The sequence below is a fragment of the Melanostigma gelatinosum genome (assembly GCF_949748355.1).
Source record: "Melanostigma gelatinosum genome assembly, chromosome: 10".
Classification (NCBI taxonomy): domain Eukaryota; kingdom Metazoa; phylum Chordata; class Actinopteri; order Perciformes; family Zoarcidae; genus Melanostigma; species Melanostigma gelatinosum.
The window spans coordinates 17039606-17327963 of record NC_136643.1 but is presented as its reverse complement, the minus strand read 5'-3'; the positions used below and the strand labels follow the sequence as shown (position 1 = coordinate 17327963).

General features: G+C 42.3%; 11 protein-coding genes across 12 annotated transcripts; 5 read left to right on the top strand and 6 right to left on the bottom strand.

Annotated features, from left to right (window-relative positions):
- Positions 1-61272: 61272 nt before the first annotated feature.
- On the bottom strand, positions 61273-66104 carry nr4a2a (nuclear receptor subfamily 4, group A, member 2a). The gene is made up of 8 exons (XM_079276670.1): positions 66005-66104; positions 65397-65498; positions 64322-65193; positions 63702-63831; positions 63355-63518; positions 62774-62976; positions 62431-62609; positions 61273-62313 (listed from the first exon to the last, which is right to left on the bottom strand). The coding sequence occupies exons 3-8, from the start codon at positions 65189-65191 to the stop codon at positions 62057-62059; spliced, it is 1803 nt and encodes a 600-aa protein (XP_079132796.1). The 5' UTR covers positions 65192-65193; positions 65397-65498; positions 66005-66104; the 3' UTR covers positions 61273-62056.
- Positions 66105-140390: 74286 nt separating this feature from the next.
- On the top strand, positions 140391-145521 carry galnt5 (polypeptide N-acetylgalactosaminyltransferase 5). The gene is made up of 10 exons (XM_079277348.1): positions 140391-141788; positions 141877-142043; positions 142474-142593; positions 142832-142967; positions 143066-143185; positions 143258-143375; positions 143471-143800; positions 143975-144055; positions 144395-144547; positions 144755-145521. Exons 1-10 carry the CDS (start codon positions 140857-140859, stop codon positions 144893-144895), a joined length of 2298 nt encoding a protein of 765 aa, XP_079133474.1. The 5' UTR covers positions 140391-140856; the 3' UTR covers positions 144896-145521.
- Positions 145522-145658: 137 nt separating this feature from the next.
- ermn (ermin) lies at positions 145659-147210 on the bottom strand. The gene is made up of 2 exons (XM_079276932.1): positions 146527-147210; positions 145659-146429 (listed from the first exon to the last, which is right to left on the bottom strand). The coding sequence occupies exons 1-2, from the start codon at positions 147056-147058 to the stop codon at positions 146077-146079; spliced, it is 885 nt and encodes a 294-aa protein (XP_079133058.1). The 5' UTR covers positions 147059-147210; the 3' UTR covers positions 145659-146076.
- A 1219-nt stretch (positions 147211-148429) lies between these two features.
- On the bottom strand, positions 148430-151488 carry cytip (cytohesin 1 interacting protein). Its single transcript, XM_079277632.1, is given in 9 exon segments — positions 148430-149560; positions 149786-149852; positions 150011-150077; positions 150209-150302; positions 150562-150664; positions 150823-150877; positions 151022-151071; positions 151281-151464; positions 151466-151488. Coding segments are annotated over 9 exon segments (1107 nt in total). The 5' UTR covers positions 151474-151488; the 3' UTR covers positions 148430-149081.
- A 4256-nt stretch (positions 151489-155744) lies between these two features.
- acvr1c (activin A receptor type 1C) lies at positions 155745-165997 on the bottom strand (the record flags this gene model as incomplete). 2 transcript variants are annotated; one of them, XM_079277712.1, is made up of 9 exons in its annotated part: positions 155745-155870; positions 156479-156609; positions 156922-157046; positions 157580-157736; positions 157979-158146; positions 158237-158467; positions 158592-158834; positions 161453-161683; positions 165928-165997. In XM_079277712.1, the coding sequence occupies 9 exons, from the start codon at positions 165995-165997 to the stop codon at positions 155745-155747; spliced, it is 1482 nt and encodes a 493-aa protein (XP_079133838.1). The 2 variants fall into 2 exon arrangements, with proteins under 2 accessions (XP_079133838.1, XP_079133837.1); XM_079277711.1 differs by having other exon boundaries at positions 157979-158467.
- A 2273-nt stretch (positions 165998-168270) lies between these two features.
- On the bottom strand, positions 168271-188149 carry LOC306783738 (activin receptor type-1-like). The gene is made up of 12 exons (XM_079277516.1): positions 187841-188149; positions 178319-178392; positions 177654-177908; positions 177105-177377; positions 176619-176885; positions 175261-175466; positions 172888-172987; positions 172162-172308; positions 171775-172050; positions 170465-170662; positions 169477-169607; positions 168271-169330 (listed from the first exon to the last, which is right to left on the bottom strand). The coding sequence occupies exons 2-12, from the start codon at positions 178383-178385 to the stop codon at positions 169196-169198; spliced, it is 2055 nt and encodes a 684-aa protein (XP_079133642.1). The 5' UTR covers positions 178386-178392; positions 187841-188149; the 3' UTR covers positions 168271-169195.
- A 3542-nt stretch (positions 188150-191691) lies between these two features.
- LOC306783171 (uncharacterized protein) lies at positions 191692-194121 on the top strand. The gene is made up of 6 exons (XM_079276710.1): positions 191692-191801; positions 191893-191983; positions 192210-192318; positions 192474-192565; positions 193670-193767; positions 194015-194121. The coding sequence occupies exons 2-6, from the start codon at positions 191916-191918 to the stop codon at positions 194017-194019; spliced, it is 372 nt and encodes a 123-aa protein (XP_079132836.1). The 5' UTR covers positions 191692-191801; positions 191893-191915; the 3' UTR covers positions 194020-194121.
- Positions 194122-195022: 901 nt separating this feature from the next.
- upp2 (uridine phosphorylase 2) lies at positions 195023-196788 on the top strand (the record flags this gene model as incomplete). Its single annotated transcript, XM_079276353.1, has 7 exons — positions 195023-195075; positions 195212-195326; positions 195421-195579; positions 195720-195834; positions 195964-196173; positions 196280-196426; positions 196646-196788. The coding sequence occupies 7 exons, from the start codon at positions 195023-195025 to the stop codon at positions 196786-196788; spliced, it is 942 nt and encodes a 313-aa protein (XP_079132479.1).
- A 625-nt stretch (positions 196789-197413) lies between these two features.
- LOC306782888 (coiled-coil domain-containing protein 148-like) lies at positions 197414-219107 on the bottom strand (the record flags this gene model as incomplete). The annotated part of the gene is made up of 14 exons (XM_079276371.1): positions 197414-197767; positions 198258-198392; positions 198574-198691; positions 199664-199782; positions 200758-200898; positions 208878-209084; positions 211951-212089; positions 212743-212924; positions 213090-213185; positions 214768-214919; positions 215020-215111; positions 216400-216503; positions 218613-218734; positions 219053-219107. 14 exons carry the CDS (start codon positions 219105-219107, stop codon positions 197624-197626), a joined length of 1806 nt encoding a protein of 601 aa, XP_079132497.1. The 3' UTR covers positions 197414-197623.
- A 1161-nt stretch (positions 219108-220268) lies between these two features.
- On the top strand, positions 220269-282333 carry pkp4 (plakophilin 4). The gene is made up of 22 exons (XM_079276452.1): positions 220269-220417; positions 234513-234646; positions 247992-248107; positions 252664-252698; positions 256744-256866; positions 257282-257475; positions 257952-258534; positions 263460-263630; positions 266229-266439; positions 267390-267522; positions 268169-268382; positions 273037-273220; positions 274142-274259; positions 274966-275157; positions 275356-275529; positions 275603-275753; positions 276801-276993; positions 277481-277565; positions 277921-278038; positions 278145-278285; positions 279092-279156; positions 281379-282333. The coding sequence occupies exons 2-22, from the start codon at positions 234518-234520 to the stop codon at positions 281622-281624; spliced, it is 3576 nt and encodes a 1191-aa protein (XP_079132578.1). The 5' UTR covers positions 220269-220417; positions 234513-234517; the 3' UTR covers positions 281625-282333.
- A 1803-nt stretch (positions 282334-284136) lies between these two features.
- dap1b (death associated protein 1b) lies at positions 284137-285915 on the top strand. Its single transcript, XM_079276540.1, has 4 exons — positions 284137-284274; positions 284925-285021; positions 285212-285275; positions 285369-285915. Exons 1-4 carry the CDS (start codon positions 284205-284207, stop codon positions 285483-285485), a joined length of 348 nt encoding a protein of 115 aa, XP_079132666.1. The 5' UTR covers positions 284137-284204; the 3' UTR covers positions 285486-285915.
- The last annotated feature ends 2443 nt before the right edge of the window (positions 285916-288358 follow it).

Genomic DNA, 288358 nt, shown 5'->3' with positions numbered 1-288358 from the left:
AGTGCTCAGAACAATGAATCACCCCGCTGCCAGGGTTGAGCAGAATATAATTGAGTCCAACATCTCTGAGCACTTTCACCATAATTAATGATAATCTGTAACAGAGGAATCTGAGATTCCAGTTCACAGAACTGTTTAATTAGGCCCAGTAATGAAAGCACAGGCACTACAAGAATATGGCCGGCCTCATGATTAATGATTTGTGCTACTGAACACAAAAGTGCTGCACCGTTAACTCCAACGGATGCTGCTGTGTCTCCCTGGCATTTACAGAACACCAAAATACATATGGAGCTGTTTGCAGCCCCTATATAAAACATGGTAAATACAATCTTTTTTTTCCTATATGCATATGCTGTTATTTTTTAAAAAGCACACGTTTTCACCTTCAGTGAAATGACTTCATTTCAAAGTGAACTGATGTATATATTTTTACATGATAATGAAGACCGTTATAATTGCCTGTCCATGTATAGTAATGTATTGCACTAGTCAGTGTTCACAATTGTGTTTAGTACAATGTAAATGACCAATTGTGCTCCCTTTAATTAATAATAATCATTACATTTTTTTTATTAAGTTATAAAAAGCACAATCCTATGTTAGGGAGTAGATTTGTTAATAAGAAACAGATTTGAGGATTCGTAGCTTATGAACATTTAATGTTGGTTGTATTTATTATGATAAACCAAGAGCGTATGTTTCAATGTGACAAAAGATGACATCAAATCAAATCTAAACCTTCTGATATGTTTGAATGGTGTCGGTGATTGTGTTGTTGGGAATACATTTTCAAGCTGAATAATTGCAACTTTGTATTTTCTCGGCTACACAGCCTGTAAAACCACTACTTATTTATACTGTTGTGATAAAGCGGTGTGCAAAAAGATTGGCATGTGACAGAAAACATAATGTGTGGTACCATTCGCTCCAAGTAATAAAACAGGACATAAGAATTGAGGTCTTTTACTTAAAAGTATGGATTACATTATTGAATGAAATGCTCCAGCTCCTGTTTGTGCCTCGCAGGCATCTTTGTGGTTATTTCCTGGTAGCGTAGCCAGAGTTCCTCGACTTCATAACACAGCAGCAGGCTTTGCAGTCTCTATGTGCTAGACTGGCTCCACCTTTTAAATGGATCTCATGAAATGCACAGTAATACAGTCATACCATTACAGAAACAAAATAAGGTTTTTGTTTGGCATGAATTGGATTTCTACCCAGAAAGAAAGCTATTAGTCACTCCCTGTCAGTTTGTTGACTGCCTCCAGTTTGATGTTTTTGTGTGCAAGACCTCTGAAGTTAAATTTCACACTTGCTTATTTTAAACGTAATGCTTCCTTTGGTGAAAATGCGGTTTGGCAAATCAAAAATCATGCCAAGAGACTTAATAGAAAGATCAGACTGTTATGAAACAAAGGGAACAATATGCTGTGCAGGAAACCTACTATTCATTTTATTCATCATACCTTTCAGTAAAATGTTGAAGTCTCCATCAAGCAGACACATGCCTTAGGAAACATCAGTGTGAAAGGCAATAAGTGCAGAAAACCAGGCTCAGAAGCTCAACCCTCATAAATCTATGACAAAACTTTCCAAAAATGAGTAAGAGGACACACAAAAAAGAGGGAGAAAATCAGATGTATTCCTGAGAAAGAAATGACTGTAACCGCCCACCCCCTTGCCCTCTCATTCCCCATGTCTAAATCTAGTTTAGTTCTCTAATTCCACAGTTTCTGACCTGGATCTGGTCATCGCTGCACATGAAAGAAATTACAAAAGCCTCTCAGTCACAGCAGCCCAGCTTCCTCCTGCACCACAGCATTTGTCATTGCCAAAACAGCAGAGTTTAATTAAGTGTTGTGAGCAGCCTAGTGAGAAACACACTTTAAATTAAACCTCTGAACATGCTGCTATTGGTTCTTTACCTTCTCAACAATCAGCGGGGTGTACGGCATAAATTTCTATCTCTCAAGGGGGAAGGCAGCTGCTGCACCTCTAGCGATTCATAAACGGCTTGCCTCCCCAACAGCAATCTCGATTACAGCACATTTCATTATATTCCAGTTTGGACGCAGCGAGCAGATTAATGTGATAATTAATGTCCCTTCCCAACTAAACATTTTATTTACTCTTGATGAATTAACGGCCGTTATCAGGGTTTAAAAAAAAAAAAAGAAGCATGTACTGTATGTTAGTGCATCTGTGTAGGTGAAAATAATTACATGGCAAATTATCTTGAGGCATCGAGCGATTCTCAGAGCAAGAGACGGAATTAATGCCATCCCCTCTATAATAATGGATTGTTTCAAGTTGGTAAGCATTTGGATTCAGTTATGCATTTGTAAGTATGTCTTTTCTGATATCAAAAGATCGACTGCATCCGTTGAGTCAATGGGAGCAGCTATGGAAGAAGATTAGAAGAGACCACTGGCTGTTACATCCGTGGCAAAGATGGTTCTTTTGTCAAGTGGCATTTGAATTGGCCCTGGAGATTTTAAGATGCCTTTTTATGAGATGATCTTAAGAGTCCGCCTTCAAAAAAAAGGGAACATTTAGACACATCAATGCTTATAATTAAAATGAATCGACACAGGGAACTTATTCTAGTAATATTCAAATAATAGACATTACATTATTAATCATATGTCATCATGGTGCCTCTCAATGTCAAAGATAGATGTCATGCCACATGATATCATGTCACAATAGATAACCACAGACTAACCATGAGGACATTTAAAGGTTAAATCGGGTGATATTCAATAATTTTCCAAAACCAACAATATATTGACCCTAATATAAAATGATTGCCTGTGTAGCCGAGGCCTGATATGCAATAGACTCATTGTTATATATTGAAAATATTCCCCCCCAAAAAAATGCAGATTTCAATCAATTCTGAGTAAACTACAGTGCCCATCTGTTTTAACGTTTGTTGATTTTCTTTTCAGAATTCATGTCTTCAGTAGGAAGAAATGGGCTTTGGGAGTTGGAGAGTTTATTTTAGCATTTACTTCGAGCTATCCTGACAAGCTAGACTCTTTACATGCTTGCTTATAACGTATTTGAAGAGTTGGGTCTGTGAGATTGACAGCCTTGTGTTAAGAACATAGATCAGAGTTAACTTGAATGCATCAGTTTTGGACTTGGTTTATTTGTGCAGAGGTGTTCGTGATAGGCTACTAACCATTTGTGAACTTCAAATTTATTCTATTCAGGAATTCAGCTCGGGAGAGGATGAGCGAGGGGAGATTGTCCACTAGCTAATCGATCTCAGACGGCATTGTTCACTTGGAAGGATAAATAATAAAAAATTTGGTCACCAAATATACTTTGCTTCCCATTAATATACCTGGGCTGCCTGCTTAAGTAAAGTCTATGTGTGGGAAACACTGGAGATGGACGAACACACTATTGGTCTTTCGCGGGATTTGTTGACAATAACCAAAATATGAAATATTGCCATCCTTATCCTTTTGGTTAAACCGTCCTCGTCTGCATTTTTCACAAAAGATCAATGTTCTTGCAAGCTATTGCTTTTCAGTCATTATGATCAGTTCTATACAACTCCGTGCACTATTCCTCCACTCAGCTCAGGTGCAGGGCTGCTTCTTAAGGAATAGCATATAGCTTCATTCATGAACTCAATATTGGAGAACCAGGTTCCTAAGCAGGCTGAGTGGTTACAAAAAACAGTCAAGTCTTGTGCCCATATAACGTGTAACAAGCCAATCCCTGGCACAAACACAGAGAGCAATCAAACTCAGCCCACATGAACCTTAAACAAAGGTGGAGGTACATTTTCCATCCGTGTTGGCTGACATTTCCTTGTCCTCCCGTTGCTGCTGCTCCTACGTTTGAGTGATCAGACAGCCATTACAAGGTCCAGGTTTATTAGCAAGACCATATAGGCCCAAAGCTGGCTGTGGTAGAGGTGTAATTCTCTACAAAGTCTGTCACGTTAACTCTGTTGACTGATCCACACAACACCTGGTTGAGAGGACCTCTCACATCTGCAGCAGCCCTGTAATGGAGCAGCGATGTCTGTAGCTCTCAGTCGCAGTGCAACCACAAAGAGGCCTTGACGTGCTTTTCATAGCTGCCTTGTTCATATTGCAGCAGGCAGTCACTTATACAAGGCACTTTCCAAGTGCTAAATTGGATGACGACTCTTGTCTGAAGGGTCTCTACTTTACTGTCAGTACGCTTACCATATATGTAAAAAAAAGTTAAATTTACAGTGTAGTGTAGTATATAGGAAAACTGGTTATGTGCAAATTAGGGGATGAGCTTTGATCCATCCGACGAAGTCCTGCCGTACCTGCAGTATTTGCATTTAACGTATATCATTTTCACATCTTTTCCATGTTCCAGCAGCTCATTGCTACTTATTTGATAGGAAGAGTGTAATCAGTCCTATTTAATACATCTTGGATGAAAGGAAGCATGGTTTGCATTGAATCCTGATAGATAACTTACAGTATGCACAAGGTATTGGGACCTATTACGGTCAGAGTTGGATCTCTTTCATCGTTGATCATTTAAGGATGCTCCTCTGCTCTTCTTCTTTGGAATGCCAAATGATATATGATCACTTCTCCGCTGCTAGTTAATGTACACTATTAGCTCAGTATTTAAACATGATAATGTAATTGATTCGCACATTGATTTATTGATGTTAATTCAAGTGTTTCATGTATTAATCACAGTAAAGAAATTAATTTAGTATATTTTATGAGCTGTTGTGTGATCAACTAATGATATGAATTAATCAACTTTAATAAGAATTCAAACACTATTGTTTGGCTAATTTGTCACTTTGTTAGAGGGAGAATGAACAAGGGCCTCTTGATTTACAACACATAACTCTACTGAACAATCTCGTAGGGAATTACACGGCCTAATTCTTGGATTATAAACCGAGTTATCAGTTTATTGGGTAATTCAATCTCGCAGAGATGCCTCGCAGTTAATCATACCGTTTTGTCCCATCAAGATGTGGATTCCTATCACGATTCAATACCAAATATTATATTATAATGTTTTGTTTAAAATGATTGAGAATGTGGCAATGGAGGGGCTGTTGTTGTTATTTGGATTGCAGCATCTACTTACATGTTGAATTCAAAGTGATTGGCCTCAATTCTAGCCGGCGCCTTTCTTTTTGCTCACACTGTCTGTATCCCTCAAAGTAGAACAATGCAGCTTAATAAAACTGTTTTCACTCTTTGCGTTGAGTAAACACTGCAATTGTTTTGCACTCCAGAGAGCCATTTAAGTAGTTCATTAGCGGCTATGTCATGTCTTTAAAGTATTGATCTCTCCAGTCAATGGAAAAATAATCCGGTTATAAACTACTTGTCCATAGCGATGGGCAACATACATTATTTAAAAAGGGCAGATTCACTGCGGCCATGGAGCCATCAATCACAAGATATGGCAATGACAAAAAAGCTGTGCTTCACAGGTCCCTCCTATCCCCCCCCCCCCCCCCCTCCAGAACAATTCTATCAGCCAGGTGACTGTGAGGAGACGGGATGACCTGATGTCACTCACATTGTTGCCTCTGCCTTTGAAGGGCCCGGCTCTCCTCTCAGCCCTGGAATGGGATGGCTAAATAGATTCTCTGTGTTTACCGCTGGTCTTCCTCCCAGTGCACACTTCAATTTGTCTGACAATAAAAGGTGGACAGAAAAGTTGGAGTTTCCCAAACAATGGATGAATTTTTTATCAAATGGTTGAATTGAGTTGCAAGTGGCACAATGTTTATTCATAGGTATTTATCCGGAGATATTCTATTGAAAAGTGAACGATACAATGAGTGTAGAGGTTTATAAGAGCTGGATTTTCCTTATCCTGTGCTAGTTATGGGTAAACAAGATAAATGAGTCATGATTTACGTGTCAGATTTTCCTGATTATCACTGTTTGTACAAGGTGAGCTTATATCTTTACACTTGGGGCAATAAAAGATAGAGGCTCTAAATGAAGTTGGGTTAATCCTGTTATAATCTTTGTAAAGACACAATGTGACAACGTACAGCGCACACTCAGAGGTGGCAGCTCTACATTAATACAATGTAATTGATGTAGCAATACATTGTCTACTCTAGCGTTTGCTCGGCTGAGTCTTTTTTTCATAATAATAATAATACATTTTATTCATAGAGCGCTTTTCAAAATACTCAAAGACACTTTACAAACATTAAAATCATCATGAAAAGCTATACATTAAAAACATAGAACACACAACATTCGTCACACATTAAAAGCCGTTCTCAAAAGCAGTTCATAGTCCTTAATCTTATTATGCTGTTTAATTTAAGATGCTGTTTTATTAATAGATTCTATAAACCTATTTGAGTTTTTTTTTCTGTACGTAAAATAAAATAAAAAATCCAATAGCAGTTGGAGTTTATGTATATTTATAATTGCAATGATTAAGCATAAAGTGACCTTATTTTCCATTTGCAGAGGTAAATATTTCTGACCGAATAGACGCCTAAATATTGTAATATATATATTGTTATAACATTGTATGGTATACTGCAGACATAGCTTCATTAATAAAAAGCACAATCCTTCATTTTAAATCCTATAATCTGATTGGATGTGCTGTACCGATTGATTTAAGCTGTAGTAATTCATGGTCATAATATGTGTCCTTTGTCTCGTATAAATCTCCCCCCCCCCCCAAAAAAAAAAAAATGAACCCACCGCTGCATGAAGATGTACCTTAATAGCAGCTCATCAGACACACATACTGTAAGAGCATCATAAATAAAGACATGAAAAGGTGCTCAAGCAAATAAAAAACACATGGAGATACTTAAGTCTGGCAGACGTGACTTTGAGTTTGAGTTTCAAAACCTGACTTTGATTAATAATTGATTATATGAACCCATCCCACATGAAAGGCAGGAAGAGGTGCCATTCTTGTGAGCGACCAGCCAGTCAAACGGCACTTTGTTGTTTCAAATGCTCCCCTGCATGTCGATACCATGGTCAGTCCTCTCACCCAACCCAGAGCTGTGCAACAAAGACAGCCCGACAAAATGCTGGCACTATCCTGATGAAACGAGACATGCAGGGATATGAATGACTACATCTAAGGGGTAATTGCTGAAGAGCAGGAGCCTCCTACCTCGTTTCATTTAGTCTATTAGCAATTTATGGCTGGTCTCACTCAGCTCTACGCAGGAGGGGTTTGATCTAAATTCTCATGAGCTTTTAGGTGAGGCTGGGACCCAGTAGAGAGCCTTGGGGGGAAGAAAAGGGTTTCACTTACCACTGTTTTAATTCTCTTTGGCTTATCATTAATTTGTTGTCACAGAAGAAAGGTGAGCATCACATCGATCTCATTAAAGTTAATGGGATTATGATCCCATTCTCTCAGTCTCTGAAGTCCTGTTATATAGTTGTTTTAGGGAACTAAAGGATTCTTGTTCTTAGTGCCTCATCACTATGTCTTGCCTCTATGCTTGATTATGTATATGACTGACTGAATGACATATACATGATTTATATACATATAAAATAATTAGATAATCCTCTTGACTCTCAGACTGGTTACGGCAGAAAATACAATTGATGTAATACCGCAGTGGTAAATAGCAGAGCAATGGTACATTGGTCGGCTTTTTAAGAGTTTATTTATTCATAGTGAGAATAATCCTCTCTTGACACCGCAGCTAAAATAACGCTGATATCAAGAAACAGAGTTTAGTGGTCTGTAAAGATTTTGGCCACCCCAGTCGTTGTGCTTCTGCGCTTGTTGGTGGAGGTTGGTAGGGGCTTCAAGCCGAAGGTGAAGTGTTGGTGCTATCAGAGGCCCCGCTGGCTAATGCCTGGTGTCAGCCCCCCACTGACAGAGATGCAGATCTAAGATGCATTGGGGTGGGGGTTCTGACTGGTCCAACAACAACAAAAGGCAGACAGAGAGAAGGCAGGCTAACTCTGTGTGATGGCCTCATGCAGTTCCGGCCTGGTGGCCAGCACACCAACACATTGTGTTCGTGTTAACTGAGACTCGTTTATGTTTTGGAGTCAGCAGTGTTTGGAATTAGAGGTTGTTTGGGTTTAACAGCAGCATAGCTGAAACATTTTACTGCAATTGTGTGGCCTGGCAATGACAGAGGACTTTCTATTTGCATTGTTTTTAAGACGGGTGGGTGTTTTGGAAAAACTTTTAAAATCTCTCATCCGCCTTTTACATAACTCAATTTTCTGCCCGATGAATTTAGTCGTATTTTGCAAACCAGATGTACAGCTGAAGTGACTATTTTGGACTGACAACATTTTTTAGAACTATTAAATGAGCTAAAACATAATAAGGATATGTTAGAGTGAATGCAAAAAAAAGTAAAGCATGATGATATAATGCCATTGTCACACGTCTATGCAACACCATGAAAGCAGAATGAGTCGAGCAGTGCCCGAGCGATATTCTTCATCCGTGCCACTCCCCTCCTACTGTGCTGTACTGTGTTTGCTGTGAAACTCTCTGTGGCACCTGCCTCCACAGGGGACTCTGAACCACCAGCCCACAGGAGTGACTCCCACTGGGAGGGCCGAGGCCTTGCGCTTCCTCCCTCTGCTGACCTCTGACACACCCAGTTTGTGCTTGGTGGCCTTGAAGAGACAGTGGTGGGGATTTTCCCCAGCCAAGCAGCGGGTTGTAATTGATGTGGCAGAGACGTCAGCACTAATCTTTTGCTCTCTGACGGCCTCTCTGTAAGCCCCTCATCCACTCAACTCCGAGACCTGTCGTACTAACCTCAGCAAACTGCTACCTAGTCAATTAGATCTACCCTGTCTGCTCCCTGGTTTGTGTAAATATATCTGCTGTAGACACCCAACATGTTCAGTTATCTACCCCGGCACATTCAGGGTGATTTCTTAATGCCGCTGCATGCCACTATCAGCAAATGGAAAGCTCGGCTGATATCTCTTCCAGCAGTGGGCTGACTGATTATATATGGAATAGGCCAGGGGAACACTGTTGATTTTCACATTTGTATGGAGGATTCCTATCTTCCTCTACATACTGTGGTTACCACAGTGCATATGGATATTGTAATCACACAGTTGTATATTGTGCGCTACACCTGGAGATACCATTACAAATTTTTAAAGTGGTGTGAATAGAGTCCAATGTGAAGTAGTATCACAAGCACTGCTCTGTTATGTGTTCACTTATCCCTCAACAATGTCAGTAACTTCCCTTTAGAGGACAAACCACGTCATGTGAAGTGATGCTACTACTACTACTACTGTTACCGTCAGGGATACGGAGAGGATGTCACAGCTCGCTGTAAGGGAAGCAAAAGAGCGATGGCTCAACTCAACAGTATTCAAAGCTCAAAGACATACATGTCATTATTACTCAGCTCAAACTAAAAAGGAAATACAAACAGATTATCTCTTCTTAAATAACACAAGTTGCAGAGTCATATAGAAGTCAAAATTGCGATGTTCCTCTTATTCACTCGTATGGAACATCTCCAGGATTTCTCTGTGGATTATCAGATTACAAACTATCTGTAGACATGAATCATCTGTATGCTGTCCAGTTCACTGGCTGAATAGACGAAGCTGTAAAATATAACACATGACTTACAGTGTATTATCGTAACTATTATTTGTTACCGTGACTTTTAAATGTAGCAGTTCAATCTGTACAACACATATACCGGTATTTGATTTTAAGGTGGACTTGTGAGCTTCACCAGAACTGAAGTTGTGACATTTTCGCACTACACCAGTGCAACAAACATTTCACGTTCCATTACAGTGGGAGGTGAAAATACCCATTTTCCTTATTTTATGTTGCCTAATATGACCTTCCAGTTGTGATTCTTCACTCTGGGTATGAAGCCTGTACTATACATACACTGTGTTACAGGAGAGGTGGCTATAGGACATGCTCTGTGCACATGGTCCACTGGCAATATTCCAACCTCAGGGGATTCATTATTTATATAATGACTATGACTAAATATTCCAAAATTACAGTTGTGATTATTTTTTTGCAAGAGGAAGGTCAAGCTGGTGAGAAAAAAAATGGAAATGAAATAATTCACCAAATAGGGTTCTGATCAGGATGCATGTAAATGTTCAAACAGGGGCTCTTAGAAAGCACACACAAGGTTAATCTGCTATGACTGTTGAAATTCCCATGATATGCCAGTTGAATAAAGAATTATGACGGAATGAACCATGCTGTTTATCCCAAATCCTCTTTTTTTCTGAGTAATGGCATGAATTATAAACATTTTGTCAATGTACATGCACAAAGGCAAGCAAGACTTCCAGATTTACTCTTGAAATAATGCATTGCTGAAGGGGAGATGTAGAAGGAGCACTGTTTGATCATCCCTCTTGAAAATTGGACACGACCGCTGCTAGATCATGAGCAAAAAGATGACATGCTATTCAAATGCTATTCAAATATAGAGTTTGAAAGCTTACTAACATGGTATTTTTTTTAATGCGTCAAAAACAACTTTTGGTGAAAAATATGCAAAAGAATGTCAAAGTTTTGAGTGGCAAGTGAGTGCTTTTTACTGGAAATTAAAACAGCTGCATATAGAGAGGGGAGATGTTCATCACAGTCTCATCCATGAGCAAACCCACTGGCAAACATTGACAACCTCTCCCCATGGCCTCACTCATATTAGACAAACTCTGGCAGAAAAGGAGTCTGCTTCACATAAGTCCTGTTGATTAAACTGAGTCATATAATGTGAAGCGGTATTATGCATAAACACAGATATGAATGATAAACAGAGGATATGAATCTTTTCAGTCATAAAGGTGTTTGCCAGTTCAACCCATGAGCTCTTTCCCTACACAAATTCAAATTTCTTCTTTACTCTGTTTGCATATTTCAAGCTGCAGGTTGAAAGAATGGAAATGGTAGAACAAAAACGCCAATAATCTAAGCATTTTAAAGCAACATATATGTAGTAGTAGTATATAGTATTTCTCTTTGCTTCCATTCCACCTTTGACACACAACAAGCTTCAAAGTAATAAACAATGCTCACCTTTCTAAAGAAACTTAAAAAGGTAATGATTGTAATTATCCATGATTTGTTAATTATTGACATTTATCACAGATTCTGACAATCTTCAGGATTGGCTCATCCTCCGAGATATTGTCTCAAATAGAGACATACACTCGGTTACCTTGTCTCAGTCTTGTACATGTCAGTGTTTATCAAAAAGTCCAAGTATGAGTCAGGAACATCATCAAATGTCTGAAAATATAATAGATGCAAAATGTCAAGGGAAATAGCCCGGCATTACAGGAAGCGATGCCATTTCCATAAATGTTTAATTGATTGTAATCCTTTGTTGAGGAGACATTTGCACAATGCATGGGGTTCACACAGAGCAGGACTTTGAAATATTGAAGTAAAATAATAATTTTGATCCAACTGTAGCTTAATTGTCAGAAAATGGCTGATAATGGCCTTCTAATTAGAGTGATTATCTACCATACATTTAAAATGGCAGGGAAAAATGAAAGTTGTAATTGGAAGTGTCCAGAGTCAACTACTGTAAGTGTATGAAATCATTCCTTCTCAGCTATGTTTAAACAGCTGAGAAAAAACTTGAATTATTAACAGCTGAATACCTGCCATGGCCAGTCTGATAGCTTTAATTGTTTTCATACGGCCATTCATTAGTGCACATGTGGTTGATTAAGCCACACGTCAGCAGTGAGCAGCCGGGTGAATTGCGTCCGAGCTGTCAGGCCAGAGGGAAGCTGTGAGAGGGACGTGGTGATGGTAGTCATTCTCCTCCCCATCCGGAAAGCCAGCCACCTCCACACAGACATACAAACCACCTCCCAGTCAGGTTTGCGGGCAACCATATTTGCTTGAGCCGCTCCGCTCGCTGTAGCCATGATTCGCAATTCTCTCCCTTTATTTACACACCATCGCCCCGGCTCCACGTCACGTTGCAGTGGTGCAGGCGTGCGGTCGCAGCTGACCCCAGGGTAGGGGCTGTCTCCACTGATCCAAGCTTACCCTGCTGGGGGACCAGGCCCAGGTCATGTAATACACAGCGTAACAGCAGCAGCGTTTCATGCCACCATACAAACGTCCTCCAAGAAATTAAGAAATATGGAGCATTTCAAGCTTTGTGATCGTGCTCTATAACAAAAAGCCAATGCATTTTTGATTCTAACAATATATGAAATTAATGAAATATATTTGTCCCACGCATCTGTGAATCTTTGGCATTTTATCATCTCTCCTTTAATACAGCATTGGGATCTTCAGCAGACGATCAGAAATACACTGCACCTTTATATAGCTGTTGCCTGGATGTTGACTACTTTTGTCACAGCACATAAGATGCTCTACCCGCAAGCAAATGTATTACCAAACCAAAAAGCTGCTGGAGGTGTCATGTAAATACCTAACCACAGTTAAAGTAATAGGCTATAAAGTGATCTTTAAGTGGAGTTTTAAGCACCCCCATAATGGCTTTGGCTGCCTTTTAGCAGACCATGTGACTCCCCCAGAGTAGTGATTATGAGTCACGGATGAAGAGGTCTTGTGTGTAGGTCAGCCTGTAAGCCTCACTTTCACCTGCCAATCTTTACTTTCCTCGATACTCTGAGAGCCTTGTTCTTTTTACTGTTAACTGTCTTACAGCAGGTGGTATCTGGTAAATTATATCTACAAAACACTTTGACAAAACTTGGGTATAGCCTTATGGAATTCCTACTGTGGAGAAAAGCCTCCAAAATTGAGAGACAGAAGAACAAAAACAACATAAATTAAACGGCCATCTTATTTGGCATATTGTGGCACAGTAAGGGGGCGTCACTGCATATATAATGTAGATGGTCATGAGAAATGTTTGGTAAGAAAATTCCTTGCTCTGCTATGGCCGTTTTTTTCCCATATTGCATTACACACAAGGACACTGATGCATAGTGCTTTTTGAATTTTGTATTATGTGAGAGGTCTGGGGGCGAGTTTCAGGAAGTGTTCTTAATTTCACAGGGTTAAGGAACAGCAGATTCACAGGGAATACAGATCACTTAGCACAAGTCTGCGACCGCCCTGAAGTTGGAAATCGTTCTCCCTATTTGTTAACCACATCCTTGGGGCCGCTGAACCGTTGAGACTGCCATGGTGAACGTGCAGTCCCAGAAGGAGGCTTTGCTGTCATAGATCAGTGAAACGGTGAATTCAGCTTCGCCCGTGTGTTTATGTGAGTTCACTTGTGCATGTTCTTTTAGTGTGTTAACCTCACAGCGTGTGCGTGTACATGTATGAAACGTGTTCTGCCTGTGTGAAAAGCCTTTGGGTCCATAAGTCTTCAGGCCTCATGATCAAAGCAGTGCCATCTGAACTGTACCATAACCAATGTCTACATCAAATCCCCTCATGAGAGACAAAAATGGGAAACTACACTGTAGTCTTGTGTAATCTGTTGTAAAAATCAAGCCACTGTGTAAATATATGTTTAAAAATACAAAATAAAAGCTAGATTTGCTTCTAGAAAATAGGATGTAAAATGGGATGAATTCAGTATGACACAAACCATATAGACATCTAAAACAAACAGTGAGTTAAGCCACCGGATAGATTGTGTGAGAATCCTCCCATTATTTGCCCAAACTAAAAGGAAATGTACATGTATCAGTGATAATCCGATAATCATGCTGCTCCTAAGCTTTTCATTTGATTAAGTGTGTGAAAATTGAGGGCAGAGAGTCTCTTGGAGGATAATATCACAGACAGCATCTCCTAATTAGTGCTGTAAATTTACATATGGATTCCTGTTTAATGTTTAACTCGTCTTTAATCCACCTAGCTCTGTGATGTCTGCAGTCGGAAATATCAGCGTCTGTCACAAGATGTGTGATTATCCCAAATACGCTCAGGCTGCTTTTGATGAAATGGTAACAATTACTGAAGCTTTCAAGCAGATTTACTGTTTTAGTCATGGTGGACAAAACATGCTCAGTATCCTTCAGGAATTTAATAGAGCACTGCTTAACAGCAGACAATCATTATCTCCATTATTGGCTTTTTACAGGCAAGGCAAGGCAAGTTTATTTGTATAGCACATTTCAACAACAAGGTAATTCAAAGTGCTTCACATAAAACCATTAAAAGCATCAAAACACAAGGCAAAAGAAAAGGAGATTTCAAAAACAATTAAAAAACAGTGTAAGAAATAAAATGCAGTAGTAAAATGTAGAAATGCAGGATATTGATTAATATATTAATTGAACGTGGTTCAATTAAAGGCAGCAGCAAACAGAAAGGTCTTCAATCTTGATTTAAATGAGCTGAGGGTCTCAGCAGACCTGCAGCTTTCTGGGACTTTGTTCCAGATATGTGGAGCAGAAAAACTGAACGCTGCTTCTCCATGTTTAGTTCTGACTCTGGGAGCAGATAGTAGACCGGTCCCAGACGACCTGAGGGGTCGGGATGGTTCATAAGGTAGCAGCAGATCAGAGATGTATTTTGGCCCTAAACCATTCAGTGCTTTGTAAACCAACAGCAGGATTTTAAAGTCAATTCTTTGTTGGACAGGAAGCCAGTGCAAAGACCTTAGAACTGGAGTGATGTGATCCACCCTCCTGGTCTTAGTGAGGACTCGAGCTGCAGCGTTCTGAATCAGCTGCAGCTTTCTGACGGATTTTTTACAGAGACCTGTAAACACACCGTTACAGTAGTCCAGTCTGCTGAAGATAAATGCATGGACAAGTTTTTCCAAATCCTGTTGAGACATAAGTCCTCTAATCCTTGATATATTCTTCAGGTGATAGTAGGCTGATTTTGTAATTGTCTTGATATGGCTGTTCAGGTTGAGGTCTGAATCCATAACTACACCTAGATTTCTGGCTTGGTTTGTGGGTTTTAACATCAGTGACTGAAGCTGAGCGGTGATTTTCAATTGTTCATCCTTGGTACCAAAAACAATTACTTCTGTTTTATCTTTGTTTAATTGAAGAAAATTCTGGCACATCCAGTTGTTGATTTGTTCAATGCAGTTACCTGGCCCTTGTATGGGATTATAGTCCCCTGGTGACATAGTTATGTAGATTTGTGTGTCGTCTGCATAATTATGATAACACACTTTGTTGTTTTCCATAATCTGAGCTAGTGGAAGCATGTAGATGTTGAACAGAGGGGGCCCCAGTATTGAACCTTGGGGAACACCACATGTCATTTTAGTCAGCTCTGATGTGTAATCAGCTACAGACACAAAGTATTCTCGGCCCTTCAAGTAGGATTCAAACCAGTTAAGTGCTGTGTCAGGGAGTCCCACCCAGATTTTTTGTCTTTCTAGGAGTATGGCATGGACGACCGTGTCGAATGCAGCACTGAGATCTAGTAAGACTAAGACTGAACTTCTGCCATTGTCTATGTTTAAGTGGATGTCGTTGAAAACCTTAACAAGAGTAGTTTCAGTGCTGTGGTGCTGTCGAAAGCCTGACTGGAAAACATCAAAGCAGTTATTTACGGCCAAGAGGTCGGTCAGCTGTTGGAAAACCGCTTTTTCAATTATTTTACTTAAAAATGGGAGGTTTGATATTGGCCTATCATTTTTCATCGTTGCGAAGTCTAAACTAGCTTTCTTTAGGAGTGGTTTAATAACTGCAGTTTTTAGGGCTTGTGGGAAGACACCTGAGAGAAGGGATGTGTTTACAATTTGTAAAAGATCAGTGGTCATGCAGTTTGAAATATTTTTGAAAAAGTGTGTTGGTAGAATATCCAAGCAGCAGGAGGATGACTTCAGATGTTGTATGATGTCTTCTAGGCTTCTACGGTCGATTGAATGAAATTGTGTCATGATATTTGAATGGACACACAGCACACAGTAGCACACCTATTGAAATCAATCATCATCTCCCTCGTGCCGTGCTGAAAAAATGATTAAAGTGATCATGCAGTTCATTGTTTTATAAAGATAATTAAGATACTGGACTTTTTTTTTTTTGTATATTTCTGCTTGAGGATCTATCGACTTAAGTCCTATCTGACAATGGTGCTACAATATTTATTGGAAAACAAGCAACACCTCACAATACACGGTTCAATTTACAGACATTTGGCTGGGTTTACACATCAGTCAATCAATAGTTTTGGATTAAGTGTTGCTGGTGAGTTATATGAGGTAATTTACAGGTGAGTGATTTTTCATTACGCTGTCTATAAAGTTTTTTCTTTCGCTTTTCTTCCCCCCCACTGATCCTCAACTCCCTCATTGTTTGTTTTTCCAAAGCCTTATTTTCTTTCCATTATTAATAAGCTGAACCAAGCCATTTTCACTTTTTACAGGCGGATTCACCCTTTCGGCTCTGAATAAATGGTGACTTTATCTCCATGAAATTCTCAAATGACATAGATTTTACTTTTGCATAAAAGCATGAAGAATGTGCCTAATATTGGCGGCATTCATCTGCTAAGTGGACATTTGCATGGGTGCGAGGGGAAGGGGAGAGGGAGAGAACCACTAGCCTCCTGGGGTGACAGCAGTGCAGGGGGATGACATGTGACAGCTGTGACAGTACTGAAGGGGGGGTGGGCCGGCGACTTGCTGCGCCCCCTGATCCAATTACGCCACACGGCCCCCTGTCAGACCCAGCAGCTTGACTCCAGCCACTCTGAGGACAGTATTGATCTCTTGTCAGGAGGACCAGTTGCCCTCCCTTACAATCCAGCACTGCTGAACACCGCCATCACACCCCCCACTTACACCCGCCATCCGAGCTGCTACCCGCCCTCCTGCCAACCACCCTTTTAAATGACTGGTAAAATCGGGTTATGGCTTTCAGGTGAGGAGAGAGAGAGAGGAGGTCAATGGGTCTGTGTGCTAAATACTCCCATAGCTAGTGAGGGAAAGTGCGTAACATCCTGGGAGTGGTGTAGGTGATGCGCCTGTCCAGCTCAGCGCTACTTACAGTACTTCACTAATGGTCTGAGAGGATGCTGCCTCTCCTGGCTTCTATGAAAGTGTTTGATTTGAGATGATGAAAAGGCCATTGCAATTAGCAGGCCCTGGTTCGTTTTGCTAGAGCTAAGACGGTTGAGACAGTGGCAGCTGCCAATAACTTCAGCTTCCAAAGAATAGACAATTAGGCCGGGGCCTGTTACCACTGCTAGTCCCACATCTCCAGACCTTTACACCAGCCCTACCTCTGAGCACCTGCGGGTCAATAGGCAATGATGTTGTGTGGAGCAACAGCTTGGAGCAGAGGTTAATCAAACCACAACCACACACATCACTTGAATTCAGTTTATTATTCTCTCCACAAAGGCCAAGAGCAGGAGAAGGAGGGAAGAGAGAGAGAGAAAGAGAGAGAGAGAGAATATCCATTTTTTTTCTGCATCACAGGGAGAGATGATCTCAGTAGGTTCTCAGGTTCCCAATAAATGTGTACATAGACCGTCCATAGGAGATCTGTGATGCTTTACTGTCTTTATTTAAACATATTGGTGCCACAAGTCCTACTTACAGAACTCACTGCATAACTTAAAATGCAAAATGCTCCATTATATTGCTGCCGTTACGATCCACAACTGATCAACTGACGCTGTGTGTGTATAGCAGCATGAAATTGGGCACAATCTGGAAAGAAGTCCATAGTCACTTTCATGGTACATGCGATGTGTATCCAATGCAGAGTGTGAACATTACCCTGATCACTCATGCATTCAGTTGTGACACCAAAGAGGTTTGGTCAGAGGTTATGCAGAGGTAGAGTATCCCATGTCTCACTGGTTAAAAACAAAATAATAAACGAGGTGTTGCAGTGGAGATATGGATTACATATATACTGTCTATGTGCCAGCTTTCTCTGTGTACAGTATCTGTCTATATCTCGACGCACTCGCAGAGATTTCTGCTGAAATTGTGACATGTGGATGAAGTTAAATTGGTTAAAACTGTTTTTCTTTTGTAATTCCCTTTTCAGCTTAATAACTGCAGTCAAGTCTAAATGGATGACCTCTCAGCTCAAAGCATTCACGCTTGATCTCAGAACTGAAATATTCAAATCAAACACTTACGAGAAACGTACATTGTTTTCTTCAAACTTCTTGACAAATGATTAACCACCCCATAAGATAATCAATGAATCCGTTTTTGTTTTTGGACTGTTGAAAGAGAACAAGAGAAATGGTTCATTCTTCGGCGGAGCTAGCTCTTCAAAAAAGACTTTTCAATTTCAGCATCCAATTTCCACGTTTCCCTCTAATGCAATACTTGCGTAGTGAGCAAAAATAGGCTGTGTCTGCACCAGTGAATTGTGATAGGCTGTTGTGTTATTGCCAGACTTATGTTCAGTAGGAGTGTTGCTTTTCTGAGCAAAGTAATCATTCATGTAATTAATCTGGAGGAAACGTGTGAGCAAAATAACCCAGATCTATGGTAGAAACACTAAGTCGGTCCGCTGTGATATTTGATTTAATGCATTCTGGGACAGAGAAAGAGAGTGCACTGCTTCTTTGTGCTCTGACATAATTCAAGAGTAGTGCGTCCAGGAAATGTTATGGATAACAAAGTCGTTGGGCAATTACCTATTGATATTGTTCTATATTAGTTGTATCATATAGATTGTTTGTATCTCTCCCTGGTTTGCAGTGGTCTGAAAGTTCAAACACAAGCAAAGCCTCGCACGGCAGCTGGATTCTCGCAATGTCGCTAAATCACATGTGACTCTATGGATCACACATCACACACCAAAATCCATCTTGTCGGGCTTCGAGTAAAGCAAGCCGGCAAGCCAGTGCACTGACCAATCGGCATCCTGTGAGGAGTCAGGTATGGGTGTGGTTTAGGTGTGTGCGAGGCGATGCAGAAAGGCGACTGTTCAAAACAGCAATGGCAGCTCAGGAAGAGGTCAGCATACTGTATATGCTGCAATAACATCAGATATATCAGAACTGGATGGTATTTCATCATTGGAAATAAAGCAAAGAAAAACAACTGAAGGCTTTTCTCGATGCAAAAGATGGTTTGGCTCTTGTGCCTACTGGCTTCGGGGAAGAATTTTTGGCAAGTGGTTCATCCAATCACCCACAAAGTATTCTTTTTAATGTGCCGGCCCTTTCCCAAACATTTTCCAATGACGGCTTCTCAGGTGGTTCTGTGTAACAAACCATCTGGTTAATACAATATAATGGGCAACAAGGCCTCAATATGCAATCGAAAGCAGAAAGTTGAACGGAAATAAGAGTTTTTGTCACTATTGTGTTGTAAAATCTAAACTACAATGATGCTGCGCCTATTGTGCATTATTTTTCTATTTTTCAACAGAGGATAAATCTGTTTTTTGGACTTATTTTATGTAAACTGTTGACATTTGGCATTAACTGAGGCCTGATGGCCTGTGGCCACACAAAGTTGCACTGTGGTCACCAAATAGCCCTTGCAGGTGGCCCCCTTGTGGCTACCATGTTGTATCAGGTCTCTTGAGAATGAGACTGTGTCTCTAGATTATGGTGTCCGTGTCCAAACTGAATGCGACGCCAGCAAGCAAGCCTCAGTGACAAAATCTGTTTGATTGCATTGTTTCTTATTGGTGTGTCCTAACTGGCCACTAGCGCCGGCGCGCTGCATCGCGCAACTGACCCTTTGTCGAACACCCTTGTTTCTAGTTATTCTTTTTCTCGCTTCGAAAGCCCCGCAATGGATGAGGAATGACTTGATTTGTGAAGTTCAAGTGAGGGCATTAATGCTTTCTAGTCGCAGATTCCTTAACATTAGTCTTTAGCTGTTCGGAGCCTGTGAGCAGCACAGTCCTCCTTGGCATAATCAGGGAGCCGGTAAGGAGTTTCCATTGAGTTACACTGTGATGCGTTGAAGCTCTATTCAGTAAAAATAAAAAGCAATGCTAAATAATAATGTTATCATGATGTGTTCAAATATAATCTTGTAAAATGTCGTTTTTGGCAAGGAACTTCAACACATACAGTTTGAGGGAGATGTTTTCACAGGAATATAAAATACACAGAGAAGGAATTATGACCTGTTTAACTTCCTAGCATGAAATACATCAAAACTACTAATGGCAATCAACTCAACACAACTTCAACCCTATCAACTTGTTTTTCTTCTTTTTGGTAATTACCATTTCGACCAAATAAGTACACAAGTAACACCAACACCAAAGCCAAAAATACAGATTTCTAACAGAAAAAAATAATTCAGTTTGACTTTAGCTGTGAGGAATAGTGAGCTAAACTCCACGTTGTTGTGTAAATGTAGATGCTGTTTAGCCAAATTGCACTTCACGGTATTTGCACACATTTAACCTTTTCAGCAGCTTTTTGTGTCACTATATCGCTATTTCAAATGCAATGCGTTATTTTAATTTTCTAATCAAAGTGAAATCTGCTCCTCTAGACTAGAGTAATGCTCCACATAAAACAAATGTAACCATATCAGACACAGAGTGGCCTCCTCTTAGGGACACATCATGGCGGACCACATTGTGACACTGCTTCCCTTCTGGAAAGTACAATTGTGAGTGTTTTTAGACATCCCAGTGAAATGTCATCTGTGAACCAACACACCACTAGCACTTCTAAACCAAAGATATTTGTCACACCTACTGTAACGCACCATCGAGTCGCTGACGCATTGGGTCCTCCAGAGGGGCCCAGGAGGGGAATCAAGGAATCTGTCGAATTAATACATGCCATGAAGATTCCTCCTGTCATCTCAGCTCTCTTTTACCACTGGCTTTTAAAAGCCATTTAAACGCAGCAAAGTGAACAGGACAGACAAGCTTGACAGCGACTCTTGAAAGAGCATCTGTCTCCTTTAACACTTAAATAAACTATGATACCGTCTTTTACACATGAGCTTCATTTTAATTAATGAATTGATTTGTTCTGTCAGTGACAAAGCCAAACTGTTTCAAAGATGCCAGAAGCAATCTATATATTTATTCCTTTACGGAACATGCCAGGCCTTACATCACTCTGTATAACCCTTTTCTAAATTAGACATGTGCTTGAAACTATAAAGCATCATTATAGGTGTTGATTTACACTGGAATCAGAATTATTTGTGAACTAGTTAGAAATAATATGATATGATTATGATACACAGGGCAAAGCTAAATCACTGGGTTTGCTCTATGTGGCTTGATGGCTACATTCCTTGAATTGGTGACAGAGCGGTAATAATAGACGTTTGAAGACTAAAAGTCAAATTACAAAGTTTCGTGTTGATAAGAGCATGATTCTGAGTGCCATTGTAGATAATAAACTTTCATGTGCAATCACAGCAGGGTTTATCCAGATTAAGAAGCTGACCACTGCTCCTTGGACCAAACGGCTATTTAATTGTGTCTTTAATTGTGTTTTGTATTCTAAATATATTTGCTGTTCAGTTAGAATAGCTTGCTGCATCTTATATATTACAAGTGCTAAAACGAATGAAATCCTTGATAAGGAGAGAGAGAGAGATCTACATTTATTCCATCTTCTCTTCCTGCTGTAAACTACTTGACAATTGTTCATTAATGATTCCCAGTAAATTCCTTAAAATGGTAATTTGTCATCCTGTCACTTCATTTGTGACCTAAAATTCCTCACTAGAGGCATCATCAAATAAATTAATCACTACCCAGGATCCATTTCTCCCTTGTGCGTGCTATTATACCCGGCTCTCTTGTGTTTCTCTTCATTTACATATATTTAATGGCCCAGTTGTGGTTGGCTGTGCCATGCGACTTGCACAGCTCGTGTCAGGTGAAATATTCCGACTGCCACAGTCTTTAACAGTGCGAACCATGTCTTGTTCATTTTCCTTGAATACCCTAAACACAAGAGAATAAAGAGAATTAGAGACATTTTATGGAACTGTAAAATCAAAAGTGCACATTTTGCAGGTTTCTGGTTGGGGAATTGCCCTAATAAGACGGCACGCTGATAAGGGACACAGACACATTTATTCTGAAACAAAGATCTGGTTGAATTTGCTTTAAAATTGCTTACAGCTAAAAGATTAGAAAATTAGATACACTCATTTGTTCACACAATTTGCTTTGATTTCATTGTATCTCATTGCAGCACATGTGTACAGTACATTACCCACAAGACAGATGGCTTTGTTGTGTTCCTCATGGGAATTATGAGTGTGAAGCTATGACCAGGCATAAGGCCGAACCCCAAAACACAAAATTTCAGAGCTGAAATAAGCAAGATGTCTCTGAGATTCATCAGTGACCTAAAGCGTATTAACAGTAGAGACAGAGACGATTTAACCTGCTCTTTGGTCACCTGTTTTGGTTTGCATGTGTTACAGTACGTTTTAGATAGATGGAAATAGATTGGTCGTAAACTGAACTCTTGAAGGCAGAGTTTCCCAAAAGTGTAATTTGCCCACCGAAACCCTTTTGCTGCTTTCCATAGTCACAGTCAGCCATCAAGACATTAAACCTCCATTCATTCATGTCAAGTTAGAATCATTTCAGCATATATTCCTACAAGAATATCTCAAGTTCCTGAGCTATATTGTAATTTTTTTCCATACTTAAAACTACAATGTACACGGATCAGTTCATTGTTTATGTTTCTTACGGCAGTTAAAAGCCATTCAGAGCCTCCTGCTTGCACCACTGTTTTGTGTTAAAATAACAAGTCATGGTGTTTCAAAGTACTCTTGTAAATTTTGGTAGCGATTCATGCAAATAAATTACATTGTTTTCCGATTATTTTTATTTTTTGGCAGATAAAAAAAAAAAACAGCCCAATTATTTTTATGAGCCGAGAGCATGTCATGTTTCAACTTCCATCCTCATTAAGGGTCCCTAACACCAGAGGACATGTGAATGTGCTCGGAGCATTACCAGAGAAAACAACAACTCCATGTCGCCAAAGCGTCCTCTCTCACCCAGCCACCCTCACAGAACCTCGCAGCCCGTTTCAAATGGAATTAGCATAATTAAGAATTAACATGCATTAATTGTTGTGCTTAATGCAAACTGAAGCCAAATGTCTCACTTACTGTAGAGGAGCTGCTAAATGCTTTGTCACCTCCTGCTTAGGGGAGTGGGAACACCCCATGTGCTCAGGAAAGAAGAGCCACTTGTACAGTGTTCACGAAGCACCATCGGGTGACGGAAGAAACATCCCTTCAGCTGCAAGGCTTGGCCGACATGTATGCTTTGTGAGTTAAAGGAGGGCCGGAGCAGTGTGTTGATCAAGGGAGTTTGTGATGTTGGAAAGATGGATTTATGACAAAGGAAGTGGGGAGAGGGGATATAAGAAGTGCAGATTGGTCTAACCAGGGCTCAACCTGGCAATGAAGTCTGGCATTTGGAGAGAGCAGAGCATTGCAGAGAGTTATACTGCACTGTGCCACTTTGGGTGGTGGAGGAGCTGTTCCTCTTGCTTTTACTTTGTGGTCTGTCATATGGAAGAATGAACAAATGAGATCAAACATATTTTTTAAAACCTCAGAAGAAGTCTGATTTATCAAACCTACATAAGGGCTTTTGACAGTAGGAGTTTAGAATATAAGGTAAGCTATATGTGGATTTTTAACATATCTTAAATAGTTAAGGGGAAAAAGATGCTAATGATTGAACATTCATAATCTGTTATTCACTGTCTATGAATCCTTGTATTCAGTTGACATTACAAGGTGGGATAATAAACCGACTACGGCTGTAAATTGTGATTATTTTTATTATCCATTAATGCGTAGTAATTGTTGTAGTTTTTCAAATATATATGTTGTTTAGTCGACAAATAACAGTGATAATCACACACAACTTTCAACAGCACATTGTCTAATTGTGCAAAAATATATAAATAATTAAAAAAGAGAGAAGTGCTTAAACTATACGGTAAAGCCATGCTCGTGATGTGGCTCTAGGGATTGGGATGTCGGTCGGTTCACCATTTTGCTTCAGACTGTACTCAACAACTATTTGAATGAATTGCTAAGACATTTTCAATGCAGACATTCATGTTTTTCCAGAGGATGAATAATACTGACTTTCTTCCTCTTGCGCCATCATCAGGCCAAGTTACAACTGTGGTTTATCCCCAAATACCTGCGAAGCTAATGACATTCCCATCAGATGCACTTAACATTGTGTGCTAACCATTACAACCATTAACCATTACAACTGATTATCATCAGCATGTTAACGTTGTCATTGCGTGCATGTTAGCATGCCAACATTAGCATTTAGTTTACAGCATTGCTCTGCCACCTTACAATGAATCCCAGTTTATTTCTTGGCAAGACGCCCTGCGTATAGCGAGTTGAAGCGGAGACGATTGGTTAAGGTTATGCATTGAGTTCAAGTTGTTCAAAGGACTTGAACAAATCGGGCCACCAGTATGTCGGCGAGCATGGATGCATGGCCAATCCTAGCGCTTGAATACTACGCAGGCTGTGCCTAGCCTCAAAGAGCAGTTAGTGTGGCTGTAGACTCTTGTTCCTTGATAAAGGACTTAAATAATTACTCCATTATCAAAATTGTTGAAAATGAGTTGATCAACTAATCTATTAATTGTTTCACAAATAAGAACAATATTTACAGCAGCTACACCAATATGAACCCTGTATTTTCAGTTTGAATATTCTTTTCTCATTCCAGCATGACTTTGTCTCTTCTCTGGTGACAGGATGACAGCCCTATCCCTTTATTTATCAAAAGAATTAACTTGTGATCTCCCATTGTTCCATTAAACAATTTCATGGCGCTTGAATTTAGATTTATTTCGTGCTCAAGTGGACTGTTTTTGCTGTGTTCGCTCTTTCTTTAAAAGGAGCAGAGACTTACATTTACAAAGAGCTGGGAGGTTTTTCCACATTAATCTAGATTTAATATTTGTTTCAAAATACGTTTTCCCTATTAATTAAAAGTAAACCATGTATTGTATGGTACATTATCCCTCTAACGGCCCCATGTGGAGATTATGAAGTGGAAAACTAATGGTGTCGACTTTAGCATTTGGGTTTTGCCTGAATCATTTACATATCTGTAAGGGGATGTCGATGTATGTGCAAATAAGCAGAACTCTGTGTGTCCCATGCTTTCTCTCCCGCCACCCCGTCCTCTCCCTCCCCTCCCCGGTTTACAGAGGAAGTCAAAGAAGGAGTGTTGCCTCTCTCCCCTCAGCTAGAGGAGGTAATGAGATTCTGTGCACCCTCCATTACGAGGAGGATGAGAAATCTGATTGTTAAGGAGAGGCATGTGGCAGTAAGAAAAATCTGTTTGTTTTTTTCTTATTGTATCACCCCAAGAAACAAAGGTGACCCCCATGTTCCGTTCATTAAATTTTGCCTCCTCTAATTCATCAAGGCAAACTATCACAGTTTCTGCTGAGCTAATCAGAAATGAAACTTGTTCGGTGTGCCTGAAAAGGACACATCACATGATTTGGATATCACTTCTACATACTGAGTGGGGCCTAATTCATGCTTCCCACCGAACAATAACATGCTTTATGGACGTTAGCATGAGCGTGTTGAGATTTTTCTTTCGCACAGGAAATATTTTAGGACGAGGAGGATGAATTATGACCCCCATAACAGTACAACTGTAATTGTTTCAAGGAAGTAGAGCTCCAGGTGTGTCTTTCTGATGCAAATATCACGGAAAATAGTATTTGTGCTGTGTATTTCTAGCCCAGTTATCATTCTTCATACACTAGTATAACATCTCAATGAACAGTCCTTACTTCTTTACATTTAGACACGCAAGTATTGACACATGTATATCGCATGACATGACCAATCAACCCTGTGCAGATCACTTTTTCATGTCTGGTCACAACTTCGTGAGATTTCATTCCTAAATACAGAAAGAAAGGAGCCCATTGTTTTACTTTTATTTTCTAATCCTATTTAATCAGGCAATCTCATTGGTCATAAGTTACAGCGCAATGCTGAATAATGAAAGGAATGTTTTACATTTTACTTTCACTTCGACACCAAAACATTTGGATAATTATACTTGTAGAAGTTTGTCCAAAATTTTGAATTTCTTTTTCTAATATGTATATATTTTTTTTGAAATAAAACGTACACACTTTGTGGCTCTTGGAGTAACAGGAGGAACATCCATTTTCTTCTGGTCTGGGAGTTGTTAGGAGCAATTTGGAGCTGTTTGGTGTGTTTGCCTAAAGAGATGTGAGAAATGTCCCACACGTCAACAAGCTGAGTCATAGCTGTAAGCCTAACCACCGACGAATGCCCATCCCTCCTCCCAAATGTCACATGAGCTCATGTCAACCAACACTTGTGGCAAAGGCACTGCACGGGAAGCAAATTTAATAGTTTGCTTTACACAAAACAGGGATCTATTTGTGAAAAAAACATGTTTCAGACTTGGAAAATATCATTTGGTGCTAAATAACCACTAGTGCAGGTTATATAAACATGATTTACATTCCCTCGCTCTTTTTTCAATGAATAAATAAATGATAAATGTATGCTACAAGTGGGCAGAATAATTGGCGGTCCTAACTTTCTAATATGTAATAAACACAGTCTAATAGGCGTATTCTAATCCTATTGTGAGCTGCTTAGAGGCAGGAGTTCTGCTGGTGCCGTTGAAAAATTGGTATTTATTACTGAACCGGTAATCACACCAGCAACCTATCTCTGCAGCTCTTTGCCTTCTGACTGAGGCCGTGATGCGCACAGCAGGCTCACAAAGCTGCACTCCCAGTTTAAATGACCCAGCTTAGCAAGCATGGCTGCTGTGACACTCACATGACAAAGTCCCTGTGTAATTAATATACACGGTGAAATGCTCCCTGCACAGCCGCTAAAGCGATTGGAATCATGCACAGGAACAAAATGTAATCGTGCATTCTGCACGGTGAACATGTTAGTCAAGTGGCATCTGATTGCAAATTCTTTTTCTTTTTCATATTTTAACGTTTGAGAAAGATTGACTTTCAGACTTTCTCCTCAAAGATGCAAATTAATCTTTAAAATTGGACATTTCCCAACACGGGGAAGCTCAGTGGGGTGACACTACAGCCCGCCGAGTCCATTTTAATCCCTCTGGGCAATTATACTTTCAAATGATATCCTGAAGTTAAATCTTGTTCAAGCTTAATTAATTTAAACACTACATTTTAGGCATGAAAGTCAAGACAAAACGGATACAGTAGCCTTGGTGATAAGGATAGTTGCCCTTTGTTCTGTTTATTAATTATGTACTTTTTGTATTTTTGTTGTTTATCTTCGTGTCTATGTGTGTATGAGGAAAGGGGGTGGGGCGTTAGATAAGACAAATGATCACGCAATATTACACTGCTGATGACATTTCTTTGTCTTTTCTTACTTAACTGATGTGATCTCAAGTGTGGGCTTTGGCTTCATATGCTCATTGTCATCAGAAAAATAGTCAAATGAAAGATGAGTGGGGTCAGCAAACATCATTATCAGACAACGGTTCTTCTTTGTAATCCAGATTGCTTTGGCAAAAATGTTTAACAATGGAATTTTTCTGGCAATATCCAAGTGCGTATAGTCTGAGATGTTGACTGGAGTCCAGACCACAGCATATGCAGAAATGCTGTCGCTGTATATTTGTCTTTTCTAAATGCTGAGTTAATTAATGATATGTGTGCACTATTGTTTCTCATTTTTATAATGAATGCATGACTGTACTGTCACTGAGTCCATTTTGACAAATAGGTGGGTGGAAGGATATAAAAAAAACATACATTGGTGGCTGCCAAGGGGTTAGATTTTGAATTAATTGAGGGAAATGAATTCAGCAGTAATAGGCCCTGACAGCAGACTGTGGCAATTCTGATGGCAATGATTGATGGTTGATACACACACACACACACAGGCGTATGACAAATAATGCTTGTTTTACTCCTGGTGTATTTTAAATCCTACTTGTGTGTTCATTAAAAATAAATACATCAAGTGAGAGAAAGGAGGATAGATTAATGGAAAATAAATGAATGAATTTGATTATGACCAGATATTTTTGTCTGACTTCTTGAGTGTTTTCATAGACATCAAATGCTTTTGATACACAGAAGGTAGTGTTTAGTGGTGCGTACTTTCAGGGAGGTGGACCGGCCACCTCTATCGCTGACCCATTTGAGAGAGGGAGCCCTATCACAGCTCTCATCACGCTCCTGTAGTCAGAGCCTTCTGACAGTGGCGTAATGCTGATCAGATAGCTGTGTGGAGTCATTGCTTACATGTGTCACAACCGCCGTCCGTGATCATGTCAGAGTCATGCTGGGCGCCAGAGCCAGGCTCAGGGCTCAGTGGACCTGGCTGGTTTCGCGGCTGACATTTCCCCAGCATGACCAGGCTAGTGGAGCTCCACTCTCAGCCCCAGCTAATGTGCCTCTCCTGGGCACAGCGCTGGCAGCTGGAACGTGGGGGCACAGGTGCTGCCAGCCCCTGTTAGCTTTACAGTACCTCCTAGTGAGTCACAAACAACCCCAGCATGTGTCTGCTCTGATACCTCAGCTTATTAAAAGTCTAATGAATAAACACAGTCTTTTGTGTGTATGATCCTGGAGGTGATAAACTTAGTTATAATATTCTCTGAGCTGTCTTTGGTCATTTTTATCAAGCAGCTGCTATAGTTCTTTGGCATCATCAGCAACGACAAATTGACCATTTTGAATTCGCTTAACGACGGAGAAATGTTCAGAGAAGTAATCGGATTAGATGCTTTTCCTGTTGTGAATTGGTGTTTATGGATGTCACATGGTGAAAAATGTGTTTTAAAAGCCCATAGCAATGTTTCTCTTTGTTGTTTTTGATCGAGCTAAACAGAGGTCTGTGAGATGCGGTTGTTAAACCAGATTGATTTATTGGTTCTTTGGGCTGGACAAGATTATCCTCTGACTCTGGGGATCAGCCTGCTTCCCAAACAGGACTGGGTCCTGCCACACAGTCATGACGGCTAAATAGTTTCACTGAAGAGGTTGTCCTCTTGTCCCCCTTACCTAAGCCACTTGTTACGAGAGAGATATGGTGTATAATTGTACCCAGAGGAACTTGTAAGCCCATATTGTGAGTCTGTTTCTCTTCACGAGCACAGTCCTTTGTGGCACCTAAAACTGGGATGAGGAGGAGGAGGAGGGTAGGGTATGTATTCCCTCTTTGTTAGATGCAATATTGGATCACAGTTTCATAAAGTAGAGCACCGTTTAGAATCACTTATTTCCTCTAGAGCTTCGTTTTGTCTCATGGCAAATCGACTGCACTTGCTGTGTTACGATCACATTAATGCTAACAAGAAAGATATTTCATGTGCATGATAAATGTTTTGTGTTGTGGAAAATAAAACCCTCTTGCTGTGATTAATAAGACACAACAACTGGCTCGAATATAAATATATATCACACGGTTTTATGTTCTTTCTGAAGGGAAATCTTACCAATTGGAGTGATATCTCTGGCAAGTAGAGCCGCGCATATCTTAGCAAGTGCAGGTGAACATGTTGGCAAGAGGAGACGAGGGAATGATCTATAAATGGCTCCTACTCCTTTGGTGTCTGCAGTGGTGGTGTTGGGGAGCAGGAATTACCCACTGACCATTAGTGCGCTCGGGTGCAGTACATTCCAATGGCTGTCAACTCCTCTACTAATGTGTGAAGAAATAACTCTATTTCCTGCCCCAGTGAAAATCACCTGCTCTGACATGACTTACAGTACACACTGTTCAGAATACCTTTTTTTATGGTGGATTTGTTACAACAGCCTTATGATGAAACTGTTAAGTTAACATAGTGTAATATGTGTATGAAGTCAATACCTACAGAAAAAGTATTCAAGGATGATGTACCAATGTTGGTTCATAAAAATAATCATGGACTATTTTACATAAAGCACTGTTACAAAGTGCTGTATGGAAAACAATAGCAAAGAGAACATTAATGACAACATTAAAGGAAGAGAGCTACATTTTAGGTAAAAAATAATAGTTTTAAACAGAAGTTTAGAATATGAAACAGATCTGGGTAGTCTCACCTCTAGAAAAACCTAAAACTCCACTATAAAATGAAGAAACAAGTGCAAATGTCACACAAAGGGGATACAGTAGGTGTGTTTGTCCAGAGTAAAACATAATTACAATAAAGTAAATTTACTATAGGATCCCTTTTTCTTCATTTCTATATTTGTGCTATTAATATTGGGTATATTACATGTGGCTACAGCCATAGATTCGAACAAAAACTAGGTAGTGGCTCAGTACTCATTGCTGTGTATGCATTCCAGTTATGACATTTATTTCATCAAAGAACGATTAGGGAGGTTAGTGAAAAGAAACGCAGTAATTCTCCCCACGTCAGAGTGATCCTCGTGAACAATCATTTTCTTTAAGTAATGCTGAGTGGTATAGAACGAACAAATGAGCCTCTCCATGCCTGCGTGTTGCATTAAGAGGTGCAATGTGGTGAGGAGAGGTGTGTGTTGAGGGGTTAACCCCTGCCGTTCCTGTCTGCCCAACACCAACCCCCACCACCCACCCCACCTCCACCCCCCCCACCCCACCCAAGCCCACCTCCCCTCTTCTCTCGGCGCTCCACTCGTGCATAGGGCCAATACAAACAGCATTATTTATGCTCTGCAAAACACCCCTTAATTACTCATGAACTGACGAACGCTCCAGAGTCCGGCGCTCCCCTACCACCCACCAACATCCATTAAACACTCCCTAAAAGCTTGCTGTTTGATATTAGCACACTTGAGCCTTTAAGAAGAAATAAAAAAAAATAAAAAATCTGGGAGTGATTTACATATGCACAGCAGCTGATATTTACACTCGGCTGTGCGTCCCTGAAGGGCTTGTCTTATTACCTCTGTCCTCGAGCCCAAGCACAGAGACCAGGAAGGCAGGCAGGTGATTAATTCTGTACTCACGAGAAGTCAACAATTCCACAACAAGGAGCAGAGGAGGATTTCTAAAGGGCTTTTTGTTTTCGTAGAGAACGGTCTCTTTCATTTCTTGGCTGTTTTATTTCTATATCCAATTTGATTTTCCTGTATGAGCTTACTTGTGATTATGTGATAATGTTGTGCAGAGTACAGTGCTGTATGTTCTGAGAGGGTTTGTAGCCTACATGGTGTTTTATCTAACAAACAGCAGATTTACTGTATATTGGAAGTGCTTTACATCTTAGGATTCACCTGCTCTGTGGAAATCATTGCATCTTTACATGTTTCAGAGCATCGCTGAGGTCTTGTTTTGCAGACGCTGTTGAGCCGCTGTGCCTGACGTCTTTGTACTCGTTGCAACACTTAGATCAAAGTCTAAATCAAATCATCATAGTCTATAGCCTGTTGTTGCATTCCTATCACACGCCACACATATTTACAATCTATGAGCTCTCAGCAATCTGTTAGTAAATTTAAGTGACACAATATTCAGCGTGACAACCGTATGTAGTATTTTATAATCATTCAACTGACCTCAATGGCCTCAAATTCAAAGTTCATAAGTTGATTTTGCAGGAATCCTATATATGACGTAAAAGGCACACTCCTCAAACAAAGTCCACATCTCATCCAGCAACATGTTTACATTTTTTTTGCACACACGGTAACAAAAAACATTAATTACTTGTACATCTTGCCTCTGAAAAGCTGGCTAAACCTCTAGCTAGACCTTCATTAGTTGAACCAGCAAAAACACTGTGTTCAACTTCGCCTCTAATTACATCATCAGATTCAAATAGTAGAGCCATCAGCTGCTTGCTCGGTGTGTACTATTTAAAATCCCTCTGTCTAATTACTGCTTTAGTCCCATATCCCTATGACATGGCAGTGATAGATCATTATTTTTCCCTGCAATTTGTTATATTCTTTGCAATATAATTGGATCAGATTAATTATTATGATTAATGGATTCTTGGGTTTCCGTGAGCAACCATTAATACTGGGGCTTTGAAACAGGCAACATACACAAATGTAAGGTGCCAGAGCAAAATAAGTTGTAATGCCCAAGCCTCTTGAACCACTCACTACATTTTCATCAGACTTTATCAGCCTGTGTTTAGTTATATTGCATTATAGATTTGTTAGTACTTCAATACTTCAGAGTAGTTATTGTTTTTCCTGATATTAGACTTTTCCCCTCTATATAATTAATAAATAATGAAACACTCTTTCATAACTTGAACTCAATTTGTTGTTTTTGCAATTTAGGTATCCTGCCGTAAAGTCAGTAAAAAAAGAAGCTTTTTCACCGATCAAGTCTACGGGCATTTCAGTAATGCTGCTTTAACAATCCACACCTCTCTATTCACCGCAGACATGGCCAATCAGTTCAATTTCAAGTTTAAAACATGATAGTTTGTTAATGAGAAGTGAAACGGTTTTCCGACGCCCTAAATCTACGCCAAGGCTGCAATTTAGCTCTTCCAAAAAATACTGTCCGGGTATGGTGGATGGACACGAGTCAATTCCCTGTGCATGGGAATGGCTCATTAACGGGGCGAGGCAAGTGGTGTGCGTTTGTATATGGCTGCCGGTGGTGGACGTGTAGAATGGATTTATGGTGTCACTCAGCCCTGGAGAACGACTAATGAGGGTGCGCAGGCTAGCAGCGTCCGAGTGGGGTAATTCCACCCACCATCCATCCCGCAGAGGGGGGGTTGGAGGGAGGGACGAGGGGGTTTGCGGAAGGAGGACACATCCCTCATTACGTGAGAGTGTCTCAGGAGCTTTCTTTAATATTTTAATAAATAACATCAGCCCAACAAGAAATTAATGAATAGTATCATTAATAATGAGCCCGAGCCTTGTAGTGATAGGACAGATATTAAATTGAACCACAGTGGGGAGATCTCCTGAGACTCTGGGTTTTTCCAGCAGCAAACAAGGCCAGTGAATGAGGCAGCGGTCCCTCCGTGCCAACAGCTTTTACAACAGGTTGAAAGTAATAAAGGAGGATTTTCCCAGCGATAGAGTTAAGCCCCAGGAAATCTGCTCATGTAGATCGCGCTGAAGACACAGCCAAATGTGATCCTTAATTAAACTTGAATCAAGATAATGCTGTTTGCTGGAGAAGTAGTTTTAAAAAAAGGTGTCCCCAGCCCCCTGTTTCGATCCAGTCAACCTCCCCGCTTCATGTTGTGGTGGTCATAACCCCACTTATCTGCTTCTTAAACTTGTGTGTGTTTGTTTGTTTGTTTTTCATCCGCAAAGCCTGCTATGCTTTCTTTGTAGGGTTTTGATTCAGGTTTACATTTGTCAGGATTTCTCTCTATTGTCTTTCTTTGTTTGGTCTTTGTAAGTTTTGCCCTCCAGAATATGCTGAAGAAGTAGATATTCATGTACCAGAATTAGCCTGTTTATCATAATTCATTCTGCCTGAGCAACATAAAGGTTTTCTGTCAAATTTGAGGAAAATGAAAAGAGCATTTAGTTCTTATTTAAACCAAATTTATATTACGAGACAATTTACATTGAAACGTGTTTTTGCCACAGATGATGAAAAATGAAAGATTGCTATAGAAAATACAAACATCCCCTCTGGTGGTTCGTGGGTTTGTACCTGAGCTACGATAACTTTATTCACGTCTGACTGCTTTAAAAATAAAGTTACGTCAATGGTGCAGCCAGCTTCACCATAGAGACCACAGATGAGTAATGACTTTTGTTTTGCACCTTGAAAACACTATTCAAGTATACTAATATAATAATAGCAATGCTTTTTATGGAAATCATTTAGTGGAGAATTGTTCAGCAGCTTTGTCTTATTGTAATTTATGCCACTTTTAGCTACTAAATCTCAGCCTTCTTGTTAACATAATACACAAATGGCTTGGTGGATGTGCAGCATCTTATCTTAGAGGTAAAATACATTCATTTACACAGAGCAGATTTGGGTCATGTCATGTTCATTTACATAATAGTATGCATCATCAAAGCAGGTAAACTACAGTATGAGGCAAAGTGCTTACACTTAATCATTGGTGTGTTAACTTATTACATAACAAGTGAATATGTGAGTCTGGGATTCTGTAGCATTTGCAGTAAATATTGTGCCAACAGGATATTGCACAATGTCAAACTCAACTGTGGCAGTCGGCCGTAGTTCATTCATGCAGACTGTGCACAGTTCTTTTTGTGCGATGTCCGAAGTTGTAATGCGTTTATTGGTCTGGATGTGGTTTTGTTGCATTTTCAAATCTGCCAACAGAAATACTAAAATTCAATAAAATGACATACAAGACCTTTTTTTATTGAAATAAAGAACTCAATGGTATCTTCTTTTGAAAACAAACATCGTTGGGTTTCTGACAGACTAAGACTGCTTAAATTAAACATTCCAACATTTGTAATGTATCTTCTGTATCCTTAAGCTAATCAAACCAAAAGAGTTTAATCATTGGTAGATAGTAGTCTACAATAGTAAGTGCAGAATTTTGTCTCTGAAATTTGGCTTGTCATTTCTGTTCTGTTTAGACCATATGTCCCAGCCACCAACAATATTATATTCATTCCCCACTGTATAAAACAATACCAGTACTTTCTTCATAATAAAAAGTGGATTACTGTGAATCACAGGAAAGCATCACCAGCTGTCACGGAGAAATGAGACCATGCTGGCCAATGTCTACGATGATTAAAAAACACATTTAGAAATTAATAATGAATTAGCTGATATTTGTTTATGTGCAAGGCGGTAGTACTACTGGTCATTATTCAGATCTTTAACAAGTCATTTTGAACAAGGTAGTTAATAAGGAGTAGTAATGTTTTTAAAGGCTATTTGAATGCTTAAATGTATTCAACAGGTGGAAGAAAAAGCTGGAACATACCTTAGTTTAAGAGCATTTCTATTCATACCAAGAAAAAAGTTGATCCGTTCACAACACATACTAATTCTGCAGGAGCTGTTGCACCAATTTGTATTTTAAAATAACACATACATTACTTGATGTGTATATGCATTGTCTGAATCATTAAAATGTGTATAACAGTGAAGTTGTCATATAACTTCTGGGTCATAGATAAAATTGAAGCATATGAAAGGGAAGTTCTCTTACTGTAGTTTGTGTAAAACAAACAAAAGGACACTGATACTGAGGTAAAACTGCTGCGGTCTTCACCACCTGAAGAATTAGGAGTCGGGTTTGACTGATTACAGCGCCACCATTGCTTGTGTTGGTTGCCTCCTCCAAAAGCAATACTCAGCAGAACATGGCTTTTTCTCCTTTCTGCATGAGTAATTACATCCTTGATTCCTGAGGTGCAGTTGTAAAGCCTCCACAGTAGAAAAATCCAAAGATTGATAGAGGCTCCTCCTGTAAAGAGGTGAACAGCCAAATACTGAGAATGTGCTCTTTGAACAATGAACCGTTTCACCAAAACCAGTAAGGAGGGAATCACATCTTCATTTATATTATTTCTTAACTCCTCAAAATAGAATGGCGGGTGTTTGTGTGCATATACATTGTGTGATCCATGCTTCTTTGAGCTGTAGAAAGACCACAACTACCTTGAGCTGCACCTCTGCAACTCGCACTGAATACTGTAGGAGGCTGACCGGACAAAGACAAATCACAAGCTCTCCAATTTCCATAGTGCTGTACATCTTTTAATCATAACGAATAAACAATGAACAACACTGGGCTTGTGGCATTGGATGAACAAGAGCAGTGAGGCTCCCCATTTGTCCTCCCTTCCGGCTGCGGGTGAAATGACTAATGCATAGAGGGTCACGGTGTAAAACTGTTGCCCCAAGGTCAGCATACTGACACTTAATTGTTTGTCCTGTCATGTGTCACTTCCTTGAAATTTCATATCTGACCCTTGTTAGCCCTGTGTTTCTGTTTTAATCCCCAGTGTGACAGAAAGATCAGGACTGTGCTGTGATCAAGATGTGTCAGATTACTTGTGTTGGGTCCTGTCATTTTGATGCAATGCAGGCCGAGGATGCTTGTCTGTCACGTGCAACACTGAGGCACCGTCTCAGCCTTTAATGCCATTTTCACAGATTGATTCCTATACTCGGCTAAACAACTTCATTGGTGAGAACAACTGTTGATATTCAAGTGTAAAGTCATGCTTTTCTCTTATCGGTCACTGAGAAAACTGAATATCTTCACTATAATTTCACAAAAATTATATATATTTATATGTTGTTTTATTAACCATGTTATTAACTCCCAATGCTACCAAATGTAAAGGATTGCACTTTACTACTTTAACTACTTTAAATCTATGGGAATGAAACTTGCAAAGTGTATAAAATCGGTATATCTTTGTTTAATGTCTGTATTTTGTCCTTGCTCATACGGTATGTCTCATTGTCTTACTTTACCTTTTATCATTTTGAAGCGCTTTGGGAATAACTGAAAGCCAATACAAATTAGATTATGAATGGGAAGGTACATCAATCATAGCACGCGTGCATTATTGCTTTTTCACTCTGCCAGCTGCTGCGGCACAAAAGAGCATGAATCTTCAGTTCGTCAAATTATTGTTTTTTAGGGAGGCCAAAATCTGTTTTTTATTCCATGTTAAGTTGTGTATTTATTTTGTCTTTCTTTGATCAGTTTTTATGTGTATCACATGTTTTTGTGCAAGGGCACATACTGACACTGTAGGAGTGTGTAGTCTATGTGCTTGTGTGCACATGCATGAGACACATGCATGAGTAATATACACGCATGATTCAGCATCTTCCACATTATCGTTTCATCGTCACTTGCCTGTCCCTAAAGAATCCTTTCATTCTCATCTACCACGTCTTTTTATCTAACCTGTACGATAACATTTGACACACCAAGTTCACAGTAAACGTGGCTTCGCTACAAGAACAGTACAACGGGGCTTAAAACACGAGCAGTCAGATAATCGTACAGGTTTTAAACAAACTACTAGATTAGTCAACTTTATTGGAAGACGAAACAAGTTGAACAGTATAATTATTACCCAACAATTGTAAACATCCATCACAGTTTGCAGACAGAATTATTGGTTCAACTTTGACATTTTGCACAATCCTTCGTTGAGGGATTATTACAGACAAATGAACTTCAAATGAAGTGTCTGCCTGCTTGTTTCCTGCTGGATTGGACGTCACTCTAGCAACGTCACCACTTTCCAGTATCTGGGCGATTAGCTCAGGAGAGTGCAACCCATAGAAACTATGGTCAAAACTATGAAAACAATAACACAATTTTTTATTTCGAAAAGCTTAAGATCTTTGCAACCTTTTCTTAGACACTCTCATGGTGTCTTGTAGTTATTGTAGGAAAAAATTTACAGTCAATGTTTCTCACCGCAACTGCTAATTTACAGCCGTCTGTCGCAGCAGAAACATCACTTCTCAACTTGTGCATGTGAGTCCTTGTGTGTCTGCTTTTAGAACAGGATACAAACAATACGAGGACCCAGTTCAGCGAAACACCGCTCTCCAAAATCATTAGTAGTCAAAAAATCCACAGGTCGCCTTTATCTTTAATCTGATGCATGTAAAAAGACTTTCTACCAGTGTGATGACACAGTTGAATAATTTGATATCACTTGTTGTCTATTATGACACGTTGTATGTTGCAAACACATATCAAACACAACAGGGCATATCCCATTTCTGTGCAGCATTACAAATCATCATAAACTCTATTATCTGTAAGTGATGATGTCTTTTTTTCCCCTCACTCCTGCAGTATCCCATGTGCAACACTGTGAGGTTATCACCCAAGAGTTAACAAATGATGTGCTTGTGTTTGTATGAATGTATTGATCAGCGCTCCATTCGGGCAGATATCTTTCTTTATTTAGGATGGCAGGCTTTGCAGGCAGAAACGCCGTCTCTCTCCTTCATGCCATGTCTTCTGTTTTTTGCCTCAGTGGCTTCCCTAACTGCCCCGCTTTATTGAATAAATTCAAGCTGTCACTTCCCATGCTGGTAGAATAACTCAAACGCAACATAGAATAATGCGGGAAAAGTAGGATAAAATAATCTTGTCATGACTGTAAAAGTGATTGCTTGAAGCCATAGTCGACAATCAATACACTAATTCCATAATTTACACTCGCGGCCATTGAGGAGGAAGGAAGCTCTGATATGGTATTTCTTGGCTCACTGACCAACTTTGACCTTCAATAGAAGTGAGAGTGGTATGATTGTGTTGTTCGACTCAAAGAAATCACCTCCAAGAGTTGAGAGGCAATGTCTGACATTTTATGTTCAGGACCAAAACCTAAACTGATTAATTCTTGGTAAGCACCAGCTCTTGAGCTTTCACTATCTTTAGGACAGCAAATCCCTGACACTCAGCTGACGTGAGTGAAACGTAAAAGCTGGCCAGTGATTTTCTCTAACTTATTTCTATTATCCTTTGTTTTTATGGAGGGCTACCTTTCTTCTTCACCCTGGGGGGCATTTTTCACCAACACCAGAACTCATTATCAGCTCCTCGTTCTGTCTGCTTCACTTTTCAGCTGTTGCCAATCACAGGTGACCCATTTCCTATTAATTATGTATTTTTTCATGGGTCATTCCTGCCTGCACTTTTTGGCTGAGGCTATATGCAGAGCAGTATCTTTAATAGAGTTTGTAAACCAGGGGCGTTTCTAGGATTCAAAGAAAGGGGGGGCCTAGCCCCAAGGGGAGTGGCACGTTTACGTGCCACAATTTGTTTTGGGTTCAATCAGAACGAGTGTGATTTTGCTCTGTAGTTTTGCTTGCATTCAGTATATGATGACACAAGAGACAGAATTGCAGGGTCATAGTGAAATTTGACAACACAAATATGATCTTTTCTCAAATAAAGAGAGAGAAATCATTTTCCTGCTTGTAAAGGAAAGACGGATAAACGAGCTTTCATATCCGCGTCACTCCCAAATCCTAATTCTTAAAGGGACCGCACACAATGGATGGAGAATGGACCTGACAGTGTCAACTTTATATCGTTAAGTATGATGATAGGCTGTTGGATTGTAATATGAAGGGGGAGGAAACATACAAACCAGAAAACACGCACATATGTAGCATGTTAGAGTTATAAATAACTTGTCCATGTGAGAAACAATAGTTTAATTTAATGACATCACCAAAATATATATTTTTTTATTTTTATTTTTGTCAATAATGCCAAATTATTTGGGGGGGCTGAAGAACATTTTAGGGGGGCTTCAGCAAAAATAATTGCAAACTACAATATGTTTCTGTATATCCTCTCTTCTCATTGGCCAGCAACATTGTTACTGTTGTTAGGATGAGATCCACGAAGCCCCACGTGAAATCCATGAAGAGCAGAATACCGGAAGGCATCAGAAGTTTCTCTGAAAGGAGAAATTGATTGCAATTAGCAGAGAGATTTTTTTCAAGTGTTTTTCTGCCCCCTCTAGTGATGCTAATAACTTAACGATCCCTAAAAAATGCATGCAATTTGCCTCAATTGGGTTGAACCATATTGTATACTTATGTGCCACAGATTTCCAATCACTGAACGCCTGATTGAGCGTCAGACATTGTATGGTACAAAATGGCATCTACGAAATACCACAGCTGTTTTATCATGGTTAAAGGTTATGTCATAAAGCTGAAGCTGTACGTAACAGACGGCAAGGCAAGGCAAGTTTATTTGTATAGCACATTTCAACAACAAGGCAATTCAAAGTGCTTGACATAAAAACATTAAAAACATCAAAACATAAGGCAAAAGAAAAGGAGATTTAAAAACAATTAAGAAGGGCTTTTAGCCTCGATGTTGAACTTCAGCTAACGTTTGTGTCCTGTTGCTGCATGTGTCTCAGGCATAGTTTGCTTGGTGTTGTGCTACAGAGAATTATTATCTGTGGGTCATATAAATCTCTGAAGACGATCATTAACCCTTAATGTTAAGACTCACTTTTTAGCGTAACATATGTGAAGTATGTACACGCCAGCCCTCTTATCTCCTTAGCCAAGTACCCTAAGAAATATGTCCATATTGGACGATTCCACACAAGGCGGAAGTTCAGGGAGTGGAGTTTTGCATCGCCTAACCCTGGAGTTAACATAAGTGTTTTAGTCAGCTAGCCCTACCCCTTGACCAAAGATAACCTATAATCTTTTCACAAACTGAACCATACAGTTTTGCAAACAGGTATTATAAACAGAGAGCATTTCAAAGTTGTTTTTGGAAATAAATTAATTTAATATTGACGTTTCTTTTGGTGATAGGTTGTGTCTGCTGTATCCAAAGTGTTTCTTGTTTTCTTTTGGCCTAAAATCTATGGCTAGACCTAACAATGATCGTTTTACACAAATACAGCCTTCTATTAGTTACAACGACATCTAACTTTCATATTCCCTCTTAATCCTAAGCGTGTAACGAAAAACGATTGACAGTTAATTAGAGTGTTAGTGACAATGTGTGATCTTCCAGGTCACTGAAAAACCAAAATAATCCTTAATCTTCAGGATCAACCCCAATAAATTCCACTCCAACAATATAAACAACAGTCCCTCCCAAGCAAAACAGAGCTCTATGTCACTTTATCTTCATCAGGCCAATAATCCAACCCAACCAATTAGAAAATCCCATAAACGGTGGCTGTGCAGTCTGTATGATCTGTTGGTAAATAGAAGGTGGTCTAACACAGCGGGGAGGGCAGTGGCCAGTGAGACCCCTGCCAAGTTATTGAGGACAGAAGGAACTGGGGGTATCATAATGATCACTAAATGTGTGTGGTGTTCAGTTACAGCAGGAGATTGGCAAGGAGTTGCATGACCTTTACTATATTGACCTACTGGTTGACTCCTAGTGGGGTGCTGCAACAACACGAGAAACAACATTAAAGAGGAAAACAGGGAAAACGGCCAAGAAAAGCTTTTTTTCCAGTGTAACTACAGATTAACTTGATAAACTGACTTATTTGTACACTTATATAAGTGTATTTTTGTGGGATGTATGCATACATTTGATTATTTTACTGTACATGTCTGCATCCGAGCACAAGCCCATGAAGCGAGTGTGTCAGTGTGTGTGTGTGTGTGTGTGTGCGTGCGTGTGTGTGGTTTCGGGGCGAAGTGGTGTGGTGTTGGAGCAGGGGGGTTGTGACAGACAGAGGTCTCACCTCACACTTCACGTCCCACATAGATTAAAAGATTTTTTTTCCCAGATTCTGCCTTCCCCACTGCTGCCTGAAGCTGAATGAGCACTTGTGAGGATAATTAAAATTGATGATATAGAATGACAGAGACATGATTTCTGCCTGCAGCAAGAGGTCTCTGAAGACCGTCTAACCAAACTGTCATGCCACCGCTTTTCTATTTTACATGTATGTTTCACCTGACTACATTGATCGCAAGTAAATATCTATTGAATTAAAATGTGATATATCAGTCTGGGGACTTATTGTTACTTTCTTTTGACAGAAGTTGTCCTGTCGTTATCCTTCAGCGTGGTGAGTTTAATGTGAGGGATTTCTATTAGACGAGTGTGGATTTTAGCATCTATTTTAAGCTCACCAGTATCGAGGTGTGTACAGTTTCTACAGTATATGTCATCAACTGATCAGGACTTTTCTTGAAAGGGTTTTAAATTCAATTATAAATGTGTATTATGTATTTCAATAATTAACTATTAACCCTATGAAGCATCTACAACTGGTGAATAAATATAAATGATTGACAAAATGACTGTTTTTATGAATGTTTTTAACACTTCATGTCAACTGTGCAAACTCTTTCCGCTGTTGAAGACCACAAAATGTGACTGATAGCTCCAAGAGAAATCTCGTAAGTGGATCTTGAGCTAAAATAAAAAATCTTGAATTAAAATAATTTGTTTTTTGAAGTTACAAATCATTCATTAACTGTTATTTGCCATTTGCAGCTGCTGCACAGGGGAAAGGAGACACCTAAAACTATTTTTATATCGACTTACATAACACTATTTGTTATAAACAATGTATATACTGCTTTACTTGCTTAATAGGCCAGTTTAAGATAAAAGTAGACATACAATTCATTCCACCAATTTAAAACAATTTGTATCCTGAATATCAGTTTTCTATTTTGTGTAAATTTAGATTTCTTTATTTTTTATAAATTTCTAAATATTCTCGAAATCTGTGTTGCTCTACTTCTTCAACTTGTGCACAGGTGAAAAGATGACGTCAAAACAAATGATCTGACTGCAGAGTGTCAAAATAGAGTGCTCAGCATCTGGTTATTCATGAGTTTTGAAAGTTGCATAACATCTACATTTGTGTAGTTTGTGAGGAAATGATGAATTGGCTGTTTTGGAATTGAAAGTATTTTTGCACTAAATACACATTGAAGGCCAGGTTGTCCCTAGATATACAAATGCACATTGATCTGTATCTTAATCAACTAAACTTCCTCAACATGTTTTGTGCTGGCTCACGTGTTACGGTCATTTGATTATTCACAACATGTCATTTTAGTTCTGAGTGGGAACAGCTTGCTCCTGTTTCTGGTTTATTTGAAGGAGCTGAACAGCTGTCAATGAGAAAAGCAGGGGGACATAGGGCTAGACACGGGGCAGGGCTGGGGGATGGTGAGCCACTAAACCCCCACCAGGGTCCGTCTAAAGATAAATATTGATTGCGGACAGTTTTAATTACTTCCTTAAATTGAGCAATTTTGGTTTTCCCAGTTGGCTCTCTGTGAAAAATCCATGTAGGATTCCATGTTGAGGGAGAGGAAGAGGGTTGAGCATGGCGCACCATAAATCACCGCAGATACATAATTCATTGGAAGCATGTGAAAAGGACAAGACAAGATGCTTTGGATCATTGAAAACAGCATTTCCACAGGTCCGTCCATGTGGCGAGATCTCCCTCTCTTTGTTTGTGCAGGCCTCAGAAGTGTGCTGCCTCGTTGAACTTGCATTCTCATCTGAATGTTGCCGAATGATGAATGTGCTTCGTTTCAGTTTTATTCTTATGCGTTTCGTTTTCTGATTTGATCGATTTGAAAGGATATTTGAGTCGAACAAATACCTTCGTTGCACAGGGGACGGTCAAATTAGAAGGAACAATAGCGTTAAGATTTTACTCAGGAATAGTATCACTGCAGTAGTGTGGGTTATTTTTTTATACCATTCTCTATGTCCACTCATCTACAAGGTCAGCTCTTATCTCCACTAATGTGAAGGCTACTCTGGTCTTGAGACATCATTTGGCATGTCATTTCTATTACGGCAGGAAACACTCGCTCAGACACCGTTTCAGTATCTCCTTAATGCAGAACACCGATCACATCTTGTTGTACAGACGTCTGTGACATACAGTAGGTAACATTATCATGCTCACAATGACAATGCTAACATGCTGATGTAAAACGGTTACCATGTTCACCATCTTAGTTTGTTCGCATGCTAACATTTGCGAATTTGACACTAAGCACAAGGTACAGGTGAGGCTGGTTTCATAACAACTATATTAAACACATTAGAATGAATGTCTGCACCAAATATCACAGCAATCTATCGAATGGTTGCCAAGACCTTTTACTGAAAACCATAAATGTTTGCCTCATGGCGTCGCTAGTAGAACATTTAGGGCATCAACAAAGTCAGTAGGATTCATCCTCTGGGGAACACAAGTGTCTGTAACAAATTTCATGTCAGTCCATATCATAATCGAGATATTTTGGTCCGGACCAAAGTGGTGGAACAACCCACGGGCCGTAGTTCCACCACTCTGCTGGCATGGCTGAAAACCTTCATCTGCAGGTTTGCTCAGTTGTTGTGGAAATGTAAATCTTCTGATTTCCTGTTTTGTGGGCACATTAAAGACGTCAACATTTGACTTGAAATTGAGCGGTAGCACAGGTGTCGTGTGTGCGGCTGTAAGAAATTGGAGCAAAGAACTGTTTAGTAGATATAATAAAAGTGTTTAACAATTCATAATTAAGAATTCATAATTAGTCATAATCATAAGTGTATTGGGAATGCATCATTAAGATAAACATAAAGTGTTTTAGGATTAGTAGCTAAAAGACATGAAGCTTCTGCCAAGTTGCAGAAGTTTAACTTTCATACTGAAGGATTAGCATAGAAGGGATTAAACAATAACTGACAGTCATTTGAATGTGTTAGAAACTCAGGGAAAGAGAGTCGTGGAGACAGGCGTTTACTGAAGTGCATAGAGAAGTTAGCGAACAAAAATTGAGATAGACGGAAGGGGAGGAGTCGCGAACGAACATGTGGGCGGGGATAGAAGTGTTTTTCAGCAGCTGCACACGTGTGGTCTGGCCTCCTCCACGCTGGGGTGCGTTTCAGCCCCGACACGGCCTCCGTGTCTGTGTGACTGCAGCCTGTGAATGGCAGCGTCCACTCTTCCTTTTTCTCAGTACTGACCTGCAGTCTTTCTTGGCGTACCTGTGGGAGAGCGCAGCTTCCACACAAACCTGTCCCAAATCCTCACAGCTGGACCCACTCCCCCGAGACCCAGCTCTCCCCATCACCAAATAGATTGGTCACTGAAATTACATGATTGAGGTTTCCAAGCAATGGGTCACTCTGTTGTATTGTAAAGACCCCCGCACTGACCTGTGCATGGAAGCATATAGGAACACACATTTTTACACTCTGTTCATCAGAGATGCCACTAGCAATTGGCTTGGAGTATTTTCCTGTCCCTTTCTGGTATTAAAGAGAGGAGAGCGAGAGGTAGCTGACTAAAGCACTGACCTTACTCTGAAGGGGTGTGCTGTTATAGGCACGAGGTGAGTCTGGTCAGCTGCACTACACCAGCCCATTGTCCATCCATAACGTGATGTCGGCTGGGGAATGCATACAGAGTGAAGCATTAAATGTAGATACTCTTAAGTGTAGCGTCTCACTCACACTGGGGAACAGTTTCAGGCTGATGCGGTTTGTTCAAGTTCTTCGTGATATTTCACGGAGGATACAATGTCCCATTTGTTTTCAACGGAGAGGCGTGAAAGTGGTGTAAAGAAATAGACAGAGCAGATATTGCATACTGAAGCATACTGAAAGACCGGTGAGAGTGAGTTCCTCATGCCTCTTTTCCTACGTTATTAGAATACTGCAAACAAAAAGCAGAACAACCTGGAATGCCGTGTGTGTTGCTGTCAGTTATTGTTGTTTGATGTGTTGTTTGTTTTGCGCTTACTGGCCTGTTTCGCATTCTTATTCATGTGAGCAGATCAGCATATATATACCATGCATCAATAGTGTAAACACACTTTGCCTCGCCCTGCAGATGACGAGGATTGTTCTTAAACAAACTCAAATGAATAAATAATATGTCATGGAAGTGCTTATGCTCGGATCCATAAATTACCTCCGCAGGCCCCACGCCGTCCTCCATGACACCGGTGTGAGTGAGAGTCACGCCTGTGTTTACGTCCCTCTTCTACTTATGCACCAGATTGACAAGCCCATGTCGGAGAGAGGGTGGAGGGGTAGACAAGCCCCTCGCTCTGAGTGCTAATGGATGATTGGAGGCAGGATAGGAGGCTTCAGTTCTCTCTTTCATCCTGGCCTGCTTTTGACCCGGAGAGCCAGCAGTAATCGGCCCGGCAAAAGGGGTAATCATTCCCCGCGTGCAGACTCTGATAAGTTGGAACACCTTCCCCCGGCAGCGGAGGGAGCTCCCGCGGCCTCCCTGGTTATCGCTGTCCCCGGCACCCCTTCAAGAGGCAGGTTGCCTCCTCTCCCAGGCTCAAAGGCTCCATCAACGGCGGCTCTCTGCTCCGCTTTCATCTGACAGAGCACATAAGCCGGTGAAAGGGAGGAAAAAATAAACTGGGTTCTATCTCTCCAATTGTGATCTTATGAATTCGATTTGGTCACTTTTAAAATGTAACTGCACAATTTGTTATTTTCCCCTGTTTCCCTTTCTCTGTTAATATCTGTGGCGATAAATTGCTTCGATTGACAGGCTCATTTTATTTGTTGTGTGCTTCTGTATTTGTGATAAGGCGGCAAACCCCGGTCACCTGAAGGGGCCGCGAAGTTCTCTGAGGCTCGAGTGCTTTTGCTCAACACCTTTCATGTAAGCCACTGTGAAAATTGTTTGGCTTATTTTGTTGAGGAAAATCCCCATGTTTTGCTTGATTACATTTTGTTATGGTTTTCCTCCCATTTTTCGGAGAACTTCTTAAGCCTGCCGAGATTACTGTTTAATAGGGATGATATTGTGCTGGCTTTATTGGCTATTTGCAGCTGCACCACCGGTTCATTTAATAGCCCCGTCGGTTGTTAAAGGGATTACACAGCTGCCACACTCTGGTGTGTACAGTTGGCCTCTGGTGGGGGAAAAAAAGACTATAGCCTGAAATGAGAAGACAGAAAGGAAAATAATTTTCTGTCGTTTTTTTTCAGAAATGTGTGATCATACATGCAAAGTTTGCCTGCCACATTATCTGACTCTGATGATTTCCCATTCCATATCTAAGTGACCTTTAGAAGGCCAGAGGCAACACCCAACATTGATTAAATAAATTGATCCCCACACATTCAAAGGATATTAATTAGACATGGAAAAGGAGTGAATGAACACAAATAGCTCTTAGTCTAAATGCAAATAAAACATTGAGGGGGATTTGAGAAACCCCCAATGACACATAAAGAGCTGAAATCTCTTGATATCATTTGGAAGTGGGGGAGATTGTTCACAAACTTTCCCCTCGTGGATTGAAAAAACAGTTTAAATCATATTTTTTCCTCATTAATATGATTGTTTTGTGGCTTTGTGTGACTCCTTTGCTTATTAAATAGTCAATGTCCAAAGCAAAACAAATCTGCATGATTACTCACTGCATACGTAAGCTTAAGATCGATACATAGCCTGACTTAATCCGTCATCTTTGAACCACGACGCATGCTGAGATGTTGTACGTTAGTGGCCTGCGACTTGTCCATGTCAGCAGCAGCTGCCAAATAGGTTTCAATCGAGAGGGCAGAGTCATACAATATGTGCCAAAGCTAACAGCTGTTAACTACGCAACCTGCAGGCTATGAACTGCAGCTCTGTCCATTGTCAGTCTTTCCACAGTTAAATATTCCAGGAGGAATTTGTTACAACAAGGCCATACATAACGGGTGAAAACCCTTTACACCAATATTGCTCTCAAAATTGGCAGCATGAGAAAGAGGGACATGAGGGATGCTTGAGAGCAGTACCCTATCCCTCTCAACCCCCTGGGAGCCACTTGGCCAGCTTTCATCCACATAATTATAATAAATTTGACATTTCATAGATAATATTGATTTCTTTATTTTAGCATTTCACCATAGGTGACAGTCTAGTGTCAAGAATGAAATTTCTATTGATCTTCTGCGCATTAATCCCTCATGTGTATGTGATCATTTTTATAAGACCTTTTACTGCACATAAATCAATATTTCATATTTCCAGCCATGGCAGAGGAGATGTCATATTTGTAAACTGTGTCTTGACACTAGCAATTCCTTTCTTGTTCAGCTGCAACTGTGCAAGACCAGTCAATTTGGGGTGGTGGGAGCAGAGGCACAAGGAAGGAGGGGAGATGTGGGGGGGGGGGGGGGGGGGGGGCGACGAGGGAAGAGAATTTGCAGTCTGCGGCTCTGGTCTGGCTGGGAGGAGCCGAGTGCTTCTTGAGATACGTACCGCAGCATTGATGGTGAAATATCATTTTTTGAATTAATTAGCCTCCAAAGTGATGGGGGGCTGTTAATAATGGCAATTAACTGGCAAATCATTCCAATCGCTTAGCTCAGTGCTGTGAATAGGATATTGCACTGCTTTAAGTTGTCCATTCATTTCTCAAATTTCAAAAATAATTTTTTTTAAAGAGTATGCTTAAATTCCAACAGCGTGCGGATGGAAAGAAACCACACAAGCTCTCATTGTTTTTATTTCACTTATGTTTGCGCTTACATGCATTTCATTTATATTTTTGGAATTTTTTTTAATAATTAAAATATAACTACTATTAACTAAGACGTTTTCTTTTGCATTTTCACCGGAATGAATTACTTTTCTGAAGTAGTTACGCTGAATAGTGCTATGATTATTTGGTGTATTTTGTAATTTTGTACAAACAAAATCACAGGCATATGCAATATTTATCCCAGCAGATATTTTCAAGGGCTCTGTGTCCAGAATCTTGGAAGTGTCAGGATGACTGACTTGTTTTCCGCAACGATTTAAAATCAAATTCCCCCGCATGCTGGAATGTTGCAGTATAACATGACAATAGCCATGGAGAATGCACAACTGTTTGGTGAAAAATATGATCACCTGAATGGTGCAGACACCTGACCTTTTCTCAGTCTCCCTTAACATGTCCCTTCCATACAATCAGTGTGAGAGCGCTGCACAAGAAAGGCCAGTCCATTAAGACAATATGCTAATTTTGCCATCCGCTCCTAATTGATGCCATTTTACCAAGTAAACAAGACTTCTGTCTACAATGGATGTGTTTCTGCCAGCTAAAAGGATATTTCAGATTGGCTTTTTCCTGTAATTTTCTCTTTGAGAGCTACTGGTGTGCCATTATTGCAAATTATAAGTCTCTCCTTTTGAGATGAGGTGCTATTCTTACTGTGTCTTTTCCCCCTCCTTAAAGGCCATCCACTATTTTTTGTCAGTCACTGGAGAACCTTCATTCACGTGAAAAGGTGTCAGTGCCTGACCGTTTGAGCATGAAGACAGACACCCAGTTGAAGTGTGAGTGACTGCCTGACTCCATAGACTCTATGGCATAGAGGTTTGTCAATGATGTCAACGGCACTCTGGCAGCTAACACAGTATTGTCCCAGACGCTACAGGACAGCATCATAATATGGGCCGTGGACAGGGCGTGATGTGTTATCTCCACAACCTCTCTCCCATCCTTCAGTCTTTACCACAGGCCATGACTGAAGGTCTATGAGGATCCCCGATGCGCTGAGTTGCCTAGATATATCTTCCCTGTCAGCCACGTAATGCTGTATGAGCTTGTTCCTCCATTCAAGTAATGCTGATGAATCTGCTGTCCAGAAGCCGTTCGCTCCACTTTGTTGAGGCAGGCGGATAGACCCATTACAAAGTACCTTTGGGTCGGACCATACATGATCATTTTTCCCCTTCTGCCAAATTGTTCTTTAGCAAAGAGGCTATCAAGTGTGCGTGTGTGTGTGTGTGTGTATTTTTTTTGGGGGGGGGGGGCATGGCTGGGCAGGCAAGGTTGACTGGCACTCAGTGCTAAGCTGTCTCTCTGAGGAAAGGGCTGTTTAAAAGGCAGGAGCTGGCAGCGGAGCAGACCTCTCAGCTCCCTGTCTAAATACTGCCTCTGTGTGACTGACAGCCAGGCAACAGCACACTGGCATTCTCCTTTCAGCCACTCAGCGACCCTTTAACAAAAACCACAGGATTTAACATAAAACTCAGACCAGAGTGTCAACAACTGTAATGCAGCACTGCTGCCTTCACTGATCTTTAAATTATTTAACATGACAAGCTGTCCTTTTGTTGTTATTCTTGTGCATGTGATATGACCTTGTGGGTTGTTTTTTTTTAAAGTGCTGTTGTAACATATGAATTAATTAGGATGATCTAAATAATCATGATGATGCGCAATTACAAAATACGTATCCTTCACATGGCAATGAAGCATTTTTCTGTTTGTAATGATAACAGCTTATGAGCGCTGTTCTGTACTTTGAATTATTCTCCTTAGAAATGACACAAGTTAGCTTCATCCTTGATTTATTGTTATTTGTTTAGAGATTGACCTTTCTAAATTCAATTTTTAGACGTATGAAATGTTCTTTTCCCATGCAAGAGGACAAAGAAGAGTCATCAATGGGCAAAAAGGAAGACGTTGTAAATGTTGCTTAGCTTAATAGCACAAAATTAACAATCTATGTGGTTTTGTACGATTCAATTAGAGGGATATCTTGCTATTTCATGATGCACTTAGGAATGACAAAGCACAGCTATAAGTATTGATTTTTGTGGGCCCATAACCAGATAAACAATATGTATATGTATGTATTTGCAGGGTAAATTGAATCAAAATGCACATATTACATTGAGGGCCCTGGAAGACTGACAGCAATTGAATTTGTCAGTCAAGAATGTAGTTAAAGAGTTAAAGACCTTCACTCTACCGGTGGGCCAAACGATACGAACCGTCCACAGTAAGAGATATTGATGGCATCTTACCTTTTGTTGCTGTTATCTTGCTTTTTACACATGCTTTTTATTTATTTTTTTATTTTTTTAATTCCTCATTTTCACTCAGTTCTGCAGTATGCCTGACTCTTTCTGTATTTTGACTCATGAATGTGGATGTTTTGCATGTTGGTTTGCATCTGAGTGTTTGTAGGCATGCATGTGCTTGTTTACATGCCTGTGTTTATGTATTCTTTACGCTGTTATGTGTGTCTGTGCATGCCATGGAAATGTGTGTGACCGTGTGTGTGTGTGTGTGTGTGTGTGTGTGTGCGTGTGTGCGTGTGTGCGTGTGTGTGTGTGTCTGTGCATGTGTGCGTGTAGCGGGGCAAGTGTAAAGAGGATTGTCTCCAAGTGGCAGAGAGGCAGCAGAGAGAACGATGGCTATGTTTGTGGATTAATAACTATTAATTCTCCTTTTGACTGTAATTGATGCTTAAATCTCTCCTCTCGGCAGACCTCTTGTACCCCCGTCAATTCTGTCCTTCTAATAAGGGCATTATTCCAAGGGAATTCATGCATTCTGATAAATCAAATTAGAAGGCCAGTGACTTAGATAGATTGCAGCAAGTAATTAGAGAATCCTCAATGCCTTCCTCGCTGCCACTCATTTACAAGGGTCTTTGTTATCTACCTATCTTGGCGCAGCATGAGGCGGTGTGTGTTTGCATCACTTTTCCCTCTTAAAATTCCTTCCTTATGTCACTGGAGAGACAGATCCCAGACCATATCTTGTCACCCAGGCTAGCATACCGCGCAACGGACAGCGCAGTGGGACAACCATTAATTGGAGCAACTTGGGTTGGTAAGTACCCACGTGTGTGTCAGTGACATGCAAGAACAAGGAGATGGGCTGACACATGGAGACAGGGGACACCCTGGGCTGGACTGCCCCCCCCCACCTATGCATATATACACACACACACACACATACACCCACACCTCCACATGCCCCCTCCGTTGCCCCTCGCCCTCTCTCCTTGCCTTGAGGAAACAACACCATGTTCCTGATACTGAGTATAGTCACTATCCGTGTCAGCTGAGCAGCCTTGTTCACATACCACAAATATTGTGTGTGCTTGTGAGAGTGCGTGCGCGTATCTGTTTGGAAAAATGAATACGGTAATTGTGGTTACGACGATGAAATAAATACAAATTTAAGGTTGTGCTTTACTTGTGTCTTCATTTCATGTTACGTTATACTTCCACCCAGTTCATAGGGAAATATTCTACTCTACTTTCATGACATGTTCACTTTACAGATGAAGATTATACACACAAGACATAATGAGCTTGTCAGATATGCTGTTGTAGATTCATGTCTGTTCTGAGCTCCACCTCCACCAGCTACAACCAACCAACAATGAAACACTCACAGGGGGCGTATTTCTGCTTCATGAGTACTTTGACGCTATCTACTTTAGTTACATTACTTTTTGCACTTTTGCACATTCAAATGTTCAATGCAAGACTTGTGATGTCATATTTTCAGTGCGTAATTGCCGCTCTTACTTCAGTAAAAGATAAAAATACTTCTTCCGCCACCGTTTGAAATCAAAATGAAACATTTATCAAACAAAAAGAGACAATCGCTCAATAGACAGGACCATCTGTGTACCTTACAATCATCTCACAGTCCAAAGACCTGACAGCTGCATTTCCTCCTGATCTACCGTTTCCCCTCTATGGTATTTTTCTTCCTTTCTTTTCCACTTCTCCTGCACCCCTGTCCTGCAGCCCTGTCTCAAAGCAGTCTGACAGAGTTCACTTTTCTCCCTTAAGAGGATGAATGAAGATAAAAAAGCGGCGCAAAATGAAGCACGAGAGGCATCACTTGCTTTGATTCATGATGGCTGGGAGTTTGGCGGCTCTCGCAGTCTGCCTGCTTGGCTGACTTCCTGCTCGCCTGCTCGTCTGCTCCTTCCCAAGCACTCTAATGGAGAGCTGCAGTCTGCTCGCAGTGACACCGTCAAGCCATCAGGAATGGCTGATTATGGTGCTAAATATTGATCTCTGCCTCACATGTGTCAAAATTCCCCCCACCCTTTAATTAGAATTTCCCCTCTGCGCCATACAGGAACTATCCGAATATATTAGAGGACTTCATGAGGAGGAGGGGAGTGCAGCTAGCGGGGCATAATTGTGACCTCTTGTCTTGTCTCTTTCCTCCTGAGTTTTGAGATGACTTCCAACTGTCTGTCTAATATTCCCGGCCTCTCTGATAATCAGACTTATTTTCCTCGTCTTATCACAGGGTGATCGGCCTGGCTCTCCTGTTCTCCATCCCCCTCTCCCCTGTCTTGTCCCTTCTTCTCCTCTCTGCCCTCATGTATTCTCAATTTTGTGTGGACTGTTGGAGAAGGCTGTCTTAAAACACAATTGTGTTTAGATTATGTTTAGATTTGGTAAAAGAGTACAGTAAAAATGGTGTCCAGTGTTTGACCTCAATAAAGATCCTTGAAAGAGGATACTGCACTATTTGGCTGTTAAAGCATTGTCGGACTCACAATAGATGGATGGTTTACAATTTTAAAAAAGGATCAAAATCAATGAAGTAGAACCAGAGATAACACCTTTTTAATTCAACACTATCCTTCCTTGTTGAAACCTGGGGCCTATATTACCCAAAATGCAACTCGACCGTCAACAATGTAGCCTCGAGGTTCTGGCCTCGAGCAGAGATGAGGAGCAGGCTACAGCTTTCTGGTAAGCTTTCTATTGCCTCACCTCCAGATTATCATTCTTACGGCGCTCAAAAGCGAGAGCGGTGCACACGGGTTCCCCAGCATCTATTTTTCAGGGCCCCCCCGAAATAAAAATAGTTAAACGATCGGAAAGTTTCAGCGCGTATCACATGTCAAACAAATGCAGCTTGCAGATGTCTTTTCTTCCTTCCGTAAATATCCATCTCCGGTAACGATATGGAGAAGAAGTGAGTCGATTAGTGCAGGGCTACCTGGAGCTTCACTGTCTGTCCTTCAGGCTTTCCAGCCAAGGACGTCGACATCCGGTTGAAAGGCTCAGCCAAACTGACAGACCAATGGAGCAGTAAAGCTACAGTGAGGGATTCAAGTTGCTGGAAATCTATGCATGTTTTGACTTTGTTTAGTTTAGTCAGTGAGGCTTACTGCCAAATTACCGCAACTTCATTGTCATCCAAGCAACCCAACCACTTTGGAAAAAAAATGAAAGGCGCACGGCTGGCGTTTTCCACATGTTTTTGGACTCAACATGCGAGCAGCCCCTTATACAGCTTTTCTTCAAATATGCAGTTGTACTCCTCAAGACCTGTAAACAGACTTGATGTGTAAAATCTGTGGAGTTCCCATGTGATTAGCAGTATGTGTATCTTATGTATTTATGGATTTACTTTTGCTGTTCAATGTTTGCTCTATGGTTACTGCAGCTGGTTCTATTCTGGTCTCACAGAGCACTAACATGCTAGCCTCTTTCCCCAACCTTTTCTCAACCTCTCTCCATCCTCCTTATCTCCGGCTCTAGATCCATGTTTTTCTCTCTTTCCCCTCCCCTCTCTCTCTCTCTCTCTCTCTCTCTCTCTCTCTCTCTCTCTCTCTCTCTCTCTCTCTCTCTCTCTCTCTCTCTCTCTCTCTCTCTCTCTCTCTCTCTCTGGTTAGGAGGGACCGGCCGTTATTGCAGGACGCTGGCAGGCTTGCCGTCGGTTGCATTCTGGCGAGACTCAAGTGCCACAAGGTGCCTTTTTCTATTTGTTTGTTTCATGCTACACTGCACCAGCCGCTGACCTGTGGTAGCCATGTCGTGCAAGAGGGAGGCAGGTTCATCCAATCAAAGAACGGCTGAAAATTAACACTGATCTTTCCGTTCTTGAAAAGGGACTGTGGCAAAAGGCAATTTCATGACCACAGTGTAGATTCGGATTGGATCTTTACTTCTCTTTACATTTTAGATGAATGAAATGTTTACAAACGTACATTACTTTCCAAATGTATTCAAACGTTAGCAGGCACTCACTGTTTCGGAATTTGTTTGTACTCAAAATGTAATCTTTGAGACTCGAGCTTAGAATTTGATATTCTAATACCACAGAATTGTTTTTTGTTTTGTTTTTTTTCACAGTGAATTCAATCTGAACCTCCTGCAATTCAGTACATGCAATATTCATAGTTGATCCATTGACTGCTCTTCAAGCGGGAACTATTTGAAGAGGGAAAGTTCATGTGCATTTTTGATGGATTGTGCATGTCTTCCCCTACTCTATATGGATAGAGAGCTTGTTTGAAGGTCAGTGATTCTCTTCCGTCAGTCTTCCCTCTGCACTCCTTTTTGGGCAGAAGAATATCTCCAGTCTTCACTCCATATTTTTCAAGCGCTTCTAGGATGACTAGGTTGGATGACCTCGAGTCTTGGTGGAGATGAATCTCTCTGAGCCTCTCCTCTCTCTCTCTCCTTTTCTTGGGGAACTCTGTCAAGAAGAGGGACAACAACCTTCTCCCGTCAGGTTTTTCATGTAAAATATCCACTTTCCCCAGATCCCAACCTTTTCATGTCTTCAATATTGTGTTTTTCATTGTATGTGTGTTGAACTACATTCACATTCTACTTTAATTCTCACTCATTTCCCACTGATTTCATACTATATCCTTCTGTTTTCATGTGCGCATTAAGGAAGGGGATCAATATTTAGAAATCTGGTTCACTCGTGTGTGTGTGTGTGTGTGTGTGTGCGCTTGCTCTTGTGTTAGCATGTTGGAACAAGAGGTTGAACAGGGGTTGAGTGGATCTTGAGAGCTGGCAGGTGCATTATTGCAGCAGCTTGACATGTGTGTGTTCCTAATCTCCTAGTGATATGACAAAGCTGTGTGGGAGCCTGGGCTGGATCTTTTCTGTCTGTTGTGACACACCCCACCCCCTCTCCCCTTCTCTTTTGTCCAACACACACACATAATATTCCCCTCTTGACCCCTCAAGACCCGCCACCCTAATATCTATTGGAGCCTTCTCACTATAGATGTGTACTTACATGTGCTATAATAGCGTTATAAAGCCATCACGACCAATACGCACATCTATTTCTGTTGTCACTCTGCGGGTACATGCCATTAGAAATGCATGCATACACTCGCTGTAGACAAGAGCAGAGGCCTGAGACGCCCTGCAGATGCAGACAAGTCTGAGTGAATTTCGGACTTGTTTACCTCCTCTTAGTCAGCGAAGGGAAGATTAACGTAAAACCTTCAGCAACCCTTTTACAAGCCTGCTTGTTTAATCAAGGGGAGACACAACTGGGGTCTTGGTGCTCGAAAGAACTCATTTTCTGGTTGAACCTTAAATACATCCCTCGATGGATATCATTTTTTTGTGTAACTCTACATTTGTCCAAAGGGAACACTTAACTTTTGCTACACCTGTATTCTTCTCCACGAATGAAGCCATTCATTTCGATGGCATTTTAAACCCCTATTGGAACAGACAGTGGCGACATACAGGAAATCAGCGAAGAGAGAATTGGGTGAATGACATGCAACACAGTTCCCCCGCTGGAATCAAAACAGGGACGATGCAACTACATCAGCACCTTAGACCCCTATGCTGCCAGAGCACACATGTACCTGCCTTTTATCTGGGTTGCTTTAATTCAATAAGACTAAATGCATATGAAGAGGGCTGCAAAAGACTGAAAGGAACTCAGATGATATAGGACCAGACACACACACACACACACACACACACACACAATTTGACTCAAAGACATGAACAGATTACATGTGCATGGGTGTGTTTAATATGTTTCACTTCACATGGAACAGCGGCACAAACCATAACACTGGATGAGGGCATATTCTTGCGGGAACTGAGCCAGCGCATCTGACCATGTTGACATTTTACACACTGACATCAGATGGGCGGGGAGAGAGAGGGGGGGGGGGGTAGTTTGCAGCCCTGCATTCAGTCACATTGTCACAGTGGCAGGTTTAAATGGGGGTGAATACAAAGAGCAGGTAATGAGCGGTAATGTTTTTAAGACTGTAGAAATTACAAAATAACATGATTGGAAGAATAAATCGATTTTTAGTTGAGACTATATGACACTATTATTTAAATGTGATTTTGTGATGGGCATGACTTTACCATCTGCTTGGTGATACCCCCACGTGCGTCATCAAAACCAGATTATTTTCCCGTGTGTTTTTACAGTTTGCTCCTCAGTCTCCTCAAGCCTCGCCCCAGAGATCCTAATGCATCATTTGAGGCTCATATAATTCACTGCTTCCCAAGCCACTGGCTCCATACCAGCCTGATAGAGGCATTTTTCGCCACTTAGAAACACGTACTGTGTGTCCGATGCCTTCCTCCTTAATGTGTCCTCTATTACCATCAGGCATTTATGCATGTTTTTTCTACTTCAGTAACCACTGAGCACCGGCTTCATTAAAACTAATTGAATCGGAAACATGTCTGCCCGAGGAAACATTTAGTCTTTCTATAAAGGAAATTTCCGATTTCATTTTGTCAATAAGGTCAAAGGACTGAGCATGTGTGTTCAATACTGATACATGCTATGCCCATAAACTTCAACTGTGGGGCTATTTTACTAGCTATCAACACTGAATGTACGATTCAGGCTTTTGTGGTTTCTGATCATTTGTAAATCTCTCTCGACTTCTTTTTTCGCCGAAATCCTTAGTTTCCTGCAGAAACCTGAAGAATTCCGTCTCTCACACAATGTCCAGTCGGTTTCATTGCATTATTAATACCTTGTGGTTCGCATAATTGAGTCCTGTTACAGGCATTGCATTAGTGGTTTTAACTTGACCACTCCTGAAACAATAATTTGACAGCATCCGTCAAAAATCAATGTGCAAGAACAGAGCGTACACAGCTGTTTAATACGAAGTAAATATTTATGAGTGATCTAACTAGGCATCAAGTCCAGTCAATCGTCTTTGAAAGGATCTGTGCAAATGATTAACCTCATTTTACTGGTGCTGTCTGGGCTGGTAATGGCCATTAGAGCTAAGAAGGAGTGAGGCCTTTGATTTTTGGCTCCTCATCATTCACAGCTTGTCGCATCCCTTCATCCTTCATACATGGCTGCTGAATTGATTGTCTGTTTAGTCCTATGAATGATAAAGCCGCTCTGGGCCACAGGCTGAGAGGGGACAGACACGGCTCACTCCCATCTATATGCAAGGTGGATTTCTTTTCCTGCCTCGCCACTTGGAAATCAGCTTTTTGCATTATTTATTGAACAATCATCAGCATTTCAATATGGTAAATCAAACAGTCACAGCAGTATAACTATAGGCAGTCGTATCCAAAGGGCCATCATTCGACTCATTGTTCATTCATTTTGTTTAGAGCTATAGTCGGAAGGACTCATGAGATTCATAAGTTGTGTAATCAACATGTTTTACTGCAGGCTTGAACAGCAGCCTGCCTGAACGGAGGGAAAGGTAACATGAGAGGAAGTGATTCTGAGAGTACACTGAGACTTAAGACCTCACGCCACACATCTGCCCATCTGCAGTTGGGTTCATCAATAAAGCCGGGACCCCCACTGAGTCAGACACTATTCATCCCAGGACAATTTCTTACTGTTACACACCCTTGCACAACTTTTCTCTTTTAATATACACTTGACACTTTAATAACATACTTGTTTTAACATACTCTTATTTGTTTGTTTACCATATGTTATTGTAAATTTTCACATGTTGTATTTTTAAATGATGTCATACAATTGTACTGTGTTTTTACTGGTATGCACCAAATCGCCGAGGATGTGTAGCATGGCAATAAACGGTTTCTGAATGCACTGAATGAATGAAGAGGAGCAGAATTGTTGAACAGCGGTGCATGGACAAGGATGTTTATGCTGAAGGTGTAAGGTAACTTATGTGGGTAATCGTGACACAACATCCAGAGTGTGCTGACACTGAAAAGTCAGACGAGTTGTTTGAATCACTTTCATTTGCAAGAAAGTCGAGTAACAAAGAGCATGTTTTAGTCACGAAGCAGTTCACGTGGGTCTATTTCAGGTCTTGCTCACGAACTTTCTACCTCAAAATAACTTTTAATGCCAATCACATGAAACGTAAAGAAAGACAGAACTTAACTGTCATTTACTCTAGGCTTAATTCTAGTCAGGTAAAATGACATGCAGTGTCCGAAACTCATGCTGTATAGAGAAAATCAGTGGTGTGCGTCTTGTAGCGTGCATATTTGTTTTAATTCTTCGTTCCATTCTGTCTTTTCACTTCAAAAGGTAATTCCGCGAGCAGTTTGAGCAACAGAGAGGTTTCCTCATCTAACAAGTTCTCATGTAGTGCAAAGGTGAAAGGTCAAGTGCTTTCCCACCATGGGGATCAGATGAGGCAAAGGGTCTGACTTATCTTGCCCTCCCAACATGATAATTCACCCATTAGACCTCTAGACCAAAGCAAAGTCCCAGCCAGCACCGTCAACATGCCAACATTTTTCCAAAGAGTTACATAATGTCATATTAGAGTCCTAAAAAAACGTATGTCCTTGTTCAATTTTGTTGTTGGGGAACGGCTCCTGACGTAAATAAAAACTCCTACAGCGGAGCAACAGCACTTGAAATCCACGGAGCGCACGAGAACCTGTCACACTGCATCACAGAATTTGACAAAAGTGCAGCTGTGGGTGCAACATAGTGTGCACCGCACGTGTGTGTGGCATCTATTAGTGGTATTGTAAATGGGAAGCAGCATTTTTTTCAGAAGCTGGGACTCAGTCTTATAATTTGGTTCTCACTTTGTCGACAAGCACTTAGCAGCAGATACAAAGGCTCTTTTCTTCGGAAGATGGCCACCTTCACCTGCTGGCTTTGGTTTGTTGTTCTCTGTGCCAGAGCTGAAGACGGGCAGAGAATTCTATCTCTTCTCCCTTCTAGCCCTACACTTGTGCTGACACCGTCATGTCTAACCTTTCCGCCGATGTCAAGAGCAGGGAGGAAATTAAGTCATTTAATGAATTTCGACTGAAAGTCCTCCAGCATACATAATCACGCACAAACACTGACAGATGTAATAGCTGCTTGTGTCGTGTTTTATTGTGTTGAGAGAAAGACATGTTTAAAACCGAACTGTACTTTGAGTCAATAGAGAGGACTTGTGACACTGTAATGCACCCTTTCAACAGATCTGCTAAATGTCAGCAAACTGGTTCTGAATGTAATCCCAGTTTGCCTTGGAATTAGCACTTTACACTGACGATCTAATTATTCAGACAATGTATTGCCTGCTGCTAATATCTCTCAAAATAAGCTGTTCCCTTCATCTTGATCATGTGATAAATGTGGAATCAGTGGGGATAAGTCGCAGACATGCCTCAGAGCCTGGCGTCACTATCTCTTCTGATAGACTAAAGGAAAGGCTTTGTGACAGCGCTGCTGCCTCAGTTCAGTGCAGCCCAATCACTGCCGTTTAATATACATTTCTTAATGACTTTCTTTTCCCCAGATGTGATGCGCAGCAGCATCTCAAAAGTGGCTGAACTTGTAGTCGAATACGAGGGTGATCATTAAATGCGATTAAAGGAGTATCGGACTTTTTAGCTGGAATCAGAGGCGCGGACCCGGAGTCCCCCGGGGGTTTGTGGGAGGTTGATGGTAACAGGTTTATGCTTGGGCTACTATTAAACTACAATACACAACGAGGTCACTTTTTCACAAAAACAACAAAACACTTTTAAACCGTAAGTAAGAGAAAATGCCTCCTGCGTGTGGCTTTATCGTATCTTTCTTGTTCACTCAATCAAAAAAAAATACACCGCAGAGTGTAGCGCTGTGACGCACGAGATACAACTGTGCTACCTGTGCGCAACATGATTTAATTTCACAATGAATGTGTTCGTTTCAGCCGCACTTTATTCTTCTTTGTAATCGCGGGTTTTGGCCCTTTATTATGGGAGCTCTGTAGGTTTAAGTTCCGACTCGTCTGACTCATCAGCAGAGTAAAACAGGTGCACAGTCTGCGTTTACACACACGTGCAGGCAAATGAAGCGCAACAATTATCTCGTATTAAAATAACATAAAGTTGGCCGTTACATTTGTATTCCTTTGATTACAGCCAACAAGGAAAGTCTGTTCAGAACGACAACCTCAAACTTTTATTTGCATCAACCTTTGCACCATAAAGAGCATCCAGAGGAAAATATTGAAATATAAAATCCGATCTCTCTTTTAAATTGTTCGCTCGTCAATTTGCGTTTACTCCCGAATCAAGCGAATAGTGACGACTCATATTTAATCCGTTCTATCGTTTTCCTTTGTCAAATACAAATTCGAGAATAAAAAGAGGTCTCAACAGCCTGGTGTGTAAATAAAATATTTTTTCTTTCTAGATTCAAGTACATGAAATATAGAGGAGAACAATTTAAGTTGTTTCCTTAAATCAGTGTAGTTTTGATGACTGGAATATTCGCTCAGTTTAGGCTTAAATCAAACGATTGGAATGATGAAATGTGTGCAAACTATTTTTGTTTAAGCAGATCATTTTAGGATGAAACATGAGTAGGCCTGCATATTATTTGCGAACTATTCTCAGTCTTTAAATGCACTAACTTACTTTTTCAACAAACTAGGTCTAAATAATTTCACATTTAGTTAAAGTAAGATATTAAAATAAACAATGTATTATTATTATTATATAAATGTTTCATTCTGTAAGCACCGATCATAATACTTAAGGAAATTACAATACGTTTGAACTCAGAATTATATTTTGTCTCGCTAAAGTAGCTCCTTCCGACCAGAAATGTCTTAATTTAAAGAATAAAATTAATTTCAGAGAAATTATTTAGCAAAGAATTGATTTTAAAGTTTTATTTGTAAACATTAAATATGTATTTCTCTCTAAAGGTTTTTTTTTTTAAATCCGGAACCAAATGCGTTACAGAAGTTGTAAGTACATCATGATGTCAAAGATGTGGGCCTATATCACACACTCATGAACCTCTTGATATAAGATGGCTGTTTTTCATTTCTAAAACGTGTTAAATCATAACTAGACGTTTATAAGACATAAAACATAGACAACGTGCTCAGCATGAACTTGGATGGTTTGAAATCGTTTAAATTGCACCATGCTTAGTGTAGCTCTTGGCAATAGAAATAATAAATATATAGAAACGTTTATATTCAACAGCAACAATACTTACAGCACATACAAACAAGGAATGTCTGACAGTTTTACAAACACAATGGGTCCCTCATTTTCTATACAGGTGAGATATTTTTCCACATATGCGTCATACATAAAAGGAGTGCCATAACTACGAATCTGTATCAAATCTAGCAGACTACATAGTGTCCGGTATATATTATATATAGACATCACCTCAGCAAGTGCCTATAAAAGAAAAGGAAAAGGAAAAGAAAAAAAACTAGAACATGCGTCTTTTCTGGATACTTTTTGGGATCCTGTCAGAAACACATAGGCACGAGTCAGAAAAGAAAAGAAAAGAAAAGAAAGTTAAATATTTTCATTATAACAAACTTTGTACACTTGTTATAAACCGATGCATTGGAGGCATCACATAATCTATCATAATATACAGTGTCTGTGTACGTGTGTGTGTTTGCGTGTGTGCGCGCGCGCGCGCCGGGTTGTTCATATATATAAATGGAGTATACTACATCTGATGCTGAATCAGTAGAGCCGGTGTTAAATAAACAGTAAGTGATTGTAAAACCGGACAATTTGTCCACCGGAGAGAAATTCTGATTCACTCGTTTGGCAATCAAATGAAAAAGGCATACACAGCTGTCTGTCTCTTCCTTCTGTTATTTTTTTTTCTTCTCATGATTCCTTACTCATAATGCGTGCTGTTTGTTCAATTCGCATACGGAGCTTGCAAATATTCAGAATAATAACGTTAAAAATCTGTCACGTCTCACTCTTAATAAACAGTCTTTTGGAAGTTCTTTGAGGTCTTGCCATCGAGTCAGACTCAGAAAGGTAAGGTGTCGAGGAAAAGTTTGTCAATTATTGCTGGCGGAGGGACTAGATCTTCTAGTTTTAGGTAAAAGATACGCTGCAGACCTTGGGTACATAGTGTGCGCAGTTCAGGGAGCTTTCCCAAGAGTTTTGACAAGTAGTTGGGACGATTCAATCCACCGCCATTGAATGTCACTTGATCTTTGAGGCAGTTGACTATCTTGTTTTGGAGATCCTCGACTCTCTTGGGTTCCTTAAGCCCGTGTCGCTCTGAAATACGAAAGAAAAAAGGACAAAGATAAATTATTTCCGATGCATTAACGTCCTTTGCTTTGCATGCATTGTAGCGCAGCCAGAGTTTGAAAAGGAGCAGCCGCCTTTACGCACCTGTTACCATGGCGAGAGCTGCAATGCAGGAGAAAGCTGAGATGTCTATGTTCATGCTCTGCAAGTTGGAAGAAAAGTCCACGATAGAGTCCACCCACTCTCCAAATCCACGGACGCACTGTAGCCTGTGCAACACCACTCCATTACAAAAAATAAGTTTGCCTTCTACTGGGTTGGACCTGCAATTAATGAGAAAATGCAATTAATTACGCTTGCCAATAAATGGGAATTTAACAGCCTTCTTATTATTGGGCATAATAAAACCCAAAGCATTGAAGCTTGAAGGAGGAGCTGATGATTGTCTAAAGCTAAGATTGTTTTGTTTAATAATTACGCGGCTTACCTGTACGCCAGCCGCAGGACAAAAAGTTCAAGGAAGGCGGATTCAAAGAGGAGATCTTGGTCTTGCTTCGGTAGATCACAAAAGCCGGGGATCTTCTCCGCCCAGCCCCGGATGATCTCCATGGAGCCCGTCAGGAGATCATAGAACTGCTGGATGTGCTGCGTGTTGTCTCCACTCATTTGGTAGTCAGGGTTAGCCTGGAACTGGAATTTAATTTAAACAGCGCCTTAATGAGGTCCTTTAAAATATATAATCCGTGAAATTGCAAATGCCCATTTCCAAGAGGGAGAGGGTGCTTTTTCACGATTAAATTCATGTCTTTTTTTATTAAGTTCTCTATTTCAACGCAATTTACTTAGGGAAAAAATATGCCACATTAAAAGCCTGACACAGTTAGGAATTCGGCGATGTATTGCACACAACTTTCAAGGCAGTGAATTGTTACCTATAAAGCAGGACTAAATTAAAAAAGACCGTCAATCTTGTTGTTCTTTCTGTTTTCGCCCCGAGTAGTTGTCAACTTGTTTTGATTTTGAATAGCTGTGTGTGTTTTATTTCTGGGATCGTGGTACATTACTTACCCTGGAGTAGTCCAAAGCAGACATGGAGGGGTTGGAGTCCACATGGGTCCTAACAAGTGCGCTTATGAGGCTCACCGGCGGCGAGGGTTGGGAAGGCTCCTGTGGACTTTTGGGTTTGGATGGTAGGCGTCCTCTCCGACCTTTCAGATTATCAGTTCGGACAACTCCAATGGAAGAAATACATGACATATGAGTCATTAATTAATATGCCCTCCTGTTGTTGTCCGTAAATACTTAAATGTGGTATAAATAACAATCCTGCACTCTATTACGCACATGTCTCCACAGTGTATCCGTGGGGAAATATAAACTACTGTTATAAAATATGATGCATGGTCTAAACATACCTTCTCTCACCATTCCGACGACCATGCACTTCTGGAAACGGCAGAACTGGCAACGATTTCTTCGGCGTTTGTCAACAGGACAGTTTTTATTTGCTAAGCACACGTATTTTGCATTTTTCTGAACGGTGCGCTGGAAAGCAAGAAAAGCATAATGTCACTCTGCAGGCTTATTTCCAAGGCTATAGAACATGTAGAACACGGACTGTGGTTTGCTGCACAAGTGATGTAACGTAAAAAAAAAATGAAAAGATGAAAACGATATAATATCTTTCTCATCTCCTGTTTGGGACTGCGCTGTATGAGCCAACAAGAGGGAATAGACCGTCAGCAAAGACACACTCGTGGTCTTTCATATTTTACTTATTCCTTTGAGATCAACTATGGACAGATATGCTTGTCATATCAAGTTATTTTACGCAGCCACTTTAAGGTCTGTAATATTTAACGGGGTCCACATTGTATTTGTAATTATATCCGACGTTCAGCTCGTGTTATTATTATGTTTAAGGAAATTGTGCATGTTATAACTCACGGGCGCGGTGGATAATAATGAACACACTGCATATCTGTCATGTAATAACAGTAACACTGATTCATGGTTGCTGTCATTGTCAGCCCACCTTGAAAAATCCTTTGCAGCCCTCGCAGGTTCTCACTCCATAATGCTGGCAGGCTGCGTTGTCCCCACATACCGCACACAGACCCTCGTTTGATGGAGATCCTCGGGACGGGGGCGATGGCATTTGGCTGTCCACCAGCTGGTGCCCGTGGCCGAGCTGCAGGGAGTGAGGAAAGGCCAGACCAGCCTGTTTCCGTATGGCGCTGGGCACCGCGAAGCTCTGGCCGTCAAGGCCGCGGTGCACGCCCTGGTTGTCGTGGTTCATGGAGACGTGCAGCGGCCCGTCGAACCGCATCTGGCAGCTGGAAACGGGAGTGCCGGGCGGGGACTGCTTGAAGGAGAAGAGCGAGAGCCGTGACACTGGATTCTTGCGCTGGTCCATCATATGAGACGTGGCCGCAACATAGTTCTGGTGGAAACTGTGGAGGGAGCCAGGGTCATCCCACATGTGATTAGGCTGAACCTGGAAGTTTGGCGTGCTCGGGGCGTGAGGCGAGGAGGGTTTGAAGTACATAGGCCCAGAGTGAGCCATCATTTCTTCCGACTGAGGTGGCAGGTGGCCCTGCTGATGGTAGTTGTGCATCTGGACGTCCTCCACCTTGATAGAGGACTGCTCTCCAGAGTGGGGCATCTGATACAGACAGGGCGGTTTGACTTCGTAACTGGTGTTATAGTTGTCCATGAATGTACTGAAACTCGGGAGAGAAGTAGTGGCTGTGATCTCAGTGTTGGTCAAGTCCATGCTAAACTTAACAAACTCGGGTGTTAAGAAGTCGCAGCTGTATTCTCCAGCGGCGTGGTAGCTGTAGCTCTGGGAAGCGGGACTAGCTCCTTGAGGTGATGATCCATACTGAGCCTGAACGCAGGGCATGGCTGAAAACCAAACCGGTAGAAACACATCAGAATTTCCCAAATAAATGTTCAAACTGTTAAGAGTGTTCAATGTACTTTTACTTTAAACAACAACAAAAAAAAAGATGAAATGTGCTTTATATTTATAAGTGATTTCATAATAAAATAGGATGAAGCAATAAGACATCTGTATTTTTATTTATAAATAATTTTCCATATCCTACCTCAAGTCTTCTGACAGCTTTTCGGTGACACTTGAAATGGGTATTATCGGGAGTTGTATGGTTGTCCGGATTCAAGAAAGCGGCTCTGTTCTGGATCTTCCCCTGATAAGACACATCACTTTGACATTGGTTATGAAATAAAACAAATATCTAAACAAATCCCCACGAGATCCGAGAAAAATAAATATTGTCCCCCAACACAAATGCGCACAAACTGCAACCAATTTCTAATTACGCACTGCGTTTTACATTTACTAAACACTTTGAATGGATACAGACAAAATACGTGCATACAGGAATTAAACAGCATCAGTCGTCTTTGTCCTTTCTTGTTGCAAAGTGTGCGGTTGAGAGTGATAAACAGACCAACTTCCCGCACTTGACATTAGTGAGAACTTGTCTAAAAAAGCAGAAAGCTTTAAATTCTCGTGAAATAACAGCAGCACACAGATCTCCACAGTCTGTGTCAGACTCGGCTTTGGGAAGCAATGAATTCAGTTTAACAGCGAAAACAGACTAAAAGGAAACAAAATGTAAAATGTTCAGAGAAGGCGACGGCAGTAAAGCGCGGACAAAGATTACGTTGCAAAGAAATGAGTGAATCTTACCTTTTTCACATCAGGATCGTGGCTTTCAATCCATGCGATAAGCATGCAGGGGGTATTCATCAATTTCTGTAAAAGCTCCAAATCATGAGCGGCGGAACCCAACAAAGCCAGGCAGACAAACGGTGTGACTCCTGCTCACTGACAGCGACAAGAGCTTCGACTACCCAGTCTGGCCAATGTGGCTTTGTTTATGTGAGCTCTGGATGCCGTGGCCCACGTGTTTCACGGCTCGACGTCATCGGCGTCGACACCGACATGGACCAATCCGCTTGGGAACTTTCTCAAGCCCCAATTTTTCTGGCAAACGTGTTTGTCTTGTGGTATGTGTTCTATGTTGCTTCCCACATGGACATGAGCAGAGATGTAGTGGAAGGCTAAACCCTTCTGGGCTCACTTCAGACACTTTTGTGTTTGCACAGTACTTAAGTCAGGCTTGTTTTGGCCTGATATTAATCTGGGCTGTGATTTCATTGTGTCACTTGGCAAAGTAAATGAGACAGCTGGAAGGTTCTGCAAACTTTCTTTAAAACTATTGAAGTATGTAAGAACGTTTGCTTTCTCCACATCAAAACACAATCATTGCTTGTAAACGCAGACAATTCAGTTAATACAACACACAATATAATAACTTGTAAAGGTGCATCTTTTATAATCCAGTATTAAAACAGAGCTCACGTGCAGAAACAAGTATTGGGCTTATTCAGTGCCTGATAGTTGTTGTTGCGGTGTCAAATTGAGGACTGTACATTGGCACAGTTATGTCACAATGTGGCTAATACGCAAGACTCGCTACACTTGTATGAAATAGGCCTAATGAAGCGAGGGTCAATATTATTCTTTGTTATCTTCTGACAGGATTTCTGTATTTCAATTGTGTTCCAAATTTAGACCTCAGATGGGGTGGGGTCTGCGGGGCAGGCTGCCTATTCATAGAGCTGGTATAGAGCTGCTGGAGGAAGAAGGGGGGGGGGGGGGGGGGGTAATTAGTGGGCCTGAAGCCAGTTGTCATGAGGGAACCACTTTGGTCCCCAGAGAGGGAAACGTGATAGGAGCGGGCAGAATGGAGAGTGACGCAGAAAACGCTCAAGTTGACGCAGTCGCCAAAATAATCTTTTGGCTTTATTGTTCTGCAGCGATGGAATAACTGATCTCTGTGTAATCTTACACCAGCACCTTGTATAGCCAATGGAGTTGGCCTACATTTTAAAACATTCATATTGGCCTGGGCAGCAAGCCAAGGTGAGGCGTGAGCGTGCATATGGGGTGCAACAAGATGTGTGGAGACGTAGGGCCACATGCACGTTGCAGCAGGCAGCAAGCTGCGTCGTGTGTTATTTCTAGTGGATTGGCGCTTTATTATAGGAGTCACAGAAACAACCATCAGTGTCAAAGCAGTTTTTTTGTGTGTGCCCTGTACTCAGTGCCCCACAAGGACAGAGTGTGCAAGGAGGGAGAAAAAGGAAACTGTATATCATGGTTACACTCACCTCTAGAGGACACTATTGTTCACCAGCAATACATCAACCATCTCCTGTTTCTTACAATTAACCTTTTTAATTAACCTAACCCCATTAAGGCTGTTCACGCCCAGTCCTTTTCAGGTGGGCTTGGTGGCAGGATTTGTACATCACAAATTCTCCACACTGCACTGTGAATATTCAGGCAATAAATAATGCTGTAAAAGTTCTTGGTTTTTTTTTTGCCTCCTCTTTGCCTTCATGGTGCTAATTAGACCACATTTCACTTGCGTTTATTCCAGGAGGCTTCCTGTTCGTCAACACAAAAACTTTAACTGTGTGCTGAAATCTACTGACCACACATACATACAGTGTGCACATATCCAATTTAAACTATAGTTTCTGTGAAAACACTACAGGACGTGGCTTGGTCGCAATGTGTTTCTGTCATTCATTTACCATTTAGGTCTTGGAATGAAAACACAATTAGTCGTTTAATTGGCCATTTTACTGAAGAATAATTAACTTCCCATTTATATGCGCAATTAATTGACAGCCATTTGAAAGTGAGTAGTTATCTTTAATCACACAGAAGTCATTTCCTGAGATGATATTTTTAACTTTGTTTGAGGAAATGTCTACTGACATTACCAATTTGAGTGTGTGGGCGCGCGATTGTGTGCGTCAGAGAGAATGACGGACATGTTTTTTCATTGGCTTACAGACCGACACCGCTCTGTTAAAATTGTGTCTGTCTCCCCGGGTACAATCCGGAAATCTCAAAAAATACGCTTTATTATTAAAAATATAGATGCTGTCATCATGCCATTGTCGCAGGATGCTTATGGATCTCAGTTAAGGTCAGACCAGCGGCTGAAAGGTCGCCCCAGGTTGAGAACTGGAACGTGAGGAGTGATCACACTTGAACCAACTACTTTCTAATTTGGCTCAGATGGCAGTTTTTTTGGTTTTGTTTTTACGCAAAAGTATTCCAGGCAGTTTTTAGTCACTGCAACACAGCGCGGGTCCGGCTTACGTCAGCACTTACGTCACTTTGCAAGTGGTCCTCACATTACGGCGATCATCAAGCATCACTTGCATTTTGACCCACCAGTGGAATGATCCATTCAAATGTTGCATGTCTTCTGGACACAAAGATATCTGACCATGATATGAATCATAAGATCATACATTACCACAGACCACATGCGGCACCAGTGGCAGCCTTTGCAGATGTGACACAGCTTCAAAGTTCCAGTTTGACATGATTTCATTTTAGCTTAAAAGATATGGTCTCACTACTGTTGTGATGCGTTTATGTAGTGGACGAAGACTGTATGTGTTTATTTCTAGTTATTAAGTATTCAGATATACTTGACTAAAAATAATCATGTAGAAGTATCTCTTTCAGAGTGTTCAATGATTGAGGCATTCATGCAAAGAGGTGGAATGTAACAAACGTATATTTATTATAGTACTGTACTCAAGGCAGATTATTTTAATTAATTTAACTCTACTTCAATATTTCATTTTTCTACGACATTACACGACCACTCCATTACATTTTAGGGTCCAATATTGTGCTGTAGTTACTTTTCTGTTTATGATTTTAAAATACAAATCATGATCATGAGATTAAATATGTGATTTGTGACAGATTCAACTGCCAACCATCACCCTACAATGTCAAAATACATGCTTCCATGATTGTGCATCCAAAGATAAAAAACAACATCATCATTCTAACAGGCACCATTCAGCTGCATAGTGAGTACTTCTACATTGTATTTGCTTGCTCATAGTTCTGTACTTGTACTCAATGGAGTATTTATGCCTTGCTTTATTGCTACTTTGACTTAAAGATGCTAAATTCCAAATTCAGAGCATATCGATTGAAAGATTGCCTCCATTCGGCTCTCAACATGGCGACATCTGGACCACCTTGGTAGCTGAGCGGTTACAGTGCATATCATATAACCGGTGTGTCAATATAAGCTGGTTATATTGTTACAACCAAAGGCTCAAAGACTGCAACATAAATGGGAGACCAGACGAGTGTAAAAGCAGTAAATGAACACATTTATTTGAAGAATACATAAACTAAACTGAAGAAACATGGAGAGTCAGTAATCAGTCATGTCAGCATGCATGGAGGTGTGAAAATGTCTGAAACAAACAAAACAAATCAGCGGCCGTGTCAGCCAAAGGAAGAGGGGCGTCCATGTCCAGGCGGAGAGACTTTATAGCGGGAACTCCACCAGGCTCAGGTGGAGCTCATCAGCCGACGATCAACAACCTGAAAGACAAATTAGAGCCAGAAAACAGGACACAGACCCATAGCGGAGGGGAGGGGTCGACACAACATGCATCGTGTCTTTTCAAAATGAACTCCCTCATTACCTAGTAGCTCACTTGCCTAGCAAGTGACAAACAAGTGTCACGAGTTACTCAGGTGTCTAACAACTGACACACACACACACACACACCAACCATGTGTGGACTATCTCGCACTTTATTCTTCCTCAGTTGCTCTGATTGTGTAATAATGATGCAGGTGTGTTTACATTGGAGTTAATTGCAAGTCGGGTGCTTTGCATAATGAGTGCCTCTGTGCAAAGCAGGAGCATTTGAATGTTGTTGGTGGTCCCGCAATAAGTCAGACTGTCTTTATTCTGCAGGTTTAATCTAGTACAGCATGTCAGCCCATCACATGTTTTGCATGCCACATCTCACCTGTGAAGGAACTTGTAGAGTATAAGAACAGTATTTTCTAAGTTTTCTTTTTAAGTGTAGGAGCAGATGTATAAAATTGTAGAACAGGGAAATATTCTGTGAAGCACCACTTCCTCAAAATAGTATTTAAAGCACATTACTGAACAAAGGTGTGAAAATAATTGAGAAAACTGAGAAAAAGGGTTTTACTAATACGCTTTCCACTTCTTATAATTGTACAATCACTGATTGATCCACTTACTACTCAACATTAGTTAGCCCTGAAACTGGATGGTAAATTAGGAGGGAATTGATCCACTCACTTACACACACTTAAATTGAAGCCCAGTAGGTTTGCAAAATCTGCTGGTCCCTCGCACAAACCTCATTTCATTTCTAAGCACCAGCAGGTATCAAACTTTCTGAGAATTGAACAGCCCGACCCTGAAGGCATCCCTTTGCTCAGTGTCTTCTTTCCATTTCTAGATTCCCACTTTACAAGCTTAAATGTCTACTTAATATGCTTTAATGCCTGCTCTTTAGAGCCAGGGAGCACTTCATCACTTTTATACACCTTTATATAACACACTGTTAACTAGCAATGCCTTATGGAACAGCTTGTCTTGCAGCTGGAAGGTGCCTCCATGGTATGATGGAGGTACCTGTTCACCATTCACAATGAGACAGTAAAATGGGAATAGAGGCCTCTGCATACTGCTGCTGTCTATATCAGTCAACGATGAATATTCATGAATCACAGTGTCATGACATGCTCTGTAATTGGCAGCAACATTAGTAATGACACTGCTGGTATCAAGTCCCTGCATATTCATGTGGTGGGGCAATATTTCCTCGTGGTGCTGTTTTTTTTTTTCTCCTCCTGAAAGTGAAAATGTATTCTGAAGCTGCAGGTGTCCCTGGTGCCACAATCAATTGCCGGCTGGATTGTGCCCCAGTGAAAATCAGACAAACCATTAGTTTCTTTGTCAATCTCTTTGATTAATAATATATCTGAATTATAAAAGGTTGAGAGGACTCTTTAACAGTGTAAAAGTGAATCTCTTTGTAATAGTTATGAATGCCGGCCTTCAGGAAATATACCGTGCCATTGCCACTGGCTATTGGGCTTTAAAAAGATCACTGGTAAAAAAAAAATGTGTTGAAGACTTTGGCCTAAAAAAAAATAACACCAGAATTCTTGAATTATTCTGGTTGGATGAGGAATGAGCTTCTGCCCTCTAATGAGTCTAACAGTTTATCTCCCGTCCGAGGTTGAGGTGTGAGTAGATTTAGCAGCTTGCACAGACATGAGCCTGCTCATCGAGGTTACACGCTGATACTGGGCTCGCTGTGGCAGATTTCGTTTTGTACTGGAATTTGCTGCGACTCCATTTTGGCCCCACTAAAGTGTCCTAGAATGGATGATGAGGGAATTGGATAAAGCTTTGCCTAATCTGCAAGGCTTTCTCCTCTAAGCATGCTGTATGGGAGGATTTCTGTCCTGGTGGATTCAGTTTAGTGCAGTGCACCATTCACACTGTGGCGTGAGGAGGCAGACCTGGTTCTAGGCAAGGAGACGGATCAGTATTGAGATGGTGACATTGTTTCGGATAAAGTAAACTTCACAGGCATGGCCACTAGCCATGTTTCCAGTGGTAGAAGAGGTATTCACATCCTTTACCAAAGTAAAAGCACCAATACAACAATGTATGAATACAACAAAGACAAAGTACACACCAGCGAATGAATCCTGTGTATGTAGCATTGTAAGTGATAGTTTTAGTTATATACAGCACATTATAGCCATCTGAAAACATTATAAGGTGCGTCAACCAGACACTGCTTTTTTTTGCAAGAGGTCACAAGTCAAACAGGTTGTTAATCGGAAAAGTAGCTATCGCTGCGAAATATATTTGTTGTAAAGAAATACAACATTTTCCTCTGTAGCTGCAGTATGAAGTAACATAAAACCTTACATTTGTAACAGTACTTGAGTAAATGCACGTAGTTACTTTCCACCACTGCATGTTTCTCTAATAAAGTCCTGCGAACTGACAGAAGATCAGATCCATACATCCTGAATGCAGCCTAACAGCCACACTATGCCTGCTGTTAGTGTGGTTTCAACAATGAAATACTTACACTGTGCATTGCAGGAGGAGGCATGGCATTCCACAAGGCAGTAATGGGAACTGTTGTCAGTGCTGGAGGAGGCTCGCATTGTCTCGCCGCACTCGGCCGGCAGAATACAAGAGAAAGCAGGTGAGATTCCCTCAAGTGTTGCAGAGCAACGCTGATGTGTGTCGTGTTGTTAACAAAGTCTTATTAATATTATTGGGAGGTTTCAGACTCTGTTTGTTGAATAGAACATAAACAATTGGCCTCATATTAGATGATGGTTGGAACAGAATTACATTTGATGTGTCACAGATCATAAATGGGATAAATACTCAGGAGCAGGGACTCGTTTTAGTTTTCCTGAATCCTGTTCACTATTCTTTCGAACAGATGGTAGATTGTTCGGTGCCTCTGTAAAGTCTCTGACTGGCTGTCATTTGTCTCTTTCTGTTTTGCTTATTTTAGATAATCCTGTGCCGTAATCTTCTTTACTAAGTACATGTGTTGCAATTCGTCAAGTTTCCTTGTCAGCACGTCTCAGTGCCTTCCGTCTGCGTGCCACATGGAGATTGTGTGATTAATCTAGAAAGACAATGTTTTGAAATGTTATTGGGAGTGGAATGTAAATAAGCATGTGATGTATTGTTTTTTATTGCTTGATGGTGTCTGACAGCTTTGTCACAGAAAATGCATGGCTTTTTTTTTTCCTGAATCAATCATAAGGAATATAAAGACATATGCATAATAATGAAACACATTTATTAATGTGTACTGTCCCCTGGAGTCACATGACAATGGAATTGATGACTGGTTTTCTTTTGCACGGATGCTGTAGGCCCACGTATCACACATGGAGGCGGCTGAAGAACAGGTAAAAAAACAAAAAAACGTCTACATGGATGAGCTCAGAGTTCAGAGTGACCTTATGAAGGTCTCACCGGAGTTTGATGGCTTTATCGGTGGAGTGTGAACCACTGACTCAAGTTAGATGCCCTCACTGGGAGTTAGTTGATATTGTACTCTGGTTTGAAAATAAAGAGCTGGAGTTCTATCCTGCTCATCCAAGCCGCAGGCTGTTCAACTGTTGTTTTTTTTTGATTTACAGTGCAGATTTTGCCAGTTTGTATAAAGATTGTGAGTGTATAGTGTATTGAAGCAAACACGTTTCTCCAAATGCACTAGTTACTCCTGTTTGAGGACACTTTGTTGGTTTTGACTATCAAGTGTCGTCAGGTTTTCAAGGAATGTGTCGGGGTTTCAAACGGCAAACAAAATGATAAATGCCTGTTTTTCCTACAGCGCCAGTGCCAATGGTTTTTTCGGGAAGAGCATTTTGAGAGCATCTTTCATGGCGGACTCTCGTTCAGCCCCTGCTTGCAACCACAAATGGGCATTCTCCGTCCTGATGTTGCATAACCTCCCTGCCATTGTGATGGAGTTGCTTCCAAGCCGTCTCTCTGGGGTTTGATCCGTAAGGCGCTTCGCATGTCGGCTATGAAGTCTAGAGCAGCAGCATGTTTAGACTGGGAGGATTTCTCTCCGTTACAAGTCTACGGGCTTTAGTCCAATCATCAAAAAAAAGAATGATATCTCCTTTGTTCTCTTCCAATGAGAGGACTATCCTCTTGTGGTTACCATTACATACCAAATCAATTATCCATGTCGCTGGTAGGAGGCTTCTTAAATGTGCTTTGCCCCTTTATTTATTTGGGTTGTCTAATGGTGGTGAAGGGGGGTTTTCAAACACTTTCTTCTAATCCTGTTATTCTTCCTTTCTTCTTTTCAAAACCGGGATTTGCAGACCATCTGGGACAGCAAAGAAGCTTCTAATAGGCAAAGTTAAGAGCGATGTCAGTGTTCAGAATGTTATGAAAGTCATAAGATTTCCCGCAAATACATTTATTAAAAATATTCAGAAGAGAAACAATGTTTTCTAGAATCGTTTTTTCTATGTTTGGTTACTGTGTTCTCGGAACATGCAGTTCCTTTTTCGAGAGCCATGCTGTCACACTGGTGGAAATGATTGTTGTTTTTAACCAATGGAATATGTATGGCCTCACAATATTGTTCTCGTCATGAATATTACAGTGGAAAGTTGTGCATATGTGCATATAGCATCTTGATCCATCTAAAGATTTGGGACAATAAGTATCCAAATGTTGATGTGTTTCCTTGGCTGCCATTGTCAGATCTCAAAACTGCCCCTGTGCAGGCAGACGATTTCTCATCAGGCACCAGCAGCCGGAGCACCGAGCTCATTCACGGAGGAGTCCGATATCTACAGAAAGCCATCATGAAATTGGATTACAAACAGGTAAATGCTTCATTTTTTCTCCGCAGCTGACACTTATCTGCAGAATTCCTGGTCCCTCTGGTCATATTGCTTTATTTACCCTCCCGTGTTCATTTTTCATTCACGGGAAGCAGTGACATGTTTTCCTTGAATGACTGCCTGCCCTGGAATTTTCTGAAGTTGTTTTAAAGAATTTCTACAACTAAGCAGACCGCTGTTGTTATCATATTGTGACTTAATTCATAAAATGATCTCTCAGTAATAGGTAGAATGAAGCCTACGTGTCCTCCTTTGTCTGTGAATTGTTTAAGAAGAGTCACCTGGGTTCAAACTGAAATGTCACCATTTTCTGTTACATTTCACAGTATATGCGAAATCTCATTATTCTCAGCGTGTGTTTTCTTTAGGAGCCTTATTTTGCTATCTGTATGAACATATGAGGGTCCTGGAGGTGAGCAGCAGAGGAGACCAATTAGTGTGATTGCGGGAAAGGCAACTGCCTAGTCAGCAGCTCAACAGTAAAATGTAGGCTGTGCTACATGTCTTGGATGAAACAGAGGGCAAATTAAAGCAACAGTTTTTTGGACTGGGAACTTGAGACTTCCAGTCGCCGTAATATTTATCCTGAAAACTTAAAGCCTTATTCAGGTTTCAAAATGAACAAATAACTAACAAAACGGCAGGGAATTAAATTCTGTTTCTTTATTAGAGAAATAAAATGTTCTGTTACCAGGTAAACTGTTATAGGTCATTGCTGTCATTCAAATATGTGCACAGATTATCTTTAATTTATTACTCAAAGAATTTACATGAAGGCTGAATTGAATTTGGAATTTAAATTAAAGCTTTAACAATTAGTCAGGAAGTCCTTTTTAAAGCAAAAATGTACTTGTTCCAGTTTTCCAAATGTGAACTATTGGTGGTTTTCTTAATTTTCTATGATAATAAATAGAATAGCTTTAATTTTGTACTATTGTTTGGACAAAAAAGGATTTTGTAGAGAAACTGTCATGGACATTTTGACAGCCATGGAACAAATAATTGATTGATCAAGAAAACGATATGGAAATATTGAATTATAAAAATAATGATGAGTTCATTCCTAATTACAATATACTTAATGACAAATGACAAAGGGTCCATTTTGACTCTCCATGTCCACACCATGTCTCGTCCAGTGAGTTGACTACCAAGGAGTGTTCAGACCAAACGTGAAGCAGACGTGAAGTCAATGCAAGAGTGCACATTTGCAACTTGTGACTTGAGTATGCATCCGTGCGACTTCAAATATTTCAATTTAAGCTGAAAGTTCTCGTGACGCTGTGTCTTGAAAGCCGATCAGCGTTGTGATGTCATCCAGACACAGTTTCTGAACAAGGTAGTGAAATATACCGAGTTGTGTGCGCCTCAGTATGACGTTATGAACCCAGACCAGACAGTGTGTCTGGGATATCTTGGATTTCCACAACAAGTACAAGGTCGCAATAGTAATTATTTCGGAAATGAACGTTGCTCAGGGTTGTGGTATGTAGGTAAGCCCCTCTTCCTTCCTCGAAAGGAGTGCCCAGATAGGCTGTTCAGGGCGAATATTCACACAAACACTGCAGCAGCAATATTGTGTAACGACAGGCGAGTTTGGTCTGAACACACCGAACATATCCAAACTGCTTCAGGTGTTTAAGTAAAACCACACCTCAACAATTCTCTGATCATTTTTCACCTCATATACCAGAAAGAGCAGTAAACCTTTCCCTTGATAAAGGTACGGAGTTGGGAAGATGGAGAAGTTCAGCCGAATGGTAGTAAACTTTACAATCACCTTTGGGCTGAGAGGCCCATTGAAGTGTAAGGTAAAGGAAGAGTGGTCCATGGCATCTCTGCACCATCTCGCCTTTGCTCTCTCAGACTTGGGTGAACTCAGGGGCCTTGATTTGATTTGTGCAGCCTTGAATCATAAGCTTTAATTGCACCTGACATTTAAAGCTTCTCTCTGGTATTTAAAGCAGTGTACAGGTGTGGCTCATTACTGAGGGGGATAGGAGATTTTCAAATTTCTCTCTCATTGCTGGGCCGTGGCAGCGTCTTAACTCATCATGCTGCCTGTCAGCATCCCAGAACCCCTCCTTCACTCGCACAAAGCCAGATCTGACCTAACTATCATCAGTCAAACCAGAGTTCACGCCTATCATAAAATTAAGTCCTTTTCAGTGCTGCAAACACTTTCCTGGAGACGGAATCTGCAGACAGTGGGGAATGAAAGAGTGTGACGCTGTAACATGTGATCCACAGCACATATTACCAACCCTGCAATGTCAAACTTTCCCTGGTATTGCAAGGTGGTGGCTCTCCTGCCCTCCATGCCACTGTTTATTATGAAGCTCAGAGCCTCAAATGACATCGTTCCTTTAACAGTGCGTACTATGCCGTGCACAACACCACGCACCATGAAAGTGTATGAATCACTGCAATGTTAAAAAAAATGATTGCACTTATCACAGCTGGAGCAGCAATCTGACTGCAAATCTAAATTTGTCCTTTCATCTCTTTTGTGTGATTGCAAAACTTGTTTTTTTTCCCTGTCTTACATTTACAACCGAGTGGGAGAAACACAAGTTGAGTGGTTTGACTTTCAGAACAACAGACTTCTCAGAATGTCTCCCCAAATGTACGACATGTATGAAGCCGAATGCACATTGACAGGCATTTCTGTTGTCATTAACAGTTAGAAGCCAAATATAAACCCTTAATTAAGATATTATTAACATGAGATCAGTGCACACAAGATGTTTAGATCACAGTCTCTTTGGCACCAGGAAGTAAAAATGTAATTCAAAATACAGGTTTTTAATAATTATTCGTCAGTAATCTTAAATTCTAGATCATACTTTCGAAGTAAAATATCTTCTGTCTCACACAGCCCTGTAATTGCTGCCTATGTGAGCGTAAACAAATTAGAAACAGCATTTTTTTTAAATAGAAAATAGCCAGTAGGCATCGCGTTCCAACCAGTCCCAGGATCCATCTTTCTCCAGGCTATACGTGCCTCGTGTTGGCATCAGAACAACAAAGCATATGTTGATTGTTAGCCAGGGTGTACATAGCATGTCCTGTTCACTCAAGGTCTCCATTGTAGCTGCAAACTCCCAACTTTGTTTCTCTAGGCTATCTGTCAGACTTCATTTAGCATTTAAGGATATGTGGATTCCCATGTACTGCAAAAAGGCAACATACTTCTAAGGGAATACGGCCACTATCTGAGCAGTGATCTGTCAACCTTATTCATTGAGCAGAAGTAAGTAGGAGAGGGGGGGGGGGGGGGGGGTATTTTACATGAGCTATTTATATTTGTTTTTTAATAGCAGTGTTCTTTTGTACTTCTAGAAAGGAGCAACATCTGGATAGGAAACATGAAAATGTATATGCACGGTTTTGTACATTTTTAGAATCATATAAAAGTGCAGAAGGGACAAAAGAATGAACAAATAAATAAGAGACTTAGACCACTTACTTGTATTTCATTTTTCCTCAAGCTGTCTTTTCCACCCCTTTTCCCATAATACAACTGGGTACATTATGGCAGTGACATTTTCTGACCTGACCTTCTTTAGTGGGGATCGGGCTTTGACTGCTCGGGTTCATCTCCTGAGGATTTTTCAAGCCATCATGATCAGATAGTTTCAACATGTAGACATCTTTTAGCCTTAGAAAACAGAGTCTTTACAAACATAAAGTTTAGTGAGAAATGACAAACAGACGTCTACATATTCTGTAGTAATGTATGTTATAAAGCAACAATTCTGGGCTGTATTTAAACCTTGATACATTGAAGGAAATGTAACCTCTTGTTGTGTGTTTATACATCATTAAACTCTGCCTGTGCTAAAGGACTAATTGACAAAAGCAGCTGGGATAATAACTTCATCTCCCACTGTACCTGTAACAATTTAATTGGACAAGTCAGCCCATCCAAGCATCTCTGCTTCTATGACTGGGAGACATGACATTCATTGTCATTATTGTCTCTGTCATTTTGCAGCTTTTTGTCCGGCCGCAGAGTTCCTCTCACTCCACTGAGTTTTGTACCTCCAGGAGGGTGGAATGAGTCGTGGTGGTGTGAGCCTAGCGGAGGTAGGGGAGGGATGGGAGGGAGGGAGGGAAGAGAAGGGGTGGAAGAGAAGAAAGGAGGGGGGGGGGGGGACTTCACGGCGCTCCTGTTCTTCCAGTGAGCCTTGATGCTCATTTAGCTCTGCTCTGTCATTTTGGCCATTTTGGCTTTTAATTGCTGATGATAATTATCCTCATCATTATTGTTATCTTCATCAGCGTGTCAGGTTATTATAGCCGTCGTATGCTGTTCACTCATAAATCCTGGCACCGCGATCTGACTAATCCCTGAATTCCTGACATTTAATGGAGTATTAATGCTCCTGTTCTTTGCCCGGTGCCAATCTGTGACGGGCTCACAACAGAGAGCTGTGAATCACTGGGTCAAAGGTCATTAGGAGGCTCAGCAATCACCAAGGATCAGACACTGCCTACTGGGGCCGAGCCCCTCTCAAGTCTGGGCTGCGTGCGTGTGTGTGCACTCGTGTATGCATGTGTGCACACACCACCGGTGGCATAAGTTTGCTAACCACCTAATGGTCACATTCACCCTACAGAGATGAAGAAGTGGATTCCATAGTCTTCCTAATACATCATGGCAGGGTGCATACTCTTGTATGTAATTCATTCTAAAATGTGGCCTTTAAATCTGTTGTTTTCTTGTTTTTTTTTTACTTTTTGCTTTCAATTTATTTATTTATTTCCTGTACTGGGGGAATGGCTTCCAGCATGCCATAGCATTAAGCAGAGCCCACCAGCTAGCTAGCCTCAAGTCGCTCAAACGTAAAATAAATCAGGGCACAAAGGACCCTGCTCATTCCTGCAAAGTAGCAACATTTTCCCCGGCCAACAATGAGGACTTGAACTTCCCTGGCAATAACAAATAGAAAGAAAGTCACCCGAGACACTAACATTAAAAGTGATTAATCATCTCTATTCTCTCTTTACTTTCGAACCAAGGGATTGTCCAGCAATAAATCTTCAAAGATGTACATAAGAATTACTTCCTAATGAAAGCGGGCTTTGTTCATTTGTCACCTTTTAGACCCTTTCATTTAAATTACAAAACTTGTGACCTTGTGACTCGGAATATAGATCTCTGGTATTTTAGAACTGATGAGGAATTAATCCATGAATCTTGATATTAGATTTCTCTCTTCATTAAAAGAATTCTGCCACGGGATCTTCAGCCGGAAAATCTGATCAGCCGCTGTCAAGAACTGTTTATCGTCCTATTGACATATTGAATAATGTGATTATTAGCAGTGGAAGTGATTGTTTTCAGTGATCATTCGATGTGGTTTTCTTTTTAAAATGTAAGATGTCTTGTTTCTATTCCTATTTAACTATGTAGAATGTGTAAACATAATTGTTATGTGGACATGTATGGGAGCCCATATTAAAAAGATTGTGATAAAATATATTGTTATGAACAGCGAATCCTCTAAAGACAGGAATAACGTATCACATGTCACACACACGGGCAAAAACACACTGTTAAACAACGGGGTTGTCATCTCCTACCACTGCACTCTTGGCATGTTTCAGGCTCTACTCCTTATCCCTGTATTTCCTGCCTTTTCCCAAGGAGTAGTTCCCCGTCCCAGTGCAGGAGAGGGGAGGGGTGGTCGGGGGGAGCCCACACTCAGGCCAAAGGGCCACTGTGGCTTTAAGTGTGCTCCTTGTGTGGCCAGAGCAGCCATCGCGCTGATGCAAAGTGACAGGGACAGATGTGACATATCGGTTCCGACACACTTCCATACCACCAGTCACAGGCTCGGGGTGACACACATCCCCCTGCTCTGGTCCTGTCCTCCCGCTGCAGGACAACACAACGATGCTCGAATGAACCTCGCCATCGCCCTTCACTGCTGCCAGGTATGGGGCTGCCATAGCCAATTACACTGAAGTGGTGCACCTACTGAAGAGGGCAGACCCTCAGACGGGGAAGGAGAGGGTCTGCAGAGCGCACTGCAGGGATGGGATCACAGGTAAATCCAACAAAAGCCGCTTCCTTCCTTCCTGCCTCACTCTATTCCCACTCTCTCTAGCCCTCACACCAGGGGCCCTCCCAGCACTTCTTACTCGGTGCTAGTTTGCACATAGTCATTGCACATCTAATGCAGGGCCTTTTAATATTTTATAAGCGTTTTATGGTGCAGAGGGCTGCTTCAGATCTGGTAGGGAGGAACATAAGACGGAATTAGCGTACTCCAAATGGCCTTACTTACCTTTTAAATGTCATGCATGGGGCTGGCTTTGGAAGAATAAAGCAGTTATGGGTAAAAGATGGTATTCTGAAACATTTCATGAATAACCAAGATTTGAGGATCTCAACACATGACCACCCCCTGATGTTTTAAAAGATGGAAGTGTGCTCTTGGAGGAGATGTCTCACTTTAATAATGTGAGAAGGAGGCCTCGCATAGCGACGGCTTAGAGTGAAAGGATAACAGATACTGTTTTGTCATCAGTTCTTTTTTCTGTCTTTTTTCTTCCGCCGTCCAAAAATATGAATTGAAGGCTTACGAACCTCGTCATTCCATTTCTCCTCTTCCTCTCTCTTAGCAGTGGCAGCATCACATGTCAAATTAGAAAGGGTAGTCCGTCATTCATCTTGTTGTCAAAACAGATCATTTGCTATCCTCATGGTATCTTTTGATATGCATCCCATTATGTACAGTAGGCCGTCAACATCAAGCATCACATTAACAAACATTTCCCTTCCGCAATTTCAAAAGGCTCCCTCAGTCACTGCCACTGAGCTACTCTGTGACACAAAGAGGCAAGAGGGAAATTAGGTATGTCTGTTTCCTATTAATTACAATCCTGGGAAGTCTCCCATGGACACACTCGAGCCACTCTATTACGGCGAGAGGGGGGCGTTCGCTGATAAATTAATAATCCGGCTTGTCACCAGCCACAGATGAATAGCCCCTGGTGATTGATGCTGTTTTCTTTCATAGGGCAGGAATTTGATGTCAGAGCCAAATGTGTTATCAATGACACGGGACCTTTTAGACGCGCTGCAGAAAATGGATGATCAGAAGAGCCCCGACATCTGTCAGCTCAGTGGTGGGGTGCACATCGTCATCCCGGGCTTTTACAGGTAAGTAACGGAGGGCCCCTACATCTCTGTCACTGTCCCCCTGTATCACCTGCTCCTTAGCGCTGCCATCTCATCAGTTCATTAGCTAGCGCCAGCAGAGTCTCCTCAGCCTCTGGCCACAACAACCAGGCACTGTCTGGCAGCTCCGTTGGTATGGATGGCTCGGAGCAGGTGCTTAGCAGAAATGAGCACCACAGCTGAGGAGAGTGTCATGGCATCATGTAATCATTTTGTTAACTGTAAGAAAAGATTTACATCTCCTGTGTGTAATTTAGTGGCCCAGCCTGATCAAACATAATTTCCTCCTGCGGAGGTTGTAGCTCCATTCTGATTGGATTCCTTTCTGCCTGGGCCAGAGCTGGGATTTCTTGTTGATGCATGTTATTTGTGTTTGCAAGAGAGGAAGGCTACTCCTGCGCCCCAGCCTTCCGCCTCAGCTATGCCTTTGTTAAATTGAGTCAGTGCCACGTGCACGTGTTTTAAACAGGACAATATGTGCACCCTGGGTTGAGGCTATGGGGAGCAGCGGCTGGAATTGAAACCAGCTGAATTAATCTCCTGGAAACAGCACTGACAGGAGCCTGATTATGGGGTGTCCCTTCAACCAGCAGGGCCCGCTGGTGCCCTCCCCTCCCCAGCAGACCAAAGGTTAATGCAGTCTCCTTGTTTGTTCCCCTCCCTACCCCTGCTCTCTCCCATGCACATAACACACACTGCCCCAGTCCTGACAACATCCCGTCACGTCATCTTCCTACTGGGAAAGGATGCCCAAACACACCCACAGACGTGTAAGCCATCCCCGTGGAGGATGACATCACCTTCACCCTGACTGAAGTCAACAACGCCTCAACACACAGATTTTTCACACAAACTTACCTGATCATGACCTCGGTGTTGTCCAGCAGGTGTGTTTATTTTGGCAGATCTTCACGGAATCTGCAGGAGTTGGCAAATGAACGTGTCTGCAGTCAAATTTACAGTACAGTGTCGGCATATGCAGAGAGTAGATGTGACGCTAAGGTATAACTAGCACAACAATGTCAATATGGCATGTGTGCATTTACACTTAGGCTGGACGTTTAAATCAGACCTAATTCACAACAGCCATTTATGATAATAAATATATGTCCAACAATCTCAACACCCCCCCATCCACCCACCCTCAATGATTTACAAATAGCTGATAGAGCAAGCAGCTGACAGAAATAAATGAGCTAATCTGATGGCTGTGTAGGACTTCCACCAGATATTAATTCATCAGGAGGCCACAGAGTGCAGACAGATACAAATTCCTGCTTTAATTATGTATGGGAGCTGTGCTGGAAACAGGAGACACCTCTACTACCAAGACTATTTCTCAGAGCAACTTTATGAACCCCTTTGATTCCATCGTTATTTTGTTTTCCTTTAGACATAATACATGTCCCTGTTGTTTTCCCCAAACACTCAAGACAAAATAGATTTTTTCCCCCTTTATAGCAATGCTTTCACATGAGACATTTGATAATGAACAAGTGGAAAAATAACCTTTGCCACATGAAATTATATTGTTTTCGATTTGCAATTTTTATGAGGCCTTCCTGGAGCCTGTTTGATGTATTTTGTTCCCACTTGGAGCCTCAAATGGCCCTTGCCGACTGGCAGGCTTATCAAAACCCATGGAGGCTTTATTGAATGAGTGACCAGTGGGCATCTAAACAGAATGCAGGGCTATTGATTTTGGAGAAGTGGTCTAATTGTTTCTAGTAGACAAGGGCTTGTCCCGATTATTTGATTGATTAGCTTGATACTGGTCTGCCTCCTCGTCCTCCTCCCCTGGCCAGTTAATAGCACTTTAATCCCAATACACTGCTGTATTTCTAATCCATCATCATTATCATGGCTGTACTCAGCACAAGATTAGTCCATGAGGATTTTTTTTTTTTGCATTCCTCAATATTAGCTCTGCCTTCTATACACTGAAAAAAAAGAGGAGAAAAAGATGGCTGATACAATCCATTTGATCTCCTGTGAAGTACAGGGGAGAGATTGTTAGACATGTATACACAGATTGATAAACATGAGATAAAGATGGAAGGGGATCAGAGATGAAGTAACAAAGTGCACATACTCTGGTGCTAATATGACATGTGTACTATAGAATTCTGAATACAGGACTATTTTTACATTGTTCTGTTGGTATTTCCACTTATGTGAAGGATCCGAGTGCTTCTTCCATCACCGTGAGAGATAGAGAATACGACAGAGAAAGGGTTGTTGGGGATGTGTCACAGTAGCTCTCCACTTCAAGCCTCAGCCTACATCTGGCTTCAGGCAGTGTGGCCACGGACGGCAGGGTGACATGTGGCGTATGTCTGGGCGAGACCCTGGTAAAAGTCCTGGAGTCACAAAATGAGCAGAGAGAGCCTGGAGCCTGAGAAATAAAAAAGAGAAAGGAATGGGACAGAGAGAGAGCATGGGGGATATAAGTGTGAAGTGATGGAGCGAGAAGCCGTGACTGGCGGAGTCCACATGGTTCTCCGTCCTTGCCTGTGGTAGTGCCCGGGCCGGGGTCTTCACTCATTTGTCTAAGAATGTGAAAGGAAGGGGATGGGGGAGTGTGAAGAAGGGTCGTACCAGAGGGGTTTGTCACATTGTGTGGAGGTGACACCTCCAAAGACCTACTGGCCTCTATAGTGGACAGCCAGTGTCTTCCCCCCAGTCCTCCCCTTAAGGGAAATGGGTCTCCATGCCTTCTCACAGTCACAGCAGCGTCTCTGCATGTCTAGCAGCACATCTCCACTCCACTGTACTCCGTTTGACTCTGCTCTCCACTGACTAGACTGGCATGTTTAAAGACTCTCTTTGTTCAGTTCCTGCAGCCTGGAGTGGACTCTCATTTCTGTTTTTGTGGCGAAATATTTCCACACCACACAACAGTTCCATTCCCAAACCATGAGTCAGCCGAAACAAAGGAGGCATCAGTGCCTCTGGAATTAAAGAATGAAAAACTTTCCAGTCCAATCTTTTAGCCCTCACGTCCAAAGGAACATCTTCCCTTCGTTTGCTGTGTTCATTTCCATTACAATTCTACAAGAGGTGTTTTATTGTCTTCATTCAATAGGAGCTGTACACTACTGACTTGTAAGCATTTGGGAGTGTTAGTTGAACCTTTGCACCCATCAAAATAATCAATTGGACTTCTGAATCCATTGTGGCAGGTCTTCTAAGGTTAATACAGCTCAAGGGACATTGTTTATCATGTGTAACTTTCATTTTGAACAACTATAAATGGGTATTGTCTTCATCTGCATGCTCTTTATTGCCCATGTGAGGCCTTCTGCTCCACAGCTACTCTGCTGTCATAAATGTTTAAAAAATGCCCTTTGGTAACGAGTTTGTCATTGTTTTATTCGGAAATATCAACGAGCCCATTACGTTGGCAGGTATTTTTTCAATCGATACACAATAGCGTATTAATATTTAATTCTTTATATGTCACTACGACATAAAAAAAATTGATTATTGAGAGGCAGCAGCTGGAGCTCGGTTACTTTCCTGCTGCAGCGGGGAAATAGAGAGAATAGACAACTGCCTTCAGGAATGAATGAGTGCACGCAGACACACTCGTGTTGCACATATGCTGCAGGATATGTGTGTCTTTGTACTGTAGGTGTCCACATGTGGACTCGGCCTGTCCCTGCTGTCTTTGTCTGAGACAGGAGAGGTGATGTCTCGGGATCCTGGAGTGTTTTTGTCCTCTGGTCATGAAGCCTATAACTTCAAGGACACTCCGTCAATCTGCAGGAACAACAATGTCGACATTAGAACTGGTGACCATCAAGTGTCTGTCCAACTGCGTGTTCAAACATGATCAACAGGATTTTAACCACGGGTTGTTGTTTTTTCAAATCTGGTAATTAGTATATATTTATCCAGTCAATCATATAAAGTAATTCCATTGTTATTGCTGTGAATTTCAATCCTGAAAACTACTTTTAAAACGGCTTTGTCCCCCCCCTTGCCAGCTAGAGAGACTTTTGGGACACTTCCAGCGCACTGACACAATTTGGCTTCTTCCAATAACAGGTCCCAACCCACTGAACTGGCCACCAGTTTAGGACACCCTCAGTGAATCTATTAGCTGTCACATCTGGCTCCTGTTCTCAGATAATCTATGTTAGCTTGTTAACGACCACACCAACAACACCGAGGTGTACTTGTATCAAGGAAAGTGTTGTTCTTGAACCAAAGCAGCAGTTTTCTATTTTCCTAGCTATCCCTACTACGGGCAACATAACGTAGAACATCATTTTCAAACTGTCAACAATTCCCAAATTTCTCATTTAATGTCTTTAAAGAGTTTTTAAAAGGTGATTTCCTAAAATATATAGACACTGTATTTTTTTATCAACTAATACTCAAACAGAAAGAAATAGTGCATTTGTAACTAATTGATGTGTTCTTAGGTTGATGGCACAGAGAAAGCCAAATATAGGAACTGTTGACAACAAGGAAAAATTGCAATACTGGCAGTCTTATCCTAAATGCACAGTAAACTCAGGACTATTAAGACAGTTCTTTGTTTTTGTTTTCATATCTGACAGATTATGGCAGACAAACCTTTCGAAAACCTTCTAGAAGAGGCAAGTGTTGAACAGTGACAATGCACAGCTGTTTGTCCTGTAACAGTGCGTACACAGATAAAACAAGATTCAAAAACATCTAAATGTTTGGGGGCCTTCGGAGGCCTGCAAACACGGACGATGAGACCCGTGTAGGTGTTGGACAGTGAGTGGATTAGCCACCGGTGTGTCTGCAGCGCTCTCGCTCAATACTGAACCAATATCAGAAATTGTTGTCCCCAGTTGTCACCGAAAACATGGGAAAATAGGGTCCAGGAGGAAAACTATCAAAGTTAGACTTAAAGACGTAACGGAGCCTCTTGTCAAACTGTACAGTGTCTCTGTCCTCCTGATCATACGCACATATCACCAGGACGGTCCATGCGATGTTAGACTTCAAACGAACTGTACAACGACCTGCAAATGACAAGCACGGAGAGTTGCAGCCCCCCGTGACTTTGGTGTGAATGAGTTTTAACCCTTTGTGAGCGAGAAAGAGGGGAAGAAAGCATAATCTATGATCCCAATGTTTCTGGAATGTTTAAAAAGGTCAATATGCTGATATTTTTGACAGCGCTTGACCTTTTGTGAAAAAAGTAACAAAACCATTGGAATTGAAATAACTTCTTTGTTTAGTTCTGGCACATAATGTATCACAGTCAAAGCATGCTGTCTCCCCGCAGCATCTGCCCATGAGTGACTTGACTGTTAATCCGTTGTATTGATCTAATATCAAAAGGTGCTATTTAAATGCAGCATAACTCCCCAGGAGCCATGATCTGTCAGTAGGCTGTGTCTGGAGTCTGGCTGAATAACTAATGCCTGTTTTGTCTGTCGCTGTGACCAGGTGGCCCAACATCTGGCCTCGACACACTGGCACACCGAGAGCCCTACGAAGTGGTCAGGAGAGCTCATACAACCTAAAACTTCAGAAGCCACAACCTCAAAAGCCCTCAGACACCTACATGTACGGCGACATACGGTAGGCTACTGTAGCTCTCTGACGTGGGAGGGTGCCTGACCATAGCAGACCTCGCGAGAATCTCCAATTAGATTTTGATCTTGATGGGAAGCGAGTGTAAATAATTAAGATCAGTGGGCAAAAGCTTCACTAAAGCAGAATTCAGGATCACTTGAGAGCAATCCAGGGATGTCTTGCAAAGGCGGGTGAGATGGTGGCCTGCTGCTGACACAGCTTAGATCGAAACTCCCTTTTAAAGAACAAGGTGACATAATGACACTGGGATCAGATTATGGATTGATAATATGAGAGATCTTTGTGTCATTTCACTCACCAGCTGCTCTGAGGTCCTCTGTAGCTCCGTTACTAGTGCAGGAGCTTATAACCTGTGTCCTGTTTTTGTTACCACTCTCCTCTGTCTGCTTTGGGTGCAAGTTCCTTTAGGGAACAACATCACAAACATACACTCTTCAATTCATTTAATGATTGTGACAGTTAAAACTAAATGTGTGTAAAGAAAATCAGTATGAACACCACCCTTTCCCCCACAGCTGTGCTCGGTATATCAGAAACTTTTTGGTTGTAAAATACGGTGGAAACATGGGACAGAATCTTGCACCAAAAGCCTGACAGGTATTGAAGAGTTCAAGTTATGGGAATCTCCAGGTTACAACGCACTGGAAGTATAGGGCTTATGCTGCAAAATAGTCTGTACACTATTCACAGCCATTGTGGGAGACACTGCTGGGATTCCTGAGCATGCAGGCAGCAGAGGAGGCTCTTCCTTGAATTGTGAAGCTCATGGTGAGGCATGTGAATGAAAGTGAGCAGAAGAGTCAGTTTTCATATTCAAAACAAACACATTCAATAGAGCAAACAGGCTTACTAAGCATGACAAAGAAATCCTGGTTGTCTGTCTTCTGTTTCGCTCACCGAACTTAATAAAGACCAGTGATTTAGCTTACAAATGTGTTCACAATGCGCACTGTTTTTATGTCAAATTAAGCCTGACACCAGCTTGTGCATTACTGTCTATTTAGAATGGATCTTTTTGACAGGCCCATTCACACTGGCAGTAATCCCAGTACAACCGTGCTACTTCAATTCCAGCGCCGTTATTCCCGCACATGCATTAGATTGACCTCACATTAACCCAGATACATTTGATCTTTAAGAGCCATAAATTGGCTTTTGCCATTACCATAGGTTAATTACTGAGATTTGCTCTGTACCGTTGCTGCACTGAGATTGCAATAATAAGCGCCACACAAAAGGCATTCACGCTGCCTGCATGAGCACTAAATAGGCATTGTTTTGATCTTTCTATTCCTGTCGGGAGTTTTGTTTGTATTCGTCTATTATTAGCACTCTACCGAGCAGTACCTTTGATACAGTTTGATTCTACTGAGCGTAGTCGAAACCTTGCCCTTCCTGTCATTCTCTGCTTAATAAGTCATCTGACGTGCAGCCCGGGCTTGGACCTGATTGCTGTCCTTACATTCCTCACAGCGCCTTTACGAGAAGGAAAGTTTCACACAGATTTTGTAGGACGTTTTTTTTTTACATATGATTTTTCAATTATTCAATTCAATTGATTTATGTGCAATTTATTCAAAATAAATGTTGATACATTCCCAGATTGTTTGAAATGAAAACCTAAAATAATGGGCCCTATACAGTATGTCTGCCTTAGTACCAACATTGATCAGATTAGATCCTCTGAGACTGAGTGCGTGGAGACTTATAGACTTAAATATGGAAATCTTGCAGCATAAATGCAGCATGATCTTAAACGGTCTCTTTTGGCTCTTACAGGTGTTCCTCACTTCTCTTCTGACTCGTACATGAAAAGGTTCCATACATTTCTTTAAAGGAATCAAAGGTTTGATTAACCATGGATGTTCAAAAAATATTAAAGGTAAAGATCAGTGTGTGTGTGTGTGTGTGGGTGTGTGTGAATGAACATGCTCGTATCTGATTATTACCAGTGGGCGTTGTTTCTCTGATGTGCCTTTATGAGAAGCGGAGAGGTTTTAGATTTCGTTCCTTTCACAGACGCCCTGTGCCGTTGATCTTCTTTTAGCTCAGTAACCATGACACTCAGAGACTCTCCCAGTTTGATATGCAGGATCAGTAACAACACTCCAGATGGTAACTAGAACAGCACATCTATGTTGTTCTCTTCTGTGATTGTACCCCTAATGACATGTTCTGTCTCTCCACTGAACGCCGTGATTATGATCAAACCTGAGAAAGTTATGGAAATGATTCAGCGCCTTCTGAGATACGTACTATTCTAGAAAGTTCAGATGGACCTAGTGCAATACAGTCAAATACAGGGAATTAAAAAATCAATTGTCAAATCATGAAATTTACAATGTTGTGAAAAAGTCATTAAAATGTCCGAGGCCCGCGCTGTAATCTTGTCGTAAGAGTGTGCTTAAACAACTTTCTGTGTATACATTCAATCAGTGGTGTTCCCAAGCCACTGGGGTATAACAAACAAAACAACATGTCGGTCCTGTCGTCAGTTAAAGCCAGTTCACCTCAGTTTGATAGGAAGAATATGGATTACCTGTAAACTGCAATTCGCCTAGTGACAGGTCTCTCTAAGTGAACCCTGCTGCACTTCTAATTGAGCCGTGGGTTTGCTGTAAGGGCTTGTGTGGGAGTTTCCGTCAACACAATTTCTAAATTAAACACTAATTTCTGCAACAGCAAATACTGAAGAGACATATTGGTATGAATTTTTCATCATTTCTGATATGAAATACCTATTTTTTTTCTGCATGTAACCTGCTCCCAGAATTTTTTGGGACTTTTTCCGATGTGCTCCACTAGGCAGTCTCTCATCTCATTTTCACTTTCCCAGTTGTTGTCTCTGGAGTTTTCAACTATTGAGTGAGTAAGATCATTTGAGGTTGTCAGACAACAATCAATAAGTGGTGCTTCTAGGGTTTATGTGAAACGACAGTCAGCAGTATTTGTAAATACCTTAAGGCTCCGCAGTGAGAACGGCGAGGTTCTAAATGAGAGCAAAACAAAGTTCATGGTAATTACAGGCTTTAATGAAGACCAGCCCAAACTGACCATGTGATAGGCACACCATACATCGGTGTTACCTTCACGTCACTGACCTTATTGAAACTACTTGTAGAAGAGAAAGTTAAACTCTGAGATACACTTCAATCATTTTTTTCAGCTACATTTATAACGCCCCTTTTAGTGTGGAGCTGTCTTGAGACCGTTATCATCATTTAAACCCACCCTGACCTGTCTATCAGAGGCTTTTCATCAGTGCATTTGTCTAACAACGGATAAAATGACTGTGTGCATGTGAAAGTCATCCCCCTTAGTGACAAACATACAGATAATTAGCATCTAATTATGCATCTTAGTGTCTTTACGCTCATTTTTTGTTTCTCTGGCCCGTAGCTGGTTTTGTTCACTCTTACCGGTCTCATCGGCATTGTTTTCAGTCGCAGCACGTAGCTGTGTTCAGCAAAATAACTAACTGTGCATCTCCTCAGCACCAAACGGCAGAGAGAGAAACACAGTTAGCGACGACCTGGGGAACATCGTGGAGCATTAAGCAGTTAAAGATATGTCAGTGTTGGGTTCCACCTTGTTTTTACTGCCCCCTAATGGCCAAGAATTTGTGCAGGTTTATTCAAAAAAACAAACAAGAACAAACAACCAAAATGCCTGATACCTGCAATATATGAAACACATATTTATTTTATTTATTTACTTTACTTACTTCATAATATTGGCTGAGCACAAATTCTTTTTCACACCAACGTCTAAATAATAGTTAATTAGACGCAAAATAACAAGTACATTTATAAAATGGATAATTTGTCTGACTGGAATAATAACATTTAAATATCAGTAGATACGTACAAGGACAAAATGATGATTCGCATAATGGCATTTTGGACTATTTAGATTGACCATACAAAGTAGTGTGGGTTGAAAATGTCAGGAGGAAACTGTATAATCATTTCAAGACAGGAAGTGGATTACACAGATGCTTTGTGAGTTAAGAAATAAGCATTCTCACTTCACCTCCACACACACACGTATCTTCCTCTCCTGCCGCCTCTCTTTACTGCGCACACACACCAGCACACCCTCTTTCCTGTCCTCCTGTGACACAGACAGTCTTCTCCAGCTCGGTGACAATGATGAATGCAGAACATGAAACACATTAATGCAGCGGATTCTGGTCAATGTCAGGCCTTTCTTCACCGTGTCAAGTTAAACAAACAAGATCAAGCGAAAAGCGAATGGTAATTGACCCTCCGGAGATAAGGCCCTCGCTATTGAAGCAGGAGGTCATGGGAATCTCAAGACATCCTCAAACCTGAGATGGACTCAAAAATATCCACTACTCACTGTCTAAATGGTCACACTTTTATATAATGTTATAATATGCTTCTTGTCTCCCTTACAGAGTTTAATTATTAAGAGAATGGACCCTGTGTCCTCCCTGTACAGTGCTTCATCCGCCATCGGCCTTCATCATAGTAAGTGGATGCTACTTGTATGAGATGTCTGAAGCCATAGCGGGACAAGTGTCGAGATTTCTGACATTTTGATGACACGTGGTGAAATCTATGTAATTGGGGGAGTTTTGGATTTTACAATTCTGGTTGTCAATGATGAACCCGAAGTTCAAAATCAATGTCCATCAATGTAACAAAGTATCGTGCTGATGTTGTATGATTGGAAGTGGAGGTTTATCGCGTTGTGAAAGTGATGAGAGAATGTCATTTTATATTCCCTTTTTTGAGACCAATGGTTCTAATGGACCCCTAAATGAATACACTTTGGGTCAAAAACTGCCATTTGATAAGAGTTCGTTTTCGGGACTTTTGTTTGTTGGATCTGATTAATTAAGACCAGAATTCTTTAGTTGTCAGCTACAGTTGAGGAGATAAACTGTTGCCTATTTATTTCTGGGGACCCCCTGGTTCTCCCTCAAGAGTCCACTGCTGTAGACAATGTGGAACTCACTGTATTCATGGGGATTATTTGTATTTGTGTGTGAGCCTTTTAACATACAGCTTTTAAATGCATGTACGTTTCTAGTGAGTGTGTTAACGTAGGCAGCTCTAAATGAGAAGTTCTGTCAAAACACATCGCACTGTGCACTTTATGTGGCACACATGTCATACTTAAAATACATTCTTCCACTGTGCTTGTATTTTTCAATAATGCATGAGCTACTATGTCTGAACAAGACAGAGTTATTTTAATGTTGCATTTTACTTCTATGAACGATACAGATATGAATAAGTATTTGTTCCATAAATGTGTCTGCTGTGTTTTGTACTATTGTGCAGGTCAATAAAATAAGACTTAGATGCTGAAAACAGAATGTTCTCAGCCTGGTTGGAAAAAAGCGACTGGGCAATCAGAGCATTGTAGGAGGGATTAAGAAAGAGGACATCATCTTCCTGTGCTAAAGCCAGGGAAAATAATCTTTAAAAGATAGGAACTCAAACTGATGCAAACATGGACGAGATGCACGTAGTACAGGTTGTTGTATGTCAATAACAACAAAATAAGGAAATTACGCCTACCGTCTTAACTGAAAATGGCGCTGGCAGGACGGATACATTACTTGCTACCGATTGGTTCGGGCAAAACAAAAAATTCTATCTAAAACTGAAATTTGCTGTTTGAACACCATGACACACTGAATAATGAGTGAAATCAGAAAATCAGTGTTTGGTTGTTAATGGTGATTTTGACTACACAAAGCTATATTTTTGCCATGTTTAATTGAAAGAGGTTATCCAAATTCACGTATTTTCCCATTTAACCCTGGTGGTATCTGGCCAATGGTTCTATTTCTTTGCCCAGGTTTAGGATATATGACTTAAAGCTTTCTGCTGCCACCACAATACAAATTATTTAATTGTTAAATGTTGACAATTGTTGAAAAGTAGTTTTCATTTCTTTGAACAGCCTGAACAAACTGATTTGGTGAATCATAGATCGTAGTGGTGGGGTATTCATGTATGCCGTAGTAGAAAATGTGTCAAAACCAAAACTGTCTGTAAGACTAGAGACCACCGCATGTGAAGAAATGTCTTGTGATTTGGGTGAACTGGCCCTTTAATGCAATTGGACATCGAGGCATGATTGTCCTATAAGGCGTGATTTATAAATCATCCTCTCCAAAAGGATTCTAAACGCTTGATATTTATTAGATTCATTCAGTCAATGCCAAATGAAATACAAATCAAAATTAAATGTGTTTAAATATGCTACAGTAGGTGCATGTGATTGGTTCCAAGCAGCGTTATTGTCTTGCATTTTATTAAGCTGAATGGCATGTTGTATTTGAGGCTGGCTTTTAATTTCTATATCTGTCCGTGCAGTTGCTGTTTTTATGACTATTAATTTATTACTTGGGTTTTGTCTGCTTGGCCACTTGCATTTATAGAGTAATAAGGGAATGTATTTAATACACCCCCGCTTTCAGTTGCTGCGTGAATTGTGAGCATGAATCAAGGGGGTTGATTAAACCATACTGTCCCAGGCTTTTAAGTGTGCTTAATTTCACACCATCTATAAATAAAGCAATTATTTTCTTTTGCACACTGTCAAAGTGGGGCTTCATATGTTTGGCTTCGCTGTGACAATTGTATATGAAGGCTGTTTCAAAGACTTATTGTGCATCTCTATTTCTCTTCTGGTTAATCCACTTCTAATGTCGACTATGGGTCCTTTCATTAAGAAACGAGCGCCGTTTTTTGTTTGTACAAAGCTCAAATTATGAGGGAATTGTATTTTGAATGCACTTATGAAACAGTTTCAGCTGGGGAGTTCTAATGCATACTTGTGTTGGGCTTAATCTACAGATTGTTGTGGCTATCCATGTGGGTATTGTGCAATGCAAACTCCTCAAAAGAAGACAAAACAGGGAAATTCTCAAGGCCGAGTATGTGGGAGGGCTTATCCGAGCGTCTGCTGCCAGTTTCATCACTCGAGGATGCTTCATGTTCAATGGATTTATGCTTTTATTTCTAATCTTCACTGTGTCTCTCTTGCAGTTGGGCCGAGTCTTGTCTTGATCCTGACCAAAGCAGTGAGAAATAAAGTAAGCTGCTGTGATCACAAACAGCCTCAAACTGTCTTTGGAATAATTCATTTTCATATTGTTATCGCACATTGCCCAAATCTCATTTTTATCTCTTTTAATGTTGCGAGTGTATTTCTAAATACTGAGTAAGACACAAGGTTATTCACACGGTAGCATTTGGCTCAGTGACCGCTTTAAGAACACCTCCACTGTGTACACATTCAAAAGGCGTTGTGTATAATCATGCATACTGCAAGACCCAAATGCATTGTAATTAGAAAATAATGGGCTAGTGTTCATGGATGGGAGGTTTCTACTTAACATTTTCCCTTGAAGCAAATGGGCTAAAGTCAAAATCAACCTGGATCGAGGCCGTCAGACCCCAATATGAAAGTTGATCTAGCCTGTTAAAAGAGGGGGACTGTGCACACAGAGGTGTAATGGCCAGGCTGTCTCTATTAAGGCTAACAGCTCGTCTCCTGCAAGGTGGTCATTTAGTAGTGCTGCTCATTCAGCCTAATCAATGGTTGAAGCAGCAGCGAACCATTAAATAAAAAAAGAGACGAGGGATGAGGTGCTTCTGATTGGGGTTAATTGGATGTAATTGGAATTTATACTGTACAGTGGACGACTCATTAAGAACACATTTAAAAATAATGTCGTTTGAGCTCAGGTCATTTAACCATTTGTACATTGAAAAAGTGTAAGGCAGGACTTCGGGGGGGGGGGGGGAAACTGGCATAGCTGGTGTAATTCTCTCATTGCAACTATATACAGGCTGTTCTACCATTGCATGCAAAATGTCACTTACTGATTTGTCAACTGGTTCAACTTCTGATTGAAAAACAATTTGATTAATTTTAAATAACATGGGAAACTCTGTTAACACTTAAAGTCCTCTGCTGTACAAACAGTTATTCAATGAGAATATAGTCATCATTTTAATAAAATGTGTCTAAATGGGATTAATTATAAAAGTTGATGAATACTGTATGAATAAACACATAACTACATTATAGTGTGTTATAAAATATGTATTACACATTGTATACTGCTTATAGATGCTAAATAGGGGGTGTTGACATATGATGTTCAATCTGAGAATTTGCTTTAAATTGCTCAATATATTTTCTCTAATGTTTTGTCCAGCTAGCATCCTGTGATGGACGGCTACTTGAAGCCCTGTGCCATGAGACGAGCTCAGACGGATGGATTTCAACACTAATCCGTTTGATGTAAGTGAATTTAGGTTCTAATTCATGGGCTTGCGCACTGTATAACAAGCCAGAATCAGCAACACACGGCCCATAAATTGAAGAGGAGAGTGAGGGGGAGAGAGACAGAGTCTGGGATGAGAGAAGGGGGTAGAAGAATATGGTGTTTAACTGGAAGGCAGTATGTTTTATCAGTCACTGGCACCATTTAGCTGACAAAAATGAGCAGGCCCAGCTCTGGGAATAGGGCCTAGGCACCGGGTGTTCACCAAATCCTCACAAGAAGAATATCAGCACTTCTCACATGCTGCTGCCTGATATCCACTGCTGTAGCTGAAAACTATCTCCATTGTCCAGTTTGATTGCCTGAATCAAACTGATTTACTGCAAATCCATCTGAGCTTTGATAAATCTATTACAGTTTCATTTCGCTGATTTCATTAACGTGAATAAAACCAGCCATGCTTTCTGCATAACTGCCTTTTAATGGCTTGGCCCTGTCACCTGCCTCAGTATTAATCCCTCTGACTTATTGCTCCGCAGAGGGAATGAGTAATGGGTATTTGAATGTGATCAGCACAGTACAATGCAATTAAGGAACCAGTACTGTTCTGTGCCTTTAATCCTGAACTAATTTGAATTGCAGTTTGATAGCACTGTGAATCCTGCATAATTATGTAGGGTGCATATTAAACTCTGTGACAAACCGAAGAGGCCTTTAACTAGCCCTGCCATGAGGAGAGCAGCCAGGAGAGCCCAGTAAGGTAGCCAGCCACAGCACACTGGAAGTCTCAATTACCAGCGTCTTGGCTGACAGGTGGAGGCTGGGGGGGGGGAGCCTTCATTTGAAAATGGCTGACACTGACATCTCCCTTTTTTTTTTATCCCCAACCTCAACAATTATGTACAAGTGTCATTTTACCCTCAAAGTACAGATACATCAAGTGTGAATCAGAGAAGGTTCGGGTTCGGTCAGTGTGGATAAGCTCTGAGGGGACGATACTTTTCTTCAAGGTCTCGATTTAACATGTCTCCACTGGCAATTGTGAGTTGTTTTTTTTTGCAACATCCTACTGAGGTAAATACAGTATTTTAGAAGCAGCAAGGATGCTTACCGCAGTTTGTGCCTCTCAGGTTTTACGGTCACATCACTGAGCGAAGTATCTGATTTCCTGAATAATAATTACCGATTCAATTCAGGTATTTTTAGAATTCCCTTCGCTAAGTTAAGTTTTTATGACCCAAACAAAGATGACAACCAAAAATGACATTTGTAATTTTGTACAAGTAGAACCAAAAATGTAAATTTCATATTTTTTGACCAAAATATTATATTTGCTTTGTTTTACAAAAAACACGGTGACCTGTATTTTTTATCATGTTTTAAAAAAATATTTAAGGTTTTGGAAATATCTTAAAAACAGTTTAAACACTTCTAGGTTTTTCAAAGCTGACCTGATAACTATTTTTGGGGAAATTGGATGCTTAACTCTGTGATGTTAATATGTGAGAGATACAAACTGGTGCTGCAGGGGTGCATGATTGTCATATCTCAAAAAGAGCACAACATGTGACTGTTATTCCATGTGACAATGGTGGGGAAAAAAAGTAATACAGTTGTAAATCTGAAATAAATATTTCCGTCAGAAGTTACCTTGTGCCATGCACCATAAGTGGTCTGATTTGGGCATATTTCACACCCCTTAAAAAATGAAAAATATCCTTACCAGTGAACTATTCTGCTTCACACAAGATGTGACTCACACAGAGGTAAGAAAGGAGGGATGGAGAGGGGAGAAGAGGAAGAAGACACAGAGGGGGCTGCTGGCTAAATTAAGCCATTGTGACTCAAAATCCTCCTTTAATAAGGTTCATGCTGTCTACAACTTCATCATTTTCTCCTGAATGATAATTACTTTATTCAATCATGTTCAAGGTTTTAGTGAAAGCTAGCATTGATTGATTAACTTCAATTACCATGCTTGCATTTGCATAGATAAAAACTGCTTTTCAATTTGTGAGTGGCACGCGGGTGGAAACCCTGCCTTGATATTTGCATTTCAATGTGAACGGTGAAGGATAAAGGTGGGAGCGGGGACTGTTCACTGCTAAGCCCTTTCTGGTCGGCTGCGCCAGCATCTATTTTTCCATAAACACCCTTTGTTATGATGTTGGTTTGCTCCCTCCACGCAGAGAGAGCCAGCAGAGAGCTCTGTTTGCAGGCTGGCTTGGCGGCTCTGTTGGGGGATTAGGCTACGTTGCACTACAACTCAGTCGAGAGCTTAGGTGAGCTGGGGCTGTGGCAGTGCACTGCTCTCACACACACCGAGACGACTGTTGGGAAATTTCACACTCCAAGGAATTGTACATGGCCATACTATATCTATAGGCTGACTACGCTAATGAAGATACACATGTGAACAGAGCAAGAGGCAGTGGAGATAATTACAATTATCACACGTCTATATTAATCATCATTAACCAAATTGAAAAACATATATGAACCCGCACTATTAATCTTGACAGATATCGCCTGCATTTAACCGTCAATTTATTTGAATTCCCTCAACTTTTCCTCAAGCACCTTATATCTTACCTCAGCCACAAAATGCATGTTCATTTTCAAATCGGTAATAAGATTTGCTCTCTCTTGACAAGCTGTAATTTCTTTTTGCTTCTTGCAAACTTGAAGTGATCATGGAAAAACCAACAGATACATGTAATTACTTTATTGTAATTGGACGGCATGAGAACTTAAGTGTGAAATGTTCTTTTTTTGAAGTCCATATATAGCCACCTGATCATTGTGAGCTAAAATAAAAAATAATGAGAGGAGGTGGTTTTATAATGTATAGAATTTCCATTTTTGCTCCAGTCCATGCAGGTACTGTACAACTACACAGTGAGCGAAATCACAGCTGTGCCACTTATGCTTGAGTATTGGGATTACTGTCACCTTTGTCTGCATATTTTTTCTTTGATTAATGTCACCCAAATGCTGTGTCTTCCAAATGAGAACCCGGTTCATTTGCATGATTTTTTGTACATGGTGCAAATTTGGGGATAAATTAGTCAGTCTCCCCATCTTTGTTGGCATGGCATCGAGTGATTTTTACTGAAGGAAAGAAGTCTGGGAGCAATACTTTGAGAGAATTACACCTGTGAGATATGCTAATCATCAACACTGCCATAATAACCATATTTACCTTCATATAAAAGACAGAAATTAGCATTAGGTGCCCTAAATGAAGGAAGAGTTAATAATCAAGGCACTCACTTTTACCCCCTATTTGTTAGCTGGAGAGGCTAAACGGCAGCTTCAATACGTTTAGTGGCAGGCAACCATCAGTCGATATCTTTAAAACGTATTATGGCGCCATCTCCTATTGCTGCCTCGGAGGGGAATTCCCAGATGGTGGGATTATGATTAGGTAGTTCACTTGGCTGTTTAGAAATGAGCATCTGGAAACACAGGTTGAATTAACACCACTGGGTCCCTCATTTTCTCTAAATGAGTGTCATTCAATTAATCTAATTATTAGGCATACAAAAACTGAAGGACTAATAGATTCCTATTATCCCATCATTATCATCTCTTACTCACAAGTGCTTACAATTCTGAACAGGCTCACGTGTGTTTGCGCCGCACGGAACAGCCTCCAGCTTCTCTCTCATGCCCTCAGCAAGTACTGACAAGTTTTGAAAATGAACAAACTTGGTTACTTTTTAAATGATCTGATTTGCATTTTGCTTTCTACTGTGAAGAGAGTTTGCTCTCATTCGTGGTCCTTTCGGATACAGAGCCCTGCTGGTTTTCATTTTTGTCATGTAATCAGGTACTGATTTAGACCTGGAACACCAGCTGAATGAAATTAAGTATCTAGTAGTACTGAAAACAAGCGGCACTCTGGGTACTGAGGAGCAGGACTGAGAGCCACTTAATTACAGCACTGTATCTGTGACAAAATAAAATGCACCTCAGAGGCATCATTAGCAGCAAATGCACAGATATACTGCTCGGACAAATCAGTGGTATAGGTTTGAAATTCAAAGAGTCAACTCTAAAAGCAATTAGAAGTGAGAAAACTGGCAATCACAGTAGAGGAGAGCTATTTCAACAACTTAGCCATATCCTATCTGGGACTCCTGTGGCTATTTCTGCTACATTTGTTGCAAACAAAAAGAGGTTGATCTACTGGATGCTGAAGACGTCGTGCTCCTGTCACTTCACACTATCTGACATAATGGACGGGCAGAACGGATGATCGGTGTCAGCTCCTCATCAGTCGCCTCCTTTCACATGGATCATGTGATGCAAGCCTAAAGTGGCCCGTGTCTTGCCTCGCTCTGTGCGCCCCCCCCCCCCCCCTCTCTATCTGGAGCCCCCGCTGGCCGGAAGGACCCTCTCCCCAGGCTGGAGTGGCTCCTGCTGGGACTGCCGAGCCGCTGGCGAGAGAGGGGGGGGGGGAGGGAAGGAGGAAGGAGGGGTTGCACAGACCTGGAAAACATTGTCAACATCCCCCAAACCTCCCCCATCACCCGCCACCCCATCCTTCTCTCCTATCCTCTGTCCCTGCTTACCCTCCCCCACGTATAGACAGACACTCTTCCCGCTGTATGCGTGTGTATACGTGTGTGTGCACTTGTCATTTATCTCCATATGAGCTTCTCTGGTGAATGCACGTGTCAGAGAAAGGGAGCGACTGCTCATGTGTGCGTGTCTTCATACAGGGCTGTGTATGAATGATTTTTAGTGCGGGCTGTATACGTGTGTGTAAGTGAATGACGGAGTGAATAAACATGTCCCAGGAAAGGATTAACCTCGTGAGTTGAAACATTGAGGGGAGACACCAACAATAAATGTCAAATTCTGTACACAAATATTCATACACAGGATAAACTTTCGCCAGATTAAGTCAATTAAGTAATTATCTTGTTAGAATGAAACCATTTGAGATGTAATCAAGTGACTCTTGATGCTAAAACCAGCATCCAAAGTGACCCACTCTTCAAGCATTCGTATTTTATTTTCTCAGTTTTAGCATGCTTTTTTTTCTTTTTTTTTTACATTCATCGAAACACATATTACCCCCCCCCCCCCCCCCCCCCCCCCTTCTCAACAGGCCCTCTATCGGCCACTCTTCGGTCTAGCCCGGAAACTTAATTCCCAAAGAAGAGATACCAATTTCTTCTCAGCAAGAGACATATCAAGCATGTTAAACAAAGCAAACAGCTGCATCGAATTGTGATGGCGCAAAGCTAAGCCTTCAATTTGAGCCTCCCCTCTCAGAAGAAAGCAGAATTTTGCTTCAAATATATTCCTGGTAGAAAAGAGAGCGTATTGTGTTATCATGAGAGTCTGTTTACCGAGTGAATCTACATATGGCTATCTAATATCTTTGTGCCATTGAGCAGGTTTGAGGCTGGAGTCCCAGGGGTTTCAAGGCTGGGATTATGCATGGCGGGGGTTGAACTATTGCCCCTGTGTGATTGAAAGGCCTCCACCAGCTTAGGCCCTGTTTATTGTACATTTGCATTGCTCAGTTCCATGAGGCTGCTGGGAACTATCAGTGGCCAGGCAGCTCATATCTGGGCTGCTATAATTCGGTTTCCTCCGAATCCCCCTCATGCCTTCCAGCCAGCAGGAGAGGGAGCAATCATTTAGTCTGATTGACCAGGATATGCTCTGATCAATATCTCGCACCAGGCCCCACATGGTGAGAGAAAACAAATCAAGTGTTTGTGTATTTCAAGCCAGTGTTTACACTGGCATTTAAGGATTAAATACCCAAACATGTGTCGTGAATTTGGAGTAATAAAAGGACTGTTTGGATATTATGAGTCATGTTTTGTCCATGGAAAAGAATATCAAATTAAGACATTGTGAAACAACATTAACATTTGTCATGTTTTGTGTCAATCAGTTGCTTTCTGAATCATCCTCTACCACCGAAGAGCAGATCTATTAACAAAGATAATTGCGTTTGGATCCATGCCCTTAAGTGGTTTCCACTAATTCATCCTGGTGAAAGGCTGACCTTAAGAGTTGTAATTACACACACCTGAGTTACACAAGAGCCCAAGAGGTCCGCAAAACGTTTACTGGTGAGGAAGGTATAATTTACAGGAAACAATTAGCCCATTGTAGTGGCAGTTGGCAAGAGAGTTCTTTCCAATGCAGCTTCTGGCATAAAACAAACAACTGATTATGAAAACGTTGTCGTATGCTGTCGATATTAAAGCAAGAACAAAGCTGTTTTCAATGTAAAAATTGGAAATCACAAATGTGGGGGGAACACAATGCACCTGCCTCTTCTTAAGGTATACAGTGGAGAGCAGCATTAGTTCTACATGACCACGTGGAATTAAGTGGTTTAGAGTAACCTGGTATAAACACAAATCATTTATGAATTTTAATAGGCCCGCCCATGCCTCATAACTATGCATGACTTCATACTTTCATAATTGACAGGAAATATGAAATAGGCCAGGGGTCGCCTATTAGAATGACTTTTCATTTAATTTTTTGACAGCCCAATACACAAATGCGGGGCGGATTCCTTGAGCATATTCATGTAGTGCACAGGAACCTTTCTGGTGAAATCTAGCAGCAATCCCCCGAGGCCAGGACCACCTCTCTTATAATTACACAGTACTACACTTTGTACTGGCGAAGTAGATCTCCCTGAGAGTCGCACAAAACGTCTGAACTGTTCAAACGAGAATTCCATTTGTCCATTACAGTATAACACTGCAGCTCCATTTCAGTGATTAAAAACAAAACTCGAAGAGCCAGAAATGCACATAGCGCATTTCAGACACCAGCCAGTGCGTTACAGACAAAACAGTGCTGTGTTGACAGGTGTGTTGTGTGCACGGTTACATCACTTCTATTCAGTGCATTCGACCGTGCAGACTGAGCAAGTAGAGAGTGCATTTTGCCCAAGTTCAGCTGTAGGTCAGGATGCCCCCCCCCCCCCCCATCATCTTCAAAACCTACCCTGCTCTGAGAGGTGTTCACATACAATAGAACAATATGCAGTGGGAGGTGGAGGAATGTGGGCCCAAACCCCCCCCCCCCCCCCCCCTTTTTCCACAAGCTAAAACTCATTGTATCCCTAAGATGTAAATCTACACCTCTGGGCTATAAAAGTGTTACAAAGAGGGTTCTTGACTGAGTAAATTAACATTCATCCCACTCGCAATTAAGCGGACAGACTGACATTGTAGCTCCTACATCGGCGCAACACTGGCGGCTTTGTTGACATGGCGTCTGGACAGAGGGAAAAAACAGAGGAAAATATTTTCAACTGAGTCATCGACTGGACATTGGTATCTGGAAACTGGAGTCTGAGTGCAAAACAAGACGCTTCAAAGCTGTGCAAGCAATGCTCTCTCTCCCTCTCGCTCTCTCTCTCCGGGATACTGTACCATTATTAAGATCATCTTCACACCAGAAGGAGCAGGAAGTTTCAACCGCAGTTTGTTATTTCACTGTACGCTGTTGACCAATTAGGGACTGCACCTGACTGTACGTCAAAGGCTTTTTCTGTATTGAAAAAAAAAGAAAAGAAATGATATCAGTGTGCACATGTATCCACAGTTGGACCTGATATGGAAACGGAATTGGTCTAAATCTACAACAGATGGTGCGTTGGTGCTGTTGAGGCCATTTATAGCTCATAAAAAGGTGTTCATAACAAGCACAGAGACACATCAAGCTCATGAAAACCCCGATATGGACCAGAGTAAAGAAAATAAAATGTCTCCCGGAGAAGATTCCACTAAAAACAATAGCATAGTGTTAAACATGCACGTATTTGTTAACACCAGATATAAGAACACATACTGAAAGCATGAATACATTACCATCTGCTGCTTTTAGTCCCAGACAGTTACAGTATAGTGCCATGTTTTGGTAAAAGGATATCATTAATCATGGGTATAATCAGATGACATCAGGTCATGGCCCACTAAGTGTGTTTTCCTCATTATGGTAATATGGAGGAGAGGGGTGTGTTTCCGCTCTTCTTTTCTTTTTTTCTTGCTTTGACACTTCTTTTCATGACAACCTACTCCTGATGGAAGAGGACAGGAAAATATTAGCAACTTCAACACAACAGCCGTCTCCTTCAATGACTATAATCTGATGAATACAAGATGTTTAGCTGCTGCTACAAAGAGATTATAAGTACAGGCAGTAGTAGGAATATCTAGAATTATTTATGACGTCTGAATAAGTCAGTACGAACAAAGTGAGTTGGCTCATCCCTAAAATGATTTTTTTTTTCTTTGCCATGTTTATGTGATCTAAAATCAAGTCACCCCAACTTCAGTTTATGAATAGACCGAAAGCATTTCTGTGGAAAATAAACCCTGAGGCTATTTACTGTCTCCTTGATATATGAAGTTTGTGGTTTTGATTGTGTGATTATGTTCTGGGAGAATGACCTTTAGTGGCAACAGTATTGTAATATAATGAGGATGTGTCAGTCGGCAGGAGTACAGTGATGAGACGAGGCCAGGCAACCGGCGTTTAGAGCATCGATCCGCCAGGCACCGGGAGTATAGAGGGGAATCTGAAATATTTCAACGCCTCCTTTTCCCAATATACAGGTGGATACGAGATCTCATTGAGCTGCTCCGAGGCACATGCGGCAGCCTGAGCCGCCGAGTACAATAAGAAACAAGACAGAGGCATATGGACTCTCCTGCCTGTGATTAATGATGAGCAATAGATCGGCCTGTTTCTCCTGATTCATAATAGCAATTATGTAAAACAAACTGTGTACTATGTTAAAAAAAAGCGCTTATTAAAAATCTTTTATTTATTAGCTTTCTCAGTTAAACAACATAAACGACATAGATCGACTGTAAGTAGGAATATGACAATGTTGTATCATACTAATGGTGATTAATGTGGAAAAGATAAAAAACAGTCGGAGTGCAGGTGACGGGAGAGGTGGTGCAGATTGATATGGTGATGGGTTCTCTTACTTCTCATTAACTCTGGCCTGAGTAATATGACCTGGGAGAGATTTTCTCCTCCTACTTCAGCCCTAACACCGAGTCTCTAAGCCCTGCTCGGTAAGCCCGATCTCATAAAGCACAATTAAGTGGGCCAATCAGACAGGCTTAAAGTCACTCCTCTAGTGCCTTAACTCCATAATTAACCAAAATACATCATCAGCAATGAATCAGCCCCATGGGTTTCAATCATAATCATAGTCAATCATGATGTAGTAATTTGCTGTGCCTTTTACCTCAAGGACTACTTGGTGTGATTTGGGCTCATAGGATTTAAAATCAATATTTTTTCGTCAGTTTTTCTTTATAAAAGTAAGTAAATCAAACTACACAAATAAGAAATGTGATTTAGAATTCAGTGTGATTCTGTGTGCTGGTTGAATGTGATTTGAGTATCTAGTGAATAGTTTATCTCTGGGGTCTGAGCCCTAACTATGGAAGCAGAGCACCAGTGAAACATTAATCACCAAAGTATTATGGCTCATATCGTTGCGACAGCACATTAATTCAGGTGGCTATTAGGCTGCCTTGCAGCCAACCTTCGAAAAAGGTCCACATTGAAATTCAGTTGACAGTGTACAGTGTGCAGAAAGCTAACTATGGTGTTACTGCAGCCCAACATTAAGCAAAACAAATTGCAGATGTGAATATAACCAATATGTACGTATATTTAGTGGAGCGGCAGCTGCAACAAAAAGTAAACAGTGGACTTCAGTGGACAGTAGGTGTAATCACTCTTGACTGGCACAACTTCCCTGTATTCCTTGTCAATAGAGACCGATGCTCTACCTGTAGATGGAAAAAAAAAAAAAAAAAAGCTGAAGTAACACCAATTAGAAAGGCTCTCTCTCCTGCACTCCCTCAGAAAAGCCAAGCTCCGCTAAAGGTCAGCCTGAAATTTGAATGACAGGGCCAAAGTCTTTTACTCATAATTTTTGTGTTTGCAATAGATTTCGGAGCAATTCACAGCCTTAAAGGCCTTAAGTGGAACAGCAATTAATTGTAATGAATAATCTGACAAATCTGGTTGACATATGGCTGCTAATACTCCTCCTTTCTAGAGGGAGCAGTGGAGGGATTAGATTACCGCAAATGAAATCTGGGAGGGCTGTGCCATCTGCATGTACAGGGAGAGGCAGCGCGCGTAAAACAGGACGTGGGTGGAACCGGGGTCTGCTCCCTGCTGCTCCAGTTCCCTCAACCTCACCAGCAACTGATTTGGGAATAGGGTCCGTTTTTTTTTCTCATCTTATTGAACCAGCTGCCTCTCGTGAAGTAAAACGCAATAACGCCGCGCCGTTGCCAAAATCGAACACACCGAGAAAAGTAAACAAACATGACAGAAGTGATAAGTGTTGTGCAAACATATAAACAACACCACCGCATTGAACCATCTGAGCGCAGTGAAGCCATAACTTTATTAAAAGCATTTAAAACTGTGAAGAAGTGCCGCACTAAAATCAGTGCTTTCACATCTGTTCATCGTTTCATTTGTAAGGCTTCACACAAGGTCTCAAAATATCTTGTGTCGTGTACCTTTAGGACATGAAAGATGTGAGTAATGTGTGGACAGCTGAACAGGAAGCATGAAAAGCCTCCATGGGTATAGTGGTGGAAGAAGTATTCACATGAAAACTATAATCCATAAAAGTCCTGCATTCAAGATGTATGGAAGAAATATGTTTGCAGACTAGCCCCTGTCAACATTATACTATTGTATTACTGGATTATTATTATTATTATTCATGGATTAACATGTAAAAGGTCATTTAATGGTCAAAGTGGAACCAATTTTAAGCATTTCATATACAATAAGTATGCTTTTTAGGTAAAATCTTAAAAAGTAACTGGTAATTTAATGTTTTCATCTGAAATATAGTGGAGTAGAAGTACATATTGTACTTAACTTGAGCAATTGTACTTGTACACGGGACAAGCAGCTTGAATAGAGTCAGAAACACCTGCAAAAGACAGATGGGTCTATCACACAAATAAACATGTTATTTTACCGATTGATAGAGCGCTGTTACAGTTTCAGGGTCATTAATATGTCTGGAGCATGTTAAATAGTGCCAATAAAGTAAGAATAGCCCGGTCGTCAGCACTGTGGAACAATGTATTGCTGGGAGTGTGCTGCAATATCAACAGATCTGATAGGTGTAATGACGTCACACTGTAAACTCCTGCTGAAAGCCTGATAAAGAGGCAGCGTTCTGCAGGATGTCTATTAACAGCCAGCTGACACAAGCAACTGGATCAGCGCAGTGATTTAAAGCGGGGAAATTCTGCTCTCATAGTATGCTGTCACCAATTCTCAGCCACATGGAGGCCAACACCTGACTACATATACGTACACACACACAAATATATATATATATGTATTTACACATATCACCCAATATGTAAACTAAGCACTTTTCTCTCATAAACATTGTTGCCTTTTGTTTCGTTTAATCCAATTTATTTTTCATTTTAAAGCCAAACCATGATGTTTTTTACGGAACCCATCTGAGTAGTTTTATTGGCTGAACATAACGAAGTACTTTTGTAGCATTTTTTTGTTCCGTTTCGTTTGAATGTACCACGTTAACCACATGTTTCAAACCGCGACCATAATCCAGGGGAAAATGTGTTTATTTTCGAAACGCAATTGAGAGTGCATTGTAGTTGTATGAGAACGTCATTTGTAGGAGAAAGGGTTGCTTGGAATCTTTACATCACGGCAGCACAGTTCACAAAATGTTGAAATGTTATTTTCAGGGTTTGAGTCCAAGTCTTAAGCTTGCTGGTGCCTTGCTTCATCCACTGAGCTAGCAGTGACCCACTCTTTCTTTTCTTTTTTTAAAGGTGTTAACTCTGGTCTGAGAAAAGAGCCAAATTAAGGCACATCACAAAAAAGCATAGTGTACAGGCGTGCGGTGCGTTTGAAGCAGTTCAGCGAAAGTGACTGGTGAGCGGAGGTGGAGATCTAAGACAGTGCATCTGCTCACATCTGCCTAACCAGCACTAATGTGACAAAAACTCACCTAGAAAACACAGGCTAATCACCTCATCCAAAGGCAGCGGGTGTCACCTCGCATATCAGTCACCGCTGGCTGCTTTATGATCATCACTTTAACCCCAATGTAACTCTGATACAGAACACTGGGTTGGCTCCATTTACTCCACCTGAGAGAGGGGAGAACAACAATGCATAATCATCCTTTTCTTCTTATAAAATGCATTCTAAGCGGAAAGTTCAGGAGTCAGGTCTCATATTTAATTGCAGGAATTGAATAAAGAACGTTTTCCATGAGGTGCTGGTGTGTGGCTAGCATAATTGCCAGGGAGCAGGTCTTAATTTAAACCGGGGGGTAATTATCATGCAGAGCATACCCACCCAGAATGTTTGCATAACTATCACAAGCGTTTTCATAAATGATGCTTTAATTAGTCTTAATTAGAATTTGTTTAAGTCAGCAGGGAATGCAGGGCCCGTGAAATGATGTATGTAATAAGCATCAGGGCCCGCTCTGTTTTTTTCCTTACTTGGGGAATAGAGCTGACAAAATCACATCACATTAAATTGATTCAGTCAGAATTAAAATTCTTATGGTATTAATTAAATGGGGGAAGATCTCATTAGCAGGCTGTGTGGTGAGGGAGAGACCCTCTCTGCCAGCAGATGTGACGGTGTCAGAGCCGCTGTACATGCTCGCCATTAGGGCCCCCAGACAAGGAGAAAGTGAGGGAGGAGAGAAGGAAGGAGGTGAGGGAGGGAGAGGAGAGAAGCAGAGACAAGCTGATAATGACAGAAGAGGTAAAGAGTGGAAAGAGATGGATAGAGGGGGAGAAAAAAAGGGGGAATGTGAGGGAGAGGAAGTGAGAAAGAACGGGAGAAAGGCAGTGCATGTCTGCAGCTCTGGGAGGAAGAGAGCGAGGTGGCAGCATATTAATGGGCTGCAGGCTCCTCATAGCTTTATTTAGCTTAATTTGGTCTATTTGGCTGGAGGAATTCAATAAGAAGAGAGCTAATGACTTGACCAGATACCCTGTTATCAGCACTGATGAGACACCCTCTCTGCTTGACTCTTTATACAGCTACAGTAGTCTAATAGGCGTCTGGAAGATTGCTGCCCAGAGTACAGTGCAGACCTCCTCTCTGGAAATATAGAACATGATTGTGCCTTGGGGAGCTTTGCCTCGCTGGTACAGGGCTCACCTGATCCCCTTGTTAGGGAGCTAATAGCTATTGACACACTTCTTAAGGAACTGAACTGCAGAATAACAATCCAATTCAGAGGTGTAACTGTACTGAGGGTTTCCTCTTTCATCCTATTGTGTTTTTCAACTTGGCTTTTCATCCCTCGGGCAGCGTTTGGTGTCATCAGGTCAGCAGATAGTGGGGATGTTGTGCAAGAATATGGTAGGAAAAAGAAACACCGAGTAATCATACACAGTCATAGTAAATCACTATTTCCTCCGTTGGGTACCACCGAGGATGTTATTGCTCCTGTTGCGGATGGATAGCAGTCATTTTTTGCAGATATATTTTCGACAGGGTGTCTGTAAATGTTGGTCTGGAATACGTCTCATGTGTCCCTCAGATAAATTAATACAAATATTACAACATTGTGGACTTTTTATTGACGATAAAGTCAACATTTCTAAAAGAAATCTCTCAATATCCAAAACAGCTCCGTAAAACACCTAAGGCCTACAGTATATGAGGCAGTCATTCTAAACACTGGAAACACTGCCCTGTATAGAATCCAATGAAAATGATAATGGAGGAAACAATGGCCTCAGGCAATGTAGCAGCAACCCAGCACCGCCAATGTTACAAGGCATCACTTTCCCTTTATTAGGAGTAAGCATGACTGTTAGGCCCTGCATAAATATTTGGGGTAAATACACACTATATCATTTTTCTTCACACTTGAATTGCATTATGATTTCCATGCAGACTCAGGTGAACCGGGGTCAGGGGACTAAATTAAGTGGGTCTTGGAAGCAGCTGCAATGGTTTCTCTCTTTAACCATGGTTGGCTGGTTAAGCTATCAAAAGCCGCTTGTACATGCATCATAAAAAACACTGTGTGTGTGTTTAAAATTGTATTAAAATGCTGTTGACCCTTAAAATTAGAAAGGGAAACGTGCAACTCTTTGCATGGCAATTATTTCATGTCCATCTAGAGCACAGTGGAGTGGGGACGTATGACCGAAGGCCCCTTGGAAATTTATTGACAGGCAGGCAGAGAAGTGAGGTGGTTCATTTATGACAATGGGGCGTGATGACATCACACCATAAAAGCTCTCCGCAGGGTCAGATGGCATGCGCCGCCGCACGGGTTTCAGTCTTTGTGTTTGCTATGCATGAATATATTAGATGTAGAGTGGGTCAGTGGTTGACATTGCTTTCCTGTGATGTATTGTGACATCTGCTGCGATGCTGTTTTGTTCTTTTTTTTAATGCCGAGACTGTCACAAGGAGCCGATCGGCGGTTTGCTGAAGAAAGAATCCCTCAAACTGGCTTTTCCGAGGTTCATAAAAAGACTCACTGAGATTTTCTCATGCAACCATTCTTCTCCTAAACTGGGTTGGGCGACATGACGATATATAACAGGACACAACTAGATGTTGCGTTATTGTTTCTCCAGAGGTAACTCTTTAATATCTTTGGTTGCATTTGGCCACTGTGGGTAACGCTGCAAATGAATGCGAAGGACTTCATGACAGTGTCGGACAAATTGACTTGATTTGTTGGGTATTTAATTCAATAGATCAGCGCATTTTATGAAATCGTATTCATAACTCCCACCCTAAAGTGTATGAAAGTACAGAAAAGCATCACCTGTTTATTTTGATGTGCATTAATAAGCATAATAGCACAACCATTTGTTCTTTATGTGTTACAGTGAATGGCATACATTGTTCATTTCATTAGCATTGTGTGCTAATTTTGTTACTATTCTCAGTATGTCCAAACTCAGTGATAAAACCGTAAGCACAGGATATGATAATTTAGCTTATAATAATTAGCTGTTGTATATTCATTAGCCTTTTAATTGGTTAACTCTGGGGACCACCAGCAATTCCAGTCAGTCAAATACACTAATGACACACACACACACACACACACACACACACACACACACACACACACACACACACACACACACACACACACACACACACACACACACACACACACATACATATATAACTGTTCTCCACACAGAAAGACCTTGCAGAAGTAACCTCCCCCTGAACTTTTGTAGAGCACTCTCCCTCCAATCACTCCAGCTTTCAATACAACTGTCAGTTTTGGCCAGAAACGCAGGCTTTCGCTCTGAATTTGCAGCTTTGTCCTTAGTGAGAGGAAGTACCTGTGACATCTGCACTGACATGCTGGAGATAATCCTCCATGTGATTGTCGCACAAATTGGGGGTCAGCGGCGCTGCAGACAGGGGAACGTGGCAAGGGACATGGAGGAAATGTTCAATCACGGGCCAGCCCATTCGGGAGCCTCCCTTTTCAGCCTCTTCAGCCTATGGTTCATCTCTCTTTCGTGCTCTCGCTCTCTTTTGCTCTGCCCACAGCTGCCGGGCTTCCACTGGGAGGGAGCTGTATTATGGCTGGGTTAATTTACTGATTAATATCCAGCCACTAGATCCAGCTTTCCCCAGATGGCCAATTAAAAACTACAACTGGCAGCGCGCATAGGCCTGGCAGCAGGTTGCCGTCGGGCCCAGGGCTGGAGGCTGTGACAGAAGGTGTGGGTCCTGTTTGGGCCCGAATAAGAGCCCCGGACTCTTACTCTTGAACTCTCCGCACCAGAAGGACAAACTGAAACCATCGTACTGAGCTGAACAGAGGAGAAACAGGGTGCTGAGAGTGCTACTATGTGGAAGCCTTCATGACCAGAAAGTTAGTAAATGTATGTGTCGAGTTTGTCACATGCACAACATGGGACAGTACAATAATTACATTTGAAATTGTGATTATGATGTATGGTTGGTACAAAAATGTAATTATCTATATTTAGTTGTTTTAATGTAAAGGGGTTACAACAAAAGAAGTAATTTCAGGGAATAACACAGTAATGGGTTAAATAATGACTTATCCGCTGCTTGGTAATGTTTCAGTTGTTATTCAAACAAAAAGGTACAACTACTCATAGTGAATACAAAGACTTGGTAAGAACTGACGAATGATAAAGAAACAAGCCTTGTTTGCGTGAATACTGTATGTAGTGGTGTTAACTTAACACATAAATGAGATAACTAGAAATAAAACGATGTTCACTTCATCAAACACTTTGTTCTTACATGGTGCATAAAACTAATTTCCACTCTGCACATAATTAATGCATATCCTTCAAAGTAAATGTTTGGCATTTGATATGATCTTTGGAATTGTAATATTTTGATATCTTTACCGTCGTGCCATACAATGTTGTTAAAGTTACAAGTACATTTTTGTATCATTATCAACTAAACATCGGTTAATTACTAAACAGATCCCATAATAATAAGTTTAAAATGAGCTATACTTGTAATTACTTTATAAATACTATGTCATTATTAGGGATCTCTTTCAAAATCAAATCAAATCTTTTTACATATAATGTAATTCATTCTTCACCGAGTATAATAATATAATATAATCTAAAATATAAATATTTGACATCAGTAATATCCGAATACAAACTCTTCAATATAACCTAAAAAGCGTCTTTCCTACATTTCTCTGCAGTACTGCTGAATATTACCAGTCTGTAATATAATCCAGCCTGCGATGGAAGCAGTGTTAATTTCACTGTAATAACCTCACATTATGAGGCACCGCTATATTTAGATGGAGGCCATTTGAATACAGGTCTTGTCTTAATACTGACACAAACCTTATAAATGGGCTGGGGTCACCATGGAAACGCTGTAAATACAATGGCCGCTGCTGCTCCGAGAGGACGTGTAATTAATAACTGAATTACGGAACGGAGATAGAAGCCAGACAGACCCATGCAGCTTCTTAGTCCCTTGATAAAGGAGAGTGTAATGCAAACAGTTGTACTTCTACTGGGTCAGCTAAACCAGGGATATCTGGGCCATCTCTGTTCAAAGAGAAAAAGGCCACGAGCAGAATTGATGGCCCATTTCATTATGTAATTGCCTCTTTAACTTCCTTGTTCTGAGCAATCGCTCTTTAAACTCAAGCTCAAGGTAATATATGCAGAGATATGAGGGTAGTCTCACAGACAGATAATTCAGTAAATAGCTGTAATCTTTGCATCACCTTTAACCACCCCGGAGCTGGCTAATATGTCATCTTAAAACCGTGGAGTGCTGGAAATGAGGTGCGCTACATTAAAAAAAAAAAGTGCTCGGCCACAGAGACGAGTTGTACATCAACACAGAGCTGAGCTGAATCCTGCAGGATCACACAGACCGGGTGTGGGAAGCTCGCCGCTGTTGCGGATATCAAAAGGTGTGGTCCGGTGGTGGAACAAGGCTCCAGACAGCCTTTAAGCTGCCACCCTCAGTGTCGGGGTACAAGGAGCACAAAGCTGGATATGATTACCTACAAGAGAGTGATGCTTCCTGCCCTCCAACCCCTGAACTTAAGGTGTACCTTCCATAGAATCAAAGTAAACACCGAGCCCCTGTTCAGAGCCTCTGAAGTGGGTAGATGTGAGAACACAACACGACTGACCCGCTTCCTTTCATTTCCCTCTTCATAAAGATCCCACAAATGAAAAAAAAAAAAATGCAATGCAACACACAAAACAGTGGTGGGAAGGCTGCGCTCTTATTGAAGGGTCAGTAGTAGGATCACTGGGAGAAGGTCACCAAAGAGCCCAAATTCACACCCCGTAATTGAGAAACAGGGGTCGCTGATTACAAGGCAAGCAGCATAGAGGAACATAAGACAGTAGAGCTGTGCCTCACCTCGAGCTGTACTGAAAACAAGACAAAGCGTTGAAAGAGACTGGATGGTCTTCTCAGGTCTACCACTGTGATAAAGAATGAAGACTTAATTAACTGAACAGCCGGATCTAACAGGGACCACTATATCAGAGAGAGAGAGAGAGAGAGGGAGAGAGAGAGGGGGAGAGAGAGAGAGAGGGAGAGAATTCCCTTTATGTAATTAGATCAATTGGGCATGAAGTGAAGAGGCTTCATCCAAGAGCAGTGTGTGGTTTTGAAGTGGGATCACTGACTGAGGTTTGATTACCTTTTGATTGTTAATGCAAAATTGGAATGAGCCACAACGGTCTAAATCCCTTATATTTTAATTAAGAGTTCGGAGGATTGTTTTGTGCTTATTTTTCAATGACTGACACACGAGAAAATCTGAGTTTTAAGAAAAAGGTGACGTTAATGTGCATCATAAATACTTTTTATAGCAAATGTGCTTGTCAAGTTCAAATCATTAGAGGTAATTAATGGCTTCTCTGATAATTCACCTGAGTGCTTTATGTCCACTTATTCGGCCTATAAATTACCTTTAGATGGACTTATTTCCTTGTCATTTCAAAACAGAGCTTTTTAGCTCAGGCTCAGTCAGATGTTGTTCACCGCTGCACTGTCCAGTAGTATAAGATACACGTTCATGATGCACAGTACACTGACTGTAAAAAATGTACACTTTGAATAAAAATTGAAATGCACTCTAACTGAAGGGAAATAAAACATAAAATGAAACAAACAATTATCCAATGATCCTGGAAGTGCTACCAAAGCAATAAATCTCTTCATTGTTTCACTGCTGTTTGGCTGAGAGAGCTCCTCGTCTCTTAAATACGGACCCGGAGTCGGGCTGGTCCCAACATGGAGGGTCCCCAGGGAGGTGATGGTTCTGTGGCCCAGTGGAGCAGTAGAGTGCCTCTGTCTGTGTCTGTCTCTACATTTCCAGTCACAGACAGAGGACATGCGTGAGGGATGGGCCTCATCGTCCAGGGGAAACGGCTTGTGTCGGCCGCCCACACTGCGCCTCCTCTGTGTGAAATTGGCTGAGAGGATGTAGACATATTCCACGCACTGATCCATGGCTGAGTATAAACAAGAGAGGATCTCGCTTTCAATCCTAGAAGGTCAGGAAGCTTCCCCGTGAAACAGTAAGTGACACTGCCTCTTCTGCACTCGCTAACAGTCTGACCGGTGGAACTTGACCCTCCCTTACCCCCCTCCCCCCCTCCCCATCCACCCTTCTCTTTGAGGGTGTCCTGTGTAAAAACGATTCTTCCACTCTCAGTGGGGTGCACTGATATTTAGTGGCTGGCTATGCCAACTTAATCAACAATTCCAGGGACAGATACTCAAATTCACATTGAGAGCAGCAGACACAGCATTCAGCCTGTGACTGGAGATCCATGACCAGCTGGAAACACCTGTAATATCTAACCTCTAAACATTACTCCGAGTCATTTATCATGAGTTCAGATGTAGACGGACAGGAAACGAAATCTAAAAATCATGTTAGGTCCTCTTCTCACCGCCAGCAATGTCCAAACGGTTGAGACAGCGGCATGAGATCCGTGCATGAAATCTGATTGCGGCTGCAGTAAAATGGACTGGGGAAGGCATGAATGTAATTAAAGTGGCTGACACTTTTATGCTGGGTAATGGGAGTCCAGGGCCCAGCTATTCCCTGACGAGCTCCCCTCACAGTATGGAGTACATTTTAATACCACCCCGCACAGTGACTTAAATGCAACTCTCAAGGCCTTCATGGAGATATACTATTGATGTGTAAATAGGATAAATGCCAACATCCTGGGGTTTAAGGGACATAGTAAATAAACACTACCTAATACAGAAAATATATAAAACCGCTCAGGCGTCTGGAAACTGCAGAGTAAAACAGGAATGAACGGGAGGAGAGTGCAACACGCAGTGTCTACCTCTAGCATACTCTCAAATAGTATGCGGTTACAAAATGACGTGAATATAATCCTCAATATAATTAAAAACCCAAGATACTGCACAATATGTTTGTGAGTCACATGCAGTATAAAATACCGAGCATAAAACTGAGCATTGCCTTTTGTATAGCGGCTGGTTTAAAACAAAAACATCTACCTGAACAAAAGAAACAGAACATCTCGATGCAAAATTAGGCTGAATGAAATCACAGTCGGCCCTAAGTGGAGGAAACAGATGAGTTGTGTTTTGCACCAGCACTAATGTTAGGAAACAAATGCAGAGAGTAGAAAAACAGTTAGGCATTGTCCAATCAGTAATGTATTTGTTAACGCCGGTAGGAAGGAGGGAGCTTTTAGATCACAGAGGGGCAGATAATGAAGGAGTTAATAAGAGGAATGGTACTTTGAAATGTTCCTCAACCACCCAGGTCCCACAATTTAATCTGTAATAAATAATCTCGCATCATTGCAAGATGGCATCTCATAATGGCAAATGAAATATGCTGGTATGATAGGTACAATAAATCTGGATTTTTCCTATGGTTCCCTCAGGCTAGGACAATATGCAACTATAGTGCTCTCTGTCAGGAAGAGCAGATCTCAGGGCCGTCATAAAATCTAAATGGGCACTAATTAGGCAAGCCTTCCCTCTCACACTTACTATTTCTATTGACATTTTCGGGGCGCCGTTCCCCCCCCCCCCCCCCCCCCCCCCTCCCCCTGCACTACCATAAGTCACTGAGAGAAGAACTCCCAGGATTGCAGAGCACAGGGCTGTTAAAGGGAAGTTCAACTTAGTGGTAATGAATAAATTTGCCGTCCCATGCAGTACTGTTTCTTTTGTCTTGGACCCAAGCATATTCATGCATCTAAATGGTAATTTAATAATAACCCATGCCACAAGGGCAGATATGAGAGCCATAAATATACTTGATAATTGCCTTTGATTAGCAACAACATTTTCTTTAAAAAAAAAAAAGAGGAAAGAACAAATGTGTTGGTTGTAATAAATGTTCTCCAACATAATATCTAGCTGATACATGAATTCAGGTAATTTTAGAAATGTGGCAACTATTAATACCTTACTACTTATTAAGAACCATGATGATGTTTTTTTTATTGCTGCAGACACCAGTAGAGTTTAGTTCACTTCTAAAGGGAGCGCTGGGGTTGAGGGTTGGCGAGGAGTGGTGGGATCACGTAAATATATACGTATGCATCCCTGCCTGCTTCAAATTAATAAAAACCTAATGCTTGCTTGGCACAGGACTGCTTGTTGAACATATGCTGCAAGCATGGCTAAGCCATCTGGCTCAGAGTCAAGTATTCCCACCAACTGTAGTCTTATGCTACCTGACAGTGGAAAAGCTTTATTCCCCTGGCATCAGGGGCACAAATGGAGAAATATTATTGAAATGATTATCTGCATCAAGACTCAGATTTGGGCTGACATTTCGCTGGCTATGTGTAATCCGAGGGGTTGTCTAGGAGAGGGCGGAGAGGGGGTTTGCCGGTAAGCCTTGGCGGGATGATTAATGAAGCCAGGATACTGGGTGGACCCAGCCCACCTCCACTCAGACCCAGGGGCCAAGCCTTGCATATGAAATTGGCCTATGCTGCTCATCTCCCTGGGAGAGAGCCAGTGATGATCCTCCCGACACCGCTCTATACCTCCAGTCACCAAACAGCACTCCAAAGCAATGCCAGGTCCAGGCTTAGGAGATACTCTTCACATACTGTGGGGCTGTAAGGGAGGGCTGTGTGGTAAAGTACAGCATCCATCCTCCTGCTCTCCTGTCAATCACATTTCACTCAAGCCATATTATGAGGGGGGGTGTCAGCATGACATCTTTCCTGCAGTGCTTGGTCGGTGTCATTTTATAGCAGCTTTGCAATCAAGTTGTCTTTTAAAAAAGGTGAATTTTATCTTAAAGGAACAATAACCCTTCGAAGTTTTGCAGAAACAGACGACCTTTATCGCATTTGGGGGGAAAAAAATACACCTTCACCTTTATAAAGTTACATCGGAGAGCATCACATCATGTTATTTTGTGCGGCAAGTCTTCTGTTTTTCAATATGAAACCGTGCTTACCTTTTAATATCCCATGAATCCCTCGGTGCTTTACATCAGCAGCATTGTCGAGGCTCTCCCTCAACCCCTTAGTCTTGATGGATGGGCCTGTGAAAGCCTCTCAGGACGCTGGTAATCGGATAACAGCAAACCAAATTCTTGACCAAGAAACAGGAAAAAACGACGGCAACGACGTGTAGCTCATGAATGAACACGGACGGAGGGGAAGCAAGTAATTCAAAAAAGCGAGGAACATCTTTAATCATTCTGTGTCGATGATTAGTCATAGACAATGTCGCTTTGTTGAAAGTGGGCTGTAATTAATAACTGGAGCAGGACAGAACAATTGAGGGAGCGAGTGTCATGTGTTGTACAATACTAGAGAGGTGATTTCTAAATAGTGTAAATTAGGTGTTTACCTATTGTGATCCAGCCTGTGACACTGCAGCCTCTTTTTCCTTGAGAACAAGACCAAAGAGAATGATTAATTGCGAGCTCACTGGGTTGTACAGCTTCAAGAGTAAATCAACTTCTAAGAAGTGCTAACTTGCTAAAATATAAACTAATTTTAGGCGCCAGATATTAAAATATAATCCATCTTCTTCCTCCACAGGGAAAGCTAATTAGAAAATGTGACTGGCATAAGAGAGGAGAGGTGGAGGAATGGTGGGATTAGGCTCGGGAGCAGAAAATCACACCCTCTTGCTAAATCTTGGGATTTCTATACACTTCAAATCAACTATTTCTCATCGGGCCTCAGCGCTCGTCACATTTCCAAAACAAAAGCTGAAAAAATGATTTTATACTACAAATAGAAAATGAAATGAATAGATTACCAGAGTGTTTCACTAAATTGTTGATCAATACAAATATTTATGCTTTTTCTTTGTCGCTAGGTTTTTATTTGAACATCTAACTGGCGCACTTTCTCTTTAATGCAATAGCCAATAAACAACAGTTGCCCAAGGCACAGAGGCTACCTGGTTGAGACTCGACTGGCATTCAGCTCTTGTGTTCATCATATGTATTGACCTTATGCAGTAAAACATCCACAGCCTATTGTTCAATGCAATTTATATGCTTCAGGAGCAAAGCAGTTCTAAATAGGAATAGCGGACTTATACTGTCACAGAAAACATAATACAACTGTAGACATGTTGTTGTAAATATATCTTAAAATTTACTGATTTTATAAATGATATAATTTTCTTCTCACACGGATATTTTGAATGTCAGAGAGCGTGTGTGTAAATCAGCGGACAATGAGCAGCATGAGAGTGCATTGCATTGCAACATGACACAGTAGCGGTGTGCAACAGAGCTCAGGAGTCCCAGCCAGCCAAGCTCTCGCTCGAGTCCCAGAAGACAATCCCCCGAGAGAAGAAATGCTCTGAGTGGTGACAGCTTAAAGGCAATAAGCCAATAATAAAGACCAGCAAAGTGGCCATGGGAGAGGGTTCTCTTCCTGCTTGCTTCAAAACAACACAGCAATCAAGTGTCACTCAAGAGTCTGCAACCAGGTGTACAAAGTTATAGTGACGTCTTTTTTCTTTCTTTCTTTTTTGCAACTTCCTTCGATTCTTTTATTAACTAAACTGTTGTCAAGTGTTTTAGTGCTGTAATAGCTGTCCAATTGCTAACACTGCTGGGTGTCTATTTGGCTGCACCAAATGCACTGAAATGCTTTCCTGCTCACTGTAACTACTCAGAAACACTCAAAAGAAAATCTTCCGGGCGCAAATAGCACTTAAACTAGCTCAACTTAATTTCATAATGTATGGACATGATACAGGAGGTGATGGGAAATGTATTTAGTTTTCTAAATACATTTGTTATGACAGAAATTGCTCTGTGTGACAGAACAAAGTACTTTGCAGATAAAGGAAAAAAACATAACAATTTTAGATTCTGATGAATTCATACCTGAAACAATAAAGTGGATATTGCGCTGAGAAACGAAGCACTAATTGGATTCCGAGCAGCACACGCTGCATGACAGGAGAAGTGCATTCAATGCCATGTGGCCCAATTCCCTCAGACTACCGCACCAAAATTCGTCTTTTCATTTGACCTCTACGTAATCAACTTTTCTGGTGGAACTTTAGTGGTCGGCTCCAACGTTATTGTTACACTTCAGTACAGTTGTGAGGATGACAAATTTCTGGGCCAGTTTGGATGGCGGAGTGCTGCAGGGGAAGGTAGTGGCCAGTCTGCGATGGGGGGGGGGGGGGGGGGGGGGGGGGGCAACCAGATGAAAACTCATTTGGAATTCAGCACTGCAACATTGCCATCTTTTGGCCAGTCTGTATACTCTGTAAAGTCCTCGGGATACTCCATCTCCAAACCCAGACTGAGATCCTACGGCAGCTTGACACAAAAGGTACGTAATGGATTTATTCTTACAGAGAGAGGAGGAATTATCTTTTGGCTGATAACACAATAAATAAAACAGCCTGATATGTTTGTAGCTACTAATTAAGTATATTCTTAAAACTACAAGAATATTGACACACGTTTTTTTCCGATTGAATTTTCTCTTTGAAGGCAACACAACCTGAATATCTCCTATGAATTAAAATGCTGTAGTCTGGAGCCAGGAAACAGCAAAAGTCACCTGAATGTAACTGAGCATTGTGTTCTGTGCTATTTCAACGCCGTGTTTCAAGTATCACATGATCAAGATTTCATGCGATGGCTTGTGGACACATTTTAGCTTTTAATCCATCATCGACTCTTCTTCTGGGAGCAAATTGGCAAACATGTGGCGAACAGGAAAGCTGGAGTGGGTATACTTGTCTTCTACCTGAATAAATATTTGTCTGAAGCGCCCGTGCTGTCCTGTTTTCCCACGGTGGTGTATGGGACATCATGGATAAGCGAGAGGATGGGCTCTGACAGAGAGTGACAATTCATCCCTTCATCCCCCCCTAACTGACATGTCACATTCTCTGATGACTTTATTGTGCTCCCTGTCACTGCACTTAATCTGTGTGTCAGTCAAGCCGAAGCAGCCCAAAACCACCACCTCCAGACAGCAAGAGCTAATACCCACCATTTTAATGACATTAGATTTGGAGTAATGCCATTCAGTATAGCATTGATATTATCTTTGCATCAACAGCCAGAGCTCGGCCGACAGAGAGCCGGTCATTTCCCCATCCATTTCCACTAAGATGACAGATGTCAAGATGGAAACTGGTTATTATTTACTGGAGCCATGTTTTTTTGTTTGTTTTTTTATCACCGACAGACATGATGTCTCACTTTACTCCAAGCTGTCAGCCAATGAATCAAAACCTTTTTTTTGGGGTGATATTTGAAGAACAGCAGTACAAAGTACACATTCATTTTTTTTTTTTAAATCAACTGTAAAGAAGCAAAATAATAGTGCTGATTGCCAAAAATCAAACACTGCACGAATACATTTAACTGATCTTTCTAATAAATAAAAACATCAGTTGTATCTTTGCAGGAAAGACACGATAGCAAATCATCCTCACTTACTTACTGAAGGGCAATTAATAGTACCTGCTTAGGCCTGCCAAAGCTCAGGAAAATACTCCCTCTCTCAATAAGTGTCTGTACTATCCTCTTCAGGTGCTATGATGATATTATAATGAACGTGCCACAAATGATTCTGAGTGATTCAAAGTCCCTCTGCAGTGTGTTTGGTCCTCCTGTCATTGGGAATGAGTAAGCAGCAGTACCAGCCTATCAGCATTAGAGGTAACAAAATCTTTTCTTCTTTTTTCTTTTTTACTGACAGTGCATTTTCTCTCCCATCAGAGCTCCAGTGCCTAATTAAATGTATTTAGCATCATAAATATTCCAGGGGGACAGGTTGACACAATGAATTAATGTCTTGCCTCAATACCAGAGCCTCTCTATTGGCTGTGGAGAGAAAGTTAGCCCACTGCCAGGTAAATGCTGCTGCTTGCATGGCTTGTTATAAATTAGTAGCACATTTGTTTTCTAATACTGTGGAACTGAAAATACATTGATACTGATTATGTCACATGACTAGAATAACCACTAGTGACATACACTGCGAGTGAGCAGGCAGCAGCTGATAGTAGATATTTTGTATTGTTGTAATCTGATTCATTTGTTTCTTTACCATTTCTGCATTTCTTCTTTTATAGTGTGGGTATTGTTTAAAGAAAAAGTTTGACATTTTGGGGAATAAGCTTATATATCTCTCATATCTTTCCGATAAATATAAATCTACAGCCAGCAGCCTGTTAGCTTAGCTTAGCACAAAGACTGGAAACAGGAAGAACAACTAGCCTGGCTCTGTCCAAAGGAAACAAAATCCACCAGGTCCTCTACAGCGCAAACACCTTGTATCTCATTTGTTAAATCCACATGAAAAGTGTCACTGTGAGGTTGCCTGGAAACCAGCAGAGACTGTGCCTAATACAAAAAAAACAACTAAATACTAATACTAAACAGTCCGGCGGCACATAACACCTCGTAACACCACGACGTGTCATTTTTACATCTTGGTTTATCCAAAGCCAGGCCAGCTGCTTCACCCAGTTTCCAGTCTTTGTGCTAAGCTAAGCTAACCAGCTGCTGGGGTAGCTTCAGATGTGAGAGTGGACGCCTATCGAACCTATCGAAAAAGTGAATGTCAGTTCTTCCCACAGTGTTGTACTATTATCTAAAGAGCTATTCGATGAAATTGACTTGAGATTACAGAGAGCAAGATTAGCTTCCCTACGTAATTGGTCATTTGGTTCAAAGAAGTACCATCTCTACCCTCAGTGATTTGTCCTGGTGGGCTTTCCGTGCCAGTGTTCACCAGCCATAAGCCAAACACTGCTGCTAGCTCGGTGTTTTTCTGTGGTTGAGCCCCACCTCACCTTGCTGGTACATTCACCAGTGCCCTCTGCTTAACAATGCCCTGCACAAGCCCCTCAGGAGGACAGCAGGGAATTTTGGATGACACCCGGGTTTAAAATCCCTTTCCAAGTCCTCACCCTTGAAGAGGGAAACATTTCACAGCTTATTTTCCTTGCATGGGCAGCGAGGAAAAGTGTACAAGTCTGTTAAGCCCCCACCAGAACAAATAGGTAGCTGCCAGACAGGGCTGAGGGGGCTGGAGAGGATAGAATTACACGTTATTATGTTCATTTTAAATCGAGATATTTTTCCTAATTTTCTCACATTTTCTCTTGCCTGTGAAAACGCAAAGACATTACTTCTCTCCCCCCAACACATGTAATTGCAATTTGCAAGAGCTAAACTAATTTTACGACACAGGAACACCTGTATTCATCTCCATATTAATAGAAAACAGGAAGTATAAATCCTAATTTTCCAGCAGCCAGTGTCAGGGAACATGTTCCTTGAGGGAGAAGGCTGTCTCCTCGCCATTAAAATATTGGTGTTCTCCCCCCGCTTTCCCTCTGCAGCGTCCCTTCTGAGCCGAAATCAGATATCATAATTATGAATGGCACCAAATCTACATCACTGGACTTGACACTTTTAATATACATATATGCCAATGCACATTTAAGTCGCCACTGTTAAGGTGTTCTGTATGGTGAGTTATAGTGCCGCGTGGAATACAGGCCCCTGCGAGTCTCATTTAGCTGTGGAAAAGGGAGGTTTGACTGATCGGCTCATTTGGATTAAGCGCAAGTACAAGGCCTGAAATATCTTTTAGAAAAGTAGAGAACTAACTTTTACATTACTCCTAAAGCCACTAAAAATCTCTTAGTCTCACACAGGCAAACTCGGCTATTAACAGAGGGGGAGAACTGGTCACCATTATGAATCAACATTAACATATTAATACAAGGGGACATTTAGTGTTACCCTCTTAAACATATCTATGCATATCATTTTTTTTTACATACTAATGATCATTAAATGTACAAATCTAACCATTAATGAGTGTGAGTCTCACTCTGGGCTGCATCCCTCTCTGTGTATGTCATTACACCATGGACCTGAAAGCCGCGACCAGGAGCCATTGTCAGGTCAGGCGCTACAAAGCTACGGCTGATGTAGGTGGTCTACGTTGCCTCATTAGTAACAACGTGAGCAGTGGTCTAATGAACTTAAGACAATGCTAATTAATGGAAGAGAACAAAGGCTTAACATTTTTAGAAAGTGTGAAGCACTGAGTCGGCTTGTACGACAGCGTTTAAGCCACCTTAATCCGCTTGTGATGCGGCGCATGGCGCCTCGACCTCGCAGCGGCGGGCCAGGTCAGAGGGAGCCGCTCCATACCTCAGCTGATATAGTCACCTGTGACAATCCTTTATGGGCTGATAAAGTAAAGGAAGTCTCTCAAGGAACAGTGCAGTGACTTGGCGGAGGGTCTCCCCGGGGAGCAGGTGTCAGGGTTGTCTATCAGAAGCCTGAAAGGAGAAAAGGGACGTGTTACCGGGCTCTATTGTATCCCGGTTGTCATTGACTGATCGGGTCCATTTAGCTGGCTTTCACAGTGAATGAAACCACCTGAATAGATGAAAGCGAGACAGCCTTCCCGACAAACAAGGAGCCCTGGAATATTCATGGAGGATCTGTGAGGAAAAGATTAATGTATTAGAAATTAAAATGGGGCCCGGACGTATGATCTTGCTCTAACACTTGGCCAGACCTGTGTCACCCGCCGCTAGCGCCTGAAGTCGGCACATGCCGCTGCCAAGGTGGAGAGGAATCATTAAGCACCCTGCCATTGTGTGAGCAGAATAATCAAACTTCACCCCCCCCCCCCATTCTTTCCCGCAGCACTGACAATGAATAATTCTGGAGCCATTTGCAATGTTAACGGCACCTATCTGGGCCATCCATGCCTTTATGATAAGAGCTCCAAATATGCATTTCAACAGTCTGAACAGAAGCTGCTTCACCGGCATTTCAAAGGACACCTGTCAGTCATCTGAAAGAGCTGTCAGTCTCTGTCACGCAACGGTGCCGGTGAAATGGCCCAAAAGATAATCTTTACTCCCTCTCTTTCTCTCTCTCCACCTCTCTCTTTCATATCAGAGCAGTTACATTTGCAATAGAGTGACAAGTGATTTACACTGGAAAATGGATTGTGTTTAAACTGAAAAAGGGGGGGTTTATTCTTTTAGGCAGTGTTATTCTTTGCCGGTGTACAGCTGTATCAAACATGTTATCATAAATGTGATCTTGGCGACACTGAATGTCATTATGCTTGATACCATGAGCACTATAGACGGGCTACTGAGCTCAAAGGTGACTTTGATAATTCCTATCTCTCTAAACAGAGCTCTGTCGGAGCGGGTGGGATCAAACAGGTTTGTGTTTCCAAAAAGTTTGACCTTCTGTTGTTTTTTAAATGGAATGGGACTTCAACTTGAGTTCGCTTCTGTGTGGTTCATCTACCATGCTCTACAACACTGCTCTGTTATATCTCTATAGATTTTTACTGAATAAAATCTCTCTTCTTTTTTATTTTTTTACACAAAAAAAGACAAATAATTGATTTAATACAAACCTGTTAGTTGCAGATTGTAATTGCATGGCCACTTTATTGGCAAGGAGACAAGTGAAGCTCCCTGCCCCTCCTCATGTAGGCCAGTCATTTGTTAAGCACGACTAACTTGTGTGCCACCAGCTGTTGGTGATATTTACAGCTGAGTGCAGAGGATGTGGTTTGGACCGAGGCTTGCAGGGCCAGGGCAGCACTAGACCCAGTCCCACTTCGCTTATGGCCACGCCATGAGGACAGCCAGCACAGACCACAATACCGTAACATCACAATACAGAGGTCCAGAAAACAAGACAAAACTCATTTCTTTCCTTCAGCCGCACAGCTTGGCTCAGCGGAGCAAGGAGCAAGCCATGTGCTCGTGATACTGCGAGTCTGAATCTGGAGAATGACCTTTAAGTCATCCTCTCCAAAACGTCCTCCGTCACCCTCCAAAATGTACGATGCAATAAAGTAAAAAAAAAGAGCCACGGTATGGGAGGCCCAGTTGTTTCCCTGCAGTGCACCACTCTCCCAATCACAAAGAGATCACAGCTAAATTGTGGAACATTATATCATGCATACCAGACATCAGTAGCACATTTTGATCACTGAAGTCCGCTAAAACTGCCTGAAACTGTCTTCAATGTGCTCCTGGGAACTCCGCCAACTGCCAGAGTCACTTTAGTTCATCCAGCACAAGCCAATACAAAAGCTCTGTGGAAACCCTCATGCTTACCCATTCAAAATTCTTTGTTGTTTTCCAGCAAACCGGCCCATTTCCACACAGAACAAACAGCAATTTAACGAGGAATTCAAATTTTGGCACTCCTCTTTGTCACATAGTTTCCACACCATGTCCGTTCCTTCAACAATCTCCTCATTGTCGCTCAAGGAGGACATGGTTCAAGAAGTGAGTCACTCGATGAATATTCACTTTCATTTCAGAGCGCAGTAGGCTGGCATAATCCCTGATACTGAACCCTGACTCACTGGGTCTCTTTTAGATTGAGCGCTCTGTCCGTCTTCCTTTGTGAAAAAGGACTTGCACTCGCACTTTTGACGAGATAAAGTTCATCCACACGCTCACTGATGAAATTACATGTGTCAGAAAGACAACAAGGCTGTTGTGAACCAAAACATTATGAGGAAAACCCGCTGAAGACAAATGAGCACACGTTCAAATAACTCACGAGTGAATGAAACAGTATGAGTTCATCAAATGAAGTGAATAAAAGGAACAAAAGCTAGTAGTTATCTTGTCTGCGGGGGGGGGGGGGTTTCTCTTCCATTTTGAAATCGTCACACAAATGAATGTCAATAGATGTGCTTGTACAACAGCTTCCTTACAAATTATTCAGTGACTACAATTTTGCAGTTGAAAAAGTCACACATGGAAAGCCATTTACCTGAGTCACAAACGAGTGTGTAATTGAGTCCTCAGGGAAAATAACTCAGCTTAACTACTGGAAATAATGTGTAAATTCAATACATTTCCTAATGAGCTCATTTGAGTTTGCTGCAATTATATTTGCTCGTCAAGGTGCAGATAGGATTCTGCAGCTGAGTTGAGGTGAATAAAACCAGCTCTCTTGTATTCATTAAAATTAGCATATGGACCTGTCAACACTTCTCAGAGGCACGTTGTAACAATGCCATTTAGCCCTGCATCAAGCACTGCCAGTGAAATGAATGCATGTGGTGGGTAAATGCCTCCCCACCCCTAGCGACAGGGGTGGAATAGGACTGGCAATGCTGGCTCTGACGCACAAAAGAGGCTGCGTTTTAACAGCCAGGCCCTGGTCTCTGACCAGGGGCCATCCACATCAACACTGCTTACACTCCACCATACCTCCCAGCTGCTGGGCCAGCCGACCAGCTCTATGTGCACATGGAGACAGACAGGGAGAGGAGCAAGGCTGGAGAAACGAAGGCCGCGTGTGAGTGCGTGTGTGAGTGCGTGTGTGTGTGTGTGTGTGTGTGGAGGTGGGCGGATGGTGGTGGGCGGATGGTGGTGGGGCCAAGGAGCAAAGAGAAGGAGATAGAAATAAAGATAGGTCTCTGCATAGTGAGTCTCTGTATCTTCCCTTTAACAGCTCTCCATTGATCTTCCTTGACAAAAATGCATTTTTCATCTTAATAACACCATATATTATATATTATAAACAATTATTTTCTGTAAATACCCAGAGTCTATCTCCTGATAAACTTAAAAACTATTCTTATCAAAAGGTTCCAGGAAGGAGAGGCCGATGGGAAAAAAAAGACCCCCCCCCCCCCCCCCTGTATTGTTGTTTGTCATCATTACACTGAAGCTGCCAGTGAGAGAAGGTATTGTTGCTCAGCGGAGCACACGAGGCCCTCGTTGCATTGTTGTGCCAGGATTTTAAAACAGGCGCGAGTTATCAATAGACCACAGACTATTCGACTCACTCAGCTGTGCCTCTCGATACACTTCAGAACCTCACACGCTGAACAGCCAGCTATGATCTCACACAATTGGGCTGCTTAACTGACACACACTTTGTTTCCAGATGGATCCAGGTCTATGTCTAATGGATAGACGGTGCCATCACTCCAAAGCCTGCTGACTTCCTTTTAGCTCTTTATTCTTTATAAAGAATGAACTGAATATACAGTATCAGTTGGATGGCACTCTTCCAATTAATGTAAATCTCATTAGAATTTGCCATTTTGGATATTAGAAGCCACACTGTATTAAAGACATAATTAGCCTTGCGATCTGCTTATGGCAGCAGAAATGGAGCCGGCGAATTCAGCCCCGTGAAAGAGAACAGAGGAATAAAAGACACGGCTAAGGAGAAGACGAGGCCTCAGCTGTGATTACCTGGAGCAGAAAACCGAATGTAAAGGCCTTGGGCTGGCTTTGATATTTCCATCGTTCGTTTGTCTGCTCTGACCTGGACTACATCTAACAGACCTAGACTGGAGGTCAGTAGGAATCAAGGGAGAGGAGAGGAGAGGAGAGGAGAGGAGAGGAGAGGAGAGGAGAGGAGAGGAGAAATTAAGAGTAGGGCCACAGTTAAATATGTCCACTATACAGTTTTCCTCTCCCTCCCTATTTAACTCACACACGCCAATGCTCATTATAGTTACCTTTCGTCTAGTATTTGGTGCCATTACCACTCCCACCCCAGCACTAAAAGAACTGGGACCAACTTTATTCTGTCGAGGTGCTTATTAAAAGTTGACATATTCACACTTCTGTGACACTTAATGAGGATGAAGGCGGGCTTCTCATTGCTTTATGACAAACTATAGGCAATAAGGTGTAGATTAATTTAAAAAGCTGCCCTATAGTCTGGGCATAACAACTCCAGAATCAATGTATTGCTGGAAAATGACATAAACTAATGAAAAATATTGGCTGTTATTAAGTCTTGTAATACAGAATAAGAATAAGTCTTTGTCTTGGCTGGCATGCATTTCTAAAGTCGTGTGCTGTTACAAACAGTGTCAACAGACTTGCGAATGGGGGGCGGTGGCAGAAGGGTGTCTAATTATCCAGGTGTCACACTGCTAAAACTATTAGCATCTCCTGCCCTGTGGTGGCCTAAGAGGACAGAATGCTTAATTAGGGACAAGAATACAGTAAAAAGAACGATTAAAAGGTCTGTGGTGTATTTCATTAGTGTTTCTAACCGTGACTTGGGTGTGTGACGCAGCTATGTCATGGCAGGTGTGTATTGCACAGGATGGATGGATGGATGGATGGATGGATGGATGGATGGATGGATGGATGGATGGATGGATGGATGGATGGATGGATGGATGGATGGATGGATGGATGGATGGATGGATGGATGGATGGATGGATGGATGGATGGATGGATGGATGGATGGATGGATGGATGGATGGATGGATGGATAGATAGATAGATAGATAGATAGATAGATGGATGGATGGATGGATGGATGGATGGATGGATGGATAGATGATTCTATATTTGCATATGGGTTTATTTGTGACATGGAACAGATGCAGGATGATAATTAATCCAAGAAACGCACTTGTATAAGAGCAAGCTTGTGTAAGAGCTATTTTATTAACACTACAACAAGAGTATAAAGTTACTTGATGGATGCAGTCCGGCTACTGCATGGGAATTTAACTGCATTTTAAATCCGCTATAGCTTTCAATGACAGCTCACAACCGTTTCTCAAAACATGTTTTTGTGTGTAGAGTAATACAGCCGAGCTCAAATTTCTCTCGTCCCTTCAAGCGCAAAATACGAAAGGCCTGGGCTGCCACCACCTGATTCAATCAAGTGTGTTACATTGTATACCCATGGGCAACAAGGCAACTTGTATTTTAATTAATAATGTAATACCCTGGTCTCAAAGCCTTGACCCCTGGCATTCTTGCTGGGTTTTTTTTGTAAATACTCTCAAGATCCCAGCAAAGGTGCTGGGAGCATTTTTCTACACACTCATGCAACTGGATTTGATAAATAAAGCTTGAAACTAGCACTTTGAAGCATTGTGTGAGAGAAGAGCATGAAGCATTATGTGATAGCTTAGTAACCAAGCACAATGTGGCACACGTCATTAATTATGTAAAAAATAATTCAAAGAAAAATGATCAGTAATACGAGAGAAGGATGGGGAACGAGAAGATAAATTCGACAGTATTAGAAAATAATGTACTGGGTTGAGAAAATACCCAGTGTAAGCATAGGACTTGGTGTGAATGAAAGTTAACGTTAAGGGCTATGAAGACGGAGACATGGCCGTGGGTGCTATGTTGTGAGGAATAACATGCACAGTGAAGGGTAAACGCACGCTTCTTTGGAGATCCTGGACCGGAAAGAAGCCCGAGGGAGCTGAAGGGCTTGTGGGGTATACGGGCTGTATTCAACCTTTCTCTGCAGCCACACACACACACACACACACACACAACAACAGGGAATGATGGCACTTTTACAGTATGCCATGAGAAGTACTGACTCATTTGTTCACACAAACAAAAATGTGAACTAAACATATAGTAAATGATTGACTGGCTTGCATGAAGTCACAGGAAAACATCAGAAATGACTGACGCACTGCAGCCATGTTTTTAGCCGTAGAGATGTGAGGCAATTAATGTAGGCAAAGAAAAGATCAATTCCCTGCCAATGATTTATACATGGAATTATATATAATTATATATATACATTTGTATACAGTATATTGTTTGTCATTTTATCAGAGGGTGTTTTAAAAGTATACATCATTTTTAAACCCCAGCTGACAAAATATCAAACAAGCAATATTATTTAAGCGTTTTCTGAAATCACAAATTTAATTTCGAATAGAACAAACATTTTAATTAGCTAACATGAGCTCAGCCACGGGTAAATCTAAAGTGATTATTCCTGCCCTGAGAGAAAGGCTGTCTCCCATGCGCTCTGTCAAAAGGTCAATTATGGCCCCAAACCGGCGTGCAGTGACAGTGACCTGGAAGCGCTACTGATGACCCCACATCCAGGGGCCCAAAAGAGTTGATCATCTAACATGCAGGCTGCCCGGAGCCATGGAAATCTGACATTTGTCCTTATTCAAATGAACACAAACAATATGCATCTCATGCCTCTCGCTAACCTGTGCCAAATCTAAGGCACAGGGACCAGCAGTCTTAATGCATTGTCCTCCAATCCAAGTCCATGCCCTTCCCTGTGAGTATAGCCACGCGGCAATCACACAGAGCCTGCAGTAAGAGCAGACTGCAAAAAGGCTCCATCGTCACCAGCATCTACACCAACACTGGTCATTATTGTTCTAGTCTACAGGCGTCACAACAAGGACTGGGGTCAAACAGGGAAGGGAAATGTTAAGGTTGAGAACAATTCAAGTTATGTGTACGGCAGGAACAAAAAACGACGGACTGATCATTTCTGTGTGAACATTTTTCATGTTGATGTTGGCTGTCATTGAATGATGTAATATCTAAATCCTTGAAAGAGGCTACAATTGTTTCTTTTTTTGTGTTAAATATAAAAATAAATGATTTTAAACAAATGATCCATGCTAATGTTGCTCTTTGTCTGCCGGATGCGTCAATAGAAAGCTTCAGGGTTGACGTATAGCTCATGTAACAAACTACACCACGGTCACACGAGGGCGAGCAGACTTGTGAAGGCTCGTCAGCATGATGATGTTTTTTATGGTCTCATTTAGCCACTTGTTAGCTTCCACTTTTTTAGGACAGAAAAGCTTAAACATTCACGAGAGGGGTATCCACTGAAGAACTTAATATCAGAGAACAAAAGACGTTAGAACTTATTCAACCTTATTTCAGGCATCTAACCAAAACGTCCATTGACTTCAAGACGAGGGAACCGGAAGCGCAAAAATAGGACTCATTCCTACAGCACTTTTAGGGGAACTAGTTTTCCACATTAACTTGAAAGGTGATAATATGTCAGTGATGATTTTTACAGCTAGTTTCTGCTGCCCCAAAGTGGCCTAAAAATCAGTTACTGTAGGTTTAAAAATCTCAGAAAGGATGAGGCTGGTGATGTGCCTTATTTTTCGTACTGTCAACAAATCCTATGAAAAGTAAACTACATATTGATCAAAATGAAGGAAGATATCAGTGCAAAACTGTGGCTCACTGATGTGATCTTATAGTTTTTGGAGAACAGTGGTGGTCTATGGTACAGAGGATAAAGATGTATCTGGCTTTGACTGCACAAACAACATTTCCAAGTGCTCTGATCAATTCAATGTTGATGTTGGTCTTTTCGACAATAAAAAAATATTACTACAATAATCCTTTAAGTTTGGTCAAATATGACAAATATCCATAATGCACTGTGCCTTCATGCTAAAGCCAACATGAGCCAGTTTACTACACTGGAGTAAAACGCTTTGCAGAAATACCTCTATAAGAAGGTTATTGCCGTAACACCGGTGTATACACAGTAAATTCCCCCTGAATAGCGCTTGCCTGAAGCAACACCTACCATAGTAAATGCTTATCCATGTGGACTTCCCATCTCATGCTGTTTTGTCTGTGTGTGCAGAAGGTAGCAGCCTGGGCTGGAACTGTATGACACAGAGCCAGGGCTCTCATGTCTTCAGGGCGTTCCACAGAGCATGATCATGAAAAGCAGAAACATGAAGAAAACTGCAAAAGGTTGAGCCATGGAAACGTCTTTCTTCTGCACGTCAGTTAATTTCCTCTTTTTCCCTTTGGTTCCACATCACTTTTCTATTATGTTTTGAACACAGTGAAAACATAATACAAATCATGCTGCTGGGAAAAAAAAAAAAATCTAATCATTACGCCCTCAAATGAAAAAATGGACACCAGTGAAAAATGTGAGGGAATTGTTATTTTTCACATTCTAATTCACATCACAAGGAACCGAAAAGAAACACATGCTGTATATCAGATTGGTTTGGTGCCTTTTGCCTCGAGCCATGCAGCACACACCGATATTAGTTTTAAATACAGATTGCTGGCAATAACAAAACAGAGGAGTCCATGCCTGCCACATAGGCCCGGTCTGGAGTGCCTCGCGTTGCCGGCTGGCCAGGACAGCTTCAATCAAAAAGCTCAAATAAATGTAGTTCTTTGGGCTCTGTCAACTGTAAACTGTTATTGATCCCAACAAATGAAATTTGTTCACGTTGATCGATCAAACACATTATCTGTGTTTTCCAGTCTATTACCAGCAAGTGGAAACTCAAGAGGCATCAATAAATAGAGCTGGGTCACCCCGGGTAGATTCCGTTCAAGCTAGAAGGGCTGTAAAAACAGGCGACCACACATAAGCACTCGTACTTAAAGGTAATGGACCTGCATCCTGACTAAACGCTAAGTGCCTGGGGTGTCTAGATGTGGAAAGCACTTCTGTCGCACCTTTAAGGTCTAGAGACACTTGTGTACGTACTGTATACTTGCCCTCCTCTCTTCTGCCCTTGCTAATTTCTTCCCCTCCACCCTCATGCACCAACTTATGAAAGCCTTCCAGCTGGCACACAACGCCTGTACTTGGCAGGTCGGGGGGGGGACGACATGAGAATTAAACCTATATCTCCCCAGCTACCAGTTCTCAAATATCAGTGGAGTCCAGCACTTCACCAGGGACTGATGGGAGGAAAGCATGTCAATGAACAAAAAGCTCCTTCTGGCACGGCTCCTCTCAGCTGCTCTGCTCACTGCTATCACCGGAGTTACGTTGTCATAAGGAAGTAGGTAGAAATGATCCCATATGAGGAAGGGAGATGTGTTTACTGTTTGAGCGGCGTTGGTTCAACTTTATGATCATTTTAGAGGTTGTACCTTGGGTATGGTGGAATTGTATTGCAATTTACTCTGATGTATTTTTATTATTTAATCAAACCCTATTCAAAATAAATGTAGTAGACACAAAAAAATGATTTTTTTTTTGGAAACTGAGTGTAAGTTGCAGTCTTACTTGGGATCTGAAGGTGTGTTTCTTTGCAAAATATCTCAGGAAAATTGTTTCTTTAACCCTCCAATTGAAAAGAACTCCACACTCATGTGGAGTACTGCACGCTAAAGAATTGTATCTGATCAGGAGAGTGATATCAGACAGTTAACTTCAATTGTAAAACAGCTTATTTTATGTAGAAAACATGTATAGAAACTTTGAAAGTTGTCCTTTTGCATTTCTTCACACGAACAGGACTGACAGCTCGTCCACAAACTAAAGGCAGCCTTACTATAATAGGAATATCCGCCCCTCTACAGTGATAGAACAGCTCTGATAGCTCCTTTATTATGGAAAATTATTTTAAACAGCATAAAACGGCAGAGGCTCATTTTTTCCCATGTTTCTGCCACTATCACTCCAGCTATTGATAAGATGTCTAAATTTATTGCAGAATAATTCTGCAGGAAAAGAGATAAAAGGTTGCTGAATAAAATATGAGGCGAAGGCTGTAAATTGTAGCAATGCATATCATTTCATTCAAATGTAGGACGCAATTACCATCTGCTACACTCATCAGTCCCCTCCTTTATGACTTAATTATATGTTTAATGCTATCAGATCAAGGAAAGGGCAAAACAGATGAATGAGGGAGAAAAAGAAAAGATTCCGCAACAAGACAAAAGGCAGATGAAAAGTAACATAAAAGGATGGAATTGATTTCATTCACCAGGAAATAGAAAAAGTTAATTCAGATACAATGTTCCCTCATCTCCTGCGCCTTTGTAAGATAATGAGCCCGGTGTGTTGCCATTCGGTCTCATACCAGGCAAACAAAAGAAGTCAAGTTCTTTAAAACTGAAAGTCTTCCTGCATTCACGTGGAGAAGACGGCAAATTGGTGAATCACTCAAAGGGTTATACGATCAATGCAATCGTTTCAGTCCATGCCATCAATGTGTTATCTTCATAAAACTTCAGGTTCAGCAGAGGTGAGTCATGGAATACTACAACAGCTAAGTGTATTCTGTCGTGGTCCGTTTTAAATGACTCCATAGCCAGGGCACAATGAAACTTCACAATACGGAAACTTTTTGTTTGGATGCAAATCGTGTACGGCAGTGTTCACAAAGAAAACCGGGGTTGTCCAAATGGCTGTGGGGTAAAAAGCTAGCCAGTGGGCATCCCAGGTGCCAGCGGGCACTGTCCTAACTGTGTACCTTTGGCCAGAACTCATTATAGGGTGACATTTAGGACTGCTGCTGTCCATGCCAAGTCAGCCCTCTGGATTGAGACAAATTACGTAGTTATTTTTTATGTCAGACATTAAGTCATGTCCAGTGGGAGCCAAATCAGTACCACCTTCATGTCACCTGGGGAAAAGAAATTGATAAAGGCTCCTTAAACTCCTTAAACAGGGGCGTTATTCAACTTTTTGGTGAATATATTTGGTCCTACGAAACAAGATCGAATTTAATTTTGACCTGTAGAGCAGATGCTTCAACAGTTTTGTGAAATATTACATCATCGGCGGAATTATTTTTTTCTAATTTACCTATTCTCACGGTAAACACAAAATCACAGTCCTGTGCAGTTTGACTTATCGTCGCTCTCCTTCTGTGATCCCAGAAAAACAAAGATACAGTCGTGTGATGAAGGGACTTCTCTACCTGCAGGAGGTGCAATGGTTTCCTTTGCTCTGTGGCGACGACTTCTTCCAAGCCTGAAGAAAAACACAAAAGGAACAGAATTAGTGAATAGAATGTGCTTAAAACCCATTACTAAAGCCACACACAGGTTTATTATACAAAAATAAACCTGACTTACATCTGTATGCTTCCATATAAAACATGCATATACTCCTATGTCACATTGACGACTCTTTTTATGATTAACATAGATTTACACACATTTCCGACAGCCATTAAAAACAAATAATATTTCCGTGATGCACGTCAATACTACACAAGCTTACTTCTACAATGTGTGGATGTATTGCATTTGGAATAAAGCAACATGAGTCCTCGTTGCAGATTCCTCCATGAAGCCAAATGAACGTCATCCCACCAGATAGTGCATAAGATGAACAGAACTAAAGCTCCATCTGGTGGACTAAAACAAGTACAGCAAGGCTTTTCCATTCCCAGGTTTGGAAACAGATATGCTTGCATTACGTAAGCCCTTGAAATGATGAAATATGTGTAAGATGATACAGACAAAAACAAGGCGCCAATTAAGTGTGTAAGTCAGCGCGAGTATAATTACACAGTATCTGTTTGAGAAAAGAGTTTTTTAAAAATGCAGGAAAGCGATCAATGCATATTTTATGGTTCTCTCATGTAGTGGGAGAAACATTTTTAGATTTGAGGATTCCATTAATTGCTCAAACAGAGGACATAAGAAGCTAAACAGAACAATTGAACACGGACGCAACAGTCGTGAAGTGAGCAGTCTGCACCAGCTTGCAGGTATCTCACAAAGCATGAAATGAATCAAAGTTGTTCGTCTGCTTTGTATTAGTGGGTAAATTACAGATAATTGCTCATTTGATGTATTCCAAGTGAAGCATTCATACAGTGCATATGCTGTGGATATTTTCCATACAAAACTTCAAGATGCAACAAACAGAAGAAGAAAAAAATAGGGTGTAATTGATTATAAGTTAATTGTGCAAAGGTCTCCCTGATGGAAACCATCTGTCAAAACAAGCTGTACATTCACTAATTCTAATCATAATTAATTAAATGGATAACAAATTACATACATCATAGTTAGTACGGGGGGGAAACTACCGCAGGAACTGTTATGAAACAAATTATCTTGAACAATGGAAGAAAATGACATCACATAACTAAATATTATTCTCGTTTCCGCGAGCCATATTTCTTAATGAATTCTCTAATTAATTTAATTCACACAATGTGCATAATTTGGAGCTGAAAATGTCAGTGGGTCAGACTTAACCATATTGTTGCTGGCTGTCTAATTTCAACGAGTGCCATATTAGCACAACATGACCTCTATGTAAATCACACAGACCAACTGTTGTCATTTTAATTCCAGGGTCTAATTAACATGTTCGAAAGATATCATACAAGTACATTTAGCTCATTTTACACATGCCAGTGTCAATGTCAGTTTTCCATTTGCCATAATTTTCTGTAATCCGTTTGATGGGAAACGGCATAATGCTTTATGCTACAGATGTCAATTATGACCCCAAAAAAAAAGAAGAAAAAATGCTTTTATTTTTTTCATGCTTCTTATATTAAGTGGTGAACTTTCTTGTCAGGGTGACTCGCCACTCTCAAAACTCAAGACTGCTGGAGCTGTGAGTATTCATACGGACTCATTCAGGAAGCACTTACATGTCAATTATCAGAGTATTTTAACAGAGGTGGGCATTCGAGCTACCTCTTTTCTTACGCTCGTCCCAATTACTCACTCGATCATATGCTGAGGTCAACAGGCACAATCAAAGTTCGTAAGCTCAGAAGATGTCACAGAGAGTGAAATAATAACAGCCCATAGATCACTACAGTATAGTTAATGATCTTGAGCAGTGAAGAGCTGTTGTGTGATTATTCTCAAGAGGTTTTCAGTTTGTACTTTTCTTATAAAAAGGATCCTTTTGTTCAGAGCGCAGGGACAAAATTCAGATGGGTCAAAAATGTTACACACATTCAACTAGAAATCATCACATTTAAAGACCTCAACTTCATCATTTTCACTATAAATGAATCGACTGAATATCAGTGAATTACTTGGTCTGCAAAATGTAAGAAAATAATGAAAAAGTGAAGGTGATGTCTTTCAATTGCTTGTTTTGTCCGACCAAAAAATCAAAATCAATGGATGTTGAAACCGAGAAAAAGCAGCAAATCCTAACATTTGAGAAGCTCAATCGAAAATGCTTTAAACAAGTAATCAATTGTGAAAATGATTGCAGACTAATCAATGAATGGAATAATCATTTCAGCTCTACAGTGTACACCATTGGCGAGAGAAGCACACACACCTGTGTGTGTTTGCACATTGTTTTACTTCAGGTAACGCTACGAATGAAATCCTGGTCGTGATCGACTTCCACCGACTGTATGCTCGGTCACCTCTGTTTCAAAACGCTGTGCCCATCCAGTTTTAGAGGAAATACAAATCAAATGTACCAAATGATGCCATCGTGAGTGCAGAATGCAGAAATAGGATGAATAAATGAATAAATTGCCCAGTGGATGGAACATATAAGCGAACACGTGCACTGCAGGGCTCGGGGGCTGTCCTGAGGCCAATCATTTAGCTAACACACTAATGAAAGCGTGTGTAGTGTGGCTAAGGGCAGCCACCATGGGAGGTACCACTCCCCTCCCTCCTCATGTTGGGGAGCGCTAATAGGCTGGATGGAGCCAATGGTACTCCCAGGAGAGGCCTGCTGATGAAGAGGAAAACCTGTCTTCGCCTTCACTAATCACTGCCTAATGGCTGCAGTAACACAGGTTTTACAAATGTGATTGTGCATGTGTGCCTGTGCACATCTGCGTGTTGTGTGTGAGAAATGCTGGCATTTTAAGATGTTGGTAGAATGTTCTTTGCCCATCGTGTTCCTGTGCTTGGTCATGTGCATATTTTGCTACCAAAGATGTTTTGGTCAAAACTGCAATTTACATAACAAGTGTAGGGTTGTTGTGCTTTTCCGGGTATTGTTGGATTTCCCTTCACCAAACCAGAAAATATGACGATTTGGGGGTTTTGGTTTGTTTGTTTAGTTTCATATCGTTAAAGGTCTAAATCACCGTCAAACTGACTGAAATGTCTCTAAATACAGGAACAAAGTTTGAGAGGCATTCAAATTGAGCTACAACGAAAAGCTGATTAATCGATTGTCGATTTTTTTAACTTCCAGCTTCTCGAATACATGAGGATTTGCTATTTTTCTCCATTTTAGTTATACTGAATATGTTGGAGTTTTGGGCTGTTGTTCAGACAAACAGTTTATGATTTAAACCATCAGGCTAATGGCTTAGCCACGACAATGAAGAGCAGATGAAACAACAATGAAAATAATCTTTAGTTGCAGTCCTAAATAAATATCTTCCCCTCTGTTTACAGAAGGGCTACTATTTCACAATAAAGCAGGCCAAATTCTCATTATGACCAATTGAGAAAACCCCAAATTCAGATTTTTCATCAGATCTCCACATTAAATGTATCAAGTTGTTGGTCAAACATATAAGATCATATAAAAAGAAATACATCACAGTGAGCTGGACAAGTCATGATGTCAAATATCATTGTTGACATTCCCTAATCTAAAATGATGAATGACTTTATAAAGTCATTCATATATATATAGCCTAAAGTTTAGCTTAGATTAAAGGATGAAAATAGCAGCTGCATTTAAAATGAAGCTATTTATATCATCAATGTTGCAATGCTGGGGCTGTTAGCCAACACGTGTTTCCATGGGGTTCAAATATAAACCCACCTATGTTGAATAACGTTAGCTATGACGTTCACGCAGACAGCACACAAAGCCTCCTGATTATTCACAGAGGTTTATCAAGTCATACTACATTCAAAGGTGTGTCGCTTTCATTGTTGACCGTGCAGGTCTAACTTGTTTGCGACACTGAAATCGTGGTACACGTCACATGACGAAATCAGCTTTTCACTGTCAAACTGGCCATTCTGCTTTTGTGTGTAGCTTGCCGGTTGACGCCGACACTATTGGCTCGTGGCTGTACTTTTTGACGTCAATGTCAAACTATAGAACTTTAAGAAATCACTTCCGGTTGAAACCTAGAGAATAAAGTTGTAATAATAAAGAATGTGTTGCAATAATTGAGCTTTCCACTTTACTCTAGGTCTAGGACACAGCCGTTGACAAAATCAATATCAACTCTAGGTCACCTCGGTTTCTTCTTCTAGAGCTTTCTACCACATCACATGGTCCTCATCAGCAGATTACTTTATGGAAATATGGGTGTTCAAACGTTCCATGATTTTGAGCACCAGCTGGGACTTCTCATCCATGTTGACTTAAAAGGTGCAATGTGTAAAGTCTAGCCACATGCTCCAACTATACTGCTAGGTCCGTGATGGACGCCCAGTCAGCGGACCCCTGGATCAGACCCAGATGCTGGGGTTTTCACTGATGGCTGAATTTGAGCTACATTTTCTAACGTTTTAAACTAAAATGATGGCCATATCCTACACATTGACCCCACATTGAAACATCAGTCTTAACTCAAGGTCCACATGTCATCAGCCGAATGATTTCTGATGATAAAACAACATGGATGATGCCTGGGTCCAGAATCCTCCAACTCCATTGAGTTGACTTGACAATTCTGTACTGATATCGGGCAAATGTGCACGTGAAGTCCTGGAGAATTATGGAAAGTTTGCATTGGGAGACTATCTCTTCATGAGGACAGCATGATTTGGTCAAACACTGCAGAACAAATAAATCTACAGTGACCCTGAGAGAAAACACTAAAACAAGACAACACATGGGCAGCAAAATTAGAAAATGCCCATGCAACTAGTAAAACAAGGCTGGTCCATTTGTATTGCCATGCTTTTAGACTCATTATTGAAGTCTGCTTACCCTGAAGTAGTTTTGGAAAATGAGCAAAAACATATTTTTGTTTACTTTTTTTTTTTGGTGGGACAACAAGCATAACCCAGTCGTGTTTCTCACTTTTTCCCGCAAACTGTTTCCGTCTGCACGTTGAACGCTTTATTTTGAAGGCCATAAACACCCCACTTCCTGTGCCGGTGTAGCTAGCTCTGGCTAGCTTGCTGTTAGCTCCGTGCAGTTGGCCGACACTTCCCTGCCACTTTGTCCAATCAGAGTTTACTGACGGAGTGGAAGTTGGTCGCTACGTCCTCATACAACAACAAAAAAAACGGTGTCAGTCAAAGTTGTGGCGTTGAGCGATTCAGCGACGAAGCCGACCACTTTAGCGAAGTTTATGTTCGTGACGAAGACTTTTGGCGAAGTTTTGCGATACAAATGCGTTAATGTTCCGCGGTGGTTGGAGGTGGCCCGAGCGGTACGGTATGCTAAAATAACATTACATCGTACCTTTGTGTTGGGTTATGGGTGTCAGACGCTGCTGTATTCCTGACTGGCAACACCGACTACAGCTGCCGCCCGTGGAGTATTTCTAGCATGCCACGCTGGCAGATAACTTCTCCAAAGAAAATAAAACTTTGCCTACAACTTAGAGGTGAACCACGCAGTATGATACTTTGACATTTTGTATTTCACGTGGAAGTCTTCTTCTTTTTTTTTGTTTTCTTTTTTTTTTACACCGAGAATGATGAAGATTATGAGATACATGAGGGGAAGTGGGAGGGTCCTCGCGTTTGTGTTTATCGCCTCTGTCGTTTGGCTGCTGCTGGACATGGTGGCACTTCGCATGTCAATGAACGACGACGGAAGTCAGCTGCTGAAGGAGCGAGTGATCAGAGAGAGGGAGGTCTCCAGACAGCAGTCCCGGGCCACACAGCTGGGGAGACGGGGGTTCAAATACCCAGTTCAGAGGGAGGACTTTGCTGTTACACGTGCTGTGAAGGGACCACTCGGTCCAAGCAACAAACTAGCTCATGTGTACAGACAGGGAGGCCAGAAACAGGGTAAAAACTCCTTTCATCACCGAGAAGATCATCTTCCCAAGACTGAAAACCCCAAATATGTTGCTTTGGAACATAAAGGAGGAGCCCCCGTAGGCACGGTCACACCAAAGCAGGATCCTGCAAAGAAGACAGCGGTAAACTTGGATCTGAAAGGGATGAAATTAGAGAAAGATAGAGTAAAAGATGGCTCTATTAAAGTGGCGGTACCTGAGGTACTGCCTGGTGTTCAGGAAAACAAACATGCTCCACTACACCCTGTTAAAACAACGAAATCTCCAAAGATGGGTGTAAAAGGAAAGGATGTAGTCAGTAAAACAGAGGAGAAACACGACCCGAAGGAAACCCCGAAACCTACAATCAAGCTCCGAGCAGGAGACTCCAAAGATAACTCTCTCGCTGCTGTCAGAAAACCAGGTGTCCACAAAGTGCTCTCTCTGGATCTGACCGACGCTCCCAGAGATGCCAACGCGGTGGGCCAGTTTGGTCAGGCAGCACTCGTCGCCAGCAACGAAGATGCCGAGGTGAGGAAGAGATGGGACGAAGGCTACTTCAACGTCTTCCTGAGCGACAAGATCCCCGTGGACCGGGCCGTCCCAGACACCCGGCCTGACATGTGAGTCTTCATCTGCAGCATTTGACCTCTCAAAGGTGTTTCGACCGCCAAGCTGAATTGTTGTTGTTGTGTTTTGTTTTTTTCCCAGGTGTGCAAAGAATCTGGTCCACGATGACTTGCCGTCCACCAGTGTGATTTTCTGTTTCGTGGATGAAGTGTGGTCAACGCTCCTCCGCTCTGTGCACAGTGTGCTCAACAGATCTCCTCCGCACCTCCTCAAAGAGGTCATCCTGGTGGATGACTTCAGCACCAAAGGTAACGGAGACCTGAACGCTTCACGCTACTTTCAATAAGTCTTCGACTGCAGCACCTAAAGCACCAGAAAACTGCTAGTGACAACACTAGGCTTTCATTGTTAGAGGTAGGACTGTTGGTCTTAATTCCCTTAATTGCTTTATTATATGTTTAGTTTTTGATATGATATTTACTTTGGGTCAAGTCTCTTTTAACCCTAGAGCCTAGTCAAAACTGGATTATTATTTTTTTTAACTATCTACTATCCCATTATGTGGTTATTAAAGATACTAGAGTTGTGACTCCGTATTTACGGAGCGAGACATTTTATAGTTGATGATAAACTATGAGTGCTCTCTAGAGGACAAACTAATGATGTTCCTAAAGCTGATATCATCAGTTTATGATGTATGCGAGTGTTGTAAAATCATGTAATGTTTTCTCGTGGCAGACTATCTGAAACAGCAGCTCGATATCTACATGTCCCGGTTTCCCAAAGTGAAAATCGTTCGTCTGAAGGAGCGGCAGGGCCTGATCCGGGCCAGGCTGGCTGGAGCTGCTTTAGCCAAAGGTAACCACTCAGAACAATCTTTAATGTATGGTTCTCATATTCACATATGGAATAATAGTCTTGTAACAAATACAGTACTGGAACATGAGAAAAAAGTCCCGCTGAGTTGCACATTATTGTTCAATAGATTCCCACTTATGTATATTGTGTGCTTACTTAAGCAAACAGCTGCCTCTGGAGGTCTGCACTGTTAGAATGCACATGGGGTTATTTGTGTAACGACAGCTTGTTTCCGTAGGCGAGGTTCTCACCTTCCTCGACTCCCACATCGAATGTAACGTGGGCTGGCTGGAGCCGCTGCTGGAGAGAGTCTATCTGGACCGCAAGAAGGTGCCCTGCCCGGTGATTGAAGTCGTCAGCGATAAGGACATGAGGTGACTCGACGCAGCCGTGCGCGTCATGTGATGGTGTTATCTGAAGCGATGTGGAAGGAGATGTCATTTGTTGCTGTGGCTCTTTCCTCTTTTTATAGTTACATGCTGGTTGACAACTTCCAAAGAGGTGTTTTCAAATGGCCTTTGGTTTTTGGCTGGGGTGCGTTACCAGAGGAGTACATTAAGAAGAACAACATGACCGACTCTGATCCCATCAGGTACCCAAACAGTGTTCATATTCATATCGTGTTGTTAGTTCTGCTGCATCTTTATTTATCCTTGTCTTACAGATGTCCCGTTATGGCTGGAGGCCTTTTCTCCATCGACAAAAAATACTTCTATGAGCTCGGTGCTTACGATCCAGGCCTGGACGTGTGGGGCGGGGAGAACATGGAGATTTCGTTTAAGGTATATCGCTCATTTAATATCGGCCACACTGGCGTTTGTGAACTCCTTCAGACGTTCTCTCGCATCACTCATCCTCCGCGTTGCCATTCGGACAGATCTGGATGTGCGGAGGGGAGATCGAGATCATCCCCTGCTCCCGGGTGGGACACATCTTCCGGGGAGAGAATCCTTACAAGTTCCCCAAAGACAGGCAGAAGACGGTGGAGCGTAACCTGGCGAGGGTGGCGGAGGTCTGGCTGGACGAGTACAAGGACCTGTTCTACGGCCAGGGCTACCAACACCTGCTGAATAAGAAGACGGTTAACATCGGCAACCTCACCGAGCAGATTGAGCTGAGGAAGAGGCTCAAGTGCAAGAGCTTCAAGTGGTACCTGGATAACGTGTATCCAGATATGAAGGCTCCCTTAGTCAAAGCTGAGGGCCTGGTATGTAGATAAAAGATCTCTTGCTTTCCTGTCATTAAGCTGTTGTTGTCTTCTGCTGACAGCCCAAACAGAGACCCATTGTAATGCGTGACTCTTAACGTGTAACCACGTGTTTGCAGTGCTGTTGTTTCACTTCCTTAAAGTTGTTTTTCTCATCTCATTTATCCTCGCCAGGTCTTTAATCGTGGCTTAAGAAAATGCCTCACTCTGCAGAACGGCTCTCTGTCGTTTGACAAGTGTGACCTCAGCAGGCAGGTTGGTGTCTTCGCTGCAACAACAACGAAAAAACAGCAAAATGTTTATCGTTTCAGATGAAAACATTTAGATATTGTGCAATTTTGGCCTGGTGACTGGCATGACTTATGGGCGGGCGCATGAGAAAAGTATTCAGAGGAAGAAATGTAGATCAGGTCCGAGGCCGGACCCAAGCCACGATAAACAAGGGTGGAGTCCAAGAGGAGACCAGGCCTTTCTAAATGTGGCCTCTTTAGATTCAGAGCAGCCACTGAGCCATCCTTCAACATATTCCATTTTTTTTAATGGAGCATAATTACATCCTGTCACTCTTCCCTCTCTCGCTCTCCTGGTATTCAGAGTCAGCACTTTAATTACACCTGGATGAGACACGTCCGCCAGCAAGATCTATGTGTCGCTCCCCACGGCAAGGGCAGCGGCTTTGCTTTACAATTATGTGACAACGCCAAGCCTGCACATCGCTGGTTCCACAAATCATCCAACTCCGCTCTGGTAGGTTGACTTTGGGCGTGCCGTTTGTTTTGTCTGCTGTCTTTGTTCCTCTCTCCTTTCCATACACTTGTCTTTCTCTCTGCCTCTGTACTTCAAACAACGGGACTTGTTGCTGTCAGTTGGAAACGCGTGTCGTAGAGTCAAAGGGCGTTCAGAGGCTAAAGCGTTTGTCCGTTAATCATGTTTCCATGTTTTGTCTTTGTGAAGGCGGAGCACCTCATCGCAGAGTTCGTGTCCAACCACATGTGCCTGGAGGCGGGGCCTCAGGGTGACGCTCTTCACCTGAATCCATGTGAAACCAGAAACGCCTTCCAAAAGTGGCAGTTCACACACTACCACACTCTGTGACGAGACTAAAATGTGTCAAACGTGCACTATAGAGACCTTCAGGGGCCTCGCATTGCAGCGCGGTCTGTGGTCCAGACTCGACACACGACTGTCCAGAGGAGGAGGGACGCGCTTTAGTGGCAGTAACGTGTGTGTGGTGTGGGGATGTGCAATGTTACTAATTTCCTTTTGATTATATCGACATGGACTGACGTTGAGGTTTTAAACACTTGTACCGGAGGAAAGCGCGCTTCTTGTCTCTGTTTAGGAAGATGTGGACCGGAGTTTGCTAAAGGGATTCGGGTGAATGTCTACAGATGAACACTCATATCATCACACACGCCAAAGATTACACAGTGACTCTTACATGTGAGAGGAAAAAAGTGATTTTTCTTTCTTTGTTTGCTCTGCGGGGACTGATTAATGAGTTTGTCTGTCATGTAGAATGTATTAGCATTGAAACATCTTTTCTAGATGTCATTTACTTTTATATTTGATGAGGCACGTGGTTGAAACGGCTGCTTCTATGGTTTTAAGCATTATTTAGGTGTAGTTTTCTTTCTTTTTTAACTGTCCCTTTTGTATATATTTCTTCTTGTCACTAGAGGGAAGTGTTGTTCAAAACATGCAATAAACTTGTGCTGTGATTTCATGTTTTTGTGACCCGTTATCAAACCCCTTCACCGTGCACTGATAGAAATGGATTTGATGAAGAAACTAAAATTAAAATGATGGCGATAAGGATTTAATAGCATGTATCACTTTATTATGTTTTTATCCACCAGCCTGTAGGACATGTAAGTATGTATGTTTAGGTAATCACTCGAACATTCTTACCCTAATTACTCGAGGTTAAGATACCGCAGCGCTAATACCAAACAACCTTTTAGTGATTAGGATTATAAATCCCTGAGCGTCTTATTTATGTAATCTGCTGCTCAAATACCTGTCTTACATAACAAGATGTTTTCATCCTAAAACCATCAACTCAAAACACAAAGTACATCTTAGACATTGCTCTCCCATCAGATACCACACAACAGATATAAATAGCACTCATTTGGAAATCGTGTGTGACCTGGAGAGTTACATCATAGATTTTCAATACAAGTAGATCTGGCATAGATGTCAGTTTTGTTATGGATCACGTTCAGCAGTTTTAACTTTCCTTAAAAGAGCTCAGAATCCATCATCTTATAAATTCACAACCATGCCTCAAACTCCTCTATCTTCTGGCGGGTGTTGCCTCTGCGGATCTTGCGGTAGGACAGGGTGTCGTATTTGGAGGAAGAGAGGTGGTTGAAGGATTTCTTCGGCAGAGGCAGAGTGGAACAGCCTGAACTGGAGTTCTGATGAAACCCCGCAGGGACATCGAAGTCCTGGTCCTGCTCTGGCTCCACCTGAAGCTGCCTGTCACCTGACATCTGGAGTTGAGCACTAGAATTCTGCTCTGGGACCTCCGCCTCCCCGCTCAGCCTCGTATAACGCTCCCCGTCGGTTTCATACAAGGGTTCAAGTTTTGAGGTCACTTCTTCTTTTTCAACTGGTGGATTCACTGAAACGAAGAGGAAAGGAGAATCTGTTTTGCATTCTGTAAACAGAAACCTCCCTTTCAAACTGTCTATTTTACCACAATGTTAAATTCCTCTTACCTTTTTCTGCTGATATGTTTTGCTGTGTTTGCATGTCTGTAATTGTGCAGTTTAGAGATTCTCCACAGGTGCTCGCTGACTTCTCTGGAGCTGGATTAGACTCTGCTCCTGGTTCTGCAGGATCTGACTGATCCATGGGTACAGTTTTTGGTTTCTGGAGCTCTTGTTGCTTCTCTTCTTGCTGAGTCACTTCCGTCTCCAACTCTGCGATTTCTTCGTCCATAATGGATTCGTCCTCCGTATCGTCCTCATCAGCTGCCACACTGTTGACAAGAAGCTTGCAGCCGTCGGCACCAAAACCACATGATGTGTTTGCTTTTGTTCCCTGATGAGCTCGGTCCTCCTCACTGTAGAACACGGAGTCATCTCCCTCCTCCATCGACCACACGTCTCTGTCTTCAGGATCCTCCAGGGTCTGGAGGCCCTCAAGAGCGATCCCTCCAATGATCTCCAGTACCGGGGATGGGAGTGCGTCTTTTTCTACTGCGAGCCTCTGGGCCTTTGGAGGCATTGTGCTTGTCTCCATCTCCATCAGACTGTTTCTCTTTCCTCTCTTGAAAATAGTCAGCGCTTCAATGCTCTTAGCTGTTTTTTTTGCTGTCTATTTCTCAAATATAAATGTGAGCGCTCCACCGTTCCAAGCATGTTACCAGAAGTTCTTCTTATCCTGCTTTGTCAACGAGTGATGAAGGAATCCATCCTGCATTTCAGTTAGCAGCGCGAGGTCAAGCTCTCTAGTGTGCTCTCTAGTGCTATAGTACCATGTAAGCCTGTGTGCATGCTGAACCACCGAAGAACAAGGGGTGTTGTTGTTGCCCCAACAAAGACACTTTGTGGCTCTGGCATCTGCATGTTGAAGTGATTGTACTCATTCTTTGCTAATCTCTGTTGGGTGACCACCTTCTGTAACTTGTTGAGCCTGGATTAACATTCTCCTGTATGATTTCTTTACAGTGTTTCCCCGTTTGAAGCTAAGCGTTGTTTTAAGTGAATGTAAATACCATTGTATCTTAAGGCACCTGAAATGCTGATATAACAGTATGTTCAAACACATAACATCAGCACTGTTCGAGGTACAAAAAGGTAAAAGATTAGAGAAAGCTCAAAGTACAGATTTGTGGATTTTCATCTCCCTTTAATCATTTCACAACCCTGAGATTTATCTTGTAACCATTCGTATGGGTTCTACCACTACGTTGGAAACCTACGTAACTGTGTATAAGTATCACGATAGATCCAACAAGCTGGAGTAAAGAGCTGCTTATGCACAATGTTATATATGATAATCCGTCATGGGAGATATTTTACTGCAGAACAACTACTTTTAGTCTTTGTACGTAAGGATGTGAATACTGCCTCCACACTGTCTGCATGCAAGAGTCATTTCCAGTCAACCGTTTCATTTTCTGCTTCACAACACAAAGCAAGTGAAAAATAAGTGATGATTTTCTAAATGATTTTTCTCCTGGTTGTGCAGCTTTCAAAATAAACAGTGTCATCTTTCTTGTGAACGGTAATCATCAAGTGCAGGAAAACTCTGTTTAATTGATCATAATGTGATAATATGATAATGCCCCTTTGTGTCTCTCTCTCGCTCTCTCTCTCTCTCTCTTTAGCAGCTGCAGCAGGAAACCAAAGAAGTGAGACTTATTACAGGAAATGTGTGAGGTTTCTATTCATCAATGTATCCCACTTTGCTATATGCACAAGTTCATCTTTCCTTATGAACGTGTAACTTCAGAATGAGTGTGCATTATTATATCTGGTATATGAAGGGAAAACACTGGTGGGTTTGTAAGACTTCAAGTTTATTTTTTTGCGTACATATTTTCTTGATTTGATATGAAAATATAAAGCATGACATTCTGTAAAAAAGTTGTATTTTCTTGCCACTGAAAGTGAAACTTGCACATTTAGTTACATTCAGAATTGACAAGAAACAGTTTCAGTGTTTCTGAACGAACACTGACAGTTGAAAATTAAACCTGCAGCACCTCTTGTGCCCACATCCTGTTTTGAGCTGAGCGGATATCTATACTGAGAGCTTTGGTGTTTGGTGTTTTCAGTACCTGAACGTGACAGAAGAAGAAGACTTTAAATGTCTATCAGACCTGCAACATAATTGTTGTCTTGTGTTTTAGATCACAAGCTCGTTTGGAAATCCAAGGTGCTACAAGAATGCAGCTAGTTCAGACAATTGAGATTAATGCAGTTTTATATTCAAGCTAGTAGGACACATCATCTCATCTATATACATTGTAATATTGTATGTACATATTTATTTAAACAACATCATATTTCCATAATGCTTTTGTGCTACCACAAGTCTAAGCCAAGCACTTCACTTGAGTAAACTTTGACATTGACAAATGCCAAGCCCAAAAATGTCTGTCATCTCTGTGTTCCCATGAAAAGCAGATTTCTTTGAAAGGTTTAACCCAACCTTCAGACTGGGGAAACACTGCATCACAGTGTATATTTCTTTCTGCAACCAGAGCATGAGAAACCATGTTTGATATCAACATATAGACACATAGGAGCGTGTGAACAACAAGTCACTGAGTGTTTGTTCCCATCTCCTCCTCTTCAACTGATCGCTGGAGTCCAGGAATTAACTTCAGGATGTGTTTGCGAACACTGGCTCTCCTGCTTTTACGGGGCAGGGTACCAAACAAGGAGGAGATCCTTGTTTCCTCCCAGGAAGGAGAGAGGGAGCTGCTGCTGCCGGCCAAACTGGAGCTGCTGCAGCGGCTGATGGATTGGTGATGTCGGCTTGAGCTCGAGGAAAACCTGCGGGAGCTGTCGTGTGAGGGGAAATCTCTGGAGAAGAAGCAGCTGTCGTCCGTGGTGCTGGCTGCGCTGCATGGGCTGGGAGAGCACAGATCCCCAAACACGCTGGCCTGGTCACTGTCATCCGTCATCATGCTCCTGTAACTACTGTCACTAGAAAAACGCCGGCCACAGCGGACTGTTGGGGAGCTCAGCATCTCTGAGGGGTCCGCTGAGAGGTGGAGGCTGCTGTTGTTCAAGTTACCTGAAAGCATAACAAAAGTCCCTGTGAGAGGAAGCTACAGATGACGAGAAGTGTGCAACAGGAAGTTCTTCAGAATCATCTGTGTTCGTTTGTCAGGGGAACTCCTTCATCTAATTGATCTGGAGTTTACACACTCGAATTCACATCATACGTTTGTATCGCTTTAGAAAGACGACTTGTGAGAAAGGAAGCGCTGTGGTCTGACAGCCGAACAAACCCTCTCACCTCGCGTTAGACGTTTTTCATGTAATGTAAGGCCTTGCAGCTCCTCCAATTTCTCACGTAGCGATTGCTGTGTGGGCAAAACAAAAAAAAGAAGAAACATCAGGGTTTTACTTCCAGTAAGATCATTTTATCAGTTTTACTTGTGCCAGTTGTTTGTAGGCTGCTATGCAACCAAAAAGCCGCAGTGTGTCAACAACAAACATGGGCAGGGTCAAAGAGACACACCTTAAGCAGGGTCATCCTCTTCTCCAGCTCTATCTGCTTCACTATGTTCCCACATACGGTCTCCATCCTAGAATCACACAGCAAAACACATATTCACTCACACTGTCAACAGCACTGTAATATACTGTTTTTATTTCTATACCGTCGATTTGTTTTGTGCTTTGTTGCACAACCAATTTTTGAATTTTTCTCACTCACCTTAGACTGTTGGTTGATTCTCTTATGAGATCAAGGATGTGCGGATGAGATGATCCTTCAATGCTGACCCCGTTTATGGTGACGATAATATCTCCTGCAAATAAATGAAGATGCAAAAAAAAAAAAAGGAACTAATCAATTACGAGAAGTCATGTGCATCAGTGTGTGTGTGTGTGTGTGTGTGTGTGTGTGTGTGTGTGTGTGTGTGTGTGTGTGTGTGTGTGTGTGTGTGTAGGCGTTGACATGGGTGGTAAGTGAGATAACTGTCAATATGTTCACAGGAAAGGTACAATAAGGGTTTTGTATGCGTGTAAGCCTGTGTAGGGCCTGTATAGAGGGTGTGGGTGGTTCACCTGCGGTCAGGCCAGCATTCTCAGCAGCGCTGTCCTCCTGCACTTTGCGCACAAACGTGCACATCTCCACTGCAGAGCTGTCTTTCAGCTGCAGGCCGTAGGTCTGCAACAAGAGACCATTTGTCAATACCTTTCAGTACAAAGATCCGCTTACACATAGAGTGAGCATAAAAAATACTCTAGAATCAGAGATTAAAATGCATGACATCGACATGTAAGCTACTTTATCTTCATTCGTTCATAAGCATAAAATGTGATTACCTGAATTTCAAAACCAAATGTTTCATTGTCTTGTTTTTCCAGTACAATCGTGGTCCTGTGAAAGGGAGAAATGCAAAACAAGAGAAAAATTAATATTTTAGGAAGTGCTCTTTATGTAATTAATCTTTAATTAATTAATTGATATATATATATATTATCGTGGTACGGATAAATTGCACAGCAGATTTGACATATTTACCTTTGTGGGTCAGAGTAATCAACCAGCGAGTTGGAGCGGGTTTGTTTCGGCTGCAAAAGAAGAAATGCAGAGTTCCTCTTTAAAACAATACCATAGCTTTAAGTTTTAAAGCTCTGTGGGAACTTAACAGATTGTGCAACTTGAGAACATGTTGATCCTACGGGGTTAAAGAACTCAACAGATTAAAATTGTATTTGAATTGTAGAAGTGTGTGTTTTTACTCTTTATATTCCAGCTCACACTTGATTTAGTGTCTCACCTTGCATACTCTGGGCAGAGAGCCTGTGTTGTGCCGGTGTCGATCATTGTTTCCCATCAGTGAACGTTGGTACCAAAGGGAACATTTCCTCCTCAGAGTATTATCCAGAATGTAATTCTCTTTGCTGTCCTGGCGTGGAAGTCCATTGAAATTCATGGTGGACTGCATTGTAGACGAGTCCTCAAAGCACCATCACGTTCCGCTGCAGCAGCTCTTCAGTGATTGTGTGGCCCTGCCCCGCTGTGCAGCCGAGAGCACAATGTGTCAAGCGGAAATCCACGTCATGTGATGGTTGTGGTGGACCTGCATCTGCAGATCACAGCCTCTCCTAGCTAATTTCCTGTTCACCTTTGAACTTTTTTTTTTGTTCTTCTTTCTTGAGAATGGATGGTTTGCTGTATTATTCCCCTTCAAACAGTCCCTTTTCCCTTTTTGCAGTCTAAGCAATTCGATTTATGGTCTGTCAGAAATCAGCAATGCATGAGAAACTGCCACCTCGGGCCTCCACCAGCACCTGCTTCGAGCCTCTCTCACTCTCAGTTTCTCAATGGGCTTAGCTTCTGCCTGAGCATGAGTCCTGTGTTCTGCCAAGCAGCGTGACTTGTCTTATGAGGACAGACAAAAGGCTGATTTAGCTCGGGGCCAGTGTCACGCTCCCCGGACAGACAGCATGGGCCATTGGGCCGAAGGCATCAGACATAGTCGGTTCAAAAGGGAAATCACACACACACACACACACACACAGGCCATCAGCCAGCGGGACAATGGTGGATGGGGCAAAGAAAACTGAGCCACAGTGCACAAACCTTCTTCCACTACCACGCCCATCCTTACAAAAGGTACTCTGTTTAATCTGCAGGAAAAGAATATCATCTTTCACCGTGTACAAAAGCTGCATTTCTTTGGTGACCTGAAAATCAGAGAACGGGGTCTTTTCGCTTTCAGCCTCAGTACTGTAGGTATGAGTTGAAATACTCCTTAACTAGCAGATTGCCTCACAGCAATCCCCTCTGCCCCACTGACCTGCAGCAGAGCCGTTGGCCAACCGACCACGGGACCGTCTGGAACACAGATATCCCTTTTCTCCGGGACATCGCAAACTCCCATCTACAGTTAAACCACTAGAGGTACAGAAAATATTCTCTTCTTTCACATCATACACTCTCTTGCTGCTTGATGAAAGCGAGGAGGAAAAACATTGGATATATTATCGTCAATGATTCTGTAATACGGGAGGAAACAGAACATACACCTTTGCTTGAGTTTTAAAAAACGAGATTGAACTTTTGAAATGTATCTTTTAACAAGACTTATGTCTTATATTGCGGTGTGTTTTGTGTTACAATTCTAAAGCAGTGGTTATCTTCCAATGTTACAGTCTAAAAAGAAACTCTTTCTGTCGTCACAAATTGTGGGTTTTTTTATGTGAAAAAATGTGAACTCATCTCAAAATAGCTAAAAAGCTCAAACTAGTTTCATTCGTTGTCCCATAAACCTCCTGTGGGTAACACTGTGTCGCCTCCCTTGTCTTAGGTGACCGGCAGCACAGTCAAATCCGTTAAAAGCAACCTGCAGCACAATCTTGCGGCGTTGACTCATCTGCGTAGTGCTGATGGCCTCAATGTTACACTTTTATTTCCTCTGTCTAACGGACACATCATAAGCGAGATACACGAGTAGAGCGGGAGAACAGAAAGCAGACATGAGTCGTGTCAGTTAAGGTAAAAGTGTGATGGGGAAGATTAAAAAGAAAAAAAAAGGAGCTGATTCAGATGAGTTGCTCCGGGAAATTCTGCTCTACGTGCAGCAATGTGCAAAGCTCTGCACAATCAGTGCATTCAAAGTCACAAATGCAATGTGAGACATTTTATACAAAAAAAAACATATTTCTATTGTGAAAGAAAGTACTGAAAACAGTTCACTCCATGAGAAACAGTTTATTGACCCACTGATAGAACTCATTTCTATACAGAACAAATAGTGCAAGAGATACAATGCAATGGCATGAAATCTGAGCAACGACACTAAACGGTATTGATCTACATAACAGGATGATTCGAAAATCAAAAAGCAGGTCTTATCTCATGAAAGCGGTTTCACATATGATTTTAGCATTCAGCTATTTCATAAACAATAGATATATTTAAAAAAAGACACCAGTCAGAAATTGCACATGGTGGACACTCCTCTTTGGAACGATTGCTATGTCACCTGTCTGATTCTTGGAGAAACAGATATGACACTACAGACAAAATATAAGTTTGGTTCAGCATAGATCCAACATTACCCAGGCAGAGACGGGCACTTTAATACTGCATTTTCCATATTTCATATCTGCATTCTGCAACACACAAAAGTCGAATGAAAAACACAACGATTTACACGGACTGATATTTGTCAAGAGAGCGACAGCTGAGTCTACATTATCAACTAGTAGTCATGACGCCTTCATAACAGCACATTTATGTGTGTCAACATTATAAGCAGCTACATGGAAGTAAGTAACTCGCCTTAGCAACTACAGACATGGACGTTCACTGAGGATGAACTGAAAGCCGTGGTGGATGGGAAACAGGTTTTCTTCACAGCAGCAGTTTCACAAACACCTGTGTCACCGGTCTGATTCTTGGAGAAACAGATATGACACTACAGACAAAATATAAGCTTGGTTCAGCAGAAATCCAACATTAGATACAAAACAAATATATATATTACATGTACTTTCAACGGTCCCAGGCAGAGACGGACCCTTTAATACTGCTTTTTTTTCAATATTTCATATCTATATTCTGCAACACACAAAGTTTAATGACTTACATGAACTGATGTTTGTCAAGAGAGCGACAGCTGATTCGATACTATCAACGAGTATTCATAACAGAACTTCTATATGTGTCGACACTAAACAGCTACATGGAAGAAAGTAACTAAAAACATGGACGTTAACTGAGGATGAATTGAAAGCCAGTTTCACAACCTACGACAACAAATCAGATTCACATCTTTAAACACGGGGTCGCTCCACATATGAAACGCACACACAGGCACACACAGGCACACACAGGAACACACAGGAACACAGGTGGGTGCGTATAAGCACACATGGAATACAGTTGTGCACTTTCCCTATAAGCCTGTTACGACAAGACTTTACAGGCCTCGTCAGACAGTGATCATGTGTACCCATCACCCAGACTAGGCCCTGCAAGTGAAATATCTTAAACACATTTCATGATATTTTGTCATTATCATTTTTTTAAAAAAATAATTTCATTATTGGCTTTATCCAGATCTTGATCAAGATCTGATCTTATCTTGGTCTTCGCTGTTATGTAGTACATTGAGAAACCTGAATGTAGTATTAGATTTCCCAGGTTGAAAATACCAAGAAGTTTGTGCATTAAAATCATAAAGATGTTATGATTTGAACAACATCCTTCCAGTGGGATTAGATATATTTGAGAAATATAAAACATAACTTTTCACATTCATGAATGAGCTTTGTTGCTAGCATTCACCTGTCAGAGAGCAGCTCTTTTAGGCAACTGAAAGCTTTAAATGTGCAAACTTTATAGCAGGAGCTTAAAGCAATACTTCTCTTTGTGTAAAGGACAAGAGAAAAAAAAAGTCTATAGCCACTCTACTGATCCCATGAGACAACTTCATAGATTTAATTCTTACCACCACTCAGTCAAATGTTTAACGTTTGGCCTGAGGGCGGCGCCAGAGGAACGGTCAAGTCTTTAACTAAATCCAAAAAGGTTCACTCTGTCGATTTTAAGACAACTCTTATTAGTTTCCGCTCAGCAGGGGATTGTTATTATTCATCCTCTGGGGACCAAGATTTTCTGAACCAACTCGAATCGTGGTCCATTCAATACTCGTTGAGATATTTGGACCAACAGAACCAGTGGACCAGCAACAAATTATTGACCTACAATTAGTACTGCAATAACTAAACACTTTTGAAATTCAGATTATCAGGGACAGTCTGAAGAAGTGTCATTTAAAACCAGTCAGGGTTTCTTTCCCAGTATCTGTGTGATTGTCAGTTAGCACACTAACTACTCAGCAATACTGTGTTTGATACAAGATATGGCACGAAAACATCACAATGTGCAACTTCAAGCTTTGGGCACTTAAATGTCTGAGGTAGCAAAATAATCTGTCTACACATAATATTTTACATACATTCTTATAGCTCTTCCTACCAAAAGTGCAGCTGTTCGGTTCATTTTTTTTTTTTTTTTTACTAGGTGCGTGTGTGTGCAAAGCAACCACTGACACCCCCTACAATACTTTGGCGCTAAAAACAACCTGAAGTTGCTCTCTGAGGGTGAATAGTGTTTTTGTTTCCTGAAGAGGGCAGCCTCGGACCGTGAAGAGTTTCTCCCAGTTTGCTCTCAGTCCGTCGTGTTGCACCGGTGCCAGCACCGGTGCTGATCTGCAGGGCAACAACTCAGACTAATCTTTGACATCCTTGATGAAAGAGAGCTGAGACACTGTTTTCTTGACCCGCAGAGCAGTGAGTCGAGCAGCAGGGTTGGCATACCAGCACTCTCTCATCAGTTTGCCCATCACACGCAGAGCCTGGTGCATCAACAAGGAGACAGTGCTATTTTATAAAGATATGTTTTCGGCATTTCTGCTTAATTAGACAGCGACAGTTGCAGCAAAGGGCTTCGGGCTGGAATTGAACCCCCAGCAGCTGCAATAAGGGCTTTTACACACTGTGCGCCCGCTCCATCAGGCGATCTATCAAGGAGCCCAAAGACAGAAAATTGTCTTTATTAAATGAATTTTCTTTTCAAATTGTAGTTACTAACAATGTACATGTAGTTATCTAAGATGACCACTCTCATCACAGTGCAGACTGTTTTCAATTCAGAAGTAAATTCAGTCTGTTTCGTTCAGTTCAGCATAAACTAGGCCGATAAAAGCTCCATCAATAACATTAAAAGCTTAATAACCACCAATCTGAATGTACAAAGGTGTTTTCAGTACGCTTTTATCTCAGAAGTAACGCTGCAAGAAAACGTCTCTGTTGTAATACAGCAGATTTATCCTCTAAGCATACGGCATGTTAAGTCTGTTTTGGTTTTGTATCAGACTTTAGCAGTTTAATAAACACTAGTGATGAGTTAGTATCATGACTATCATATATATGATCGTACATCAGATGCATCCTTCCGTCTCACCTCACAGCTCTGCCACTGGTTGGGAACGCTGGGTCTGAGTTTCTGCTCACACGCTACCTTCCTCATGTCCTCAATGGTTGGATCAGAAGGCACCAGGTCATAGTAAGGCAGCTGGAAATCTTCATGAAGCTCTGTGAAAAAATGTACAAAGAAGGAGATTTTGTTCATCCTGCTTTTCCTCACCCACACGATGACACACAGTAGTGATGGTGTAAGGCAATGAGAAAAGGAAATGAACCACCTTAAATCAGCTTGCCAAGGACAAATTGGCATGGCTGATGTAACAACTGTTAGTTGCACAATTACAGTTTCAGTGGTGTCATGTATGTAGCGGACTATTAGTGCCCTACAGTCCAGTCTTGCTAATGATTTTTCCATTAAATATTTCTATAAATACCGATAGAAAAGTGGGAGTCCGTATGTGCGCGTGTCATTTAAAGTACCTCTAACAGAGCACCTCCGGGCCAGTTCCCAGAACACCAGGCCTAGCGAGTAGATATCCGCCCTCTTGAATGACTCAAAGCAGTTCATATTGATTGTCTCATCCAGGATTTCTGGGGCCATGTACCTGCAGAGGACAAAACAATTAAGACCTAATGAAATAAAAAAGCCCAGCATTTCTTTTCTTTTTTTAAACACTCCATGTTCTCTGAAAATCACAAATATAGAAAAAAAAACAAGCTCAGCTCAACATTCTGAACAAAAAAGGGATTTGAACATTATGCTTTTAGAGCAAACACATCCTCTCAGAAAACAACAGTGACATCACTCACTGGTGATTCATGGAAATAGTTTGAAAAATAGATACTGAATCTCGTGAGCTTTTGATACCGCTAGGAGTCGACAAAGTCTAAAAATGTTTATGCTACACACGCAGGGTTTAAGTTTGGTAAATGTGTTCACTTTTGTCCAGCATTTTTCCCAACAGACCGCCAACAACACATATTATTTCACATGTTGACTTTGGAGAAATTCAGAGGCTGACTGATCCGTAAAGTCCCTGGTAAATGTGATTCATCAGACCATGGTTATCAAGTTATTTCAGTTCCATCCTGTTTCTACTTTGCGTGTGTAAGTTGTGCGTCGTGAGGTAAATCCAACCTCTTGGTTCCCACTCTGTGGTTGGACGGTATGTCAATGGAGTTGGTGCTGGAGTCGTGTTTCACAGCCAAACCCAAATCTGCGATGGCCGCTGTGCCGTTCTTCTTCACCAGGACATTTTTAGACTTGAGGTCTCTGTGAGCAATGGCAGGTTTCCCTAACACCAAGAAGGACACAAATAAGGTTTTAGGCCATCATTTCTAATGTTTGTTGACGTTTTAGAGACCAAATGAGACTTAAATCAATCACAAAAGTCTGATTAATCTTTAGTTGCAGGTCTGAATAGAAACACAGGCTGACCCGTTAACTGGTGGAATCTGGGTTAAGACCATTCTTCAGTATATGGTGGTTTTACTGAGCACACGTGCCGCAGTTAGATTAGATAGAACACAGCCTTACCCTGTGTTCCAATGAGTTCCATGTGGAGATGTGCCAGTCCACTTGCTATGGACAGGGCGAGGACGGTCATGCCTTCCAGAGAGACTGTGTACCTGTTCAGGTAGTCATACAGGGAGCCATGCTCATGGTACTCTGACACCAACCAGAGCTGGGTCCACGAGCCATTATCTGCAAGAATACAGTCCCATGTTGGCACATATATCTCAGAAATAGAATGTGAACTTGATTCTATTTGGTCTGTGTGTCTGATTCCGATACCTTTGTTGTCCGCAGCAATAAAGCCCAAGATGTTCTCATGTCTGAGCATGACTGTCTGATAAATCTCTGCTTCACGAAACCACGACCGCTCGTCTCTGGAGGAGAAGATCTTCACCGCCACATCCTCTCCTCGCCACTTTCCCCGCCACACCTCCCCAAACCGACCCTTCCCAATGGTCTCCTGCAGGACGATGGTCCGAGCTATTGTCCGCTGGACCAGCAATGGCAGACCTGCAACCCACCGAGCAAGACCATCAGCTGATGTTGATAGCACCATTCCATTTCACTGGCTTCACATTTATCCAAGTCTTGTTGAGTTTAACCCGGAATGAGTCACAATCTGAGTCGATCTTACCTGATCCAGAGCCTGAGGTGCTCATGTCATGGATCAGATCTTTGAGACATTTGTCGTGTGACATTAGCATCTGGTCATCCAGAGGCTCCTCTGGGTCCTGCTTGCGGGCTCTGCTGTAAACACAGTGATGGGTCTGCACAACGAACACACTCAGCAGGATCCCCACACACAGGAGGCAGGAGGGCACCAGGATCACCACAGTGAGCTGCAGCCTGCTCCAGCCGGGTTCTTCCAAAGGCCTCTCTGATAACACACACACACACACAATTGATTATTTCATGTTATGTACAACAGAGTATGGCCTGAAATCATCATCTCAAGCAAACTAAAGTATTATTACTGGTGAATGACTATGCTGAAATACGCTGATGTTCTGTATTTCAGAGAAACGCTTTTCTGGCCTTAACACAAACTCAGGAAAATTAAGCCATCACCCATGCTGACAATCTTAAAATTTAGAGAGATGGAAATTGTACATTTGGCAGATGCAAAGTTTCGTCTGCCAAAAAATGCATTTTCCAAAGCAACCCAAATTTCATGACTGCCCATAAATGTAATTTATGGAATGTATTGAAGAGATAAAGAGGCTAGAAGCTTTTATGAAAAATTCAAAATGTATTCTTTTGTCCTGACAAGTGGCTTCTTCATTTAAAATAAGTGGCACTGATCGACAACAGGTGCACTTTGAGAATGAATTGTTGTTTTTCCAAAGCAAAGTAACCTGGCATCGCTGACCTTCAATTTGTCTGTGGGTGGAGAGAGGAGACCTGGATACAAACAAAAATAGCAGAGGTGGTGGGCGCTGGGATAAAAGGAGATTTAAAGGCATGCTGACAACATAATGCCTAGTCGCATAGTCGTAAAATTTAATTATAGGCCTGAGGAAATACAAAGAATAACTTTGGAGGCTACCAACTTGATTTTGCCAACTTTTGGTCGTATTTCAACTTCAGGAGTCATTGCAGGAACTAATAACTCTTTTAAGATACAGTTTCAACATAAACAATGCAGCTTTAGGAAATCGAAACCTAATCCATGTTTCTTCAGCCTTCTCATCGTCTCAAATCCCCAAAGCATGAAATGTCCAGGAGTGCCTCAAACATGCAGCATCTGCAGCGATGGCCCAATGTGCAAAGCAACACGTCGTGAACTAAACCACAGTTTCCTAAGAAATCTTTAGCCTTTTACCTCAATACATGTCCTGCCATGTGCCCAACTGTAGCTCAGCAGACATGCTGCAAAACACTTTACTCTCCTCTGGCCAGAAGAAAAAAGACCTTCTACAAACTGTTTATTGGTGACTCTGCATGGGTCAAGGAAGAAGTCTCAGCAGTCATTTCTACTTTTAAACAGTTTGACACAACAGTTGATCAAATGTTTGGAAATGAGGGAGCACGATGCTAAAGGACAATAAACTAAACCCCAAACCACGAAACACTCCTACTTCTAACACTAACTTCACCTTATAGCTGTCAATGCATTCTACTAATTAGGCCTACATAGACGGCACTAACACATATTAAGTCTTTGTGTGTAGAAAAATAAATAACACACTGGATGAGCTCACATGCTGACTTTTAGCAGAGCAGTGGGACAGATTGATTCTGGTGTCCTCATTCACAGTCAACACCATCACAGCCTGAGACTTTAAATGCCCCGTATCACCTCGACATTTGTTTTGGTTCACTGTCTGAGAATTTAACTCAAATTATTTGAAATCAATAAATCAGTGGTGTGTGTGTGTGTGTGGGGGGGGGGGGGGTGTACTCTGTTCCCTTGCCTTTTGTTTGTCTTTTTCTTTCTTTTTTTCCTTGGGTGTCATAAATTAAGAATGGACCGTGTATTTACCAAGAGTAATACAATCAGTCTGGGTACCCGACATGAATAGATTTGTTTTACATGTTTGTTTTTATTATATATACCTTTTTATTACATACCTTTGCAAAACGTCTGTCTGCAAATTGGAGCTAAACATTTAGTCCATTAATTGATGAGTTGATCGACAGATAATTAATCGGCAACAGTTTTGATCATCAATTCATCGAAACTAATTAATTGCTTTCAATGCGATTGTTTGCTGGTTTTCGACGTCTTGTATGTTAATAAGATGCTTGAACAAAACAAGACATCTGAAGACCGAACATTGGGATTAGTGGGGATAGAATTAATAGAATTAATCAATAAGGAAAATAGTTTGCCATATTGGTGTACTCGTGAGTAGTTAAATGAAATGTAAAAATAATGCTCATATATTCGGTGATGATATGATGCATTTAGATTTTCTTAAAGATGCACTTATCAATATTCTGATATGAACAATGGATAAAATCTTTCCGCTTGTTGTTTTGGTCAACCATCCTTTTTCTAACTGCTGCAGGCAGCCGTTTTAAGCAAAGAATAACACTGCACACTACCTGATCCTGTTCACCAAACAACAAAGAGACAGAGACTAACGAGTGGGCATAGTGGAGCATTTAGCAGCAAAAGGAAAAACATTTTTCACAGGAGTTATTGGAGACCAAAACCATAACAACAATCACTCACTGCCGTCTCATTGCCTCTGCCAGATTTGTTATGTGACAGGATCTAGTAGGATCAGCATCCACCTCGTCTAGCCGGGGCCAGAATGAGTGGGAAATCCCACACTGACTGGGATGGTGCTGTTGTTGAATTACTACTGTATCTACTGAGCAATATGACATGGTCTGAGTAACTGAGGGCATAAATCCATCTTTCCGCTATTATTTTTGTCTCGTTTTTCTTTCCTCAGGTTAAATAGTCATGTTTACTGCTTTTTAATTAGAGTACATTCATTAAATAAATGAACTAAAAGAGAGTGATCCGTTCAAAAGCCTCGGTACCTGGGTGTAGGTGTAGGGTCACATTGTTGCAGAAGTCAGTGAAGCAGCAGTTCCTCTTTGAGACATTTCGGGAGCTGTAGCAGAAGACCTGGCCCTTCATCTCAGAGGGCGACATGCACGACTTGTCCGTCTCCTCCTTCCCATCGATCAGCATCACAGAGTTCCAGCAGGCTCCATCTGCGCTCGTCTCACAGGTGTGGTTGGCGCAAAGCTGGCACACACACCTCAGACCTGCAACAAATGACATCACTCAAGATGGTTGTTTTCTCCAGAGACACCAGTTAATTAATTTAATTTGGAAAATCACAGACAGCCATGTAAGTTGTCTTTAAGTCTTTAAAAGCTCCTGTTGTGTAAGCAGGTCCATGCTCTTGAATGGCTGGTGGAGGAACCAACGTAATAATCTAGTGCTCCTCTGGAAGCTGCTGTTATGCTTTGTTTGATAAGACTGGGAGTGATTGATAAGCAAGCTTGCACTGCTCACTGGAAACATCTAGAAATAAAAATGGAAGAATATCATACAATATTAAATTTAACTATTTTGAATGTATGCATTATTTCAATAATAATTAGAAAAATAATGACATGAACAATAATAATGAAAGTAAATGTCTCCATGGTGTCTAATTATAAATCTGATTATTAAGTTGTACAAATGTTTTATCATAAACTGTCACTGTCAAAACAGTATTTAATTTGTAATAGTTTGTATCGTGGTTTTTTTTTTTTTTTTCAGCAGAGCTTCTGTATTGGCTTGTATTCAGGAGTGCCGAATAAAGGGGACCAGTAATATGACAATTGGTGGATGCTGACATGCATGTCCTGTGTGCAATTAGTGGTTTGCATGCCCACTCAGTCTGGTTGCAACAAAAACATTCCCCTATAGTATTTTACCTCGTTTACAAGGAGGCAAAGTCGAGGATTTTGTTGCACGTCTGGGAGTGGCATTTTTGACTCCTGAAGGGCTGGAAATAGAGCAATCTAAGCGTGTGTATACCGCCATGTGTATTGTAAAGCTCATTCCAAGAAGGAAAAGAAGCATGAATTAATATTTTTCAGGTGTTTACAGATAAGAACAGACACAAAACTAGATACATTTCAAAACTGGAGATGATGGCCAAAGGTCAAGTGACTCTCACTTTTGTGCTGGGGTTTTAATTTGAATGTTTGTCCAATAAACATGTCATAACATTTGTCTTTTTATGTATTTTTTTTGAGTTTTGATTGAGATCTGGAGATGTCTAGTCCTTGCCTGATGCTACACAACTTAGTCAGTAGGCAATGTTGTCAAAGACACAGAACTTAAATGAAGGATACAGCTGTGTGTCATCCATGTAGCAGTCATAACATATGTTTAATACAAGACACATTTCTAAAAAGAGAACAGCATGGGTCCAAGGATTGATCCCTGGCTATTTTCCTATTCCCATTTTTTTTTTAAATGTGTTAGTCTCTCTCTCAATACCATCTGACTTGCCTACCCTGTTTCTTCAATGTGTAGAGAGGAGCACTGAAGGGAAGCAATTTTGTTCCACTTTAGTGGCGAGTACAACAATTTGAGAGAATTACGATAAATTCTACTTCGACTTTGTGGCACTCAGCCCTAAATTCCACCTTCCGAATATATGTAATTGTTTAAAAATGGGTCACAAATAAATACGGTAGTTAAAATGACCCGAAAACAGCTGGCCATTGTAGTTTTTAGCAAATGCTACTCATAAAGGAATGAATAGTGCATTCATAGTGTTGAACGGCACCGAGATGTTGTAGAATTGACTCAAAACAAACAGTGCAATATGTGTTGTAATGAAGCATAGAGGCGTGGATTACATTTCAACAGGAGGAATTCGTCACAATTTTTGGTCTTTTGATTTATTGATATTGACAAAACAGATGATATACAACCGAATAATTCAAAGGGCTTTTGAAAGCTCCTCCAGCCGAATTCTTCAACAGTATACTTGGGAGTTGCTTGGCAACAAACTTACTCTGGGACAACGATGATTAAAGTTTGAGTGCTGGGGCTCTGCCACTGTTTTTTTATTCGTCTTTTTTTAAACTTTTTTTTTTAAAGCAGATGAAAAACTGAGCATGTGTTTAATGGCTTCTTTAATCACGTATGGTGTCAGGGAAGCAATTGTAATTTTTAGAGTTACTGAAAATGGATGGATGGATGACTGGTTTTGGGAAAGGGGTGCCATAAACACCAAACTGTGTTGAATTTGCAAAACAGAAAATACATGGTGAGAACAGTGGTGCGCTAACAATCAACAAAATCACATATTGTACTGTTGTCTTAAAATATTCTGGAACAAAACTCCACACAGTTTTTAAACAGTGCATTAAATTAACAAAATAGTAAAAAGAATCCATATCTTGCCTGCCATTTTACCTTTAGCCACACCTGATCGACTGTAACATTTTCCCCAAATCAGACACCCTAATGTGACTTCATATTGACAAAGGATTCAAAAATGTTCGACCGCATAGTTTAACATAACGAACAAACTACACGAAACAAAACAAGCTGCATGAAATCCACCAAAAACCAATATTAGAAAATAAATCAGAAGTCCAACAAAACTGTTCAACAAATTGTTATAAAATTGCTTTGAGCTTTGAGGTGTGATGAATCCGATCTGTTTTGAAATCATTGTGTTGGTAACTGTTAACTCCCAAAGGCGTAAATAACTTGTTTTCTGCATTGTGGACGGGGTTTTTGTAGATGGAGCAGTTATCATGATAAAGATTTCATCACAAACATTGTAATCCATCAGTAACTTTGAGGAAACTTCTTGTTATTTCAAAACAACCCGTATATGCACATTTCCACACATCCTTAAATATGTGCATGTTCTGAGAACTCCGAACAGGTTTGGATATCTGCAGCTCTTATCAATCTTGGAGGAGATAGGAGTTATTTCCAATGTCAACAATGGTGATGAAAAGTATTTACTCCTGAACCAAGTATGTGTCTGTCGGTTGTTCTCTAAGATGCTCAATCATTTAGGCATGAGTAGGGATGAGTTATAGCGATAGACTGCAATGACAACATATTTTGTGTTCATTTCCAATTTTTTAATATAAAGTGCTGAGAGGTGTACGTCATGCAAGGTCAGCAAGAGTTGATTGAAATGAAGGCTACCACGCAAGTGTCATTCTGCAAATGGAGATGCAGAATTCTCATGTCCATTTGAAAACAGTATTTTTTTTTTAACCTTCATTATGCAGCCTGAGGGCATATTAGAGAAGAAAGAACTTGGCTGATTAGCTGCATTTGTGTGTTTGTTTATATCAGGAAAGAAAGTGCAGTGCAATAAGTGGGTTTCTATCATTTACTGTGTATAAAACAAGAAACGCCAGTTGACTGACAGAGCCTTACAAACATTTACCACTTCTACAATAAACCCACCACCCTGTTGCCTCATTAAAAACATGCTAAAACAGATCCCACACACCTGTTAAACAAGCCCATGTTTCACTTTTCTTTCCTTTTTTACACGTTTGTGTTAATGTCCTATTCTGAGCCTGAACCTAAAGCCAAAAACAAAGGAAAATGGGCAGCACACGTCAAGCATTAAGCTTTAAGTCAGGGCACACACCAGGACAATCGCAGACAGCAGGTCTAATATAGCATGTGAGAGGGGAAGGCATTTGTTTTACCAGCATCTGGAAATTCATTTATGTATTTTACAATATATGATGCAGCGTAACAGCCTGCAGACCACCACGTGCAGTATTAATCAAGGTTGAGGTGAATTATTATTTTCATTGATAAGCTGGTCTATGAACTCTCAGAAAATGATTAAACGTGCAGATCACACCAAGGTGACATTTTCAAATCAACTTTTTACGTCCAAGCAGCATTTCAAAACCCAAAGATCAGTTTACGATCATATACGACAAGAAAAAGCTGCATATCCTCACAATGAAGAGGAACCAGAGAATGTTTGGTAAAAAAAGCAATAAAGAATAAAACTGACAGTAATCTATTGTTTGGTTTAACTGACAAGCTATTTTTTATAAAAAATTTTACCAAGCATTTCTAAGATGTTGGACAGCACGTGGTCTGCCTTACAAGTGACACATGGACCCTATAGGAGCTTTGTATTATGTTTTCATTTTATTTTTAAATAAATGGTCTTTGCATTCAGAGTTAACAGTAAAAAAAATTGTAATCTCCGAATTTACAAAGGTGAGTTTTTAGTATTGAACAATGTTTCCTTAAAAGTTGAATAAACTTCTGATCATGGTGCATGGTTTGGAGACATTGCACGTAGCTGTCTGTGAATACAATAGAGGCTATGGGCGATTTCAAAAGTCAACTGAATTCATTATTTATCCTCGTTAGCAAACACTTTAAACAAGTAGGCAGTTTGATAACTCACATAAAACCTTAACACAATGCAATCGACTCAATGAATGCATTCGATTAAGGTAATGCAAACTGCGTGAGTCTGCCAGAGCAACTGTACCTGCGGTCAGCTGGGCGACGGACAGGAAGATCAACGCCGCTTGAAAGCTCTGCTTCCCGGGACGAATCATGGCAAGAGCAGCATCTGCTCGCTCTCCGACGCACCGTTTTACGCAGCTACTCTACGGAAAGACGTTATTCATTGCGGCAAAAAGTCTGATCGGCCATGCACACCCCGCACAGCTGAGGAGGGGATGGGAGGGAAACTGTCAAACGCAATGACAGCTTTGCTCCGCCCCTGTTGACGAGAATTTAAGAGGATTAGCGCTGCAGACCTCAGATAAAGACATGTGAATGAGCGCCAGAGAGAAAGTGTGTTGCACATCCATTGAACTGCTGCAGGTCCAGTGAAACACCGCCTCCTGTCTGCATAGTGATTACAGAGACAACTCCCGTGAAGGTGCCAGCCCTCACGTATTCACCAAATTGCTTACTGTGGTTGGAGAATCCGGGAAGAATTGTCCAGAGTGCACTGAATATGTAAATATAAAAGCCCATCAATGTAAAACTACATGATCACATCTGTATACATCATACACAATCACAAGGGTAACGTGATTGCTTTGGGAATGTTCACTATTCTCCAACTTCATGTGTACATAGACCACAGTGGGTCTATATCGACCTTATAAACCTGTGTGGGGCCACCAGCCTAGGTATCACTGCTCACATCCTGCCCAACCAAGCACAGAGTAAACACCGTCAGGTAATCTGCTGTACATTAAGCTCAGTGCAAACGTCAGCTCAACTCACCTGCACGCAATAAGTTATTTACTGCAGGCCATATGTGACCAAGATGTGTCCCTGCTGCTCGGGCACCACCCATAGCAACTGCAGGTGCCAATGTCACCAAGCAGAGTGGATGAGTGGATGAGTTTACAAGAGCAAAACCACAAGCACAGAATGTAGCTATTGTCTATGCATTCACAGTAAAGTCGAGGCAGTCTACTAAATAGTAAGACATATTTATATCGCTCTAGTGTGTGTTCTGCAAAGGCCAATAATACATTAACCTCTGCTCCGAATTTACTACTTGTGATTGTGGAAAGGTTTTAAACGGTTAGCCACACAAATAAAAATGTTTACAGCCAGTCATCAACAGATTACGACTTCTACCTCTCAGCTGTAATAGAAGTACGCAGCATGGACGCAAACCTAGTACAGAACCGCAGGGAAATAAGATGGGATTTTGACACTGGTTGAGTCAAAGCGCCGTGGTTTGTTGGGGCAGGGTGGTTCAAATGACAATGAATATGAAGACGGTCTGCGTAGGTTTGACAGCTGTTGATACATGCAGGCAGGGGGGTCTCAGCTCTGTTTGACGTCCACCGTTCGTGTTTCTATCAGGGCCCATAACTCCTCTGGCATATTAATCAGTCTGACAAACCATCAGGGGCCCAGTTTCTGTTTGTCATTTGCCAAGATATCTGCTGTGCATGCAGTTTCACTTTACAGCTGGCAAGGGAAGTGCCGGGGCTTTTGACCTTTTGCAAAGGATATTAATTAATTTGTTGCATAATCAGTGCAGCTGCCAAGCTTTTTTTGCAGTAAAGTAGATAGTAGATTGATATGTAGAAATAACCAAGATTAGCGAATCATTTCAGGGTTAAAGTAAAATGTCTAACATATACTGACACCAATAGAGGCACAGGAATATGGAAGTGGGGTTTTAGCTGGAATGGATAAATGACTAACTATATACTGTGGGCATAGTTTCCTATTGAATTAAAGATGGAATTACTGGAATAAAGATCCTGAATGTTTAAGAGCTTTACTTTCAGTCACAACTGTAATGCTAGTCTAAACAGGAAGCACCAAATTAGAATGAGCTGATAAATTAAAAACGTTCTAACACAGTAGTAACACAAAGTGTAACCAGAGTCAAAGCCATACTAACAACTCAGTGAGGCTGTAACCGTTGCTAATTAGCACTAAACACAAACTCCAGCTGTGAATGATGAGAAAGTCCTCAGCTTTGCTGGCATTTTGTCATGAATCACAGTATTGGACAAATTAAAAGTTTGACTTGATGAAACCACAGGAGATCCCTGAAGTCAGAAGAGTTCCTCTTGAGACGGACCTGAATGCATGGGCCAAATTTCATGACGATAGTGGATGAGACATTTCACTTTAAAACCGATAATGTAAACCTCACGGGGGTGCGAGAGGAAAAATGATGGTCATCAAAGTCAACAAGATCCGTCCTCGGGGGACCATGAATGTTGGTGCAATTCATCTTCATTCGTCAGACAGTCGTCGAGGTATTTCAAATCAGGACGAAGTGAAATGTTAAAAATAAATAAATCTACAAGACACAGCACCAAGACAAATGAGACAAATAAAACACTTTTTTTCCTATTTAATTAATATAAATCACTAATCAATATAAAATGTTCAAGAAATAAAAAAAAAGGCTGAAGTTTGACTTCATTTACTTGACAATGCACACGTTAAGACAGTATACAGGATTTACAGGCGTACTTACAGGCCTCCTGGGGACTGGAGCTCAGTATCTAGCAGATAGTTTGTTTGTTCCTTTAGCATTTTGTCTCTGTAAAGCTGAAGAAACAAAAACACAGAACAGGTACAGGTACTTCCATGTAAAAAAAAAAACCCATGACGATATACAAAAGGTTTGCAACAGAGTACCTTCAGTTGGACGATATTCTCAGGAAAAGAACAGTGCCACCGACGCAGCTGTAATCCCAGGAAACCTTTTCTGACAGTATTGTAAACAGAGGTGCCACACAAAGTAAAACATAACACTGCCGTTTAAGAAAGTACGCAGATTAAATTGGCAAGTTGGTTTCTTTTCCAAATGAACCCACCGTAATACAAATGAACGATGCAGTACAATTGAAGAGATATGGTGAAATTGCCAATATGTTCAGACAATTTTTTCAATAAACAAAAACAAAAAACGTGTCCAACTAAATCTGCGGTTCTAACAAAAGCGAGTAATCAAATGCCCAGGTAACAGTTTCTTCCTTATAATAACATTGCAAACAGTCCAGCTCCTATGTCATAAGTTTAATAGATATCTTCCTATTTCCGTGACCGTCGGCAGTCTCAGAAATGCCCGGTAAGCCATCTTTGGATGCCAAAATGTTTCCCGCCAAGTGTTTTAAAATAAATATAGGTTTGTGCCACTATAAGGGCACTGAACCGATCAAGTCCCTTGTCTGGTGGGATTTCTCTAGGCTGGCCCGCCCTCTGGATGTCTTCAAAAGGCCTTTAAAGTATGTCTGCCTCTTCTTCTCGAGGCAGACTCAAATGTCCGTTTTGATTTTGTCCAGAGAGTTGTCGATCTTTGTGAGAGTCTTTTTGATGCGCAGCGCTGTTAATCTGGCCGACGGATTCTGGTACCAGCACTCCTTCATGAGTTTAGCTATGGAGGTCAAAGTCTGAAAACAAATAAAGAGAAATCAATCAATCGGTGTGTCCAGTGTCAACATTACAATATCGCTGAAACGCTCTTATATCTGGATATCAAAAGCATGCAGACCTGAACGATATCCTGAATATTAATAACGATATAAATATCACTCACAGGGTCTGAAAACCATCTGTTGGGGACGTTGGGCCTCTGCTGATCCACACACACAACCTTCTTCATGTCCTCAAAACTGGGATCGCTGGGGACCACGTCGTGAAAAGGTGGCTTGTAGTCCTCTACAATGCCTGCAAGGAGAGCAGTGCATGCAGCAATTCACTTTCAAGAACACTCAATCACTTAAAAACAAAGTGGGATGAAGTTACACTGACAAATGGCTGACGCATTAAAACACACTTTTTTTTTTGTTGCTCTTAACTTGCTCTCGAGTGCAGTCGTGGGACAAAACAGAGGCATGATGTTCCTGTGTGGAGGGTAAATCAATATCTTCAATATCAAAGCCAGATATTTCCATAATTCCAAGCAGAAATGACCAAGCATGGGGAAATCTGATGGCTTTTACAGATTCACAATTTTAGAGGAGGTGTGGAGTACTCGTGTATGGATATGGAGGTATAAGGGCATGTATATGGAGGTACATGAGAAAGATAATGAATGGGGTGCCGGGGGTGGGCTCTTGTAGCTGCCTTTAAGTTCAGTGATGAATGTCATTTCTTTCAATTTTTCTATTTAATTTAATTCCTGCTGCAGTTGTGTTTATTATTTTCATGGTTGTTTGTAGTCTTTCTTTTTTGTTGTTGTTTTTGTTTGTGTTTTTATTTGGGGGGGGGTTGCAGTATGACAAGCCTAGTTTTTGTATCTGTGTATGATTTTGATGTGTTTGGACGAATAAAAACTTGAATGAGGCATATTTCTATCCCAGTCCGACTTAAAGCTACGGTTCTGTGTTCGATCTGAAAAGACACACATGTTCTCTACTATATGTAAAAAACAGTGACGACACAATCTACCACTTCGTTTTTTTTAAAGTGACAATATGCTGCTTGTAGATAATGCAGATTTGTTGGAAATGAGGACGATGGTTGACAACAACAAGATACGGTATGACTGCACCATCACCATGTTGTGGAGAACGTTTACTGACCATTGCTGACTGTCCTCCTGGCGATCTCCCACAGGACGAGGCCCAGGGCCCAGATGTCCACTCTCTTGTAGGACTCGAAGCAGTCCATCTGGATGGAGTCATCAAGCACCTCAGGGGCCATGTAGCGCTTTGTGCCCACTTTGGGGTTGTTCCCCACATCCAACTCGTTGGTGTCTTGAAAATGCATCACGGCCAGACCTAGCACGAAAACACAGAACGCGTATGAAGTTCCCCTCCAGATATGAGACGGATGGAAAATATTCGTTTGAATGGGAAAAACAGCCTTCTGGTGTTTTTCAGTGGTCGGGCACTTAAAAGCGGCCAGTCTCTGACAACTATAATGAAACAAAACACTCCACTCACTCTATCGACTGATGCTGAAACACTACTTGTTTTTTGGTAAACAGCCATGTTCCAACAGGTAATCCAACATAAAAACAACTCGCTTGGGAGACAACTGCTGCCATGTTTGTCGGGAACAGCGAAATGCGTCATCCGGAGCAGAATTTGTTCCATCGAGCATGTAAACATGCCGAGTCCGTCGCAAGGTTATGGCTTGTACCTGAATTTGCTGTTATTAGAGCACCTGCAAATGGAACATTGGTGGATTAGATAAAGTGGCCAGAGTTCCTCTAAATGTGTTTTTGGCCACGGGCTCGGTGCTATATATATAGGCGGTGGATGTTCTGCCTCAATTAACAACTAATATGGCTAAACGGACAGATGCGAGTAGAGGGATATTATTGCAGATGCATCTCTTATGCAATACCCATTAACCACAACTTTCAATCTTCAAAACAACCGTCAGTAGTTTTCCATCAACCCTCGTCTTTTCCGCTCATCTGAGCCGGGTCGCGGCGGCAGCAGCAGCAGGCTTAGTCGGGCATTCCAGGCGTCCCCTCTCCCCCAGCAACGTTTTCAAGCTCTTTCCTAGAGGTTCCCGGGCCAGATGAGATGTATCATCTCTCCAGCGGGTTCTCAGTCTAATCCGGGGCCTCTTACCAGTTGGACGTGCCAAGAAATCTCTCAAGGGAGGCGTCCAGGAAGCATCATGATCAGATGTCTGAACCAACCTCAGCTGGTCCCTTTTGGACACAAAGGAGAAGCGTCTCTATTCAGAGTTCCCTCCGGGTGTCTGGGCTCCTCACCCTCTCTCTAAATTTGAGCCCAACTGCCCGACCACCATAACCCAAAGCTCATGACGATAGGAGAGGGTCAGAACATAGATGGACTGCTAAAACTATTTGATTAAAACAGCGAAGGGAAATGTAAACAGCGGATTTATGATATAGATTGGTCAGCATTCTCACCGAGGTCAGCAATGCAGCACTGTCCGTTCTTTTGAACCAATATATTTTTGCTCTTGAGGTCCCGGTGGGCAATGGCCGGTTTGCCCTGAGTGCCGAAGATCTCAACGTGGAGGTGTGCTAGGCCGCTTGCGATGGAGAGCGCCATGCGGAGGCAGCTGGAGGCATCGAGGGTGCTGAGTTGAAGGTAGTCGTACAAGGAGCCCATCTCGTGGAAGTGTGTGATCAGCCACAACTGAGTGCTGGAGTTCCTCGAGGTCATGTCTGAAGCTATGAAGCCTAAAATTGAGGGAAATATTATCAATGCAATTAATAAACTAAACTTTGATCAATACACGCAGCATTGTACGGTCTTTTTTTAAGCCTGTATACAAGAAACATGGTACGCACCCAGGATGTTCTCATGCCTCAGCAGCACAGTGTTGTAGATCTCAGTCTCTCTGAACCAGGACTTCTCGTCTCTGGAGGAGAAGATTTTGACGGCGACACTCTCTCCCTGCCACTGACCCCTCCACACTTCACCGTAACGGCCTTTACCTGGCGGGCAGAAACATGACAGAAATGGACTCGTAAAAACTGTGTTACTTCACACGAGCATTACTTGATCCTTTTGTCTCTCTTATGTCTGAAGGTTGCTCTTGGCGCTAGAAGTACCATTACCTACTCTGAAGCTACTTAGCCTCTTTTAGCTAATTAAATGACTTTCATCTGTATCATGTAGCTGTTTAATGAGGAAATGGACATCAGTTTTCTAACATGTTCACAATAACAACATTGTAAGCAGGTAACATTGTGGTGTCTGTGTAAATATCAGCTTATTTTGCTGCCTCCTAGTGGCCACAAATCAATTTATGCATATCAAATATACAAAAAAATACATATGTAGTAGTAGTAGAGAAAAATGCTTCACAGCCAGTTACAACTCTTCAAGGGGGAATTTATAACTCTGGTAAGTCATCATAGCAACAACGATTTGCTCCTCTGTCAACACACGTGAGGTAAACAATGCTACGTAGTACTGTATCTTGTGTATGCCCTGACACATCCTGTGGGAGGCAGAGTTTTCTGAGGCAGCGCTATTGTCAATATGACAACAGCCTTTAACGGGCCGCTTACCTACACACTCATTGAGTGTGATTTGTCGTGCAACAGTTCTCTGAACGAGGAACGGGAGTCCTGAGCCACTTCCTGAAGTGCAGGAATGATCCAGAAGATCCTGGCAAAGAGGAATAACAGAAAGTACAGGTTTTGTAAATGTACATGTCGGTGTTATATTTGCATGTGAGCTAGTTGAATGAAAACTTTCCCAAAGGAATCCTGCGGCTCGAGCACAGAAAAAGAGATGAAATACAGAGCATCTGGGACTTAGATGGAGACGAATACAACAGGCAGCCTTTGATGTGGTACCCACATGGGGGGGGGGGGGGGGGGGGTTCTGTGTGCGTCTGTGCCGGAGGTGCAGAGTACCCCCATGCTGAGTGGGTGCTGGAGATTTTTCTCTAACCATGGGCCAGACTCCAAAACAGGTGCAATGCTGCTAAGCCTTTCTTCTTCTTCTTCTTCTTTTTTTATCTCAGCTAAAACACATGCAGCATCCCGGTGCTGACACAGGAGGGCAGTGTGCCGCAACAGAGCGGGCATCTGCCGGAGCAAAACAAACGGCTAAACTGGGAGGGGAAGATACTGATGAGTGAAAACAACAAAGAAGAGTGATGCCTCAGATAAACGGATGCATAATGCAAGAGCTGCCTGGGAGACTATTTGGAATCACAACACAAGGAACACAAGAGACAGAGGCCATAAAATGAAGGATGAGTTGCTCTGCAGAGAGTTTAAATCCCTCTCTTTGGTACAGGAGGATTGATTTTAGGAGGGTATATTTGGGCCAGGCCGCTAAGCAGCAGAATGCAATCAGAACGAGGCAATATCACCATAATCACACGACTTTTGGGCAGCAGCCTCCAGAGGGACCAGCACATGTGTTTCAGTCTGATATGCTTTTCACAGCCACACCACTGTTCCTAATATCCTTTCTCAGGGTGCTGCCAAGCACTTTTTCTTTTTTTTTTTATTATGCCGCAGCAAACAAACATTCTGCGGCTCCATATTTGGGCTTTCCATTGCCAAGTGCACTGATGGACTTTGGATATAGCTTGAAGAAAGCCAAAATCAGCCATTTCTTCCACTGACACACACATATATTCATGAATGATCATACTTTAACAGTAAGACCTGTTATTTACAAGTCTCCTTATTAAAGATAAATGGGATAATCTAAACGTGCTTCTGTCTTCAATGACAGCTGAAAGTTTCAGCTACAAGTGTGTATAGAAATGCCTTCAATTGAAAAAAGGATACTCATGGATGTCCATTTAAAACCTATGCTTTGGTGAGGATACAGAATGACAAAATGGACGGTAAGCGTCGTGCATTTTGTCGGGGCACAAGCGAGACAGCGTTTCAGCTGAACTTGATTACACAGTGCGTAAGCCAGTGAATGTGCTGGGTTGTCTTTCAGACTGAACGCTAACCACAGGACTCCACCCACTAAACTCTGGATCAGTTTAGTGGGCCTCAGAACATAAACCACTCCGCAGAGAACTTACAATCCACAGTTGAGTGGAGAGAAAATAAATAGCGATAGACATCCCTCTAAGAGACTGGAAAAATAGAAAAGATTCAAAACAAGTTTTAGAGTTGAATTCAAGCAATAGCACCACCTACACACACACACACACACACACACACACACACACACACACACACACACACACACATTACATGAATATGTGTTGTTGTTTTTTGACCTGCTCCAAATCTTTAATTCAGTATTTGTGGCATGTTTGGGTAAATCACAGAATATAAGACTAAACCCTTGATTACAGTGCCACCACATGACTTGTTGCCTTGATCACAAATCTGGATAAAAAGGTGGCAATCAAGGTTTGTCGTGCCATCATGCCTCTACTGTATATTATCTTGAGTCAAATGGTAAAAATGTGTCCAAAGAAGATGCACAAGTCTCCACTAATCCAACCCATCAGCTGAATCCCTTCCGGTAATAGAACACAACATTTCAGAGGGGTTTTTCCATCTCTGTTGTTGGTATACATTGGCACAATGAAGACTCCAAGTGATTTTATATGATCCTTTATCCTTAATCTTTCATAATACAGCTGTGCTTACAGTGCACATTTCAGATACATCAAGATAGTAGAGCCAACACAATTTAATTTATGTTTCCTTCCTAAGTGCCTTTAATGACACTGGCTGTTTTACTAAATATAGTACTCAGTAAACAGAGACACCTCACTGATGTATTTACTAATTCAAACTTCTATATGGCAGCCAGCACAGAGAGGAATAAGTGGGTTCAAATAAAAGACTGGAATTGAATTTGACATTTAACATACTAGTCAATTCAAATATGCCTCGAGCAGCTCCAATACTATTCTTTCCAAAGAGCTTAGGCGGTAGAATCCTACTCACCGCCAGAGTGCTGTCCCCCACGTTGGATGCTATGAGGCCATCGATAGTTCCATATTCTGCATCTCGGGATGTTAGTCTCTCCATCTGGTTGTTGTGGATGCGTCTGAACACCAGGATAGCGACAGCAGAGAGGACGATGAGGATGATGATGGGCGCCACGATGACGATAGCCAGTGTGGTCACGCTGTAGCTGGAAAGCTCATCGGCTGTGAGGGGAGAGAAAACGTTCGCGGGGTGAGACTTCTACAGACTCGTTTTGGACTTTTTTTTTTACAACGCAAAATAAAGCTTGATTTCTAAGCTTGGATCTTGCTTGCATCTGTCAGAAGACTGAGTGCTCAAGTCAACAACAGGCGGGAGGCGTCCACTGGAACTGAGCAGCGACACAAGAACAAATCACAGGTTCTGCATCTTCTGGAGAAACCAGTTGGTGCACGTGCCACACGAGCATTCACACACACACACACACACACACACACACACACACACACACACACACACACACACACACACACACACACACACACACACACACACACACACACACACACACACACACACACACACACACACACACACACACACACACACACACACACACCCCGAGTGAGCAGAGGTCGGGCCTGAGGAACTGACCACCATTCACACTTCCCAAACATTCCAAAAGGGAAAGACGGCTCAGCTCTGCCAGACAATGATCCCCTTTTCTCAACTCAAATAATGAACCGTTTCTCCCAAATACACAGAACCAGCAACACATTGTAGGAACTCACTTGAACCAAGCACATGGGCAGGGCTGCATTTAGCTTAAACATATATATTTGTATTTGCGGCAATGTAATACCAAGTCTGGGGAGAGTTGTAACATCAGGCATTGTGTGAATTGTTCTGATGTGGTAAACTACACCCAGTTAGGTTGAGTCAAAACTAATATTTCCAATTTGAAAGTTGTATTTTTCTCTGCGCTAATCCCCAAATATATAACCAAAAAGACAGCTGGGGTATTGTAGGTATGAATATGAATCTGCCGTAGAGAGAAAAGTAAAGGGGGCAGAAACAAAAAGCAGCTCTGTTGCCTCTCCTTCGCTCCCAGGCTTTACCCGCTGGGCTCTTGTCAGCCCGCTCTGACAGCCTCTGAGAGGACACAGGGGGAAGTGGACGGTGACTAAACAATATTCAAAACCTCCATTTGGTTGCTCACCGTCTCCCCCTGTCTCCCTCTGTGTGTGACCACACAGAGGTGTAACTTGGGCCAAGAGAAACCTTTCAGAAACTCTGAAAAGGGTGTTAGCAATCTCCTTAGTACACTGTTCAAATGCTGAAATCAGTAGATGGAGCTCTTGGGCATCGTAGTGTACCTTTGACAGGTAGCTCCACGGTGATGTTCAGGTTACACAGGTGCCCGTGGCAGCACTCCACGGTCTGGTCTCTGGAGGGTGGGGTCTTGCAGGTCAATGTGCTCTGCTCATAGACCTTGAAGCAGCCTTTCTGGTACACCCGGGAGCCGGCGCTGACCGTCAGGGATGAGAAACACTGGTGGCCCTTGCAGCGTTTCTCTTTGTCACATGAGCTGCCCTCGCATACACAGTCATGCTCCTCTTTGATCAGGAGCTTTACTTCCTCCTCTGCAAGAGGACATAGCCGATTGATTAATAATGACACTTTCGACAAAACAAATCATTAAAGCTATTCCTGTGTTACTATAAATACGCATATAGCTTTTTATGGCGTGTTAAAAATCTAAATTAAAGTAGAGTTTGTCATAAAATGAAATTATCGCGGGTGACATAAGGTCTATGGTGAACGGCAGCCAAGAGAAATGTGTACAATGTGCACAAAGTCACCTCTCCCCGGAGTTTGCAGGGTGGCGTTCATGTTACACAGATGGCCCTGGCAGCACTTGACAACATGGGCCGGTGAGGGCGGCGTGGCGCAGGTGACTCTGCCCTCCTCGTCGTCCCTCAGGCAGCCCTTCTGTTGGACGGCCACCCCGTCAGTCATCTTCAGAGAGGAGAAACACTGCTGGCCAGCGCAGCGCTGGTCTCGCTCACACACACCGCCCTCGCACATACACTCCTGGTCCCTGAGGACCGGTCTGCCAGCAGACGGTTCTATATCTGATAAGAGGAAATAAAGAGACGGGGGAAGCCATTACAGCAACACTATTAGCAGACCATCAAATTAAACAGCATTCACTCAGATCACAAAACATGAAAATGGATCTCTGCTGGCTGGCTTGAAGAGGCCAGTCAAGTAGATTTAAACGTATGACTTTTGACAAATAATTAATGACAATGTCTTCATATTTTAAAAAGACTACGATTGATTATGAAAATCCTACAGATGTTCAGGCAGGTTATTTTTCACACTGTGTTATGGTTCAAACGCCTCACCTTTCACCGGGAACTGCAAGGAGACGTTCATGTTGCACAAATCCCCAAAGCAGCACTCGACCAGCAGCTCAGGAGTCGGCGGGCTTTCGCATCGCGACGACCCTTCCTCATTACCCACAATGCAGCCCTTCTGAAGGGCCGACGTCCCGTCCAGCACGGAGAGGGAGGTGAAGCACTGCTGGCCGAAACACCGGCCCCCACTGCTGCAGGACCCCCCGTCACACAAACATACAGAGTTTCTGGAACTGGCATCACCTTTAAAAGAATTTTTTTTTTTTAAATCATGTAACTGGTCAGAATTCAGCCCTGAAAATGTGTGACATAAGATGATGAGTGCTTATCCTTTGCATGCATCTATTGTCAGTACGCGGACATTTGTGAATCGTCGCCTTAAACAAAGCTCCTCTTTCTACTGCATTCTATCGGCACTGCAGTTTTTTAAAATAAGACTGCGAGACAGCAGATGAAAGGGTGACAGACCGGGGAGGGGCGGGTGAAGAGGGACTTGATGGGGACAGAGAAAGACACCGAGGCTGAAAGATTGTGCGCATGTTTAACCAGAGTAAAAGAGAATAAGAGAGCTGAGACATCCAGCACACACACACACACCCTTCAAGCTACTACATGTGCTTGGGACAAGCTGTGCTTTGAGACAAGACACTTACCTTCCAGGCTTGAACAGGGAAGGACCAGGGCGATCACAACCAAAAGAAACATGCCCCTCACCGCCATTGTAGAGCTAGATGGATAAAAAAAAAAGAAGAAGAGAAACAAATAAATGTAGATGCAGAAAGGGGGGCTGGAATTATATTCTGAGCAAATGATGGCAATTTTTATACTGAATACTTTTTGGTATTTTTTGTGAAAACATATTTCAGGATAGCATTCAGAGAGACAGACAGAAGACCACGAGAGAGAGAGAGAGAGAGAGAGAGAGAGAGAGAGAGAGAGAGAGAGAGAGAGAGAGAGAGAGAGAGAGAGGAATTTACTGTCGACCAAAGAGTAATAGAAAAGCAATTTTACAGAGGGAGACCTTTTCTTGTTTTTTGAAAAAGAGTCAACAGCACCAAGTTTAAAATGTTAAAGTAAAGTGGGTCTCAAGCCTTCCTGTTGTCCTGGCAACAGGGCATTGAGTGGCAAGCAATGGGGAGACTGGTGCTCTCTTATTGGCTGCCTCTACGTGTGTGTGCGCGTGTGTGTGCGTGTGCGTGCGTGGTGATGTGTGTTTGTTGGAGGGACAGGCTGCTTGGCAGTGATGGGAGAGGAGCAGACAGACGAGAGAGGACGACGAGGAGAGTGCGGGTGCCCAAATACTGTCATTTAGAGACCTGGAGACATCTCAGGCGTCTCATCCTTCAATATTTAATGTGTCTCTAGAAGCGTCCACATTGGCTGTGCGGTTATGTTTGTTTGTTTCATCCAGTGACACATGTTTTTAAACAGACCACAAGTTTAACTTACACTGTAAACCCCCCCCCCCCCCCCTCCTCAGCTACCCATTTCATAAAGACGATATGTGAGTTCTCGTCGTGGCCTGCAGCGTGCCCCCGTTTATGCCATACTAAGCACCGGGGCCGTTATCTTGGAAGCATGTGTTTACGCGCCTGAATGCATCTGTGCCACTGATAAATACCCAAGCCCCCCCCCCCCTTACCTCCAACCCCTCCCAAGCCTTTGTGCCCATCTCCCAGACATAAATAATTAAGCGCATGATGTTAGCATTCGCCCAACGGTGGCGGCTGTACGGGCCCGCTCGCACACAGACCACATGCTGCTCCTTTAATCGGAGCACAAAACAGAAGCTGCCACACAGAGATAATCGGGAGCTCTGTCTGCTCCCTTTGGACCAGGGGAGAGGCAGGAGGGCATGGGGAGGTTAGGGGGGGGGGGGGGTCTAGCCAGGGGGCAACTGGGGGACAGTGGGTCAGAGAAGGGCAGAGAGCGGAGCCAGTGTGGGCTCAACAGGGAGGGAGGAAGTGGGACAAGGAGGTGTCTGGATTCAGCGCCCCAGGGGGACAGCAGGAAGAAGGGCACCATGCTGGTGGGGGGGGGGGGGGGGGGGGGCAGGATAAAGAGATAAGCAGAGGGGGAAGAGACAATCGTCTGGAGCACATGCTAGAGCCTAGGAAATGAGATTCCGTCTAATCTCGAGATTGACTCGTATATCACTCGAAAAAGAGCACGATATCCCGACTCACGTTGCTGACAGATCAATAACTCACCTCAATTAACTAAGTAGAGCCCCGTCATGGGGCTCCATTTATGGCTTCAATAAGTGTAGGTAAATGATTTGCTGCCGTTTTGTTCATATTTACTGCTGAAAGAGTCTCGACGGGGCACTGAAGTGATCTCAGTCTCAATTAATCTCTCCGCGAGGACACTTCGTCTTCAACAAGCCATCGCAAGCAGTGAGACGCGCGCCGCTCGGTGGTCCTACTACGTGCCGTCATCGACAAAGCAAATATTTGATCACACGTCCACTACTGTACGTTTTACACAGTCTATTTTGAACAGGTACGGGAAACACAAACCACTCCACATGTGTCCACACGTGAGGCAAACACACCCAGGACGAGTGATTCTAGTCCTAGGTGCGTATTCTAGAATGGAGAGAGGCAGGGCGAGCATCTGCACAACCGATTGCGATCTGAGCAGACAACTTTATGGCGCTGTGTGTGTGTGTGTGTGTTGCAGCGCTCTCGATCCCTGCATATTGAATTCTCTGGCAGTGTTCGGCACTGTGTGTGTTCACTGAGCTGACATCCTGCCGCGGGTGTGCTCTGAACCCCCCCTTCTTTCCTTTTACTCCCTCGTCCTATATCCTCTGATGTTGTAATAGGAAACCAGCATAGATGCCACATGGTAATTATGTTTTCCCAGGTTTACTGAATGACTCTTAATACAGTACGCAGAGCGACATTTTATAGAAGCTTGGAAAGGTGGCCAAATTTCACCCAACTGTGGTTGTTTTACGATGCATTGCATTACGATGCTTACTCGCTCTCTGTGAAGAGTCAGGCAGTTTAAATATTGGTATCCCAAGTGTATCGAGCTCATGTCGTGGTAGAGAGTAAATAAAGTACAGCGCATACGTATATAGTGACTATAAACATGCGATTGTATTTTTAATGTGGTGCACTGTTGAGGATTTAACAAACCATCTCAACCAAGCTACACATGAAGTCATCAGTAAGCAGTATAGAATAATATAATTAGGTATAATTAAATGTGTGTATGAATGCATGTTTGTCAGGGGTCCCTCTGCACAAACAGTACTTTTTGAGTTGATAATCCTTCACTTTAAATTCTGAATGCGGTCGCTTTTAACATCCACTACGGATTCACACCTTACATTCGTAAATCAATCGGAATGCTTCTCCCCACCGCAGGTATTTGGTAGGATGATATCAATGCCTCTGAAATGCGTAAGCACTGACCACCGCTCCTGGGAATACAGAGAACACATTTAGCCCGACACAAGGTAGTCAAAGTGCGTACAGCCCGGAGAGAAGTAGTCCAGATAGACTCGGCCCTGTGAAAAGTATGCGAGGGTGAACTCTCCCACTTATCAAGGCTCCCGTCTTTTGACGCCACGTTTCCTTCCCAGACTCTTTCCAGTGATCCCGCTCCAGAGGGCCATCTTGATAAGCACTTCTCTGAGATGCTGAGCAGACTTTCAAGTGATTAGATGGAGGTGATTAAACATGCAAACTCAAATATTGTGCGATTGGTAATACTATACCGCATGTTGGCAGTTACGATGATTGAAATGTATTGTATTGGCATTTGTTGTTTCTAAGGTGACATTTTGTGAACGACAAAACATGACTTTGTCTGATGAGCACGGGTGCAGTCGCTGAGGATGAAGAGGGAGGAGGCCGGCTCCCTGCAGGAGCTGCTGAGTCATCACGCTGGCACAAGAGAGGGGAGACGAGAGGCGGGATCTGTGTCTGAGCAGGCAGGCAGGCTGGCACAGTTACCGCAGCGCAAATAGCCGGGGCACCGAGGACGCTGCGCAAAACAAACAAACAAAAACAAAAAACTGCGGGGCGGAGGAAGCGGGCAGAAGACTGGGGGGGGGGGGGGGGGGGGGCAATGCGGAGCCGGCACCGGCCCCCCTCCCCCGACCCAGACAGCCAAAGAGCCAGCATGCCATCAGGGACACACAGATGGTTTGGCTCCTTGGTGGACGTGGGTGTAACACAGACCTGCGGGCGAAAGTTGTCCTCTCTGCAGCAGCCCACATTCATATTCACACTACAGCTCAGCGAAGCAACACAGTCGCCTCAGCACATTCTCTGCCTACAGTCAAATACAGCACTCGGGGTGACTCAAACTAAAAGTTAAAAGAATACACAACCTGAACTTTTTAGTAGGTTATGTAGGGTACACACACACACACACACACACAAAAGATATGTGTTTGATCAAACAAAAAACAGAGCATCAGGGGGACCACCCAACAAAAGGTGCCTTCCAAAAGCCAAGGACGACCTCACAACGTGCTGACACTCAACATGAAGCACAAGGATAATGGTGAACCACTTTACGAGAGATTTCGATGGGCCTGGCCCTCTTGTGGAAGGCTTGTGGTGTAGCTGGCTGTTGGCTGAAGGCCCTTACACACTGTGTGACATTGGCAATCTTGCAGCTCCATTACATGTCACACTGTGCAAGATGGATCCAATGAAATCTCTTATCAAATCCGTGTCAGGCTGTACAATATCAAATCCTGAGTGTGCGATGAATAGCTGATGGAAATGTAGGACCAGGGGGACGACACTAAACAAGGTTTGAGCCAAACTTATCGGAATTATGAGCTGTTATTTTGCAGACTTGCCACATTGAAATAATTTGGTCCTTTTTGTGAAAGCGGATGATTCAAGGACCAACGCTTTCCTGTCGACGTTCGTCGGGCTCAGCCCAGAGCGTAGGCGTGTTGATGCCGAGCGACCAATAGACCAGATGGTAGTCGACTTTCCACAACAGGCAGATCATCATAGCAGCAGGATTAGCAAATATTAAGACAGATATTTTTGCTTGATCATGTGAAATATTCTCTGACAAATAAACATCAAGTGACTCACACACTTGGCTTTAATCTGCATGTTAGTAAGAGCACAAAACACGAGCAAAAATTTGCTTTATGGAACCAAAAGCGGCCCAAACGCACCAGCTTTAAACACTTGTATATCTTGAGGAGATGATAACGGACCGAACACAGGTTTTGTACTGGCAGCAGTGTTCAACTGGAGCTCAATGCGGCGCTGTGACCTCGTCTGGTGTAAGTGTGAAACAGGCTGACCCTTTCTTGATATCCTGTGTCGTGCACTTAGGCCGCGCGTGAAAGCCGTGTGCTTCAGCTGGGTACAAAAGCGAAGCTCCATCACCTTTTGGAAACACACCTCGCCGGTCCAAGGGCCCATCGTCAAATGCGGAGACGAATCCGCGGAGCCCCATCGGGGTTCGAGCCGGGCTTCATCTCTCGGGGCCCCTACAGTATCTCGGCAGCTGCCTCCTTTCACAGTGCGAGGAATGTAATCAAATGCAAATGCCCCCCCTGCGTATGTTCAACCCTCACTCACACATTCATTGCGGTTGGCAACGGCATAGCGGGTTTTTGTTCCTTGGATACAGTGACTGACACACACACACACACACACACACACACACACACACACACACACACACACACACACACACACACACACACACACACACACACACACACACACACACACACACACACACACACACACACACACACACACACACACACACTGTATTCGGCCTAGATCAGATGTAATCAGAGACAATAGCTGCCTTTTCTTCCTGCTGTGCTCCCACCCTACCTAAGCTCTGTGTTTTCACAAGACGTCACAGACACACAGAACTGGAACTAAAGCAACACTTCTGCCCAAGTAAGTAATAGAAGTTTTTTTTTCTTGGGGGGGGGTTCTGCAAGGTTTTATTATAGTTTCAAAAAGGCTTGAAATCTCGTGAGACGCAACTTGGGAAGATTTTACAGCATTGTGACGACACCGTTAACAAGTCATCTAACGCAATGGTCACCATAGTAATTAAGACCTTTATCACACAGCCATCGAAACATGTGAAACAAGCCAATTCAAACAGCATCTTTATGGTCCCCGGCTATGTTTGCCGACCGAGGAATGCACAAACACTCTTCCCTCCAAAACGACCGTCTCGCAAAGTTCACTGCCCCGGGGAAAGACCACTCTCAAAAGACACCTTGATTTGTGTCACCGTGCACCCTTTTAAAACACATTCTCCCTTCTCGTAAAACAAGAGAATCAGCCAAAACGGACCAAAAGAGCCGTGTGCACTGCTAGACCAAGATCAGGGAATATTTCGTCTGGATTGATTTCTGCACCGTGAGTCCGGGAGTCAGAGGGGCTGTGTGACCCACAAACACATCCACCAAACCAATGCTCACCGCGCTGACGATCACTCGGCAAACAGCTTGAAAGAAAACAATGAACGTGCAGCGCTGCGCTCCGTAGCCATTACACCCTGCTGCCAATGGAGCCTTTATGGCCGGGAGTTTCCTGGCCTTTCCGGAGAGGAGAGACTTCTAAAGGAAGAAGGCCGGTAGTAAACACGGGAAGTGAACACCTGGAGGGCTGGGCCGTGATTCAACTTCAGCGCTCAGCGATTTTCTGTGGATTGAATGGTGATGATTTGATAATATGGAGGTCAATAAGTCAAAGCGAACTTTGGTCAAAATGGATTTTGTCGAATGCGGTCCAAGCTTTGACTTTAACAAATAACTAAAACCTAACAAATTCCCCAGTCGGCTCATCGTGGGGAATGGACCGGACGCATTCAAGCAAAGTGCCGTCAATGTGTTGCTGAAGTGCTTCCATTATGAACAGAGATACTTCAGTTGTTGACCCCTCGTGACCCGAGAGATGAGACGGATTATTTTCCAAGTCGTAGACAAAGTTCCCCCACGCCAAATAAGAGTCCATGCCTCGGACCGAGGGAATGTGATCAGAGAGAGAGAGAGAGAGAGAGACTGAAACAAAGCCATAACTTTTAACAGCTGAGCGATAAGACAAGAGCACTGAGGCAAATGAAGGGCTCATGAAGTGTGTATTGCAGACTGTCTCCAGTGCAGTCTGGGGTTGGTGTGGAGAGAGAGCGAGAGAGAGAGAGAGAGAGAGAGAGAGAGAGAGAGAGAGAGAGAGAGAGAGAGAGGAGACATGTGTGCATCGGTGAAGACAGTAGTGTCTCGTATCCCTTTTATCCGTCTCCACTGGTCCTCATCCAACATTGGAACACAGAATGAGAGAAATCAAGAAGTCTGTGCGGAGCCACCAGAAGAAAAGAGCGAGATTCCCAAAACAGCAAATGGTAAAAAGACAAAAAGAATCTGGCAAATACACAGGCGGTCTTTTATCTTTCTATTCTTCCCCTCCCCCCCCCCCCCTCTCTCTGTAACTTCCCATGTCATGCTGAGACTGCATTGCCCGCAGGTCCCAGACAAGCGCCTCTCATCGTGATATGTTTGGGCTACATAAAGCTGACGATTATTAAAAAGGATTTTCTTTTTTTTTTGCGACCAAAAATAACACTGCAGACAGAGGGGCCCCTTTCCAAAGAGCCGGACACGAGCACAGAGCAGAGGCAAATTCAACCCACATGCTGCGTTTCTCTGCAGCCTGCTGCCTCGTCTGATGCCAGGTTTGCTGCTTGTGAAACTTTCTAGTAAATCAGCTTACACACACACACACACACACACTGATGCACACACACACACACACACACAGGATATATATGGCCAAAACTGCAGCAAGATAGCTAGAAAGGTTGCTGCAATGAGCTGTAGAATTCAAGCCAAATTCTGCCCCCTTTCTATCCTCCAGCCGCCGCCTCCGACCCACGCACACACAGAGTATCCCCTCCCTCTCTTCCTCCCCGACTCCAGAGCCACCTACATGGAGGAGCTATGAGACTCTTGCTCAGACTTGAAGCCGTCTATCTTGGTCTCATAACTGCAGTTCTCTTGTTAATGACAGACTGTGTAACCTGATACCACACACACACACACACACACACACACACACACACCACTCTCTCTGGGGTTTTTTTTGGAGCTATAGCGCTTCCCTCTGCTTCCACTTGCATATTGTACCAAACCCCAAACTGCAAGCTGCTTCTGACAGCCAAATTATTGTGCACCGAAAAACGATCGCCATCAGAGCTGCAGAGGCCAAGATATCTGCAGCCCGAGAATTCAGGAGTCCTAATTGTGGATAAAAGGCATGAATGAGGCACGTGTGCAGGAGAACGTTCAGATGGACATCTAAAACATCATTTCTAATTGTGTCTGTGAACCAATGATTACTTTCCCCTTGTAGTACTCCGAGTAGTATGTTTTGATAATCCTTCAGTGTATAAAATATTACTATTGGCAGTAGGATTGCGTAACGACATAAATACCGCTGAGCATCATGGTAAATCAGACACACTTAAGGCCTCTTTAAAACAAATGCGAGGAAAATAATTATTCAACATTCCAAGACACTCCAAACCAGTCCCCCATTGTTGGGAACGCATTGTTAGTCTCGGGGAGACAGATAACCTCCAACTGGTGGAGGAACACGTTACCACAGATAGGCGGTTTGGAACAATGGCACTGGCCCAAGGCCAAACAATAACATTGTTGTAGACCGAGAGACGCTGAGGAGGAGTGGACCAATCACAATGGCGGGGTGAGCGACCACAATCAGGCCGGTGTGCCCGTTACTTCGGCCGAGTAGGACGGGGTGGTCAACCATATCTCAGACCACTATCAGCCAGACTCACAGCAGGCGCCCAACATGGAGGCCCCGACTTCAGTGACTGGCCAGCTGTGGGGTTACACACTCCAGATACTCAAGCAACCACGCAAACCCCACCGCCTTGTAACCATGACAGGTCATCTCCTCTGGGCTTCCTCTAATCCGGTCCGAGGAGACTTCACCGACAACATTAAATGTATTGCATGTTGCTTTGAGTGGCTAACCCGTATAGATTAAACAAGGTGCCATGCATGTACATGAAAGTGCGGTCAACTGAATGCTTTAGGTGTGTCGGCAGAAGTGCATCACACAGTTAACGGGAGCTTTGGCCGTGCTGTGTTCCATCTCCACCAGGCTAGGCTGCACAACAACAACAAAAACAAATGCACATTCAAGTGCTCCCCAGATATTTGGGCCACTAGTGAAGAGAGACCTGATTAGTATGTGGGAATGGGATTTCTTAGAGAGCCAGAGAGTTGATTCGGAAGGAAGAACACTTGAGTGTGAGACGTTCCCCTTTCACACATCTTTTAGTCGGCACAATTATCCCCTGAATGTTTTGCAGCTAGCTCTAACACCTCTGGTAATGAAGTTGGCACCCTCTCATCAGCAGGTCTGCTGGCTTTACATTTAATTGCCACCTTGCAATCTTATCACACACCATTTCCTGTTTGGGTCTGATTGTTCCTCAGCGAGGGAGAAGCATGTCAAACAAATACTCTGGAAGAATTATATTGGAGATTTATCTTAAATGTCACTTCATTGCCAGCTAGCTATAAATGAAACCACAGAGCAGTGTGCGTGTGTGTGTGTGCGTGTTTTGGGCTCTCCCACCTCCCCCAGGACTGCGATTGTGATGTTAAAGTGCTCAGCGTGGGATGATGAGACACGATCAAGCAGTGAACGACCCTCCCAAAAGACTTGTTTGCATGACAAAAAAAAAAAAAACAGCAACCTCTTAACAAAGTCACGACTAGTTGCAAAGTTGCTAGCTTGCACGTGACGTAGATATTACAGGTCGCAATGCTAGACCCGAGACGTTTATTGTCACACGTTTAGCTCATCACCATTGCCCAAAAAGCATCTCTTTTACGCGTAGAAAGAAAATAGGCTTTGCTGCGTGGAGAAGGCTGCTACCCCTCTGCTAAACCACACAGCCGATACATTGTAACGTTATAACATGCAGGCATCTGTTCACACAACACACGGAGCGTACATATATTGCTGTATGTGGCTGCAATTGCAAAAACAGGCCAAGATTATTTTTTTTAGGAGGAAAAGCTGAGAGGGATCAGCAAACTTCTCCACGTCTGTGGAAATGTCTGTTAGGCTTTATGCACAGTTCGGTTCTAGCCAGGCCTCCGTGATGATCAAACTTACCTTGGTGGGGTCTCTTTTTTTTTTCTTCAAAGTGCTTTATGAGAGCTCGGTAAACTGGCGCAGGTCGAACTTACTCTGCCATCTCCCGAGGATTCACCGACAATACCCGATTTGTTTTCCCAAAGTCTCAAGCGCAGCAGAGGCTACATGACGCCAGCGTTAACGTCCGTCGTTTTTGCTCGGTGCAAAAAATATATATATATGCGATATTCAGAAGAGAGGAGACATAAAGACACTTTTTTTTTTTTTTTAAACGGTATGCCCCCCTTTTCAAATACACCGGCACTGTCTGGAGCTTCACGACTCGCACTCGAACCCACAAAGGCAAAAAGCCAGGCTTGGAGGAAGTTACCTTTGCAACAACTCTCTGTGATTAAGCGGCGTGAAACGACACGATAAATACGGGCTTTTCCGGTCATGCGTTTCAAAATAAAACTAGGTAGCTCTTCGTCTTTCTTTAAAGTGTTTAAAGTGTGTTATTTCCAAGGGTCGAAGAATAATTCATATAATCAATGAATTAATTATATTGTGTAAAGACAGTGGCTAAATGCAACTGGTCATTTGAGGAATTTTGGTGGGCCTATTTGTACTTAACTTGAGTATTTCCATGTTATTTTTTTACGTCTGAGAGGGAAATGTTGTAGTTACATTTAAAAATGACAAGTTTACATACAAAACATATCATGACCTCATGAATATGCTTTAGATTAAGCTACCCATATCTATGCCTTGACCCACTACAACTGAGAAATTCTACTTTCACATACATCGGTACTTATATTATAATACCATGATATGTATATAAATAATAGTGTTCAAATCACAGGGGCTATTCTTCAGTTGTTACTGCTTTTAGTTGAATTACTTTATGTACATGCATTTGTCTTGTGATACTACATACATATTTTTACTTAATTTCTATTTTCAATGCAGGACTTTCACATTCAACGTTTTTACATTGTGGTCTTGCTACTTTTACTGAGAAATAGGATCTGAATAAGTATCAAAAGTAAAACAGACTAGCCCCATGCTCCCTCTAAGCCTGTAACATTGTTTTATCGTAACTGATTCCTTAATTTATGAGCAGCATTTTAATTTTATTAGGAATGGTTGATGAACCCATGCAGCCCACCTCTCACACTCTATGCATTGTGTACAGCATTCATATCTTAAATTGTTGCCAAAGTACATGTGCATACAAACTGCTGTTATCTTGTTACAGTTTTCATCTTCTGAACACCCACAAATTCTCCGACGATAAACTGTGCTTTTATGCTGAAGCAAAGCATACATTTCCTGTACCAGACTTGTTCTTTCGGGCTAGCTTGACCTGCGCGGTAATTAAAGGACCATTGCTATTTCGCTTCCTCTGCGCATGTTCCCGACTCAGCATTCAGGGGAGTGAAGGGTTCAAGCTTTTCAGCATACAGGCAATAAGAATGATCGGTATGTTTTTAAAACAAATGTGGCCACTTAGTAGAAATCAATGTGTTTCCTAACATATCATATACCATATTTATAAAATACATGTATAAAGAGATCATATCATTATTTTATCACTTGCATACTTTATAATTCCAAGAAAGTCTGAGGTGTTACTTTATTGATTATATAAATCTTAGGTTAGAATAATGTCCTCTATTCAGATGTAATAATAGAGCCAAATCATTATGTCTGCTGGTGCAATGCATCACTGATGTTTTTAACCATTAGGGTCTTCTCAAAACTGTCAAAAATTCAGACCAAAGACATTTTTCAGCATTCCAACTCTTCAAACATCACAACACTGTAGGTCCATATGGGCCCACACACAGGAGCTTTCTGTAGCCTACACCTACTTCAGTATAGTGTACTTTAGATAGTATTCAGTGCTTTATCCTTCATCTACTGCTCCACTACATCTACTTCTTACTCCAGTAGGCTACACCGACACTTTTAGTGACTCGTTGGCCAACTTTGCAATTTGTTGATAAGATAAGATAAGTTAAGATAGACTTTATTGTACCGAAGGAAATTTGTCTTGGAAACATACATACAGTGTCTGCTGTTAAAACAATGCAAATAACATATTGCATACTGTTACGTATGGTTCTATGTCCTACTGTGAATGTTTGTGCTTGGGTGTGTGTGTGTGTGTGTACATTACATACACAGACAGTCTGTGTACGTAATGACGCCAGTCCACATAACCGCACACACAGTAGCCTACCTACAGTACATGCAAAAGACTGCCACCAGCCAACAAATTAATTTCACACTACCCGTTGTACAATGCACCAGTAGTGTATAGTTAAGATAATAAAAATACATTTAAATCGGTGTTACAGGGGTTAAGCTCTGGCTAGCTTGCCATTTAGGGCTTTGATGGACAAGGGGACAAAGGAGTTCTTAAAGCGGTTGAGCCTGCACTGGGGGACTCTGAAGCGTCTGCCTGAGGGAAGAAGCTGATATTCAGGGTGGAGGACATGGGTGGGGTCTGAAATAATCTTCTGGGCCTGTCTGATGATAGTTTCATCTAAGATGGCCTGGAGTGTGGGATGTTGTCTGACTCCCATGATTTGCATGGCTCTTTGTGTTAGCCGGATGATCTGTGCTTTCAGCTGTACACTGAGGTTGCCAAACCAGGCTGAGATGCCAAACCGCAGAACGCTCTCAGCTATGGCGTGGTAGAAGTGGAGCAAGACTTTCTGGTTGACACCAAAGATGCCAAATATAATCAACAAATAGGCTAAATTATGACGTATTGACAAAGATGAAGCTGTCTAGCAGTACATAAGGCTTAGTTCAGCTCAATAGTGCACCAATATTTGTCATTAAAAATAAAATATTATGTTATTCTGAAATGGTCCCTGGTACTTTTGGTATACGTATATTTAGTTACCAACTACCTGCCTACCCACCTAATTAATTAACTAACTACTTATCTAACTACCTCCCTACCCAACTACCTACCTACCTACTTAACTAACTATCTACCTACCTATCTAACTACCTACCTACCAACTACCTACCTAACTAACTAACTACCTACCTACCTACCTACCTATCTAACTACCTACCTACCTACCAACTACCTACCTAACTAACTACCTACCTAACTAACTACCTACCTACCTACCTACCTACCTACCTACCTACCTAACTAACTATCTACCTATTTACCTACCTACCTACCCAACTACCCACCTACCTAACTAACTACTTACCTACCTACCTAACGTTACCTACCTCCCTACCTCCCTAACAGTGACGTCTATATTTCTTCTTCTACTCCTCACATCAGAGCAGTAGTTGAGCTCGAGGCTGTACAGACAAACGGTTTCCACGGTAACGCCAGTCAGAAGTTCCAAACAGAGTCTCCGTTCATCTCGCTCGGCAACTAAAATGTATTCAGAGTGAGTTTTGCTGAACTTTAATCATCATCGTCACCGTCATTGCTGTGTTTTAAAACCCCTTTCCATGCAGACTTATTAGCGCCGTCATTTACAATTTGTATTTAATTTAAGGACTGGATAAATTAGTCAGCTAGTTAGCTTAACCCATGCTAACGTTAATGACGATGCTGTAAGGTAACTTTTTACAAACTGTCGTCGAAGAGGTTGACAGTGTTCCGGGTTTTTGTCTCGATTTCCAATAGAAATGTCTCAGGTGTCACGTGCACCGATATTCCATCGACTGGCAAGTACAACTGTTCATGCTGACTTAGTTTAGGTACTACGTTGTATGCTACAGAGATACGTTATTAATGAAGCTACACCTCACTGTGTGTGTGTGTGTGTGTATTTTAACATTACAGGTGTGAAACCAGGGTATCAAGGAATAAATGCCCAGATCTCCCAGATTCCAGGACTGTCCCAAACCATCATCCCTCCTCCTGACGAGAAGGCCAGAGGGCGGAGGTCCGGAGTCCTAGCGAGTGACTCTGACTTTGTCAAGCTTTCCAAACAAGGCGGCCATAAGGGTAGAGCCATCCCGCACCCTTCTCTAGACACACCCCTCTAGCTGGTTGATGCATATTACCCATTCTTATTTTTGCCCTTTTACCCAAACAGGACTTTTATGGCAGGATGAAATAATGACTTCTAAACCCGAGCCATACAAAGCTCCAGGCTGGTTCTGCACTGCACCCGGACACGAACCGAGGTAACATTTGTCTTATGTTTTATCATGCACAAGGACTTGTAGTTAGTTTATGAATTAAAAATACTTTCACCTCCATTACTAACAATACCTGCTGCTCTTAGCAGCCAAAAAAACAATACAAACAGTAACAATCAACCGCAATAATAACTGATATCTGATGTTAATCTTCATCATATATTCCAGCTATCAGGATACATGTCATATCTCTACACTGTCTAATTCACAGTGAGGAGGAGAAAAACCCTGGAGCTTTTCAACCAGCAGAGCCCCCTTTTGGGACTGACAACATGTCGACCTGGGAGAGGGATGAGAGCAGCAGCAATGGCAAAGAGAAGGTAAACAAAGAAACGTCAGAGTCATTTAGAAAGTTATTCAGCCACACACTCGCCTCCACAATAAACAATTCATTCTGTGTTGTTTTCTGCCTGATTCAAGGGAGAAATGGGGAAGAATATCCTCACTTATGTTGACTCTGCTTTGTGCTCTGCAGAACAACAACGTCCACTACATCCCAACTGCGACAGAGACTGAGAAGCCGCAGCCATCCAATCAATATTCTGAGAAAAAACAATTCAAGAGGATGTAAGTTCACGTGGTCACAAGATGGTGCTGTTGTTCCGTATTGTGCTGCCTCACAATGCAGCCACAACTCCCAGCAACCGGATTACACTGAGTGGAATAGATTTATTGTCGAGCAGTGATCTTATTGTGTCAGAGAATATCAGTCATTTTAAGAGGACGTGATAACAAACAACACTTAAAGGATTGGTTAGTTAAAGTAGGAGCGGATCTCTTCATGGCTAGTATGAACAGGAGGAAAGATTACAGCAAACAAAACCTGTTTTGATAAACCTGGCACCTGTTTTATGACTGACTTGGAAAACCGTGAACTTATGACGACTAAGCACTTTCATGTTTGTTGGCTTTTCCATCTCATCGTTATTAGCATGACACATATGATATATGGCTGAATTATTTGTATTTCAGAGCATATTGTCAGTAAAGTCTCCAGCATATGTGTACACATTGCTGTGGTGATTAGTAGGCAGGTATGCTCATGGGAGCCCACTCAGGTCAAAGAACAACCTCCAAACCAAACGGGACGTGGACATCAGCTCTTTGCTTTGGCTCACTGCTCGTCTGTGCTGTGTACCCTTATGAAAACACCGATGACTTGTCAAAAACCCAAAGTTACCTCACCTCAGAGCTACCGAGACAAAACACGGTGAACACTGTGGTTATAGTGCAGGTGAGGTTATATCCCTCAAAGGATCCACTAAATCCTGTTTTCATCATTGCAGTGAAGTAACAATCGAAACAGTCTTGGTACAAAATATTGACTTTGAGAGGTTAAAGAACGGAGAGTCGAGAAATATCCTGGAACAAGCGTGACTGGTCGAATAAAAATGATAATTTCAAACCTTCTATTCTTTATTTTAAGGAAGTTTAAGAAGGTTAAATCTGAGATTAAATTACTTGTTTAGATGGATAGTTTTGAGGATTGGTGGTTTTGTATAAACTCTCAATTGTATTTCATTTCAATCTAACAGACATTTTGTGGGGATGACAAACATTTACAATACACTGGCGACTACAAAAAGCACCATTTGGTTTCATTTTGATGAAAAAGTTGTCCAATAACTGCATTTCCGTGATATTTGAACATTTTGTCTTTGGTGTTCTCAGAACATTTGGCAAGAATGAAGCTCCCGTCGACATGTCTAAGCTGTTGAGCTTTGGTTATGCGGAAGACAACAAACCAACAGACAACATTGATTTGTCAAGTAAGTAGCTCAGTGTTTCTGACAGTTGGAGCTACAATCTTCCAGGTCAGCCTTAATCATCTCCTCTCTTCATCATGCTATCAAAGTTCACCTCACGATAACAACAGGAAATGAAGCTAAGGGTGTGAACTTGGAAGATTTCAGTCATTAAGAGTTTAAGATGCTTCTTGACGGTATAATGTGGAGAGTATCAGTGAGCTGTGATTAGGTGAATGACTTGTGCTTGTACACATTTCCATGTCAACAGATTAGAAGACTGCGAGTGCCGTGGGAAAAGGATGCAGAAGCTCCAATGCTTCCAACAGGAATAGTTGCCATCCCTCTTCCATTCATTAACCCTTTCATACTGAGCGACAGCAAGTGTTTTACTTCGTTCCAAGTGATCTGTTCTGTCAGATGTTATTACTTAAGTGTGGAAGTGCTTCATTGAATTAAAGCTATAGACCTTTTATTTATTGTGCGTGTTAGTGGTGCCTCATTAATAACTGACTTCCTTCAGTGAAGAAGGCACCAGTAAGTCTTTTGTTTTTTGCTGTATCTGGAACTCTGTAAAGGGAAGTTTTAAGGAGTAAAAGTTTTGATTATTCAAATAAAATGAAAAGTGATTTAAAATGTTTCACAATCTTTTTTTTTTTGCCTTTGTCTTATATACATATATAAATTGTATTTTCTCTCACGGGCAGACATTTGAACGTTATGAATTTGCCACAGAACACTGGAGCACTACAGCAAATAACGGTCCATTTTCTCGGATCAACAGTGTAACATTACCGTTTAAACAACTCATACAATACAGAATTTGATGTCGGGAAAATATTCACTGCAGTTCAGTTGGCTGTATGTGTGTGTGTGCGTGTGTGTGTGTCTTTGTTTCACCACAACAAAGTATGACATGTCAATGTCAGAGGTTATCTCAGTGTTCTTTGGGAAAGCTGTGTGTCACAACATAACGTTATATAACAGCGTCTGAAGGTACACTGACGCTCCGGAACTGAGCCAATACATTTTCACGTGATCGATCTCGCTCCGTTTGTTTGGGTCTGCTGGATGTTTTTGCGAGGGCAAGGACGGGTGCTACTCCTCTCTCTGGAACCAATCAGTGGCAGGGTCAGAGGTCACCGCTATATCAGCTCTGTAGTCAGACACAACTCTTATTCAAAAACAGCCAAAACGAGAATTTGGAGGGTTTTTTTTTTTGCAGAAGAACAACTTTTGAAGAGATTTTAAGCTGGATTTCAAAGCGTCTCCTGGAGTCATGGCACCAATTTTACTGAACTGTATGGGGAGTGACCACAAAGATTATATCAAGTGAGTATTTGGGAACATCAGATTGGAATTGACTATTGCTTCTTGTTGCTCTTCAAAAGCCATTGTAATATTTTTGGTAATCCATTCGGAGCACTGATTGACCCTTTGTTAATGTGCCGGACTATATTTCCCGTAGACAACTGGTCCAAGTGAAGAATCCCTACTTGGACACCATGGAGGAGGATATTCTCTACCACCTCAGCTTGAGCACCAAGACTCACAATCTTCCAGAAATGTTTGGAGATGTTAAGGTTTGTGAAATGCTAAAATAAAAAAAACTGGGGTTCACGATTTCAAAAGCAAGAAAACGGAATTCACTCGTCCTCTTTCTCTTATTTCGCACAGTTTGTGTGTGTCGGAGGCAGCTCGAATCGAATGAAGGCTTTCGCCCAGTTCATCCACCAGGAACTGGAACTGCCTGGAAACCCAGAGGAAGTGACAGATATCTGCGAGGCGACTGATCGCTACTGCATGTATAAAGTGGGACCAGTGCTCTCTATTAGTGTAAGTATTACAGAACTAAGGCATGTACTGTCCTAGTAGGCTTTACTTCAGCATGCCAAGTGTTTCAAAAATTGCATTACTGATTAAATAAGTTGACTGTTTTGAAAGTAATTTCTATCCTGATCTTGTTTCTATCACAGCATGGAATGGGTGTCCCTTCCATCTCTATAATGCTGCATGAGCTCATCAAACTGCTGCACCACGCTCAGTGCCGTGACGTGGTCCTGTTTCGCCTTGGAACATCTGGTGGTGTTGGTAAGCACATTGCATTTTGTTTTGAAAGTGTTGGAAAACCTTTTTCAAAAGGGTCCTCCATCCTGGTTCATCAGGCAGGGACTTTAAAAAGAAATCATATTTAAAATGTCTGCCCGGTGCCGTCTCTAGGTCTGGCTCCCGGGACAGTGGTGGTCACGGATAAAGCAGTGGACTACTCCTTCCTCCCCCAGTTTGAGCAGGTGGTTCTGGGTAAAGTTATCACCAGGAGCACTGAGCTGGACAAGGGAGTGGCCAATGAGCTTCTGCAGTGCTCCACTGAGCTTCAAAACATCCCCACAGTGATTGGAAACACCTTGTGCACCGATGACTTTTATGAAGGTAAACGCCTCATGCTCTGGTTGTTTTGTGATCATCTCCACAGAGAACTTCATCAGAACACAACCAGTGGTCGGATAGTGACAGATCTTGTGCTGTGTCTCTCTAGGTCAAGGCCGACTTGACGGAGCCCTTTGCTCCTTCTCTGCTGAAGACAAACTGGAGTATCTGAGGAAAGCTTACGATGCCGGAGTGAGGAATATTGAAATGGAGTCCACCGTATTTGCGGCCATGTGTCGTGTCTGTGGACTCAAAGGTAGTGTTTGAGTTACGAAATGTATTCCGTACATTCTGTACAGTGGCACCGATTATTTATGGCTTTGAAGATAACATCTTGCCTCTGCAAACACCTCTACATTGATCATAAACTGTACAGAATACAGAGCCTCAATTGATTTATGATTTGACTCAATGAAGTGAGGACCAATGAAATTAGCATGCACTATATGACCAATAATCTCCCTTTTCTCTCCAGGGGCTGTGGTCTGTGTTGCATTGCTGAACCGCTTCGAGGGAGACCAGATCACCGCCTCGCATGATCTTCTGGTGGAGTATCAGCAGAGAACTCAAGTCCTGGTGTCCCACTTCATCAAGAAACGCCTGGGGCATGTCGTATAAAATCCCTACAGCTGCCATCCCAACCCCAGCATCCCAAATAGAGTGTATATAGCTGATATGTTTATATGTATATATATATACACCGTATTTAATATGTTAATATCTGTATTAGACGGTTATTTAAAAAAAGTTATGATTTTTATGATTCTATGATGAAGCTCAAATATTAAGTATGTTGCATATGTATATGAAAGTATATATATCGTATCGTTAATATTTAACACTATTTATGTACGGCAACAATGATTTTCTCAAGAATGTGTTCTGTATGTTGATTTTAATATTTGACTTGCACTTGTAACTCAACAAAAACCGTCGGGTGTGTTGGGAAATGATTGACCTCCATCGGAGGTTTGCAGTCTGTTAGAAGCCTCTACTTATAAAAGGTATTTCCTCTGATTCGCTTGTTAGATGGAAAGCACTTATCATTTCTTAGTAATTGTTCTTATGATACAGGAAGTGGACCGGAGACATACATTACAGTGAGTTGTGTCTGGCACAAGCTTGTTTATGCAAATGCAAAATTCCTGAAAGTAACATGTTTATGTTACGGTCAATACATATTGATAAATGTGCAGAGGTGCTTGTTTGTTGTCACTCAGTGCTACTGTATGATACTGTATTACTCATGAGGTGTTGTAGAGTATAAAACATTCAATAAAAGTCAATCACGGCAATGGCTCTGTGTCACTTGGTCACACTAAACTGTGTGATCTGTCCAACTGTAAATATGATTCTTACACGTGCAGCTTATTAAAATGTAGACATTTACATTTGATAAAACCTGAACAAGGGTTGGACTTAATAACGTGACCCCCAAACAAGCCCCCCCCGGTCAGAATTTGAGTCTGGATTTGGTATCTGGTCTCGGTGGTTTAGGGGGCTTGATAACAGAGAGGAGGTCTTTGGCATACTGGCTGTGGTGCAGACCAGCCTCCCGTAGAGCCTGCTCAACCCGCACTCTTGGATCAGACACAATCTGGAAAACAGAAGTAAAAAGGAAATCCACAATAAATAATACGTATCCGGCTGTTTCACACTAAATCACCCCCGCTACGATACCGTTGTTTGTTTTTATGGTTTACTATGCGTTTAATACCTACAACAAGACTAATCACGAATCCTTCACTGTTTGGTATTAGAGGAGATTCAGGGAGAGACTCTACAGCACACTGATTCGCCAGGTGGCATTGAGATCAAGGCTGTGTATACAAGTTTTTTGACATGAGGTAAAACATTGATTGACCAGCCAACCAGCTTACATAATTGTCCTGCCCTGCATGGGTCACTGGTCAGTTTCACCTCAGATGAAGCTAAACATTCTGTAAACGGTGGAATATTCAAGGAAACTGGGGAGAGATTGATAGTGTGTGGGAGCTCGGGGCAAAGGACCATGTAGCTGTAGAGCTTTTGTAATAATTCAAACAGAAACTAAAGGTTTCAGGAGGCTAGATGTTATCACGCATTACCTGTGTGTCTGTGTACGTGTTGATGCTATAGAGAGGCCTTTGGAGCTGAAACTCCTCTACATTCAAGAGTCGACCCCTCCAAGCCTCTGTATCTGCCATCATCCTCTCTGGGTCTGCCTCTGCCACCACCCTAACCTGAGATAAAGAGGGAGAAAAAAACATTTGACATAGAGATCATTTTCTTTTTATTTACTGCCATAGGGTGGCAGTGATGTCTCAACTCAGATAAGGATGAGTTCAAGTCTTCCCTTTGGGTCATTACAACCGAGGCAACTAGAGTGGTTAAAAGGGTTAACAAGCGTATATAAAGACCCACCTGGCTTCTGAGAACTTCCAGATGATTCTGTTTCTCTTCTTCTTCTCTCAGCCGCTCAAGCTCCCGCGCCTCTCTCTCCTCCCTTCGCCGCTGCAAGATATCGGCCCGAAACAGGACCCTAAAGGGAGCACAGAGGGTGTGGACATCACACCCGAACAGCCCCTCTCCTCCTCTGCCACTGCCGTGCCCAACACTCCCTATCGCTCCTGACACAGCAGGCCTCCGGGCGGTGGAGGGTTTTATGGAGCTGCCAGAGTGCAGCTCCTCTCCCATCGTCTTTTTTTTTTTTTCTTTTTTAATCTGTTCCTCAGCCCCACCGTGATTGCTGTTCTCATTCCTGCCAAGTTCATTCTCACAGCCAAAGTCAGCATCATTATCTGGTTTTAATGCCAGACTCTGTGAGTGTCTGCAGAGAAATGCTAAGCAAATCGCACCAAACAGGGTGTTTTAAACTACATAATGCAGTTTTGTCACTGCTCCCTGTGGGCGAAGGTTTCAAGTGTAACGACGGCAGGCGCAGTTTATTAAGGGGTTAAAGGTCAAATCCACCCACAGTCTTAAAATGTATTACAATCACCAGATTCATACAGGTACATACATGCAATTTAATCTCTGCATTTAACCCATCCCAAGCATTTGAGGAGCAGTGGGCTGCTGTAAAGCCCCCAGAAGAAACTTAGAGTAGGAACTGCCATCCTTGTGGTCAGAGGATGAGCCGCTCGACCCATTGAGCCAAAGCCACCCCGTCTGTAACAGTCAATCCAGGAGTCATATTGACACGAGGTGCTGTTTATCAGTCTCCTAGTCTCTCTTTCAGTTAAAGGGATAGTCCAGCAATTCTGCATTGCACATCCATAACGGTGGGTGACTCTACTCTGACTTTAACCTGCAAAAACGCCCGATCCTTTTACTACATAGCCGTTACATAAAGAAGAGTAGCGTTAGCTTGATATTGGAAGTGTAGATGAAGTAGTAGTATATTTGAGATTTCAACAGGTAATAATAATGTATTCTTAGGGTTCTGGGTTATATTTTAGCAACTCCTTTAGCATCTCCTTGAAAACTCAAGGTCCCATGGTGCAACGCTCACCTTTCTTTATCTCGCCTTGCCTGTTCTTCCATGCCGCTCCTCAGATTAGCGAGTCTCTCTTGATCCCTCGCCTCCAGCATCTCCCTCCTCGTCTGCTGCTGTAAATGAAACTGCCTGACCTTGGGGGAAAAAAAACAACAATTTACAAAGAAAAACAAGAAAAAGTTCACAACAGCCGCCAGAATAGAAGCCACATTTCCGCTAATTTGACTCCTACAGAACTCTTTAAGATCGTCATGTCCTATTGATTGTGACAGAGCAGGAATCAGATACGTTTTAAAAAGAAAGAATGAGATGATATTTCAATGCCCGGCAGACTATTGTGCTAAATGATATGGAATCCAATGCAGCCTGAATGCTCTCATTAATCAGAGTGTCTCAGGTTGCCCATGTTCTCCAAGCAGACCCCTGAGGAGCGAAATAATTACCGGTAAACAGTCACACACACAGATTGTGCAGCAGTTGTACCTGTGAGGGCAACAACTAAATTAAATGATCAAAATGCCCAGATAATTGTAACAATGTATGCTTTTAATTTGATCTCCATGGGTGCCCGTAAATAAAAAACCTTTAATGTAGCAACAACTGGGAGGCAACTTCAAGCTGGTTTAATTTGATCAAATGGAAAGCATTAATTGAAAACCTTATGATATAGTATGGTAATATGTTTTTTTTTTATCTATACAGAGCTCCAATTGTCCTAAAAGATGCAAACAAGTTATTTAAAAGTGTCTACAAGTGAATTTATAGTGAAATATCTTGTTATTTCTTCCTTAAGATAAACTAGGTGAACAAGGTAATAGGTTGCGCACACAACATATGAATGGTGTGGGCACAGAATAACAAATACCACCTGCTATAGTATCTACAAAGAATATTTACCGTGAAATACCGATGAAGATTGCTTTTTCACCACTTTTTAAATCGTACGTGCTTTGATCATCATACATGTTTTTTCAAATGTTGTGAAATCATAAAAAAAAAGGACAGTAAAATGTGATGTACACACTCGAATGCACACATTTCGATATGGAGCAAAAATGCTGCAGGAAAACAACCGACACATTCAGTGTGACGGGTGTTGTGATGTTTACTTTCTCTTTGTGCTGCGATCTGACAGCAGCCTGCTTCTCCTGCTCCCTCTTTAGCCTCGCCTCTTCGTCCTCTTGTTGTCTCGAAGCTATAGCTGCCTCGAGCTTTGCCACCTCCTCCTGCTGGGCCCGCCACTGCTGCAGCTACGACGACACATGCAAACACACACCAGGGAGAAACAACAACAAAAAGCAGGTTGTAGAACGTTAACGTTAGAACTTCCTTTCACACTTTGTGTTCAATCACCTCAGGTCAAAACACTGCGTAATAAAGAAAACCCCTGCGTTTAAGCTCTATAGCAAATATGACATATTCTAGTTATAATGCTTATTCTGTCCTCATGCGGCAATTCAGGAAAGGTATCATAGTTCAAAAAAGTCAAACAAAACTGTCACCTATGCCCATTCAAATGTTAAACTTTAAAGATTCTTACCAGTAACTTTTACTTTAAAGCTATTGGGCAACAATTTATATCTGAAATATCAGATTTTAATAACCAAAGGAATGCAACTTTATGACTATGGATTTTTGTCATTATCCAATTGAGTTTGAAAGGCTTTTATGAAACTACGAGTGTGTGCAAACTTCCAGTAATCACCAAACATGGAGACACACTTGACTTGACAGGAAAGTTGACAAATATTTCTCATCTAAAATTGTGTTCACGTGCTTCAATGCTTGCAGAGAAATCAATCTTCACTCACCCAGCTAGACATCTGGAAACAGACGGTCTAAACTTATCACACGTTCACACATTCAGTCCAACATTTGCTGGGGGGGGGGGGGGGGTTATGCAGCAGCCTCGCTGCGGCATGCTGGGTATTAGAGTGTTGCATTCCGATCGGGCAGACAGATGCACAGATCTATCAGTGGAGAGCTTAGGAAACCCCGAAGGATTGAACTGCAAATTAACACGGCCTCACACACATTAGCACAAGTGGTATCATCAAGTCAATCACACTTGATGTCCACCTGAGAAAAAGCAGCAGCTGTGTGTTTGAGAGAGGGGACTTTAAAACAATCCAGCCTCTAATCTACCTCCATCTGACAGTGTTGAAGCTGGAGCTGCAACAAGTTTCTTCATTAGAACTCAAAATGTTCCCTCATGCAGACATTTAGGGCTATCATTTCCTGGAAATGGGTTCAACATGCAATCCAGAGAGTAGTGACTGAGTAACACATACTATAACTGTTTTCCAGTGGTCGTGCACCGTCCACTGCTTTTGTCCTTTGTACTGTGTGTTGATATGTAATGTTCACCTTTTGGTGTTAGCGTTGATTCCGATATTGCCTTGTGTAATACAATCTTGTGAATGCAAAAGGTCACAGTAATGACTCCGATAACTACTATTGTTGCCCCGAGCAAAACACCACTCCTTTACAAAACCTAAATAGCATAAAACAAGCCATAACAAATTGAGACACAAGCAACATTATGATCCACGACCTTATGTATCGCAAATACTGCACAGCTCTGTGATGTTTTCCATATCATGCATAAAAAGGGTTTAAACTATCCATAATTTGAGGCAAAATGAAATTAAAGAACCTTTGCTTTTAGAAAAAAAATAAAAATAAAAAAACTGAATAACAAGCGCCCATAACTAAACCATCCATAAAACTCCAGCCCGGCCCCAATAAGAGATACCTGTTTGATGTTTGATGAGAAACGAGGTGTGTAAACAACCTGGTGGGTCTGGAAAGCATTTTTTTTTTTGAGACATACAGACTAAAAAAAACAAAGATTTGTCACATGACAGATAGCACAATCTTTGTCATAAAGCAAGAATCTAAAGTTCAATTGCACTGGTCACTCATGGTCACAGAACAATCTGAAATGTGTCTTTATCGCCATAGACCCACAGACATAGAATAAACCAGATTGGTTGAATGCATTCTGTCTGTCTTTCTTGTTGAGGCAGAGACGAAAAGGCATTTTAGGCGGCACAAAGAGAATAAAATGGTCATTATGTTCCGTCTACAGTAATTTGTCACCGGAATCTCATTTTCTGTGAATTCAAAGGGAAACGGGACGCCATCCTTTTTCATGGCAGCACAAAAAAACGACTCCAGAGATGTCAGAATAACAAAAGAATGACAGCCTTTTTATCTGCACACGGCAGCCCGCTCAAAGCCTTTCTTAATATAGCTGTACAGTTATCGTGATGTCTTCTGTCAGGGGGAGTAGCAGCAGCCTTTATTGTAACTCACCTTTGCAGGTCATTTAATGACAAACTTTAAATAGATAACAGATGAGGGAAACTGATTGGGTATGAACTCATGCTGATCTTGCACCAATATCAATGCTGTGAATTAAAGCAGCAAACTGAAGACAATGTGTGGTATATATATATATATATATATATATATATATATATATATATATATATGAACAGCACCACTGCTTCATATGTGGCACCGCTCTACCGAGTGACACTGACGCATGAGACATATACCGAATCTTTAAAAGGGACAAGAACTAGCGTCCATTAAGACATGAGAAAAATGAGACTATGCAATTATCTTTGTATTTCCACAGCTGGCACAATAAGAATGTGCGTGAGGTCCGTAACAGGTACATGATTTTGCAGAGGAAAAATTATAGACATTTGAGCAATTAACTCCTCCAAGTTGTCAGCTGAAACACTATGTGGCCCACGCATGGTGTCAATCACTGAGACTCCACCTTGTCCCTTCCACCGCCAGAGAAGGAAGAGTTGTGCTTGTTAGTCACCAACACTCAGTGACAGCCGGGGATCTGCTAACCCACAGTGCCTACAAAACACATTGATTACTGCAGGAAGGACACACAGATCATCCAGGGTCACTGACGTTCTAAAGTTTGGAATCTCCTGCTACAAACGCTTGATTTGTTACAGTCAGATGTGGGAGGACTGTACTCTGTATTAGAAAGTAAATTGTAGTAGAAAGGCCTCTTTACAAATAGATGTTATATTGTAGGAAGAAAGTAATGTTTTGTACATGGGGAACAAAACACTGTACAATGGTTCAACCAGACTGATAATTGAAATGGCAGCAAGAGACAAAATACCTCTGAGCCACATTTGAATATGAATAGAAGAAAAGTCACTGGTATTGTGTTTGAGTGCACAGTGATGCCTATAACAAGCTGAAATGAACAGGCGTACTAAACATATTATGGACTGACAGTTCACACTAATGTAACCACTGGGTAGAATGCAGAGGGCCAAAGTAAAACAGGTTTCCAAAAATATTTAGAGCCCAATTGCACCGCTGTGGTTCAATAATGATCAAGTGTCACTTACGCTTTTCTGGACTGGAAGACAAATTCAAAATCGAAGGGTATTCGAGGGGAAAAACAGTATTCTCCCCTGTCATGCAACACTGTAGGACATCGACGACACAGAAGCATTTAATAATTCATCTTTTGGGGCCAAAATGATCTGAAATGTAAATAAAATACTTGGTATCTAACTCATACTGTTTATTATCTCTGCTCAAATAGCAATTATCGAAGGAAAGAAGAAAAACATGGCAGTATATGTAAATCTGTAACAGAGCTTTTTATATTGTAAAGTACTTTGAAGAGCAGGAAATTAAAAAAATGAGATGATGCAAAAAAAGACGAAAACCTTTTCTTCTTTCAATTGTTGCGTTGCTTTTCCTGCTGCTCATCGCCCCCCCCCCCCCCCCCCCCGAGCATGTTGCAACAATCTGTCATCCCTCCAGCTTCATTTACTAATGTGAAAAACACAATTGCTCATCAAAGACGCCTGTTGGTAAGATGTAAGTAGGAGGCAAAAAGAAAGCAAGGACAGCATAAGGCTTGAATGAACAGTAACACCGAGAACAATGCCAGCTAATTACAGCAGCCAGAACACTGCAGAAGCAACAGCTGATGTCTTTCAGTGACACACATGAAAGATTCAATGCATGCAGTGTTGCTAGTTATCTTATTTATGTATTTTATTGTACTTTCCACAACACACACCTTCAACAAGTATGTCACATCTGGAGCTGGTGAGCAGCTGCTTTTTGATCAGTAATGTCGTCTGTGTCCATGACACATGAATCTAGCCAGCCATCTTCGCATGGCCAATCTTTGGTTCTCAGGAAGAAGCTGTTGTCTGTGTGACAGCCTTGCCCTTTCCAAAATAGAAGGCTATACAAGCTCACTCAGAAATCAATTACCCTGGATTTCCTCCCACTGCATGTTCGTCAGCAGAGAGCTGGCAGCACACGCCTTGCTGACCACAAACCGTCCATTATACACACTCTCACCTGAACCCGTGGAGGCACAGAGAAGATGAGATGTGGAGAGTGTTTATTTGCATAATCACAGCTGGAAAATATAACAAGGAAGCAATTTACTCCTTCAGCCAACAAGTACCATCACAGCAGTCCTTTCTCTACTCGGTTTCTTAAAGCAGTTAGACAACAGCCCCTTGCCCACTTCCTACCCGCATACTCCGGGTACCCTTGCTTAGACCTTTGAACTCTGCCTACATGTTAGTCTCTTCACACTCGTAAAGTTTCGCGACTATGTCTTGCACGATTGCGACGCTATCGCAGTGACAAAATTCTCTCCTCAGACGGACAGAAATGAAAACACCTGCCGGTACTCAAAACCGCTTGGTCCTGCTACAGGAGGCGTCTCCAGGACCACATTCTGCCATGATGACACACACACAGACTCACACGGGGAAAATGAAACCAGCGTTGCTGTTGCAGCTGGCAAATACATCAATACTTTATATTAAGCTATTTAGACTGGTTCCCATTTTCATCCAACAATGTTATCCGCCGATTTCAAATGCATATCCGTTACTTTTACGTTTTATTTCACTCAATAAACTTTTAGCCATGTGACCTATATACTCATTACTTACGAATGGCTAACTATTTCAAATGTTTATCCAGCTGTGGCTCAGAAGATTGGCCTTTCGAACCTTGGCTCCTCCAGTCCATGTCGATGTGTACTTGGGCGAGACCCCAAATTGCTCCCGAAGAATGTGCCTATGGTGTTTGACTGAGCATGGTTAGTTTGTCCTGATTGGCAGGTGAGACCTTACATGGTAGCCCCTGACATCAGTGTAGGATTGGGTGTGAATGGGTGAATGACGTGTAGTGTGCTCTGAGTAGTCGGAAGACGATAGGTGCAATACAAGTACAAGTCCGTCTACCATTACTTTAAACTTGTTCAGCTCTGCTTATCGTCCCATTTTAGCAAGTAATGAAGAAATAAGGCATTTGAAAAACACATTGGCCCTTAGAATTTAATCTGTGCATGTAATAAATATAATATGTAATCTGGAAAAATAAAATTGCAGTCTGAAAACAGTCGTAATATTAGACATTGAATTGCATTTGTTTCAGTTTTACTTTTCTTATCGCCCTTTTCTCTATTTTGTTTTTTATTTTGACATTTTGCACTTATCGAAAAGTGTTCGATAAGCGTGTTTAAACTGATTTGCACAAATAAATGTTAATACATGTGTATATATGTATGTGCATGGTGACCTGGTGGCCCAAGTTAAGTTTACTGTGGCACCAAGATGGCATATATTGAGTGAATTAGACATCGAAAGATGATGGCAACAAAGTGACAATCAATATTATTGAATATATTTAAAGTTAGAATAGCAGTGGGAATGCGTTGAATTAATTAGCAATGTGCTAAAATGTGAGTCGATATAATTTATTTTATTTAGTGAATCCAACTCAACTTTACCCAGATAATTAATAAATATGAATCAATTTCACCGAAATATTCAGGAAATTTAAATAAATTTCACCCAAATATTCAGTAAATGTAAATCAATTTCTACAAAAATCATAGCACACTATAAAGCACACACAGTAAAATAGGGATGACATTTAGATTGTAGAAAGGGAGTTGATCACAAGAGGGGTAATGACTCACAGTAGAGTCGGTATAGAGTTGTTTAGGTCAGAGGGAGCAGCTGCAGAAAACAAAGTGTTAAAGAAGCAGCTGCGAGGAGGAGAATATATATCTTGTCTCACCGCTGTGCTGGGATGATAAAGGCAGTGGAAAAAAATAGATTGGATGCAAACAGGCATCCATCTGAGCCTCCACACAAACTCAAATACGTGAACATGCACTGCATAAACAAAAAACATGGAGGTGGAAAAAATCATGGGAATGAAAATGTCCCCTGTTGTTTCCAAAAATACAGAAAAAATGAGCTGTCTTAAATAACATATTACTTCCTTTTAGAAACCTGTGATGTCTTTTCTCCCCAACACAACTTTATTATGCCACGGTTGCTGCAGCTGTATTTAAGGTAGAACTGAATGTGAAGTGTCCTTGAATTTGTGTTGCTATACTTACACCAGTAGAAGGGCACAGTGAAGAGCACAGTGAAGGATAAACTGAACACAGTCCATTTAAATGTAATCATCAGCTACATAATAAAAGCAAGTTAGGAGAAAAACTGTCCAACATAATGCATTATGCTAGTCAAAGTGAAAGAATATGCAAGCTGCTGCTTGATAGAAACTGGAGTCTATGAATTCCATGAAATTTGGGGTTAAGTGTCTTGCCCAAGGACACATCGACGTGGACTAGCGGTCTTGCGATCGGGGATCGAACCACCAATCCTCTGATTGAAGGACGACCCACTGTATCACTGGGCCACAGACGCCCCTAAGTTAAGCAGAGTCATGCCAGTGATTGCATATACTTCAGCATCTTTCTGCTGGAAGATGAGGCAGGAAATATATATACATGACACAAAACATCAATTGGCAGCCTCTTTTGAAATGCTCCTTCCAGCCCAACCTTTGTTTTTGGTTTAGCGAGAGAGATTTTGGTGTCGGGCATCAGGTGCGCTGCGATTAATCAGAGTGCTGTTGGCTTTATCTTAAGTGTTTGTTGCACAAGTTGCACATTTACACGCAGCGTGTGAAATGAAGAGACAGTTTTTATGCCACAATTTTGCAACCGAACTATAAAATTGAATAATAACCCTAAAATAAAAGACGAGGGGAAAATCTGTAATTGTGACAGATGTGAAAAATCCACTATTGCACAAGGCAAGTGGTACAGGGAGGGGGGGGGTGCCCCCTATGACTAATAGAGAGATTGTCATGTTGTCTTCCTATTGTCCCAACACATGAAATATACCTACAGTAGGCTTGTTGGATTGTTAGTTCACAACATAACTGGTTTTACCTCCCATGAATGTCCTTGATGTAAATATGTATATTGTTTTTAAACTGTAACTTTGGCTGGCATGTCCACAAGAGACATTTGGGGACATTTGGGGTTACAAAACACTGAAAAAAAAGAGAGATTAGTAAATAAAGCAAAGGGGGTGAGCGCAAGCAAACAGATTGGAAGGAAGCAAACCTAGGACCTTGTTCCTGTAAACAGTGCAAAAAACTAAACCAGCGTTCTGCCTCCCGCTTGGTGATACATCGTGTTATTTGACAAAACTAGGCTCAGTGGTGACGGCCCACACAAACCCTCTCAGTACATCAGACTCTTCTTATCTAATCAGCCATAGGACATCAGCACTATTTTTTTTCTTCTTCAAACTGGCAGGCAAAGCAAATTCAATTTGCACAGCACTGCATCAACAACACATGGATTTGTTCACACGAGTAACCCGTTTGTTGTGTGAATGTGAAGCAGCACGCCTCAGAGACAGCAACATCATGTTTGCAAGACCATCCTTATTAGCTTGTTTGCATTCACAGCCCATCCCAAGTGGCAGCTAAAGCCAGAGATGCTGTCAGGCAGCCCGGGGTAATATGCAGCCTTGTCAGCAGATATACTGTACACAAGAAGGCAGTCAGACACTATTGCCTGTCTGGCTCCTCACAACTACCACATCCACACATGGACAAGGTTGTTGAATATATACGGGTCCACTCCAGCAGTCAATGAGAGTGAGTGTGCCTTAAAAAATAAGAAGTCGATCACAGAGAGCTCATATTGGATTAGCTGCAGAAGAAAACTATCAAAGTTATGCATCCACTTCCTGCGCATATTACATATGGGACAGAGGCACAGAACTTTAGCATAAATGCTAACATAAAAAGTGCTGTCTCATGAAGATAGACATGTTCCTGAAGTTTGACAGCCCCTGGTGGGAAAGGTGTACAAGACGCTAACCTTCTCTCTGAGATGCGAGCAGATGTCCTGCTGGTGCTGGTGGCCTCTGTGGAGCTCTAGCTCCTCCTGGTGGGCATGTCCCGCCTCCTGCAGGGTGAACAGGGCTCTGGCCAGCAGCTCTTCCTGGTCTCGCTGACATTGCTGGGTCACCACTCTCAGCTGTGCCTGGGTGAAGCGCAGCCAGTCCCACACACGTTCATGTTCCACCTGGAAGAAGAACATGGCACGGAGAAGTCAGTGTTTGCACATGGGATGGGCTCAAGTGTGTTATTTATTCTTATAAGGATTGAACAAAAAACATCACCTGAAACACAAAAATGGATGAGGAACACGGTGTGCAAGAGGGACTGGCGCCCAAAGGGCAACACTGCTGTATTATTCATAGTGATGGTCACAATTGATGACACACAAACAGAAATCAACACCACTACATGATATAATGTCTATAATAATGGCAGCAGGAACACAGGGAAAACTCTGTGTCAGATCTCTGCTGGTGTATAAAATGGTCCCTCTCTCCTGGCTGTGAAATGTCCTGGGGGAAAACAGTTCCTTTCTGTGTGAGGGCTGCCTGTAGCAATTCATCATTGTGTCAGCAGTCCCAGTGGCTGCATCAGTTGGCTGCTTCATTGGAACAGAGGGAACGATATTCATCTACGGGCTAATAGCGGCTAACTGACGGTGGGAAGGCATTAGACGGCTGACTGGTTTTATTGAAAACGAGTGAGCTGACAGAACTGCCAACGGAACAGAGGTGCCAGAAGCCGTCAAGCAAATCCTGTTTATTCATGCACAACTTCAGAACTTGAGGAAGATCCACCCTTTGTTATTTACTACCCTTGTCCTCTCCTTCAATACCCTTGCCTTCCTTGTGATGTTGCGAGCGGGCATGAACACAGTACGTGTTCATGCCCGCTGTATGTGTTCGCACATATTCAATTCAATTCATTTTTGTATCGCCCAAAATCACAAATTTACCTCAGAGGGACATGTGCATGTGCACATGTGCATGCATGCACCTTAGCCAACACATTACATCCAGTATGTACGTGGAACCATCCACCGCACTGTGTCTGCAGTGCACACTTAAAGTGGCACGACATCTAGTTTAGCTGCTGCATCCACAATCCACTCTGCGCAGCGCTGTCTCCTCGAGGACTGAGCCACACAAAGGAGGAAATAAGAGTGGCTGCCCAGACACAGTCAGAAAAGGTAAGAGGTGTAAATGATTTCCACTTTTGCCATGGAACATTATGAGGACATCGCTATGAAATGGCCTACTTGATATTGGAGAACATCAAGGAGTATGTCATAATAGAACCAGAAAAAGACCCCCATCCAGCAGAGGGAGATGTCCACTTTGGGTGGAGTACCACCATCTGACAGTAAAACTGAGAAACTAGTTCTACTTTAGGTCAGCATAAAGAACACAGAATATATCCACATACTGTATAAAGAGCCTCTTTGCTGAGAGAGTGATATACACTGGGATTGCAGCTGTAAGTTTCATGTAAGAAAAACTGCAAGAAGAAAGTATTTTGTTGGAGAAAAGTAAGTAAATGTCACTAATTCTCGAAACCCTATGCTTCTGCTCTATATTCCTTTGGATATACAAAAAAAAAGGTTCTTTCTCAAACTAGTCTTCTTAATCCTACCCCTCACCGCCACAAACAAAATGTTTTTAAAAGAATAGGAGCAGATTTATCACCAAGGCTCTTATATTTTTACACAGCGCAAAGGCGTTAACTGTGATTTTATGTCACACCTGCTTTCTAGCTGAAAGCAGAGCTGCTGTATCGTGCATTAGAATTTAAAGCAGACTGACAGAAGCAACGGTAAATAATGTTATCATTCTGAAATGATTGAACGCGGATGGAACTAAATGGCAGGTGAGGAAAATATTAAGGTTCAAGCAGGAGAAGCCTTCAACGCTCTGAGGTTGAAAAACCAAAATAAGAACGGCTGAAAGCGAAGACATTGACTTCGCGGAAACAAATTTTGCAATTACAGTGCTAACTTTAGGATTGCCAATCGACCCATATGTCTGCAAGAGCAATGGGAATAATTTTCATCTCAACGAATACGAAGCATATGTCTGCCCAGAGCAGACTACTGCCACTGCAGACATGATTCTTTTTTCATTTTATTTCAGAATAAAAATGTGCAGGTGCAGTCAGAGGACCATCCTTTGAGCATACTGGATACCGATGTCACAGTTGTTCACTTAAGATACAGAAAAAAAGCCTGTTAAGAAAAATACACTGGTATCAGCTGAATGATCTCAGCTGTCAATGCAGCACCCAGCTGGAACTAACGTGAGGACAGGTCTCTGGGTGCGGGTGAGGGGGGGGGGGGGGGAAGCGCGGTTGCCGGTTGTCATGACAATGCAAGGTGGTGGCATTAACTAGTGGTCCACAGTGGGCGACACGGCACATCCTGCCGCGTTTTGAGTGGCTCATTGTCCAGGCTTATCTGTGCGTCTCTCTGCTCAGATCCGATCTACTGAGCCACATTGATCAGGGAGTCTGTGAGTCACACTGCAGGGGGGTGGTTCAGACTGGGGGGGGGGGGGGGGGGGTTGCATTTTTAGATGTGTGCGAGTGGAGATGCATCGATATACAGTATGTGAATGTGTGTTCCCATCCATCAAGGGGGGCATATATATGTGTGTGTGTGTGTTTTTATGTGCATTAATGTTGTGGAGAAAAATCCAAAAGGGCAGCAGTGCCCAGGATAAATACACATAACCTCCAAACGCTCAGTGGTCAGCAGATCAGATCAATTTGTTCAGCAGCTTCAAGGTGTTAATGAAACTGTGTTAGTGTGAACAGGACTCCCCCGAAAAAAAGAGCATTTCCCCCAGCGACACTTCCCTAGATAAACAATTATTTTCATCATCAAATAATCTTCTCAATACATAAGAGGGCCTCGAACAAGCTTTTGCTTGAAATATACCGTAAACAACAATTGATTGTCAAAAGTGTTGCTGATAAATGAACATTTTTTCTAAAGTATATCGACAACTATCAGTATTTTACGATACGTGCTCAGTGCGTTTTGCCAAAGTACTAACCAGCTCTTGTCTAGTTTTCTCAGGGAAGAGTCGTTGCAGCATGTCCATGTAGAGCGCCCTGTGGTTGGGTATGTCATGAGTGTACTGTGACAAAGTGAACTGGAAGCGTTGGTGGTCATCTGCACACCAGCCACAGAACCTGAAACAGATTCCAACAACATATGACCATATCGAAAAATAGATAACACAATGACACTAGAGGCTGCTCTCTCGGCGGCTCAGGCGATGTGATGTATCTTCCACTGCTCAGAGGATTGTGGGCTTGCATACTGCAAAAAAAAACGCGACCAGATGCAGTAGGACATCCTGGTGTTTTTGGCATACTACATTCGACATATTATATATGGGGACATACAAAATAGTATGGTGGTATGGTTATTGGAACGCATCCTATGTTCACCGTCCTTTGTTTCACAAAGTTCACTTAACTTCCAAAGGATTATGTATTGATAAATTGCAAACTACTTATTGGAGCCAACACAGAGCAACCACATGGAAATACAAATCAAGACGCATTGATATAATCAACCTCCTGGTGAGAAAGACTTGTCGTGTTCATCCGCTTGCATTTGGGGAGTGAAGTGACTGTGCCTCTATATGTTGTTCATGTCCTGCTGAGTTTTATTATTTTGATCCGCCCAGCTACACCAGAACTCTGCCTATACGTGTATGTATCGATATTGGATGGCTGAAAATTATTAATAGCAGCAAAAATCACTTCAATTTTCTTGGTCATTCAATATGCAAGCACTTAGAATTATTAAAAGAAGCAAAGCTGAACTTCAGTTGTACCTGTCAGTTGTTTGCAGTTGATCTTGGAGATTCTGCAGCCTGCTCTGGCACCTTTCTGACAGGGAGTGGAAGGCCTGGATCAGGGAGTCCTTCAGCTCTGGGTAAGGGCAGTCTGAATTCAAAACCTCCTCTGGAATGTTTTCTATGTTCACCAGATCATCTGAAGTACTTGTAAGATATTTCTGCGGAGGACAATATGACCAACTTTGAGATATGTGATGAAATGTTTCGACTTTTGCTTTTGTGACACACAGTAGCAAGTTCTTCTTAAGCTCAAGTGTGAGCTATGATACAGAATGGGAACTGGTCAGAAGTCGGATATATATAACAGCAGTGAGAAAACTTACTTCTAAACCAAGGCCAATGATCTCCCCCTCCAGGGCCAGGTACTCTGCTTGAAGTTTTGCAGTTATGTCATCTTGCTGGTCCTTCACAAAGTTGATCTGGTGATCAAAGGATAAAAAAAAAAAACATTCAAAATGTATCCTAAATGCAAGCTTAGAAACAAACAAACATGGCTGTAGCACAGTTTGAAGGGGAATAAAACTGGCAAGTGTGAACTATCACATGGACTAAATTGTTCCACCTCTTGCCCTGACCAGGAAATCCTTTTATATCAAATAATGCTTCGAGAAAACTCTTCTTCTGCAGACTGGGACTGCAGACTCAAGAGATCACAGCTATCAACTGTAGCACTCTTTCCCTCTCATGCCGTGTCTGCTCAAATCAACAGGACTGATTGAACTGAGGTCCAGCCTGGTCTTGCACATGTCTAGATACAGAAACGTTTATCATGAGAATGATGTAGTAATAGCAAGTTATCAGTCACTGCTTATTTTGCAAGATGCTAGATATCACAAGGAGGAAACCAGCTAGACATTGATATGATGCTTATCAAATGATTCGGCCTGTTTCTCCGTTATATAAAGGGAACACAGACATTACAATTATAATGGAAGTACCGTAGCTATTTCTGTTTATTCAAGCATAGTAACAATTTGCTGATGTGAAAGGAAGCCGGAAAAAAATAAATAATTAGAATACATAGATATGCTCCATGTTCCGGACCACTTTGCAGTATAGTGCAGTGCAAAGCTTAAAGATATTGAGATGTTATTTTTTCCAACCACAGCTCTACCTTTCTGTTGTACAATGAGGGGAGTGAGTCATGAACTTAATATGCACGCAGGTGCTATGAGCCTGGATGGGATCCATGCATGATACAGATGGGGACCCCTTCTGTTGATTACAAGAATATCAATTTTATCAGTGATATAAAAGTCAAAATAATTCAAAATCTTTAACAGCCAGTCCAATGGCATGGGCTAAATTTCACTCTTATGGTACCTTTTGAATTCACTTTTATAAAGTAGCGCTTAACATAGTGCCTATTTTCTTCAGACTCTGGTTTTCATTTAACACTCGGGGATGGGAGTGTAATATTATGTTGCACCTGAAAAGGATCTCGCTTTGATTTGTTGTGAGTCAGACAGTTGAGTAACCTGGTGAAATAAGAAATAGAAACAATTGACATGAAAAAAAAAAGATAGAGGCACCGTGGCTGTGTGTGTGTGTGTGTGTGTGTGTGTGTGTGTGTGTGTGTGTGTGGATGGGTTGGTTGTCCTATTGTGCCCATGCAATCAGTTGGCTAGGGGTTTTGTGCCAGCAAGAGTAGAGGGGGGTCATGGGAAAGAAACAAGCATGAGTGAGAGCCGCACAGAGGTGACAAAACGTCTGGCAGACGGTTCATTCCAAGTTTGGTCTGTCTTTAAGATTCATCGTTGATCGCGATGAGTATACTGACGGGATAGAATGCTCCCCAATGGTTCGCTAGCCACGGACAAAGTACTCTCAAAGGCTGAACCACTGCATTTTTAAAACCAGGTGCAGCAAAAGACTATTTTTCTGAGATAGATTTAGAAATCTTGCATTTCTGCTCGTTTTTTTTTTTTTTTACACTAAAGCTCTTTTGTGAAAATCACTGTGGACATCCAGACACGTCTTTATCTCGTATAACACAGATACCTGTTGTGTTACTTGTTCCCAGTTTGATCGATGGGCAGTGAGCTGCTGATGTTGAAGTTCACTCAGTCTGAAGCGCAGGTCATCCTTGAGCTGATGAACAGGCTCCACCGTGGCTGTCCTGAATGCCTCCTGCTCTCTCTCTAGAAGATGCCCTGAACCCGAACACAGACATGCAAGGACACGTATTAGTACTTGTAAACAAAAGAGACTGATGAAGACACATCTGCAATCAACACAATTAGGGTTGTTTACCATAATCTTGAAGAGAGAAGATGGCAGTATCTGTTCTACCATTTGGCCGGATCTGTTCTAGAAAATCATGGATGTCATTCTCAGCCTTCTCCCTGTTCCATGAGAGAAAGAGAAAGCGGTGTTAAATACAACCACATTAGTTACTTTAGCCAACAGTTTACATAATACAACATATAACCTGCAAAGACAGCAAGATAATGTCACTTGTTTCGAATGTTTTCTGGGAGAAAAGTAAAAAAAAAACTAATTCTGGGCACATATATAGCTAAATAAATGATTGATGTGTACACTGGCAACGGTGGAGATAATTTGAAATACTGCTAGGAAGCTAAATCCACAATTATCCATCCCGACTAAAACTGTGAAATAAATGTGAAGTGAAAGTATGAAGTAGCATTAAATTGAACAGATTAAATAAAGTGTGAGTCCCTCAAAATTGTTCAGTGTTGAAATACATGTATTTTGTTATTTCCCACCACTGCTGCTATGATTAGTTTTTGGAGATATATATATATATATATATATATATATATATATATATATATATATATATATATATATATATATATATATATATATATATATATATATATATATATATATATATATATATATATATATAGGGGTGGCATGGGGACCAGATCTATCCTTCAACCTGACTATCACACACAAGAATCTCTCCAAAAAATGTGATTATGATGTGGGCAGCATCACACTAACAAGCCGACGGAGGATGCTACAGTGACGGTTTACCCTTTACTTACTGGTCATGGGGTTGATTGTGAATAAAGGGAGTATAACCATATAGATATACCAGCCTGTTTTACCATTTGACAAGGGGGCTTTTGAATCCCATGGTATTCTTACTGGACATGCTGAGAGTTGCAAGCTGTGACACATCTTTATGATTGGGCTCATTACTGGGGCTCACGCTTGTGTACATCATTAACCTTGGGTGGCTCAGACACAGTCATTACGCAGCCAAACAAGCTGCACCCCAGAGCCAGCGCTGCCCTTCTCCCTTCACAAGGCATGACACCGCTGGGGCCCCAGGCCCACACTTCTGCCTCGGCACGCAGAGGGAGAGTTTTCCTTCCATTCGGTACACTCCTCTGCCCACTTCTCTCTGTTTCTCACCCTTTAATTCCATGGCATCACTGCAAGAAAATCAGCTTGGATGTTCCTCTTCTTGTTTTCTCGCCGATACATTTTTTGGTCCTACTTTTATACCCCCCCCCCCCCCTCCCTCTTTACACCCTATTTTTTTCATGCAGAGTCCTGTCTGGGTTCAATGTAGCTTAAGTGGAACGGCTGCATGGTGTAATAGCAGATCCAGAGAACTGCAGCAGATAATGACAGGGAGTAATAGGGGGCTCTTACTCAGCCTTTTGCTGCCTGGGGCACTCTCTGCTCCACACCTGTCTGTGCTGCCGTAATATGCAGCTCTCCTTGGTTGCCTTGGCTGCACAACGAGTCTTCTGAACCTATAGGACAAGGTTTAATGCACAGCAGGAATAAACCCTACAAATGGAATGAGCACTGAGTGAAAAAAATAAATAAAATTGCCGGAGTGTTGCTTTTAAATGCACTTCAGCCATGACATTTATTTCCTCCTACAAATAATTGACTTCATCTGGACAAACCTGAGTGTGGAGTACTTTAATGCATCAATTATCTGGAGCATTTTATAACACAGGAAAAGCATAAGAACTAGAAATGGAATTAATTATGATGTTGCAAGGACGGTAAAACATAGCAAAGGTGATTTTTGTATCCTACAGTGAAGGATAAATTCCCTTCCTCTCTGCCCATAAGGGATATTTTGCCTCAGCCTTTGTTAGCATTGTGTGTCTTTGAGAGCCTCATAAATGTAGGTAATTCAAGCGAAACAGTATCACAGTTGAAGCATGAAAGCAAAGTAAACAGCGGCAAATTAAAATAATCAAGTAGAAACATGCGTGACATGCATGTCGTTAGGAGACGAGGGGGAGGCAGAGGTCTTTTAATCTACTCTCATTTGTTTTCCTTTTTCACCGTGAAAGAACAAGGCCCTCCTTCAGAAATGTCTCCATGAAGCGAATTATTGTCCTCCATCAGTGTTTTAATACACAGTCCACTGGATCAGAAAATTGTACCAAAGACTACTTCAACTAACTAACATGTGGGTACAATCAATTTCATATTGATAGGAAATCTAAAGGAGTAAGGGTGTTGATTTAAAGTCGCAGACTGTCTATCTGCATTTAAAGTTGCAACTGCTTTTGTTGTGTTTACCCTCGGGAGACGTCCATTTTACAGTGAAGGGAATCTACGGTGTTCAATCTGAAACGAGTGCTGCTCTGAAAGAAAAAGGCCAAATTGAGGTCATCCCATGCCTCCCCATGTCGAAGGTGATGTTAATTTGCATTGGCTGTCTAATAAACTCAGCTGGAGAACAAAAACTGTGCCTGAAGCTTAACTTACATCAGCGGATTTCTAGTCTTACTTAGTCAAATAAAACTAATCTATTAACATCCAACCGTATCTATTTTATATTGGCTATTAAACCACACGTCCACCCTTTTAATGGGCATTACTTTTTATTTGTATAAAACCCCCAATCCCCAGTGTAATGCACATTTTCATGCATACAACACCATTTTATATCTCTTTTTTTTATGTAATCTTTCAGATTTAAGGTCAGATGATGGTGCCTTTCAGATATCTCTTATCAGATATCAGAAATCGGCACATTGCATTGTGGGATTGTCGCAGAAAGTAGTGCACCTGCCATGGACACGGAAAAAACAATCTTGTCGATAGGCAAAATTTTTAAGGTTTTCAGTAATGTTGCCGGTCCCTTCCGAGAGAACAAAAAAACGATCCTGCTTGAGGTGACTCGTGGTCATTTATTCACCAATGGGAGGTGCTCAGAAAGCCTTTCAGCAGGGCAACCGAACGTGAACATAGCAGGTCTTATCTAGCTTATGCAGAGCGCTGGGCTGGAAGGAGCCACCGGCAACCATAATGATCCTAAAAGACTTCTGCCACAGTTTACCAATTAAAGCAGCGCAGGTCTCACAGCCTTATCTCCATCGCCCATAGCATTAACTTCTTGATCTTCTCAGAGTGAGACGACGATGAACTTCAAACAAGTTTATAGAAACCCCGTGCAACCAAATGAATATTCATGAATCTGGCAACGCTATTGTGTATGGCAGTGATATTGTTGCTCTGTTTCATGTTGTTAGACAAACTCCAAAGCTCATGCGATGCCTGTTTTCATATGGAATGAAATCCCTTTACAGTATGTGGTGTGTAAAAGAGAGGAAAGAAAGGTAGACAAACAGAAGCAAATTGCACTGTTTACCACTATTGAAGGCATGCTGTTTTATCACCTCACATTAAAATCTGGTTTTTGTCAGTTCAAGCTCTTCCTGTGGTGGCTAATGAGGACTGTTTGCTCTCTGGAAAAAAAACACATTTTCCATCCCTGTGTCGTTCTTCTTCATTTGCTGTTGAATCACCTTGTTATGAAATGTAATAAGAATGGATTTTATAATAACGTTGCTGTTTTAGGCACAGGCACAATATTGATAACAACTCAAATGTACCTTTATTCCAATTAGATCAGACTCCAGGCGTTTGGCATCAACAATGGCTTGAAGTCTTTTGTATTCAGCCGGTTTGTACTTTGAGCTGCCAAGACCATATTTCATCCGCAGTGTCAGTTTTTCTGCATGGATGGAAGCAAATGATACGGCTGTATTAGGATCATTTGAATCGTCGAAAACCCCCATCACGCTCAACGTCTGAAGTAACGTATTTAAGCTGACTTCAGCAAAGAAAGGAATAGAAGTAAAGACAGTGTTTTTTTGAGTAGTTCAGCTGCGACTAAATGAGGCAGGTGAATAAACACACGCAAGGCTGCCTCTAACAAAAGCATCAAAGGCTTGACACCAATTCAACTTGGGGACTAAAGGTCAAATCTGTTCAACAGATCAATGGGCAACCGTGTCACGAGTCAGTAATGTTTCAGTTGCTGCTGACTTACCCACGTCTTCTGCTCTGTAGTTTGTAACGAACGTACGCAGATCCCTTCCACTCATCACTGTAGAGCCCTATGTGGAAGCATTAGTGCCTGCAAAATAAAAGACAAAAATACTGAGGTTGCATGACGTAATCAGTGGACTCTAGCACGTTTTATTGTTTGGGAGGGGACGGGTGGTGAACCTGGTGTCATCAGATATTCTTCTGCAACAGCTATACGTCTTTGTTTCGGATTAAGCTTTGGAAATGTCTGCCCTCACAGGCAATGTGTCAGTTGTGTACAATGTGTAGAGGGTTAGTGAGAAGTATGCAGGCCAGGATTTAATCCACGACTAAAATGAAAACTGGATCAATTGACAGGACTGGACAATTGCTATTTCTTGTTCATGTCAGTAGCAGACATACAGGCCTCTTTTCTTAAATAAGGACCTATATTATTATTTTGTAGATATTAACACTAAATGACAAGCTAATAAGGATTCAGAATATAAAAGCAGCCTGACATTTGCTTTTGCTTTAGCTTACTTCAGGGTGATTGTCCATACCTGAGAGGGACATGTAAATACCCAAAACAGCTTTTCAAATGTGAACATATTATATTATAATATATTAGCTGGTCCTCTATGATAGCACAGTGAAAGCCCTACCTTTGAATATGTCACTGTTGTTTGGACAAATTGAGCAAGTCACGTTAAAACAACAGAAATGTTACTCAACTAAGAAGACAAAAATCCATAATAATCATGATAATAGCAGATAGCTGCAGCATTGTTATAGTTCGACAATAATACTGCAGCACACAAACTTATGCACACAAATAGAAAAAGGCAGGTGTGCTGGAGAGAATCGAAATATCACGAATATTGTGAACAGGAACACTGGTAAGTTTATCAGAGCCTCGTGTCGTAATATAAATAAAAACACCCGCACGAGTAGTATGACGTCTTTGCTGTGTAAGTGAAATGAACATTTAACCCACTGAACCCTAGCTTACCTCGCGCTCCTGCTCTCTGTACAGTTGACAAAAAATTTGTAACCAAGGAAACTATCACCTCTTCTGTCATTGGGTAAACCGGCAATGCAAACACCATATGGGAACGCCCCCTTTCTGCCATCGCAACCAATCAGGAGTGCGCATGGCTTTCCCCCACATTCCCACTGACGTCATGCACGCTCGCATTGCACTGGGACCGCTGGTGGAAGCAGAGGGACAGAGGAAAAGGGGGTAGTCTTCTTCTCCACGAGTATGGAGGCGCGATTCACTCCTCCACATGCATGGGACTAAACGAGGGGACTTTACCGATGAAGTTACATCTTCCAATGTAGATCCGAGCCGCAGCTCAGCCAGCGGAACAACAGTCCTCCGAAGGTAATGAATTGCGTTTTATGTCGCCCGCTCCTCCAATAACTGCAGAATAATTGGGGGAAAACGTCGGGGAAAAGACAAAAGCATCCGTGCGTAAGGCAAACGAGGGTATGGACTAACGTCACATACTTGCACTCAGAAAGTACTGTGCAAAGGATGCGTGTTAAGCCTTTTTGTTGTGTCTGTGTGTCTGTGGCAGAAGGCAAAATTTATTTCGGCTTCTTCACTGCGGGAGATAATCTAATACTCCGCTAATCTTGATCTTGTGACGGAGTCATCGCCAACAACGCGCACCTTCTCTGGGGATCCTCATGCGCTGTCCTCGATGCCCAATCCCGTCGGGATGAAAACTTGGCCGGTTTGCGTGCAGGAACAGTTTCGGTGTTAGTTTTCTCCCCTCGGCACCATGAAGCCTCACTTTTTCCTCTGATTTGTTGCCCTTGAAAGCGTGCAGGTGAGCTTAGAGTGTGGGCATCTCTGGAATGCGAGGTCGGCGCAAGGGGCGGAGATCCCGACTCTGCGCTCCCGCAGGATTACCTTTACCCTCCGCGCTCACTCGCCACATTCAAACTACGCCATATTCAATGACCCTAATCTGCATTTTAAGCAGGGGCGTTTCTGCTAACGTGTACCGTGACTGCGGTGCCATTGCTTAGCAGTGTGAAAGGATAACCTACCTCTTAGGACACGATGGACTCACCTTTATTGCCCCGGAAGCTAATAATGATGAACAAAGTCACATTACCTTACTTAATGCAGCATTGTTTTAGCATGGTTAATTGGGTAGATGTTCTAACTCACTCATGTTTTACACATGTTTATTGCCTTGTCCCACTTTGGTTTAAAAGGTAGGTTTTGTTTGAAATGCACAATATTATACCTCTCACATACAACCTAAAGCCCTTTCTTCAACATGTATTTATAATAACCCAGTACTTACAATGTCACTACACTCTGAGTTTGAGACATGCTATTTCAGGGGGAATAGCAAATTTGCCATTTCATTTGAATCGCTCTGTTTAAGTCTGGGTAAAACAGAAGAAGACACAAGACGCAAGGAGCAGTTATTAATTGTGTTATGATGGCTATTCACCAAAGGTCAAGTCCCATTCCCCTCTTGCCACGTAAAAAGATGCTGGGATCAGTGCGTCAAGCCTCCTCTGTTGCCATGCGAGGTGTTGAAAGGTTATCAGCCTGCATCACCGATGTTGCCATAGTGCACGTTTTATTTCAGCCAACAGTGGAAGTGCATGAGGTAAATGAGATCACTCTCTCTCACCCAGTCTCACACACACACACACACACACCAATAAGGAATCGCTAGTTTGCTCCCCTCGTGATTCACATTACCGTAAAAGACACACACTGCCGCACAGCTGACAGCCATTGGGAGTGGGCTACTGTGGAATTGAAAGAACAGCGGGGCGTTGGTTTCGAAGAGTCAGACTGTTTTTGCTTCTCTTTCTTTTTTTTGCAGTTTGGCTCAAGGAGAGAGGTTTTAAGCAAGTCGGGCATTCAACCAACCCACTGTCAGTTTCATTTGTCACGCTCCACGTTCTTTATCATTCTCGCTGTACAAAGATGGTGATCCGTGTCTGTGGAACTTTCTGTGTTGATTACGCGGGTAGGTAGGCTACTTATAGATGTAAGAAAAAGTTGCATGAAGAGCGACCGTCTACTCCGGTAGACACAAACAAGTTGCAAATGGGCTTTTGTGTGTTGGTGTGATTATTTGACCCAGGCTTCAGGGTGAGTCCTTTTTAATGTGAACGGACAACAGTTGAATAGCCTCTCCTCCTTGTACTTTTTTCACCCCCTAATTCTGGCTTGAAATCGAGTCCTCGCCCTTATTTTACATTTCAGATTAGCTTTTTTCTGTATTCCCCCCCCTCTCTCTCTACAGGGGGAGAGAAAGAATTTCCAGTCTGCGCCTCATCGCCTGTTTGCCTGGAAACAAAATGGTTATTTGTCTTGTGTCTTTGCATGGCTGTATTGAAAGTAAAGTGCTGAAGTATCAACCTCTTCTCTCTGCAAGTCAAGAGAAGGTCAGCCTCCCTTGTGCTCTTAAAAGTAGAGCTCTCACGGCGGCAGTCAGCCTTTTCTTTACACCGCTACCAACCGTTAAATACACAATTTAATATTTTTATTATATCGGTGTATTCATAACATGAAGGCAGAATGTATAGCCTTACAGATACTGATGCAGTGCTCAGACATGCTATGATTGAACGTTCGTGTTTATGTCGCACTAAAATAGTTTACTGTCTACAAAACTGCGAGAGAGAGATATACAACACATTTGTGATTCATGAGTTGGTTTTTTTGTGAAGGACTCTCAGCTACTGAGATCACGTGTGGCTCCAGTGTGGGACAACAATAATATTTACTAGAAGCACAAATCCCACCCCACATACTGCAGCTTCTTCCCTTCCCACATTTGCATGGCGTCGTCTAAAGAGAGTTTCTCTCCTGCCTCCCTTGAGAACAACCACACGATGTAGCAGAGTAGGGAATTTCCAATGTGAACCCTGTAAAATCTCTTTGTTTTGTCAATGTGGAGACTTAAACCAGCGAGCAGATCTCCTATTATTATTGTAAAATAGTATTTCAATATCTGAAGTATATATTGTGACGATTCAACATAATATGCAGGAGGATTCCAAGCTTAATTGATAATTATGAATTAGTAGCACGGCACATAGTACTTATCATTACCTATCATTTGTAAAAAAAAAAAAAAATCAAACAAATTAAAGAAGCACACTTCACCTATTCAGCTTGTGTGGATAAGCCATGACATGTGCGGCTGATTGTTGATCTAACTAGATATGTACACAGATTCCTGAAAGAGCCCTAGATGTAATGCTGTGGTTGGATCCCGGACAGCTAAAGATAATACAGAACACGAAGCATGTCAGCACTTTCAGAGATTAGGAGCACAATAGATTTTTTTTTGTACGGTAAAATCGCCCTCCATAGGCCCGCCGTGCTGAGTCTGAAAGACTGCCCCTCGTCGGTGTCTGCTATGTGGACAGCAGCAGCGAAGGGACGAGAGCTTTCCCACTGTTGTTAGCGCCACATGCGGCCCTACTGTATACTAAAGTCTTCCTGCGAGCTCATTGCTCCAACAATCCCATCTATCTAAAGGCTACGTGGCTGCAGAATTAGCTCAGCAGGGCACATAATACCTTGTTGAATATTTCAAAGAGCTACTCAAGCTCTCTCTTTACTGATGGTAGAAGGAGGAGTGGAGTCCATCCCAGTGGAGCGCATGACTTCATATACAGAGACAGCCGTAACCTCTACAGCCACAAAAACATCTCAGAACCTAGCGTGACATTTAATGCTGAACGGTGAATTTTTGATACGAATGCCATACTGTTGTAAATATCTCAACAGTCTTACAAACTGAGCTGTTTCAAACTAGAGCACTTCTAGATGTTTCGATGGCAGCAACTGGCGATTGTTGATTATTTTTAGTTTAATTGATTGTTAAGGCGTTGAAATGTCAGGCAAACAATTTGAGCTGTCGCTTAATTGTTCTGTTTCAGCACGTAAGTTACAAACATAAACTGAGGCTGTGTGCTTCTTGTTTTCGTCTTTTCAAATCTGTGGGATCAGGTGTCCTTCCAGAGTGGTATGTAAGTGCGCTCAGTGGCTGGATTTAGTCTGAAGTTGAAGGCATCTCCCCCAATGCCAGGTGACATTCTGACCACGAGGTGTACAACTGAAAACTGGAACAATCGGCAGGACTTGTCTGCCTCACCTGCTTCCGTAAAACCTTCCCAAGAAGCAGAAGATCCACGTCTTAAAGGAAAATGACCATCTCTTCAGTTACTCACCCCGGGTGACCTTCAATTTGTGAAGAAAATGTTTGTTTTTTTTTGGCCTCCTCTGTGAACTAAGAATCAACAAACAGAAAAGTCTGGATGAATTGACGTAAAACAACAGGAAAGCTTTATCAAAACATCCAATTCTTAACTTTCACACATGTGCAGTAGAACCCAGACTCATTCATCCAGTTGTTTGCTCACTACTTCCCCAAAACATGCATCTTCACTAAAACCGTAGCATTCAAAAGACTTCTGCGTGAACAAATATATGTGCGCAGGCGGGCTACTCGTCCGTGTGAGTCCGAATGAGTGTTTTAAATAGTACGGTTTAAGTGAAGATGCTTGTGTTTGGGAAGTATCATGTGATTATACTGCATATAAATGTCAAGGCATTTTAAAAGTCTGCAACAAAGTCAAATTAACTCCTGTTGAACCAATGTTCCCAACTCAGGAGTTAATGAACACATACAGTTCAAGCACATGACATTTAAAATGGCATTTTATAGAGCCTAAGATTTGCATTTGGTTGTGGAGTTGTGAGGCAGGTGTGGGCTGTGTGATATCAAAGATATTCTCTATCGTTACTCCGATAGAGAAAGAAAAGATAAAGGGACAACATCAAAGCTGATAAAACCTGTAGCCTTAAGGCAACTCTTTAAGTTTCCTTCACTCTCTAGAACAAAGCTTAGTTAGCAGATCTACCCAGAAAGAAATCCCAGAATAATGTTTCACGAGAGAAACGGTGACTTCGATGCTACCAGCTTACAAACCCATTTAACCTGTTAGAAGTTTTTGTGGCACCCAAAATGCACTCTGCTCTGCATGCACCAGTAGCCCCCGATCAATGCCAAAGCCCAGCTGTTTTGGGATGGACATTCACTTCCACATCGTATACATTTTCCTGCTGCAGCCAATTTAAACAGAAAAAACCCGTTACCCACACGGCGTAGAAGAGGTGCACGTGTTTTGTGGCTACCGGGATAAGAAATGGCATATTGTTATGTCATACATTGGATACAAGAACAGATTTGCAGAAGTATATCTGTGGCATATGATGAACGTGACCGCATCCACACGAGACAAAAAAAAAAAAAAACGTAACTCTGCACAGCTGCAAAATCCTACACGTCCTCTATGAGTCATTACAGCTAAAGGGGATTTTATTTTACCAACATGAGGGCTGTGATTTATTTTTTCAATTAAATCCCCTTTGATAGATCATCCATATGGTGGCATCTAACAGGACACCCTGCCTTCCCTTCAGTACGCAGTGACTTTGCAGTTATTCAGTCTATATTCCCAGCATTTGTCAGTTAAACTCACCTGAACTAAGTCACTGTTTTAAAAGGCCAGCTGACCTGACATTTACTTCAATAACAGCATTCCTTCTGTCTTCCTGCATCATGGTTCAATGCATGTCGGTGTCCTGATGGTTACAGGAAATAGATGTTTGCACCTTTTAATTGTTCCAGTTGTTACTTTGGTTCTTCAAGGTTCATTCTCAGTTGTGTTAAGTTCTTTTCAATTCAAATTGAATGCAGATGGATTTATTGTTCGACATCCAGCAGTAAGTCTGGATTACCTTCTTCTTTAATACAGTAATTAACAGTCCTTTTGCAACAGCAAAAAACGCAACTCAAGCACTCTCTGTTAAATGGAACTGACAATAGTCAGTGAAATATTGAAGTCTTTGTGTGTATGTCATCAGTTATAGTTGGCATTGACTAAAGGAAAGCAGGTGCAGGGTTCAGTTCATTCAGTCTGAGGTGTACAGAATTATAGATGAGGTTTTTTCTTGCTCGGGACTCTTAGAGATCACTTTCCAACCTGCAGGCCAGAACTAATGGAGGCTAAAAGAAGCTGTAAATAACGAGTTGGAGTGCTGGTTATTTCAATTAATGTCGTTCGCTTCGGGGCATTCCTCATTTGAGCGGTCAAATGAGCGACATTGTTAAACTCTTGGCAACATCAAGACGAAAGGTGTGGTCAGGAAACGTGAGATATCCTCAGATATACTTTCAAGATCCGCCTGCTTTAGATAAAATTGTAGACTACAGGCAAGAATGTTTGCAAAAGAACAGCAAAAAACAAATGTTACATGTTTTATACTTTTGAGATGAAGTAATTGATTGATTGCAGTCACCTTTACCAGTAGTGTTTACCAATAAATGTAACTCCATCTGTGACCAAGCACCACATTTACAGTACGCAGTGCTGATGATTAACTCCATGACTGATTGGATAACCGGATTGTTTCATTCCGGAGGACTTTGCTTCATATTGATCAATATATTTATGTTTGTTCAGCTGTTAAATTTGAATGGGCAGCAGCACGACATGCATGACCCCCGCCTGTCCACCCAGAGGCACAGAGCATTGAGCAGGCAGTGCTAATGTAAATCAGCTGTCAGGAAGTACATGATCGGGCCTCTGCTTCTTCGTCATAAAGTTGGTTTCAAAATACTTCACAAGAACAGGGGTTTTGTTTGTCCAAGTTAAACAAAGTTCATAAATCAGAGTCACTTCGAAGCAGAATTTAGTCTTTCAGTGGAACCTGTGCAGTGCATTGAAAATACATTTTTAGCAAAGCTTTAAGCCAGATGTACAGATGTAGAGCCTGAAGCTTGGCAGTTAGAATCGAAAGAGTGGCAGATTTGTGTCAACATGAAATGAAACGATCTTTACATCCTAAAGCAGAAATTCCACTGCAGATGTTTGGTTTTGTTTTAAATGACAGGCAGCATACTGACAGTGATGTTGGAGAGCTTCTGAGGGTGGTATCTGAAAGCAATTAAAATTGGACAGGCCTTGCCAGCATCGCTAACATTTGCATACTCTGTCGCTAAGGAATCCTCAAGTTTCAGCTAAGTGGCTGTATTTTACCACGCTTTTAACACTGCAACATGTCCAGCAACCATAGCCGTATAATTAATGATCTAATAAAAGCCTGCTGTTTGCAACAGGATCACTTTTTGTGGGGGTGAAAATATACAGTTGAGGATCCTGCCAATATGAGAGCCCAACTAGACATGAACAAAACTGAAATGGATACTGGCACATGAAGTTTATGTAAAAGCCATCATTCTTCAATCTCCCAATTGATCAGAACACACCCACAGAATTGCCCTTTTTATCAAGAAGCAGTCAGCGAAGCTAAATTTATACAATTCATAGCTTTGTTATTGATCATCTCTTGCTGTAATCAGTCTTAATAGAAGGCGCTGAGCGAGATCCGTTCATCACCTCAGAGACACCTGATATAGTTGGAGCCAGGACACTGCCAATAGCAGGACATTTGTTCTGCTAATTTTCAATTGCTCACGTTCAAATGTATTTCAATCATATATGAAGTCTGAGCACAATCATTTGACGACCATCTGATTTGCTCAGCAGTGGGGAAATGTTGGACAGAGCAAATGCCGTGTGTAGGGTTGATTAAACTGCAGCATTGATGAAACACATTTTGTTTTATTAGGCTGTTCAATGAGGTTAACTAATAAATGTCCCAATCCATGATCAAATTCTCGAACTCAACTTTGTCAGTTATCTTAGTGCATGAAACCTTCTGTTTACATTTGTTTTGTGGCACATCCGCCACACAAGAAATGAGTTGATTGCATTGACTTCTCTCGAGATGCACAGAGCACTGTGCTGTAATTCCTTCTTCGGAAGCGTTGCTGCTGTAGTTGTTGTGTTTGCATTGTAATTGCATGCAGAAGAGAGGCATTGGGGTGTTGAATGTATTCGTCTAACAATGTGTGACAGGATGAAGCACGTCTATCTAGCACAAACTGATTCTATTTAGGGGATTTGCATGCAATCAGAATAATTTATGTCCTCTTCTGGCACGTATTACTGGCGGTGACATGTTGGAAACAGCTGATGGGACAGTTGAGCCTCTCTGCTCCCCATTAGTTGAGGTATTGTCAAGAGGAAATGATTTAGAGTGTGGGGATGATCACTGTAGGAAGTTGGTCGCGGAAAGCTAGTCTTGTGTTTTTTACTGCCGCATAGTGCAAACATGGATTATTTGCAGCCATCTTTCTCATGTCCTCGTATATTGCAAGATAAAGGAGGAGTGTGCGTAGGGCATCTGGGCATGTAGTATTAGACTGTTTGTGTATTGAATAGATTGTATGACTGTTTCCTGCTGTTACTCAGAGGAAAGTCCTGCCCTGTGGATACACATGTTCAGATAGGCCTCCGGTTATTGCAACATGTGTCGGGGTGAGGTACAAGGTGTGCGGTAGGCATGGGTGCAGCTTGTGAATGATTTCCTTTGCATGTCCGCTTTGCAGAGGAGATTTGAGGAGATGCTGTCGGACTATTGTCTCCTCTCCGTATAGCCTCGTACTTGTCACCACGCTTAATCCTCGGTCAACGGAACAACAGGTATGTGTCTATTTGTGGCTGCATCATTCTCTTTAGCCTATTCAGCGTAATGAGTGATAGGGTGATTGTGTGTACATGTAAGACTGTTTCTGCTCCGGAAAGGAGATATTCCTTTTGCTGCTGGGTGTGTCAATATGAGCAAAGCATTTTCAGCTGTTGAGAGCAGCAGAAAGTGAAACATCTAGGGATCTAACAATAACCTTTTGTTGTATATTGCTGCTGGCTAGTCCATCATGTGTGTACAGAAAATCTGTCATCCACCTCAAAAGAATTGTCCACATGTGACACCTACTAAGAAGTCACAGTATGCGGATAGTTAGCAGTGCACTGTCTGAGGTTAAGGTTAATCAGTGACATGCAGTGTGTGCAGGACCATTGGTGTATTTGTGTTACCCACATTCTCAAATCAGCTCAGAGCAATTACTTTGTCAGGGCTTCGGTCAGCACTTCCTAACAACGTGTCTCGCCTTATAGTAGTGTGTGCAGTTTCGGGGATTTCAGAAATTGTTTCAGAATTCATTGACTTGCTGTAAAAACATAATGCTGCTGCCGTGAATGCTTTTGGAGCGAATGCAAGAAGTGTTTTTCTACCTCCGTCTTCATTCTGGGGATTTATTGAGGCGGGAATATATTTTCATTGTTCATCTTGGTTAATTCTGATAAACTACATTGGGCCACAAATGTTAGTTTTATTCCAGGAAGTCAATACAGTTTGTGAAAGAAGCAATTAAGCATTGGGGGGTCTTTGGGGATGCAGTTGTAGCTGCTGAGAGATTAGTAATGGGACTGTATTTCTCCCCACAAAGCTTTTACATGCTACATAATGCTGCTTGGTCACTCTAGTTAAGTGCCAATGGGCAACAGTGTTCCACAGGGGCCTGAGAGCATGTGGGTTTTCATCAACAAAAAAAATCCACCAGATGATTTCACTGATCAGCTCCTCCTGCACAAGTTGCTGTGTTAATCAGTGAATATCGAATTTGGTGTATGGATGACAACCTGCACACTGCCAGCTTAGAGGTCGCTTGAAACGCAACAAATTATATGTATTGGTTCACGACACAATGCAGCGCTTCATGGAGTGCCATGTTTGGTTCTGTATGTGGAAATAAAAACGAGTTTTAAAGAAGGTGTTATCTGTCAACTGTTATCGCCCCTTTGTTTCCAAAAAAGAGCTGCAGTATATGAGAAATGGAGCCTGCTGTATATTCCGCCGGCAGCTCTCAGCTCTGTTTGAGCTGTAGATTTCCCGGACCCCTTTTTAGCTCAGCAAGTCGGAGCAATCAGCGTTTGAACTGCTGCTTCTCCGAGACTCCCTGCAATTGAAATTCAGGGTAATTTACAATTATTTCTCAGCTCATCTCCATTTGTCTGTGTTGAATGTCTGTGACCTGGTGTCACTCAGAACTCTTGAAGACAAATGTTCCTCCCCCTGAATGACAAGACAATAGAGCTTTTGACTTGAGCTAGATCCACACCAATACGTTTCCATTTAGAACCGGGGTTTTAAAACAAAAACCATCTACGTCCACACGGGCGTTTCAGCATCGTTTCCGAAAAGATTTCTGTCCATACTAGCACGACTGAAAACAAAAATCACATAACTATTCGCGTACACTGGGCATGCGGGTGCCGGTTTAAACAGGAAGTAGATTGGTTGCTAAGTTACAGAAGTATTATAGTACTCTTTAATAATAAAAGGTTGTGTTTGATACTTTAATTTCAACCTCTAAAATCTTCCTCTGTATACTCAAACAGACACATTTCCAAAACGTATGCATTTACGCCGTCCACACTAGGAGGTAACCCCGGATCTTTCAAACGCAGCCGTCCTGGGGAGCGTTTTTTAAATTGATCCGTTTTCGGTGCTCTAAACCTCTGGAAACCTAACAAAAGATACGCGTTTTCAAATGGAAACGTAGTAGTGCGAATGTAGCCTTCGAGGAACACGGCACGGCTGTTTAACTCTCCAAGAGTTCAAATGAGAAGATAAAGGAATACATCAGTCGGTGCATTAACATGCACTTAAGTCACTAGTCAGGGTTCTGCAGTGACCTGGTTGAGTGATTGCTATGTAGGGCTTAAGATAAAACAGCTTGTAACACAGCTAGAGTTATGCTGGAATCCTAGTGTTTAACCAGGTTTCCAACAATGTTTTTATAAAAGCACGTGTCATAACGTATGACGAACGCTACAGACATGTATCAACGTGACAGCAGCATGAAAAAGGAACGATTACTAATCGTGGTGCATCCTCGAGTCCAAATAATCAAATCGAAAGTCAGACTAAAACAGAAACTGAAATGAATAAGTTATAAACGCTTAAGTGGAAGGGTATTTTCAAAATTCAGACACATGAACACAGTCATTAAAGACAACAATTCTTCAATGCTATATCACTGATACACAGGATGGATATGCAGTTGTATTCCCTGCTGGTCAGTGTGCTGACTGACCAGCTGCATGTGAACACAGGAGTTACAATAATTGTGTTACTATGGTGCCAGTAAACGTGTTCTCTGGTTTCCTGCTTTAACCTGATTTCTCCCAGTAACCTGGTTCCCCGTGTGCATGTAAACGTGGCCTGTGTGGCAGCTGATGTTACATTTGCTGCTGCAGTGCAGCAGGTGACGCAAGGCACAGGTGGCTTTCAGAGGGATCAGAGAAATTATGAATTCATGGACGCGGATGAAATTGATGCAAGAAGGCAGTATTTGAATCTGGGCCAGTTGATCCGTTTTTAAGCAACATTCCCTTCAGAAAATGCTCTTTTTAAAACACTCTGTTGCACTCCAGCTCCCATTTCCCTTTCCTCACTTGAACCATAAACTACATTTAGTCTTCGGGACAGAGAGTCACGGAAACGGGGATTGTGTAAGAAGCTCCGAGGAGTGGCCGGCGTCTGAGGTCAGTGGATCAGATCACGTGGTCCGAGTCAGGGTGGGGTCAGCCTAGAACGTTTCTTGGCAGACTTGGAGACTTGAAGATTAAGATACGTTAAAGGGGAGATTTAGCTGACTAGAAAGAGCGTCTTGGAAAGGAGAATCTTATTATGGCACGCTGAATAGTTGGACAACTCTGTCACTGAAAGAGATATTGTTTAAAATAATCCGGTTTATTTTGTCATTACCTATACTCAAAGATGGTACACACAGTGTTTATTTTCCACTTAGTCAAGGGAAATAACCATAAGGCTAATAATTAGACGCCTCATTGTTGAGACCAGAATGAGGTCATCTTTACTCTGTGGGAACTGCGCAGTACGGTCCTCAGGCATTACCCTAATGATAGCCTTGAAAGCTGCTCAGTTTGGGCTTTCCACCTGCTTCTCAGAGTGTGTTTGGGCTGCGGCAGTTTGGGATCCTGAAAAAAAAACGGCCTGTGGTGAAAAAAGTTCAAACGGAATCAAGCTTTGGAGAAATGCAGCGCGGCGTGGAGCTGCGGTAACCAATCACCAATCGCTGCCTTGGGAAGGGGGGCAGAAAAAAAACGTCAGTACAAGAAAGTAAAAAAAGAAACTGACAGGGTGTAAGACAAAACACGAGCATTTACCTCAAATGCCCAGGTGTTTGTGTAACAGCTGACTTCATGGGTGCCCGTTGGAGCCATTCTCTGGGAAGTGTTTACTTCAAAGTGTTTACTGCCAAGTCTTCTCATCAGTCTAGCTGCTGTGAATTGAATGAAGCTGCCTTCGAGTGTGGTTGTAGCTGTCAATATCAGCAAAACGCTCTGACTGAAAACAAGAATTGTGATACATAAAGGCTAGTTGTGCTACATTTCGGCGGTTGAATGTGTGTGTGTCTGTTGAGTGACACTCTCCCGCTGCCACACAACCCTGCGGCGGTCCGCGGCACGCACCTGATTTGTTGTGAATGCAGCTTACGGGCATGACAAACCAAATTTTTAGCGAAGGCAGTCCAGCAAGGTTTGGACAGATTATATTCACAGATTTTGGTGACGCCTTGATGAAAATCTGTTTTTTTCCCAGACACGCTAGTAAGTCAGTTTTTTGATGGGGGGCATGTTTTGTCAGACATTGAAGGGTTACAGAGAGGCCAAGCTTGATAAGGCCCGTTTTATACTGCTATGGTGATTTACATGACAACCACCATAACTGGCTCCATAGCTGCACTCCTCTTTTTTTTTTGTTCTTCTGTGAGAACATACCGAGAGAGAAAGAAGAAAGGATTTTGCCCTCCCCGACCGGGCTGGCAACTTCTGTCAGCTTAACATGTGCACTCTGTCGGTCCTGTCTGTGTTGTTTCTCTTGTGTTTGTGCAAAAGTCAGGGAGGAGGAGCTCTGTCACATTCAAACTGCCTTTCCCATTTCCTGTCGCTGCGTTTTCTGGGAATCCAGCACCGTGTCCTTGATTCAAAGGCTTCAGTGGAAGTGAGGGAGGAGGGGGGGGGGGGGGGGGGGGGAGTCAGGGCGGTATGTTGCAACACTATGAATGAGCAGGAAAGGAATTTGAGAGACTGACAGGGGAATACATGGAATATCCTGTGTGGACTAACATACTTTGGAGTAGTAAAACCTTATCTGTCATTTAACACCGCGGCTGGCACAGGACGCCGGGTCAGCTCAAACACCTTGAAATGCTGGCGCTGCCTTGGTGACAGACTCCCAGAATACCTCAGGGTCGCATTTCACCCAAATGTCTGGGGGACCTCCCACGTTCTTCTACTCCCTAGAAGTAAACAACAGAACCGGCTCACACATACTGGCTGTCAGCCTGAGCTAAATGATTCCTTACTTGTGTGTGTGTGTGTGTGTGTGTGTGTGTGCATATGCAGATTTAAGTCAGCGGGTGCTTTTACATGACAACAAATGACCCTTTAACCCTTTAAAAGGATGTCTGTTGGCACAACTTTGACTCATTCAGCAGAGCTACTGTATAACAAGTCTACCAGTCACCCTGAGGCACCCATTATGAACCAGAGGTGCTATAATACACACTTTCATGAGGGGGAGAGTTCAGTTGCTCGTGGCATGGCTCTTTAGTAAATTACCATATGGTTATTAAATGGGGATTTTCGCAGCTACTTTTCCTCTCCATATTCACACGTGAACACGGCGTTTCTGTGTCACGGCGACTGCACGCTGTGTGGTTTAGTGAAGCACAGCATGTAGATGAAGATGTACGTGGAGTGGGCTGTGGGTGGAGTCTGTCTTTATGTTTGTATCTTGGAGATGACAGTGGCAGTGGATCTCTAAGGCAGTAAAAGTCACAGTGAAATCCCTGTTTCCCTAAAGTCACATACCTCCTGTGTTATTAGACTCCTTGCTTGTGTCTGCTGCCGCAGCCCTGAGCTATGAGGCAGCCATCGCAGCCCTTTTCGCTGCCCTGTCTGGCTCAACAGGCTCCTTCTAGTATGAATCCACCTTGAGCAGCGTTCCCTTGACACTCTCTCTGTCAACAGATATAATGAGACCATAACTATTCGCTCGACTTTCTTATTTCAATCCCCGGACGAGAGGCCAGAGAGAGCAAAGGAGACAGGGAACACCTTATCTCTTCCATCGGGCTGCTGACTTTTGTTCAGTTTTTTATTTTTTACTTTTCAAAAGCCAGAGATTCAAATTCAAAAAGTCCATGTGGCATTGATTTGCACTGTCACAGACGTGAAACACGGACAGCCCTTTTTGTCTTTGGTCCATATGGCGTGTGTGGGTGTGTGTTTGTGTATTGCTGGTCGTGGTGTGTGTGTGTGACCATTGATTGCCACTTCTCAGCATTACTCGCCTCTGGTGTATCAAGGAGTGGTTGACCCACACAGTTTGGTATGTGTGAACAAGATTGTGCTGTTTTCTTTTCAGACCAGATCATGTTGTGTGTGTGTGTGTGTGTGTGTGTGTGTGTTTATCCTCACAGGAGGAATGCCAGCTCCTGAGCAGAGCCCAGTGACGGAGGAGGGGCTTCTGCTGACCATCTGCAACAGTTCAACCGGCCGCAACATGGAGGCTGACAACACCGCCAACAACATCCTGGCCTCCGTCAAAGAACAGGTAGTGTGCTTCTTCTGTTCACACCGTGCTAAGAGCCCACTGATTCATGTCGCACCTCTCATCGCACTGTACAGTGACATTTACTGAACGCAAGGTTGTCTGGTGACTCACACACATTGTGTTCAGAAGAAATCCACCGGGTCGAAGTGTGTGGACTTTCTGTTTTCTCCTGTCGCAGTTGTGCCACACACCCTGTTGTCACTGCAATCATACAACTTGTATTAGACAGTAGAAAGTTGTCATTTCGCTGCGTGCGGGATGATTTATGTTTCGAGCAGAACTGTGGTTGGAGCGGACTTTTGTTTGCTTTGTTGCCTTGAAGTGGAATAGGTTTGACTGGGAGCTTTAGGTTGTTTAGTGCCTGCAGTCGTGGCCTGGCTTGCGTCAATAGACAACCAGGAAGATCGTCTCGAGCAGGGTTTGTGAGCCTGTGGTGGGACATGCCCTCTGACTCACTCCCTCTCTATGATTCATCCACACTACCTTCTGTTAAACACACACATGCACACACTCCTCTGCTCTGGCTTCGTGGGAATTCAGCACAGGGCAAACTGGGTTAAAGAGATTTAGTCTATTATTAATTATGTTAATTTTCCTCTGGGACATCTCGCATACCTCTTTACACCCTCCAGAATGACACTTAAGTTGAGCTACAGTTTGATAATATATACCAGAGAAGGCAATTGATTCATTTTAAATAGCCCACGTCCCATTTAGGCTTGCAGCAGGAAAGCTGGTGTTGTTTACATGAGTAGGGAAGGAAGGAAGGAAGGAAGGAAAGAGGGAGTACCTGTCGATGTCACTTCCTTCCCTAGAGTATTCCTCAGCGGCTCTTCCGGTTAGTGCAGATATCCCTGGAGGCAAGCAGGAAGAGCGAGTAGCCTGCTTGAGCTGTTGCTTTTCGAGGGACTGGCTGGAAGCATGCAGTCGGGACTGTAAAAAGATCGATCTCCTCGGTATTTAACAGAGTTGGAGAGGAAAATCAGAGGGTGAGTGAGAGTGTAAAGATGGAGGTCAGAGACTAGGCTCGTGTGAGTTTGTTTTTTTCCTCCCTCTGTGCTTTCGCGTGAGGTTGTCCTGTGATTGTTGAGGGAAAGACCTTCGAGGGATCCCACTGTCGATGTAAACATGCAAGTCTGCTGCGCTGTAGCTGTGGTCGCGGGCTGGGGCTTAGCATGACTGGGTGTTTGGTAAGTGTTGGCTCTATCGCCCTACTATCTTTCGCTTTTCCCCCTTTTTCTGCCTTTCTTATTGGGTGATTTCCCTCCCTCCTCTTGTCTTCTTCACTCCTTGCCTTCCTCCTTTTTTTTCTTCGTCTCTCTTTCCAAACTTCTGTTTCCGTCACTGCTGTAGTTGCTGCTGCAGGCTTTGCCAAGATGCCCAAACAAGGACAGATTCACCAACATATTATGACTGCATTCTCCTTTTGTGTTCATATCCGTGGACTTAAGTCTTCCCTCTGTACTACTACTGCTAACACGCCCCAGTCTTTTGACATTAATCTGAGGATTTGGTCCTGTCGTGCAGCAGTTGCTGGTTATCAGAGTCCTGTCTTTGCTCTGCGCCTCTTTAAAAGCACTGATCCACCATCAGGATGACACATCCATAATGGTTTATTACAGACCTGTTTAAGTCTTTAAATGTCAATGTTTTTCTTGCTGCACTGCACAACTTGCTTTGAAGAACCACATGTGCTGGATTTAATCGCAAAACCTCAAACTGTATTGTGATTTAAAATGAACTGTACAAATGTCCCCTTTTCAGTATTTATTATCTTTATTCAAATTGAATTTAACCAAAGGGGGTTGTTTCAAGGATTATCTGAGACCTGGTTTTTGTTATCTGTTTCATCTTCAGTGTAATTGAAGCAGTGGGAGGTGGCAGCACTCGTCCAGACAGTCTTTTGTGTGGATTCAGCAACAACAACGTCCTTGTGTGTCTTGTCAGATGTAGTTTACTTTTTTTGTTTTTTATTGTTACATAAAACCACAGATGTCTTATTATATTTATTGGAATATTTAAGAATATTTTGTTTATTATGAATTGCAGCAGGAAACATAAAATCAGATTTTTAAAATGTTTAAAATCACCTATTTTTAAAAAGTGTTTTCTTTGACTCATCTGTAAAAAGTGGTACCGTTTTGCGAAACTCTGTTGTCAAAGAAATTACGATTTTTTAATTATGATTTTAATTTCATCCTTCCAGTGTGATGTATTGCCAAAGAACTCAGAAGCTGTTCTGGAGGCTTGTGGTAGCAAAGCACCTCACTGAGACACGTCAGTTTAATTAGTCACCGACCTGTGCATCTGTAAAGAGCCGACAGTGACAGACTCGTGTTGTTAGCCATAAATTAGCGACTCAGTTGACATCTCAACTAACATTTTTCCGTGTTAAAATGCTGCTGGAAATATCAAAACTACCAGTCGAGTGTGTATGAATGATACAAGCAATGAGGTTAAGCTGTAAAATTTAAGATCTCCAAGATTTCCAAGGTGTGATTTATGGAGAGCATGAAAAGCTCGTCAATTAGAATAGAATACCCGACATCGAATCAGTCTCACGATGACAGGGAGACGCATGAGGACAGGACTTTCCGTGTTTTGTACATTTGAATTTAATCAGTTTAAGCTCTTCTCCTTCAGTTATTGAAGACTTTTGGGGAAGTGCCGACTAATGACGCAAATCGGGGAGCCTAATAATCGTGTTTTTTTTACCTGTCTGCGTCTAGTATTACGGTAAAATATTCAACCTCCACTGGTGGTAACTAGACACTTGGTGTGATTACAAGTTGTTAGTGTACCATTTATTATTTTAATAACAAATAACAATTCTTTGAATTTATATCTATATATATTCTATGTATTTATTTGTAATATTTTGAAGTATTTTGCAACAGCAGGACACCGGACAATTTGCAGTTGAAATGAACAAAAGGTCATCGATAGATGTTGACAGGTATGAAATGTCGTAAAAAGTTGGAACGTGTGGAAGGGCTCTGAATGTTTCTTACGGACCGATCTGCAAGATAAATGGCTTGAAATACGTTTTTGTATGTTTTGTACCCAAACAACATGCTTTCAAGTGAGTTCTTTTTCAAACCTCATTCGGTAACTCCCGCTGGGAAGCGCCTTCGGGTGTGACCAATCATGGAAGGAAGCGCCAATGTCAGCAAATGTATCAAGGCTGAGATATACTAAAACAAAAACAAACTTAAAGCCAGGTTTTTTTAAGAATCGCTACCTTCAAATGTGCAACGCATGTAAGTCTCTTGTTTGCAAACTCACAAAGAATCGGAAAGTTTGACTTCCCTCATGGGCAAGAGCTATCTGCTACAAAGGAAACACGGTATTATTGCTGGAGAATAATTATGTGTTAAAGCATTTCTGGCATTTCCATTCAGGTGTTCTTGTGCTCAAATTTAAATACACATAAAGTAGCGTATAGACGAAACCTTTTAGAGGCTGTAGATGTAGTTGGCTCCCACTGATCAGGCATCAGTGGGTGTGAGGTCAGGCCTTTAAAGAGCATGTCAGTGATCACTCTGCCCTCATCTGCGCTACCTACCGCGTCTCCCAGGAGAGGAGTAGCTGCGTCATATTTGATTTCATCCTCACCAAGCACTCCTTAATGGACACACACACACATCTTCAGTGGCTTCTCCGTATTCCTATTTTGATTATGTTTGTGTTGCAGCATCAACAGGCTGGGGAAGCTGAAAGAGTGGGAGGGATGCTAGGTGATGACAAGAGAGTAAACCTCGCTCTGTGTAGTTGGCATAGGGCTATTAATGTAGGCCTTGAAATGTCGAGGCTTTTTTGCAGCAATGCTGCACCTTTGCAGCCCGTAAAGGACTCAACATATGAAACATATGAAGCAGTATCCCTCAGCAACTTTCTGTGCTAATGTCAGAGATGAACAGTCTGATCATTTTCTAGAATCAAGATTGCGGTTTCTTACCCGTGTAAAGCGCTGTGTTTCCTTGTGCGCTCCTCTTCCTCCCCCATCATGGGGCTTTGCCCTCAGAGTAATGCTGTCATTAGCTGTGCCTGGACATGACTATATGCACCACACTACTGGCAAAAAAGTGGGCCTCTTAGGCGTTGCCGCACTATGGTGTTTCAACACAGCGCCTTCCAGAAAACACCACAGTGGAATTTTCCCACTTTGTTGGAGTCCCATTCCACATGAAAAATCTGTCTGCCTCCATGCTTCTCCCCGGCAAACTGGAGCTACACTCTGTGACCCCGTTTTCCTCCGACTCAGGCACAGGCGCACACATATGGACTTGTCGCAAAGCCAATGAGCTGGCCTTGCTTTGAGAGCTACAACTCCAGCGCCCTCTTCTTCAATGCTTGATGAGCTGGCTGAAATATTACCCTCTTGTGATACCAGTGCAAGTCTCCATAACGTTTTTTAATGAAGCCAAAGTCATCTTTGTCTAAGTGACCCCAGCTTAAGGGACTTAACAGTCGGGTCGGGGCAACGCTTCAAGGCTGTGCTTTTGCCATTTATGCAATTACATGCCAGAAGGACAGCAGAAAGGTTGAATTCTCTCTGCCGGCGATAGTGTCTCTTCCACCTCCATAGCAGAAATAAGGACTCTAATTACAATCGACTAGTGATTTTCTCCACTCCTCGGGGTCTTATCTGTCTTCCCCTCCCTAGCGCTGCCTCTGTGACACAGGCAAGGAGAAATCTAAAGGCATAAGCATTCTGGCCTTTATTATAGTCATAAAAATGGAAGCCGGGCTCCGAGCAATTACCCCACGGGGTGAGCAGAACAAGTACGAGAGAGAAAAAAAGAGTGAGACCGATCGAGAGGGGAGGGATGCAGGTGAAGGAGAGTGCTCGGATATACGGAGGAAAGACAAAACGCTCCGATACAGAGGGAGGGAGCCGAGGGTGGTGAGTGAATGGAAGAGGACAAAAGAGAGCGTGAGCGTGATGGAGAGAGGCAGAGTCAGAGAGGCTGTCACCTGTGAATGGTGCTCTGAAGCGCTGTGGCAGGAGGCTGTCAATGCAGCGGAAAACAGAAAGGAGAGGAAGAGGAGATAAATGTGACATGGTGTCAAATGCAGCCTGGGCCCGGCACACTGCTGTTGGTTTGAACCCAGCCCAGGGAGATCCCCCCCCCCCCCCAAGCTAGCCTGTTAATACTCATCACTGTCATCCGGGGGGAGCAGGAAGTTGTGGTCAGGAAGTTGGAAGCGCCGTGTAAGATGCTGCTGGGGCTGCCCTTGGAACGGCACGAGTTCCAAGTTTTAGGAACTCCACCGGGTGAATCACCAATGAGGTTTTACGGCTCTGTTTCGTCCTCTGCCCAAACATCTCTCGGATGAGTTTCTCTAAATGACTGATCTGGAGGTAATCACACAAGTCACCGCGGTCTTTGTTCACGACAGAAACCGCCGGATTGACAGCCCCTGGATTGCTTACTCTCCTTATTTTTGCCCAGAGCAATGTTCTTTTGTGTCTTGTGACTCAACGCTGTTGATCTCTCAGTGGAATTGTTTGTTCACGGGTCTGCGTGAATTGCACTGGCTGTGTGATTGCACTGCCGCAGCATTTTGGGTTTTTTTTGTTCCAGCGGAGGAAATACAGATTGCCTTTTTTTTTTTTTTGTGAGTGACTCTTATTTACTGTCTGCCACTATGCCTTGGCATTACTATCAGCAGCGTCACCTACGAGCTTTTGTTGAGGTTCAACAGCTCTGTAGCTGCACAACACAAGTTTAATTCTGTAATTTGCCACCGATCCACCGATCCACAGAAAAAAAATGTATGCCACATATTGCTAACTGGTTCCACTATAGTAATGCTGCATAAATTGTCTTTTAAGGTGTAATTATGTCTGGCTTTGAATGCTAATGAGGCAGAAATGCAAAGGCCTTTACTGTGAAGATGTCAGTGCAGAACATGTTCCTTTTTCGCCTAAACCACCTGTACCAGTCACACCTCGCTTACAGGGGCCACAAAATAATTGTTCAAAGATTTACGTTCGTTCAATCAGCAAATTTTAAGATTGTCGTTGGATCTGTTGGGAACTGACACGGCGTTTCTTTCGTGCGCTCGCCCCCTCGCACAGTCTCTCCTCTATGTCTTTGTTGTTGACGGCCTTTCTTTTCGTTGTCAATCTCCGGCAAGTGCTGGCTGCAGTACTCGCTAATGCTGATGACAGCTCCTTTTATTGAGCGTTCACCACACAAATGACAGTTTCTATAATGCCATTTCATTATCAAGCCAAATTGTAATTTCCTTTTCATGCTGAAATATATGGGAAAGAATGTTCTCAGGGGTCTTATACTCCTCCGTGTCAGCAGCAATGTTTCATCTGAAATGCCGCCAACATGAAATTATTTTCGGAGCGATGAGGTCTGGTGAACAATGTTTTTAGTCTGTGCTTTTTTTACAACTAACATTTTTAAAGATACATTTAAAATTAACAAAGAAATTTCAGCCACGGATCAATGGATTACACAGAATCATAAGCAGCTAAAGTGTACCGGTACAACATGGAGGTCATCACGGAGTGAATCACTGTTGGACATGGGAAGCCAGCAGTAAATCAATTTTCTAACAGTATTCATCCTGTTTTTACCTTGAATTCCATGTCGGTTAAAAAATGATTTTAGCTGCTGCTCGACAAATTCCCTGCTATAAATGCTTGTAATGCCGCATTAGAAATCCTGGCAGAAATGATGCTCTATTGTAAACTTGCTTTTCCATTATCTGAGAGTGAATGATGATTTGCATTTCTGTTTTTTTGTGACCTCTTGTCACATTATCAGCTTATACAGTAGTGCAGCTGTGGGTGCTAAAGCAATTTTCTCCCTTGGATTCACCTATAGCTGCCGTACACTCTCTCACCTCAGCAAGCCACTTTACAGTATTTTTAAATGTCTTTCTATCCAGCATGGTTATTATAATTCTGCTGTGGCGGCATGACGCTGCAGCCAGTTCCCTCAAACCTTTAGTATTGTAACAAGGTGACTTTGTGGCAGTTTTTTGTAAGTACCGGTAATTGCACCGCGTGGTTCCTTCAGGTCTGGTCACACAGCCTCTTCTGCGGACAGTTCTTTTTTTTTTTTTTTGCTCACACCTCAGGCCTGCTTTTCTGTCCCTGCTGCTGCAGAAAATCCTTTAACCGCTGCTGTCATTCTCCCACTGCGCGACAGCGTCGGGCTCTCGTCGGGAATGGGTCTGCCACACTGCAGTGAGGATGAAGAGCTGTCTAGCCCCATTGCCACTTAATGAGCAAACATATTTCTGGTAGATTCTCTTCTTTGGTTAAAAGGGGAAAAAAGCCATCTGCACCAGTTATGCAAAATGGATCTGAACATCACAAATGAACACGCAAGCCCTATCTTTCCAAGGCCCAATTCACAGCGCCACCGAAACACACTTTACAACAGATGCACATGGGCGGCGCTCAGGCTAACGAGAACTATTAAGGATAAGATCTCAAGTCTTAATTAATAGAGGGATTTGGGCTCTCGCTACCAAGGATTAGGCAGCAATTGCTCTGATGTATTGCTCACAATTATTATTCTGTCACATAAAGGAAGGAGCCGAGTTACCGAGCATCATTTCACACATCGCTAGCACAGCATTATGTCATCCTGATGTATCATATGTGGCATGTATGATGTAGGTTTCTTGTTTTGCATGCAGGAGGTGAAATGATGCATCTGTTCGGTAACTAGGTCGCATGCATGGTGAATCTCGCATGACATGGACATGCATTCCTGTGCAGACATTGACCGTAAGAGAGGTGGCATCACAAATCTAGGTAAATGTTTTGTGAATTATTTGGATAAATGTAAAATATAACTTTGCAACCACGCTAGCTACAAGTACATATCGTGTTACATCTGTTTTGGATGTACAAATATACAGCCGTAAGCAAGTGGAGCGATTATGGGACACGGTGTGGGTGTTAAACTCTTTTGCCCGCCATAAATTCATGGAGCCCATGCTGACTGTTTGCTGTATGCGAAGGAACTACCAACATTTTGCAGCCAGCTTTCAAGTCAAAATATTTGATGCAAGACATTTATATTCTGCAAGGTTGTAGCAGAATGAAATTGCAATATTATAATATTTAATTTTGACTTAACAGAGAAACATCTGGCATAATCAATCTTTATATTCATGCACCCAAACCTGCCCAACAAAGCATTAGATATGCATTAAAATGTGTTCAATAATGTATTCAAAGTTCCCCAGAATAGAAGGTTGTAAGCAGAAAGACGCGGTATAAAGCAGGGTACGGTACATGCTGACGCATGTTCCATTTTCTGTGGTTGTCCAATTGAATGAATTTATGAGGAAGTGACGCAACAATTCAAGAGTGTGCTGGTTGACCAATTATTGTGTGAAAGATGTTTAAAAAAAATTGCATCACTGACAATCTGTCCTATCTTGTTTGAAGAGCTCGGCTTGATTGGCTAGTTTGTGTAAGAGCCTCTCTAGCAGCAGCAGCGGGCAGAAGCCACTTCAGGCATTTCAGATTGGTCTTGTACTGTCAGCATCCATAAAGATGACAAGGGAGCCTGTATATTGGCAGCGGGGTCTGCTGCCATGTGTCATCTGTTTCTTTAGGGCCCAGTTGAGGACACAAGGGGGCAGGATCTGATTCAGCTCCGGGACTAAAGGCAGGCCAGCAGGCCCAACAGGCTCATTGTAATGTCAAATAAAAGCATTGGAAGCCTTGTTGGTACAGAAAGGCCGGCCACCCATTGTTTCTGTCCTCGCTCTTCACGCCTGGTACCGACCAAGGCTGCGCCCCCACTCGTTAAATAAGCATAGGCCTTGCTTAACGACCATTACCACTGTGCTCAGTCTGACTCGGTGGATTGTTACGGTGAATAGATGTGTCCTATTCTGTGCTGGGGCCAAGCATGGAATGAATTACACAGAGTAGAGAGTACTCCTTCTCCATGGCTAATATGAGCCCCACTTAGGAGTGTGATCCTTGTCCCCGTTCCATCAGACCAGGGTCCACTTTGGCACACAGCCTTTGTGCGATCACACGCTAATTATGGATATTAGCTGAATCTATTATAGATGTATCCTTGTTCATAATAGTTTTAATGAGTCGTTGGCAATAAGGAAAGTCTATTGAAATGTGTGTGAGAGAATCCAAGCTTTGGAACATTTCTCGTTTGCTAAGGAAAGCCTGAGGATGTGATGGTAAAGAGGCATGCCGGCAATCCTCCATGCCGTCTGAGAGGCCAGTAAGCTGTTTCATGGTTGGCTGTAGGATTAGAACGAGGAGGCCACCTGACCTTCTGCCATTCTCCAGCTTCTGAGAAGTGCTCCAAGTTTAATGAAAACAACTAAATGAATATACATAACAACGGTATATAACAAAAACCAACACAGCACACAGTGATTCTACAACTGATACCGGCTGAAACCAATTTATGAAGCGATAGAAAAGACCTGGAGGACAGAGCTCCACGCAGGAAGCTTTGGACTTCCTCCATGCACCTCCAGAGTAAGAACGCAGCAGGGTTGGGCCGGGCATACGGGCAAGATGCCCGACCGCTATAGCCTTGGAGCAGCTTTGAATATGACCAGCGACAGAGACTTGTACTGCCTTACGGCTGCAACAGATGCCTCTTTCGGCTGCGCTCGATCAATATCACAGAACGTCTAATCAGCCGGGCTGAAGGCCCGGCCACTCTTTTTGTGTGAAGTATTCTCTTGTGCCTCGCATGTGCAACTGTGTGATGAGAAGTGCCGCATAAGATGGAGCTGCCGGACTTGACGAGGTGACGCGCTGCCGAACAAAACAATTGGATTATGAGCTTAAAAGAGGGAAGGCACAGAAATGGTGGGCCAAGAATGGTGACATTTGCAGGAGCAGGAAATATCCGTCTTCATTTAGAGTTTAGTGTTGACTGTCTCTTCTTTTCCCATAAGCGTCTGCGACATATACATACATGACTCGCATACAGTAAGCTTTACACATGAAGGATTCATTTAATCTTTTAGTGTGAGGATGAGTGAAAATCCATATTTATGTTCATTTGTATTTATACTGTATTTGTCCCGTTTACACTCTTCTACAATGGCCCAGTGCTCCCAGACTGACATATCTAGTATTCAAATATTTGGATGTTAAAATGTTATCCTTGTCCTTCCTGTTTTCTGTGCATGTGTCCATATGGATTACACCCCTCTCTTGTCACTTCCACCATATGTTCTCTCTCTTGCACATTGGTGGCACAATCACACACTGGAGTAATTCCAGATTTGTATCAAGTAGACTGTGTTTGATTCATCTCTCTCTCTCTCTCTCTCTCTCTCTCTCTCTCTCTTATACATTGAAGGTGAAGCATTAAGTCCTATTCCTTGTTTGCACCGTAAAGTCATCTTATTACCACAGCACCTTCAATGCACACAAGATACAGGCGTCTTTGTGTGTGTGTGTGCAGACATGGTGTCTCAAAATTTAAATCTTTTTACCGTCTCTTGTGGGAAACAGTTCTCCGACTAGCACTGCCCCATTGTGCATCACTTAGTAGAACTCAGCAAGAACAGTCCACATTGTTTGTGAACTTCGGGCTCCGAGTGTATTTCTATGGAGTGTGTGTGCCGGACCAAGAGTTCAGAACTCAAGGTTTCTTGCTAAAAAAAAAGGAAGAAAATTCTTAAAATGAATGCTGTGTCAAAAGCAGCCCATGAGTTGAATAAGCCCCTCTTCCCTTGACATTCTGCACATACGTATCGAAATACATTTCTGTATTTTGATCACTGAGCCACACAAAAAGTAAGACTGGGAACAAGAATGATTGTTTGGAATGGAAAGTTGAAATTGGCAATTTTCATGGGACTAAATCACTCAGAAGGGGTTATGTGTCACAAAGAGGATTCATGGCTTGTTTCTTCTTCTAAGTAAATCAGTGTTTTTGGCCACTCTATCTCTGTCCTCCTCCTGGAGCTGTGATCTGCACTCTCTTAGCTTGTGGGTGTGTTTTATGCATCAGGAATGAGCAGGCGTCGGGATGATCCCTGCTGTTTCCTCAGGAGTCTGGCCTGTGCGCGATTAAATGATTGGGATAATGATCTCAAAGTGAAAATGTAATTTGCTCTATAATTTTTTGACAAACAGAGGAACTACACTGCTTTCTGGAGTGTTTCTCCAACAGTGATAAAGGCAAATTACATCCAGTTATATGTATAATATCAAGTAATAAGTGTAATATTCAACCAAGATAATTACATCAACGGAAATGGTTGTTCTTTATGGCAGAGCATGTTTTGGCCACATTGGCCACCACCAGTACGAATGGTCTTCCCTGGTATAGTTGCTTACATATGTGTTCTTTGTAACAGCTAATGCAAGCTTCACATTTCCTGCCGCTGCTTCACATTACAAGCTTTCCACCAGGAACTCCTGCCAAGCTTTTATTGAGAAGCAGCTACAGAAAACTCATTTTATTTGTCATGAAGATAGGCGGCGCTTTGTTATAGCTGCACTATTGTATCAGTAAAAAATTGGTTGACACAACAAGATGTGGACATATTCTGCACTGCTCTGTCAGTGAGTTTGAATGTTGCAAAAGGCGAACGTGACCGGAGGGTAAAGCCACTGACATGTGAGCTGCAGGCTTTTACTGGTGCAAACCAACACACCTCCACCACGTCGTGAAGGTAAACCAGGCTGTCCTTTTTAGTATGTGTAACAATAATATGGATGTTCATTTCCCCATCCTATGAATGAAGGTCTATCTTATTTTATCTTATTTGCCGAGCAGCACAAGATGTAATCAGGCTTGCTCGTAGCACTGCGCATGTATCTCAGCGAGATGAAAAAAAAAAATGTCATTAAGGAAATCGGACTTAGCAGCTTTTCCCTCCCGCATGCTCCCCTCTCACTGCAGTTAGGCTTCACATATCTGCAACTGAGGTCGAGGAGAGGAGCGCAGTGGAGGGTAAATGTCTTCAATGTAAAGGGTAATTTCACCTCAGGGAACATTGAACACTAGGTGTGGAAAGTAGGCTGGTCTTGGTGTCGTAGAGTGGCCAAACTTCCTCAGAGGTCACAAAAGAAGCTGAGAGTCGATGTGTGTGTGTGTGTGTGTGGGGGGGGGTGAAGGCAGCTGACTGTGAATGTAATTGACCATGGTAATCGACATTACATGGGACAACTAAAGACAGCAGGGCGAGGATCCTGCCATCTAGAGCTATGGTGAGTGAGGCCTTTTTGCAAGAAAAACATGAATGTTGGTGCTAGTTAGAATCTTCTCTTTATACTGCTGTGGTAGTGGTATGGGTGAATAAAACAAAGTTGTTTCCACAGCCCCTTTCACACTGGTCAAATAACAGCTAACATCTTAGGCTTTTGTATTTAGTGGGAATGGTTACAGTTGGCAAAGTAGGACAAATGACTCTGCAGTAGTCACAGGTATTAATTGCTATGTGACACGCGTTGTAAATAAAATCAACAGGGATTTTAACAATTACTATAATTCATTAATGCACAAAAGATAAAACTCGTCAAAACCATCTTTTAGTCTTTCCACGGTTCCCAACCATCACAGACCCTGGTTTGAGAATTTGATAAGAGTGACTGAATAAACAACAGAAATAAAAGACGGTGGTACGCAGTAACATGTTGAACGTGACCCACAAGAAAACGAAAAAACAGAAAGGCTTACCCGTCTACTGCCAGTGGGGAATGAGTCGATCGCGTGTTTTCCCGTGTTTAAAAAATCTGCATATACGGTCAAATTTTAGTGGAAAAGGGTAGAAGGTATGCAAATTAGTGCCCGTGTGTGTGTGTGTGTGTGTGTGCAATCATTTTTTTCCGTGGACTAAAGCCCCTGTGTGGATCTTATGAGTGTCATGATGCAGTGCTTGGAGCTAGAGAGCTGTGCAAGTAATGGCCTCGCTCAGGCTAGATAATTAGTCAAATGCTGATTTCGACTCGACTCCCATAGGCACAGTGCCACCAAGGCTAAATATCACCCACTGAAGTGGTGCTTATCTCTCTGTGTGGGCTGGGGAAATAGCAGTACCATATAGCCTGTGTGTGTGGGTGTGTGTGTGTGTTTGAATGTACACGGCCCCTATTTGTTAACCTACTTGGGAGCGAACATTTATATTTGGATTTAGCTTGTTTGAGGTTCCTTAATCTTCTATTTTGTGTCATCATTAACCTACATGCCATGATGGAGCGCCACGCTGTAGGAGCTAGCTGTCAAGCTGTCAACCTGCCTCCCTCGTATTGACTTCACATTTGTCATTTCGAAGTACACAAAGCTCTCTCTGATGAGAATGTCTCTTGTCTTTTGTGTGTGTGTGTGTGTGTGTGTGTGTGTGTGTGTGCGCGCAGGAGCTCCAGTTTGAGCGGCTAACCAGGGAGCTAGAAGTGGAAAGGCAGATTGTGGCCAATCAGCTGGAAAGATGCAGACTCGGGGCCGAGTCGCCAGGCACTGGTAGCAGCAGCAGGTAATGAGAAGATGCACTCACACACACACACACACACACACACACACACATACAGAGCAACAATCCAACACATGGCGTTTTCATCCTTCACAGCAGTGACCATATTCCATAGTGTAACCTTATGGCATAGTGATGGAGCATCCCAGTTTGCTCACATATGACTGGACTGTAAATCTGAAAATGTGCCCCTCCTGTCCTGTTATTTAGAAACGGACAGCATTGCTCCGGCCTTCTCTTGGCTGATCAGGAAACACGGTTGTAGCAGTTAGCAATTTAAATCTGCAGGATTTTGTCCTGGCCGATTCACTGAAATCACTTTTATGTTGAGCTGGAATGGAAATGTAAACGGCTGTCTCTGTGGGCAAAATATTCAGCCTGTGTTGATCAGTGACAGAATGTGTTTGTGAATGTGCGTGATAGTGGAGTGTCGTTTGCTCGGTGAAGCGCTGCTGGAGCTTCTGAGTTTGTTCTGGGAACTCATTCCCATTTCATCAGCTAAGAGACGACCAGGCTTCATCTTCATCACGCCTCAGTGGCCGCGCATTCTGTCCTGTGGGCTGCGCCTCAGACGTGTCGGGTTCATTTGTACAGCTCGATACCGCATACAATATCCCAAATGGGCTTCATAGAACTCCTGTGAAGAGGGGTTTGACACCAGTCTTCTATTGACACGTGGCGTCAACGTTCGACTCAATTTCATTTGACAAAGATACAGAAGATGAAGAGACGCACTGACATTATACTGCTAATAAAATACTGCAGAATAAAACATCACGGTTGAATATTTACATACAGATAATCTGTAATAACATGTATGTCTGCGTAAAAGTCACAGCAGCATGGTTTGAAATGTTGCGTGCGTGTTTTATAACTTTCATTCATGCATCACTGTTTTCAGTTGCACTTAATTAAACGATTCATAGGTGGACTGTCTTTTAGGTCTTGTTAAAATGTAATTCCTTAAAGCGGCAAGGGAAATGACAATAGAGGTGAATAGACTGTGACATTTAAGAGATTGCTTAATGGTCAGATTTGTGTGTGACGACATGTTTGTATGGCCCCGACCACTCAGGGTTTCTTTGTTGTTTACCGTGGTGATAAGACGCTGATACACCCCATCACGCTGGATGCTTACTGATATGGAGTATTGTTTCATGTGAGAGGAATAGCACTGTAAAAGGCGTTGATTACTTTGGTGACATACTGTTGACTACACAGTTCAGGCATCAGCTTCTTCTTTCGCCGTTGTTCCCTGCCGTATTTAAAAGTGCCTTACTGTCCGAAGTCTATCTGTAGAACACTGAATACTAATGTCCTTAAGTAATGCTCGCAGAAGTTGGACATGAACCCCAAGGTACCATCCCAGGCAGGTGTTTTTCACAACCTGATGCCAGGTTTGAGCCGCATTCGCTCTCAAATGGACCATGATGCAATTGTGATATATCTGGATCCATGACACTTGGCTGTAGTGTAATGGCTCTCTGTGATCTCGTCGGGCTTTTTAATAATAAGCCCTTACACGATGCGTTCTTGTACTCCAGCCTGCATACCTACAAAAGCGCCCACCTATCACCAGCAGATTGCCGTACTCGGGACTAAGAGTGTCAATTTCCCCTTTCTTCATTTTTAGAGAGATGCCGGTATGGAGCAGCTTCTAGTGCTGCCAAAAAGGTCTGAACAACAGCTCTCTGAAAATATACACATCCAGGCTATTTACTTTCATTTCCTCTTTCGGGAGTTCTGTGTTTTAGACCCCAAGTTTAGTGTGTACAACAACCACGGCAGTGATCATATTTGGAGATATAAGCGACACATTTGCTTTCCGGTGGTTGTCCCGTACAGTCGCTCATGACATTTAACAAACTGAGTGGCAGCTCAAGATACATTTTTAGAATAAAAGCTAGAGAACTAGGCACTCTTTCTTTACACGATATATAAAAAAGGTTCTTTTTGTGTGCCTGTCACAATGAGAATTAGCAGCCCAATTTGTTTTGTGAAGCATTTACCTCATTGTCAGTGACGGGGTTTAACATTTAGCCTGCCAAAAGAAACATAAGACAACAATAACTTCTACATGAGTCGGTGGACTAAACAAGCCAAATACCAGTAAATATAGAACATTGATTTGAACTCTCGTGAGAAGGCAATTGTCTCCCAAAACATTCAGTTCCTGGAACTGTTCAGTCAAAAAGGGGCTCTGGTTGTCAGTTCAGTGATTTGAGGCTGCAGCTGTTTTGCAACATTTGGTTTGACGGTGCTGATAGCAGCTTGACTCTTGTTGATGAGCAGACTGTTTTCACGCACTGTGCCGTTGTGTTCAAGGGATCCCCATTTATTTTCCTTCATGTTTTTAGCAGAAAAAAATCATTCCTGCTCCTTTTGTCAGTAACATTTTGGATGCAAACCCCAAAAAGTAAGAAGTGGTTGAGTACTTTCCTTTCACCTCTCTTCACTGTTGCCACAGAGATAGAAGTGCTTTCGGTGTTTGGCCACACGACCTCTCAGAAACATGTTTCAATAATCAGGTGTCTTCAGTGGTAGTCTACATTTGTTGTCCAGTTCTCCTCCTAGGGACTCTGACGAGGCAAAGCAAGTGTATTTGTACAGCACATTTCAACAACAAGGCAATCCAACGTGCTTCACATAAAACCATTAAAAGCATCAAAACATACGGCAAAAGAAAAGGAGATTTAAAAACAATTAACAACATTGATTGAAACATTAAAAACAGTCTTTAAAACACGAAATACAGTAGTAAAATGCAGATATTGATTAATATCCTTGAATCTGGTTCAATTAAAGGCATGCAGCAAACAGAAAAGTCTTCAATCTTGAGTTAAAGGAGCTGAGGGTCTGACATGGAAGGACAATTCAAATGTCACTGGACATCTGTGTGTGAATGGAGATTAGCCTTTAACCATTGAGTTCACACTGCTTGGCTCAATAGCTCAGCGGGACGTCTGCAGAGGTGATGGTGCACTTAAAGGGTTGTAATGGGAGTCATTACATTTCGCGACACCTCCGGAGTTGGCCGCTCCCTTCGTTTCTACAAGCTCACCTCTAGCAAAACCACTAAAAGATGCAACCTCCACCCGGCCAAAGGGGTTGATGGGAAATAAAGTGTCCTGTCAGGTTTAGGCCCGTAGTTTATCAGCAGTTTATCTGCAATTTTACGATCTCTTTATGCTGCCTTCATCCAGCCAGCTGGTCGACATGCAGCGGGCGCGTGGTGCACCATCACTATGGTCACCATTCTTCCACTTCATCTGCCATGGTTCAGTGGAGCACGGCTCCCCCAACTTCCTCTCTTGTAATTGCCTACGTGCTCATTAAAAGTGGGAGAGCCGTGCTTCTTAAAGCTCACCGAGTGTCACCGTAGATGGGAAAAAAATTGCAACATCAGGTAACGGCCAGAAAGAATATAGTCTGATTTATGCACAATCCTTGGGCATAGCATTGCGATGGTATCAGCGGATGAAATACAATGCTCAACTATATATCAAAATATTCTTTGTAGGTTTCTAGTGGGACTCTGTTAGCCCCTTGCGTCAACTATGAATTCAGCAATGCAGTTGCCAAAGCGGGCCTGTTTTCTCTCTTCCGCTCATAGCCTGCTCTACTATTGGGTGGAAGAGGAAACTTCCAGCACTAGTGGGTTCACCAGTAAAACTCCAGCTGACGGTTGCACTTTGCGCTTTCCTAATGTCGGGTGTGGATGCCTCAGGCCAAAGGTCTCCAGGGGATTTTTCGTCACGAAACAAATCTCACATTTCCCAATAGATTGAACGGATTTCGGCCCATAGTCTACTGGGAACTTGGTCTGATGCTTTCCTGCTCTTATCTTGCAATTAAGAATGATCCCTCATCTACTGACCGAGGCCGATTCATCATCGATCACCCACACGCTGTCCCTCGATCCTATCTGTTGTTGCTGCTTGGTATATCCTCGGTGTTGTGGCCGAGCACTCACAGACTGCGATCGCTCTCTCGCTCGACCATTATTCTGCCACGATATTCTCTGGAGACCGAGTATCGCTCTGAATTGTTCTCTGTGCTGGAATATACACTGGCTTGCATGTCAGGGTTACTTTAGGGTGACAGGATACTGTGGGCTTGTACACTCGGTGCGTGTGATTATACTGTATGATCACTTCTGATTTCACTTGTCCTTGGGCAGTTTCAGCTCCCATCAGGATGTATCCAATCCCCTGGCCTTGTTTTTGGGGGGCTTTGTTTGCTGATGGCTCCTCAAAAACACGAGCTGTCCCCAAAGGGCCCCTTTTAGGTCTTGATAAACACAGATGACAGGAATGGACTTTACATCTGAGTTGTAAACATAAAATCTGCTCTTAGGCTGTATACTCTGAATCTCCGAGCTGTTTATCTCAAACAGAGATTACCATCTCTGACCCTGTTGTTAACGGCCCAAGGAAAGAAATGCGTGACGCTAAAAAGTGTCTCTTCCAGATGATGTCACACATGTCTTTCACCGTGGTGCTTCTGGTTTTGTGGTGTGCATGTATTCACTGTTCCATCTCCTGCTTTCTCCCATACAGCTCGTCTGAGAAGTCCCTGCCGTGGAGAACTGCAGGTATGTCAACTCAAACACTGAACGATTGGATAGCTGTCCCTCTTCCTAACGTAATCAGTTTTTGCCGTGCATTTTAACCAAGTATACGTGCATTCAGACCACATGAAGTGTCCTCTGCACTCACTCATTGGTAACCTGATAGTTACGCATGGTGCGATATTTGTCAAACACTTAATATGGAGCAACAAATGGGTGCTCAGTGTATGAGCAACAGAAACACTTCATATTTCATATCTCATATGTGTATACAACCACTCAATCTGATCTTCTACTGATGTCTCTTGTGTTGCATTATCCTATTTTATACTTGCTGCCGTGGACATCATTCAATACTAAAATACATCGACTTATTCAGGTGTCCTCTCTAAAGGTTTGAAGCAACCTTCATTAATTCCTGTTCCTGGTTCGACCCTGACTACACCAGTCGGTGATCAATAACCGCCGTTGGACATGAATACCCATCTGCTTGGCTTGATTCTTGGTTTACTTTATGAGGTCCACACTACATGACAGTAGACCGTTCTGTTCAGTATCACACTGATGTAGATGGTAAACAGTGACATGTGTGCTATCAGTGAGGCTTAACTGTTGCGCTAAGTGCTTCTGAATTATTTAATATTGGCAGAAAGTGCGTGCATCTTTTTGTACGGGGTCTGTTAAGGGTGTGTGTTTGTGTGTGTGTGTAATGCAGTTTAGGCATGTTTTTACATTTCCTTAATAATCACATGAGACATTTCAACCAAGCTGACATTAATGGACAGCCTAAGGCCGTTTCTTGTTTTAATATTTATCTAAGCTACGTCTGCCCACTCGCACACAGCACCGTCAGTGATGTGGAGCGGAAGGATCTCTGTCAGACCCCTTCGGTCTCTTTAGTGTTTGTTTAAGGATCTTCACCAGAGACCTGATAATGAATTGAATACACGAATATATTTCATGGCTTATTTATTGCAGAGTGGAACTTAGCAACATTTCTGCAATGGCCATTCATCTTTTATTGTCAATCCTGTCTGCAAAGCCCAAAGGGTTATACATGTACATATGCACTGGGAATATTAATTCTACACCGTTTTCTCATTTGCTGCCCATTCCCCATTTCCTCGCTGAATGCTTTTCATTAGGGTTTGAACAGCGCCGGGAGACGAATCACAATCACTGTTTTTTGCTTCGCATTGATTTCTCATCGTAGTGTAGATGATAAATGATAGTCAGATGTGGCAGTGTACTTTTTCCAATCGGAATGAATTAAAGTGTAAACGGTGGCACATAGCGTAATGGGCCACGTTTGTCTGGGAGGCCTATTGGCAACGGGAGCCGCCGCGTGTCGCCCGCTGTCTTGAGGGTTTCGGATAGAAGTGTTAGTGTGGAAACAGCCTTTTAGCCGCAGGAAATGTCAATGCAGTCACACCTCGTGTCCACTGAGAGTGGAAAACACCCCGGAATGAAAGCTTTCTGTCCGTTTCTGTCCCCCGTCTTCTTCTTTCTTCAGATATTTATTCTCCCAATATGCTGACAGCTTAACATGTCGTCATCATCACACTTGCCAGTCTTGAGACCTTAAAAAATGGGAAGGATCCCGATAAGATACTTAGTTTCCTGCAATCTTGTGATTTTTAAATCATGAAAATACCAAAATAATAAGTACACTCAACAGTTTTGGTGTTAAATAGCCTACTTTTAAGTTGACTGTTTTGGTTGCTGTCATTGGTCACCTGCCCAGCTCCTCAAACCGCAGCTCGATTTCTCACAGACGACAATTATTTCCACTCACTTTTTCTTGTTCCCAGCCCATTGGATGCCTAGCAGGCTCGTAATTATAAGCCTGTGGTCCCTTTACATGCTTATAAATATGTATGTTTTTTAACCTCAACAGGCTCAAAGTTAGCACTAGAATTCAGATGTATTATTAGTTAACCTGTGACACGTCTGGTTTCTTTGTTTTAAAGTTAAAATGAAAAGTGGCTAACAAAAGCTAGTCCAGATTTCCATAAGTAGTAGAGATACATATTCAACTGCAAAAATAAGTTTTAAAATCTATCCTGTGGAAGAACTTACAGCTCTGTTCTTCAGCTTCGTAGAGAAAAAACGAAATACTCGATCCAGAGTGGCCATGTTATGGCTGAAAACGGCAACATTGAAATTGAAACTTATGGGAGACTTTATTGTGAATGCCAAACAACGACTGCCATGCATAGATAACGGGAGCCAGTGATGTTTCATCTTCAATGTGTGAAAAAAGGGGCTTCTGTCTCTCTTTCTGTCTTTCCAGTTGTCTCCCCCTCTTCATTTTCTGTTCTGGCTTTTTGGCATCTAATTTATCAAACAGGGTCAAGGCTCAGTATAAAAACCCTGTGGTCTGAAAAACGACACACTGTGTGCCAGACACAGAGTCACTGCTGGGATCGGAGGAGACAAAACACAAGTTCAGTCCTGTTATTACTTCCGTTTGAAGGACATATAAAAGCTTCCTGGTCTTATAAAACCTAGACTCTCATGGGTTTTCTGTCAATACTTTAACAAGTCTCTTGTATCGCCCACATGGAATTTTAATGACGTTCTCTCTGTATGTCAGGGCCCGTCGCCAAAGAGCGTTTGGGTCCAAAAAAGTTCACGTCGAGAGAAAGAAAAAACAAGCTAGATTAACACTTGCTGCATCCTCTGCAATGTGTGGAAATGTGTTATTGAGTAAAGTTGTAATGGCTCTGTTATTAAAGAGAGGTGCTGAGGGTGCTGCAGCAACAACAACCCACCCCCAGGTGGGTGAGGTATATTATGCATATCATTATAAAGGTTTTCCTGTCACGTTACACCCCACCTCTCCCAGTTGCTGTCACCTGCGATATATTTGTTTTAATTATTTCAAGCAGCGCAAGATTGCCAGATGGTTTCCACAAGAATCTTTTTACAGTGTGCCGTAGTAATTTGTCTGTAGGCCTATTAATGTGAGGTTTGGACCAGATTCAGACTCTCTAGCATGAAGAAAATATCATTAAAATCCAGCTTTTAACCAGCAGTTGCATTAAATAAATGTGGCTTTGTGCTGTCAGTGTTGTTATACGGACGAGTAAAGTAGCCTACATTTCTTAACTGTGCTGTTTTAATACAGTCATATTGTTTTTGCTGACAAAACATATGGGTCTGTCAAGATGTGATTGATGGTTGCATGGCAAAAACAAGGAGAGAGAGACGGTGCAAAAGTGACAGTGAGGGGCGAGCAAGAAAGCAAGACTAAACAGAAACTTTAATTTATAAAGTTGTCATTTTAAGCAGGGTTATGTATTCAATTATAAAGGGACACGACTGGCAAGGTGTTTGGCAAATAGCGAGGATGTTTGAGTCCGACTGGACCTACTGAAGTCACAGAGGAAAGGCGGGGCCGACCGTCACACGACGAGCCAAATGTGTATTCTGGCAATCTGACTTGTGACCCACTTTCAGTCCCATCTGTAAATGGGCAAACTTGCTTCAATCTTCAGAGGTGGGAGTGCAAAATGCCAGGTGGTCAAACACCACACTTGGCTTAAGTGTCAACAGATTTTCTCAACAGGTCAGTTTGGGCAACAAGGCGGCTCCTTCATGGGATTAAACTCTTATTTTCGCGGCCGCTAATCGGGCAGGATTTAAAGAAATGAAAACCTGGCTGCCAGTGTTTGCCTCTCTGTTCCCCTCCACTTGCTGGCTTTTGTTGCAGTGATTGCAGAGTAACTCATTGACACTGGTCACGCTTAACTAGATTGGGATTACGCGGGAACATTGTGCGCAGTCCCATAAGAGGGCTGATTCCAGTTCCTGTTTTCCTGAAGAGAGGAAGATGAAGGGGAATGTTAGAGCAGCGAAACTATTCCGATTTAATGACTCCACTGTACACAAGCGTGGAACTAATGTCGCGGAAATCATTGTCCGTTGTTGTTTTCTCTCAACTCCATCAATTGTTCACTGCTTTAATGACTATTATAATCTTTCCATGCAAAGCCCGGACTCTTATTGTTTCAGACTCGAAGCCTTGCCTCTTTGTCTGAGTCCCTGCTCTGCTGTGTCTTCCCAGATGCCGCCGCAGCGGACACCAAGTCTCGGGTGACTGACAGCTCCCAGTCGCCCAGCTACCGCATCAGGACCGAGTCAGAGCAGGTGCCTCTGTACTCCCCGAAGCAGGCCTCCCTCCATGAAAGTGAGGGTCTGTTATTCTCTCCACCGTGTGCGGTTTTCTTTCCTCTCACTCCCACCTTCGTTTTTCTTACCTTTCTATCGTTACTTCTCCTTTGATGACACAGAAAGCCTGTTTCCCCCCTGCAGCGTTGCCCTTTATACTTTGACTGTCATCTATAGCAACTGATCCCTCATCACAGCTTATGAAAGGCTGAATGTACCACGGCACACTGAATTACAGCGGTAGCAGGACAGTTCTTCCCCGCTGTGCCATTTGTCATTAGCAATGCTGTCTAGGTAAAGGTCATGTTTATTATGAAACCACGTATGATGTGTCTCCTGTTCCTCCAACCCGTCCTTCTACTCTCTCTCTCTCTCTCTCTCTCACTATTTCTGCATTTCATTTTTGGCCTTCTCTTTCTGTCACGCTCTCTCAGGGTCCGCGGGGAATTCGCGTAGCTCAACTCAGATGAACTCGTACACGGACAGTGGCTACCAGGATGCCGGCAGTGGCTACGTCAGCAGCCAGAACCTGGGCAAGGCTGAGCTGAGGATGCAGCACTCCTTCCCTGGCGCCGGCACTGGTACCCTGGGGAGGAATACCAGGGCCGAGGGCCAGGCTTCAGCCCAGGTACTGCCAGCAATCAACAGACAACATATTGCTGTTTTCAAGCACAAAATGTATTTTTGACGTATTACCTTCTGAGTAACACCAACATATATTCAGTTATACAGTCACTGCTCATAATGTCCAAGGCCTCATGAAGTTGAATTACATCATTTACTATTAGCTTTTATAAGACAACAGAAATTGCTGTTATATATTTTTTCAGTGACGGTAGTGATGTAATGCTTAAAGAAACAGAAGGCGCACTGAGCATGTGACATAATCATGCTTCATACAGCGCTGTACACACAGACCACTGAGAAACCAAATGGCGCCGTCACACACAACAGAGGGAGGGGGGGGGATTAATATGGCAGTAAAGTCATCCCCTTGTCATGAATTGGTTCATGTAATGCTGTGTTTATTAGCATGTCATGCTTGTTAATGATTTTACAGCTCCTGAATGAAACGAATGAAGCCATATTGTTTTTTTTCTGCAGGGTCCGTCAGTAACAGCAGCTGTGCCTGGTCGTGCTATGCGGAGGGTAAGCTCAGTGCCTTCTCGCTCTCGCTCGCCAGCCTACGCCAGCAGCATGTCCCCGTCCCGCGGCTCCTCCCTGCGTACCTCTGTTGGCAGTGCCTACGGCTCCCCCATTGTAACTGAACCCAAACCCCTCTCCAGCATCTTCTCCACCACCTTGCCCTCTGCCCAGCGCACCAGTAACAATGTCGGCGGCAGCGGCTCGCCGTACTCCACGCGGAAAAACTCCCCCGCTGCGCTGCGACGCATGGGCTCCACCAACTCGCGGTCGGGAGGCGCCAGCCGCACAACCTCGCCTTATCAGGCCTCGGCGGGGTCATCATCGGGCCGCGTGGGCTCGCCTCTGACCATGGCGGAAGGCATCAACTCTCCGCTGACTAAGCAGCCCGCTCACTCGTCGTCTCCAGTCAGGGCCAGTATGACCGCCGTGCCCCAGCACTTCAGCTCCACTCTGCCCCGCTCCATGATCCACAACACCGACCCCTATGGACCCCAGAGCTATGACATTTACGAGAGGATGACGCGACCTGACAGCCTCGCAGGTGCTCAAATGCACACACACACACACACTCACACACACTCACTCACTCACAGACATTTACAGAGTTTCAGCTCAGCAGCCTGCTCAAACTCATTCAAGCCATTAATGTAAGACATCAATATTAGTCAAAGTGTTTATTACCTTAACGAAGGAAAATATTGATTGAATGAAAAGTAACAAACATCCTTCAAAACGGCTATTTTGAGTTTCATAGCATGTTCAGCTTGCCATTTTTGCCACATAATTGCTTTCCATAAATTCTTCTGAACTCCTCGAGGAGAGGATTTGTACTGCGGGCTGTCAATATTTGGTCAGTGGTACATTTCTTGTTGGCTTGTCGTTGGCTCTGTGCTCAGCATAAGGAATCTGAAAATAAACAGCGACTGTGAGGTCAGCGATTGTCCTGGTGTGAAGCCAAAACATAGTTCCTGCAAGAATATAAATATTAGCCCAAGGTGAGTAATAGACTGCTAATCATTGCTAGTTTTGCTGCTTACAAAAGAACAGGAAACCAAAATAGTCGTCCTAAAGTAGAAGCCCACAAAGCTAACATGCGGCTAAGAAGTTTTCTAATTCATATTCTAAAGCTTTGGAAAACACTTTAACCTTAAACATTTCAGTCAACGCAAGATTTTTCACCACTGGGAGCCAAAATAATAGCGAAATAATAGAGACGGTAGAGTAAGACGTTTCCGCAACACGTAATGGAGTTCTGTGGGAATCCATTACTTTGATGAGTGCATTACCGCGGCTATATCGAATGCACTCACCAAGGACGATATGAGGTGACTGTTTAACTGTGTGTGTGTGTGTGTTTGTGTACTTTAATCAGAACAGTTGAGGAGATCAGGAAGATAACGATTGGAAAACCTGCCAGCCGAAACTGGCTTGTGTGTGTGTGTGTGTGTGTGTGTCATCCTTTTCGGACACACGCTGTCTCATGTTTTCTAGCTAAACACGCATCCTGTTCAAATCTGGAGCCAAAGGAAGAGGCCATGCCTGTACTGATTCATTCTCAGCTCCCACTTCTTCTTCAGGTATCTCCTGGAGATAAGAGCGTAGCTGTGACAAAATAATGAAAACCACAGTTATTACCTCGCAAAATCACACGTTTATTCACATTTCAGAATTTATATTCAGTGTCATATTATTATATTTTCAGCTGGAGGAAAGGAAAAAAAAAATCAATGTAGTGATTCATAACAGGTGAAAGCAGGATTCCACCGAAAGGTAAAAGGGATCACTCTATATGACGGTTCCGAGGTTAACAGACTGCTGTGCTTGTCTTCATGCTGCCTGGGGATATCCTCAGATGCCCTGCTCGATGATCACGTTCAAGGTGATGATTTCTGGTTGTTGTGCGACGTCTGTTTCCTGTCATCCTCACTGTGCCGTGTTTGCATGTAGGTGCTGCATGTGTCTTTTATTTGTTCTCGGTTAAAGAATCATCTCCAACCAATTGCCATTTTCACCATGTTTATTGTGTTATCGGCTGTAATATGACATGCTACCTCGTGGTCGAACGCTGTAATCTACTCAGAATATATTGAAAGATATTGTCACTCGGCTTTTTTTTCGTTTTGATCTACGTTTTGAAAGTAGGCATTTACGTCACACTGCTCTGAGTGATGATGTTTCAAGCAGACGCAAACGGGGTTTTCAGTCTCTGTCCTCTGAGCAAAGGGAGGCGCCAGCCTTGTTCTCCTCTCTCCCTCCTGTCTTTCTCACCCCTTCCGTCTGTCCCTTCACTGCCTCCCTTCCTCTCACATGCACCACAGTGGAGCCTAACCTCTAACACAGTCATTTGTCACAAGTGTTTGATGAGCCATAGTGGAAGGAAATGGGACGTTTACGTGATCAGGCTCAATTGCAAGCTTTTGGCAAACGCCTTCCGACAGCCTAACCTTGATATTGTTGCTGTCAGTATCTATCAGAAGATGCTTTGTCTCCTTTCCTCTTCTCTCTTGTGCTGTGTCAGGCTTTGTGCGGTTTCCTTTTATTTTCCTATCAGCAGACTTCTGTCCCTTTACTTGTATTTGTTGTTTCTTATCTTATGCTCTTCTCTTTTTCCCACCACCCACCTGGCTCCCCTCGCTCCACTGTCAGGAAGGCATATCTTCCCTCCGCTGCTGAGAAACGGGAAAATGAAGACAAATTGTTCTTAATAATGTGCCCGTTAGGTTTGATGTCCGTCTCAGAGCAGAGTGGGACAAACTGAGCGAGAGGAAATGTTCTCAGCCAAGCCGCCATGGTAGTTTTAACAGTTGTACACTTTTTGTTTACACCCATTCTCCCTTTTAGAATTACGATTTTTTTTTACGAATGATCATTTCAGTTCTCCTGTTAATCTGGAGAGGGTTTTTTTTTTTTTTTTAAATGATTACTGTTGCGAAATGCAGTCAGCTGCATCCATTTAAGTGTTTGTTTCTCCAGAGCAAGCACGCGCCAAGCCCGCCACCGCCCTTCATCTAGCCTCTGCCAAGTGCAATCTGTTAAAGCCACGGTGAAAGGGCTGAGGGGGGGAATTAAATGACTATCACGCACCAGGAATGTGGGCCATTCATCCTCAATGGACGGCAGTATGTTATTTCTCCCTGACAATTTGCAGATGCTTTTTTAGAAGTCACTGCAGCCCTACTACCAGGGGAGCAGACTAAAGAAGGCGGGCGGATTTGTCTCCTCTCAGGTTGTTTGAATGTTGCTACGTTCAGGAGTCAGTGCTGCTGAGTGGGAGAGATATGCATGAAGGCTCCTGTGCCTGGGAGATTCTGTCCCTGTCGCTCGGTCTCAGCCGGCCTTTACATGGGATGAGAAGTCTCTGGTGGTCCTAGACGGCCTCATTAACCCTCTTTTCATTTTCATCCTTTCTTGTCCTCCCCCCTCGCATATTCTCCCCCGCTTTCTTCTCCGTTGCTACCGCCCTTTTCCTTCAGTCTTCCCACTACCTCCTCTCTCTTCATAGCCTCACCCCCGTTAGACCTTTTGTACAACTGAACTGATTTCCTGCCAAGCCGCTGCTAGTGGCTATTGTGTGCTCTGCCACAGAGTGAAAGGCTCCCTGCGCTATTGAGGGTGCCACTACAGCACTCGGCGGCAGCGGCATTATTCAGTTTTACTCCCTAACCCTTCACAACAACACGCCTGCCATTTCAGAGTATTTGTTCACATGTCATTCGTGGTTAAGTTGAACCACCGGTGTCTCAAATTTAGATATGAAATAGAATTCATTGATGAGCCTGACATTGTGAACTTGCACTGTGTTTTCCAGCCAAACTGTTTCATTGAGCAAAAAGCCACAAGAGTGGACACTAAAAGCTAAGAGACACTCACCCTGGAGTGCCTAAAACCCTCTAAGCTGCTCTGAAAGCATCGCATTAAGTGGATCATTTATTTGATTTAATACTGTTTAAAAATCATTTCTTTTGAATAATGTAAAATAAAAATAAAAAACCAAATGAAACGTTATTATTTCCCCACCAAGCAATATTTAAACAATGGAGAAACAACCCTGGTAGCAGGGAAGAGGAGGCGGGATGCTATAGGTCGGGGGCCAAACTGTTGCATATAAACATCTGTAAAAGATTTGTTAATATAGTATCAGACAATTGGAATTCAACCCAAAAAAAAAAAGTAAACTTTCTTATTTATTAATTTCCTGTGACAAGAATCCCTCATATTTGCTGGTTCTGCATTGGCGGAGCTGGTGTTCAGCAGCGACTGAGCTCATGCAGTTGGAGAGGACCCAAGTGACGTTTGGAGGCTCGTGAAATGTGCAGTGAGCAGTTAGTTGCCAGCTGCATGCCGGTCCGCTGGGCTTCACAGTGTAGTGAGCTTCACTGACGTGAGGTTTAACACAAACACAGGAACATCGGCATGCACATCAAAATGGAGTACAAAGACAAGTACACCAGAGCTCTCTTAATAGTCACCTTGTCTTCCACTCTTCGTTGCACCAGTGTGGCTTTTACTTTTCTTCAGCTTTAAATAAGAGCGTGGTGCATAACACATTCACGACATCTTCAAAACTGCACAGTGAAAGCATGTCCGTCATTTTACCTCTCATCACAATAACACATCCACCTTTAATTTAATAAGGGGAATGATTACCCAAATCACGCCGGAATTACAGCCATTTTCAAGAATTAGGCCTTTTTATTAATTGGATTTTGCAGCTTTACAGCCCATCATCCATCTCCTACACAGCAATTTTTGAGTTAATGTAGTCATTTTCAGCCTGTCTCAAAAGACAGAACCATTAGATTTAATTGTGTAATATGCTTTAATCATAACATACTTTTTACTTATTGCTGTTTAGTTTTTAATGGGACTTTCTCCCTGCAGACCCTAATGGGGAGTAGGATGTAGGAGACCAACACATCCACACACCACATCCCCCTTTAAGAAAGCACGGATATGTGCTGTGCTCATGTGATTTTAAGGCATTTTGAGGTTGCTTTGGTACGGGGTCTCATGGCGGTGGGTCTTGTTTATGTGGACGGATTCAGAGCTACAGATAGTGTTGTTCATTCTGTTATTGTGGACTGATTCTGAATCAGACAGGACTCGCAGCTCCACGTTGTCCCTGCAGCTGGTTGTCATATTGACTTTTGTGTCATTTCTTATTTATTTGCGTACGTTCTGATTGGGTCACTCACCTGTCAGACCTGTGTGTTTCCCTTTCTCACCTTTCTCAGGTTTGCTTGTTGCTGATTACAGAAGCTGTTTCCCATACCACACTTTTCCTTTTTATATCAAGTTTATAACTAAACTTGTTATTTAGTGTTCATCTCTCCACAAAGTTCTTTGTCGTACAAATACCTTTTTCATTGTCTTCAAGAATCATGTTTAATTTTTTTAGCCAATGCTTTTTTTTGTTTTTGAAACTCATGTATACATTTTTTCCTGACCACTCTCCTTCATCTCCAGGAATACGGAGCTCATACGCCAGTCAACACAGCCAGCTGGGCCCGGACTTGAGGTCAGCCATGTCCCCAGACCGCCACATCGCTCCAATCTACGAGGATCGAACGTTCCAGGGCCCGTTGTACCGCAGCCCCAGCCACACCCAGCCGGGCACCCTCTACAGGAGCGCCTCAGGTTGGTCCCACTTTATTTAGTATGTAAAAACCAGGAGTCATGGAAGAACAGACACCCACAAGGGACACGACACCAACGGAAAGCTGTCTGAGATGATGTGAAGGAAAAGTGACGTGATTGAGACATTTTAGGTGTTACCTTTTATGTCAGTAGAGTCAAGTGTTGAAAAGTTCTCCAAACTGGTGACCAGAAAGAAAGTTGAAAGTTGAAGTTGAAAACGGTGACAAAAAGCAATTGTCAGCAAACCGTAGATTGGGAGTTTTTAATCCAAAATGTGCAATGTCATGGTAACTCTAAAGATACATTTTGTCAGTTTATATTCTTGTGGTTTTCACCGCTGGATATTTAGCAGAACGACCCTCAAAGTCCCAGTGAAACGGAAGTTAGAGCGTCTTCAGCTTCTGTACTGTTATGTACTCTGAAACAGAGTGGTGTGTGTACAGTTAATAGAGGGATTTAAATCCTTCACGTTTGATTGGTCAGCTGAAAAGTGGGCAGGTTTATAGAGCCATACGGAGCTGCAGAGGACTGTGCTGTTGAGTAATACCGTAGTTTCACATCTTTATAGGCTATTTGTGTGGTTATTTTCTGAAACTTTGCAAAGTCTGTCTGATTTAGTTTGTTTGAGTTTAATATCAATACAGAAGGTAAGCGGTCTGTCATTAGCTACCAGCAGCTAAGCGGTCTGTCATTAGCTACCAGCAGCTACTGTGTTTCTATTACTGTTGCATCTAGCTCGCTAGAACTTATCATATAATATCATGTGATATCCGAAATAAGGTGACGTTTAGGCCGGTTTGCAACAGTGTTGTCAATATGATAATAGTCTGCACGAAACAGTTGAAAACCCCTGCTATAGCTAACAAACGATACAAAGTGTTTGGTTTTGTGTGTGTGTGTGTGTGCGTGTAGGAGATCAGACTATCAAATATATTTCATTCATCATATTTAAAAACTCCTTTTGGTTTTCTTACTGATTTATTCATTCTTATTTAAGCACAATTCTTCTCCCGTACCATTTTCATTTCCCATCTTTGCATTCAGAGCACCTTCTTGCTCTTATCAAGTGCAGACGTTCCCTTTTTCTTCAAATCTCTTTTCAAAACCGTCTTTTCCTCTTAATCCGCGGCCCCTTGACTCTGCAGGCTTGCCTTTTCTTTGGGGAACACCATTTCTCTGTCCCTCTGCCCTTTAGCAGTCCCGCTACCTATGTCTTGTCTTTCTTCCTTGCTTTTTTTTTTCACCCTTGCGTTTCTATTTTTCGTTCACTTTGTCACCCTCTCCTGCCTCCCCTCCCGTCTGCTCCTCCCTCCACTGCCAGCAGAAAGGGTGAGACATGAGTTCATAGGCAGGTACTGATATGTCATCCTGCCACAAAGGAGTCCATTACCTGTGTGTCACTGAGAATGAAAAGAAGGCTGTGGGACAGCTTGGTTACCCACAGCCTGCTTTCTTCCAGCTCTCCTGATGTTGGCATTCTCGTCTCATCCCTCCTGCCTCAGATACACATGCTTAGTTTGCACTGACACACACACACACCATTCAGCTTTCTCCTTGGCACACAGCAGATCTGCTTCGACCGATAAGTTCACTAATAAATGCTATTGATGCTGCGAAGAGGCCCCCAGCCGGGCCACTATAATGTGTTTATGCCGGCTGTATCGAGGAAGGCGAGAGAGGCGGAGATGGAGAGAGGGGTGTTCAATATGGAGTCTTTGTAAGAGCTACCTCATTAGAAAAATACAATTTGATCCCATAGTTTTCTTTGTTATGTTGTAAAATGTCCTCCCGTGTCTTCGGCTCTATTTTGGGAGATAACCATATTGCAGGGAAGTGCCGCTGCCCAACATAGAAGTGCACTGATGGGAGAAATTGTGTTTTTGGCGCGGCCCCGCCAGTCGAAACGTCTCGGTTGCTGGTAGGAGGGGGCAGGAGCACGCACATGCCCAGTGCTGGCACTCTGAAAGTGATCTAACAACGCAGCAGTCAGGCTGCCACACATCACGTGGCTCTGGTGAGAAGGAGGGCTAAATACAACCAGCTTGTTTATGCAGTTCTGTGTTTTTGACCCATTGTGTTTAAAAAAAAGTAGGTCATAATATGACTTGGAGCGAATGGAAAGAGGAAGAAGTTGTCGTCAGGACTGAATATTGGACCTTTTATCTGCATGCTTGTGATGCTTCTGCTCTACCAGTGTATCTCTGACTGTTCTGGAGCCGGTCATGGTTGACCGTTGCCTCTCTGCTGCGTTTTGGCAAAGTTCGCCGAAGAACAAAGTGGGCGCAAAGGAGCGAAAAGACATTGAGGAAAGGATTTTTTTAAATTTTTTTGGATCTTCGAGCAAGTTGAGTCCCAGCAGGATCCCTTTGGTGGAACACAATCTTGTAAAAGCAAAACAACATGCAAACAGCCCCTTGGAGAAGAAGACTTCTGCTTTGTGGAGCCATGGGAGCTGTTCCTCATCATTAATTGGTTCCAGGTTTTAGAAGTTGCTGAGTCTGACGGAACGGCCGCATGTTTTCACTTTGTCGGCTCGCGTCTGTGTTTTTCCTTTTGAAACTTTCTGTCTCAAGCTTTTTGTTTTTTTTTGTCCCTCAGGTGTGGGGAGTCTCCAGCGGACACCCAGCCAGCGCAGTGCTATGATCTACCAAAGAAACAATTATGCTCTTAACACAGCAGCCACCTATGCTGAACAATATCGCTCAGCACAGTACCGGCCCACCGATCCCAACTACGCTCGCCAGGCTGCCGTCACGGATGACGGCGCTAACCGCTCACCCTCTATCGACAGCATTCAGAAGGATCCCAGGTAAGTACTGCTCACATTGCCGTGCCATGCTGTATTTCTTAACCATAAGATGTAGTCAGTGGTTCGTAAACCAGCGCGCTGTAGCAGGAAACAGTCAACCGAAGGGTCTACCAATGCTTACAAGGCATCGCTCTTCTGCTGGGTCAACACCGGTGTCCTCTTTCTATTCAAACAGGGAGCCCCATGGGGAGTCACATGCAGCTCGAGCTTTTTAAGCTGGCTCTGCCGTGCTTGGCCTCTCAACAATAGACTCTCACATACGCTAAAGTGCTGCGTCTGCTCTTGTCCTTCAGACGTGTAAGTGCAGAGAGTGGGTTGACTTCGGCAGTAACCCCCCCCCCTGACGTTGCACATCAGGGGCTTTGTTTACACCCCTGTTTGTTGCTGTAGTGTAGCTACTTGAAGAGAGTGCTTCGGTGACCGTGACTCAGGTCGGTTCAGGCAGTCAAATTTCCCCCTAGAATATCGAACAGGATCTCTGTCCGGGGTGTTTTCCAGCTTTGTGCTGTGATTCATCCAAAGCTAAAACAGTTTGTACAGCCTGGGTTCTTGCTAATTCACTCTCAGTGAGGTGGAGCACACCTGCCACAACTCAAACACAAGTCACCTCATGGTGTCACCTAGTTTCAGATGCATGTACAGTATGTAAAAGACAGATGCACAGTTTTGATAAGTAACATGCCAGAAGAGAGCAGTCGAGAAGCGACGCATTCCTCGCTTCTTTCTTTAGTGCGCTGCATTCGGAAAAGCAGCAACTGTGACCAGAGTGGATTGTTACAGAGAACCGGATGTGAATGTAATTTCCTTTTCTTGTTAGTTTGCCCTTCGGTGCTGAAGTATTCATTTTGATGGAAACTGTGCCCGTGTTTTTAAGGAGTAACTTAATTTGTTGCCCGTCGTCACGCTGATGCCTTTGCACCCCCCCCCCCTGCCCACACCTGTGATTCTAGGGAGTTTGCTTGGCGTGACCCAGAGCTGACTGAGGTGATTCACATGCTGCAGCACCACTTCCCCTCAGTGCAGGCCAACGCAGCCGCCTACCTGCAGCACCTGTGCTTTGGCGATAACCGGGTTAAGACGGAGGTAGGTATTGCACCACCAGTGCCATACTGTGTCTTCTTAGATATTTCAAGTGAAATGTCTTAACTTGTCACAACCCTAGATGGATTGCACAGACATGCATGTTCCCCTCAGGGTGAATTGTAATGCCTTAAGTGATCCCAGACAAAACCTAGGGCAGAATCACACACGTGGACACATTCACGCTGCTCGCTCGTGCCATAAACCTTTAACGAAAACAACCGCACTGCAACAGTTAACTTAAAATAGACACACAGGAATCCATCGCTACGCCCGTTTTTCACTCAAAACATTAAAGGTCAAGTTTGTCTTTTGTCAACGTAACGCTGAAAGAGAAATACGACTTCAGAGATGAAGAATGTTTTTATCCAAGCATGCCAAATGTCAACGTCTCACAACATGATTCATACAATGAAGGATAGAGCAATCCTTTCCTCGTACGTTTCATTCTTCTCTCGAGATGAAAGCGTTCATTTCGTCGTTTAAACCTTTGGTAGACACAGATTACAGACAGTATGATTAAATTCCCTGTGCGTAGATTCTCTTGTCACATGAATAAATGCATGATTTTGCAAAAAAAAAAGAAGGAAAAAAAGCTCTTTGTGGTCAGAATCTTTTCCCAACCTGATCTCACTTGCATCGTCCACAGGTGTGTCGACTGGGTGGAATTAAACACCTGGCGGACCTGCTAGACCACAAGGTCCTTGAGGTCCAGAAGAACTCTTGTGGAGCTCTGAGGAACCTCGTTTATGGGAAAGCTATGGATGAGAACAAGATCGCTGTGAGGAACGCAGGAGGTGTCCCAGCTCTGCTCCGCCTGCTGAGGAAGACTGTGGATGCTGAAGTGAGGGAGCTTGTCACAGGTGAGTCAGCATGTGTGGAGGATGTATCTGCATTTCAAAACACTGAGGTGAATTCTGAGCTTGTTGGTTTCCCTTTTAGGATGTGGGCATGTGGTGTTTACATGCTTCCACATAACTATGATCCGCTATAAGCTCCTCCTTCTGCCCGAACAAGAAAGCAAAAGCACACTTCCTGTCATCTAATGATTAGTTTCATTATCAAAGAATTTTTCAGCTTTAACATTTTTGAAAATTGTGACAAAATTGGCCGCCTCAATTTCCCCCATGATCAAAGTTAAACATCTTTATGTTGCTTGTTATTTGAAACCCAAATATATTCAATTTCCACTCATTTAAAACAAAAAAAGGGGACAAATAGTCACATTCAGGAGGCTTGAACCAGAGCATGTCTGCTGTTTTTCCTTGGTGAATCACTAAAAGCAGTGATAATTTACATTTTATACCAAAATCAAATGAAAATGTAAAAATGTGAGAGCAGGAGCTTTTGGTGATGAACCTTCAGATGATTATCACATTGAGCACATGTAGCATTTCATTTTTTTACCTCGTCCGGGAGGAGATCGTCTTCAGTAACACAAACCAAAGGATCACCATTTTAAAGGAGCACAAGAGCAGAATGTGTCTTCTAATTTGTCGCTCATCAAATTAAGTGCACAGGAGTCAACGGTTGGTATCCAGTGAAACGTCTTTCGCTCCCTTCATTCACATTTCAAAAGGTTACCCCACCAAGAGTAAGCAGCTTTAATAATGTGAAGTCTGTTTAGCCTGAGGCCATATCCACACTAGGCCGTGTCTCGTTGGATGCAGAGTTGGATGCAGAGTAGAACCGATCTCCGTCCACACGGGAGTTTTCAGCATTATTGGAGCATCCACACGGCAGCCTTCGAAGGCGGACAGCACGTGACCAGTAATGTACACTGGGCATGCGTGTGATGGTGTAAACAGGAAGTGGATTGCTTGCTTAGTTAAAAAAAAATATGACAGAGTAATGAAGTAGTCTTTAATAATGAAAGGTTGTATTTGATACTTGAGATCTTCCTCTATAAACTCAAACAGACACAGTTCGTGGAAAGTTTTATTTTTCAGATCGCCGATGGTCAAGCAGCTCGCTCATCGCTCGAAGAACAGCTCGCCTCCTCCGCATGTAGGCATTAGCAGCATTGTAAAATGACGAATTGAACTCCACAATAGCTGCTACTACAGACAACAAAGCAAGCAATCCATGTTGAAATGAATCGCTGCTGGTCGCCCGGCTGTTTTGTTTTCTTCCGGGTACGGGTCACGTGATAGTGAGTGTGACGAATCAGGGACGGAGACGTCATGGCTGGTAATAACCAATCCAGTAGCGAGCACGGGTGTGGGCTCATTTTTTTCGAACAGACATCCGTATCCGACGTCTACACTCAACCAAAACCCCGGAGTTCTCAAATACCTCCAACCTCGGCGGAGTTTTCAGGCTCCGGCTCATTTGTGTCAGTGGCTCCTTCTCGACTCCGCTGGGAGGTCCAGGTGTCACCTGTGTGTCATTAAAAGTAGCTGCAAGAACAGGCCAACCGCCTGCTCCGGGTCAGAGGTCATGTTGTGGGGGACACAAGAGGCGGACCTTACCTGCCTCGTCTCCCAGCAGCTGTTGTGGTTATTGCTCTGTCCCCTCAGATCAAAAGGCCAAACCGAACAGCACCGTCATTAGCTCAGATACTGGGGACGCCTGAAACCAGCATGCGCACAGAAAAAGCTCTGTTTTTGTTTCCCATTGTTGGATATTACACGGCTCCATGATTTTGGCTTTACTTTGGAAACCACATTCTTAATCATGCTTTCATTGTGTTCGAGCGTTTGAGGGTCTGTGAGTTGTCCGTGTATTTGAAGATCATTCTTTGTTCTCAAACAGAAAAGATTTTGTCAAATGAAAAAGAGTCACTTATTTAGGGGATCATCAATTTGGCTGGTATGCACTCACCGCCTCATCGAAACTAGAATAGACGAATCTGTGAAAATAGTTTGGTTATGTGCTGAACTTCATTTACATTTTGAGTCAGTTGCACCTGATTAAAATCTGTAAGATCTGTAAGATTAAAATCTGTAAGACACCAACCTCTAAAATGCACCGCAAGCCGCTTGTCTGAGGTTTCGTCGATGCAGCGTCGACAAGTTTCCAGTCCAGCTCCCAAAAATGTAAAGGTCAATACATTTGTCCAGTTTTTGTTTTGAATGATCAGCAGCTTTTCACAGACTGAACTAAATGCTGATCCACTGCACCTGAGAAAGTCGATGACATGCTGACCCGGGGAGTTTAAAGAGACAAAGATCACATTTTGGGAATCTAGTAGAGATAGCAGGCAGGCTTTTTTCTCTTTTACAGTGTAAATGAACGAGCTTTGAATATGAACTTACTAGTTTGTAAGCTTAGTGTTGTGATAGTTGTGACAATTTGACTGTTGGGTAGATGGTGTGAACTTTGGGCCCCACCTCAATGAACCAGCTCTGCAGGCTTAGGAAATACTTTGCCACCCCATGTTGTCTGTTATAAACCTCTCTCACCTCTTTAATGGAAAAAATGACATAACATTGTCTACATGCAACTCTGGTGATTGGTTACAGATAACACCAACAGTGCTGCAAACCCAACGATCTGCAATAAGACACGCAATGACGGCCAGATGGTCCTTCTGAGGAGCCACCTGACCGCTGGCTCCGCGTGTCAGGGCCGTTAAGTCGCCGGCATAATTGCTTATCGGATGGTGAAACGGCTTTGGAGACCATGAGAGAGGCTTTCCAGGAGAGGCTGTCTGAAAATGTGTGTCGATCACAGCTGAGCTACCTCAAGTCGAGAGAAATGTCTGCTCGGTTTTCAGTTCAGTTAGCTCTTGGATCAATGCTTCAACAGCTGTTAGAGATATTCTAACCAGCTTCTTTTTTTTCCACTTTTTCCTCCATCTCTGTATTGAGCCTCTCCCTCCTCTTGCTCTCTGGAGTTTAGCTCTGGATGGAATTATTGGCCCTGGTGTCAAAAGAGTGTTTACATTGGGTGTTTACACTGGGGCCAAGGCACCTGAGACCATGAGCAGAGAACACAGTTTGGTTCACACACACACACACACACACTGACAGATTTGCTCCATCTGACTGTCAGATATGACTTGTTGCCGCTAGTGTCGCACCACTGACAGCGTTGTCAGTCACACCCCGGTGATTTCGCCTGTTGATTTCTCTCGCATGCCACCGCCTCCACGGGACCAGGTCTGAAATCCTGCAGAGAGTGTTTCATTTCTCGAAATTGCCATTAGATTGGGCGTGGAGGAGCTGGAGTGGGGGGGCCATGGAGTTGAAAGCACCCGTGAAGTTGGTCAGCAGGCGTGTGAATCGATGTGTTGTCGCTGCATTAGTGGTCCTAGTTCAGGGCATTCCTTGTGCGTCGCAGTATCCCGTGAGAAAGGCAAACACAGAACTGACTGTGCTTGCGCAAAGGAGCAGAGCTCTATCGCCACAGTGGGATTTGATTGAAATGTATCCCACTGCCTGAGCAGAGCAGAGCCGGTAGCCGCCCCCGTCTGATGCTGGGGTTTCGGCATGCGACCCCTCACGCGCTGCTAGCAAGCTCTAATAAGAAGCACATGCGGCATGCTCTCTTTCTCGAGAGTATCACTTAGTTCTCAGCTTTGTGTAGACATTTTGTCAAAAATAAAAGTGGAAGAATGAAAGCTCACTCCCAGATTTGAATGTTTCTTTAAAGTGCTTTGATGTTTGTAGTAAGTGAAATGGCTGTTGATTAAATGACTGGCAGAAACACTCGTATCTGTCGATACAGCTTCTTGCCAGCAGTGTTTGAATTGGGCTCCGGGGCTATATTATAGACTATTATCGTCTCTGTTGGTTCAATTAGAGAGAGGGGGGGGGGGAGCAGCGCGCTAAGAGGAAATAAAAAGCGAGCATAAGAGAGAAGGAGTCAGGAAAGCTCATCATTGTTTTCTTTACCTCTACCATTGAGGCGTACTTGTATACGAGCTTCAGATATACACATAGAGAGCTCAGTCTGAGCAGCATAATTGTGACCACTAACACACATGCACTCTGCAGTTTTGTTGCAGCAGCATTTTTGGAGTATTAACCGTGTAGTTAGCCGCAGCATCAGCCTCCTCCGAGGTTGCTGGTGGCCTGCAGCACAAGTCGGCCCTGGGCAGCAAGAGGCAGCTAATTAGAAGAACGTGCTACAATGCCGGCTAATGCTTGACAGATGGAGCATAATGATCAGTGGTTACCAAAAGCCTATTTGACTTCAGTGAAATGACACAATTTCTAAATATTTATATTTCATTTGAGTCTTTGCCACATGGATCTCCGCCTCGTCCTCTTTCTTTTTTTGCCTTTTCAAGCAAATAATCTCAGCCCCGAGGATATTCTGCCCCAGATGAAATTTGATGTGAATGTCTGATGCCTTGATGCTGGAGCTGTTCCTTTGTGAGGAACACTTTTGTGTGTGTGAGTCAGTCTCCGTTTGTCTCGTGGACACATCCACACACACACACACACTATTAAAAGCCTAAATTGTGGCTATCTCTGTTGGGTTACCCTAACTGCACATGACAGCTGACATAACAGGAGGTTTGCGTGCCTGCTTCTCAACGCCTGCGTTTGCGTGCGGGTTTCTCCACAGGGGTGCTGTGGAACCTGTCGTCATGTGACCCCATCAAGATGACAATCATTCGGGACGCCTTATTGACCCTTACCAACACTGTGATCATCCCTCACTCTGGATGGAGCAGCTCCACCTTCGATGACGACCACAAGCTGAAGTTCCACTCCTCCCTGGTGCTGAGGAACACCACAGGCTGTCTGAGGTAAACCACCTGATGAGCACACTGGGCACTAGCACCCCTATGTGGACAACTGACGGCATTACATCTCGTGGGGAATGAGCTCATCATGTGGCTCTTCTTTAACTCCGTTACTGTTGTCTTTGAAGAATGTGTAAGACTGAAGTGACCCCGTGAATGAGACGTCAGTCAATTTTGCAGACTAATGAAGAGTAACATTTACATAATAGTGTCAGAACGGTGTGTATTTTGTCCCAAAAAAAAAGATTTTAATGAGCAACATCAAAAGAAAAAAGACCTAAACTCTTGTAATTTTTCTTTTTTTATTCAAATAGCTACGACTCGTCATGTCTCTATTTCAAAGTCATCATTTCATAGACTATTTCAGTCAATTATGTAATATTACCAGCTTTTCTCCCGGGGCGACTTCCTTTGAAGACAGTGTGCTGCATGTAGAGTTTAGCCTTTAATTGCGGCTAGTTGTGTGTGTGTGGGTGTATATACATGCATAGATGCGGGTGTGTGTGTGTGTGTGTGTGTGTGGGTGTATATGCATGCATAGATGCGGGTGTGTGTGTGTGTGTGTGTGTGTGTGTGTGTGCGTATACATGCATAGATGTGGTTGTGTGTGTGTGTGAGAGAGAGCACACTTAGTTAGTGCCTTATTTACTCAGCAAAGTGCTATAATGACTTCAGTCAGACCACACAGACACTTCATACATTATGGATGGTGTACACATGATGGGACACACACACTCACACACACACACACACACACAGCTGTCATTTTGTGTATTTGCATATGATCATTTGTTTGTTGAGTGAAGCCCCAAATCAAAGGCCTAATTTTTGGTGTGTGTGTGTGTGTGTGTGTGTGTGTGTGTGTGTGTGTGTGTGTGTGTGTGTGTATGTGTATGTGATGTGATGTGATGTGCTTTTCAAAAGGAACCTGAGTTCAGCTGGTGAGGAGGCCAGAAAACAAATGCGTGTTTGTGAAGGCCTGGTTGACTCGCTGCTCTACGTCATCAAAGCATGTGTAAACACCTCTGACTTCGACAGTAAAGTACGCACTAAAACACTTCCCACACACACACACACACACACAGGAGGAAAACATGCTGCCACATGATAAGAGGCTCTGGGGGGGAAAATCCCACTTCACCCCGTTTGAATCATTTTATTGCCTCGGACAGAATGACCTCCACATTATCCAGCAGCAACTATTTCATTTACTTTGTCACCCAAAGCACAACTCGTGCATGCACAACATGTAGAATCCAACAGCCTATAGCTCATTGACCTGCTATAGAGTGTGCGAACATTTTCCTATGGCAGCTGTAGAAATTAGACCAGCTCTATCAGACGTGCATCTGTGGAGTGTAAAAGACATAGAAAGTCAAGTGGCTCGTCTGTAAAGTGGAGATCACATCCCCCTGGGAACATGGGCCCCTTCATTTTGTCAGACATGTGTGCTCATTGACATTCTGTGCGGCAAAGCCTGCACGGAACTCAAACAGCGTGGAATAAAACCCATTAGCTCTGGTCCAGATCATCTTTCTTGCTGGAGACCCCTTAGATTCCATAACGAATTGATTTCTGACGCCGCAGATAGCAGGCCTGTGTACCACACACTGGCGGCATATAGTGTAGCGTGCTGCACAGAGTTTATTGTGTTGTAGCTTTTGTCATGGTGATTTGGACAGTCTCGACTGTACCCACTCACCCCAAACCCCCCCCCCCCCCCCCGTCTCCCTCTGCCCGCCAAACAGATTGTGGAGAACTGTATTTGCACTCTGAGGAACCTGTCGTATCGTCTGGAGCTGGAGCTGCCGCCATCCCGGCAGATAGAGGGGCAGGAGCTGGACGGCTTACTGGGCAGCGAGTTGCCCAGCAAAGAGGTGGACTCCAGCTGCTGGGGCAGGAAGAAAAAGAAGAAGAAAAAGAGCTTGCAGGAAGACACGGTGAGTGTGGTGCTCGGCGCAATATTCAAATCAGCAAAAAAAAAGTGTGAAGCTTCCACATTTATTCAACATGTATGTCAAAGTTCGGACCACATATGGAAAACCTTGCAGTCGCTGTTTGTTCTTCATTGTGTAAAGTAGCATCTTTACGAAAAGAACAACATCGAACATTATTAAACACTGTGGTTGTTCGTTCAGTGGGACGGTGTCGGCCCCATCCCCGGCTTCTCCAAGTCTCCCAAGGGGGCAGAGATGTTATGGCACCCTTCGGTGGTGAAACCTTACTTGACACTGCTGGCTGAGAGCTCAAATCCCGCCACCCTGGAGGGCGCCGCTGGGTCCCTTCAGAACCTGTCAGCTGGCAACTGGAAGGTACAGTAATGTTTGCGTATGTGTGTGAGGCGTCCAGACCCTTTTGGAGGTTTAATGCCTCTTGTGTGCTCAGTTTGCAGCATACATTCGTGCAGCCGTGCGTAAGGAGAAGGGACTGCCCATCCTCGTGGAGCTGCTGCGGATGGATAACGACCGGGTGGTGAGTTCGGTCGCCACTGCTCTGAGGAACATGGCGCTGGATGTCAGGAACAAGGAGCTCATAGGTCAGCCACACGGTTTCATTTCAGGCTGTAATTGATTCTGATGAGTTGCATAAGATGAATGTGACGATTCTTAATTCCTTTTCTCCTTACCATGACTTTGTTTCAGTTAACAATGTGGCTCATGTTGCACCGATAAGCCATGTTGTAAACGGGTTCATATGACGTGAATATAATATGCTGATTTGCATTACAACTACTTTATTGAATTGCTCAGTACAGACGTGTGTAGGATGTATGGGGAGCTATATGCAACAGGATCATTTGGAAACTGGTAAAACATGAATCAGGATTAAACTGAGACTGAATGGGAATGATTACTCAGCACATTACATCCCAAACATTCTTTGTATACTATAGCTACTGACAAGATAAACACCGTTAAACAATGTGCTTAAAATATATATATTTTATATTAAATCCAGAAACCAGTGCATTTTGTGAACATTTGAACTGCAGGTTATCATTTTTCATTCCATCTCAGCCCATTTTGTTCCATTAAACTCTGATTTCATGAAAAACAAGTTTTTACGCGCTCGCTGTGTGGAATTAATGAGGAGTTACAGTTTCAGCAATGCAGGGGTGACGCCTGGCAGATGGGGGAGGAGTTGCAGTGTAGTGTTTACGGTGCTTTTGGTTTTGTGTGTGTGTGTGTGTGTGAGAGAGTCAATGCTGCATGTATTCAGGTCCTTCGGCTAGGCTGCTCTGCTGAAGGAGAAACAATCGGGGAAACAATCCTTTTTTTATTTTTTAACACCAGCATGCTCACACTCTGACGTCCTTGTGATGATAACGCAATGTCATTTAGGATAACTGCCTACCTCCCCGCAGTCCCGAGCAGATATTAATATATCATTCATATAAGCAAGCACAAGATATCGTTTAGGTCACTGTGGCAGGCATTCACTTTTACATTATGTAACATGGAAAGATAAATGCAATGAAGTCTGTGAGTCTTGTGTCCGTGCATAAACTGCTGTACACTGCGTCATAATGAGGTAGCTGCATGTCTCACTTCCTCCCTCCTCCCTCCTCCCTCCTCCCTCTCAGGGAAGTACGCGATGAGGGACCTGGTCAATCGTCTCCCCGGGGGAAACACCACCCTGCTGTCAGACGAGACGGTGGCGGCCATCTGTTGCACCCTGCACGAGGTCACCAGCAAAAACATGGAGAACGCCAAGGCCTTGGCCGACACGGGCGGCATCGAGAAGCTGGTCAACATCACCAAGGGCAGGGGAGACAGGTGGGCTCCAGCAGCATGCATTTGTCCCAACGCGTTCCGTGAGGGTGTCGAGTGCACACTGATGTAAACCGCTCTCGCTAACATATGCACGTGTCCAAATGCACTGCTAGGATACACAAAGAGCCATATGTGGCTGGTGACAAGGCTGTACAGGCTGTCCTGGACATTGGACAGTTTTACACACACACTTACACATTTAATAAGCGCGCACACACACAAACATTTAAATGCTCAGAGAAGGAGAGAGCGGAGCCACAGGGAAGGTGGTTTCGTGTGCATTGAGGTTTTATGTCCCTGTGGATTGATGTACCAGCAGCTGTTTCTAAACCCACTATATATTCAGTGATGTTCCAGGTCACAAGCCACTGAGGACACTCGCCTCCTTCAATCACGCTGTCCTGTGATATCTACCATGTGATTTGAAATGAGGTTGAAAGGATTCGGGAATACTCAAAAGTACACGTTTATCTTTTGGTGTGTTTTCCAGGTACTCTCTGAAGGTGGTTAAAGCATCTGCTCAGGTGCTGAACACACTGTGGCAGTACCGGGATCTGCGTACCATCTATAAGAAAGTAAGAGCATAGAGGCCGATGGCAAGGGCCCGTGATGGTACTGTTTCGGCTTTAAACAGTCACATACTTTTGTCTGTTCACAATCAATTGATTACCTTCTGCAAGGCGAGGCAGTTTAACTGTAAGAAAGAAACCCTGAAACATTTGTTCCATGTTGTAATTCTCAGTGTGTACAACATGTTTTATCGATATGGGGCTTACTGCGGGCTACACAACAAAGGATTCTTTTTATATATTCCCTCTGTGACCAAAGACGGGGCATTTTTAAAGATACCACACAAGAGTTTTCCAAAAATCCAGCACTGCTCTAGTTATTCAAACCACCACTTTTCCCTCTCTCTCTTCTTCCCAACAGGATGGATGGAACCAAAACCATTTCCTCACTCCAGTGTCAACACTCGAACGGGACAGGTTCAAGTCCCAGCCCACCCTCCCCACCAGCACCATTCAGATGTCCCCAGTCAACCACCCTGGTAGGCTCTAGTTTCCTCCAGACCCTGCCAGATGAAAATAAACTCCGCCAGCGGCAACAGGAAAACCTCTGGAATTTATTGTTGAAATGTGTTTTTCTCTTCGCAGCTGCCAGTGCCACGTCGTCTCCTGCCGTGCTGGGCATTAAAGAGCATAGAGACACTATCAGAGATTACCAGAGATCACAGTCAACTATGCAATTTTATAATTACCAAGGGGACAACAATATCCATAAAAAACAGGATACAGGTACTCAAACAACGCACGCATCTGAAAGCAATTGGAAGTCCGTACAGTTTGCGTGTTAGTGGTCTTTAAAACTGTACTAAAACTGTATCCTCTTTCTGCACCAGACTGTAATCCCAGGCTACCCTTTGGTCCTCTCGGTGCAAGTTGTTATCTATGTTATCCCTCATACCGCTCCGAGCAGATTCCAGTGTCGTCTCCCTGCCAAGGCGGCCTCTTTTATCATCTCCCCTAAAGCCTGCCAGCCCTGAGACAGTCAGTCATTTCAATTCAGAGCACTTCAGAGCTGGTGTGCAACAGCAGTAAAGTGAACTGGTCAGCCGGTGGAGGAGCCTTCACAACGGTGCCATTGTTAGCTGGCCCAAGCCGTAGCATGCAGACAGGGGGCAGTGAGTGAGCGGGTACCCAGACATACTCCAGCCAGACGAGAGCTCTTGCCAGCCTACGCTGGTCGGCGGGAGCAAGGGGAGGGAAGAGTCAACAAAATGAGCCGCAGCCTCAGCAGTCCACGCTTTACATAACGAAATAGAAATTGAGTTCCCGGATTCCACCCGGCGGGTTAAGTGCCAACAGAAATACCCATCCCATGGGCTATGCAAACAACAGGACAGCAGTGGCCAACTCTATTATTTGGTGTTATTGCTCTCCGCAGCACAGAATAGCGCTTCTTGATCCTGCTCTATCTAAATACAGACATTTGTTATCCTATGGGGATGTGCATACCTTTTCACTGATATGAAATGAAGTGATGAAGTGTATTTGCTTCAAGTCCCACTGAATTTCTCTTCATATTTACTTATTTTTCTTAGGGTCTGGAAAGCCTTCTCCATATTACTACTCATCCCCCACAAGAGAGGAGCCCAGAAGAACACAGGTGGATACAATCAGTCTGCATCAATGTTTGGTTCTGTTTCACGAGCTCTGCATTCATATCCGCGTGTGTTTTCTTTGCTATGACTCAACCCTGCCACGCCACCTCGTTAGATTGTTTCCACAATGCAAATTAACTCTGTTTTTACCCATTACGTTGAGTTTATTTGTGCAGAATATGTTATAGGCAACAACGAACAGCGCCCCCTGCAATGATATATCATCATAGCATCTTGTGTAATCGCATACAATAACACACATTTGAGGCATGTAGGACAAGGTGCACAGAGGGACATGTGTACACAGTTTTCTATTATTCCTTATTATATGTCGTCACTGTACTTTAGGTGTCAGTTGAAAGTTCTGACAATTTTGCATATTGCACGAGTCAGCAGCTAATCAGTGCTGCATCCACGATATTTATATTTTGGTCGATTTAAATGCATCAAAAACAACAAAAATACAACCAAGTAAAGCTTTGCACTGGGTCTTATCTTCATTGTTGTTTTATCTGTGGATTCTCAGTCACCCAATTAGTCATGAAATGCCCGAAAATAGAGAAAGCCTAGGGTGAGAGCTTCAAAAGGTCTGAACAACAGTCTAAATATATTTAATTGCCAATGATTTACAAGGCAGAAAAGCAGCTTGTAAAAGAGAATGTTTCACATTTTTGCCTGATAAATGACTCAAAACGATGAAATGAATTATATTTTTTGATCAGTTTGCTTCTAGTAAGTATTTGATAGCAATAGTACAACGCCGGTGTTTGAGATCCTTCCACCGTCCTGTATAAACCCGGCTCTTCCACCCCACTTGACTAATACAAAGAGACTGACGCGTATTACACACTGCGGATAAATGGCCGATGCCGGGAATGACCCAGCACATCAGCTATTGTCTGAGCCAGAGTGATTGTGACTGCTGGGATTGGGATGGTCTGGGTGCGTCTCAGGCACCTGTCACTGCGGGACACATCCATGTGTGCCCATTCAGATAACAGGCACAGTGAGAAGGAGGCAGGAGGGAGGAGGGAGGAGATGTCGGAGACAAAAGAGAGAGTTCTCTTGTGTCCTTCATCCCATCACATTTAGGCCAGTTAATGTTCGAGGACAGTCGTCACCTCATTTATTTCAGATAAATTCCTTCTATCCTCTGGAGTTATAGCATTTACCTTGAAGCAGTTTTCTGTTGCGTTAGTGTCTCCAGACGTGTCGGCTCTGAGGTGTTTGATTAGTTTACTGGCTTAAAAAACAAAACAACTCCAGCCAGACAAGAGTGCGTTTAGCTGAAACTGCAGAGATGTCAGCAGCTGTTGTTTCATTTTATTACCAACAAGTGGACGTATCTAACAAAAATATGTGCGTTCTTGACAGTGGTGGAAGAAGTACTCAGATCCTTCAATTGTTGGAATACTTAAAACTAGATTTTCATTTAGTTACACCTCGTTTTTTGTATGGATTGAACAAACAAGAGATTGTGCTGTTAAACATATTTTGTTTCCATTGGACAGAGCAATGCTTGCTGTTTCCAGTCTTTATGCTAAGCTAAGCTAACCTGCCGGCTGCAGTATTCAATTCAACAGATAGACATGAGTAGATTAGTGGTGTATCAATCTTCATGTCTAAGTTAATTGTATTTACTTTATATGCTTAAGGGGGATAATGCATCATAAAATTGGCATCTGCAAAGTAGCCACTAACTTTACCGGCACGATAAATGTAGTGGAGTAAAACGTACATTTCCCTCTGAAATGTAGTGATTAAGTAGCATGAAATGAAAACACACAAGTACCTCAAAACTGTCATTTGAATCCTTAAAATGTCTCATCTAACTGCTCCGCTTTCCTTGGACTGCTTCACAATAAAAGCCTCCTGATATTTTACCAGTCTGAATGCTTTTAATGTGAGGCAGTGGGAAATGTTCGGTTCGCATTAAGTCCATATCGACTCTGAGGCGGTGTGAGGAGGGTGAACAGTAAACAGTTAGAAACGGATACACTCGATTACATACAAGGATCATTTCCTGTGGATATCTTGTGATGGCGATTTGACTCTTGTAGACTCCGTCACTAACATTGAAAATGAAAGATTTCACGATTTGACTCATGAAAAATTGATTTCATGGGGATTATAACTTTTAAGTACGGCACTTGAGTAAATGTGATCGCCACTGCTGGCTCTTCATCATATTTCAGTGAAAATCAAACCTGTCTCTCGTCCCTTGCAGCCCGTGTATTACGCAGAGGAGCCGGGCAGGAGGAACTACGATACGTACAGAATGTACCTGCAGCATCCCCACGGCTACGACGACCCGTACTTGGAGGAGGTCATCGCCTACCTGCCCACGGGGGACTACGGCTCCCAGCCTCATGGACTGAAATCCACCACCAACTACGTGGACTTTTACGCAAGCACACGGAGGCCTTCGTACAGGGCAGAGCAGTACCCCGGCTCTCCTGACTCCTGGGTATAGGTCCGAGGGCCCGAGGAGCACACGAGAACCGACAAAACTTTTTTCATGAACTTGGCTTCATAAGTGTTTGTTTTTAAAGTGAATGCGTGTGTGTGTGTGTGTGTGTGGAGGGGGAGTTCAACTGAGCGATGGCAGATGGAAAGATGGAATGTGTGCCAAAGAAGGAAATCAAGGAATGTTCTTTTTTAATTATTTTTTATTTGGTAGAGGAAGATGGAATCGTGCTGGGGGCCTGTTGAGGGACACTACAGCGAGGAGACGTGCGTCCTGTCTAGATGTTAGTTTTATTTTCTTTATGAAACTCTTAGCTGTGATAGCATGGTGACAGGTGTGAGTCATGTGAGCGAGGGTCCGTGGTAAGAGTTGAGATGGGGAATGTGTATGTGCTGAAGCCAAAATGGATCATGAACTCATATCTGTTAAAAAAAAAACACACACACACACAAAAACACTAATGATGTTAGACTGTACAGAGGGATAAAGTTGTATCTGTACTTAATGTTGAAGCTGTGTAATGCCATGAAGTCTTGTACATTTCTTTCATTTTATTGTAAATACAGAAAAAAAAAAACATGTTACCTGGTTTACACTCATCAGCACTGGTTAAAAAAAGAAACATGTGCCATGTTAAATCTATAGATATATAAACATATGAAGAAATATGTGGACAAAGATGGCGTCATAACACAACCATGCTAAAATAATAAAAGGTCAGTTTTGTTTTTTAAACCTCTGGTGTAGTTGCATCTTTTCACAGGCACAGTGCGAACATATCTTTCACGCTTGTTTCTGTTTCTATACACAAACAGGAAAGAGTGTGAATGTGGGAGGAACCCAGAAGAGAAATCAAACTCTTCTCTCTCTCTCTCTCTCTCTCTCTCTCTCAGTTTCATGACATTGCATTCACACAAACATGAGTGGAAGGAGGCCAGCTTTCAACCAGCAGCCCTGTGTTTCATAAAACATTCTAATTGGTCCACAAATGTGTAAACGTTCAGATTTCTAACTGTTTGTGTGAAAGCTTTCAGTTCAAGACACACCCTTTATTCTACCATAAGTGCATGTTCAGAATGTGACCTTTCAAATAAGCTCATCATAAATACTTGCCACTAAATGCAAAGGGCTGGTTTGGACCATTTACCTATCAGTGCGTTGGAATTTCATTACTTCTCTGTAAAGTAGTGATCAGGGTTGTTTCCCAGTTTTGTAAAGAATAATAATCACCATATTGAAGTCAACGAATTGACGGAACCATAAGAATTGACTACAGACATGACACCATCCCCCTCTCTGCTACCTGGTCCGAGGTTCGCTGTGTGATAACTGGCTTAAACCCAAAAGTACCAAACTGACACGATGAAAGGTCTTAAAAACTAGCCTCAGGGTTTTTGGACAAAACAAGGCTTTAAGATCAGATAACATCCTTAAAGCCCTTATCGTGTCAGTGGATATTTTACTGTATATTCCCAAACAAGTGTGTTAGTCATTTGACAAACAGCAGGCTTCCTGTCCTCTGCACTTTGCGCAATAACATATTGTACAGACTCAATCGTGCTAATAAGACACAGAATACAAGAGAATGATGTGTTTGTTTACAGAGCAGTGAGTCTGACACACATGAACCTGCTGTATCGGACTAAGGCATGTAGGACAACTTGGAGACACAAAAGATGTTTGTTATTTGTATGTGTTGAAGCAAATGGCAAATCAAATGGGATTTTTTTTTAATAACACACATGGTTACACAACCAGAGGTGTGTTCATTTGTGTTTGATTGGCATCCTCATGACTTCTGTTAGACCTGATCGGGCACCTTTAAGTTGAGTGACACTTCTAAGGAAGGAGAGGTCTTTTAAAAGAAGATAAAACATATTAAGCCAACCTCACCCTGAGGATTATTCAGCCAGAGTAACTGAATACAGCAGTGAATATTTACAGCTGTAGTCATACACAGGGTAGGTCTATACTGATATCAATGTTTACTTCAAGTCAAATTAAATGAATGCGTATTTTAAGATACGTAAGAGCAACTTGCATCAAATCGTGGCAGGGCATGTGCATTTTTACACAAAAGCACAAAGATAATTTCCAGACCCTAAAAGAGAGTTTGTTTTGGTAGTTGTATTCGTTGCACTGAGTTCATTTTTATACATGAACTACGCTTGTGTTCGAATGTGCATGTATTTCAGGTCCACTGTTTCTTTCAGGCAGCCACAGAGCACTGCGTGGATTGCGGCGCGTCTTAATTTCACAGTTTACGGTTTTGCCAAGATTTTCAAAATAAGACAGTCCTTCAATAAAACAATTAAAAAAGAGCAACTTCAATAAAACAGAAATACAATCTTTTTTTCCTGAGAAATGAACTGGAAGTAATTGATCAAAATTAGACATTGTGTCGTTGTTGTTGTTGTGTCGTTTTATAAGTGAGAGCTCCCCATTCTCGGCGTCTCTCTGACTGCGTGCTTCCTGTTTGCCAAACAGGACGTCATCTCTGTTTGAGCATAAAAACAACCGAGTGGGCGTTGAGAAGAGTTGTAGCGTGGTGCTTTCTTTGCTTTGACTCCGGAGAGTTTTTCAAAAATGGTGCAGCAACTCTCCAAATCTGGAGCGAAGGAGACTCCTCTGCTGAAAGCTGGTCATCCTCCTGCAGGTACACTGTTGTTCGCGCACACTTCGTGTTGCAGCGTGGAGGTTTATTTTGAAGACAATGAAGCCAATACGTTGTTGTTTTTCTCGGTTCTCGACCCAGATAGAGAGAGAGCCGTGCAGATTTAAAACGTTGAATCAAGTAGTTAATCTGTTTTTTAAAATCCTGTTATGATGCACATTGCGCTACAGTGTACTCGTGTCGTGTGAGTCGCTGGTTTCTCTAATGCTAATTGCATCCATCGGGCTACTTTTGTGTTCTCCCTCACGCACTTTCTGTACAAGCAGGCCTCCGTTGAATGTAACACGATGTTCTCATCGGCTGAATGCTCATACAAGCACGATGAAACGCATGCAAAACCCCTGTCGTGCAAACCGACTGTTATTAGAATCAATTTCACAATCGGGGAGGGGCGGGGGATCTCTTTTTTTGTTTTTGTATTGTTTTGTAGGCAGCCTCCCTTTTTGCATGTAAACATACCGCCGATGCTTCATTTGTTTGCATTTTAAGTGCGCATTGCACGACTTATGGAGAGCTGCTTAAACGTCTAACTCAGTCGAAAAGACGTTGCATTAGTAGTTTTGTAAAAATGAAGTAAAGTCTTTTTGTGTCTTAACTTTAATTTAAACCCTTTTTTTTCTCTGGGTCAACAGTGAAGGCTGGAGGTAAACGGGTAGCCAAGAAAAGCATGGAAGACAGTGGCACCCATGGGACTCCAGAGAAGGAGACCAAGAGGTCTGATAAACCAAGGTTGGTTGGCAGTGCTCATCCTTTTTAAGATATAATAAATGGATTTGAAGTGTTAACTAAAAGGGCAAAAAATGGATATTGTCTCACACCATTAAATGTTAGACTGGTCAGCAGTATTTTGATCCGGTAGATTACTGAAATTAGTTTTTAAGTTCAGTAAAACCTTTCGATACGTGTGATCTTGCTGCAGGTCCCTCGCCACATCAAACAGGATGCAACAAGTTAGTATTCTTCTGGCAGGAACTCTCGACAAGGTAAAGAAACAAAACATTGCCTTTTTTTATTTTATTTAAATGTCACGGTGCCTCTCATGCCACAGTGTGTAATAAACTCCTGCCTGTTTGCAGCTGAGCCATGACTTTCCAGAGACGCCAGTGAGCGTGAGGCACAGCAAGCTGCACCCCGCAGTGGAGAAGCCCCACTCCCCCCGGACCGTTCTCATCCAGCAGCCGAGGAAGTTTTGAACATGTGTTTAAGAATGTCCCAGAGGGAACCGTGCCAAGTCAACCGTGAAACACGGAGCTGAAGTGTTAGACACGTGAGGGGACTGGCATGTTGTCTGTAAAGTGTCCGTGTTTATAGAGGGAGAGCGAGAGGGCTTTCATCAAGCTCTGTGTTTACTCTCTGGGCTGTGCTTGTATGTGAGAATACTATAAACCAGCATTGGATGTGTCTTTTCTGGTGTTGTAAGAGAAATGCTGTAGTTCTATTTCCCAGCTGATGAAAAGCAGATGGCGTTTGGGTATGTTTAATATGAGGGTTGGGGTTAAGTGAGGTTTTTGAGACAGCTTGTTTTTCTTTTTCCACTGAAATCTTCACTATGTATTGCTTGGCTCTTATTAGATTTGATTAAAAAAACAAAGAATACAAATAAATAAAGATGAATAATTTGCATTCCCTTGCTAGAGTTCAGATCTTCTTTTTCCTCTGTTTTTGCTGTAGGCTACAATGACCACTAGGTGGAAGCAAAGTGTCATGTATAACAAAAACAAATCTGGTTTATTTGTAAACTTCAAAAATCAAACTTTCAACCTTCATTGCTTTTTCAGGCATTTATTCACTTTCCTACGTACTCCTGTGCATTGCAAAAACTGTAACAAGTGGCCCCAATGACTAAATCTGGACTATCGTCATGATCCAAAAACAAAATACAAAATTGTCCTCCGTGTTGCCAAAGGAGCTATTTTAGTATCGCGCTTGAATGACTGTTTCCATTGTGTTTGGTGATTCGCCGTTAAGTGGTGTGAATAGAAGAACTCTTGGGGAACTTCCCATAAAGGCTAGCTAGGTCTCGTCAGTCCACAGAAACTGCTCAGCTTTGCTTGAGGGCAAATTGCTCCCAACAAAATGTTGCATCTGCAAGAGAGGCTGGCAGTTAAGTAAAACAAAGATGCATGCTGATTTAGGGTCAGATTTATGAGTGAAGTTGTATCCTGCAGGCTGGAGTCAGGCATCTTTGATATGCATGAAGTCATATAGCCAGCCTGAAGTTTGTTTTGGGGGAATACCACACGTTGGGCCTGCTGAGAGCCTTTCCTGCACGACAGATTCAATTTGACACAATTTTCTGCATCCTGATTTATAGCTATATGGTTTTGTTGCCCATTTTCTATAAACATCCGAAAAAATAAATTGTTGAACCAGTATTATGATTTATTTCAAAATGTATGCCCTCTCACACCTTATTTTCATAAATAAATTGTGCATATACTATGTGGGGCTTTTTAATTGGCAGGAAGTATCAGCTGCCAGACCGTGGGGCATGAACACTGTCTTTTAGTAATGCTATACTTCTGCACACCCACACTACAGAATGTGCCTTTGTGTCCAAGTTATCAGTTTCAATAAAAGCCCTGCGAGCGTGGAAATAAAGTACTCCAATCCTAATCCCCGAACAGGTTGAGTGTGTGAGCATGCAAGTGTGCTTGCCCCCGTTCTTGTCTGTCATGTAGTCCGTGTGTTCGCTCGTGACCTTTTTGTTTGCATCAGAAAGCCCTCAAACAATATCCGCTCGTTTGTTTTCGCCAACAAAGTACTCGACGATAGCCCTTTGCAAACGCAACGTGCCGGCCTTGAATTCTCTCTGTGATGCTCATGCTGTTCACACATGCCTTTGATGCCATCTGTGTTTAAAGTTCAGAGGCCTCTTCTGCTCTGATCGAGGAGTGGAGCAGTTGGTGGCCTTCGTGACTTGCAGACATGGGGCATTTCACTGCCAGTGTCTGCCCATTCCCTGCCATCTGAAGAGCCTCGCTGACCCTGTGACGCCCACCGCACTGCTGAGAAAACACTGCACACCGAGTGTGTAACACCGCCAGAGGGGTGGTGACTGAGAAGATGTGGTTTGCAGTCCCAAAATATATATATATTCCTATCACCACAGTACACTTTTTTTTAAGTATGCAGGTTAACTCCTCACATTGCAGCGTGCACAAGAAATAATACAGAATTACAATTGACAAAAGACACAGTTATGATGTTGTGGCATTACACTTCTGTTGGACACCTCTTTGGTGGGACACATTTTGAAACTGCATACAATATTGTCACCTCATGAGGTCCCCATAGACTAAGGTGTGCTGTGAGCGTCACTCGATGGAGCAGGGTGAGTCAGAAAGCCATTGCAATTAATTGTATTGCACAGAGTAAGCATTTATTTGCACGTTTGAAGCTTTAACTTCATTGGATACTGTTTTGTATGTACCTGCATGGTGAAAATATATTAGCCGCCACATAGAAATAACATTTGAAGGAAGATATGTGCTGATATGATGCCAACAGTAGACACAGCAGCACCTGCTTTTAACAGCCACTGTCGCAAACCTAAGCCAATTAGGCCACATTTACATAAAAGCTTTGACTCATGTTTCAACCCATCCTCTCCTATTGTGCATCGAGACGGATGAAGTAACACAGTATACTTGATAAGTTTGCTAGTACTGGTCATTCAAAATGTGGGCATCATAGGCTATTTAAATTCAACCTCATTTTAATCAGGTACAGTGCTCAGGTTGTTCAGGACATCATGAAAATACTCCATTAAAAGTCTCGCATTCAAAATTGTAAGAGTACATCATTATTAGCAATGAAATGTATTAATAGTAAAAGTGCTTGTTGTAAAAGACTGGCCCCATTCAGAGTGATAAATCGTTGATGCAAAGCAGCCTTTTAGTGTTGTAGCCCGTCCAGGTGGAGCAATATAGCAATGCATCATGTTTTTTACGAGCTTATTTAATCTTACTTTATCTGCAGAGTAGCCAAAAATGATAAAACAAGATTAATATATGGGAGTAAAAGTTACTACACAATATGTAAAATATTTTTGATCTGAAAAAGG

What these genes read in the sequence shown, in the direction of transcription:
- nr4a2a (XM_079276670.1), bottom strand. Translation starts at nt 65,191, where the DNA reads ATGCCCTGCGTTCAGGCTCAGTATGGATCATCACCTCAAGGAGCTAGT. An exon ending in CGTCGGAATGGTGAGAGAAG is followed by an intron (nt 63,519 to 63,701) that starts GTATGTTTAGAC and finishes CTTCCATTGGAG; the next exon opens with TTGTCCGAACTGATAATCTG. An exon ending in CTGCTTTGGACTACTCCAGG is followed by an intron (nt 62,977 to 63,354) that starts GTAAGTAATGTA and finishes ATTAAATTCCAG; the next exon opens with TTCCAGGCTAACCCTGACTA.
- galnt5 (XM_079277348.1), top strand. Translation starts at nt 140,857, where the DNA reads ATGATGAAGATTATGAGATACATGAGGGGAAGTGGGAGGGTCCTCGCG. An exon ending in CCAGACACCCGGCCTGACAT is followed by an intron (nt 141,789 to 141,876) that starts GTGAGTCTTCAT and finishes TTTTTTTCCCAG; the next exon opens with GTGTGCAAAGAATCTGGTCC. An exon ending in TGGAGCTGCTTTAGCCAAAG is followed by an intron (nt 142,594 to 142,831) that starts GTAACCACTCAG and finishes TTGTTTCCGTAG; the next exon opens with GCGAGGTTCTCACCTTCCTC.
- ermn (XM_079276932.1), bottom strand. Translation starts at nt 147,058, where the DNA reads ATGGAGATGGAGACAAGCACAATGCCTCCAAAGGCCCAGAGGCTCGCA. An exon ending in AAACATATCAGCAGAAAAAG is followed by an intron (nt 146,430 to 146,526) that starts GTAAGAGGAATT and finishes TCTTCGTTTCAG; the next exon opens with TGAATCCACCAGTTGAAAAA.
- LOC306783738 (XM_079277516.1), bottom strand. Translation starts at nt 178,385, where the DNA reads ATGGCGGTGAGGGGCATGTTTCTTTTGGTTGTGATCGCCCTGGTCCTT. An exon ending in CCTGCAAACTCCGGGGAGAG is followed by an intron (nt 176,886 to 177,104) that starts GTGACTTTGTGC and finishes GTCCTCTTGCAG; the next exon opens with AGGAGGAAGTAAAGCTCCTG. An exon ending in CGTGGAGCTACCTGTCAAAG is followed by an intron (nt 175,467 to 176,618) that starts GTACACTACGAT and finishes CTCCCCTCACAG; the next exon opens with CCGATGAGCTTTCCAGCTAC.
- LOC306783171 (XM_079276710.1), top strand. Translation starts at nt 191,916, where the DNA reads ATGACTTCTAAACCCGAGCCATACAAAGCTCCAGGCTGGTTCTGCACT. An exon ending in GCACCCGGACACGAACCGAG is followed by an intron (nt 191,984 to 192,209) that starts GTAACATTTGTC and finishes TCTAATTCACAG; the next exon opens with TGAGGAGGAGAAAAACCCTG. An exon ending in GCAGCAATGGCAAAGAGAAG is followed by an intron (nt 192,319 to 192,473) that starts GTAAACAAAGAA and finishes TGTGCTCTGCAG; the next exon opens with AACAACAACGTCCACTACAT.
- pkp4 (XM_079276452.1), top strand. Translation starts at nt 234,518, where the DNA reads ATGCCAGCTCCTGAGCAGAGCCCAGTGACGGAGGAGGGGCTTCTGCTG. An exon ending in TGGCCTCCGTCAAAGAACAG is followed by an intron (nt 234,647 to 247,991) that starts GTAGTGTGCTTC and finishes GTGTGCGCGCAG; the next exon opens with GAGCTCCAGTTTGAGCGGCT. An exon ending in CCTCTGACTTCGACAGTAAA is followed by an intron (nt 274,260 to 274,965) that starts GTACGCACTAAA and finishes CCCGCCAAACAG; the next exon opens with ATTGTGGAGAACTGTATTTG.
- dap1b (XM_079276540.1), top strand. Translation starts at nt 284,205, where the DNA reads ATGGTGCAGCAACTCTCCAAATCTGGAGCGAAGGAGACTCCTCTGCTG. An exon ending in AGCTGGTCATCCTCCTGCAG is followed by an intron (nt 284,275 to 284,924) that starts GTACACTGTTGT and finishes CTGGGTCAACAG; the next exon opens with TGAAGGCTGGAGGTAAACGG. An exon ending in TGGCAGGAACTCTCGACAAG is followed by an intron (nt 285,276 to 285,368) that starts GTAAAGAAACAA and finishes GCCTGTTTGCAG; the next exon opens with CTGAGCCATGACTTTCCAGA.